At 46.0% G+C, this 216,871-nt stretch overlaps 2 protein-coding genes across 2 annotated transcripts; one reads left to right on the top strand and one right to left on the bottom strand.

Annotated features, from left to right (window-relative positions):
• The first annotated feature begins 18,879 nt into the window (after positions 1-18,879).
• kptn (kaptin (actin binding protein)) lies at positions 18,880-66,772 on the top strand. Its single transcript, XM_072274509.1, has 12 exons — positions 18,880-19,173; positions 24,173-24,255; positions 29,922-30,006; positions 31,743-31,797; positions 36,405-36,480; positions 38,599-38,672; positions 40,719-40,828; positions 41,213-41,317; positions 43,709-43,793; positions 46,356-46,491; positions 54,705-54,914; positions 65,522-66,772. Exons 1-12 carry the CDS (start codon positions 18,942-18,944, stop codon positions 65,669-65,671), a joined length of 1,401 nt encoding a protein of 466 aa, XP_072130610.1. The 5' UTR covers positions 18,880-18,941; the 3' UTR covers positions 65,672-66,772.
• A 9,660-nt stretch (positions 66,773-76,432) lies between these two features.
• On the bottom strand, positions 76,433-187,444 carry rinl (Ras and Rab interactor-like). Its single transcript, XM_072274508.1, has 11 exons — positions 187,080-187,444; positions 174,164-174,362; positions 169,133-169,241; positions 145,257-145,329; positions 141,679-141,770; positions 139,987-140,364; positions 135,969-136,673; positions 104,160-104,465; positions 93,433-93,564; positions 92,085-92,248; positions 76,433-77,430 (listed from the first exon to the last, which is right to left on the bottom strand). The coding sequence occupies exons 1-11, from the start codon at positions 187,127-187,129 to the stop codon at positions 77,128-77,130; spliced, it is 2,511 nt and encodes an 836-aa protein (XP_072130609.1). The 5' UTR covers positions 187,130-187,444; the 3' UTR covers positions 76,433-77,127.
• Between the last annotated feature and the right edge of the window lie 29,427 nt (positions 187,445-216,871).

Raw genomic sequence — 216,871 nt, 5'->3', positions numbered from 1 at the left:
AATGTCCATATCCCTCCGTCTTCCTCATATGTGCCTATCCAAATGTCTCTTAAAAGCCTCTAATGTATTTGCCTCTCTCCCCCCCCCCCCCCCAACCAGGCAGCATATTCCAGGTATCCACCACTATTTGAGTAAAAAAACTTGCCCCTCACATCCCCCTTGAACCTACCCCCTCTCACCTTCAATGTATGCTCCCTGATATTAGACGTTTCAACCCTGGGAAACAAATACTCTCCATCCACTCTATCTATGCCTCTCTTACTCTTGTAAACCCTCAGATCTTCCCTTAGCCTCCGGCACTCCAGAGAAAGCAACCCAAGTTTGTCCAGCCTGTTATCAGCAAATCACACTTCCAAACAGTCAATGCATCCTCTTCCTTCCCAGTAACAAACTTCCATTGGTATAGTTGTGACATGTGGTGAGAGAATGGACATGGTGTGAGTCAGACCTGTCATAATAACGTTTTCCTTTATAATTGACAAAAGTTCAGAATTTCTAAGCATCTGTGCATCACAGAATGCTTCTCTCAAACACCATAATTACACTGGACAACCAATATTTTGCTTCCTGAATACTTTAAGGTGTATCTTACAGATTTTGGGCTGCTCCCTTCCTGCAAATCTTGGCACTGTCAGTGACAAGCATGGTGGTCACCAGGACTCTGTGGTCATGGAGAAACGGTATCAGGGCACTGAAATCCATCAATGCTGGTTGATTATTGTTCGACACTTAAGCAAGAAGCCTCTGACATTGTGTACAAATGAAAATCATTAACAAAACATTTATAGCTTAATTGAACTAATGCAAAGCATCAGCACGGTTAAGCAATTAAATGCATTGTATTAAATAAAAGTTAATTTCTTGTTTCTCCAATTTCCAACGTGATACAAGTAGTCTGAAATTATATTTTTGTTCAGGTTCAAATGATCTATCATAACCACAAAAGAATTCTGAGGAAGCACTTTCAAAAACTTCAGTTGTTTAGTGTAAATGCATTTGTTTTCTTCCCACGAACAAATTTCCATTAGTGTAAGGTTTTAGAGATTAGACAAAAGCTGTGAGTCAGACCTGTCATGATGCGTTTCTTTTTCTTTTGTGCATAAGAGAGTTTAGAATTTCTAAGCGTCTTTGCATAGTATAATGCTTCTCTCAACCACCATAATTATCAAACAATTTGCAGGCATCTGTGAAGTCACGAAAAATTTGGTCAATAATTCTTGAAAGGCAGAAATATAATGGCACAAACGCAAGAGATTCTGCAGATGCTAGAAATCTGGAGTAACAGAAAATGCTGGAGGAACTCAGCAGTTCAGGCAGCATCTATCAAGAGGAATAAACAGTTGATATTTCAGGCTGTGAGACTCTATCATGATGAGGGTCTGGATAAGACCGTAAGATAGAGCAGAATTAGGCTATTTGGTCCATTAAGTCTGCTCCCCCATTTCATCATGACTGATCGAATTTTCCTCTCAACCTCAGTCTCCTGCCTTCTCCCCGTATCCCTTCATTCCCCAACCAATAATGAATCTATCAACGTCTACCTTAAATATCCATGAAGATTTGGCCTCCACAACTGCCTGTGGCAAAGAACTCCATAGATTCACCACCCTCCTCCTCATCTCCATTGTAAAAGGATCCCTCTCTATTCTGAGGCTCCGTCCTCTGGTCTTAGACTCTCCTACTATAGGAAACATCCTCTCCACATCCACTCTATCGAGGCCTTTCACCGTTCAATAGGTTTCAATGAGGTCACTCATTCTTCTGAATTCTAGCCAGCAGACGCTCTTCATATGGCAAGCGATTCAATCCTGGAATCATTTTTGTGAACCTCCTTTGAACCCTCTCCAGTTTCCACACTTCCTTTCTAAGATAAGGGGCCCAAGCCCACTCACAATACTCTTAAGTGAGGCCTGACCTGTGCTTTATAAAGTTTAAACTTTGCAATATTCTATTCCTCTTGAAATCAATGCTAACATTGCATTTGCCTTCAGCACCACAGACTCAACCTGCAAATTAACCTTCAGGGAATCCTGCACAAGGACTCCCAAGTCCCTTTGCACCTCAGATTTTTGTATTTCTCTCCATTTAGAAACTAGTCAACCCTTTTATTTCTTCTACCAAAATGCATGACCACACACTTCCCGACACTACATTCCATCTAGCATTTTTGCCCAGTCTCCCAATGTGTCTAAGCCCTTCCGTAGCCTCTCTACTTCCTCAAAATGACCTGCCCTTCCACCTGTCTTCATATCGTCTGCAAACTTTGCAACAAAGCCATCAATTCCATCTTCCAAATCATTGACATATAACATAAAAATGATCTGTCCCAACGCAGACCCCAATTGAATTGACTTTATTACTTACATCCTTCATATACAAATCCCATTTCCAGAAAAGTTGGGATATTTTCCAAAATGCAATAAAAACAAAATTCTGTGATATGTTAATTCAGGTGAACCTTTATTTAACTGACAACAGTACAAAGAAAAGATTTTCAATAGTTTTAGTGACCAACTTAATTGTATTTTGTAAACATACACAAATTTAGAATTTGATGGCTGCAACACACTCAAAAGGTGGGACAGAGGCATGTTTACCATTGTGTTACATCACCTGTCCTTTTAATAACCCTTTTTAATTGTTTTGGAACTGAGGATACTAATTGTAGTAGATTTACAATTGGAAATTTTGTCCATTTTCGCGTGATATAAGACTTCAGCTGCTCAACAGTCCGTGGTCTCTGTTGTCTGATTCTCCTCTTCATGATGCGCCATACATTTTCAATAGGAGATAGATCTGGTCTGGCAGCAGGCCAGTCAAGCACACGCACTTTGTGTCTACAAAGCCAGCTGTTGTAGCCCGTGCAGAATGTCCTGCTGAAATAAGCATGGATGTCCCGGGAAGAGACGTCGCCTTGATGGCAACATATGTCTGTCTAAAATCCTAATATACGCCTCAGAGTCAATGGTACCTTCACATACATGCAACTCACCCAAGCCGTAGGCACTGATGCACCCCCATACCATCACAGATGCTGGCTTTTGCACCTTTCGCTGATAACAATCTGGATGGTCGGTTTCATCTTTGGCATGGAGAACTCGACGCCCGTTTTTTCCGAAAACCAGCTGAAATGTGGACTCATCTGACCACAGCACACGGTTCCACAGTCTTTTGGTCCATCTGAGATGAGCTCGGGCCCAGAGAACTCGCTGGCATTTCTGCATAGAGTTGATGTATGGCTTCCTCCTTGCATAATACAGTTTCAAGTTGCATTTCTGGATGCAGCGACGGACTGTGTTGAGCGACAATGGTTTTCCGAAGTACTCCCGAGCCCAGGTGGCTATAATTGTCACAATAACACGACGATTTCTTAGGCAGTGCCGCCTGAGGGCTCGAAGATCACGCACATTCAACGGTGGTTTCCGACCTTGCCCTTTATGCACTGAGATGTCTCTGAATTCTCCGAATCTTTTCACAATATTATGTACTGTAGATGTTGAAAGACCTAAATTCTCTGCAATCTTGCGTTGAGAATTGTTCCTTTTGAACCGACTAACAATTCTCTCACGAATTTTGGCACAAAGGCATGAGCCATGACCCATCCTTGCTTGCAAAGACTGAGCCTTTGATGGACGCTACTTTTATACCCAGTCATGATACCTCACCTGCTACCAATTAGCCTGTTTAATGTGGAGTCTTCCAAACCAGTGTTACTTGAATATTCTGTGCACTTTTCAATCTTATTTTAACTCTGTCCCAACTTTTGTTGAGGGTGTTGCAGCCATCAAATTCTAAATTTGTGTATATTTACAAAATACAATTAAGTTGGTCAGTAAAACTATTGAAAATCTTTTCTTTGTACTTTTGTCAGTTAAATAAAGTTTCACGTGAATTAACATATCACAGATTTTAGTTTTTATTGCATTTTGGAAAATATCCCAACTTTTCTGGAACTGGGGTTTGTACATGAGGAGTAAAAATCTTTACGTTACATCTCTGCCTAAATGTGCAATTTATAGTAATTTGTAATAAATAGTATGACAAACAGGACAGTCAATATAACATAGAAATACAGTTGTGTCAGCATGAATTAATCAGTCTGATGGCCTGGTGGAAGAAGCTGTCCTGGAGCCTGTTGGTCCTGGCTTTTATGCTGCGATACCATTTCCCCGATGGTAGCAGCTGGAACAGTTTGTGATTGAAGTGATTTGTGTCCCCAATGATCCTTTGGGCCCTTTTTACACACCTGTCTTTGTAAATGACCTGAATAGTGGGAAGTTCACATCTACAGAGGCGCTGGGATGTCTGAACTACTCTCTGCAGAGTCCTGTGATTCCCATACCAGGCAGTGATGCAGCCAGTCAGGATGATCTCAATTGTGTCCCTGTAGAAAGTTCTTAGGAATCGGGGGCCCACACCAAACAACTTCAACCGCCTGAGGAGAAAGAGGTGCTGTCATGCCTTTTTCACCACACAACTGGTATATACAGGCCACGTGAGGTCCCCGGTGATGTGGATGTCAAGGAACTTAAAGCTGTTCACCCTCTCAACCCTAGATCCATTGATGTCTATAGGGGTTAGCTTGTCTCCATTGCTCCTGTAATCCACAACCAGCTCCTTTGTTTTTGCGACTTTGAGGGAGAGGCTATTTTCTTGACACCACTGTGTCAGGGTGATGACTTCTCCTCTGTAGGCTGCCTCTTTATTATTTGAGATTTAGGCCAATCAGTGTACTGTCGTCAGCAAATTTAATTAGCAGATTGGAGCTGTGGGTGGCGACACAGTCATGGGAATACAGAGAGTAAAGGAGGTGGCTTAGTACACAGCCCTGAGGGGCAGAGGTGAGGAAGTCCACTCTTACCACCTGCCAGCGATCTGACAGGAGGTCCAGGATCCAGCTACACAAGACAGGGTGAAGGTGGAATGCCTCTGAGCTACTTGTCGTGCATGGAGGGAATTATGGTGTTGAATGCTGAACTGTAGTCCAAGAACAGTATTCTCACATAAACATCCTCCTTCTCCAGATGTGTAAGGACAGTGTGTAGAGCTGTGGCTATTGCATCATCCGTCGATCGGTTGTGTTGTTAGACAAATTGTAGGGGGTCCAGTGTGGATGGTAGCATGCTGCAGATGTGGGCCTTGACCAGCCTCTCAAAATATTTGCTTATTATTGAGGTGAGTGCAACAGGATGCCAGTCGTTCAGGCATGTTACCTTGATCTTTTTAGGTACTGGAACAATGGTGGATGTTTTGAAGCAGGAGGGCACTCTACACTGGGAGAGGGAGAGATTAAAAATGTCTGCAAACACACCAGCCAGTTGTGCCACACCATCCTGAGTACCCCCACCCCCCCGGGATGCCGTCCGGTCCTGCAGCCTTGTGACTGTCCACTTGTTGGAAGTGCCTGCATACTTCGGCCTCAGAGATGACCGAGCTGCAGGTCACATCAGCTGTAGGTCTCCTCAGAGGCTCAGTGTTGGCAAAATCAAATCAAGCGTAAAAAAGATTTAGCCTGTTTGGGAGAGAGGCAGCAATGTTGGAAACACCACTGTGTTTAGCTTTGAAGTCTGCGATGATATGCATACCTTGCCATAAGCTGGGTGTTGGTAGAGAGCTGTGTCTGGATCTTGTCCCTGTATCGTTGTTTCGCCTCCTTGATGACTTTGTGCAGATTGTAGCTGCACTCCTTGAGCTCCTGCTGAGTACTGGCAATGTAACCCCCGTGTCACGCAGTCAGTGCTGCTTGCTCGGAACTCCGCTAGTCACTGCAGCCAGTCAGAAAAGGCTCCCTTTATTCCCACTCTTTACCTCCTGCCAATCAACCTCTGCTTTATCCATGCTAGAATCTTTCCTGTCATACCATGAGCTTCCAGCTTGTTAAGCATCTTCATGTGTGGCACCTCGTCAAATGCCTTATGAAAATCCAAGTACACAATATCCACCGATTCTTCTTTGTCTATCCTGCTTGTTATTTCTTCAAAGAATTCCAACAGATCTGTCAGGCAAGATTTTCCCTTGAAGAAATCATGCTGGCTACGGCCTATTTTATCATGTGCCTCCAAGTATCCTGAGAGCTCATCCTTAATAATAGATTCCAACATTTTCCCAACCACTCAGGTCAGAGTAACTGGCCTATAAATTCCTTTTTTCTGCCTCTCCCCCTACTTGAAGAATGCAGTAACATTTGCAATTTTCCAGTCTTCCAGAACCATTTCAGAACCTAGTGATTCTTGAAAGATCATCTCTTCAGACACCTCTTTCAGAACCCTGGAGTGTACACCATCTGGTCCAGGTGACTTATCTACCAGGTGACCTTTCAGTTTCCCAAGAACCTTCTCTCATAACTGTGGTAACTTTACACACTTCATGACCCCTGACACCTGGAACTTCAACCATATTGCTCGTGTATTCCACAGTGAAGACTGATGCAAAATACTTATTCAGTTCATCTACTTCATTGTCCCCCATTACTATCTCTCCAGCATTGTTTTCCAGCGGTCCGATACCCACTCTTGCCTCACTTTTCTATGTTATGTATCTGAAGAAACTTTTAGTATCTTCTTTAATAGTATTGGCCAGCTTACTTCTTATTCCATCTTTATGTTCTTAGTTAAGTTTTTAGTTGCCTTCTGTTGGTTTTCAAAAGCTTCCCAATCCTCTAACTTTCCAATAATTTTGCCCGATTATATGCCTGCTGTTTGGCTTTTGTGTTGGCTTTGACTTGTTGGCCATGGTTGTGTCATCATTCCTTTAGAATACTGTTTCCTCTTTGGGATGTATATATCCTATGACTTCTGAATTGCATCCAGGAATTCCGGCCATTGCTGCTCTGCCATCATCCCTGCCAGTGTTCTTTTCCAATCAATTCTGGCCAGCCCCTCTCTCATGCCTTCGTAATTCTCTTTACTCACTGTAATAATGATTGATAAGGGCCCAAAACGTTGACTGTTTATTCCTCTCCATAGACCAGGGGTTCCCAACCTGGGGTCCATGGACCTTTTGCTTAATGGTAGTGATCCATGCCATAAAACTTTTATTTACTTATTGAGATGCAGTGCAGAATAGGCCATTCTGGCCCATTGAGCCTTGCTGCCCAGCAACCCCTCGATTTGATCTGAGCCTAATCATGGTACAATTTACAATGACCTACCGATCAGGAGGTCTTTGGACTGTGGGAGGAGACCCGAGAGGTCAAGGAAGAGAACATACAGACTCTTTACGGACAGCAGCAGCAATTGAACCTGGGTTGCCGGTACTGTAAAGCATTGTGCTAACCACCATGAAAAGTTTGGGAACCTCTGCCATAGAAGGTGCCCGACCTGCTGAGTTCCTCCAGCATTTTATGTGTGTTATAATGGCGCAAGTTGGCATTAAGAGCATCAGCTCCCAGCACAGTAATCCAATTAACCCAGTTCTTTCTGTACAGAGCTGCAAGTTATTCTCACTTACCTAATCTTTTCCTTCTCTAAGGATCATCACCTTGTCATGGTGGAGAGGTTTGTGAGATCCTGAGATTCCGAGACAGATGCGGCCTGGAGTTTAGCTCCTGGTAGGGACACCCACGGTGGTAAGGGCAAGGGGCAGGTCCCAAACAAAGGTCGATCTAATTGAGATCTCAACAGTGGAGCTGGCGGAAGATGACGACACATCGCAACAGCAGTGAAGGATCCCCAGTCGTCTGAGTTGGCAGAAAATGATTACCCATCACCACTGCTGCAGTCTTCATCATGATCACTTCATTATAGTCCCCAGTTGTCTTGCACTCCGTGCTACTGGACCCTGACCCCGATCTGTCAAAACTGCGTGGCAACTGCCTGGGCATCAGGCTCCCCACGTTAGACAAAGTCATGCACAGGCATTCTTCATTAAGGGAATGACCCCTTAGGAGAGCTGTGAAGGTGAAGAAAGTCACCAGAGGGACACTGAAGCTGCTGATAGAGGAGCAAGCAGACATTCTTGGAAGAAGAGGCCTCCTCACCCAATATTACGTCACATTTTATGTTAAAGAACAAAGGTAATGACGGGGACAATTTCTACAGTTACAATCCAGTCATAACGCTTCCTTTGAGTTGCACATAATTTCAAACATCTAGATCTTCACACCAACATAGCCTAAATCAGTGTTAAATACCTCTGTCTCTCTAGCTGCAGTCATGCACTTGTTACATACACCTGTTAGGGTGCATTCTCCAGTTACCTTATAAGGTAACCGTAGCCTTCAGATGTCATCAGGTGATTCCCAACCTTCACCGAGTGTTTCGAACCTTAACCACGACGCTCTCCAGTTGGTGGGCCGGCAGTGGTGGCCAAATCACTGCCCATCTGCTCCTGGCTTCAGCTCCCCTCCTCTCGCCCACTCCAAATCCAACAAGAGGCTCGTTCTGCCTCTTCCCCCATCCTACGAACTGCTTGTTTTTTGCTCCTTTCGTCCAGGCCCAGATCTGACAACAACAGCCATGCTGATTTGGCTGGAAAACCTCTGCAGCCAATCTCCACAGGGAACAACCATGCCTGCCATCCCTTGTCGTTACACTCCTGCACTAAGGGCTGGTACTTCAAGGCCTTTATCTCGTGGGCCTCTTCCCATCGCTCCTCCCACGGCACAGTCAGCTCAACCAGAATTATTTTCTTGTCTTCAGTTGACCACAGTATAATGTCCGGGCGTAGGGTTGTGTGCACCACATCTGGGAACATCGACCCTCATTTCCCAGGACCTGGCTGTTAGCAGCAGATTGGGCTTTGGTTGTTTGGTTACGAAAGGCCTAGCTCCCTCTTTGATGAAGGTGATGGCCTTCCTCAAGTCTGTGCCAGCCGTCCTCTTCTTGCATCTCTCCCGCTCTAGTGTGTCAGCAAGAGCCAGAAGCACCTTATCATGGCGCCACCTATACCGTCCTTGAGTTAGAGCTGCTTTACACTCAGACAGTATATGAGCCTGTGTCCCCTCTTGACCACAGAGCTTATAGTTCGGGTCCTCTCTCATCCCCCATGTGTACAGATGTAATGGTGAAGGAAGGGTGTCATACACGGATCGCAAGAGGAAGGAAATACAGAGGGGCTCCAGTCTCCATAACTCTGCCCATGAGATCTTGCACTTAGGGAGATCCCATTTTGTCCAGGCACCCTGGGACCCTTGTTCCACTGCCTTTGACATCCGCTTCTCTTCCTCACGGATCCATACTTCTGCCTGTATCATGTCTCGCCTGTTCCTTATGCTTGCGTTTTCCCACTGCTGGAAGTGAACTGAGCCGAGGCCTTGCCACCCGACGCAGGGGTTGCCAATGATATCTCGCAGCTTCAGAGAACACACTGCCTCCTCCACAGATGCATTGGCTGCCCACTTGCACCCAGATCTGGTTGTAATGCCTGCTTGCTTTACCAAGATGTCATTGGAATCTCTCAAGCTTAATAAGGCCCTGCATTTTGCCACCTTGAATTCCTCCACAACAGATGACAGGGGAAGCTGCAGTTGCCCAGAACGAATGTAGAGTCCCACTGAAGGGAAGCTTGGGGGAACTCCCAACCATCTCCGCAGGTGCTTGTTGGTTTTCCTCTTGATGCCCTCTACGGCAGTCATGGGGAACTCATGAAGTGTGATGAGCCAGAGAAGCCTGGGCAGAATGCCGTATTGGTACAGCCAGGTCTTGAATGTACCGGGAAGTCCGGACTTGTCGATCTTCTTCAGCCATTTGTCTGTCTGCTTCACAGCATTGGTGACATTGGCCCCATCTGTCAGTGACACATTAAACTACTTCCCCAAACGTTTTATCGGGTTATCTTCGATGGAAGGGATGACCTCACCCGGAACTTGGAGGCTAAGCTTGCTAGTAACTTTGCCCTTTCTGATCACCATGCACCTGGACTACTTGGCCTTGAAAGACATCCTTGCCCAAGTGGCTACATTACCCAGGGTTTCCAATACCCATCTTGCTTGGACATGTGACACAGTTGTTATAGTGATGTCATCCATGAATCCTCGTAGAGCCGGCTGAACAATGCCCAACTCCAGCGTCGGGCCGCGGGTTACATCTTCTGCTGCTGATAATAGGAGGTTCATTCCCATAATAAATAGGACGGGGGAGGTGGTGCACCCTGTTGGAATCCCCATCTGGAGGTCCTGCCAACTAGTTGTGAAATGGGCTGATGTAAATCTGAGTTTGAATCCTCCTAGGTAGCTGGTGATCAAGTCTCGAATAGCCACAGGGCTGTAGTAGTTGTTGAGTCCTTCTGGGATGAGGTCATGTGGAATAGACCCGTAGACATTCGCGAGGTCTAACCATACAACTGTTAGGTCGCCTTTTTTCTGCTTGGCCTCACGGATCAAATGGCTAATCATTGAGGTGTGTTCCAGACACCCTGAAAGGCCTGGACTACCGCCTTTCTGGATGGATGTGTTGATATAGCGGTTCTGCGTCATGTAAGAAATCAGCCTTCTTGTGAGCACAGAAAAGAAAATCTTATGTTCCACATCCGGGAGAGAAATTGTCCTAATCTGGGCAATTGTGGAAGAATCTTCTTCTTTTGGAATAAAGCATCCCTCTGCCAATTTCCAACTTGATGGAATAGTACCTTTGGCCCAGCTCTTTCTCATGATCTTCCACAGCCTCCGCAGTTTTAGGCTTTATCAGGTATGCCGTTTGGGCCTGGGGCAGCTGATGCTTTAGCTTTCCGGATGATGTCCTGGATTTCCTGCCATGTAGGCTCCTTCACATTCAGCTCAATTGATGGATTTTCTGGTCTACGCACAGCCCTATTAGTTCCTACTCCCTGGCCGCTCCGTGGGTCGCTGTGTGCCTCCCACAGGAACTCCTCTACCTCTGGCTTTGAGCTGGACAGTATACCAGAGTTTTGTTGGCCGAGAGGAGTCCTGGTGAAGCTGAATGGATCTCTCACAAACTGCGTTCGCCTTTTCTCTTTCTTCCTTCTTTGCTGTCGCAGATGTTCCGCCCTCCGGAGTTTGCACAGCTTTTCCCGCAGCATACTGGTTAAGTCCTTGATACCTTCTTTTTCGGCCATTGAGCTGGTTTTAAACACGCTATCATTTTGCCCTTGTTGCCCACTCAGCCAGTTTAGCCATGTCTTAAAGTTTAAAATACATTTATATCAAAGTGTATATACTTTACACAACCTTGAGATTTATCTCCTTACAAAGAAGCCCATTAGAGCAAAAGAAGGCCATCAAACACCCAGTGTGCAGGGAAGAGAAACAAATACAAATCGTGCAAACAATAAAGCAAGCAAACAGCATTCAGAACTGAAGTTCACGGAGGCAGGCATCACTGCAGCCAATTCAGAAGGCCCCAGTCAAGCAGTGTCAAGCAAACCCCTGCAGAGCAGTGAGCTGAACCAGCCTGTCTCTCACCTCTGACCCTGACTTTTTCAATCTGGCCCAGTGCTTAAATCATACAAACCCCAGGCCATTCCTCGCCCACAGGCTCGGGCTATGCTACCTCGATAAGGCCAGTACCTGAACTTTCCAATATGGCTCATCTGGTAAATCGATCAAATCTCAGATCACTCTTCATTTTGCCTCGCCTCAGCTCTGCCTCATCAATTACCCGACCTTTCCAATTCGTCTAGTTTCTTAACTTGATCAAACCTCGGATCTTTCCATGCCTCAGCTCTGCTGTATTGAGTTGGCACCAATTCCTCTTCAGGCCGCATATGCTGTTGTCCTGCTCAGTGAGACTCTAGTCAAACTGCAAAAATGCCAGATCATATAGGCGATTACACTCAACTCCAACAGGGAACAGGCCACTGTTTGTAGGGATCGTTTACTAGAAAAAGTGTGAAGAGAGAAAATCTGCAGATGCTCGAAATCCAGAGTAACACACACAACATGCTGGAGGAACTCAGCGGGTCAGACAGTGTCGATGGTCAGAGTAACACACACAAAATGCTGGAGGAACTCAGCAGGTCAGACAGTGTCGATGGTCAGAGTAACACACACAAAATGCTGGAGGATCTCAGCGGGTCAGACAGTGTCGATGGTCAGAGTAACACATACAAAATGCTGGAGGATCTCAGTGGGTCAGACAGTGTCGATGGTCAGAGTAACACACACAAAATGCTGGAGGAACTCAGCGGGTCAGACAGTGTCGATGGTCAGAGTAACACATACAAAATGCTGGAGGAACTCAGCAGGTCAGACAGTGTCGATGGTCAGAGTAACACACAAAATGCTGGAGAACTCAGCGGGTCAGACAGTGTCGATGGTCAGAGTAACACACACAAAATGCTGGAGGAACTCAGCAGGTCAGACAGTGTCGATGGTCAGAGTAACACACACAAAATGCTGGAGGAACTCAGCGGGTCAGACAGTGTCGATGGTCAGAGTAACACACACAAAATGCTGGAGGAACTCAGCAGGTCAGACAGTGTCGATGGTCAGAGTAACACACACAAAATGCTGGAGGAACTCAGCGGGTCAGACAGTGTCGATGGTCAGAGTAACACACACAAAATGCTGGAGGAACTCAGCAGGTCAGACAGTGTCGATGGTCAGAGTAACACACACAAAATGCTGGAGGAACTCAGCAGGTCAGACAGTGTCGATGGTCAGAGTAACACACACAAAATGCTGGAGGAACTCAGCGGGTCAGACAGTGTCGATGGTCAGAGTAACACACACAAAATGCTGGAGGAACTCAGCGGGTCAGACAGTGTCGATGGTCAGAGTAACACACACAAAATGCTGGAGGAACTCAGCGGGTCAGACAGTGTCGATGGTCAGAGTAACACACACAAAATGCTGGAGGAACTCAGCGGGTCAGACAGTGTCGATGGTCAGAGTAACACACACAAAATGCTGGAGGAACTCAGCGGGTCAGACAGTGTCGATGGTCAGAGTAACACACACAAAATGCTGGAGGAACTCAGCGGGTCAGACAGTGTCGATGGTCAGAGTAACACACACAAAATGCTGGAGGAACTCAGCGGGTCAGACAGTGTCGATGGTCAGAGTAACACACACAAAATGCTGGAGGAACTCAGCAGGTCAGACAGTGTCGATGGTCAGAGTAAACAGTCGATGTTCAGGTTGAGACCTTCAGTCCTGATGAAGCACTTGCCCTGAAACATCATCTATAATCTATTACATCAACTATTTCCATAGACACTGCCTGACCTGCTGAGTTCCTCAGCATTTTGCATGAGTTGCTATAAAGTCTGGAGTCAGAGGACAGCAGATTCCAGGATATGGAACTAATCTGAGCTTTTCTCAGCAAGGATCTGAGAAATTCCAGACCCTAACGTTATCGGGGAAGGTCAAAGTGAACATTTTTAAGGTGGATCCAGCGACAAGCACACTGGTGATTGGGGCTTGGTGACATAGATGTGGCTTGACATTAAAATTCTGTCACGCATCTAGAAAGATGTTGGAATATCAAACTTTACAACTCCTCCATGGAGGGTCAGACACCCTGAGCCAATAGGCTGGTCCTGGATTTATTTCCTGGCATGATTTACATATTACTATTTAACTATTTATGGTTTTATTACTACCTAATTATTTATGGTGCAACTGTAATGGAAACCAATTTCCCCGGGGATCAGTAAAGTATGACTATCACTATGACTATGACTAATAGTCAAGTTTTGTGACCACACAAACTTCATGGCATGAGACGAGGCACAAGCAACTTCACAATGGTTTATTTTCAAAGACAGATTGAAAGAAAGAAAGAAAGATTAGGCGTAATTTGTCACATGTATATCGAAACAACATATAGTGAAATCAGAATTAGGTTTAATATCATCAGCATATATTGCAAAATGTATTGAATTTGTGGTAGCAGTACAATGCAATACATAATAATGGAGAAAAAAGCTGAATTGCAGTGAAAATATAGTATTTTTATATTAAGTAAGTCATGCTAAAACTGAAAATAAAGAAGTGGTAAGTCAGTGTTCACGGTTTTAAAGTCCATCCAGCAATGGGAACATGGCATGACCTGGGTGGCGGGTGTTCTTAATGATGGATGCCGCCATCTTGAGGCATCGTCCTTGAAGTGACCTGGGCACTACGGAGGCTGGTATCCGTGATGGAGCTGACTGCGTTTACAACTCTCGGCAGCTTGTTTCGATCCTGTGCTGTGTCTTACTGCACCCTCCTACCAGACAGTGATGCAGCCAGTTAGAATGCTCTCCGTGGTATAAATACATTGTTTGCATCAAATAAAATCAGTGGGGATTGTGGAGGCAGCCTGCCAGTGTTACCACAGTTTCTGTGCCCACAGCTGACTAACCCTAACTGGTACATTGTAGGAAGAAACTGGAGCGCCCGGGGAGAACGTATAAATTCCTTACGGACAGCGGCAGGAACTGAACCAGGGTCACCTGAGCCGTGCTACCGTGTCGCCACCAGGTGAGCTCTCGGTGTAGGTAAATAACAGGAGAATTGGGGCAGTTGATAGGCGTGTGTGAAATAACTGGGCCAATTGGACTGATAAGAATTCTTGTGAACAAACAAGAAATGATAGGGTCTTTTAAGAAACTCCTGGATGAATACATGGAGCATAGAAAAATAGAGGGCTCTGGGTAAGCCTAGGTAGTTCTAAGGTAAGGACAGCATTGTGGGCCGAAGGGCCTGTATTGTGCTGTAGGTTTTCTGTTTCTATGTAACACTGATTCAAAGGACTCAACTGGCTTCTCCTTTGTTATAAGCAAATATGAGAAAAGTTATGTGTTTCATCTACTTTTAAAACATTTTCAATGGAATAGTTTTACTTCAGCGACTAATATTTTTCTCTCTTTTTTGCAAACCAATGCAGCCATGAGGAGACTGTACAGACTGTGGCGGGAATTGAACTCCGATCGGCACTCACTGGCGCTGTGAAGCGTTACGCTACTGTTTAGTGTCAGCATGCTGAGTGTAGATACAAACGTTCTAGTGTAATATCCGTGCTTACAACAGAGAAGTGCTCAGCAATACACACAAAACGCTTGAGGAGCTCCGCGGGTCAGGCAGTATCTATACTTCCGGCCCGTTACACTGCCGGCGTTTAGGGCAGCGATGAAGATTCTTCGTCCCTGGCGGTGTTCAGGGCTTCCTTCATCGTGTCAGTAGCTTCGTCTCACTATTCGCTGCTGTCGGTCACCCAATCCCGGGTGGAGGCTCAGGAATACTGTCACACTCAGATGTAGAAGGATTCTTCATTGCTGTTTCTGTAACAGTTTTGTTTGACCAGTCAGCGTTGTTAGCCCTGAGCTGAACCCCTAAACCTGGAGGGAGGCAGTATCGATGTTTCAGCCTGAGACCTTTCTTTGGGACTGAGAAGGAAAGGGGAAGATGCCAGAATAAAAACGTGGGGTGCGGGGGGCAGTAGGGAGGGTGATAGGTGAAGCCAGATGTGTGGGCAAGGTCACAGGCTGAAGAAGAAAGAATCTTCTAAATGTTTAATACAGATTTTATAATTGGCATTTTATAATTTTATAATTGGCATTTGCGATTATGCAACAATCAAAATCCAAACATTTAAGATTAAGAGTGCTTAATTTTTAATTTTCTAACACTTTGACTGATAAAAAGCTAGAAACAGTAGAGACAATGTATGCATTACTATGGGTAAAGAAAGCACAGCAGCACCTCTACTTCCTCAGGAGTCTGAGGAGATTTGGCACAACACCTAAAACTTTGACAATCTTCTACACGTGTGTGGTGACTGCCTGCATCATGGCCTGGTATGGAAACACCAATGCCCATGAATAGAAAATCCCACAGAAGGTAGTGGATACAGCCCAGTCCATCACAGGTGTTGAGCACATCTATACAAGACAGTGTTGCAGGAAAGCAGCATCCATCGTTAGAGACCACCACCACCCAGGACATGCTCTCTTCCTGCTGCTGCCATCGGGCAGGAGGTACAGAAGCCTCAGGTCCCACACCACCAGGTTCAGGAACAGTTATTACCCCACAACCATCAGGCTCCTGAACCAGTGTGGATAACTTCACTCACCACAATGAGCCTCAGGTCCCACACCACCAGGTTCAGAAACAGTTATTACCCCACAACCATCAGGCTCCTGAACCAGTGTGGATAACTTCACTCACCACAATGAGCCTCAGGTCCCACACCACCAGGTTCAGGAACAGTTATTACCCCACAACCATCAGGCTCCTGAACCAGTGTGGATAACTTCACTCACCACAATGAGCCTCAGGTCCCACACCACCAGGTTCAGGAACAGTTATCACCCCACAACCATCAGGCTCCTGAACCACTGTGGATAACTTCACTCACCACAATGAGCCTCAGGTCCCACACCACCAGGTTCAGGAACAGTTATTACCCCACAACCATCAGGCTCCTGAACCAGTGTGGGTAACTTCACTCACCACAATGAGCCTCAGGTCCCACACCACCAGGTTCAGGAACAGTTATCACCCCTCAACCATCAGGCTCCTGAACCAGTGTGGATAACTTCACTCAGCACAATGAGCCTCAGGTCCCACACCACCAGGTTCAGGAACAGTTATCACCCCACAACCATCAGGCTCCTGAACCAGTGTGGATAACTTCACTCACCACAATGAGTCTCAGGTCCCACACCACCAGGTTCAGGAACAGTTATCACCCCACAACCATCAGGCTCCTGAACCAGTGTGGATAACTTCACTCACCGCAATGATCCTCAGGTCCCACACCACCAGGTTCAGGAACAGTTATCACCCCTCAACCATCAGGCTCCTGAACCAGTGTGGATAACTTCACTCACCACAATGAGCCTCAGGTCCCACACCACCAGGTTCAGGAACAGTTATTACCCCACAACCATCAGCCTCCTGAACCAGTGTGGATAACTTCACTCACCACAATGAGCCTCAGGTCCCACACCACCAGGTTCAGGAACAGTTATTACCCCACAACCATCAGGCTCCTGAACCAGTGTGGATAACTTCACTCACCACAATGAGCCTCAGGTCCCACACCACCAGGTTCAGGAACAGTTATTACCCCACAACCATCAGGTTCATGAATCAGAGGGGACAACTTTTCACGCAACTTCACTTTCCCATCATTGAAATTTTCCCACAACCAATGAACTCACTTTCAAGGACTCTTCATCTCATGTTCTTGATGATTATTGCTTGTTTGTTTATTTATTTATTTGTTTGTTGTTTGTTTATATTTGCACACTTTGTTGCCTTTTGCACTCTGGTTGTCCACCCAGTTGTTGCGGTCTTTCATTGATTCTGTGATGGTTATTAGATTTATAGAGTATGCCCGCAGGAAAATGAATCTCAGGGGTGTATATGGTGACCTATGTGTACTTTGATAATAAATTTACTTTGAACTTTGAAATACAATATTCTGGAAGAACACTGACAATGGAGTGGTTAAAATGAGGTGATCCTGGTCCTACCAGCTGATGGACTGGAACACATCAGAAGTTAAAAGGCACCGGTAAATCGGTTTGTTACTGTCATGTGTACTGAGATCCTATCAGAAGGAGGCAATGGCAAACCAGTTCTGTAGAAAATATTTGGCAAAAACAATTATGGTCACAGTCATGGAAAGGCCGTGGTCATCCATTTCATATGACATGGCACATAATGATGACCGAGGTACAGTACAATGAAAATCTTGTCTTGCGTACTTTCATACAGATCAAACCATCAGAGCGGTGCATTGAGGCAGTAGAAGGTAAAACAATAAGGAAGGTGCAGGGCAGGTAAACAATAAAGTGCAGATCATAACAAGAGATTGCGAGGTCAAGAGTCCATCTTATTGTACTAGGGAGCAGCTCAGCAGGGCGGAACCTGTCCATTGGCCCTGTGGTATGTGTTCCAGCCTTTTGTATTTTCTTCCCAGTGGGAAGTGTAGGCAGGAGGCTGGTTTCTCTGATGTGCTGAACTTCACCCACAACTCTGCAGTTTCCTGTGGTCACGGGCAGAGCGATTCCAAAACCAAGCCATGATGCGTCCAGATAGGATGCTCTCTGCGGTGTGTTGAATGGGACATGCCAAATTTCTCTAGATCCCTAAGGAAGTAGGGATGTTGGTAAGCTTTCTTGAGCTTACCCACAGTGGAAGCTGCAGGGAGTTGTAAATTCAGTCAGCTCCATCATGGGCACTAGCCTCCCCAGCATCTTCAAGGAGTGATGCCTCAGAAAGGCAGATTTCATTATTACTTTTACCCCCATCACCCAGGATATGCCCTCTTTTCATTAATATCATCAGGAAGAAGGTACAGAAGCTTGAAGTCACACACTCAACAACTGAGGAATAGCTTCTTTCCCTCTGCCATTCGATTTCTGAATGGACATTCAACCCATGAACATTATCTCACTACTTTCTTTATTATTTTGGTTTTTGCACTATTTTTAATTTAACTATTTTAATATACTTGTTTATACTTACTGTAATTGATTTATTTTTTTTCTATATTATCATGTATTGCATTGTACTGCTGCCTCTAAGTTAATACATTTCATGACATATGTCAGTGATATTATACCTGATTCTGATCTCGTGAATTCCTAATAGTCTAATGTGGATTTTATCTGATGTTTTTGCATAAAGTAACTAACATTAAGTTCCAATTTGAATTTCAATAGCTCGGCTGTTGACTGTAGCATAATTTCAAAGAATTAACTATTGACATCAGTAACAAATACCTCAGTACTTTTTTTGCACTACTCATTTAAGTTTTTAATATGTATGCAATGTATTGCTGCAGCATAACAACAAATTTCACGATATTTGCCGGTGATATTCAAACCAGATTCTGATTTCTGAAATAACACTTAAGTATGTCGAGTAAATAAAACGTCGCCATCTTTGATAGGGGCGAAGAATCGTCATCTTAAGGCGACGATACCTATATCAGGTCTTTGTTAGGGGCAAACAGGCTTTGCAAACGTCATAAAGCATCCTCTCGGCAGTGGAAGACCCCTCATGTTGATAGGCCGTGGATGTGCCGGAGCTGTGAGACTCTCCTATCATGGAAGGGCCGCCTAGAAGTCTCTGTGGCTCTTGTCCCTTTGTGGAAGACAGTTTCAGCCGCCTCTCCTCGCAGAGCAATATGTACGGCCTGACCGCCTTCTCCAAGCCCAAGGGTGGTTGCGACCTGCTGACCGCCACACTTAAAGGGAAAGTCATCTGCTTCAGGTACCAGAACCTCCGACAGAAAATCAGGCCTGTGGCCAAGGAGGTGCAGTTCACCTACATCCCAGGTAATGGTCCGGTTCGCCGTGCCCTGCTCTGCTCTCCCAGGCCCGCCCAGGAAGGCCACACACTAATGAATTCCCAAACCCATCCCACAGATTCCCAGGGCAGTCCTGCCACCAGATTCCCAGTTTCAACAGTAAATTCCCAATCCCATCCCATACATTCCTGGGCAGTCCTGTCACCAGTTTCCCCGTTCCAACAGTAAATTCCCAATCCCATCCCACAGATTCCCAGGGCAGTCCTGTCACCAGTTTCCCCATTCCAACAGTAAATTCCCAATCCCATCCCACAGATTCCCAGGGCAGTCCTGTCACCAGTTTCCCCATTCCAACAGTAAATTCCCAATCCCATCCCACAGATTCCCAGGGCAGTCCTGTCACCAGGTTCCCTGTTCCAACAGTAAATTCACAATCCCACCCGCGGACTCCATGTGTGGCCCCATCTCCAGATTCCCAGCCTTCCCAACCCTAATGGTTAATGATCTTGCAAACTGTCATGGGATTCCCTTCCCTCTCAGATTTTGATATTGTGACCACGTGTGTTTCTTCCGGAACGTAGGAGAGTACAGCACAGGGACTGGCCCTTTGGCCCACAGTGTTGTGCTGAACCAGTAACCTACCCCTCCCCTTCAGATTCCCCCAGGCACAGAATGGGGTGCTGGTAGAGACCGATACACTAGGGACTGTTAGATAGGCACATGCATGAAAGAAAACTAGAGGGCTGTGTCGGAGGGAAGGGTTAGTTTGATCTTAAAGTAAGTAAAAAGGGCCTGTTCTATGTGACAGGTGGATCCAGGTGAGGGGCTGATCTTTAAAGCTGGGAAGATGTGTGCGCTACTGCTTGGGGCGGTGTGGTAGCTTAGTGGTTAGCACAACGTTTACGGTACAGGTGACCCAGGTTCAATTTCCACCGCTGCCTGTAAGGTGTTTGTGTGTTCTCCATGTGGGCTTCTCCCACAGTCCAAAGACATACCGGTCAGCAGGGTAATTGTAAATTGTCCCGAGAATAGGCTGGGGTTAAATCAGGGTTGCTGGGTAGTGTGACTCAAAGGGCCTGTTCCACTATGTGTATCAATAAATAAAATAACAGCCATGATATCAGAATCACTGATTTGTATGACATGAACTTTTAAACCCAGATTCTGTAGATCAGCCTTTCTCAATCTTTTTGCCCTGGAGGAACCCTTGAAATAATATTCAGGTCTCAGGGAACCCCTGCATAAAAATCATATCTACAGCTCACGGTATGTTAGCTTGATCTGTAAGTTGTTGATATAATAATCCAAAAATAATTGTCAATGCTCTTTTGAGTAGAGAATGAATTTTTAGCCAACCTTTCTTGAAAAAACAGGTTGTTAAGTTTAGCTTACCTTTCTTGAAATTAATCTGTTCTTTTCCTTTCATAAATTTTAAAAACTCATAAGGCAAATATAATAAATTTCAGTTAAATAAATGGCTTAAGCCAAAATGGGGTTTAATTTTTTCTAACGGTAGGTTCAGTAGATTTAATTTAAATAAATGTAAGTTGATTTTTAATTCATGCTATGAGGGTTGATGGATAAGTTCATGGCCCACGGTGGGAGGAGATGATTTATACAGCTCTTGTTACGTGCACATGCAGTTCAACTCTTTGAGTGATTATGCAGAAAGTTTAAAGTTAATAACGCATCAGGGGTGATTAATAAGTTTGTGGCCTAAGGTAGAACGAGATGAGTTATTACCTTCAAACTTCCTGCATAATCATTGCTCCACGACCGCTGGACTAAGTGTGTAAATGTAGGAGGGGACTTTGTTGAAAAATAAATGTACTAGGTTTTCTAAAATTGACACCTTCTACCTTAGGCCACGAACTTATTAATCACCCCTCGTATTTACAACCTGAAAATTTATTGACAATGTTGAATGGTAAAGCTACTAAAAACTATAAGCCAAAGCCATATGAATGAAAATATAGCCTAAGACACAATTTTATACAAGACTTTGGGGGAAAAAAAAATTTTCTTACTAAGTGGCATGATCAGTGATCAGGCTCAAATGATCACGTGAAACCTGTGCTTGTATTTTGCTGCACAAATATTTAATTCTGGGTCGAAGTTGAGATAAACGCTCCTGGATTTCACCTTCAACTAAAATGAGACGATTTCTATCCTTGCTCTTGATGCTTGTTAAACAAGAAAAAGCTTACTCACAGATGTAAGAAGTTTAAAACTGCAGCAAAATGTTCATTACTTTCCTATGAATGGCAGGATACTCTTCTTTCACAGAAATCCAGACTTATCCAGGGGCAGGTCAGAAAATCTTATCTTGAGTGCATGATAAGACCGTATCTCACGAAGTTCTTCCTCTTCTCTGAAAATCAAGTTCTCAGGCTGAGCAGAAGATTCAGAGAAAGGGTCCCTCACCCAGTCATACACTTGTGTTGAAAGGGAGGAGAAATATTGTTCAGTTTTATTCTGCAGCTCTTCCAGATGGTTTTCAATAAGACTGGAGACTTTCTGATCCTTTCTCACTCTTAACCGAAGCAGCAGTGGAAACATTTCAAGATTTCCTTTTGCATAATTTTTCCAAAAATTCAGTTTCCTTTTAAATCCAAGAATTTTGTCATTTGAAATCAAAACATTTTCTCCAGGGCCTTGTAGAGACTTGCTTAGCCGGTTGATATGATGAAAAATGTCTGCGAAATAGGGTAGTTTCTTACAAGAGAAACAAAATTCCTCATGGAGCCAGTCATTGATGGGGCACCATCAGCACAGTTCCTCCAAGACAGACCTTCTGTTTCCACATATAAGACAAAACATTAAATATATCTTGGTCTTTGCTTCGGGCAGCTCTTTGCAACAGAAAAAGTTTTCTTGAATTTCACCATCTACAAATCTTACAAATGCTGCAACATTATATTTATTGGTGAAATCTGTTGACTGATCAACCTGGATAGAAAAGCTGTTATTTTTCAGTTTATCACAGAAAACCTCTTCAGCATCGTGTGGCATGTCATCAACATGTTGACTTATCGTACTGTTTGAGAGTGGCCGCCTTCTCGGCCGAACAAAAACCATGCCAGACCCCGTTCTCGAGCACTATCTGTGCTCTTCTCACGCAGACAGAGAGGATGTGCTACAGGCTGCAGTCACTCAGTTCGCCAAAACTGTGAGGGCTTTCGGGTTAACGGTCCATTTGAAGAAAACGGTGATCCTCCATCAGAAGCCCCCTCGTGGTGTTTACATCCCACCTGGGATCGCCATTGACGACCACCCTCTCACCACAGTTGAGCAGCTCACTTACCTGAATAGCGTCATCTCCAGCGACGGTACGGAAGTAAGGGACGTTGACAATCGACTCACCAGAGCTAACAGTGCCTTCAGACGCCTCCAGAAACGTGTGGAAGAACCACCAGCTGCGTCTGTCCAGGTGTACAGGGCTGCCGTTGTCACAACATTACTTTATGGCTCCGACACCTGGGACTTGTACCGCAAGCAAATCGGCGCTGCATCATGTCTCCAACAACGGCGACCTGGAGAAGGCTCAATTTCCAAGCATTGAAACCACTTTGCTGCCCAGGTAGCTAGTCAGGCCACTTGTCTCTCATGGACAACTCCAGGTTACCGAAAGCAGCACTGTACAGAGAACTCTCTCAGGGCAAGAGAAATCTACTTAAGTAGCAGCTCTCTCAGGCAAATATCAAGGTCAACGAGTGGTAGCAGTGGCTTGTGACAGAGACCACTGGAGAACCCTGATACACAGAGCACCCAAAAACGTTGAGGAATCCAGAAGACTGACAGCTGAAGAGAAGAGGAGATGCAGGAAGGATCCTGCTACCCAAGTGATCACATCCCAGCCGTTCCCATGTCCCTCCTGCTCCAGAGTCTGCAGATCCCGAATCGGCCTCTACAGTCACCAACGATCGTGCCGTTGCTTCTGAGGACTCTTCCCTCCTGATCTTCGCAAGCGAAGAACCATCCATCATCATCATTCAATTTCTCATACTGCAACTTGTCCTATAATTTTATATGCTGGCATTATTAAGTTCTCACCAGCTGTGTGACTTTTCCTTTTCTGGGTAATAAGTTCTACTACTAAATAACTTGCTTCCTGGATCTTTTTACTGACTGTGACTTTATTAACAGAAGCTTTACTCTGTTTTGAGTCCAATAGGCATTTAAAATAATCAGCACTTTTATGTGCCATATGGCTGGGATTTGTAGTTTGGAGCCATTACTGCATTTGTAAGTCATTTGCCACAGATTAACACATTGGAATGGGACAACTTGGATCAGCAGTCCATGTAAAACCCCTCTCAAACAGTACGATAAGTCAACATGTTGATGACATGCCGCACGATGCTGAAGAGGTTTTCTGTGATAAACTGAAAAATAACGGGGGGGCGTGGGGGGTTTGCTGGCAGTCCTGTGAGGCCTTGGCTTGTCGACCATCAGCATGGTGACCGTCTGCCTGGATTTGCGCTCCGGCCTCTGGAACGCACGACTCTCGGAGCTAAAGGTGAATGAGTGCCTCACTGGATCAGGACTGAGAGTGGGTCCAGGGACAGATAAAGATGTCAGATTTGTATCACTGTGAAACATACAGTGAAAATCGTCATTTGCATTAACAACCAGCACACCTGAGGGGGGGCGCTGGGTGCAAGTATCACCACACATTCTGACGCCGATGTAACATGCCCAACGTGTTCATCAGAACAACACAAGCAACACCAACAAAACAAGCCCATTTCCCACCCCAAAGCAGGCGTCCAACCCCAAACCTCCAGGCCTGCAGTCCCTGGCCCTGGACTCTCAGACCTACAGACATAATAAGGGACGTCATAAAATCTGGAGATTCTGGGGTGAAAATGGGGTAAGTCTGTGTGCTGCAGCCTAACCAGTAACCAGGGTGGCAAATGAATTGCTGGATAAAAGGGGCTTCGCCATGCTCATCTGAGAATGTTTTTCTTCTGCTCCCCCTCCCCCTCTCCCTTCTGTTCCTCCTCCACCTCCCCCTTTCCCTACAGTTGATGCAGAGATCGTGTCCATTGATGCTTTCAACAAATCTCCACCTAAGAGGGGTCTGGTTGTGGGAATAACCTTTATTAAGGTGAGGTCACTTCGACTGGTTAAGTTGTCATTTTTTTAAACTTTTATTTATTGCGATACAGTGCGGAACAGGCCACTAGCCTCCGATTTAACCCTAGCCTAATGTCGGATCTGGTGATTATCCCATCCCCATGTTCCTTTAGATTAGATTATTAGATTATGAGGACACACAGTCCTCTTTTATTGTCATTTAGTAATGCATGCATTATGAAATGATACAATATTCCTCCAGTGTGATATCACAAAACACAGGACAGACCAAGACTGAAAAAACTAACAAAACCACATAATTATAACATATAGTTACAACAGTGCAACAATGCCATAACTTGATGAAGAACAGTCCATGAGCACAGTAAAAGAGTTCAAAGTTTCTCCAAAGTCCCACAGCTCACGCAGACAGGAGAGGGAAGAAAACTCTCCCTGCCATGCCCGACCACAGTCTGACTCTGAGTCATCCGAAAACTTTGAGCCTCCGATCAGCCCTCCGACACCGAGTACCAAGCACCATCTCTATCCGAACGATTCGACCTCAATCTCGGTTGCCAGCAACGGGCAAAGCTGGGGATTTTGAGGCCTTCCCTCCGGAAGATTCTTGATCACACAGTAACAGCAGCAGTGAACGGGCGTTTCAGAAATTTCTCCAGATGTTCCTCTGCGCTTTCACGTCTGTCTCCATCAAATCAGAATTGTCCATGGCCCCTATTTAACAGATACGATATCATTTTCACTGGAGAGCTGCGTGCGCGCAGCGTGCTGCTATCACCTCCTCCCGCTTTCTAGGAGTCCAAGAATGAGTGAAAGCTTGTTGCTTTATGATCATGTTATTTTAAAGTTTAAACAAAGGAACAGCTACCGAGCATATCAAGCTAAAGACAAGAACTAAGACAAAGACAAGATGGTGATTTTTGCAGAAACCAATACTTTTATACTAAAATAAGGCCACATTCCTGAGATACACAGAGAGCCGATTAAAAGATGCACGGTCACAGCCCGTATGTCATGTGTTCACACTTAGCCAGTGGAAAATAAAAACTATTTTGTAACTGAGGCAGCGCAGTAGCACAGTGCTTTACAGTGCGGATGGCAAGGGTTCAATTCACGCTGCTGCCTGTAAGCAGTTTGTGCGGTCTGCCTGTGACCGCATGGGTTTCCTCCGAGTGCTCCGGTTTCCTCACAGTCCAAAGACGTACTGTTTGTAGGTCAATTGGTCATTGCAAATAGTCCCATGATCAGGCTAGGCTGCACTGCTTGAAGGACCTAATCCGTGCTGTATCTCAATGATAAGTAAACTAATAAATAACTCTTGTACTGCTTTGCCACCAATAGGTGAAGACAAACACCACATATTAGAAACATAGAAAACATACAGCACAATATAAGCTCTTTGGTCCACAATGCTGTGCTGAACATGTACGTACTTTAGAAATTACCTAGGGTTACCCATAGCCCTCTATTTTTCTAAGCTCTATGTACCTATCCAGGAGTCTCTTAAAAGAGCCTATTGTATCAGACTTCACAACCCATTCCACGCGCTTGCCATTCTGCATAAAAAACTTACCCCTGACATCTCCTCTGTACCTACTTCCAAACACCTTAAAACTGTGCCCTCTCATGTTAGCCATTTCAGCCCTGGGAAAAAGCCTCTGACTATCCACACGATCAATGCCTCTCATCATCTTATACAGCTCTATCAGGTCATCTCTCATCCTCCATTGCTCCAAGGAGAAAAGGCCAAGTTCACTCAACCTATTCTCATAAGGCATGCTCCCCAATCCAGGCAACATCCTTGGAAATCTCTTCTGCACCCTTTCTATCGCCCTTTCTGTAGTGTGGTGACCAGAACTGAGCACAGTACTCCAAGTGGGGTCTGACCAGGGTTCTATATAGCTGTGACATAGAAACATAGAAACATAGAAAACAGGTGCAGGAGTAGGCCATTCGGCCCTTCGAGCCTGCACCGCCATTTATTATGATCATGGCTGATCATCCAACTCAGAACCCTTCACCAGCCTTCCCTCCATACCCCCTGATCCCCTTAGCCACAAGGGCCATATCTAACTCCCTCTTAAGTATAGCCAATGAACTGGCCTCAACTGTTTCCTGTGGCAGAGAATTCCACAGATTCACCACTCTCTGTGTGAAGAAGTTTTTCCTCATCTCAGTCCTAAAAGGCTTCCCCTTTATCCTCAAACTGTGACCCCTCGTTCTGGACTTCCCTAACATCGGGAACAATCTTCCTGCATGTAGCCTGTCCAATCCCTTTAGGATTTTATACGTTTCAATCAGATCCCCCCTCAATCTTCTAAATTCCAACGAGTACAAGCCTAGTTCATCCAGTCTTTTTTCATATGAAAGTCCTGCCATCCCAGGAATCAATCTGGTGAACCTTCTATGTACTCCCTCTATGGCAAGGATGTCTTTCCTCAGATTAGGGGACCAAAATTGCACACAATACTCCAGGTGTGGTCTCACCAAGGCCTTGTACAACTGCAGTAGTACCTCCTTGCTCCTGTACTCGAATCCTCTCGCTATAAATGCCAGCATACCATTCGCCTTTTTCACCGCCTGCTGTACCTGCATGCCCACTTTCAATGACTGGTGTATAATGACACCCAGGTCTCGTTGCACCTCCCCTTTTCCTAATCGACCACCATTCAGATAATAATCTGTTTTCCTATTTTTGCCACCAAAGCGGATAACTTCACACTTATCCACATTAAATTGCATCTACCTCTTGTCTCTTCAACTCAATCCAACGGTTGATGAAAGCCAATGCACCGTACGTTTTCGTAACCACAGAGTCAACCTGCACAGCGGCTTTGAGTGTCCTATGGACTCGGACCCCAAGATCCCTTTGATCCTCCACACTGCCAAGAGTCTTACCATTAATACTATATTCTGTCATTGTATTTGACCTACCAAAATGAACCACCTCACACTTATCTGGGTTGAACTCCATCTGCCACTTCTCAGCCCAGTTTTGCATCCTGTCGCTGTCCCACTGTAACCTCTGACATCCCTCCACACTATCCACAACACCCCCAACCTTTGTGTCATCAGCAAATTTACTAACCCATCCCTCCACTTCCTCATCCAGGTCATTTATAAAATTCATGATGAGTAGGGTTCCCAGAACAGATCCCTGAGGCACACCACTGGTTCACCAACCTATGGCATGTGAAGGCATGCTCCCCAATCCAGGCAACATCCTTGTAAATCTCCTCTGTACCCCTTCTATAGTTTCCACATCTTTCCTGTAGTGAGGTGACCAGAACTGAGCACTGTACTCCAAGTGGGGTCTGACCAGGGTCCTATATAGCTGCATCATTACGTCTCGGCTCCTAAACTCAATCCCATGGCTGATGAAGGCCAATGCACCGTATGCCTTCTTAACCACCGAGTCAACCTGCGCAGCAGCTTTGAGTGTCCTATGGACTCAGACTCCAAGATCCCTCTGACCCTCCACACTGCCAAGAGTCTTACCATTAATACTACATTCTGCCATTATATTTGACCTACCAAAATGAACTACCTCACACTTATTGGGGTTGAACTTCATATTGTGAAATCCCGGTCTCACCTGTTATCTTTAAAGTTCAAATTAAATTTATTATCAATGTATATATATGTCACCATGTGAGACCATGAGATATAGGAGCAGAATTAGGCCATTTGGCCCATCGAGTCTGTTCTGCCATGTCATCATAGCTGATCCAATCTCCTTACTTTCTCCCTGTGTCCTTTCATGCCCTGACTAATCAAGAATCTATCAACCTCTGCTTTAAATGTACCTAATGACTTGGAGAACCTTAAGATTCGTTCTCTTGTGGGCATGCATAGTGAATCCAAGAAACACAATGCAATCAATGCACCAGTCAGGAGGGATAAACAACCAGTGTGCAGAAGACAACAAGCCGTGCAAATACGAGAGAGAGGGAAAAAAATTAATAAGCAATAAATACTGAGAACATGAGATGAAGACTCCTTGAAAGTGAGTCCATAGGGAACAGTTCAGTCAATGGGCAAGTGAAGTTCAGCTTCTGTGGAGGGAATTAACCTCAATGTTTCTGGCTTCTTCCTGCTTCCTGTCCAGTCTGGATGAAGGGCCGCAGTCCAAAGCCTGTTTATTCCTCTGCATGGATGCTGCCTGACCTGCTGAGTTTTCCCAACATTTTGTGTGTGTCGGTCTGGATTTTTGTGCGCATCGGTCTGCAGAATCCCTTCTGATTTTTTCCCATCTGTCTTCAGTGACCACTTAATATCCCATGTCAAAGAAGAGCATGGGACTTCTGTTCAAGCAGTGTTCATTCCCTAAAGCAAACGGTTCCAGAGGGGAAACTGAGACGTGCTTGCATTTCAATAGCACTTTTCCCTTCTCTTTTAAGGACACCAAAACAGTCTTACAGTTAGTGGAAATGAAACTGTCCTTTCTCCTCTTGGACCATCAGGGGAATCAATCAGTCATTCCAAGTGAGGCAAGCACTGTGGAATTGGTTCATTATTGTCACATTTACTGAGGTCCAGTGAAAAGCTTGTCTTGCATGCTGTCCATTACACAGTGCGTTGAGCTAGACTAGGGTAAAACAATAACCCTGCAGAATAAAGTGAGTGCATGTAATTTACAGAGCCAGTAACCCAAGTTATATTCCCACCATCTGCAGGCAGTTCTGCTTGATGACCATGAGAGCTTCCTCCGGGTGCTCCAGTTTTCTCCTACATGTCAAAGGTGCATGGGTTTGTAAGGGTTATTGATTGTGGGCGTGCTCTGTTGGTGCCAGAGGTGTGATTCAATTCGATGAAAATGATGCATTTTGCGGTATGTTTCAATGTACATGTGACAAATCTTTCCATACACGCTCCCTGGCCTGATGAATGCTTTCAGAATTCGATGGTTTTATTTTGGGTCCTTTTTGAATTTTAGCCACTGTTACGATGTGTTCCCCCCCCCAACCCGATCAGGGTCACGTGAAGCCATGGGACGAGGAGGTGGTGGAAGGTCGTATGAGCAGCTAGTGCATATCACAAGTCCTGGTTATGCAACCACTGATGCCAGGCAGAAAATCTCTGAAAAGTTTGGGGTCACCCATCTTGTAAAGGCACTGTCCCAAAAGAAAGCAATGGCAAACCACCTCTGTAAAAAAACACACACACACACACACACACACACACACACAAAAAAACAACAATAACAACAACAACATGCCAAGAACAATCATGGTCATGAGACCATGATGCCTACGTTGTACAACCTGGCACATAATGATGATGCTCTGGTTTCCTCCTACATTCCAAAGATGTATGGGTGAGTTCTGGACATGCTACATTGGCATCAGAAGCGTGGCAATACTTCCAGGCTGCCCAGCGCAATCCTTGCTGGTTTGATATGATGGAAATTATGCTTTTCGCTGTTTGTGACAAATAGAGATAATCTGGTCTTTTAATGTTTCTACACATGCCACCTGGCCTGATGAGAGTTTTCAGCAACATTTGCCAAGAACAATCATGGTCACGGAAAGGCTATGATTACACATGTCATATGACACAGCACATAATGATGATGATGTTGCAATGTGGGAACTGTCTTCAGTTAACTGCTGGGATTCTGTCCGAGGGAAGGCCTGGCTTCCTGTCCATAAATTAACACTGCTGTCTGTTTCTCTTTAGGACTCTGGGGATAAGGCAAGTCCATTTCTCAACATCTACTGTGACTATGAGCCAGGATCGGAGTATAACCTGGACTCTATAGCACGTGAGTAAATCACATTAAAGGATTATTATGTCATCACTGTTGTCGGATCTCTGTTTATTTTCTGATCCTTAGGGTTCTTCTGGAATTGAAAAATGACGAGCAGTCTTAATTCCAACATTTCAGAGTATATATGAGCATACAAATTCTAAGCAAGTGAGATACAAAGCTGAGAAATGATGCTAAGAGGGGATAGACAAAAAGTAAAGATGGTGCTTCTGAAAAATCCATCACTTTTATAGATAAGATAAGGAAAATTTCTTGGATCGGATTGAATTAGCTAATAGGCTACATAATTAAACAAAATCATCACGTGGGTAATCTGCTAACACTTAGCCAATGAAAGACAAGAAAGGTGATAAACCGTTAGTTTAGCTGCTATACCGCTTTCTGCCAGTGAGTGTAAAAAAAACATGAGTTTGTCAAAAATGTATGAATCTTATAAAAAGTTTTATTTTTAAAAAACAGTAATTTCCAACTCTTTTGAACTCATTCAAGATTGTTGGCTTTGGAGGCAGTGCAGAGGAGGTTCACCAGGTTGATTCCAGTGATGAGGGGGTCAGACTATGAGGAGAGATTGAGTCGCCTGGGACTATAGTCGTTGGAATTCAGAAGAATGAGAGGAGACCTTATAGAAACATAAAGTTATGAAAGGGATAGATAAGATAGAGACAGGATAGTTGTTTCCACTGATAGGTGAGATTAAAACTAGGGAACATAGCATCAAGATTCGAGTGAGTAGATTTAAGACGGAGATGAGGAGGAACTGCTTTTCCCAGAGAGTAGTGAACCTGTGGAATTCTCTGCTCAATGAAGCAGTGGAGGCTACATCAGCATGTTTAAGATGAGGTTGGATAGGTTTTTGCATAGTATGGTTATGGGGAAAAGGCAGACAGGTAGGTGGAGATGAGTCCATGGCCAGATCAGCCATGATCTTATTGAATGGTGGAGCAGGCTCGACGGGCCGGATGGCCGACTCCTGCTCCTATTTCTTAAGTCCTGCTGCATTTGTTTCCAGTAAGGCTTGGGATTAACATCTTATGCGAACAGCAGTACCCCTGACTCCATTGCACTGGGACTGATGGCACTGACCTTGTGCTCCGAAGATCCAGCTCTGTGACCTCCTGACTTGGAGGCGAAGAGAGTTGTCCACTGCAGTGTGGCAGAAGGGGTCATGTAGTTGGGAAAGAGACCATAGTAACACACACAAAATGTTGGAGGATTTCAGTAGGTCAGGCAGCATCTATGGTGGGGAATATTCAGTGGATGTTTCAGGCTGAGACCCTTCATCAGGACTGGAAAGGAAGAGGGTAGAAGCCAATTTAAGAAGATGGGGGTAGTTGGGGAAGGAGTACAAGGTGAAAGGTGATAGGTGAGACCAGGTGAGAGGGAAGTTAGGTGGGATGAAGTGAGAAGCTGGAAGGTGATAGGTGGAAGAGGTAAAGGGCTGACAAAGGGGGAGTCTGATAGGAGAGGACAGTGGACCACAGGAGAAAGGGTGGGGAGGAAAAGAAGATGTGAGAATAGGGGAGAGAAAAAAAAGAGGGGATGTGGGAAAACGAAGGGGAGTGGTTATGGGAAGTTCAAGAAATTGATGTTCATTCCATCAAGCTGGGGCTGCCCAGACGGAATATGAAGTGTTGCTCCTGCAACCTAGTGGCAATGGACAGGCATGTTGGTGTGGGAATGGCTATTAGACCCATTCAGTGGGACATTGACCCATACTGTTGTGTTTGCAGAGAGCTGTCTGAACCTGGAGCTGCAGTTCACGCCGTTCCAGCTTTACCACGTGGAGTGAGTGTCCTTCGCTGACCGATTTCCGAGGCTTTCTTCCCTCCTTGCTCGCCAGCTCCCCTTGGGTGAAGAAATGTGCCCAAACAGTAACACCATCTCTGTTTCCAATGCCTTACCATCCACTAATAATCCTTCTATCCTGCTCTCTTGCCACATGGCTCATCAGTCTCAGTCCCAGCAACCCCATCCTGCATGAATTGGAAACTAATCCCACTTTCCCACTATCTCCACGTAAACCTGAATGAATTCCAAACTAATCTCACCACCTTCCTTTCTCCCTATGAATGAATCTCTTAATTCTTCCCACCACCATAGCCCCATTAAATCCTTAGCTCATCCAGTGTCCTACTCTTTTCCCGTAATCCTAAACCAAAACATAAGCATTCCAATTCTCTACTCTGTAGTCCTGTGTCTATCCCAAACTAATTCTATAAATTCCCACTCTTTCCCTTTATATACAGCATCCAAACAGACCCTTAGCACAACTGGTCCTTCCTGACCAAGATGCCCCATTCAAGCTGGTCCCATTTGGCCCATAACCTTTAAACACTTTCCAGTTCACGTACAGCTGGCCGGTGGTGTCGTTGCGTTAGCACTGGACTTCGAGGCAAGTGGTCCCAGGTTCAAATCCGGCTGGCTCCTTACACGCTTTCCATTGTACTGGTTTGGGTGTCGAACTAGCAACTCGGCCCCGTAAAAAAACACAGACAAATGCTAAGGAAATGGCAAAAAATGCCGCCTGATGCGCCACACACAAGGTGCGAAAAGGAGCAATGATCCACGTCGTCAACCCACTGTCTTTTAAAAGCTGTTTTTGCACCTACCTCAACCACTTCCTCTGGGTTTAAAAAAAAGTTGACCCTCAACTACCTGTTAATTCTCTTCCCTCTCATCGTAATGCTATGCCCTCTAGTGTTTGATTAGCCAATCCAGAATTAAAGAAGAGTGCTCATTTGCTCTTTTGAAAGAAGATAGATTAACTTTATTTGTCACGTGTACATTGAAATGCGCAGTGAACTGCATTGTTTTGTGTCGCTACTTAGTACAGTTCGAGGATGTGCTGGGGGTGTCGCCATGCTTCCAATGCCAACATAGCACGCCCACAACTCACTCACCCTGACCCCTGATCTAAGGAATAAAATTCTAGCCTGTCCAACCTTTCCCTATAATTCAGACCCTCGAGTCCTGATAAAATCATTCTAAATTTTTTCCATGGTCTTTCCAATTTTTGTTTTCTGTGAGTCAAATCCAAACCAGAGGTCCATAAGACAATAAGACCATAAGATATAAGAGCAGAATTAGGCCATTCAGCTCATCGAGTCTGCTCTGTCATTTCATCATGGTTGATCCATTTCCCCTCTCAGCTCCAATCTCCAGCCTTCTCCCCGTATCCCTTCATGCCCTGAATAGTTAAGAACCTATCAACCTCTGCCTTGAATATACGTAAAGCCACCTATGACGATGAATTCCACAGATTCACTGCTTTCCGGCTAGAGAAATTCCTCCTCAGCCCCATTGTAAAAGGATGCCGATCTACTCTGAAGCTCTGTCCTCTGGTCATAGACTCTCCCACTATAGGAAACATCCTCACCAAGTCTACATTTTCGTGAACCTCCTTTGAACTAGCTCCATTGTCAATACATCTTTTCTAAGATAGGGGGCCCAAACCTCGCCAGTGCTTTATAAAGGCTCAACAGTATATCCTTGCTTTTATATTCTAGTCGTCTTGAAATGAATGCTATCGTCACATTTGCCTTCCTCACCACAGATTCAACCTGCAAATTAATCTTTAGAGAACCCTACATGGGGACTCCCAAGTCCCTTTGCTCCTGGGTTGTTTGAATTTTTGACTAGTCTACCCTTTATTTTTTCTCTAACAAAGTACATGACCGTACACTTCCCAACACAGTATTCCATATGCCATTTCTCTGCCCATTCTCCTAGTCTGTTTAAGTCCTTCTGAAGCCTCTCTACTTTCTCAGAACTACCCATCCCTTCACCTATTTTCATATCATCTGCAAACTTTGCAGCAGTGCTATCAATTCTGTCATCTAAGTCATTGACATATAATGTACAAAGGATCAGTCCCAACACAGACCCTGTGGAACACCACTAGTCACCGGCAGCCAGTCAGAAAAGGCTCCCTTTATTCTCACTCTTTGCTGACTGCCAATCAGACACTGCTTTATCCATGCTAGTATCTTCCCTGTAATACCACAGGCTCTTAACTTATTAAGCAGCCTCATGTGTGGCACCTTGTCAAAGGCCTTCTGAAAACCCAAGTACACAACAACAACCAAATCTTCTTTATCTATCCTGCTTGTTATTTCTTTTAAAAATTCTAACAGATTTGTCAGGCAAGATTTTCCCTTGAGGAAGATATGCTAATTATGGTGCCTCCAATTACCCTGAAACCACATCCTTAACACCAACATCTTCCCAACCACTGGGGTCAGAGTAACTGGCCTATAAATTCCTTTCATCTGCCTCTCTCCTTTCTTGAAGAGTGGAGTTACATTTGCAATTTTCCAGTCTTCAGGCCCCATTCCAGAATCTTAGTGATTTTTGAAAGATCATTACTAATGCCAGCACAATCTCTTTAGCCACCTCTTTCAGAACCCTGGGGTGCGCACCATCTGCTCCAGGTGACTTCAGACTTTTCAGATTCCCTAGAACCTTCTCCCTACTAATGGCAACTTCACACTCTTCTGACCCCTGGCACTCTCGAACTTCTACCATACTGCTAGTGCCTTCCACAGTGAAGACTGAAAATACTTATTCAATTTGTCCACCATTTCCTCGTCCCCCATTATTTTCCAGTGATCTGATATCCACTCTAGGGTCTGTTTTACATCTTATGTATCTGAAGAAACTTTTGGTATCCTCTTTTATATTAGTTAGCTTACTTTCGTATTCCACCTCTTCCTTTGTAATCAACACACACAAAATGCCGGAGGTACTCAGCAGGCCAGGCAGCATCTATGGAGATGAGTATAGTCGACATTTTGGGCCCTGATGAAGGGTCTTGGCCCGAAATGTCTATTACACTCATTTCCATAGATGCCGCCTGACCTGCTGAGTTCTGCCAGCATTTTGTGTGTGTTTCTCTGGATTTCCAGCATCTGCAGATTTTCTTCCTTCTTAATAACATTTTTAGTTGCATTCTGTTTGTTTTTAAAAGCTTCCCAATCCTCTTAACTTCCTTTTTGCTCTATTATGTGCCTTCTCTTTGGCTTTTATATTGGCTTTGACTTCCCTTGTTGGCTATGATTGTCTTCTTCTTTGGGATGTATATATTCTGTGACTTCTGGATATGTTCTAGAAATTCCAGCCATTGTTCTCTTCTGTCATCCCTGCCATTGTTCTTTTCTAATCAATTCTGACCAACTCCTCTCATGCCTCTGTAATTCCCTTTACTCCACCAAAATGCTGATACATCTGACTTTAGCTTCTCCTTTTCAAATTTCACTCCATACAGCCCTATATCAACCCACTATCTCTCTCTGACTGAATACTTCTTTAAGTAACATGGAAAAAAATAACATGAAAGATCTCTCGGTCTTATGGCGGTGTGGGTGAAGTTTAAAGTTAAAGAGCCCCTGAGGTGATCTGGCAAACCACTCAGCTCTGTCAAACCACCACAGAATGTAGCAACTCAGAACCTCCTGGAGGGTCTCAGCAGGTCAAACAGCATCTGTCAGGCGGTGGGGAAGGGAAGTCAATGTTTCTGATCTATTCTTTTCTCCCTCCCTCTTAATGGTGCTCAAACTTCTGAGTTCTTCCAGTAGATTGTGTGTGGCTCCAGGTTTCAGCATCTGCAGTCTCTCTTGTGTCTCATCTCCACCAGAAAATGTAGACTGCAGGGGTTCACAGTGGCAACATGTCACTACCTTCTCCAGGGACCTGGTAATAAATCCCAGTCTTGTCAGCAGTGCCCATATCCTGGGAATAAGGTGGGAAAGATCGGGAATTGTACATCAGGCTTCCGGATTATAAATCATCATATTCCCACTGCCTCACCTCAGTTCCTCTTCAAACATAAAATCTTCCACGTTCAAAGCAGTAGGTTCAAGTTTAATCATCACCCTACCACACAGGCATACAGCCGCAGCAATTTCATCCCCACCCTGCTTGTCAAATGAGAGGAATGCAATGTGATTTTAAGATTGATTGATCAGCGATGAGAGTTTGAAAGCTGCGCAGGAGAGTTTTCAACACGTCAAGGCCGTTGAACCTGAGCAGTTCCACTCTGTCTACCTCGGAAGTCCAGGTCCAGTGTACAAGTATTCGTCACAACTTGGGTCTCCCTTGGTTGCAGTGGGGGTGGGGCGGGTGGAGTGAGGCCTGCCTGCTGCCCTCGCCTGGTTCAGCCCGCCCGTCGAAGCGGTGTACCGGGGTGTGGCCACTGCTGCAGGCAAACAGCTATTTGGAGCCACAGCTGAGAGACGAGTGTCTGGTGGGGCCCAAAGGTGAGTGAGCTGCCCCAGAATGGACACGACAAGCCCCTCCCTGGAAACCCCAAGCAATTTTAAGATTGTAATATTGCTAAAACGCATTGCAGCACCTCCATGTGTACTGGTCTCATCTTCTGGTTTTTCATGATTAAGGGTTAAAGAGAGGAGACAGCTAGAGACAGTATTCCTGCTTAGTGGCCATGATCACCAGATTCACCTGTATAAAGAGGTAAGCAGCTTCTTCCTGGCTTCACATCGGAATTTAATAGAAGTTCATCAAATTAAGTGAGGCACAGACATGATCTTTTTCCCAGGGAAGAAATGACCAATACTAGTGGGCATGCACTTAAGGTGAGTTGGGGGGTGTGGGTGAGTGCGTGACCTTAAAGGAGATATGTGGGGCAGGGATTTTTGTACACAGAGGGTGCTGTGTCCCTGGAACAGGCTGCCAGGGAGTGCGGTGTCTGCAAGCCTGAATCCACTGGAGGCCTGTCCTGAGGTTAACGGCTTGATGAAGGAAGAGTCTCAGCCTGAAGCATCGACTCTTTATTCCTCTCCTTAGATGCTGACTGACCTGCTGAGTTCCTCCAGCATTTTGTGTCTGATATTTTGCTGTTGTTTTTTGTTCTGCTGAGCCTTGTGGAAATACTGTGTTGGTGCTGGAATGTGTGGTGACAGGGTGTGTCGGTTGTTAACACAAACAACGCATTTCACTGTATGTTTCGATGTACACGTGGCAAATAAACTTGAATCTTGGTGGAAGGAGGTACAATAGTTACTCAAATTGCTGGAGGAACTCTGGGTCAAGCAGCAACCATGAAGAGGAATAAACAGTCAACGACTTGGCTGAGACCCTTCCTCAGGATACAATAGTAACACATACAAAACACTGCAGGAACTCAGCAGATCGAGCAGCATCTATGGAGGGGAATAAACAGTCAACATTTCAGGCTGAAACCTTCACCAGGTTACAATAGTGGTGCTGAAGAGTAAGAGGCTGTTAGATAAATCTTAACACGTGAATATGCAGGGTATGGAGCAATATGGACCACGTGCTGGCAGAAGGGGTTTAATTCAACTTGGCATTGTGTTCTGATAGATTTTACAAGATTATGAGAGGCATGGATAGTGTGGACAGAGAGTATCTGTTTCCCAGGGTTGAAATGTCTAATACCAGAGGACATGCATTGACGGTGAGAGTGGATTCAACTTCATACATTAAAACAAAATGGGAGAAGGAAGGGGGTATAATAATATCTGAGGAAGAATGGACAGTAATATGGAGGTATCAATGGAAGTGTATCAGTTCACAGAAATGGAGGGAGTTTGGGTGGAAAAACTTGATAAGATATTTTATTACACCCTCTCAGAAATCCCATTATGATAGTAACCTCTCTGTTTGCTGGAGAAATTGTGGAAGTCAAAATGAAACCATTATCATATTTTCTGGGAATGCCCCATTATCAAAGACTATTGGAGTGGGATACTCAGTGCCCTACAAGACATTTTTAAATGTGAAATACCCTTTGGAAGTAAGACCATATATTTTGGGTATGTACCTCAAGAATGGTTGAAAAGAGATAAATATTTAATGAATATACTGCTGGTGGCTGGTAAAAAGACTGTTACCACAGATAACATGGTTATCACAGGAGAGCCCAACTTTAAATATATGGATGGAAATTACAATGGACATTTACAAAATGGAGAAGATAACAGCATCTGTTAATCATAAGTTGGAACAATTTGATTCAAACTGGGAAAAATGGTTTAACTACAAACACCTCATAGGCGTGATTTTATTCTCACAAATCAATGAATATGTTGTAAAAAAGATCACTCCCTACTCGTACACAGTTTTCTCCTTTTGCTTGTTCTTTCTTTCCTCTACTAGAAAAGTGTATAAATATTATGTGGAGATTTGTGGCAAATATGACTATAGGATATATATGTGCAGTATCTGAAATACATCTTATGGAAATGTTTGTTTGATGGTGAACTTCAATAAAGAATAAAATTGCAAAAAAAAGAGAAGGTAAGAGTGGTGGATGCCTGGAATGCGCTGCCTGGCCGGGTATGGTGCTAGAGGCAAATACATGAGGGGCTTTTAAGAAATGTTTGGATAGGCACATGAATGTGAGGAAGATAGAGGGATATGGACACAGTGTAGGGAGAAATAATTGGTGTTTGGGAGTTTTTGATTTGCTTTTTGGCTGGGTCAGCATGACATTGTGGGCCGAAGGGCCTGTTCCTGTGCTGGACCGTTCCGTGTTGTGTAAGAGTGACAGCACAGGTCAGAGTGTCCGTCAATAATTTAACTGAGTGTTTCTCTCTCTTCCTTCCACAGAACGAGACACTGCACCAGTTTGAAGAGCAGCCAGTAGAATTCTTCTTCCCAGAGCTGACCAATGTGCCCAGCCAGTAAGAATTCACCACATCACATCAAGCCTGTTCTACGGGTGTCCTCACACAAGGTCCTAGGCTGCTAGCTCAGCGCATTGCCAAGGGAAATCCTACATAACTAGAGGTGCTCTCTGTCCACTCTGGAGGGTGTGGAAGTCCCCAGAACCGATATTTCAAGGAAGAGGCCTCGATAGATTAGACATGGAGAGGATGTCTCCTATGGTGGGAGTGTCTAGGACCTGAAGGCACAGACTCAGAATAGACAGACATCCATTTAGAATAGAGATGAGGAGGAATTTCTTTAGCCAGAAGGTGTTGAATCTGTGGGATTGCCTTAGGTGGTTGTGGGGGCCAAGTCATTAGGTGTACTTAAAGTGGAGGTTGATAGGGTCTTGATTAGTCTTGGCATCAAAGGTTATGAGGAGAAGGCAGAAGAATAGGGTTGAAAGGGTTAATAAATCAGACATGATGGAATGGCAGGGCAGACATGATGGGCTGAATGGTCTATATCTGCTCTTGAGTTTTAATGGTCTTAGGATCTAAGAGCTAGAGATTTTCAAAGTTCAAATTGAATCAAATTTGTCACCATATACAATCCTGGGATTCATTTTCTTGTGGGAATACTCAATAAATCTATAGAATTATAACCATAACAGAATCAATGAAAAACTGCCCAACTTGGGCGTTCAGCCAGCTTGCAGAAGAGAGCAAACTGTGCAAATACAAAAAGAAAGAAATAATAAATAAATAAATAAATAATAAATATCGAGAACAAGAGAAGAGTCCTTGAGAGTAAGTTGTGGGAACATTTCCGTGATGGGGGTGAGTGAAGTTATCTCTTCTTGTTCAAGAGCCTGTGGTTGAGGGGTAGTAACTGTTCCTGAACCTTGTGATGTGAGTCCTGAGTCCTGATGGAAGCAGCAAGAAGGGAGCATGTCCTGGGTGTTGGCCGGGGGGGTGTCCCTGATGATGGGTGCTGCTTTCCTGCGACAGCTTTTCATGTAAGTGTGCTCAATAGTGCTGATGGTTTTTCCCATGATGGACTGGGCCATATCCATGACTTATTTTAGGGTTTTCTATTCAAGTGCATTGGTGTTTCCATACCTGGCTGTGATGCAGCCAGTCAATATACTCTCCACTGCACATCTGTAGAAGTTTGTCAGAGTTTTAGATGTTGTGCCAAATCTCCACAGACTCCTCGGGAAGTCATAGTCATAGTCATACTTTATTGATCCCGAGGGAAATTGGTTTTCGTTATAGTTGCACCATAAATAATTAAATAGTAATATGTAAATTATGCCAGGAAATAAGTCCAGGACCAGCCTATTGGCTGAGGGTGTCTGACCCTCCAAGGGAAGAGTTGTAAAGTTTGATGGCCACAGGCAGGAATGACTTCCTATGACGCTCTGTGTTGCATCTCGGTGGAATGAGTCTCCGGCTGAATGTACTCCTGTGCCCACCCAGTACATTATGTAGTGGATGGGAGACACTGTCCAAGATGGCATGCAACTTAGACAGCATCCTCTTTTCAGACACCACCATGAGAGAGTCCAGTTCCATCCCCACAACATCACTGGCCTTACGAATGAGTTTGTTGATTCTGTTGGTGTCTGCTACCCTCAGCCTGCTGCCCCAGCACACAACAGCAAACATGATAGCACTGGCCACCACAGACTCGTAGAACATCCTCAGCATCGTCCGGCAGATGTTAAAGGACCTCAATCTCCTCAGGAAATAGAGGCGGCTCTGACTCTTCTTGTAGGCAGCCTCAGTGTTCTTTGACCAGTCCAGTTTATTGTCAATTCGTATCCCCAGGTATTTGTAATCCTCGGGAAGTAAAAGCGCTGCCGTGCTTTCTTCACAATTGCACTTGTGTGCTGGGCCCAGGACAGGTCCTCTGAAATTATAACATCGTTTCCTGACACTCTCTAGCTCTGATTCTCTGATGACGACTGGCTGATGGATCTCTGGTTTCCTTCTCCTGAAGTCTAACCAGCGGTAGTGTGTAATTAATGTACGTTCACTGGTGTCTTGGTTACTAAACTCTGCATCTGATTGTTGCAGCGTCCTCTGGCTCGATGTTGTCAATATTCCGGACTCCACCAGGCGTTTGACTGCTTTTGGCTGTCAGAATGGATTTGTGAGGGTTTCTCATGTCGATCAGGAATCTAAAGGTTAGAGCTGTCCCACTCCATGTTTCAGAATTGACTGATCTCTGTAAATCTCATCAGTGCTGGGGGAGCCCTTGTCACACCATCTGTAGTTCTGGACTTCCTTTCCTGAATACCTTCAGTTCTTGACTGTTCACTCTTTAAGCTAGCCTGCCTTTGCTAAAACCATTGGACATCTTGTTTTGCCATGGTGAAGATGCTAAGAAGTGCAGAGGCTGAAACTTGCTGGCTCCTCTTATCTGAACTAATTCAAAAAACTACCTATTCATCCCCATATTTCAGCCAAATCTCTGAACCCGCTGTCTGTCTGCCACCTCCTGACCTCCTGCTCTCCGCACCCCAGTCCGGTGTCAGTAACTCACCACTGTTCTCTCTGGTTTTGAGCAGCTGTCCTGCAGAGTTGGGATGTGGGTCAGGATGGCCCGATCTCCACAGTGCTTCTCTTCACGTTACCCAATGACCGTCCTGGCAGCACAGACAGCTCAAGTGTTGGTGAGTGGACGATGACTTCCCCCTCCCCTCTCTCCCCACCCTCTCCCCCCTCCAACTCCCTCCCCAACCTCTCCCCCTCCCTCCCCACCCTTTCCCTCTCTCCCCCCACCCTCTCCCCTCTCTCCCCTTCCCACTCCCCTCTCTCCTCTCTCCCCTTCCCACTCCTCACTCTTCCCACCCTCTCCCCTCTCTCCCTCCACCCTCTTCCCTCTCCCTCCCCACCCTCTTCCCTCTCCTTTCCCGCCCTCTCCCCTCTCTCGCCCTCTCCCCTCTCCACCACCCCCACCCTCTCCCCTCTCTCCCCCACCCCTCTCCCCCCTCCAACTCCCTCTCTCTCCCCCTCCAACTCCCTCTCTCTCCCTCCACCCTCTCCCCTCTCTCCCCACCCTCTCCCCCTCCAACTCCCTCCCCACCCTTTCCCCTCTCTCCCCCCACCCTCTCCCCTCTCTCCACCCCACCCTCTCCCCTCTATCCCCCCCACCCTCTCCCCTCTCTCCCCTTCCCATTCCCCACTCTTCCCCACCCTCTCCCCTCTCTCCCCCACCCCTCTCCCCCCTCCAACTCCCTCTCTCTCCCCCCTCCCTCTCTCTCCCTCCACCCTCTCCCCTCTCCACCCCACCCTCCCCCTCCAACTCCCTCCCCACCCTTCCCCTCTCTCCCCCCACCCTCTCCCCTCTCTCCACCCCACCCTCTCCCCTCTATCCACCCCCACCCTCTCCCCCCTCTCCCCCCCCACTCCCCACTCTCCCCACCCCTCCCTCTCCCCCACCCACTCCCCCCAACCCCCTCCCCACCCTCACCCCCACCTCTCCCCACCCTCTCCCCCCCCCCCACCCTCTCCCCTCTCCCTCCCCACCCCACTCCCCCCCACACCCCCCCACCCTCTTCCCACCCCACTCCTCCCCCTCCCCCACCACCCTCCCCTCTCCCTCCCCCCCCCTCTCCCCTCCTCCCTCCCACCCCCCACCCTCTCCCCTCTCTCCCCACCCCTCTCCCCCCTCCAACTCCCTCTCTCTCCCTCCACCCTCTCCCCTCTCCCTCCACCCTCTTCCCTCTCCCTCCCCACCCTCTCCCCTCTCTCCACCCCCACCCTCTCCCCTCTCTCCACCCCACCCTCTCCCCTCTCTCCCCACCCTCTCCCCCCTCCAACTCCCTCCCCACCCTTTCCCCTCTCTCCCCCCACCCTCTCCCCTCTCTCTACCCCACCCTCTCCCCTCTCTCCCCCCCACCCTCTCCCCTCTCTCCCCTTCCCACTCCCCACTCTCCCCCACCCTCTCCCCTCTCTCCCCACCCCTCTCCCCCCCAACTCCCTCCCCACCCTCTCCCCTCTCTCCCTCCACCCTCTCCCCTCTCTCCCTCCACCCTCTTCCCTCTCTCTCCCTCCACCCTCTTCCCTCTCCCTCCCCACCCTCTCCCCTCTCTCCACCCCACCCTCTCCCCTCTCTCCACCCCACCCTCTCCCCTCTCTCCCCACCACCCTCTTCCCTCTCCTTCCCCGCCCTCTTCCCTCTCCTTCCCCGCCCTCTCCCCTCTCTCCCCCACCCTCTCCCCTCTCTCCCTCCACCCTCTCCCCTCTCTCCACCCCTACCCTCTCCCCTCTCTCCACCCCCACCCTCTCCCCTCTCTCCCCCACCCTCTCCCCTCTCTCCCCACCACCCTCTTCCCTCTCCTTCCCCGCCCTCTCCCCTCTCTCCCCCCACCCTCTCCCCTCTCTCCACCCCCACCCTCTCCCTTCTCTCCCCACCACCCTCTCCCCTCTCTCCCCCCACCCTCTCCCCTCTCTCCACCCCCACCCTCTCCCTTCTCTCCCCACCACCCTCTTCCCTCTCTCTCCACCACCCTCTTCCCTCTCCTTCCCCGCCCTCTCCCCTCTCTCCCCCCACCCTCTCCCCTCTCTCCCCCCACCCTCTTCCCTCTCCCTCCCCACCCTCTCCCTTCTCTCCACCCCCACCCTCTCCCCTCTCTCCCCCCACCCTCTCCCCTCTCTCCCCACCACCCTCTTCCCTCTCCTTCCCCGCTCTCTCCCCTCTCTCCCCCCCACCCTCTCCCCTCTCTCCACCCCCACCCTCTCCCCTCTCTCCCCTCCCTCATCCCCTCCACTCTCTCCCCCTCCCTCATCCCCTCCCTCATCCCCTCCACTCTCCCCCCACTCTCCCCCCCACTCTCTCCCCCTCCCCTCTCCCACTCTCCCCACCACCCTCGCCCCATCCTCTCCCCTCTTTGCTCCCCATCCTCTCTGTCCCCCATCCGCTCTCTGTTACCCAACCCTTTCTGCCAGCCCCCTCGCCCCCCACCTCTCACCCCCCCCCATGTCCCTCTGCACCCCTCAGACATACGACTTCTTGAACAGCATCCTACAAAAGGATCTTACTTCTTTCTCTCCTCATCCAGGTAGCTATTCTGGTGAAGGCCATGACTGTCTGGGTAGTTACGACTTGCTGGTGACCTCCACAATTGAACTCTCCGTGGTGTACAGGTTAGTTGTCGAGGAAGTCGGGATTTTTGTTACAACGTAAATCTGTCATGGTCAGTTTATGGGAAATTCTCCCTGAGTATTCCCCAAGCGGTAAGAAAGCCCGGGATTTCACCGCAGCTTGAGGTTTGCCCTTTTGCGTTGTTCGTGTCCCCCTTCAACCTTTGCTCCTTCAGGGTCTCTGGGAATCCTGGCCAACCAGGGCAATTGTCCACCTCCTTCAAAGAAAGAGGTTTCCCATTCCAGTATATCCATCCATGGCCTCCTCCACTGTCACAATGAGGTCACACTCAGGATGGAGGAACAACACCTTATATTCTGTCTGGGTAGCCTCCAACCTGATGGCGTGAACAGCGATTGATTAAACCTCCGGTAATGCCCCACCCCACCATACCCCATCCCCTTTTCCCTCTCTCACCTTACCTCCTTGCCTGCCCATCGCCTCCCTCTGATACTCCTCCCTCCTGTTCTTGCTTCCATGGCCTTCTCCATGTATCCCTTTCACCAATTTACTTCCCAGCTCTTTCCTTCACCCCTCCCCCTCTCGGTTCCTTGTGTTTTTTCCTCCTCTCCTCACACCTTTTAAGCCTACTCCTCAGATTTTTTTTCTCCAGACCTGCTGAAAGGTCTTGGCCCAAAGCATCGAGTGTACTCTTTTCCATAGATGCTGCCTGACCTACTGAGTTCCTCCAGCATTTTGTGTGTGTTGCTCGGATTTCCAGCATCTGCAGATCTTCTCTTGTTTGCAAACTTCCTTTGATGTTTCATTGTGTTGGAGGGGCCTCTACCTGCACATTGTTGTTGGTGCGTGGATATTGGGTAAGCCACCTGTCCGTTCAGAATCAGGTTTCATCTCACCGGCATGAGTTGTGAAATCTGTTGTTATGCAGCAGCGGTACAGTGTAATACTTAATAATAAAAACTGTGCATTACAGGAAGGAACGTGTAAAGTAAATTTACACCTCACCGCGTACAACCCTGAGATTCTTTTTCCTGCAGCATACTATACAATAGTAACTTTAATAGGATCAATGAAAGATCAAGTACAGCATAGAAGGCAACAAACTGTGCAAATGCAAATATAAATCAATAAATTTTAAAAAGTTAAATATGTAGTGGAAATAGAGAGGAAAGAAAAAGTTCATGGGTTCAATGTCCATTCAGTAATGGGATGGCAGAGGGGAAGAAGCTGTTCCTGAATCATTGAGTGTGTGTCTTCAGGCTTCTGTACCTCCTACCTGATGGTAACAATGAGAAAAGGACCTGCCCAGGGTGCTGGATGTCCTTAATGATGGATGCAGCCTTTTTGAGGCATTCCTCCTTGAAGATGTGCTGGATGCAGCGGAGGCTGGTGCCCGTGATGGAGCTGACTGAGTTTACAGCTCTCTGCAGCTTGTTTCAATCCAGTGCAGTTGTTTTCCCTCCTCATCTCCCCTCCTCCCATACCAGACGGTGATGCAGCCAGTTGGAATGCACTCCACAGTACATCTGTAGAAATTTGTGAGTGTCTTTGGTGACATACCAAACCTCAAGCTCCATGCCCAACTGGCTGAATGTGATATTCTAATTCCTGGTGGTGTAGCCCTTCAGCCCATTAAAGCAATACTGGTCTTCAGTGTAGTCCCATTTTCCCCCACGAATATTTACACATAACCTCTTCTCCCCACATTCTCGTCGCATGGGTTTTACCCCCCACGTACGCATTAATTTACAGTGACCAATTACCCGACTAATGTACATGTCTCTCCACACTCTGGCTAAAGAAATACCGCATCATCTCTGTTCTAAAGGGATGTTCCTCTATTCTGAGGCTGTGCTCTCTGGTCCTAGACTCCCCCACTACAGGGAGCATCCACTCTATCTAGGCCTTTCGATATTAGATAGGTTTCAATGAGATTTCCCCCTCATTCTTCTAAACTCAGCAAGTACGGACACTGAATAATCAAACTCTCCTCAGAGGTTAGTCCTTTCATTCCTGGGATCATTTTCATAAACCTCTTCTGGATTTACACCATTAGTTATGGGACTCGAAACTGCTCAGAGTACTCCAAATGTGGGCTGGCCAACAAGCTGGAAGGTGATAGGTGGAAAAGGTAAAGGGATGAAGAAGAAGGAATCTGATAGGAGGGATGAGTGGACCATGGGAGAAAAAGAAGACAGGGAAGGGGTAAGAGCTAGAATGGGGAAGGGAGAAAGAGGAGGGGAGAGGGGAGAAACTACCAGAGGTTGGAGAAATTGATGTTCATGACATCAGGTTGGAGCTACCCGGATGGAATATGAGCTGTTGCTCCTCCAACTACGAAGTGGCCTCGTGAAGGAGGCCACGGACTGACATGTCAGAATGCGAATGGGGAAGTTGAATTGAAATGGGCGGCCACTGCGACTGCCTGTCTATTGCGGATGGAGCGAAGGGGCTTGATGAAGTGCTTCCCCCAGTCTGTGTTAGGTCTCACCAATGTCGAGGCTGCACCATGAGCACCAGATATCATAGATGGGGGGGCTTGTTGGTGCTACAGTAACAGACTTGATCCTCAGCGTTTGATTCGTTGCCTTTTCTGACGGCAGGGATGTGCTGAAGAATGGCCTCGGTGACCAGGCCATCCTTCCAGAGAGTGACCAGTATGACAGTGTCCTTTGTGCTATTGTGGCTGATGTGGACTTCGATGGAGTGAAGGAAATTCTTCTGGGGACCTATGGGCAGGTAATGAGCTCAGCTTTAGCTTTTATATGTCACGTGCGCATTAAAACATACAGTGAAACGTACTGAGGATGTGCTGGGGGCAGCCCAGGTCACACTATACTGGCTTGCACAACGATTTACATGCAGTACCAGAGGTCGATGGGAGTAGGCAGTTTAAACAGTTCAGCATGGGCTAGATGGGCCGAAGGTCCTGTCTCTGCTGTACTTTTCCATGACTACGACTCTTATTAGGCTAGAATTAAATCGGGATTGCAGAGCGATGTGATTGAAGGACTGAAAGGGCCTGTTCTGCACTGTATCGCAATAAATAACAATCAAAATAAACAAGTGTTGTCGCACCTCCAGCACCAGAATAGCATGCCAACACTCACTAACTCTAACCCTTGGAATGTGGGAGGAAACCAGAACACCCAGAGGAAACCCACATGGTCACAGGGGAATCTAAAACTCCTTCAGACCACGCGGGAATTGAACCCTGATCAGTGATCTTTGGCACGGTAAAGTGATGCTCCAACCACTAAGCTTCTGTGCTGCATCCCCCCCACCGCAACCCCCAACCCCTTCTACATGGTATCTCGAAGTCTCCCGAATTTGTGTGTCCCATCACAAGTGACCTTGCCTTCGAGTGCCTGATTCTAATCCACTGGGATTCCCTCCCTGCCTATCCTGTTCTTTGGCCATACACGTAGAAACATAGAAAAGCTACAGCACAATACAGGCCCTTCCGCCCATTAATACTGTGCCAAACATGTTCTTACTTTAGAAATTACCTAGGATTACCCATAGCCTTCTATTTTTCTAAGTTCCTTGTACTTATCTAAAAGACCCTATCGTATCTGCCTCCACCACCATTGCCAGCAGCCCATTCCATGCACTCACCACACTCTGCATTTAAAAGAAACTTGCCCTGACGTCTCCTCTGTATCTTCTTCCAAGCACCTTAAAACTGTGTTCTCTCGTGATAGCCATTTCAGCCCTGGGAAAAAGCCTCTGACTATCCACATGATCAATGTCTCTCATCATCTTATATACCTCTATCAGGTCACCTCTCATCCTCCGTCACTCCAAGGAGAAAAGGCCAAGTTCACTCAACCTATAGCATGCGAAGGCATGCTCTCCAATCCAGGAAACATCCTTGTAAATCTCTTCTGCACCCTTTCTATAGTCCTTTCTGTTGTGTGGTGACCAGAACTGAGCACAGTACTCCAAGTGGGGTCTGACCAGGGTCCTATATAGCTGTGACATTGCCTCTCTGCACTTAAACTCAATCCCATGGTTGATGAAGGCCAATGCACCGTATACCTTCTTAACCACAGAGTCAACCTGCACAGCAGCTTTGAGTGTCCTATGGATTCGGACCCCAAGATCCCTCTGATCCTCCACACTATCAAGAGTCTTACCATTAATACTATATTCTGCCATCATATTTGACCTACCAATATGAACCACTTCACACTTATCTGGGTTGAACTCCATCTGCCACTTCTCAGCCCAGTTTTGCATCCTGTCGATGTCCCACTGTAACCTCCTCACTGACAGCTCTCCACACTATCCACAACACCTCCAACCTTTGTGTCATCAGCAAATTTACTAACCCATCCCTCCACTTCCTCAACCAGGTCATTTATAAAAATCACGAAGAAAAGGGGTCTCAGAACAGATCCCTGAGGCACACCACTGGTCACCGACCTCCATGCAGAATATGACCCGTCTACAGCCACTCTTTGCCTTCTGTGGGCAAGCCAGTTCTGGATCCACAAAGCAAAGTCCCCTTGGATCCCATGTCTCCCAGTTCTGGATCCACAAAGCAAAGTCCCCTTGGATCCCATGTCTCCTTATTTTCTCAATAAGTCTTTCATGGGGTACCTTATCAAATGCCTTGCTGAAATCCATATACACTACATCTACTGCTCTACCTTCATCAATATATGTGTACCATAAAATCTAGGGAATATCTTTTCCCTCAACGGAACATGAAACTGTCATCGTGAGGGCCGGTGTGATAGCCTAGTGGTTAGCATGACACTATTACAACAGGTCCAGTTATTGGCTGTGACCATGTGGGTTTCCTCCGGGTGCTCCGGTTTCCTAACGTGTGGGCATGCTGTGGAAGCATGGTGACACTTGTGGGTTGTCTCCTGCAAATCCTCGATCTGTGTTGGTTAAATGAGGCATTTCACGGTACGTTTCAATGTTGAAGCCCTCTGTTGGGGTTGACCATGAATGCTGCATTCTAGATGTCCATGTGATACACAAGCTAGGGCAGTACCATATACTGAGCAAGCTGTTGCCCATGTAGCAGGCCCCCCTCTCTTTGCATTTGATGAACCCAGAGGAAAGGCAGAGACAGATACAGTTTAGTACTAGTGGCATTGCAGGAGTTACCAATCAATGTTAAACTCAACGTTGGACTGCCCTAGGACCTCCAGCTCCGGATTTTGCAGATGCATGAACGGTGTGGTAGCGTAGTGGTTAGTACAGGCGACGTGGGTTCAATTCCTGTCGCTGCCTATAAGAAGTTTGTACGTCCTCCCCGTGACCACGTGGGTTTCCTCCGGGTGCTCCGGTTTCCTCCCATAGTCCAAAGACGTACCAGTTGGTAGGTCAATTGGTCATTGTAAATTGTCCCATGATTAGGCTGGGATTAAATTGGGGGTTGCTGGGTGGCGTGGCTCGAAAAGCTGGAAGGCCTACTCCACGCTTTATCTCGATAAATAAATAATTTTTTCCTTGGGGGTTTATTCCTGAAGTCTTTCTCATGAGTGGGTATAGCCATAAGGCAGCAGAGGTTTGAGATTAGAGTTTTGATGCACACGTGACAAATAAAGCAAATCCCTTTTATTCTTTCTCAAAGACGTACGGTTATTAGTCACAGTATAATCTGGCTGTGTGGGCTCATCGGGCTGGAAGGGCCTGTTACTGTGCTGTATCTCTAAATAAAATGTATTAAAATAAATTAGCAGGGCAGAGGAGCTTTCCTGGTACCCTGCGGAGAGTTATCCTTCAGTCAACATTTAGACCATAAGATGTAGGAGCAGAATTAGGCCATTTGGCCCATTGAGTCTGCTTTGCCATTTCATCATGGCTGATCCATTTTCCTCTCAGCTCCCATCTCCTGCCTTCTCTCATATCCCTTCATGCCCTGACTGATAAGAATCTATCAACCTTGGCCTTAAATATGCCCAATGACTTGGCCTCCACAGCCACCTGTGGCAACAAATTCCACAGATTCACCACTCTCTTGCTAAAGAAACTCCTTCTGATGTCCCTCTATTCTGAAGCTGTGTCCTCTGGTCTTAGACTCCCCCACTAAAGAAAACAGCCTCTCCATATCCACTGTTCACCGTTCAATAGGTTACCCTTTATTCTTCTGAATTCTAGTGACAATACAGAGCCATAATTCCTTTGATTACATCATCCTGTTGATGCTTCGTTGGTGTTTGTGGGATCTTGCTGTGTGCAAATGGACTGCCGAGTTCCCCATGTTACAACAGTGGTCGCACGAGGAGATGATCAAGAATTAAAGCTGTTTCTGGGGCATAGTTTGTTCTGAAGGGGAGGGATATTGTGCTATAGAAAAAAACCGTGCTCAGTGGCCACTTTATTAGGTACAGGAGGTACCTAATCAAATGGCTACAAAGTGTATTTCTGCATGTTTGCGGTCTTCTCTTGCTGTAGCCCATCTGTTCTGCACACCACTGCTGTAACAGGTGGTTATTTGAGTTACTGTCACCTTCCTGTCAGCTTGAACCAGTCTGGCCATTCTCCTCTGATGTTCAAAGTTAAAAAAGTTCAAAATAAATATATTATCAGATTGCATATATGTACCGTATACAACCCTGAGATTCATTTTCTTGTGGACATAAAATAAAGGCATCCGCTAATTTTGCGGGACCATAGATCTGCGCCTGGAAAGCCTTCACTCTGCAGGGTGCAGGCCTGGGCAAGACCAGCAGTTGCCCATGCTGCAAGTCTCCCCTCTCCACGACACCGATGTTGTCCAAGGGAAGGGCATTAGCTTGGCACCAGTGTCGTCGCAGAGCACTGTGTGATTCAGTGCCTTGCTCAAGGACACAATACGTTGCCTCAGCTGGGGTTCGAACTCACGACCTTCAGGTCGCTAGTCCAATGCCTTAACCACTTGGCCATGTGCTCACTGTGGACATACCCAACGAAACTATAGAATAATAGACTCAGTGAAAGACTGCTCCGGGTGCTGGGCAACCAGCGTGCAAAAGACAACAAGCTGTGCAAATGTAAAAAGAAAGAAATGATAATAAATAAACAATAGTTATTGAGAACATGAGATGAAGAGTCCTTGAAAGTGAGATCATTGGCTGTGGGAACATTTCAATGACTGGGCGAGTGAAATTAACCCTTTTGATTCAAGAGCTTGATGGTTCCTGAACCTGGTGGTGTAGGTCCTGAGGCTCCCGTACCACCTTCCTGCTGCTGGTAGCAGTGAGAAGAGGGCAGGTCCTGGGTGGTGGGGGTCCCTGATGATGGATGCTGCTTTCCGGCGACAACGTTCTGTGTAGAGGTACACAATGGCTTGGAGGGCTTTACCCATGATGGACTGGGCTGTATCCAGAACTTTTTGTAGCTTTTCCATTCAAGGGCATTGGTGTTTCCATACCAGGTGGTGATGCAGCCAGTCAATATACTTTTCACTACGCACCTATAGAAGTTTGTCAAAGTTTTAGATGTCATGTCAAATCTTTACAAACTTCTAAGAAACTATAGGCACTGCCATGCTTTCTTTGTAATTGCATTTGCAAGCTGGGTCCAGGGCAGGTCTTCAAAAATGATAACACTGAGGAATTTAAAGTTGCTGACCCTCTCCACCTCCGATCCCCTGATGTTAATGTGTCTCATGAAGGAGGAGTTTTTGCCCACAGAACTGCCGTTCACTGGATTTTTTTTTGTTTGTTTTTGCATCATTCTCTAAACTCTAGAGACTGTTGTGTATGAAAATTTCAGGAGATCAGTTTCTTTAAAGTTCAAAGTAAATTTATTATCAAAGTACACAAGTATATATGTCACCATATACATCCCTGTGATGAATTTTCTTGTGGACTTTATAAATGTATAGAATAATAACCATAACCGAATCAATGGAAGACCACTTAACTAGGACGTTGAACCAGAGTACGCAAGACAACAGACTGTGCAAATACAGAAATAAGGATATGAATTGTAAATAAATAAGTAATAAATGCCAAGAACATGAGATGAAGGGTCTTTGAAAGTGAGTTCATTGGTCATGGGAACATTTTAATGATGGGGCAGGTGAAGATATTCCCTTTGGTTCAAGAGCCTGATAGTTGATTGTTGATACTCAAACTACCCTGTCTGGCACCAACAATCATTCCATAGTCAGTCACTTAGATCACAGTTCTCCCCCATTCTGATGTTTGGACTGAACAACAACTAAACCTCTTGACCATATCTGCATGCTTTTATGCATCGAGTTGCTGCCACATGATTGGCTGATCAGATATTTGCATTAACAAGCAGATGTACAAGAGTACCTAATAAAGTAGCAGTTAAATCTATATTGCTGTCTTATTCGTTTATTTATTTCCTTTCATTTGTATTTCAGTGTCAAATTCCGTTCAATAACACTCTTGCAGAGTAAAATTGGGAAACAGACTTCACAGTCACAGAGTCATAGAAAAATATAGAATAGAAACAGGCCCTTTGGCCCATCTAGTCCATGACCAAACCATTTAAATTGCCTACTCCCATCAACCTGCACTGGGACCACAGCCCTCTATACCTCTACCATCCAATCTTTTCCTAAGCATCGAAATCAAATTCGCATGCACCACTTGTGCTGGCAGCTCTCAGGATCCCTCTGAGTGAAGAAGTTACCCATCATGTTACTCTTAAACTGTTCACCTTTCACCCTTAACCCATGACCTGTAGTTGTAGTCCCATCCAACCTCAGTGGAAGAAGTCTGCTTGTATTTACCTGATCTATATCCCTCATAATTTTGTATACCTCCTTCAAGTCTCCTCTCAATCTTCTACATTCTAAGTAATAAGTTCCTAACCTATTCAATTTTCCTTATAACTCAGGTCCTCCAGACCCAGTAACATCCTTGTGAATTTTTTTCTGTAATCTCTCAACCTTATTTACATCCTTCCAGTAGGTAGGTGGCCAAAACAGCACAGAATACTCCAAATTAGGCCTCAACAGTGTCTTATACAACCTCAACATAACATCCCATCATCAGTACTCAATACTTTGCTTCACTCCATTCTGAGAGGGAAGCACAGCGTTGACACCAGAATATCAAAATTACAAGTCCCAGTTCCAGCTCCCAGGGCTCTGCAACTCACGCACTCAGTATTATTTTCTATATTTGCACAGTTTGCCTTTTGCATGTTGGTTGGTTGTCAGTCTTTGCTAATGTATCATCATCATCATTGCGTGCCGTGTCGTGTGACGTGGGCGATCATGAGCTCATGACCATGAGTTTTTTCCACAGAGGTGGTTTGCCATTGCCTTCTTCTGGGCAGTGCCTTTACAAGATGGGTGACTCCTGTCATTATCAATACTCTTCAGGGGTTGTCTGCCTGGTGTCAGTGGTCACATAACCAGGACTTGTGATCTGATGATGATGAGGAGTTGACGTCATCATCATCATGTGATATGCATCAGCTGTTCATACGACCATCCACCAGCTGCTCCCATGGCTGCATGTGACCCTGATCGCGGTGGGGGTGGGGGGGGGGGGGTTGGTGACTGAGCAGGTGCTACACCTTGCCCACAGGTGACCTGCAGGCTACCGGAGGGAAAGAGAGCCTTACACCTCTTTTGGTAGATACATATCTCCAACCTGACACTCCATGTATTTTTCCACAAATTCTATTATTTCTATATTTTCCTGTAAATGCCTGCAAGAAAATGACTCTGAAGGTAGTTCATGATGACATATATGTACTTTGATAATAAACTTTAAATTTACTTTGATTTTGACATCAGACTCCTGAACCAGTGTGGATAACTTCACTCACCACAATGAGCCTCAGGTCCCACACCACCAGGTTCAGGAACAGTTATTACCCCACAACCATCAGGCTCCTGAACCAGTGTGGATAACTTCACTCACCACAATGAGCCTCAGGTCCCATACCACCAGGTTCAGGAACAGTTATTACCCCACAACCATCAGGCTCCTGAACCAGTGTGGATAACTTCACTCACCACAACACTGAACTGATTCCACAACCTATGGACTCACTTTCAAGGACTCTACAGCTCATGTTCTCAGTATTTTTTTTATTTGCACCTTTGTCTTCTTTTGAACATTGGTAATTAATCAGACTTTGTTTATGTGTAGTTTTTCATAAAAGCTTTGTTTTCCTATGAAATCCAAATTCAACGTAAGCCTGAAGGATTTATTCTTCAGAGTCCTGGTGTAAAGGTAGGAGCAAACCTTGTTAGAAGTTCAAAGTAAATGTTATTCTCAGAGTACATAAATGTCACCACATGCAACACCGAGAGTCATTTTCCTGCGGGCATACTCAGCAAATCTATAGAATAGTAACTATAACAGGATCAATGAAAGATCAACTAGAAGACAAAACTGTGCAAATGCAAATATTGTTCAGATTGGGAAAGGGATACTTTCCACTGAATGTCTCTGCTTAGTAAACTTTGGAGACCCATCGAATGTTGAAAGGCCTTCATAGAGTGGATGTGGAGAGGATGTTTCTTATGGTGGGAGAGTCTAAGACCAGAGGACACAGCCTCAGAATAGAGGGATCTCCATTTAGAACGGAGATGAGGGGGAACTTCTTTAGCGAAAGAGTAGTGAATCTTTGGAATTCTTTGCTACAGGTGGCTGTGGAGGCCAAGTCATGGAGTATATTTAAGGCAGGGGTTGACAGATTCTTGATTAGTCAGGGCATGAAGGGATATGGGGAGAAGGTAGGAGATTGAGGCTGAGGGAAAATGGATTAGCTATGATGAAATGGCAGAGCAGACTCGATACGCCAAATAGCCTAATTCTGCTTCGATATCTTATGGTCCTGTGGGAAGTTTGACTTACAGCCAAAAGTCGTGTAATGGGATTGCATTCAGTCTCTGATGGGAGGGGAATGGAGAGGTAACGATTGGCGACAAGAGATTGTGAGATAACCATTTCAGAGCCTTGGCTACGGACGACTTCCCTGAACTGGCTTCTCTCTCTCTCTCTCTGTAGGAGCTGCTGTGCTACAAGTCATGTGTTGGGGGTATCCCCGACCCTGAGGCGGTGGAGTCAGGCCTGGTTTCCCAACTCCGAGGAGAGTTCCGGCTGCTCTGGAGAAGAAGCTTCCTGAACCCCTTGCTGTCCATGGTCTACGTTGACCTCACCTGTGATGGGGTCTGTGAACTTGCAGTCGAGTCTCTTAAGGGGTTACACATCTTGCAGGTAATCCATGAAGGCTCTTCTGCCTTATGTGGTTGTTTAGATAGTGACCAGTTATGTTTATCGGTATAGTCCACCTTGTTATTTCAGAATCAGTTTTAATATCACCAGCAACACACACAAAATGCTAGAGGAACTCAGCAAGCCAGGCAGCATCTATGGAAAAATGTACTGTCCTTAATGATGGATGCCGCCTTTTTGAGGCCTCACTCCTTGAAGATGTCCTGGGTGCTGGGGAGGCTAGTGCCCATGATGGAGCTGACTGAGTTTACAACTCTCTGCAGCTTATTTCATTCCTGTGCAGTAGGCCCCTCCACCCCACAACCCACCCTCGTACCAGACGGTGATGCTCTCCACAGTACATCTGTAGAAATGTGCTAGTGTTTTTGGTGACAATACTAAATCTTCTCAGACTCCTAATGAAATATAGCTGCTGTCTTGCCTCCTTTGTAACTGCATCGATATGTGGCGGCAGGATAGATCTTCAGAGATGTTGACACCCAGGAACTTGAAATCTTTACACGTCTGATCCATCGATGAGGACTGGTGTGTGTTCTCTTGTCTTCCCCTTTCTGAATTGGTTCGTTAGTGTTGAGTGCAAGATTGTTGCTGCGACACCTCTCCACTGGCTGATCTACCTCACTCCTGAACGCCCTCTCGTCACCACCTGAGATCTTGCCAACAATAGTTGTATCATCAGCAAATGTACAGGACGCCCAGGAACAGGCCCTTTGGCCCACTAGCTAGTTAAACTAGTAGATGCAATGCACGAGCACTAGCCTCCGTAATGTCCAGGACATCTTCAAGGAGCGATGCCTCACAAAGGCAGCGTCCATCAGTAAGGACCTCCACCACATAGTAACAATGAAAACAAGGCATGTTCTATCAGGGAGGAGGTACAGGAGCCTGAAGACACACACTCAATGATTCAGGAACAGCTTCCTCCCCTCTGCCATCTGATTTCTGACTGGGTGTTGAACCCATGAACACTACCTCAGTACATTAAGTTTTGAATTTTTGGACTATTTATTTAACTTAACTTTTTAAATATATATACTTACTGTAATTTACAGCCTTTATTATTAGGTATTGCAATGTACTGCTGCCACATAACAAATTTCATGACATATGCCGGTGATATTAAACCTGATCTGAACTAAACTGGTCCCTTCTGCCTACACAATGTTATCATATCTCCACATACCCTGCGTATTCATTTGCCTGTCTAAGAGACTCTTAAACACCTCTATAGTTTCTGATTCCACTACCAACCCTAGCAATGTATTCCAGGCTCCTGCTACTCTGTGTAGAAACAAAACTTTCTCCACACATCTGTCTTGAACTTTGAAACCCCTCTCCCCCACATTTAGTTCATGCTGCCCCATTTAAACTGCCTAGTCCCATTGACCTGCCCATGGACCTTAGCCATCCGTGTACCTACCCCTTGGACCCCAGCCATCTTTAAAGGCATGGTATTGGTCATCTTGACCCTTGGGAGAAAGATCCTCGCTGTATACCCTATCTATACCTTTTATAATTTTATGAACTTCTGTCACGTTCTCTCACTCCAGAGAATACACCCCACTTTATCATGCTCTCTAATCCAGGCAGTCTCCTGGTGAACCTCTTCTGCACTCTCTCCAAAGCCTCCACATCCTTCCTGTGATGGGGTGAGCAGAACTGAATGTAACACTCCAGAGTTTTACAAAGCTGTGATATAACTTCCTCACTCTGGCTCTCTGGTACTGAGTGCCTCAACTAATAAAGGCAAGCATGTTGTACGCCGCCTTTTCCACCACGGCAGCCTGTGCAGCCACTTTGAAACCATAGACTCATCTTACCCGAGTGTGGCAGTAGGAGCTAGAGGAGCTCCTGGTTTTCTCCCTCAGTAAATTTGAGATTGCACACCCTGCCCAACTTATACCTTGTCCTATTCACCCTGTGCACGCTGACCCACACTGGCCCAGCCTATCCCGTCTGTCCTTAGAACTCAAGCCCTCCAGTGCCTGAATCTTTTAGTCATGTACTGTAGAAAAGTACGGCTCAGAAACTGGCCCTTCTGCCCTTCCAGTCCATGCTGAAAGCATTTCTTCCTTTCTTTATTAATCTTTTTATTGATTTAAAAAAAGCATAAATACAATCAAGAGGAGATTAATTTAAAATCTACAAGTAACAATATAAACCAAGATTAAGATAGACATTGTCAAAATCATAGATATTGTTAAAACTAGTATAAAATATATAATTTAAAAAAAATGAAAATAACAATTCTCCTCTTACCAGTTTATGAAGAGAAAGGAAAAAACATTGGGTTTTAAATGAAAAGAAAAAAAAACCCCACTACACTATATATTTAAAAAAACCAAAAAAAAAGGGACTGGGCAGTCCATTTTGAGGATACGAACAAAAAAGAAAGAAAGACTTTCTGATCAAATTGAAAACTTCGAAAAAAAGGACTGGAAGAGTAATAAATCAAATTAAATGAAAATATTTGATAAAAGGTTGCCATATTTGCTCAAATTTAAAGGATGTATCAAATGTCCGACTTCCTATTTTCTCTAAACTTAAACAGGACATAATGGAGGAGAGCCAATAAAAGACCGTAGGTGGATTAGAATCCTTCCACTTCAGTAAAATGGTTCTCCTAGACAGTAAGGTCGATAAGGCTATCATACGTTGAGCGGAAACAGGAATATTTCCTGCTTCCGATGGGATCATCCCAAAAACTGCCGTAAGTAAATTAGGTTGTAGATCCAGATCCAAAACTTTTGATAGTATTTTAAAAACATCTCTCCAAAAGTTATCTAGATTTATACAAGACCAATACATATGAGTTAAAGTGGCCAGCTCAGTATCACATCTGTCACAAATAGGATTATTATTGGGGAAAATACGCGCTAGTTTATCCTTTGACATATGGGCCCGGTGCACTACCTTGAGCTGTATCAAGGAATGACGGGCAAACGTAGATGAGTTGTTAACCAAATGAAAAATTTTACTCCATTCATTATCTGAAAATGACTCTTGAAGTTCCGATTCCCAGGCGCGTTTAATTTTATCACTGGATATCATTTGTGAACTCAATAACCGTTTATAGATTATAGCTATCAACCCTTTTTGAAATGGTTTAAACTGAAAGAGAACATCTGTCATATTAGGTGGTTAAGCAGAAGGGTAATTTGGTAACAAACCACGTAAAAAATTCCTAATTTGTAAATATCTAGAAAAAGTGTACATTAGATAAATCATATTTCTCCACTGAGAAAAAGACATTAAACAGCCCTCTAAAAACAAATCTGAAAAAGTTATTATTCCCTTGGTTTTCCAAATTAAAAAGGCCTTATCCAAAGTTGATGGTTTAAAAAAATAATTGAGATGGATATTACTAGAAAGAATAAAATTATTTAACTCAAAAAATCTACGAAACTGAAACCAAATTCTTAATGTATGTTTAATAATGGGATTAAATTCTTGTCTGCTAATCTTAGAAAACAAAAAGGGAAGAGGAACTCCCAGTAAAGAGGCCAAAGAGAATCCTTTCACCGAGTTTACTTCTAGATCCAGCCATGAAGGATATTCGTGTATATCTGAATAGTGAATCCAAAAAGTAATACATTGAATATTAATTGCCCAATAATACATTCTAAAGTTAGGCAAAGCCATACCACCATCCTTTTTAAATTTCTGCAATAAGGGTTTACTCAATCTAGGATTTTTATTGTTCCAAATATAAGATAAAATTATAGAACCTATTCTGTCGAAGAACTTTTTAGGAACAAAAGAAGGAACTGCCTGAAATATATATAAAAATTTCTGAAAACTGTCATTTTAATATCATTAATTCGACCTGTTAATGATAATGTCATAGGCGACCATTTAGAAAGCATTTGTTTGGTGTAGCCAATTAATGGGAAAAAATTATATGTATAGAGATCCTTCATATCTTTAGTAATTTTAATACTAAGATAGGTAAAGTAATTTTTAGCAATACTAAAAGGTACTTAATGATTTGATGATTTGGATCCGAGTAATTATTAATAAGAAATAACTCACTTTTGTGTAAATTTAATTTATACCCAGAAAAACTACTGAATTCAGAAAATATAGATAACATAGAAGGAATAGATTTCCTAGGATCTGAAATATAAACTGCATATAATGAAACCTTGTGTACTTTGTCCCCTCTCTTAATACCCTGAACGGTGTTAGAATCTCTAAGAGCAATAGCAAGGGGTTCTAAGGCCAAGTTAAATAATAAAGGGCTGAGAGGTAATGTTACCCTGTCGAGTAATGTTATGTTATCTAAAATAGGGAGGTTTTTGATTACTATTATAACAGCAGCCACAGGGGCATGATAGATCAATTTGATCCAGGAAATAAATCCCGGGCCAAGATTAAATCTTTCCAGAACCTCGAATAAGTAAGACCACTCCACTTTCTCTGCATCAAGAGAAACAGCACATTCAGATTCTTTAGATGGAGAAGAGTGAGTAATATTTAATAGTCTTTGAATATTAAAATGTGAATATCTGTTTTTAATAAATCCAGTTTGGTCATTGGAAGAAACAGTAAGTAAAATATTCTCAAGTCCATTAGCCAAGATCTTAGAGAGAATTTTAAAATCCACATTCAATGGAGAAATTGGTCTATAAGAGGCGCATTCAGATAAATCTTTATCTTTTTTAGGAATTAAGGAGATTGAAGCTTCATAGGAAGTTTTTGGGAGAGTCCCAGAGGATATAGAGTCAGTGAAAATTTGACATAAATGAGGTATAAGTATATCAGTAAAAGTCTTATAAAATTCCACTGTATATCCATCTGGTCCTGGAGCCCTAGCTGATTGGAGAGAGGATATAGCCCTTGCTATTTCCTCTCGTTTAATAGTTGCATCTAATGTATTCATATCTTGAATAGAGATTTTAGGTATATTCACTTTTTGCAAAAAAACTATCCATAAAAGTAATATTATCTGACAATTCAGACATAAAGATTAGAGTAGAAATCCATAAATATCTTATTAATTTCATAAGGATCTGCCGTTGCAGTTCTATCAGGTCTTCGTATTTTCAGGATCTGTCTTCTAGCCATATTTGCTTTTAACTGACCAGCTAATAATTTGCCTGATTTGTCTCCATGTATATAAAATTGGCTTTTGGAATTAAAAAGTTGCTGTTCAATGGGAAAGCTCAAAAGCAAATCATGTTGTGCTTGGATTTCCACCCTTTCCTTAAAGAGATCTTCACTAGGTGTTACTGAATAGAGTTTATCTATTTCTTTAATCCTATTAGTGATCAGTAAAAGTTTCGCCTTAGTTTTCCTTCTTGAACCTACCAAATATGAAATTATCCGTCCCCTAAGAAAAGATTTCATCGCATCCCGAGTAACCAAATTTGACATTCCCTCAGTTGTATTCAATTCAAAAAATAGAGAAATTTGTTCTTTAATAAAATTTACAAAAGTTGAATCTTGCAACAATGAAATATTAAATCTCCACTGAGGTATGTGAATATTATCAGAGAGTTCCAAAGTTAGTTTCATAGGTGCGTGATCTGACAGTGCAATCACATCATACGCACACTCAACAACAGAGGGCACCAATCACATATCCAAGAAAAAATAATCAATTCTTGAATATTTATGGTATACATGTGGAAAAAAAAAGAAAAATCTTTTTCTTTAGGAAATTTAAATCTCCAAATGTCGACCAGACCGTATTCTAATAAAAAAGAATTAATACAAGTCACAGCTTTATTAGGAAGTGACGGATTGGTGGACGATCTGTCAATCAACGGGTTAAGACAGCAGTTAAAGTCACCGCCCATAATCAACTTGTATTCATTTAAATTCGGCAATACAGAAAATAGCTTCTTAAAAAATTCAGGGCTGTCTATATTAGGTGCATATACACATACCAAAGCTGCCTTTTGACCACATAACAAACCAGTAACAATTAAGTATCTTCCAATTAAATCAGTAACAGCATTAAAATGAACAAAAGGGATTTTAGAATTAATAAAAATAGATACCCCTCTTATTTTATTTACTGATAAAGAATGAAATAAGGGCCCCTTCCAAAATTAAAAAAAGCGATTTTCATCCTGTCTACAGATGTGTGTCTCCTGCGCAAAAATAATATTTGCATGAAGTGTTTTTAATTTCTTAAAAATCTTTCTGTGCTTAATAGGTTGGTTCATACCATTTAAATTCCAAGATATTATATCGATTTTATTAAGATCCATATTTAAAATTTAATTTAAAAATTTTATAAAGTAATCTAACATGCAGGTGCAACCTAAATTGGAAGAAAGGGCAAAGCTTGACTTGATCAGAAAGAAAAGCAAAATGATTGACAAAGAAAAACCTCTCAGGACTGCCCAGTTGAAAAAAAACTAACCTAATAGACCCACCCACCTCCCCCAAAAGCCCAGAAATCATCCAATAGGCAAACAACATGCCTATCTATTGACCCTTAACCCGTCTTCAGATGGCAGCTCCATTTACAAAGTAAAAAGTTACCACCACCAAAAAAACATAACAAAGAATACATAAAGAAGTAAACAAATTCCAAATATTTTCATATTATGTCTAACAGTAGTTAAGACCGAATTAACGATGGCCATCTTAAATCCATTTAATATACACAGCCATGTATTCAAAAAAAAAAGATAAATCCCATCAACTAATATATACTACAACTAATATTAAAGACTTACAAATCAAAGAAAAAATAAATAAATATATATGTGTTAAATTCAGAACTACATTAACTGTTAAAGCAAACAACAACAGATCTAAGTAAGTTAACCAAGTCTGTATCAGAACATTGATAAAAACAAAGAGCGGACTTTCATTAACGGCGTTACAAACCACTCCCAGCTAAGGATCAACTTTTCAAATTGCTTACGAAGTGGACTTAAACTCTTTTATAAATTTCCAACCATCTTCTGGAGAGTCAATCTGTTTTGGATGAGCATTGGGTGGAGTAATCATCAGACGTGCCGGGTAATGCAGTGATGGGTGACAGCTCATTTTAAAAAATTCCGCCATCACTTCCGGATATTTAATTCTTTCGCCATAAATCTCTGGGGCAAAATCTTCGGGGCAAAATCTTCCACTGTACGAATCTTAACTTCATTATAGATTAGCTTATCCCTTTTCCTTGCATTCCGAAGAATAGCTTCTTTGGTTGTAAAATAATGCAAACAGAGAATTACAGGACATGGTTTAATTTCGGCTGATGGTTTAAAATGCCGAATTCGGTAGGCTCTGTCCAATATCGGACAGACTGCGAGAATGTCACTAAAAAGTGAATATAATATGTTTGAAAAAAACTTTAGTGGCTCACCGGTTTCCGTATTTTCAGGCGAATCCAGTATACGTAGATTCATCCTGCGATTTCTGCTTTCCAAATCAATCGTTTTCTTCTTAATTCTTGATAATTCTGAAGTATTCTCATTAATTTTCTTTTCCATAAAAGACATCTTCAAATCCTGTTCCTTAATAGATTGATCCATTAATTCAAATTCCCTTTCAATTCTGTGAGTACTCTGCTTAAACATCTGATAATCGATCTTCCAAATTCTTCAAAGACTCCTGAATGGCGATGATGGTTTTTTCAAACAATTCATTAGCTTTCGTCAATGTGTCCATTTTGGTATCCAGCGTACCGATCGTCATATTAATAGCTTCTATTAAAGAGCGCATTCTTTCTGAAGTAGAAACTTCCTCTGATTTCTCTGTTTGTTGCGGATCAGGAAGAGTTTTGCCACTCCGTAATTCGGTTCCAGCCATCATAATTAAATCGTAAAATCCTTCAGCAAATATAACAAATCTTCAAACTTGCAATGGATCTAGCAGTGGAAAGTAAGTTGTGAAAGACGGAGCTGAGACAAAAAAATGTCTTACTCCATTCGCTGCCAAATGGAGACTCGAAAGCATTTAAACTGCCTACTTCCATCAACCTGCACCAAGACCATAGCCCTCCCATCCATCTACTTCTCCAAACTTCTCCCTAGTCCCATCAACCCCTACCGGGACCATAGTCCTCCATGCCCCTTCCACCCATGTACTTATCCAAACTTCTCCCTAGTTCCATCGATCCCCACCAGGACCATAGATCACCATCTCTCTCTTATCCATGTACTTATCCAAACTTCTCCCTAGTCCCATCAACCCTCACCTGGACCATAGCCTTCCATGCGCCTCCTATCCTGTACCTATCCAACCTTCTCTTAAACATTGAAATTGAGTTCGCATGCATCCCCTGCGCTGGCAGCTTGTTCCACACTCTCACCACCCTCTGAGTGAAGATGTTTCTCCATACGTTCCCCTTAAACTTTTCACCTTTCACCCTTAACCCATGATCTCTGGTTGTAGTCCCACCCATCCCACCCAACCTCAGTGGGAAAAAGCCTGCTTGTGTTTACCCTCTCTATACCCCTCATAATTTTGTATACCTCTTTCAAATCTCCTCTCAATCTTCTACGTTTTAAGGAATAAAGTTCTAACCTATTCAATCTTTCCTTATAACTCAGGTCCACCAGACCCGGTAACATCCTTATAAATTTTCTCTGTACTCTTTTAAACTTGTTTATGTCTTTCCTGTAGGTAGGTGACCAAAACTGCACACAATGCTCATGTTAGGTCTCACGAGGTCTTGTACAACTTCAACATAACATCCCATCTCCTGTACTCTCATTACTTTGATTTATGAGGCCAATGTGCCAAAAGCTTCTTTATGAGCCTATCTACTTGTGCTTATACAGGAGAGTAGGTTTAAGACACAAGTCACTACTGAGATAATTAAATTAGAGGGCTAAAGAGCATGCTGTTCCCCAGAGTTGCAGTGAGATGCACTGAAAGAAGCAGACTCTTCAACCGTTCAAGGCCATTTTGACCATCAGCTTCGGATTTATTCTAAGTGTATGTTCATAGAACATAGAACAGTACAGTACAACAATGTTGTGCCAAACCAGCTAAAAAGTAAATCAAAAAACACCCAAACACTAATCCCTCCTACCTACACCATGTCCATATCCCTCCATCTTCCTCACATCCATGTGCTTATCCAAATGTCTCTTCAAAGCCTCTAATGTATTTGCCTCTACCACCAGACCAGGCAGCACATTCCAGACAGTCACCACTCTCTGAGTAAAAAAACCTACCCCTCACATCCCCCTTGAACTTACCCCTTCTCGTCTTCAAATCATGCCCTCTGGAATTAGATATTCCTACCCTGTGAAACAAGTACTCTCTGTCCACTTGATCCGCCTCTCATAATCTTATAAACCTCTATCAGATCTCCCTCAGCCTCTGATGCGCCAGAGAAAACAACCCAAGTTTATCCAGCTTCTCGTGATAGCACATGCCCTCTAAACCAGGCAGCATCCTGGTAAACCTCTTCTGTACCCTCTTCGAAACCTCTGCTGCAATATATAATAATAGAGATAACAAACTGTGAATTACAGTAACATACTGTGTGTGTGTGTGTGTGTGTGAAATCAGTAGTGCAGGAAAGGAAATAAAAGTAGTGAGGTAGTGTTCATGGGCTCAATGTACACTCAGATGTCAGGTGGCAGAGGGAAAGAAGCTGTTCCTGAATCGTAGAGTGTGTGCCTTCAGGCTCCTGTACCTCATTCCTGAAGGTGACAATGAGAAGAGGGCACGTCCTGGGTGGTGAGATCCTTAATGATGCATGCCACCTTTTTGAATCATAGCTCCTTGGATGCTACAGAGGCTAGTGCCCATGATGGAGCTGGCTAATTTTACAACTCTCTGCAGCTTGTATCGATTCTGTGCAGTAGCCCACCCCACTCACCCCTAAATACCAGATGGTGGTGTAGCTAGTTAGAGTGCTCTCGACGGTACAGCTTATTGAACTATTTTCTCCCAGTCTCTTAAAATGAGAACTTAAGACAGTACAGTACAGGCCGTTTGGCCCAAGTTGTTGTGCAGACCCTTCCACCTACTCTGAGATCAGTTCTGCTGGTAACATCAGGTGATTATCCTGCATTTACACTTCCTCTTGACCTCCCTTGCTGTCTTGATCGTCTCATTTTGACATTTTGACAAATTCTTCCCTACCTTCTTCATTGTTTGTTTGTTTATTTAGTTGAGATACGGTGCAAATAGGCCTTTCTGGCCCTTCAAGCTGTGCTGACCAGCAATTCCCCCGATTTAACCCTAGCCTAATCATGGGATAATTTACAATGAACAATTAACCTACAACTAGCATGTCTTTGGACTGTGGAAGGTAGCTGGAGCACCCAAAGGAACCCCCCCCCAGTCACAGGAAGAACGTACAAATTCCTTACAGACAGTGGCAGGAATTGAACCTGTTGTGTAAAGCGTTGTGCTGACCACTTGCTACTGTGCTGCCCATTGTTGTTAAAAGGCAGAGAATTATTTGTTAGTGACGTGCTTTAATCAAGCATGGCTCAGCAGAGCAGCCAGCAGCTATGGAGGGTCTTGGCCTGAAACTTCGACTGCTCACTTCCCTCCGTAGATTCTGCCTGATCTGCTGAGTTTCTGCAGAACTTTGTGCTTCTCGCTCTCTCCAGCATCTGCAGAATCTCTCATGTAAGCCTGCTTCTTCCTTCATTGTTGCACAGCACAGTTTAACCAAGACAGCAGGCCTGGTGTTGGAGAGGCTTCGTTCCAGAGTGCCGGTGCTGGAAACCCAGGCAGCGGAAGAGGACGTGGTGCCTGAGGACAACGGGCAGCTGGCAGAGGCTCCGGGCAATGTCCTGGAGGAGGATTGAGGGGCAGGGAGCTGAACACAGCAGATGAAGTCAAACCCACCAAGCTTCCTAGGTAATTGATTTACCAACTCTATCCCCACCCCCAAGACCTTCCCCTTCTCAAGCTGGTCCATTTCTGCCCTACACAGCAGCGCTGTGCTTGGTTACTCTCTCTGGAAAGATCTCACACAAGTTTGAGGGACACGTCTACCAATCAGCGTGGAAGGACGTCTTTGTGTTGGGGGTGGTGTTACCCGAGGAAACAAGAGGGAGAGAATGAACGCACTAAGATCTCCCTTCTCTCCCACTCCGTCCATCATATACCAGGGCAGAGTTGCTGAAATCTCTGCTGTGTACGGTGGAATCAAAGGCTTGTGGCCAAGGTCACTCAAGCTGAAAAGAAATGGTTACTGACCCTCCTCTTTTTAAGCTTTAATTTTAAACGGGAGATTAAATGACAAGAATCTGAAGCTGCGTCCCACGTGGTGGTTAAACGTCTGCTAACCTAGTCCCATTCGTCCCGATGTCTTTACGAACGTGGTTGAATGGGAAGGCCATTGATGCAGACTGCTCATTACAGGAGGAACGCTGGTGGTGATGTCACACTGACCGTGCTTGGCGTTCCCTTTCATTGACTGGTGCACGGTTACTGCTTTCACTGGTGGCTCAAGTCAGGAGCATCTCTGCCTTGGAGTCAGGAGGTCGTGGGTTGGAGATCCACTCCAGAGACAGGAATGGAGAACTGAGCTCCCTCACGTGGATACGGTGAAAGATGCCCACTGTGAGCCAGGGGGAGCTCCTCCATTGTTTAACCCTAAGTAGGATATCACCGTGTGTGGGAGCTTGCTGTGCACTATTGCACTTCAACACTTCGAAAGACAATTTCAGGGATCAGCTCAGAGCAGGAATTGTGTAAATCCTGTTCTTGGTGTTGACCACTGAAACGTTTTAGAAATAGCATTTATTATGGTGTTAAGTTATTGCATAATTTGTATATTAATTAAATAACACCGCACAGCAAATTTTTTTGGAAGTGGTATGTCCTTTTTTTTAAATTTATGGTAGAATGTTTGAAGCTGAACTCAAATATAATTTGACTATTTGTATCACATAGGGATTTGGAGAAACAATAAATTAACTTTTATTGAATATAATGTGTTTAATTGCATAACAGTGTTGGCACTTTGCAATAGTTCAACTCAGCTAACAATGTTTTGTTGATGATTTTCATTTGTACTCAGTGTCTGAGGCTTCTCACTTAAGTGTCCGACAATAATCAGCCAGCATTGATGGATTCCAGTTGCCCTGATACCGTTTCTCCATGACTGTAATGTACTGGTGAAACCTCTCACTGTGCTCGTCACTGTCAGCGCCAAGATTTGCAGGGAAGGAGTCTAAATGGGAATGCAGAAAATGAATCTTTAGTGACATGTTGCACTTCGTGGTTTTGTGTGCTTGAAGCATGTTGTCAACTAGCTGCATGTAGTTTGATGTCTGCAGTTGCCAAGAGAATTTTCAACAACATCCTTGAATGCCTTCCATGTGATTTTCTCCAGTCCCACTAGAAGTTCTTCAAATTGCCTGTCATTGATGACCTGTTTGATTTGTGGACCAACAAAAATTCCTTCCTTAATCTTGGCATCAGTTATTCTGATCTGAATTATGAATTGAAACAAATGTAGGCGATTTAAAAAAAATGCTACATGATAGGGAAATTTCATGGTGATTATCATGATCATCAGTCCAAACTCCATAAGATACACCAAAAAAAATTCCAGAAGCAAAATCTTTGTTGTCCAGTGTTATTAGTTCTCACTGTTGAAAATTTGCCTCCTCCACACAAGTAATTCAAGTTCAGAACATGCAACATATTTTATTTCCTCTGCTGGGATTTGAAGTGTGATGATTTTACTCTGTCTTACAGCTTGCTGAGTAGCTGATGGAACAGTCCCATCAGTCCCACTCACCTCCCCACATTTCCCCGTAGTCTATACTCACTGTTATCCCCACTAACTGCCCTGCCGCTTGCCTCTGCAGACCTCACACACAACTAGCGCTAGAGATCCTGATCAAACCTAGAGTCAGTGGAGGGATTGCTTAGTCCGTGGGACTGTTCGGGGGCAGGGAGCAGACATACTTTGTGTTACAGGGGTCTCCCACAACCGCAGACTGTGGAGAGCTATGCCCTAATGCAGTACTATGTTTTTACCTCAGTGAAAAGAGTTAAATATCTCTGCCCTATGTGCCTGGGACATTTTGTGGTTTTATACTGCTCGCTGATGGAATATGTGCTCAGTGGTCACTCTATTAGGTACCTCCTGTAGCCCAGGGGTCCCCAATCTTTGTTACACTGCGGACTGGTTTAATATTGACAATATTCTTGCAGACCGGCGGATTGGGTGAGAGAGCGTTCAAGTAGGGTTAAACTCACCTCAGCATGTCTTTTACATTTAGGGTTGCCAATTTTCTCACTCCCAAATAAGGGACAAAAGTAGCAGTCAAATCCTGGGACACTTCTGTTTACCCCAGGATAGACTACCATTACCATGAAGCCTTGCGTGGGCACCTGTGTGCGCATGCGCGTACGTGCCGATTTTTTTTTTCCCCACAAATCAGTTTTGACTTAATCTTCCTGACTACGCTGTACATACATTATTTCTACTTTATATAGGCTGTGTATTTATCATATCATTCCTGCTTTTACTATATGTTAGTGTTATTTTCGGTTCTATGTGTTATTTGGTAGGTTATTTTTTGGGTCTGGGAATGCTGAAAAAATTTTCCCATATAAATTAATGGTAATTGCTCCTTCGCTTTACGCCATTTCGGCACGAACGGTTTCATAGGGACGCTGTACCTTAGCGGGGGAAATACGGGACAATGGCGGTCCCGTATGGGACAAACCAATTTAGCCCAATATACGGGATGTCCCGGCAAATACGGGACAGTTGGCAACCCTGTGTTCAAGTTCCACAGTGCGTGACAGGGAATGAGGAAAGGTGCAGCTGACTCATATCGTTTTCTCACGGCCCGGTAGCACATGCTTTGCGGCCCGGTGCCGGTCCGCGGCCCGGTGGTTGGGGACCACTGCTGTAGCTTTTCCACTTCAAGGTACTGAACGTACTACGACAACTGTTCTCTTTTCCGTAGATGCTGCTTGGCCTGCTGAGTTCCTCCAGTATTTTGTGTGTGTTGCTCAGATTTTCTGTTGTTACTGAATGTAGATAGTGTTTTTGCGGGCAGTTCTACCTGAGCTGCACATTGTCTCTATACCAGCAGATGGCAGGATTGTTCACTGGTTTGCACTCTGGCTAATAATGGGCTGCAGTAAAAATGCCGTGCTGAAGCAAAGCATCAATTTAAAAAAATTATTCAAGCTGTGGCTGAGCCAGCATTGAATTGCCTGTCCCTGTTCGCCCTTGAGAAGGTCTTCTTGACCCGCTGCCACCCTGGAGCTGTGGGCATACCCACAGTGCTGTTTGACAGGGAGTTCAAACAATAAGTCCATGACACATAGGAGCAGAAATAGGCCATTTGGCCCATCGAGTCTGCTCCGCCATTTCATCATGGCTGATCCACTTTCCTTCTCAACCCTAATCTTCTGCCTTCTCCCGGTATCCCTTCATGCCCTGACTAATTACCAACCTCTGCCTTAAATACTTGGCCTCCATAGCAGGCTGTGGCAATGAATTCCACAGATTCATCACTTCCTGGCTAAAGAAATTCCTCATTTTTGTTATAAAAGGACTCCCCTCTATTCTGAGGCTGTGTCCTTTGGTAGTAGACTCGCCCAGCATAGGAAACCATAGTCTGTGGTGGCCAGTGCTATCATGTTTGCTGTTGTGTGCTGGGGCAGCAGGCTGAGGGTAGCAGACACCAACAGAATCAACAAAATCATTCATAAGGCCAGTGATGTTGTGGGGATGGAACTGGACTCTCTGACGGTGGTTTCTGAAAAGAGGATGCTGTCTAAGTTGCATGCCATCTTGGTCAATGTCTCCCATCCACTACATAATGTACTGGGTGGGCACAGGAGTACATTCAGCCAGAGACTCATTCCACCGAGATGCAGCACTGAGCGTCATAGGAAGTCATTCCTGCCTGTGGCCATCAAACTTTACAACTCCTCCCTTGGAGGGTCAGACACCCTGAGCCAATAGACTAGTCCTGGATTTATTTCATAATTTATTGGCATAATTTACATATTACTATTTAACTATTTATGGTTTTATTACTATTTAATTATTTATGGTGCAACTGTAACGAAAACCAATTTCCCCCGGGATCAATAAAGTATGACTATGACTATGAAACATCTTCTCCACATACAATAACAATAGAGTTATTGGGGCCTTTCAACATTCAATAGGTCTCAACGAGATTTCCCCCCCATTCTTCTGAATTCCAGTGAATACAGACCCAGAGCCATCAAACACTCCTAATATGACAAACTGTTCAATGGCGGAATCATTTTCGTGAGCCTCCTTTGAAACATCAACGATGTCAGCACATCCTTTCTAAGACGAGGGGACCAAACCTTCTGACAGGTGCTGTTCCCCATACTCTAGTTGGTAGAGATGGTGAGTTTTGGAGAGTCTTGGCCGTTGCTGCAATGTGTCCTGTAGACAATGCAAGGCACTGCCAGGATGCGTCGATGCTGGCGTGAGTGGACAGTTGTGGATGGGGTGCCGGTCATCCTGTGTCCTGTATGGTGTTGAGATTCCCTCCCCCTTCACCCTTCTGTTCACCACCCCGGCCTCTTACCTCTTCTCACTTCCCCCTAGAACCCCCCCTCCTTCTGCTTCTCCTCCCGTCCATAGAAACCATAGAAACTACAGCACAGAAACAGGCCTTTTGGCCCTTCTTGGCTGTGCTGAACCATTTTCTGCCTAGTCCCACTGACCTGCACACGGACCATATATCCCTCCATACACCTCCCATCCATGTATCTGTCCAATTTATTCTTAAATGTTAAAAAAGAACCCGCATTTACCACCTCGTCTGGCAGCTCATTCCATACTCCCACCACTCTCTGTGTGAAGAAGCCCCCCCTAATGTTCCCTTTAGACTTTTCCCCCCTCACCCTTAACCCATGTCCTCTGGTTTTTTTCTCCCCTTGCCTCAGTGGAAAAAGCCTGCTTGCATTCACTCTATCTATACCCATCATAATTTTATATACCTCTATCAAATCTCCCCTCATTCTTCTACGCTCCAGGGAATAAAGTCCTAACCTATTCAACCTTTCTCTGTAACTGAGTTTCTCAAGTCCCGGTAACATCCTTGTAAACCTTCTCTGCACTCTTTCAACCTTATTTATATCCTTCCTGTAATTTGGTGACCAAAACTGAACACAATACTCCAGATTCAGCCTCATCAATGCCTTATACAACCTCATCATAACATTCCAGCTCTTATACTCAATACTACGATTAATAAAGGCCAATGTACCAAAAGCTCTCTTTACGACCCTATCTACCTGTGAAGCCACTTTTAGGGAATTCTGTATCTGTATTCCCAGATCCCTCTGTTCCACTGCACTCCTCAGTGCCTTACCATTAACCCTATATGTTCTACGTTGGTTTGTCCTTCCAACGTGCAATACCTCACACTTGTCTGTATCAAACTCCATCTGCCATTTTTCAGCCCATTTTTCCAGCTGGTCCAAGTCCTTCTGCAGGCTCTGAAAACCTTCCTCACTGTCTACTACACCTCCAATCTTTGTATCATCAGCAAACTTGCTGATCCAATTTACCACATTATCATCCAGATCATTGATATAGATGACAAATAACAATGGACCCAGCACTGATCCCTGTGGCACACCACTAGTCACAGGCCTCCACTCAGAGAAGCAATTCTCTACTACCACTCTGGCTTCTTCCATTGAGCCAATGTCTAATCCAATTTACCACCTCTCCATGTATACCGCTATCAGATTCCTTCCTCTCCAGCTCACAACCTTTCCCACCCACCTGGCTTCACCTATCACCTTCCAGCTATCCTCCTTCCCCTCCGACCACTGTTTTATTCTGGTGTCTTCCCCATTCCTTCTCAGTCCTGAAGAAGGGTTTCAGCCTGAAATGTCGACTGTTTTTTCATTTGCACAGATGTTGTCTGACCTGCTGAGTTCTTCCTGAATTTTGTGTGTGTTACTCTGTCAGACACTGTCTGACCTGCTGAGTTCCTCCGGCATTTTGTGTGTGTTACTCTGACCATCGACACTGTCTGACCTGCTGAGTTCCTCCAGCATTTTGTGTGTGTTACTCTGACCATCGATACTGTCTGACCTGCTGAGTTCCTCCAGCATTTTGTGTGTGTTACTCTGACCATCGACACTGTCTGACCCGCTGAGTTCCTCCAGCATTTTGTGTGTGTTACTCTGACCATCGACACTGTCTGACCTGCTGAGTTCCTCCAGCATTTTGTGTGTTACTCTGACCATCGACACTGTCTGACCTGCTGAGTTCCTCCAGCATTTTGTCTGTGTTAATAAGTCAGAGGATATAGCACATTATAGCGCAGTACAGGCCCTCCATCCCACAATGTTGTGCTGACCTTTTAACCTGCTTCAAAATCGAGGTCCCCTCCCTCCCACACAACTGTCCATTTTTTCTTTCATCCACGTGCCTATTTAAGAGTCTCTTAAATGTCCCTAATGTATCTGCCTCCACCACCACCCCTGGCAGCGTGTTCCTTGCACCCACCACTAACCTACCTCAGACATCCCCACTGTACTTTCTTCCAATCACCTTAAAATGATGCCCCTCAGTATTAGATATTTCCACCCTGGGAGAAAGCTGCTGGCCCTCCATACAAGTCTCATCACCTTTACCGTTCATTCCTAGCTCACTCAATCTTTCCTCACAAGCCCCTCCCAACCTTTCCTCATAAGAGATTCTCTAAAGGACGGACGGGGAATGCTGAATTCAGTGATGGTAATGCCACTGACTCCTTCGAGAGGACCACAACCTTTTCATTGTTTGGAGGTTTGCGTGCCTCAGTGACCCGGAGAGCTGTACTGGCTGGAGTCAGGGCTTTATGCTTTGGCTCTTGCTCAGGTCACCCATGCCAAGCAGGACAAGGACCAACAACGCCAAATTAGCACACACAAGTCCTGACAAGCCGGATTAAGAGGTTGAGAAGAGAAGGAGTACAAGCTGACGTGTGCACCAGACAGGCTTGCACGATTACTGGGATTTACTGGACTTGACGTTAACACTTCCAGCAGCCGTGATGAGACTCAGACTTCCCCAAAGGGCAGAGGCCCTAAGAGTGGTCCACCTGTCCTTCAGGTTCTGAGGGTCAGCACAGAGCTAACAACCCTGACTGGTGAAGCAAACCTGTTACAGTGATTAAGAATTCTTCGACATCTGGGTGTGACGGTATTCCTGAGTCTTCACCCGGGATTTACGTGACTGACAGTGGTAAAAACTGCGAGGAAGCTAGTGGCACAATGAAGGAGGTCCTGAACACCACCAGAGATGAAGGACCTTCATTAACAAGAGAAAATCTGCAGATGCTGGAAATCCAAGCAACACACAAGACGCTGGAGGAACTCAGCAGGCCAGGCAGTCACGCTGAAGGGTGTCGGCCCGAAACATCGACTGTACTTTTTTCCATTGATGCCACCTGGCCTGCTGAGCTTCTCTAACATCTTGTGTGTGTTGGAGGATGTCATCAATGCCCCAAACACCAGGCAAGAGAGAATTCCACTGAGTGAGGGCTGGACTTTCCCCTGTTGAGTATCACAGTTGCCTGGCACTGGTGTAATATGAAACCTTTTGGATGAGTCATCAGAGGCTGGGGAAGTCTGAGCCTCATTATGGCTGCTGGAAGTGTTAAATTCAAGTCCAGTAAATTCCAGTAATTGTACAAGCCTGTCTGGTCCCCGAGTCAGCTTGTACTCCTTCTCTTTCCCCGCCCTCTTATTCTGGTCTGTCACGACCTGTGTGTGTTACTCTGGAGCTATTGACCATTAGAACAAGACTGGAGACCGCTTCACCGAGCACCTATCTTCCACCTGCCAGAAGAAGCAGGATCTCCCAGCGGCCACCCATGTTAATTCCACTTCCCATTCCCATTCCGACATGTATTCTGCCAGACTCTGCAGAAAAAAAATCTTCCTTGTTTTGAGTACGAGTAGATGGTATGATTAACCATTAGACATAGGATCAGAATTAGGCCATTTGGCCCATCAAGTCTCCCGCCATTCCTTCATGGCTGATTTATTATCCAAGTTGAGTGAACTCGGCCTTTTCTCTTGGAGCGATGGAGGATGGGAGGTGACCTGATAGGGGTGTATAAGGTGATGAGAGGCATTGATCGTGTGGATAGTCAGAGGTTTTTTCCTAGGATTGAAATGGCTATCAGGAGAAAGCACAGTTTTAAGATGCTTGGAAGCAGGTACAGAGGAGATGTCGGGGTAAGTTTTTTATGCAGAGAGTAGTGAGTGTGTGGAATGGGCTGCCGGTGACAGTGATGGAGGTGGATATGATAGGGTCTTTTAAGAGACTCCTGGATAGGTACATGGCGCTTAGAAAAATAGAGGGCTGTGGGTAACCCTAGTAATTTCTGAAGTGAGTACATGTTTAGCACAGCATTGTGGGCTGAAAGGCCTGTATTGTGCTGTAGGTTTTCTATGTTTCTATGTCAGTCCATGGTTTTCGCTTCTGTCGCAATGAGGCCACACTCGGGCTGGAGGGGCAACACCTTATATTCCATCTGGGTAGCCTCCAACCTCATGGCATGAACATCGATTTCTCCAACTTCTGGTAATTGCCCCCTCCTTCACTATTCCCCTTTCCTGTTTCCCTCTCTCTCCTTATCTCCTTCCCTGCCCATCACCTCCCTCTGGTGCTCCTCCTCCTTCCCTTTCTTCCAGAATCTTATGTCCTCTCCTATCAGATTTCCTCTTCTCTAGCCCTGTATCTCTTTCACCAATCAACTTCCCAGCTCTTTAATTCACTCCTCTCCCTCTCCCGGTTTTATCTATTCTTTTTAGCGTGTCGCACCAGACAGTCAGCCATTCTTGGCCTGCGCGTGGTGCCAGGACTGGTCTCCTTTCGGATTAACCGGGTCACGATGTGAACGTTCCTGACTCGACCCTTGTTTTTTACGAGGCCGAGTGGCTAGCTCGATGCTCAATCCGACACGGATGGAGAGTGTGCTCGGGAGGTGGATTCGAACTCGGGAGCCTTCGCTCTGGAGTCCGGCTCTGATGCCATTGTGCCACCAGCTGGTGGTTTTATCTATCACCTGTCACCTTGCACTCCTTTCTCCTCTCCCCCCACCTTCTTACTCTGACTTCCCCCCTAACTTCTCACTCCTGAAGAAGGGTCTCAGCACGAAATGTCAACTGTACTCTTTTCCACAGATGCTGCCTGACCTGCTGAGTTCCTCCGGCATTTTATGTGTGATGCTTTGTAATTCCAGCATCTGCTGATTTTCTAGTGTTTGTGAGTAGGGCAAGGAGGGTTGATAATGTACACAGTGATTGGTCCCTGAACCTGCCCCCACCCCCCCCATCCAAAACAGAGTACAAGGTTTGACATTTTGGGAAAAGATACAAAGAAGGTGAGAAGAAACATGTTTTGCTCTGTGGTTGTGATCCACCCGTTGTGATGGTGGAAGCTGCCTCTTGGAGTTTCTGTGGGAAGGGGGGTCACTGTTTGAGGGAGAATAATATGCAAGGGCAGGGATGAATTCTGGCAGGAGCTGCCTGAGACTCCATGGGGTCCTGTCATTGGCTAGTCTGAGGGTCAGCACAGAAGGGAGTTCGGGGTCCTGTCATCGGCTAGTCCAGGGGTCGATCCCAAAGGCCGCTTGCGGACACGTCATCGGCTAGTCTGGGGTTTGACACCAAAGGGAGTTCGGGGTCCTGTCATTGGCCAGTCCAAGGGTTGACACCAAAGGGAGTTTGGGGTCCCGTCATCAGCCAGTTGGGGGTTTGATACCGAAGGGAGTTCGGGGGCCCGTCATTGTCTGGTCCGGGGGTTGACGCTGAAGGGAGTTCGGGATCCTGTTATCGGCTAGTCTGGGGGTCAACTCTGAAGGGAGTCTGGGGTCCCATCATTGGCTGGTCTGGGGGTCAATACCGAAAGAAGTTTTGAATCCTGTTATCAACTATTCCAGGGGTTGATACTAAATGTCAAAGGTCAATCAGAAGTGTGATGCCATAGCCCAGTGTCAAAGCCTGGAGGCCCAGAGGTCTGTCCAGGAGCTGGAGGACTGTCCTTGTGGGTGGTTGGGAAGGAGGAATGGGGCTTGTTTTGTTGGTTGTTGTGTTCTGTGTTCTGCTGATCATTTGGGGCTAAGTTGGTGCTGGAATGTGGGGTGCCCCCAGCACGTCCTGGGGTCACGTTGGCTCCTAACATAAACGATGCATTTCCCTGCGTGTTTTGTTGCACGTGATAAATCTGGATCCGAATCGCCTCATTCCGTGTCACAACGATCAACAGGTAATTTTAAATGCACTTTACTTCCACACACTACAATGGTGATTTTTTTGCCGCCTTGGGATTTCTCAGGATAGGTAACCAAGACAACCATTTGTAAGGTGGGAAACATGGCTACTAATTCGTCTCACACAGAGCGGTGTGATACTTGTGGTGGGGCCTGGGTCTGGGCTCTCTCAGCCATCAGATGGCACCGCTGACCGGGATGACGCACAGCATGAAGCCACTCAGTTCTGGGAGACTGCGATTGTGCTTTGCACCCTCCCTCCCTCCCAGTGCAGTCAGGGTAGAAATTAGGGAGTAAAAAGAAAATGAGAAATTATCCAGAATGTATAATATTTATTCAAAAATCTTTACAAGGTGCTGTAACCAATAGTAAGAACAAAATATAATTTATTTGTAGGGTTGGGGTAACTGGAAATTGCTGTATATCACACTTCAATATTTGTCCCACCTCTTTCTGCTCTAACAATGCCCCGTCTCTTCCTGGATCCATTTGTTGTGTCTCTTCCTGTCTGCTCATAACTTACTGAGACTAGATATTTGACTGTGTCAGACATCACTGGTTGTGATTTTCCCCTGTTGTCTGCACTGCTGTAATCTCCAGATGACAAGAGGGAATGCGGAAACTGAGTCCGACGAGAGGTGGGCTACCGTGTAAGCCTGCCAACGCGGGAGCTGTGGGGGATGGCCACAATAGAGTCTCTGCTTAAGGCTGTCGGGGTGAATGACCATTTGAAGGCTGGATCCCCAGTGCAGGGGCTCCGGGTGAGTTAAACTGCTGGGAGGACGAACTGAGTATTGAGATAGGTTCTGATAGTAGACATCCAACTCTAACAGAAACATAGTCGTTCGACGCAGGCAGGTAGATGCATCCATGTGGATGGGAGATAGTCCCGGCAATCCATCGGTGTTTGGCCGTGGCATTTCACAACGGGGAGCCACATCAAGACCCTTGGATTTTGGCCTGGAACTTCCCGGCAGTCCTGCTTTGGTGGTGTGGGTTGAGGGGTTGGGGGCTTCTCACAACAGGGTCAGCTGCTCCTCGTGCTGGGAGCATGGGGTCCCGTCAGCGGGTGCGTACACGAAAATGAAGGCCGTCCCTTCCTTCTGATGCATCTCCTGCTTGACCTGCTGGGGGCAGGCGCCTTCCTCCAGTCGCTTGTAGGAGCTGCCCCTCACCAAGAAGAGGCCGTAGACCTCTGGCTCCGACACCCCGAACTTCTCGGCGCACGCCTTGCACACCTCTGTCACGGTCATGTGAGCGGGGGCCAAGATGGTCACCTGGTTCCCACCGGGCTCTTGTAGCGAGATAGACAGCAAATCCTTTGTGGGAAGAAGAGACAAGGCGAAGTTAGTGGCAGAAACTTTTAATTTCTGACAAACATCCTCATCTACACCAAAGCTCAGAATCGTCTCAGTATTCCTGGGGGCATCACGGGCACAACCCTCCCCACCAGCGAGGACATCTTCAAGAGGCGGTGGCTTAAGAAGGCAGCATTCATCATTAAACACCCTCACCATCCACATCTTACAGGCAAAGCCATGGAGCGTTACAAGACAAAAACAGGCCCTGCAGTCCATCTAGTCTGTTCCAAATGGTTTTTCTGCCTAGTCCCATGGACTATGGCCCTCCATGCCCCTTCCATCCATGTACTTATCCAAAACGTGGCAATCAAACCCATATCCACCACTTCAGTGGGCAAATGGTTCTACACTCACATCACCTTCTGAGTGAAGAAATTCCCCCTCAGGTTCCCCTTAGGCATTTCACCTTTCACCCTTAACCCATGACCTCTAGTTCCAGTCTCACCCAACCTCAGTGGAAAAAGCCTGCTTGCATTTACCCTATCTATACACCTCATAATTTTGTATACCTCTACCACATCTCCCCTCATTCTCCTACGCTCCAAGGAATGAAGTCCCAACTTCTTTAACTTTCCCCTATAAACTGAGGACCTCGAGTCCCAGCAACATCCTTGCTGAGTTTCTCTGTGCCCTTCAATCTTATTAACATCTTTCCTGTAGGTAGGTGACCAAAAATTAGGCCTCCCCAACATCTTATACAGCTTCAACATAACATCCCAGCTCCTGTACACAATTCTTTGAATTATGAAGGCCAATGTGCCAAAAGCTCTCTTTATAACCCTATCTAACTGAGACTATTACGAATATCTGAGAGAACGTACAGGAACTTGAAGACTCATACTCAACATTTTAGGAACAGCTTCTTCCCTCCGCTGTCAGATTTCTGAATGGTCCATGAGCTCCACCTCATGTTACATCTTTAGTACAGCTTATTTATTTCTGTAACTTGTAATCTTTATATCTTGTTGCATCAAAACAACAAATTTCAAAACGTATCATCATTATGTGCAGTGTTGTATGGCATTTTATGGCAAATTTTTCTACAGAAGTGGTTTGCCATTGCCTTCTGCACAGTCTCCTTACAAGACGAGAGACCCCAGCCATTATCAATACTCTTCGGAGATTGTCTGCCTGGTGTCGGTGGTCACATAACCAGAACTTGTGATCTGCACCGGCTGCTCATACGACCATCCACCACCTGCTCCCATCGCTTGACGTGATCAGGGTTGGGGAGGCTGAGCAGGTGCTACACCTTGTCCAAGGCCAGGGAGGGAAGGAGTGCCTTGCACCTCCTTTGGTCGAGACCTGTCTCCACCCTGGCGCCCAAATGAATAATAAACCGGATTCCAATATGGACAGTCCCAACACCTTATTAAGGTGCAGTCCATGCGGTGAAATGCAGGGTCTGCAGAGAGAAGTCCTCTCCGCTACTGACAGCATCTACAGGCCCCTATCCCCCATCCCCATCTTTTCACCGCCACCATCAGGCAGGAAGTACAGAAGCCACCAGGTTTAGGAACAACTCATTTCTTACAGCAACACACAAAACACGAAATGCTGGTGGAACACAGCAGGCCAGACAGCATTTTGTGTGTGTTGCTTGAATTTCCAACATCTGCAGACTTCCTCGTGTTTGCGTCATTTCTTACAACCATTAGTTTCTTGAACTGACTGCACAGTCCTAACTCCACCTCTGCAACAGGACACTACCGACCACCTCTTGCTCTGCAGATTATATTGTTTGTACCAATGTCTTGCTTTGCACACTCTTTGCTGTACTATTCCTGTGCTGTACTGGTCTACCATCTATGTTCTCTGTTCCGTACTTGTACATAAGACATAGTTGGAGATTTGGCCCATTGAATCTGCTCCTCCATTTCGTCATGACTCTCTCTCTCAACCCCATTCTTTTGCCTTTCCTTGTAGCTTTTCACGGTCTGACTAATCAAGAACCTATCAACCTCTGCCTTAAATACATCTGATGACCTGGATGAATAAACAGTGTCCCGTGACAATGAATTCCACAGATTCACCACCCTCTGGCTAAAGAAATTCCTCCTCATCTCCATACAGATAACCATAACCTTAACAATATGATTTGATGGAGAGGGGATGCATATTTACTTAAACAGGGCTTTCAATCCAGAAGGTTGGGCAACACTGGGCAAGAGTTTTGATTGGCTGTAAGATTAGACATGTCTATTACGTACTATAAATACAAGAGATTCTGCAGATGCTGAAATCCAGAGCAATGCACACAAAATGCTGGAAGAGCTCAGCAAATGAGTTGCATCAACAGAGGGGAATAATAGCTGATGTTTCAAGCCAAGACCTTGCATCAGGACTGGAAAGGAAGGGGGCAGAAGCCAGAAAATGGTGAGTGTGGGGAAGAGTACAAAGTGGCAGGTGACAGATGAGGGGGAATGAAGTAAGAAGCTGGGTGGTGATTGGTGGAAAAGGTAAAGGGCTGAAGAAGAAGGAATCTGATAGGAGAGGAGAGTAGACTATGGGAGGAAGGGAAGGAGGAGGGGAACCAGAGGGAGATGATGGAAAGGTGAGAAGGGAAGGTTAATAGGGGAGCTGGAATGGGTAAAGAGAGATAATTAACCTGGTAATTTCCCCCCTCCTCCTTCCCATAAGAGATTCTGCAGATGATTGAATTCCAAAGCAACACACAAAATGCTAGTGGAACTCAAGGCAACATCTATGGAGGGGATTAAAGAGTTGACGTTTCAGGCTGAGACCCTGGATGGAGCAGTAGCGGCCAGAAATGTCGACTCTTTATTCCCCTCCGTAGAGTCTGCCTGACCTGCTGAGTTCCGCCAGCGTACTGTGTGTGTTACTCACGATTTCCGGCACCTGAGAGGGAAAGGATGATAAGGTTAGGACTCCATTCCCTAGAGCCGAGAACATGAGGGGAAATTTGACAGAGGTATACCAAATTATGAGGGGTAAATGCAAGCAGGCTTTTTCCACTCAGGTTGGGTGAGACTAGAACTAGAGGTCATAGGTTAAGTGTGAATGGTGAAAAATTTCATGGAAACCTGAGGGTCAATCTCTTCCCTCAGAGTGCAGGACAAGCAGCCAGTGGAAGTTGAGAATGTGGGATGACTGCAATGTTTAAGAGCAGTCTGTGTAGGTAAATGGATGGGAGGGATATTTAGGACTCTACTCCAGGTATAGGTTGATGGTGTGAGGCAGAAGAACAGACTAGATGGGCTGAAGGGCCTGTTTTTGAGCTGTAGCTCTCTGACTATAAGGAAAGGCTGCACAGACTGAGGCTTTATTCTCCCGGAGTATAGGAAGATGAGGGGGTGACCTTATGAGGAGCAGATATCTGTGGATGGTCACAGTCTTATCCCCAGGGTAAGGGAGTCTAAAGACTAGAGGGCATGGATGAGACGGGAAGTACTTAAAGGGGACCTGAAAGTAGAACATAGAAGAGTACAGCAAAGCATCAAGCCATTCGGCCCACAATGTATTACCAAACTAACTGAAATATAAATCTACAAAAAATCCAAACACTAATCCCTCCTACCTGGACGATGTCCATATCGCTCCATCTTCCTCATATTCATGTGCTTATCTGAACATCTCTTAAAAACCTCTGATCTATTTGCCTCTACCACCAGACCAGGCAGCACATTCCAGGCATCCACCACTCTCTGAGTAAAAAACTTACCTCTCACATCCCCCTTGAACCTACCTGCTCTCAGCTGCGATGCATGCCCTCTGGTGTTAGGCAATTCTATTCTGGGGAAAAAAGATGCTCCCTGTCTACTCTATGTATGCCTCTCATAATCTCATGATGAGTCTACGCCATTCTAGAGAAAACACCCCAGGTTTACCACCCTCTCGTGATAGCACATGCCCTCTAAACCAGACAGCATCCTGGTAAACCTCTTCTGTGAGGCAATGTTTTCCACACTTACGTAGAGGACACATGATATAAACTTGCCAGATGGTGTGATAAAGAAAGGTACTGTTACAGTATTTAAAAGATTTTAGATAGGAAAGACTTGGAGGGACACAGGCAACTGAGACTAACTCAGATAGGCATCTTGTTTCTCATGGCTGAGTTAGGCTGAAGGCCCAGTTTCTGTTCTCTATGACTCTGTGACTCTACCCGTTATCTTAAAACATCAAGAAGTCAACCCCCTTCCTTCCCATTTCTAGAGAAAGAGAACACTCGATCTGATACTGACTTGTTGATTATAACCCCTCCCCACCCAGTTCTGCTCATTTCTATTTTCGTGCCTTCTCCACTGCCACGCCATCTTCCTAGTGAGAAGATGTTTTCACTCTATCCTTTGGGCTGCTAAGAATGTATATGTGTGTGTATGTACACACACACACGAGGGGTGATTGATAGGTTCGTGGCCTAAGGTCGAAGGAGATGAGTTATACAGTTCTCATTACATGCACATGCAGTTCAACTCTTTAAGTGATTATGCAGAAGGTTTGAGATTAATAACTCATCTCGTTCTACCTTAGGCCACGAACTTAATCAGCCCTTATGAGTTAACTTCAAACTTTCTGCATAATCACTCAAAGAGTTAGAAACATAGAAACATAGAAAATAGGTGCAGGAGTAGGCCATTTGGCCCTTTGAGCCTGCACCGCCATTTATTATGATCATGGCTGATCATCCAACTCAGAACCCCGCCCCAGCCTTCCCTCCATACCCCCTGACCCCCGTAGCCACAAGGGCCATATCTAACTCCCTCTTAAATATAGCCAATGAACTGGCCTCAACTGCTTCCTGTGGCAGAGAATTCCACAGATTCACCACTCTCTGTGTGAAGAAGTTTTTCCTAATCTCGGTCCTAAAAGGCTTCCCCTCTATCCTCAAACTGTGGCCCCTCGTTCTGGACTTCCCCAACATCGGGAACAATCTTCCTGCATCTAGCCTGTCCAATCCCTTTAGGATCTTATACGTTTCAATCAGATCCCCCCTCAATCTTCTAAATTCCAACGAGTACAAGCCCAGTTCATCCAGTCTTTCTTCATATGAAAGTCCTGCCATCCCAGGAATCAATCTGGTGAACCTTCTTTGTACTCCCTCTATGGCAAGGATGTCTTTCCTCAGATTAGGGGACCAAAACTGCACACAATACTCCAGGTGTGGTCTCACCAAGGCCTTGTACAACTGCAGTAGTACCTCCCTGCTCCTGTACTCAAATCCTCTCGCTATAAATGCCAGCATACCATTCGCCTTTTTCACCGCCTGCTGTACCTGCATGCCCACTTTCAATGACTGGTGTATAATGACACCCAGGTCTCGTTGCACCTCCCCTTTTCCTAATCGGCCACCATTCAGATAATAATCTGTTTTCCTATTTTTGCCACCAAAGTGGATAACTTCACATTTATCCACATTAAATTGCATCTGCCATGAATTTGCCCACTCACCCAACCTATCCAAGTCACCCTGCATCCTCTTAGCATCCTCCTCACAGCTAACACTGCCCCCCAGCTTCGTGTCATCCGCAAACTTGGAGATGCTGCATTTAATTCCCTCATCCAAGTCATTAATATATATTGTAAACAACTGGGGTCCCAGCACTGAGCCCTGCGGTACCCCACTAGTCACCGCCTGCCATTCTGAAAAGGTCCCGTTTATTCCCACTCTTTGCTTCCTGTCTGCTAACCAACTCTCCACCCACACCAATACCTTACCCCCAATACCGTGTGCTTTAAGTTTGCACACTAATCTCCTGTGTGGGACCTTGTCAAAAGCCTTCTGAAAATCCAAATATACCACATCCACAGGTTCTCCCCTATCCACTCTACTAGTTACATCCTCAAAAAATTCTATGAGATTCGTCAGACATGATTTTCCTTTCACAAATCCATGCTGACTTTGTCCGATCATTTCACCGCTTTCCAAATGTGCTGTTATCACATCCTGATAATTGACTCCAGCAGTTTCCCCACCACCGACGTTAGGCTAACCGGTCTATAATTCCCCGGTTTCTCTCTCCCTCCTTTTTTTAAAAAGTGGAGTTACATTAGCCACCCTCCAATCCTCAGGAACTAGTCCAGAATCTAACGAGTTTTGAAAAATTATCACTAATGCATCCACTATTTCTTGGGCTACTTCCTTAAGCACTCTGGGATGCAGACCATCTGGCCCTGGGGATTTATCTGCCTTCAATCCCTTCAATTTACCTAACACCACTTCCCAACTAACATGTATTTCGCTCAGTTCCTCCATCTCACTGGACCCTCTGTCCCCTACTATTTCTGGAAGATTATTTATGTCCTCCTTAGTGAAGACAGAACCAAAGTAATTATTCAATTGGTCTGCCATGTCCTTGCTCCCCATAATCAATTTACATGTTTCTGTCTGCAGGGGACCTACATTTGTCTTTACCAGTCTTTTCCTTTTTACATATTTATAAAAGCTTTTACAGTCAGTTTTTATGTTCCCTGCCAGTTTTCTCTCATAATCTTTTTTCTCCTTCCTAATTAAGCCCTTTGTCCTCCTCTGCTGAACTCTGAATTTCTCCCAGTCCTCAGGTGATCCACTTTCTCTGGCTAATTTGTATGCTTCTTCTTTGGAATTGATACTATCCCTAATTTCTCTTGTCAGCCACGGGTGCACTACCTTCCTTGATTTATTCTTTTGCCAAACTGCATGTGCATGTAACGAGAACCGTATAACTCATCTCCTTCTACCTTAGGCCACGAGCTTATTAATCACCCCTGATGAGTTATTAACTGAGGAGTTATTAATCTCAAACTTTTTGTATTTGTCAACATGGAGCGGAGAGCATGTTAGTAAATCTGGCGGGAGCAAAGGATGTTAGGAATGGTGAGGGTGGAGCGCCGTGGGAGGGGTGTGGGACAGCTGGCAGAGGAGGAGATCCGGAGGCGGAGGGGTGGTGTGGGTACAGACACACCCAGACCCGAGACCACCAGGCAATATAATTTATTCCAAACTATTGGTTTATTGATCATTACAGAATGTCTCTCTGGTGCTTCCTGCTCCCTCCCCTCTCCCTTCCCCTTTTTCCAAACATGACTCCCCTCTCCCTGCCCCCTTCCCACTCTCAGTCCACAATAGCGGCCCAGATCAGAATCTGCTTCATTAACACTCACTTATATCATAGAATTTGTTACTTTTTGCGGCAGCAGTACAGTCCAATACATAAAATTACTACAGTACCGTGCAAAGGTCTCAGGCAGCCTAGCTCTATGTATGAGCCTAAGACTTTTGCACAGAACCGTACGTCAGTAAGGGATTTCCAACTCTCAGGGTCAAAGCAGCAGAGGTCACAATGGCTAGCCCTCTTGTGCCTCTACTAATGTTATTGAACTTGATGGGGTGATCACAGACAGATTGTGGGATCCTACATCCAGTGAAAGGGGAATCACTCATGTAAGACCGAGATGAGAAAGAATGTTTCTTTCTCAGCGGGTTGGTGAATATTATCCCAGAAAGCTGAGTCACAGAACAGCTTTGTGACCCAGAGGATTAGAGGATTATGGAGAACAGGCTTCTGTGAAGCCGAGGCCAAGATCAGATCAATCATCATCTCAGTGAGTGAAAGAGTAGCCTTGAGGTTCGTGTGAGTAACTCCTCCTCCTAGAGAGTAGGAAATGGCCATTCGGCCCTTCAAGCCTGCTCTGTTCTTCAATATGACTATAAGGCCATAACATTTGGAGCAGAATTAGGATATTTGGTCCATCGAGTCTTCTCCCAATTTCATCATGGCTGATTCATTTTCCCTCTCAGCCCCAATCTCCTGTATGCCCTGACTAATCAGGAATTATTAACCCCACCTTAAATACTTGGTCTCCACGGAAGACTGTGGCAACGAATTCCACAGATTCACTACTCTAGCTAAAGAAATTCCAACTCATCTCCATTCTAAGTGGACGCCCCTCTATCCTGGAGGCTGTGCTCCCTGGTCCTAGATACCCCCACCATAGGAAACATCTTCTCCACATCCACTATCGAGATCATTCAACATTCCATAGGTTTCAATGCAGTCACCCCTCATTCTTCTGAATTCCAGTGAATACAGGCCCGAAGCCATCAAACACTCCTCATGTTTCAAAGGGTTCAAAATACATTTATTATCAGAGTATGTATAAATGATAGAACCTTGAGATTCATCTCCTTACAGTCAGCCACGAACCAAGGAACCCAAAAGAACCCATTTTAAAAAAGACCAACATCCAATGTGTGGAGAAAGAGGAAAAAAACACAGATCAAGCAAACAATAATATAAAGCAAAAGCATTCCAAACCAAATACAATCCAGAGACCCGAATCCCAGAGCATCCGGATTAGGCCCATAACCTCAGTCTCAACTCATCATATCACTGTATGGCTCGCAAGCACAAAGCACCTTGCAGCTGGATCAGTCTCACAGCGCTCTGGAGAGAGGAGTGAACATTGCAGGAGAGATAGCAGAAGCCTTTCAATCCTGGAATCATTTTTGTAAACCTCCTTTAATCCCTCTCCAGTTTCAGCACATCCTTTCTAAGATAAGAGGCCCAAAACTACTCACAATACACCAAATGAGGCCTCACTAGTGCCTTATAAAGTTTCAGCATTACATCCTTGCTTTTATATTCTAGTCCTCTCGAAATGAACGCTAACATTTCATTTGCCGTCCTCATCACAGATTCAACCTGCAGATTAACCTTTAGGGAATCCTGCACAAGGACTCCCAAGTTGCTTTGCACCTCAGATTTTGAATTTTCTCTCCACTTAGAAATGGATCAAATCAATTTGTCTTCTGTAGCCAGTAAAACTAAATTTAACTCCTTAATATATTTAATGGTGTAGTCTCCGCTTCCTTCACTGAGAGAGAGAGTTCCACAAGATCAGCACACTCTCTGGGTGAAGACATTTCTCAAATCTCAATCCTCCACGGTAGAGTTCCCAGATTATATATCTCCCCACCATCAGGAGCATCTTCCCTGGGTCTGTTATGTCCAATCCCATCTCCAATGTCTCCTCCAACTCTTTTAAACACCAGCAAACAAATTTCATTGTCCCAGTCTCTCCCTCCACACAACACACATCAAAGTTGCTGGTGAACGCAGCAGGCCAGGCAGCATCTCTAGGAAGGGGTACAGTCGACGTTTCAGGCCGAGACCCTTCGTCAGGACTAACTGAAGGAAGAGTGAGTAAGAGATTTGAAAGTTGGAGGGGGAGATCCAAACTGATAGTCTTCTCCGATCATTTAAGATCTCCCCCTCCCCTTCCCACTTTCAAATCTCTTACTAGCTCTTCTTTCAGTTAGTCCTAACGAAGGGTCTCGGCCTGAAACGTCGACTGCACCTCTTCCTAGAGATGCTGCCTGGCCTGCTGCGTTCACCAGCAACTTTTATGTGTGTTGCTTGAATTTCCAGCATCTGCAGAATTCCTGTTGTTTGCGTTTTTAAAATCTCCCTCCACACACTAGTCCTTCCATCTCAGAGTGAACCTTTGCTACACCCTCTCACCAGCCAGAACATCTTTCCTCAGTGACAGTTAACAGAGTTCAGGAGACATCTGGGGGGGGTGTCCAGATATAGCGAAGGTCTTGAGGGAAATGGGCAAGTGAGACCAGCTCAGATCGACGTCTTGGTCGGCATGGGTGAGTTGGGTGGTTTCTTTGCTGTTCAACTCCATAATTAAGTTGGAACCAGAGTATTAAGTAAGTCATTCCTCACCTAGCTTGGAGGTTTACCGAGATAATGGAGGAGATGGGGGCAAGGTGTGAAGGATTTTAAGGAGGAGCATTTTAACACTTGGACACAGAGGCAGAATAAGCTCAAGGACAGCTTCTACTCTTCTATTATGAGGCTATGAACTGGTTCCCTATTACGATAAACACAATGCATGCTAAATGCTGGAGAAACTGAGCAAGTGAAACGTCCCCTCCTTAGTTTCTCCAACATGTTGCCCTAGTATGATAAGATGGACTATTGACCTCACAGTCGAACTCATTATTGCACCTTATTGTGTTTTCCAAGAGGACCACAACTTTGTCGTGCTTTTGGAGGCTTGCGTGCTTCAATGACCCGGAGAGCTATGCTGGCTGGAGTCAGGGCTTTATGATATGGTTCTTGGTAGGGTTACCCATGCCAAACAGGTCAAGGGGTAGAGGACAAACTGAGAGTGGTCCACTTGTCCACTAGGTTCGGGGTTTATCTCAGAGCTATCAACCCTGACTGGTAAAACAAAACTGTTACAGAAACAGCAATGAAGAATCCTTCTACACCTGAGTGTGACGGTATTCCTGAGTCTCCACCCGGGACTTGCGTGACTGACAGTAGTGAAAACTGAGGGGAGGCTACTGACACGATGAAGGAAGCCCTGAACACTACCAGAGATGGAGGACCTTCATTGCTGCCCTAAACGCCAGCGGTGTAACAGGTGGTACTTCATTGTGTACCTGTACTGCACTTTCTCTGTACCTGTTACACTTCATTCAGCATTCTGTTATTAGGAACATAGAAAATCTCAGCACAATACAGGCCCTTCGGCCCACAATGCTGTGCCGAACATGTACTTACTTCAGAAATTACCTAGGGTTACCCATAGCCCTCTATTTTTCTAAGCTCAATGTACCAATCCAGCAGTCTCTTAAAAGACCCTATTGTATCTACCTCCACCACCGTCGGCAGCCCATTCCACGCACTCACCACTCTCTGCATAAAAAAACTTACCCCTGACATCTCCTCTGTACCTACTTCCAAGCACCTTAAAACTGTGCCCTCTCACGTTAGCCATTTCAGCCCTGGGAAAAAGCCTCTGACTAGCCACATGAGGTGATCAGAACTGAGCACAGTACTCCAAGTGGGGTCTGACCAGGGTCCTATACAGCTGCAACACTATCTCTTGGCTCTTGAACTCAATCCCATGGTTGATGAAGGCCAATGCACCATATGCCTTCTTAACCATGGAGTCAACTTGCAAGCAGCTTTGAGAGTCTGAAGGACATAGACCCCAAGATCCCTCTAATCCTCCACACTGCCAAGAGTCTTACCATTAATACTATATTCTGCTATCATATTTGACCGACCAAAATGAACCACCTGACACTTAACTGGGTTGAACTCAATCTGCCACTTCTCAGCCCAGTTTTGCATCCTATCAATGTCTCGTTGTAACCTCTGCCAGCCCTCCACACTATCCACAACACCCCCAACCTTTGTGTCATCAGCAAATTTACTAACCCATCCCACCGCTTCCTCATCCAGATCATTTATAAAAATCACGAAGAGTAGGGACCCCAGAACAGATCCCTGAGGCACACCACTGGTCACCGACCTCCATGCAGAATATGACCCATCTACAACCACCCTTTGCCTTCTGTGGGCAAGCCAGTTCTGGATCCACAAAGCAATGTCCCCTTGGATCCCATGCCTCCTTACTTTCTCAATAACCCTTGCGTGGGGTACCTTATCAAATGCCTTGCTGAAATCCATATACATTACATCTACTGCTCTACCTTCATCAATGTGTTTAGTCACATCCTCAAAAAATTCAATCAGGCTCGTAAGGCACGACCTGCCTTTGACAAAGCCATGCTGACTATTCCTAATCATATTATGCCTCTCCAAATGTTCATAAATCCTGCCTCTCAGGATCTTTTTCATCAATTTACCAGCCATTGAAGTTAGACTCACTGGTCTATAATTTTCTGGGTACTTCTGCTCCCTTTCTTGAATAAGGGAACAATATCTGCAAATCTCCAATCCTCCAGAACCTCTCCTCCCTCACCTCCCACAGTAGCCTGGGGTACATCTTGTCCGGTCCTGGAGACTTATCCAATTTGTTGCTTTCAGAAAGCTCCAGCACATCCTCTTTCTTAATGTCTATGTGCTCAAGCTTTTCAATCTGTTGTAAGTCATTCCTACAATCACCAAGATCCTTTTCCGTAGTGAATACTGAAGCAAGGTATTCATTAAGTACCTCTTCTATCTCCTCCGGTTCCATACACACTTTTCCATTGTCACACTTGATCAGTCCTATTCTCTCATGTCTTATCCTCTTGCTCTTCACATACTTGTAGAATGCCTTGGGGTTTTCCTTAATCTTGCTCGCTAAGGCCTTCTCATGGCCCCTTCTGGCTCTTCTAATTTCATTCCTAAGCTCCTTCCTGCTAGCCTTATAATTTTCTAGATCTCTATCATTACAAAGGTTTTTGAACCTTTGATAAGCTTTTCTTTTCTTCTTGACTAGATTTTCAACAGTCTTTGTACACCATGGTTCCTGTACCCTACCATCCTTTCCCTGTCTCATTGGAACGTACCTATGCAGAACTCCACACAAATATCTCCTGAACATTTGCCACATTTCTTCTGTACATTTCCCTGAGAACATCTGTTCCCAATTTATACTTACAAGTTCTTGCTTGATAGCTTCATATTTCCCCTTGCTCCAATTAAACACTTTCCTAACTTGTCTGTTCCTATCCCTCTCCAATGCTGTGGTAAAGGAGATGGAATTGTGATCACTATCTCCAAAATGTTCTCCCACTGAGAGACCTGACACCTGACCAGGTTCATTTCCCAATACCAGATCAAGTACAGCCTCTCCTCTTGTAGGCTTATCTACATATTGTGTCCAGGAACCTTCCTGAATACACCTAACAAACTCCATCCCATCTAAACCCCTTGCTCTAGGGAGGTGCCAATCAATATTGGGGAAATTGAAATCTTGTAATATTGTTTAATCTTGTACTACCTCAATGCAGTGTGTAAAGATTTGATATGTATGAACAGCATGCAGGACAAGCTTGTCACTGTATCTCCGTACATGTGATGGGAATAATCCAGTAAACCAGTCCAAATGCAAAGTGAACAGTGGGCAGCTGTGTTACCAACAGCTCCAAGACAATCTGAGAGAGGGTCAAGAGGAAGTTCACAAGAATGATCCCAGGAATGAAAGGGTGAATATATGAGTTTCGTTTGATGGCTCTGGTCCTGTATTCACTGGAGATGAGAAGAATAAGGTGGGGTGGGGGGAGATCTCATTGAAGCCTAACAAGTAGGTTCAAGGACGGTTTCTACCCCTCAACCATCAGACTCTTGAATAGAAGGGGACAACTGCACTCACTTGCCCCATCAGTGATTTGTTCCCACAACCAATTATCTTACTTTAAGGACTCTATCTCATTATAGACAACAGACAATAGACAATATGTGCAGGAGTAGACCATTCGGCCCTTTGAGCCAGCACCGCCATTCACTGTGATCATGGTTGATCATCCACTATCAGTATCCAGTTCCTGCCTTATCCCCATAACCTTTGATTCCACTATCTTTGAGAGCTCTAGCCATCTCTTTCTTGAAACCATCCAGAGACTTGGCCTCCACTGCCCTCTGGGGCAGAGCATTCCACATATCCACCACTCTCTGGGTGAAAAAGTTTTTCCTCAACTCCATTCTAAATGGCCTACCCCTTATTCTTAAACTGTGGCCTCTGGTTCTGGACTCACCCATCAGCGGGAACATGCTTCCTGCCTCCAGTGTGTCCAATCCCTTAATAATCTGATATGTTTCAATTAGATCCCCTCTCATCCTTCTAAATTCCAGTGTATACAAGCTCAGTCGCTCCAATCTTCCAACATATGACATTCCCACCATCCCGGGAATTGACCTTGTGAACCTGCGCTGCACTCCCTCAATAGCAAGAATGTCCTTCCTCAAATTTGGAGACCAAAACTGCGCACAATACTCCAGGTGTGGTCTCACCAGGGCCCTGTACAGCTGCAGAAGGACCTCTTTGCTTCTATACTCAATTCCCCTTGTTATGAAGGCCAGCATGCCATTAGCTTTCTTCACTGCCTGCTGTACCTGCATGCTTGCTTTCAGTGACTGATTATCTCCTGTTGCTATTTATTTACATTTGCATTTTCACAGTTTGTTTTCTTCTGCACTCTGGTTGATCTTTCATTGATCCTGTTACAGTTACTATTCTATAGATTTGCTGAGTATGCCCACAGGAAAATGAATCTTAGGGTGGTATATGGTGACATATATGAACTTTGAACTTTGAACACTGAAAGGCCTAGACAGAGTTGGCATGAAGAGCTGTTTCCTACAGGAGACAATTCTAGGACCAGAGGGCACAGCCTCAGAATAGAAGTACGTCTCTTTAGAAAAGTGATGAGGAAGAATTTCCTTAGCTCGAGGGTAGTTAGTATCCACAACATCTTCAAGGAGCAATGCCTTAGGAAGGCAGCGTCCATCATTAAACATGCCCACCACCCAGGACATGCTCTCTTCTCACCGTTACCATTGGGAAAGAGATACAGAAACCACAGCTTGTTCTCCTCTGTCATCTGATTTCTGAACAGGCATTGAACCCATTAACTCTACCTCACTATTTTTTTATTTCCATGTTTTTTTGCACTACTGATTTTAACTTAACTACTTAATAGGCATGTACATACATCCTTATTACGTACATACATACCTTTGCAAGGGGGCCAAGGGTTATGGGGAGAAGGCAGGATGGAGTTGAGGGGGTGAATAAATCAGCCATGATGGAATGGCAGAGCAGACCTGATGGGCTGAATGGCCTAATTCTGCTCCTATGTCTTATGAATTGAATTCTGCATGGAGTTATTGATGGCAGCTGTCCCATCCAAGACAAACCTGTGCCGAGCGCCGTTTGGACTGGTTGTGATGCAACGTCCTCCGTCTCCGCCATTGGTAGAGAGACGACTTGGCCTCATCGCTTATCTGACGGGTCAGCGACCGGGACTGAAAGTTGCTGATGTGGAACAGAGCGCCGAACATGGTTGTTAAATAATATCCCCCTGTGCAAGGAGAAACAGTGAGATTGTGAGGACAGGAGGCACTTCCCTGGCCAGCCGGCCAGCCACCAACATTTAAACCTGGCTCACAGATCTATATCTGGTGTCTCCAGAGTCTGCTCACTAGAAAACAAGCTGCCCACGGCTGACCCTTCGCAAGGTGAGGAACTGCTGTGTGTTTGTTCTTGCAGAACGTCATCCCATACACCATCAATCTCCAGGCTGCACCACCCAGGGACTTGTGCTTATATTGTTCTGTGACTGTGTGTACGTGCTGTCTGTGCAGTCGCACTGGAGGACGATGTTTCGCTCAGCCACATACACGGTTAAGTTGAACTTGAACAGGCTAACAACCCTGACTGGCCAAACAAAACTGTTACGGATACAGCAATGAAGAATCCTACATCTGAGTGTGACGGTACTCCTGGGTCTCCACTCGGGAGTTGCATGGCTGACAGCAGTGAATACAGAGCGGAAGCTACCGTCATGTTGAAGGAATTCCTGAACACCTCCAAGACCAAGACCAAAATTAGCCAAAGGTCGAGAGAGATGGAGGACCTTCATTGCTGCCCTCAACAGCACTGGGTGTAATGGCAGTAAATAAGTTGTGCTCTTTCTGCGTGAGACAGTGCATGCTCCAGGCTCCAGCTGAGCTCCAGTGAAGCAGGAATGTTGGGTGTATACTATGACTCTGGGGTGGTAGGCATAGAGGCACTGCTGCCTGTGACTTGGAAATTCCTCCCAGCTCCCAGAGCCCTGGGAATTTTGTGAGACTCCTCATCAAAGCCGCAGAGTTCCTAGGAGTACACCGTCATAAAGCAATCATAAACTTTACCCGGTCTTAGGTTTAGACAGAGTCTTCAGCATCAACAGGCCATTTGGCCCAACTGGTCCATGCGAGCATTTATTCTGCACACAAACCAGATCCTAAACCACTTCCAGCTCCGGATCCAAGCCTAATGTTTAATCCAGGCCAACAACCTCACTGAAGTCATCTCCAATTCCATGTGCACCTCCAGTCCAACTGCAACCTTCAACAAAAACATGAACGTTTTACCACGCTGCACAAAGACACGGGCCAGCCTCCTATCCCACACTGTGGTAGTGGCTGCACTCCCAGAGGAAGTGGGCTGGCTGGTTAACCGATGAGCTAGACACCCCACCCCCCCACCACCCCCCACCCTTACCTTCACCCTGAAGTTGGTTTTGATCCAGCAGCTCCATCATGTACTCCACGTCCAGCCAGAGGTTGGTCAGGTTGCTGGTGGCCAGGACGTACGTCAGCACGGGAAGGAAGTCGTCAGCACCATAGGGCTTCCCTGCAATGGCGGGATTAACTGTGAGAAGGACTCAGCCCCTCGAGAACGCTACGCCCATCAGAGAGATGGAGGTGACCATTTCCACCTCTCCCCCATTCACTGTAGCCCTCATTCCTCAATGCTCCCCAAACAAGGCTCAGACTTCACAGCGGCAGAGAATTCTAAATGTTCCCTGCTCTCTGAGAGGGGAGATTCCTCCTCATCTCCGTCTAACCCCAGCTTCCTCCTCTTGGATCTAGGCTGTGGAAAGTGCCCCTTGCTGTCCTCCCATGCTGACTTCAGAACCCTCTAAGTCTCAGAGATGTTCACCTTTCTTCTGCTCCCTATCCTCATTCCAGACTTGGAACATAGAACACTACAGCACAAAATGATGTTACGCCAACCTGTATAGACCCTCTTCGTTCCCTCCTACACAGCCATTACCCTCCCATTTTTTATCACCTACGTGCCTAAGAGTTTCTTAAATGTCCCTAATGTATCTGCCCCTGCCACCAACCCCAGCAGTGCAGGCACCCACCACTCTCTGTGTAAAGTATCTGCCTCTGACATCCCCTCTGTACTTCCCTTCAATCACCTTAAACTGATGCCCTCTGGTATTTGCCATTGCCACTCAGAGAAAATGGTGCTGACTGTCCGGTCTATCTGGTTCTCATAATCTTATGCACCTCCCATCCTCCTGCACTCCAAAGAGAAAGACCCTAGCTCACTTGACCTTTCCTCATAAGACATGTTCTCCAATCCAGACAATATCGTGGTCTATCTTCTCTGCACCTTCCCTAAAGCTTCCACATCCTTCCTATAATGAGCTGACCAGAATGGAACAGAGCTTTATGAAGTTGCAACTTTACCTCAGGGCTCTTGAACTCAGTCCCCTGACTAATGAAGGCTGATACACCATAGACCTTCTTAGCCAGCCTATCAGCTTGCCCGGGAACTTAAAGGGATCTATGGACTTAGATCCCAAGAGCTCTCTGTACCTCGTCACTATTTAAGAATCCTGGCATTAATCCTGTTCTTTCTCTTTAAGTTGAATCTTCCAAAGTGAATCACTTCACACTTTTCTGGACTGAATTCGATCTGCCACTTCTTCACCCAGCTTTTCATCCTGTCAATGTCCTGTTGTATCCTACGACAATCTTCTACACTATCCACGACTCCATCAACCACAACTCCACCAACCACACTACCCACATCTCCACCAACCTTCCTGCCATCTGCAAACTTACTAACCCACCCACCCACTTCCTGCTCCAAATCATTTATAAAGATCACCCAGAAAAATGTATTAAAATCACCATTTATAAAATCAGGGGTCCAGAACAGATACCTGCGGAACACCATTAGTCATGAATTTGAGGCAGAATACGCTCCACCCGCGACCACCCTCTGCCTTCCTTGTGCAATCCAATTCTGAATCTTTGCGGCCAAGTTTCCCTGGATTCCATGTCTCCTGACTTTTTGAATAAGCTTGCTTTTTGGATCCCTACTAAAATCCATGTACACCACATCCACTGCTCTACCTTCATCAACCTATTTTGTCATCTCCTCAGAAAACTCATTTGGGTTTATGAGACATGCCCTGACCTTCTCAAAGCCATGCTGACTATTACTTATAAGACTATGCTTCTCCAAAGGCTGGTAATCCTGTCCCTAACAATGTCCTAGTTTGCCCATCGCTGATGTAAGATTATCCATATTCCATTTCTCCCACAATGGAACAACATTTGCCATCCTCCAAACCTCTGGTACTACTGCTGTAGCCAATCAAGTCATTTGCAATTCTTTGAAACTCCAGATAGATAGGTGGTAGATAGATAGATGGAGGGGCCGGTAGTGCTGAGGAAACAGAGAGTCTGCAGAGAGACTTGGATAGATTGGAAGAATGGGCAAAGAAGTGGCAAATGAAATACAATGTTGGAAAATGTATGGTTATGCACTTTGGCAGAAGAAATAAACGGGCAGACTATTATTTAAATGGGGAGAGAATTCAAAGTTCTAAGATGCAACAGGACATGGGAGTCCTCGTGCAGGATACCCTTAAGGTTAACCTCCAGGTTGAGTCGGTGGTGAAGAAGGCGAATGCAATGTTGGCTTTCATTTCTAGAGGAATAGAGTATAGGAGCAGGGATGTGATGTTGAGGCTCTATAAGGCGCTGGTGAGACCTCACTTGGAGTACTGTGGGCAGTTTTGGTCTCCTTATTTAAGAAAGGATGTGCTAACATTAGAGAGGGTACAGAGAAGATTCACTAGAATGATTCCGGGAATGAGAGGGTTAACATATGAGGAACGTTTGTCCGCTCTTGGACTGTATTCCTTGGAGTTTAGAAGAATGAGGGGAGACCTCATAGAAACATTTCGAATGTTGAAAGGCATGGACAGAGTGGATGTGGTAAAGTTGTTTCCCATGGTGGGGGAGTCTAGTACGAGAGGGCATGACTTAAGGATTGAAGGGCGCCCTTTCAGAACAGAGATGCGAAGAAATTTTTTTAGCCAGAGGGTGGTGAATCTATAGAATTTGTTGCCACGGGCGGCAGTGGAGGCCAAGTCATTGGGTGTATTTAAGGCAGAGATTGATAGGTATCTGAGTAGCCAGGGCATCAAAGGTTATGGTGAGAAGGCGGGGGAGTGGGACTAAATGGGAGAATGGATTAGCTCATGATAAAATGGCGGAGCAGACTCATGGGCCAAACGGCCGACTTTTGCTCCTTTGTCTTATGGTCTTATGGTCTTATGTTACAGGCCGCTTTGGTGCAAGCTTTCCTCATTAAAGTACAGATTCCAGCTGCTGGTCTCAAAGCTTCTCTAAACTGTTGCCAACAGATGAGATCTTGCTGAGTTCCGCAGCATTTCACGTGTGTGTTGCTTGGATTTCCAGCATCTGCAGAATCTCTTGTGTTTAAGATCCTGCAGATGCTGGAAATCCAGAGCAACACACACGTGAAGTGCGGAAACTCAGCCGGTCAGGCAGCGTCGATGGAAAAGAGAAACAGTCAATGCTTCATCAGGACTGGAAAAAAAGATGAGAAATCAGAGTAAGAAGGAGGGGGAAGGGAGGAAGAAGTACAAGGTGGCAGGAGATAGGTGAAACCGGGGGAGAGGTGAAGTGAAGAGCTGGGAGATTGGTGAAAGAGATACAGGGCTGGAGAAGGGCGAATCTGATAGGAGAGGGTAGAAGACGATGGAAGAAAGGGAAGGGGAAGGAGCATCAGAGGAAGGCAATAGAACATTTACTTATTTATTATTATGATTATTTTATCTTTTTTCTATATTATGTATCGCATTGAACTGCTGCTGCTAAGTTAACAAATTTCACGACATATACATGTAGATTGGGTGAACCAAATTGGTAAAGGTGCTGAGGAAGAAGATTTCTTGGAATGTATGCGGGATGGTTTTTTGAACCAACATGTCAAGGAACCAACTAGAGAGCAGGCTATTCTGGACTGGGTTTTGAGCAATGAGGAAGGGTTAATTAGCAATCTTGTCGTGAGAGGCCCCTTGGGTAAGAGTGACCATAATATGGTGGAATTCTTCATTAAGATGGAGAGTGACATAGTTAATTCAGAAACAAAGGTTCTGAACTGAAAGAGGGGTAACTTTGAAGGTATGAGACGTGAATTAGCTAAGATAGACTGGCAAATGACACTTAAAGGATTGACGGTGGATATGCAATGGCAAGCATTTAAAGGTTGCATGGATGAACTACAACAATTGTTCATCCCAGTTTGGCAAAAGAATAAATCAAGGAAGGTAGTGCACCCGTGGCTGACAAGAGAAATTAGGGATAGTATCAATTCCAAAGAAGAAGCATACAAATTAGCCAGAGAAAGTGGATCACCTGAGGACTGGGAGAAATTCAGAGTTCAGCAGAGGAGGACAAAGGGCTTAATTAGGAAGGGGAAAAAAGATTATGAGAGAAAACTGGCAGGAAACATAAAAACGGACTGTAAAAGCTTTTATAGATATGTGAAAAGGAAAAGACTGGTAAAGACAAATGTAGGTCCCCTGCAGACAGAAACAGGTGAATTGATTATGGGGAGCAAGGACATGGCAGACCAATTGAATAATTACTTTGGTTCTGTCTTCACTAAGGAGGACATAAATAATCTTCCAGAAATAGTAGGGGACAAAGGGTCCAGTGAGATGGAGGAACTGAGCGAAATATATGTTAGTTGGGAAGTGGTGTTAGGTAAATTGAAGGGATTGAAGGCAGATAAATCCCCAGGGCCAGATGGTCTGCATCCCAGAGTGCTTAAGGAAGTAGCCCAAGAAATAGTGGATGCATTAGTGATAATTTTTCAAAACTCGTTAGATTCTGGACTAGTTCCTGAGGATTGGAGGGTGGCTAATGTAACTCCACTTTTTAAAAAAGGAGGGAGAGAGAAACCGGGGAATTATAGACCGGTTAGCCTAACGTCGGTGGTGGGGAAACTGCTAGAGTCAGTTATCAAGGATGTGATAACAGCACATTTGGAAAGCGGTGAAATGATCGGACAAAGTCAGCATGGATTTGTGAAAGGAAAATCATGTCTGACGAATCTCATAGAATTTTTTGAGGATGTAACTAGTAGAGTGGATAGGGGAGGACCTGTGGATGTGGTATATTTGGATTTTCAGAAGGCTTTTGACAAGGTCCCACACAGGAGATTAGTGTGCAAACTTAAAGCACACGGTATTGCGGGTAAGGTATTGGTGTGGGTGGAGAGTTGGTCAGCAGACAGGAAGCAAAGAGTGGGAATAAACGGGACCTTTTCAGAATGGCAGGTGGTGACTAGTGGGGTACCGCAAGGCTCAGTGCTGGGACTCCAGTTGTTTACAATATATATTAATGACTTGGATGAGGGAATTAAATGCAGCATCTCCAAGTTTGCGGATGACACGAAGCTGGGTGGCAGTGTTAGCTGTGAGGAGGATGCTAAGAGGATGCAGGGTGACTTGGATAGGTTGGGTGGGTGGGCAAATTCATGGCAGATGCAATTTAATGTGGATAAATGTGAAGTTATCCACTTTGGTGGCAAAAATAGGAAAACAGATTATTATCTGAATGGTGGCCGATTAGAAAAAGGGGAGGTGCAACGAGACCTGGGTGTCATTATACACCAGTCATTGAAAGTGGGCATGCAGGTACAGCAGGCGGTGAAAAAGGCGAATGGTATGCTGGCATTTATAGCGAGAGGATTCGAGTACAGGAGCAGGGAGGTACTACTGCAGTTGTACAAGGCCTTGGTGAGACCACACCTGGAGTATTGCGTGCAGTTTTGGTCCCCTAATCTGAGGAAGGACATCCTTGCCATAGAGGGAGTACAAAGAAGGTTCACCAGATTGATTCCTGGGATGGCAGGACTTTCATATGAAGAAAGACTGGATGAACTGGGCTTGTACTCGTTGGAATTTAGAAGATTGAGGGGGGATCTGATTGAAACGTATAATATCCTAAAGGGATTGGACAGGCTAGATGCAGGAAGATTGTTCCCGATGTTGGGGAAGTCCAGAACGAGGGGCCACAGTTTGAGGATAGAGAGGAAGCCTTTTAGGACCGAGATTAGGAAAAACTTCTTCACACAGAGAGTGGTGAATCTGTGGAATTCTCTGCCACAGGAAACAGTTGAGGCCAGTTCATTGGCTATATTTAAGAGGGAGTTAGATATGGCCCTTGTGGCTATGGGGGTCAGGGGGTATGGAGGGAAGGCTGGGGCGGGGTTCTGAGTTGGATGATCAACCATGATCATAATAAATGGCGGTGCAGGCTCGAAGGGCCGAATGGCCTACTCCTGCACCTATTTTCTATGTATGTTTCTATGCCGGTGATAATAAACCTGATTCTGATTCTGAACATAGGAATCTACAGCACATTACAGGCCCTTCGGCCCACAATGCTGTGCTAACCATGTAACCTACTCTAGGAAATGCCTAAAGTTTCCCTACCCCAAAGATCTCTATTTTTCTAAGGTCCATTTACCTATCTAAGAGTCTCTTAAAAGACCTTATTGTATCCACTTCCACCACCGTCACCAGAGATAAGGTGAGAGAGGGAAACAGAAATGGGGAAATGGTGAAGGAGAGAAGGGGGGCAATTACTGGAAGTTCATCGGGTTGGAATCTACCCAGATGGAATATAAGGTGTTGCTTCTCCAACCTGAGTGTGGCCTCATCACGGCAGTAGAGGAGGCCGTGGACTGACATGTCAGAATGGGAGTGGGAAGTAGAGCTGAAATGGGTGGCTCCCAGGAGATCCGGCTTTTTCTGGTGAATGGAGATTTCGGAGGATGTTAAGCAATACACAGGGATCTGAGTTATAAAGGTGAGGTTGGATAGGTTGAGACTTCTTTTCTCCTGTAGGTGAGGGGTGACCTAATATAGGTTTATAAAATCCAGAATAGATACAGGGACTGGCCACTCTCTGCCTCCCAGGGAAGGCCAATCAAAAACTAGAGGGCAGAGGGGAAAGCTAGAGGTGAGTGGGGAAAGAATTCTAGGGGCCCTGAGGGACAACTTTCTGCACAAAGCGGGCGGTGGGTTTGTGGAATGAGCTGCCGGGAGAAGTGGTAGAGACAGATGTATTGGCTTTCATAGATCAAAGTATTGTGCAAAAGATGGGATGTTATGTTGAAGTTGTATAAGACGTTGGTGAGATCTAATTAGGCGTATTGTGTGCAGGTTTGATCACCTTCATACAGGACAGCTGTAAACAAGGTTGAAAGAGTACAGAGAAAATTTACAATGATGTTACTGGGTGTGGAAGGCCTGAGTTGTAAGGAAAGAATGAATAGGTTAGGATTTTATTCTTTGCAACACAGAAGATTGAGGGGAGATTTGATATAAGTATACAAAATTATGAGGCGTATAGATAGAGTAAGTGCAGGCAGGCTTTTTCCAATGAGCTTGCGTGGGACTACAACCAGAGGTCGTGGGCTAAGGGTGAAAGGTGAAATTTTAAGGGGAACATGAGGGGAAACTTCTTCACTCAGAGGGTGGTGAGAGTGTGGAATCAGCTGCCAGCACGTGGTGCATGTGAGCTCGATTTCAACATTAAAGGGAAGGTTTGATAGGTACAGGGGTGGTAGGGGTATGGAGGGCTATGGTGCCAGTGCAGGTCGATGGGAGTAGGCAGTTTAAATGGTTCATCACGGTCTAGATGGACCGAAGGGCCTGTTTCTGTACTGTACTTTTCTATGACTCTAGATATTGTTATAAGTATGTAGGTAAGAGAGGTATGCCCAAATAGGACTACTTGAATAGGCATCTTGCTCAGCATGGGGAAGTTGGGCTGAAAGGCCTGATTCCATGCTGTGTAACCCTGTCACTCTGATTTTCCTTCCACAAGACACAGGAGCAGAACTAGACAGCCCATCGAGCATGCTCTGCTGATTTATTATCCCTCTCACTCCTTTCTCCTGTCTTCTCCCTGTAAACTTTGACACCTTTACTATCAACCTCTGCTTTAAATACACCCAACGATTTGGCCTCCGTCTGTGGCAATGAATTCCACAGATTCACCATGCTCTGACTAAAGAAATTCTTGCTCAACTCTGTTCTAAATAGACATGCTTCTGAGTCAGGATCCTTTCGTCCTAGACTTGTGTACTAATGGAAAAATCCTCTAACTCACCATCATTACCACTGCGTGCTGTGTGGTATGACCTGGCTGATCATGGTCTGTCCATGACCACGACTGTTCTTGGCAAGTTTTTCTACTGAAGTGGTTTGTTATTGCCACCTTCTGGGCCCTCTGTCTAGGCTGTTCAATACTCCATCGGTTTCAATGAGCTCCCACCCTCATTCTTTTAAACTCCAGTGCCTACAGGCCCAGAGCCATCAAATACTCCTCATACATTAACCCTTTCATTCCTGGAATCATTCTTGTTAAGTCACCCACCCTATATTCTTATTGAACCATTCTCGGAGGCAGAATCCAGTGGTCAACCACTGTTTTATCCACTATTTGTTGCAAGTGCTAAGCACAAGAGATTCTGCAGCTGCTGGAAATCCAGAGTAATACACACAAAATGCTGGGAGGAACTCAGCAGGTCAGGCAGCATCTCAGGACTAATTCATTAATTTCTCTCCTGGTTACCCTCTCGTTCCTCCTCTTCTCACCTGCTCATCACTGCCCTCTGGTTTCCCTCCACCTACCCTTTCTCCTGTGGTCCACCGTCCTCTCTGATCAAATTCCTCCTCCTTCAGCCCTTGACCTCTTCATCCCCCCTCACCTGGTCTCACATATCACTTGCCAGCTTGTACTGCCTCCCTCCCCCCATGTCCCCCCCACCCCCACCTCACCTCCTTAGTCTGGCTTCATTCCTCTTCCTTTCCAATCTGGAGTTCAGAAGAATGAGGGGAGCATCTCATTGAAACCTATTGAAGGTTGAAAGGCCTAGGAGGCTGTTTCCTATAGTGAGGGAGTCTAGGACCAGAGGGCACAGATAGAGTGGATGTGGAGAGGATGTTTCCTATAGTGGGGGCATCTAGGACCAGAGGACACAGATAGAGTGGATGTGAAGAGGATGTTTCCGATAGTGGGGGAGTCTCGGACCAGAGGACATCGCCTCAGAATAAAATGATGTCCCTTTGGAACAGAGATGAAGAGGAATTTCTTTAGCCAGATGGTGGTAAATCAGTGGAAATCATTGTCACAGATAGACCTGGAGGCCAAGTCATTAAAATCAAAGTGGATAGTAAAAGTTTTTTCAAGTATGTTAAAAATAAAAGAGAAATGAGAGTGGATATAGGACTGTTAGAAAATGAGGCAGGATAAATAGTAATGGAGGACAAGGAGATGGCTGATGAACTAAATGAGTATTTTGCATCAGTCTTCACTGTGGAAGACAGTAGCAGTGTGCCTGATGTTGTAGTGTGTGAAGGAAGAGAAGTGGGTGCAGTTACTGTTACAAGAGAGAAGTTGCTCAAAAAGCTGAAAGACCTAAAGGTACATAAGTCACCCAGACCAGATGAACTGCACTCTGGGGTTCTGAAAGAGGTAGCGGTAGAGATTATGGAGGCATTAGTAATGATCTTTCAAAAACCATTGGACTCTGGCATGGTGCCAGAGGACTGGAAAATCGCAAATGTCACTCCACTCTTTCAGAAAGGAGGAAGGCAGCAGAAAGGAAGTTATAGATCATTTAACCTGACCTCAGTGGTTGGGAAGATGTTAGAGTCAATTGTTAAGGATGAGGCTATGGAATACTTGGTGACACGGGACAAGATAGTACTGAGTCAGCATGGTTTCCTTCAGGGAAATCCTGCCTAATGAACCTGTTAAAGTTCTTGGAGGAGATTACAAGTAGGATAGATAAAGAGGATGTAGTCGATGTATATTTGGATTTTTAGAAGGCCTTCCTCAAGGTGCCACACATGAGGCTGCTTACGAGTTAAGAGCCCATAGTATTACAGGAAGGTTACTAACATGGTTAGAGCATTGGCTGATTGGTAGGGGTCAGCGAGTGGGAATAAAAGGATCCGCTTCTGATTGGCTGCCAGTGACTAGTGGTGTTCCACAGGGGTCGGAGTTGGGACCACTTCTTCTTATGATGCAATGATTTCGATGATGGAATAAATGGCTTTGTTGTCAAGTTTGCAGATGATACAAGGTTTGGTGGAGGGGCAGGTAGTGTTGAGGAAACAGGTAGGATACAGAAGGACTTAGATAGATTAGGAAAATAGATTAGGAAAATGGGCAAGAAAATGGCAAATGAAATACAATGTTGGAAAATGTATGGTCATACACTTCAGTAGTGGAAATAAATGTACGGACTATTTTCTAAACGGGGAGAAAATACAGGAATCTGAGATGCAGAGGGGCTTGGGAGTCCCTGTGCAGATCATCCTGAAGGTTAACTTGCAGGCTGAGTCGGTGGTGAGGAAGGCAAATGCCATGTTAGCATTCATTTCAAGAGGTCTAGAATACAAGAACAAGGATGTGATGCTGAGGCTTTATAAGGCATTGGTGAGGTCTCACCTTGAGTATTGTGAACAGTTTTGGGCCCCTCATCTTAGAAAAGATGTGCTGTCATTGGAGAGGGTCCAGAGGAGGTTACAAGGACGATTCCAGGAATGAAAGGGTTATCATATGAGGAACATTTGATGGCTCTGGGTCTGTACTCGCTGGAATTCAGAAGGATGAGGGGGAATCTCATTGAAACCTTTCGAATGTTGAAAGGCCCAGACAGAGTAGATGTGGAAAGGATGTTTCCCATGGTGGGAGAGTCTGGGACAAGAGGGCACAGCATCAGGATAGAGGGGCGCCCTTTCAAAACAGAGATGTGGAGAAATTTCCTTAGCCAAAGGGTGATGAATTTGTGGAATTTGTTACCACATGCAGCTGTGGAGGCCAAGTCGCTGGGTGTAGTTAAGGCAGAGATTGATAGGTTCTTGATTGGACACGGCATCAAAGGTTTATTGAAGGCCGGGAACTGGGGCTGAGGACGAGATTGAAAAAAAAGGATCAGCCATGATTGAATGGTGGAGCAGACTTGATGGGCCAGATGGACTCATTCTGCTTCTATGTCTTATGGTCTGTTGCTTATCGTTTCAGTGGGAATAAAGTGATAAATTCGATGTTGCTGGTGCACCATCTTCTCGATCTGCCTCTTACCTGATGAGCCAGACATTGCTTCGTAGATAAGCTTGCAGGCCTTCAGGAGCTGTGCCACTTTTTTGAAGGGCGAGTAGGCCAGGTGCATGGCAGCAAACTTCTGCTGGATCTTTTCCAGTGCCACGGCGTCGGGAACACTGGCTGTCACCTCCAGCTGCGCCAGGGTCTGACTCTGCAGAATCAGCTGGTTGGTGGTCAGCTTCTTCAGAGACCCGTCCTTGGTGTGGAAGTCAAGCAGGCACGCGTAGATGTTGTCACGCAGTGGTTTCAGCACACACTTCTGCAAAGCCTTCTGGATGGCAACCTCTGGAAGAGAGAGGAACAGTGTGGAGTCAGAAGGGAACTGTTGCTGAGGAAGTGAGAGGCAGCGCAGACAAAGGAGAGTCAGTGGACGTTATTGACTTGGATTTTCAGAACCCTTTGACAAAGTGCCCCACATGAGGCTGCGAGACAAGGTCCGAGCCTGTAGTATTACAGGAAAGATACTAGCATGGATAGAGTGGGAATAAAGGGAGCCTTTACCGGTTGGCTGCTGGTGACTAGTGGTGTTCCACAGCGATCGGAGTTGGGACTGCTTCTTTTTAAGTAATATGTCAATGGTTTGGATGACAGAATTTATGGACGAGCTTGCAGACAATGTGAAGATATGTGGAGAGGAAGGTAGTGTTGAGGAAGCAGGGAGTTTGCAGAAGGACCTGGACAGATTGGGGAAATGGGCAAAGTATCAGATGGAATACGGTGCAGGAAAGTGTATGGTCATGCCCTTTGCTAGAGGAATAAAGGCATGAACTATTTTCTATTTTCAAATCGGGGTCTCTTTTCACTGGAATTCAGAAGAATGAGGGGTGACCTCATTGAAACCTAATGAATAATCAAAGACCTTGATAGAGTGGATGTAGAGAGGATGTTTCCTATAGTGAGGGAGTCCTGGATCAGAGGACACAGATAGAGTGGATGTGGAGAGGATGTTTCCTGCAGTGGGAGAGTCTGAGACCAGAGGACACAGATAGAGTGGATGTGGAGAGGATGTTTCCTATAGTGGGGGAGTCTAGGACCAGAGGACACAGATAGAGTGGATGTGGAGAGGATGTTTCCTGAAGTGGGGGAGTCTAGGACCAGAGGGCACAGATAGAGTGGATGTGGAAAGGATGTTTCCTGAAGTGGGGGAGTCTAGGACCAGAGGGCACAGATAGAGTGGACGTGGAGAGGATGCTTCCTATAGTGGGGGAGTCTAGGACCAGAGGACACAGATAGAGTGGATGTGGAGAGGATGTCTCCTGTAGTGGGTGAGTCTAGGATCAGAGGGCACAGATAGAGTGGATGTGGAGAGGATGTTTCCTCTGGTGGGGGAGTCTAGGACCAGAGGGGACAGTCACAGAATACAGGAACTTCCTTTTAGGACAGAGGTGAGGATAAATTTCTTTAGTCAGAGAGTGGTGAATCTGTAGAGGCCAAGCCATTGAGTATATTTAAAGCGAAGGTTGATAGAATATTGATTAATGAGGACATCAAAGGTAATGGGGAGAAAACAGGAGAACGGGGTTGAGAGGGGTAATAAATCAGCCATGATCAATGGTGGAGCAGACTAGTTGGGCTGAATGGCCCAATTTGGCTCTGATGTCTTACGGTCCTTGGATATTTGTTAGTAATAATGATACTTGAGTTTAGAGCTACCTGCTGTTAACCTGAAGCTTACAAATAAAATTGAAGGTTTATGTTGACTGGTTGCAGAGGTTGGAGGTCTCTGAGGTGATATGATGAACATCTTGGGGACACTTCCAAACAAATTTAGGAAAATCTGAAATGATTCAATTGCTTAAGATTGCCCGAGTTCTGTGAGGCCTCATCAGTGCTTGGTTCAAGATATAGAAGCAGAATTAGGCCATTTGGCCCATTGAGTCTGCTGTACCATTTCATCACGCCTGATCAATTTTCCCTCTCAGCCTCAATCTCCTGCCTTCTCCCCGTACCCCTTTGTGCTCTGGCTAAACAGGAATCTGTCAACCTCTGTCTTAAATACAGTATACATAAAGATTTGGCCACTACAGCCCCCCGTGATGATAAATTTCACAAATTCACCACTTTCTGGCTAAAGAAATTCTTTCTCATCTCCATTCTAAAAGGTCTCCTCTGGTTGTAAACTCTCCCGCAACAGGAAGCATCCTCTCCACATCCACTCTATCAAGACCTTTCAACATTCAATAGGTTTCAATGAGGTCACCTCTCACTCTTCTGAATTCTAGTGAAAACAGGGCCAGAGCCATCAAACACTCTTCATATGACAAGCTATTTCATCCCGGAATCATTTTTGTTAACCTACTGCGAACCCTCTCAGAGGGTTCAATTAATTTGAAAAACAAAATGGCTTTAGGGTAGGGGGTTCCCAACCTTTTTTGTGCCATGGACCCCTACCATTAAGTGAGGAGTCCCTAGACCCCAGCTTGGGAACCCTACTTTAGGGTGAGATTATCAGTACGGCTCAGGATTGGAAAAAGCTGCAGAGAGTTGTAAGCTCAGCATATCCATCGTGGGCACTGACCTCCCCACCATCGAGGACATCTTTGAAAGGCAACATCTGTCGTTATGGAGTCTCACCACCCAGGACATGCTCTCTTCCAGGATATTACCTTACTGTATTTAATTTACACACTTTATTTTGTTTATCTATGTGTAATTCATCTTGGATTTAATTCTTACTTTCTTAAGTTGTTGTGTGTTGTATGTGTGTTCTGTGTACACTGTGCTCCACACTCTGGTCTGGAGAAACGTCGTCTCGTTTGGCGGTATACAACGGAGACAGTTTAACTCTATATAGAGTTAAATGACAGTAAACTTGACATGACTCATTGCTGCCATCAGGAGGGAGATACAGGAACCTGATGATTCACACGTAATGTTCTAGGACAGCCCCTTCCCCTCTGACTCTGGATTTCTGAGCGGACGATGAACCCACAAACACTACCTCACTCTGTTTGCTCTCCTATTGCACTTCTTATATATGTCAGCAATAATCAACCCATTTATGTTTCTTATTTTGGGTGGTGGGGTGGAGATATGTCTCTACCAAAGGAGGTGTGAGATGCTCCTTCCCTCCGCGAGTCTGCAGGCCCCCCTTGGGCAAGGTGTAGCACCTGCTTAGCCCCCCCCCACCCCCCAAGATCAGGGTGATCAGGGTCAGGTGAAGCCTTGGATGGTCGTATGAGCAGCCGGTGCAGATCACAAGTCCTGGCTGTGTGACCACTGACACCAGGCGGACAATCTCTGAAGAGGTCATAGACACGAGAAATCTGCAGAAGGAACACATAGGCCTATGACATGGCACATAATGATGATGTCATGTGACACAGCGCATGATGATGATGTGTCTTGTAAGAAATATTTTACGTAATGCTGTGCAAAACAGTACATTGTAGTAGTTTCTGATTACTACCTGGAGTATTGCTTATCTGGAGGCCTGGGTTGGCTATCCAAACGTCTCTTAAAAGCCCCTAATGTATTCGCCTCTACCACCACATTCCAGGCATCCACCACTCTCTGAGTAAAAAACTTACCCCTCACATCCCCCTTGAACCTACCCCCACCTCCCTCACTTTCAATGCATGCCCTCTGGTATTAGACATTTCTACCCTGGGAAACAGATACTCTCTGTTCACTCGATCTATGCTTCTCATAATCTTATAAACCTCTATCAGATCTCCCCTCAGCCTCCGACACTCCAGAGAAAACAACCCAAGTTTATCCAGCCGCTCATGATAGCACACGCTCTCTAAACCAGGCAGCATCCTGGTAAACCTCTCCTGCACCCTCTCCAAAGCTGCAACATCCTTCCTATAGTGGGCAACCAGAACAGTGTACAATACTCCAGATGTGGCCAAACCAGAGTTTTATAAAGTGTCGCTGTTTCTGTAACAATTTTGTTTTACCAGTCAGGGTTGTTAGCTCTGAGCTGAACCCTCCACCTCCCCCCCACCCCCCCACTGAATCTGGAGGGCTGGTGGACCACTCTTTGTCTGGCCTCTACCCTTTGACCTGTTTGCCATGGGTGACCCTACCAAGAGCCAAACTCCAGCCAACGTAGCTCTCCGGGTCATTGAGGCATGTAAGCCTCCAAACCCTACGACAAGGCTGAGGTCTTCTTCAGGGGTGAATGGTGTTAGTTTAGACATTAATAATTCAAAGTCAACCACCTTGCCCTACTTTTGGCAAAATAACAAACTCGGGTATTTTTACCTCATTTGAGTTAATTGGAATTATTTTGAAACCATTTAGTTTTTTTTTAACAATATTTTACTACGTCACAACTAAGCCTTATTTATCCTCGAGTAAGTTCCAACCTACTGGGTCTCTACTCGCGTCATCCTCACCTCACTGATATTTCAGTGGGTTTTCACTGGAACCCTGCTGACAGTAACTGAAATTCACGAAAAAATGCAGGTCCTGCAAACCTAAAATGAAAACAAAAAATGCAGGTAAACCCTTCATGACCAAGAGGCGGAGGTCAAAGGCCTTCCATCAGAATTGGAACTTAGAACATTACATCTCAGTAAGGCCCTTCAGCCCACAATGCTGTGCCGACCTTTTAAACTACTCCAAGATCAATCTTATCCTTCGCTCCTGAGTAGCCCTCCAGTTTCCTATCATTCACCTGCCTATCAAAGAGTCTCTTAAGTGCCCCTAATGTATCTGCCTCTGTCACCACCAGTGTCTTCCATGAACTCACCACACTGTTAAAAAAAATCCTCCCTCTGACACCTCCTCTATACTTCCCTCCAATCACCTTAAAATGATACCTCCTTGTATTATTTGACCACTCTTTGCCTCCTGCCAATCAGCCATCTTTCCTGTAATGGCATGGGTACCAGAGGGCTGGCTGGAGATGCAGAAAAAGGCAGCTTTGGCTGTGGCTGAGGAGGAAGGACAGAAACTGGAGGACCAACTAACCCGACTGGAAGCTGCAGCGGGTGTTAGGGAGACATCCCTGCCTCTGCTCCATCAGCAGGAGATGTACCAGGGCTAAGGAGGCGAAACGGTGAGCGGTGGTCCCTGGCTGGTGACCCTGCAGCTGAGCTAAGGGCACTGGTAGAAGTGTGGCGTGCAGCAATGTGAAACTGCAAGCATCATCTTCTGGTAAATCTCATTCGGGCAAGATCCTTCCGTAAGGAAACCACGCTGACTACAGCCTATTTTATCATGTGCCTCCAAAACCACATCCTTAACCATCAAGTCCAACATCTTCCCAACCACTGAGGTCAGACCAACTGGCCTATCGTTTCCTTTCTTCTGCCTCTCTCCCTTCGTGATGAATGGAGTGACATTTACAATTTTCCAGTCCTCCGGAACCACGCCAGAATCAATTGATTCTTGAAAGTATTAGCCACCTCAGCCCTGGGGAAAGAAGTCTTTGGCTATCCAGTCGATGTATGCCTCTAATTACCTTCTACACCTTTCAAGTCACCTCCTCTCCTCCTTCACTCCAAAGAGAACAGCTCTAGCCCACTCAACTGTTCCTCATAAGTCATGCTCTCTAATCCAGTGAGCGTCAGTGACAGGAGAAAACCAGTTAGCATTAAGCTGCAGAGGGGGTAGGTGTTGATCAAAAATAAGGAACCATCTCCGGTTGGGTGAAACCAGACTTGCACAAACTAATGGACTGCTTGGTCAGTGCTTTAGTGAGGGAGGTCAGAGAGACAGAATTGCAAACTTGCAACATTCTGCACGGCCCCATCAAGAGAAAGGTTTTATAGGTTCATAATACTGGTGCTAGTTGGGTGTAAGGTGGAGATACGTCTCTATCAAAGGGGGTATAAGCTGTTCCTTCTCGATGCTAGACTGCAGGTCATCCTTAGGCAAGATGTAGTGCCTGCTTAGCCCACACCCACACCCCCACCACCCAGATCAGGGTCACCTGAAGCCATGGGAGCAGGTGGTGGATGGTCGTACGAGCAGCCAGTGCAGATCACAAGTCCTGGTTATATGACCACTGATGCCAGGAAGACAATCTCTGAGGAGTATTGATAATGGCTGGGGTCACCACCCAGAAGAAGGCAATGGCAAACCACTTCTGTAGAAAAATTTGCCAAGAGCAATCGTGGTCAAAAGACCATGATCGCCCACATCATATGACATGGAACTTAAGGGGAAATCTTGCCTGACAAATCTATTGGAATCCTTTGAGGAAGTAACAGGCAGGATAGACAAAGAAGAGATGTTGGTTACTTGGGCTTTCAGAAGGCCTTTGAAAAGGTGTTTGTTGCACATGAAGCTCTTAACAAGAGCCCATCGTATTTCACGAGAGGTACCATAATGAACAGAAGATTGGCTGATTGGCTGGAGGCAAAGAGTGGGAATAAAGGGAGCCTTTTCTGGTTGGCTGCCGGTGACTAGTGGTGTGCAGCAGTGGTCATTGTTGGGACTGCTACTTTTCACTTTGTTTGTCAATAATTTGGATGAGTTTATGGCCAAGCTTGCAGATGATACGAAGATAGGTGGAAGTCAGGTCGTATGGAGGAAGCAAGGAGTCTCCGAAAGGACTTACTGGGGGAATGGACAAAGAAGTAATGTAGAGAAATGCATAGTCATGCACTTTGGCAGAAGTAATAAAAACATGGACTAGTTTGTAAATGGGGAGAAAATTCAAAAATCAAAAGTGCAAAGGGACTTTGAACCCTTGTGCAGGATTCCCTAAAGGTTAACTTGCAGGTGAGTCAGTGGTAAGGAAGGCACATGCAATGCTAGCATTCAGTTCAAGACAACTAGAATACAAAAGCAAGGATATAATGCTGAGTCTGTGTAAGGCAGTGGTGAGGCCTCACTTGGAGTATTGTGAGCAGTGTTAGGCCTCTTATCTAAGAAAGGATGTGCTGGCATTGGAGAGGGTTCAGGGGAATGATCCTGGGAAAAGGGTTAATACGTGAGGAGCTTTTGATGGTTCTGCGTCTGTACTTGCTGGAGTTTAGGTCAAGGGGGGTGGTCATTGAAACCTATTGATTATTGAAAGCTCTGCTTAGAGTGGGTGTGGACAGGATGTTTCCTGTTGCAGGCTAATGTAGGACCGGGGGGCACCACCTCTGAATTGAGGGATGTCCATTTAGAACAGAGGTGAGGAGGAATTTCTTTAGCCGTAAGGTGGGGAATCTGTGGAGGCCAAGTCATTGGGTCTATTTAAAGCAAAGTTTGACAGGAGCTTGCTCAGTCAGGGTGTCAAAGGTTACGGGGAGAAGGAAGGAAAATGGGATTGAGAGGGATAATAAATCAGCCATGATGAAATAGCAGAGCAGAATTGATGGGCCAAATGGCCTAATTCTGCTCCTTTGTCTTATGGTCTAATGTAATCTGGAGCAAAGCACAGGCAGAGTGCTGGAGGAACTCAGCAGCTGTGGAGGGAAATGGAGAGTTGGAATTTCAGGCCGAGACTGAGACCGAGAGCCTTCATTCGGACTGGAAAGGAGGAGTCTAGAAACCAGAAGAAGGAGGTGGAGGGGGGCAGGGCGGGTCAGAGGAGGATAAGCACGTGCTGGCAGGTGATAGGCGAGATCTGATGGAGCGGGAGAGGCAGGAGGCTGGGAGTGCGGGGACAGTGAAAGGGAATGATGTGAGAAGCTGGAGGTGATAGGTGGAAGAAGCAAAGGGCTGAAGATGGAGGAGGAATCTCTTAGGAGAGGCCGGTAGACCTTGGGAGTAAAAGAAGGAGGTGGATGGGCAGGTGAGAAGAAGAGAGTGGATGAGAGGGGAACCAATGGAAAAAAAGAGAAGGAAGAATCCAAATCAGGTCTATTATCACCAGCATGGCGTGAAATTTGTTGTTTTGCAGCAGCAGTACAATGCAATACATAAAACAAACTATAAATTATAATTAGAACTATATACAAAAAATAGATTAAAAAAGTAGTGAAAAAGAGAGGCAAAAATATTGAGGAAGTCTTCAAGGGAGAGAGACTACTGGAGATTGGAGAAATCGATGTTCATGCCATCAGGTTGGAAGCTACCTAGATGGAATATGAGATGTGGTTCCTCCAGCCTGTGTTTGGCTTCATCGTTGCAGCAGAAGAGGTCCCGTCAGAATGGGAATGGGAATGGGACATCACGTTCAAGTGGGCGGCCGCCAGGAGATGCTTCCTTTTGCGGTGGACAGAGCACGGAGATGACGGTGATGGGTAGGTCGAGAAGGCAAGGGATGGGGAAAGAGCCATTCAGCCTCTTGAGCATGCTATTCCATTCAGTATGATCACCAATTAATCTCTTCCTCTACACTACTTTCCTGCCCAAGCCCCACATCCCCTGATATCTGAAAATCAATTGATTGCTGTCTTCGGTGTACTCAGCAACGGTGCCTACACAACCCATCTGAAAACTGGGTCAAGTTTACCATCATTCGCACAGGTCCATGTCTGCACAGGTGCCATGAAAAACTTCCCGGCAACAGCATCAGAGGCACCGTATTCAGGAAAAAAAAACATAGATTATACAAGCATGAGACACGATTGTACAAGAAGGAACATAATTAGAATCCAAGCAGAAACAAAGTTAAATGTAGTGCACAGTGGTCACAGTGTTACTGTACTGATCCCTGCCCTCCAGGTGGAGAGATTTCTTCTCATCCTTGTCACAGAAACATAGAAAACATACAGCACAATACAGGCCCTTCGGCCCGAACCTTAGAACTACCTAGACTTTACCCATAGCCCTCTATTTTTCTAAGCTCCATGTAGTCTCTTAAAAGATTCTATCATTTCCGCCTCCACCACCACCGTTGGCAGCCCATTCCACACACTCACCACTCTGTGTAAAAAAACTTACCCCTGACATCTCCTCTGTACCTACTCCCCAGCACCTTAAACCTGTGCCCTCTTGTGTTAGCCATTTCAGCTCTGGGAAAAAGCCTCTGACTATCCACATGATCAATGCCCTCATCATCTTATACACCTCTATCAGGTCACCTCTCATCCTCTGTCGCTCCAAGGAGAAAAGGCCGAGTTTTCATAAGGCATGCTCCCCAATCCAGGCAACATCCTTGTAAATCTCCTCTGCTCTAGTGAGGTGACCAGAACTGAGCACAGTATTCCAAGTGGGGTCTGACCACGGTCTTATATAGCTGCAACATTACCCCTCAGCTCCTAAATTCAATTCCACGATTGATGAAGACCAACACACCGTATGCCTTCTTAACCACAGTCAACTTGTGCAGCTGCTTTGAGCGTCCTATGGACTCGGACCCCAAGATCCCTCTGATCCTCCACACTGCCAAGAGTCTTACCATTAATACTATATTCTGCCATCATATTTGACCTACCAAAATGAACCACTTCACAGTTATCCGGGTTGAACTCCATCTGCCACTTCTCAGCCCAGTTTTGCATCCTATCAATGTCCCGCTGTAACCTCTGACAGCCCTCCACACTATCCACAACACCCCCAACCTTTGTGTCAACAGCAAACTTACTAACCCATCCCTCCACTTCCTCATCCAGGTCATTCATAAAAATCATGAAGAGTAGGGGTCCCAGAACAGATCCCTGAGGCACACCACTGGTCACCGGCCTCCATGCAGAATATGATCCATTTACAACCACTCTTTGTCTTCTGTGGGCAAGCCAGTTCTGGATCCACAAAGCAATGTCCCCTTGGATCCCCATGCTTCCTTACTTTCTCAATAAGCCTTGCATGAGGTACCTTATCAAATGCCTTGCTGAAATCCATATACATTACATCTACTGCTCTACCTTCATCAATGTGTTTAGTCACACCCTCAAAAAATTCAAGCAGGCTCGTAAGGCACAACCTGCCCTTGACAAAGCCATGCTGACTATTCCTAATCATATTATACCACTCCAAATGTTCATAAGTCCTGCCTCTCAGGATCTTCTCCATCAAGTTACCAACCACTGAAGTAAAACTCACTGGTCTATAATTTTCTGGGCTATCTCTACTTCCCTTCTTGAATAAGGGAACAACATCCGCAACCCTCCAATCCTCCAGAACCTCTCCCATCCCCATTGATGATGCAAAGATCATCGCCAGAGGCTCAGTAATCTCCTCCCTCACTTCCTACAGTAGTCTGGGGTACATCTCATCCCGTCCGGGTGACTTATCCAACTTGAAAAGCTATTCTCTTATTTTGTGAATCAGTGACCCACAGCTGCCTGTGGCAAAGAATTCCACAGACTCACAACTGTCTGGCTAAAGAAATTCCTCCTCATCTCTGTTCTAAATGGACGTACTTCTATCCTGAGGCTGTGAGTCTTAGACTCCCCCTCCATAGGAAACATCTTCCTCATATCCACTATTGAGCTCTTTCCATATTCACCAGGTTTCAATGAGATCCCCACTCATTCTTCTAAACTCCAGTGAGTACAGGCCCAGATATATCAAACTCACCTCAGACATTAACCTTTTGTCCCTGAGATTATTCTCATAACCCTCCTCTGGACCCTCTCCAATGCCAGCATATCATTTCTTAGATAAGGGGCCCAAAACTGATCATAATACTCTAAGTGTGGTTTGGCCAAAGGAATTGAAGAGTCACTTTGATGACTCTGGTAACCCCTGTACAGGATTTTGTTCACACTGTATCTGTAGAAACTGGGTTCTCATTATTTCCGTAAGGTTGTTATAGTTGGGGATAAGCTCCCACTACCTATTAAAAAAACATAGAGACATAGAAAAACCTACAACACAATACAGGCCCTTCGATCCACAATGCTGTGCTGAACATGTACTTACTTTAGAAATATGTACTTACTTAGAAATTACCCAGGGTTACCCATAGCCCTTTATTTTTCTAAGCTCCATGTACCTATCCAAGAGTCTTAAAAGACCCTATTGTATCTGCCTCCACCACCACTTCCGGCAGCCCACTCCACACACTCACCACTCCCTGTGTAAAAAACTTACCCCGACATCTCCTCTGTACCTACTCCCAAGCACCTTAAAACTGTGCCCTGTCATGTTAGACATTTCAGCCCTGGGAAAAAGCCTCTGACTATTCACATGATCAATGCCTCTCAACATCTTATACAACTCTATCAGGTCACCTCTCATCCTCCGTTGCTCCAAGGAGAAAAGGCCAAGTTCACTCAAACTATTCTCATAAGGCATGCTCCCCAATCCAGGCAACATCATTGTAAATCTCCTCTGAACACTTCCTATAGTCTCCACATCTTTCCTGTAGTGAGGTGACCAGTACTCCAAGTGGGGTCTGACCAGGGTCCTATATAGCTGCAATATTACCTCTCGGCTCTTAAACTCAATCCCACGATTGATGAAGGACAATGCGCTGTATGCCTTCTTAACCACAGAGTCAACCTGCATGGCAGCTTTGAGCGTTCTGTGGACTCTGACCCGAAGATCCCTCTGATCCTTCACAATGCCAAGAGTCTTACCATTAATACCATATCCTACCATCATATTTGACCTACCAAAATGAACCACCTCAAACTTATCTGTGTTGAAGTCCATCTGCCACTTCTCAGCCCAGTTTTGCATCCTATCGATGCCTCGCTGTAACCTCTAACAGCCCTCCACACTATCCACAACACCCCCAAACCTTTGGGTCATCAGCAAATTTACTAACCCATCCCTCCATTTGCTCATCCAGGTCATTTATAAAAATCACGAAGAGAAAGAATCCCAGAACAGATCCCTGAGGCAAATCACTGGTGACCGACCCCCATGCAGAATATAGCCCGTCTACACTACAACCACCCTTTGCCTTCTGCGTGCAAGCCTATGCTAGATCCACAAAGCAAGGACCCCTTGGATCCCATGCCTCCTAACTTTCCCAATAAGCCTTTCATGGGGTACCATATCAAATGCCTTGCTGAAATCTATATTGTGGTGATACCATGTGCAATGATGTGCCAGTACATGATTGGACAGCACTGAGCATGCGCAGAGTTTGCCAGAATATTCCAGTGCATGGCGTGATTAAGACATGTTTGTTTATTACTGTAAATAAAAGTTCTCAAATTCTTCCAGAATAGGATTCTTTACTGTTAACCCATGGTACGTTTAAATACAAACGTTTGTAGAAGAAATACAACATGGTGTCAGGAGTGGTTTTTGGAAGAATAATAAGGGAGAATCAAGAATCGAAGATAATCAAAAAAAAAAGAAGAAAAAAGTTTGAACTGTAAACGGTAAAATGGAAGGTTTACAACCCCCACCAAAATTGCAGCTGACTGGCAATGTAGCAGAGAATTGGAGGATCTTCAAGGAACAGTTTGAAATATATTTATCAGCGATCAGAGCTGATAGAAAAGCAGACAAAACTAAAGCTGTGATCCTGCTCCATGTAATCGGGACTGCCGCGGTAGAAATATACAATAAATTTGTCTTTGAAGATGGAGATAATTTCAATTTAAAGTCGATAATGGACAGATTTGAAGTATTTTGTATACCTAAGCGTAATTTAACGTATGAATGATATAAATTCTTCACATGTGCGCAAAGGGCTGCTGAAACGATTGATCAGTATGTTACGGAGTTAAGAAAATGTAGTAGAACGTGCGAGTTTGGATTGCTCACAGACTCTCTTATTAAAGATAGACTAGTTTGTGGCATTCGAGATAATGCTCTAAGAGAAGGGCTGTGGAGAGAGCAAGATTTAAGTTTCGAAAAAGCTTTCACGCTCTGCAAAGCTTCTGAGACCATAATATTGCAGGCTGAAGTGCTTTTTGTCGAAAACTACAATGCAAGCGCCGTAAAAAAGCGCGAATATATCAAGAAATATAATAATATGTCGACAAAACCGACAGTGAGCAAGACGGCATTTGAAAGAAAAAAGTCATGTGATCGCTGTGCACGGGAACATCGCCCAAAATCAGCGTTTCACATATGGCAAAATTTGCTACAACTGCGGTAAGATTAATCATTTTTCACACTGTTGTAGAAGTAGAAAGAAGGAAGATAAAATGAAACAAGTAAATGCAGTGATTGAAGATGAACGTGAGGAATTTTATATAGATGCGCTTTGTGCTGACATGGAGAATATAAAAGCAGTAGCTGCAGTGTCTGAGACGACCAAACAGGAGGCAACTGATGATGTGAAAAAGCAATGGCAGGAGGAGGTTGCTTCAATGCAAGCAATAATGAGAGAGACACTGACAGAATGTGAGATCCGGTCTCATCACCATCTAGAGCAAGAACACTCACAGTGGGCATGGTATAAGGAAGAAGTGAAAGCACAAGTAATAGAATTGAGAAGTTTTATTGAAATAATGAAGTCTCAGCGTAAAAGAGAGACTACACCGTTAATGAATGAATTAAATGAAGAAAAGAAGATTCGTATTTCATTACAAATGGGAGTGGAAGGAATTAGGAAAGATGCAGTCCAAACAGAAGCAGGGAAGCAGATTGCTGAGGAGGATAGCGTGAACTGCTTACCTGAAACTCCAGATTCTAACCAGGAGGCATGTGAGAGTATACCAAAAAGTTTAGTTGAGATACATAAAGAAAAGCTTAAAGCAGAAAAGAAGAAAAAGAAGAAGCACCAGAAGGGTCATGGCCCAGATAGCGAAAAGCCAACTTCAGAGTTTCAGTTAGCTGATATAGATTTGTTTATTGGTTAATGTTGTTATTTGTTTTTCTTTTTAAGGAAAAGAAGATGTGATTCTTCAGAGATTCAGTTAACTGATGAAGACGAAACAAAACATGTAAATAATAACAAGGAAACACAAGATCTGTGTGTACCACTTAGAAGGTCTACTCGTGTTCATAAACCCACAGAGAGATTGATGAGACTTGTTGAATTATGCCTTTGCTTTGATTAATGTTGTTAATTTTTTTTTAAGTAAAGGAAGATGTGGTGATACCATGTGCAATGATGTGCCAATACATGATTGGACAGCACTGAGCTGCATGGGGTTTGCCAGTAAGTACCAGCACGTGGCGTAATTAAGACGTGTTTGTTTATTACTGTAAATAAAAGTTCTTTAATTCTTCCAGAATATGATTTTTTACTGTTAAAATAGAAGAAATATAACACATACCTACTACATCTACTGCTCTTCCTTCATCAATGTGTCTAGTCACATTCTCAAAAATTTCAATTAGGCTCGTAAGACATGACCTGCCTTTCACAAAGCCATGCTGACTATTCCTAATCATATTATGCCTCTCCAAATGTTCATAAATCCTGCCTCTCAGGATCTTCTCCATCAACTTACCAACCACTGAAGTAAGACTCACAGGTCTATAATTTCCTGGGCTATCTCTACTCCCTTTCTTGAAAAAGGGAACAACATCTGCAATCCTCCAGTCCTCTGGAACCTCTCCTGTCCCCATTGATGATGCAAAGATCATTGCCAGAGGCTCAGCAATCTCCTCCCTCGCTTCCCACAGTGGCCTGGGGTTTATCTCCTCAAGTCCCGGAGACTTATCCAACTTGATGCTTTCCAAAAGCTCCAGGACATCCTCTTCCTTAATATCTACATGCTCAAGCTTTTCAGTCCACTGTAAGTCATCCCTACAATGGCCAAGATCCTTTTCTGTAGTGAATACTGAAGTAAAGTATTCATTAAGTATCTCTGCTATGTCCTCCAGTTCCATACACACTTTTCCACTGTCACACTTGATTGGTCCTATTCTCTCACATATTATCCTCTTGCTCTTCACATAACTGTAGAATGTCTTGGGGTTTTCCTTAATCCTGCTCGCCAAGGCCTTCTCATGGCCCCTTCTGGCTCTTCTAATTTCATTCTTAAGTTCCTCCCTGCTAGCCTTAAAATTTTCTAGATCCCTATCATTGCCTAGTTTTTTGAACTTTTTGTAAGCTTTTCTTTTCTCCTTGACTAGACTTTCAACAGTCTTTGTACACTACAGTTCCTGTACCCTACCATCCTTTCCCTGTCTCATTAGAGTGTACCTGTGCAGAATGCCATGCAAATATCCCCTGAACATTTGCCACATTTCTTCTGTACATTTCCCTGAGAACATCTGATCCCAATTTATATTTCCAAGTTCCTGCTTGATAGCTTCATATTTCCCCTTACTCCAATTAAATGTTTTCCTAACTTATCTGTTCCTATCCCTCTCCAAAGCTCTGGTAAAGGAAATAGAATTGGTATCACTATCTCCAAAATGCTCTACCACTGACAGACCTGACACCTGACCAGGTTCATTTCCCAATACCAGATCATGTACAGCCTCTCCTCTTGTAGGCTTATCTACATATGTGTCAGGAAACCTTCCTGAACACACCTAACAAACTCCAGCCCATCTAAACCCCTTGCTCTAGGGAGATGCCAATTGATATTTGGGAAATTGAAATCTCCCACCACAACAACTCTGTTATTATTACACCTTTCCAGAATCTGTCTCCCTATCTGCTCCTCTATGTCCCTACTACTATTGGGTCGTCTATAAAAAACACCCAGTGGAGTTATTGACCCCTTCCTGTTTCTAACTTCCACCCACAGAGACTCTGTAGACAATCCCTCCATGACTTCCTCCTTTTCTGCAGCCGTGACACTGTCTCTGATCAACAGTGCCACACCCCCACCTCTTTTGCCTCCCTCCCTGTCCCTTCTGAAACTTCTGAAGCCTGGCACTCTAAGTAACCATTCCTGCCCCTGAGCCATCCAGGTCTCTGTAATGGCCACAACATCATAGCTCCAAGTGCTGATCCACGCTTTTAAGTTAATCCGCTTTGTTCATGATCTCTCTTGGATTAAAATAGACACATCTCAAACCATTGGTCTGAGCGTATCTCTTCTTTATTACATGTCTGTCCTCCCTCTCACACTGCCTACAAGCTTTCTCTATTTGTGAGCCAACCTCCCTTTCCTCAGTCTCTTCAGTTCGGTTCCCACCCCCCCCCCCCCCCCCCAGCAATCCTAGTTTAAACTCTCCCCAATAGCCTTAGCAAACCTCCCCGCCAGGATATTGGTCCCCCTGGGATTCAAGTGCAACCCATCCTTATTGAACAGGTCATGCCTGCCCCAAAAGAGGTCCCAATGATCCATAAATTTGAACCCTTGCCCCCTGCTCCAATCCCTCAGCCACGCATTTATCCTCCACCTCACTCTGTTCCCATACTCACTGTCACGTGGCACAGGCAGTAATCCTGAGATTACTACCTTTGTGGTTCTGCTTCTCAGCTTCTTTCCTCACTCCCTGTAGTCTGTTTTCAGGACCTCCTCCCTTTTCCTGCCTATATCGTTGGTACAAATATGTACCACGACCTCTGGCTGTTCACCTTCCCACGTCAGGATATCGTGGATGTGATCAGAAACATCCCAGACCCTGGCACCTTGGAGGCAAACTACCATCTGTTTTTCTTTCCTGTGTCTACAGAATCGTCTGTCTGACCCCCGAACTATAGGGTCCCCTATCACTGCTGCCAACCTCTTCCTTTCCCTACCCTTCTGAGCCACAGGGCCAGACTCTGTGCCAGAGGCGCGACCACTGTTGCTTCCCTCAGGTAGGCCATCTCCCCCAACAGTACTCAAACAGGAGCACTTATTGTGAAGGGGTACGGGTACAGCCACAGGGGTACTCTCTAGTGTCTGACTCTTGCCCTTCCCTCTCCTGACTGTTACCCAGTTATCTGTCTCCCCAGGCCCCGGTGTGACTACCTGCCTATAGCTCCTCTCTGTCACCTCCTCACTTTTCCTGACCAGACGAAGGTCATCGAGCTGCATCTCCAGTTCCCTAATATGGTCCCTGAGGAGCTGCAGCTCGATGTACCTGGTGCAGATGTGGCCATTTGGAAGGCTGGGAGTCTCCCAGACATCCCACATCCGACACCCAGTACAGAACACCGGCCTCACAGACATACTTCCTGTTCCTATCCTTCACAAGTATCTTACCTCGCCTCGATCCATTATCGCCAAAGCCCTCCTACTCTATAAAGCTGCCTTCTTTTTAAATTCTTCCTGCCGGTCTAATCTGCTGACGTCCACACGCCTGTGCAGTCGCGCCTCGATCAAACTCGGTACTAATGCTCCCATTGCCATGCATCTCAAATAGCCTCTGACAACCAAGTCCAGCTCCTGGCCTTCACGTGTGGCTTAGCTACTAAGCCTGGTGGAACCATTTCTACTGACAGGAGAAGGAGCAAAGGCGGGTTACTGGCGCCTTAAAGATGGGCAGATGGGGCTCACCAGCCGTGGTTGGCAGCTCACCTAGGAGAAGGAAAACTCTGATCTCAAACCTCTGCTGCCTTGTGACTAAACCCAACTCATGGGGAAGGCTTCAGCATTAAACCCCAAGGGAAAAATCTGGACCTGGAGTCCGTAAGACAGTCCTACATTGAGTTTAATGCTGACTACCAACTCCAGTAATGCTGCTGGTGTCAAACTGTATCAGTCTCTGCCATTCCTCTGGCTTCGTCAGATGTGTGGAGGTGGAGAGGGGGAGTTTGCTACATGGGCAACAGCTTGCTCTCCATATCGTACTGCCCTGGCTTGCGTATCTAGACAGCTGGGATGTAACATCCATGATCGACCCTGGCCAACGGAGGCCTCAGGTTGGTTGGCAGTTGGCAACTCTGCCATTGATTAGCTAATACATTCATCTCCTGTCACCAGCCAATGGGAATACCCGTCAACTCTGCCCAACTCAGCTTGACAATCCTTGCCAATCAGACTAGTAACCCCATCCTCCATATTTTCAGAGAAATAAGAGAGAATTACAATGTTTGAAATATAGGAAGGATGTTGAGGCTTTGGAGAGGGTGCAGAAGAGGTTTACCAGGATGCTGTCTGGTTTCGAGGGCATGTGCTATCACGAGAGGCTGGACAAACTTGGGTTGTTTCTCTGGAATGTCGGAGGCTGAGGGGAGATCTGATAGAGGTTTACAAGATTATAAGAGGAAGAGGGTATCTGTTTCCCAGGGCTGAAATGTCTAATGCATGTATTGAGGGAGGTGGGGGTAGGTTCAAAGGGGATGTGAGGGGTAAGTTTTTTACTCAGAGAGTGGTGGATGCGTTGCCTGGTCTGATGGTAGAGGCAAATACATTAGAGGTTTTTAAGAGACATTTGGATAGGCGCATGGATGTGAGGAAGATGGAGGGATATAGACATGATGTAGGTAGGAGGGATTAGTGCTTGGGTGTTTTTGATTTACATTTTAGCAGGGTTAGAACCATAGAAACTACAGCACAGAAACAGGCCCTTTGGCCCCTCTTGGCTGTGCCGAACCATTTTCTGCCTAGTCCCACTGACCTGCACACAGACCATATCCCTCCATACACCTCCCATCCATGTATCTGTCCAATTTATTTTTAAATGTTAAAAAAGAACCCGCATTTACCACCTCGTCTGGCAGCTCATTCCATACTCCCACCACTCTCTGTGTGAAGAAGCCCCCCCAATGTTCCCTTTAAACTTTTCCCCCCTCACCCTTAACCCATGTCCTCTGGTTTTTTTCTCCCCTTGCCTCAGTGGAAAAAGCCTGCTTGCATTCACTCTATCTATACCCATCATAATTTTATATACCTCTATCTTTAGCACAATATACCTTTAGCACAACATTGTGGGCCGAATGGCCTGTTCCTGTGCTGTACTCTTCCAAGTTCTATGTTACATATTTTATACCTCCAGGCAGATGTGTCATGCACATCACGGTAGAGACTGTAAATCCAATGAAGGATCAGGGGAGGTTCGGAGAACTCTCATGCACAGGAAGCTGATAACTATTTCTATCTGCGCTCTGACATGTCTTCAGGAAAACCACAGCGTCCAGCTTCTCTGCAGCTGGTTCCTGCGGCCACTGAGGCTCACTGAATTAACGACGGGCCTGAGTGCTCATATAGATCTGAGACACCACTCTGGCCTTCGTTTGTCACATGACTTCCCCTAAAAGTGGTTAGAGAAAGGAAGGCGAGAACCCTGCAAAATTTGTTCGTTTTTAAAATCGTTCTTATTATTCTCAGCAATAAGATTCAAGATTGTTTGATGTCATTTCCAGTATACATGTATAAAGAAGAACAAGATAATTGTTACTCTAGATCCAATGAAGCACAAAAAAACACGATAAGTTAAAGAACACAATATTAATTAAAAACATAATAAATATACATACATATATTATACACATAGAGATTGACTGAATGCCCATAAAGTGACACAGGGCACAGGAAAGTCTGAAAATTAGGAGACTCTGACAGGAAATGATTAGAATATAAAAGCAAGGATGTAATGTTGGGAACTGAGTGTGGACATGGTGGAGGATTACAAATACCTGGGGATACGAATTGACAATAAACTGGACTGGTCAAAGAACACTGAAGCTGTCTACAAGAAGGGTCAGAGCCGTCTCTATTTCCTGAGGAGACTGAGGTCCTTTAACATCTGCCGGACGATGCTGAGGATGTTCTACGAGTCTGTGGTGGCCAGTGCGATCATGTTTGCTGTTGTGTGCTGGGGCAGCAGGCTGAGGGTGGCAGACACCAACAGAATCAACAAACTCATTCGTAAGGTCAGTGACGTTGTGGGGATGGAACTGGGCTCTCTCACGGTGGTGTCTGAAAAGAGGATGCTGCCCAAGTTGCATGCCATCTTGGACAATGTCTCCCATCCACTACGTAATGTACTGGGTGGGCACAGGAGTACATTCAGCCAGAGACTCATTCCACCGAGATGCAACACAGAGCGTCATAGGAAGTCATTCCTGCCTGTGGCCATCAAACTTTACAACTCCTCCCTTGGAGGATCAGACACCCTGAGCCAATAGGCTGGTCCTGGACATTTCATAATTTACTGGCATAATTTACATATTACTATTTAACTATTTATGATTCTATTACTATTTATTACTTATGGTGCAACTGTAACGAAAACCAATTTCCCCCGGGATCAATAAAGTATGAATATGACTATGAATTTATAAAGCACCGGTGAGGCCTCGTTTGGAATATTGTGAACAGTTTTGGGCCCCATATCTTAGAAAGGATGTGCTGACATTGGAGAGGATTTAAAGGAGTTTCACGAAAATGATTCCAGGATTGAATGGCTTGTCCTATGAAGAGTGTTTGATGGCTGTGGGCCTGTACTCACTGGAACTCGGGAGAATGAGGGGTGGCCTAATTGAAACCTTTTGAGTGTTGGAAGGCCTCGATAGAGTGGACGTGGAGAAGATGTTTCCTATGGTGGGAGAATCTAGGACCAGAGGGCACAGCTTCAGAATAGAGGGACGTCTTTTTAGAACGGAGATGAGGAGGAATTTCATTAGCCAGAGAGTTGTGAATCTGTGGAACTTGTTGCTACAGGTGGCTGTGGAGGTAGAGCCGATGGGTATATTTATATTTTGATAGATTCTTGATTGGTCAGGGGATGAAGGGATACGAGAGGAGGAGGAGATTGGGGTAAGAGGAAAAATAGATCAGCCATGATGAAATGGCGGAGAAGATTTGGTGGGCCACATGGTCTTATAGTGGTGGTGGGGCTCGGTTTGTGGGTGGAGGTGTTGATTAGCCTTACAGCTTGGGGAAGTCACTGTTTTTGAGTCTGGTGGTTCTGGCGTGGATGCTATGTAGCATCCTCTCTGATGGGAGTGGGACAAACAGTCCACGAGCTGAGTGGGAGGAATCCTTCATGATGTTACTGGCCTTTTCCAGCACCTTTCTGTGTATATATGTCCTTGATGGCAGGTCGGCTGGTTCTGTAATGCAGTGGGCCACTTTGACTACCTGACGTAGAGCCTTCCTGTCCGCTGCAGTGCAGTTTTCAGCTTGTTAGGATGCTCTTTGCTGCACATATGTAGAATGTTGCAAGTATTGATATCATGCATCTAGCTTTCTTTCTATCTCAGATGTGGTCACTTGTGCCAGGCATCGTTTGGGCTCAATGTTTCTCATTCTCCTGCTCTGACTTGCCATTAAAGTACCGATAAAGTCATACAGCCTTAGGGCACTGCAGCACACAAACAGGCTTTTTGGTCCATCTAGTCCATGGAGAACTGCGTACTCCCATCGGCCTGCACCTGGACTATCACCCTCCGTACCCCTCCCATCCACCTACCTATCCAAACTTCTCTAATGTGTGAAAGTAATGAAGGAGAGAGGAGAAGATGGCAGCGCGACGCAGCGCGCGCGGCACTTCCGAATGAATATCGATATGTGTAACTAGGGGGCCGTGCACAATCCGGATTTGATGGAGACAGCCGTGAAGCACAGAGGAACATCTGGAGTAACTTCTGAAATGCCTGCTTCGCTGCCGCTGCTACTGTGTGATCGAGAATCTCCAGAGACGAAGGCCCCAAATCCTCGGCTTTGTGTATCACCTGTTGCCAGGGCTGAGGTCGAAATGCTCGGCAGAGATGGTGCTCGATGCTCAGTGTCGAATAGGTGGTCGGAGGCTCGGAGTTTTCGGACGGACTCGGAGTCGGACTGTGGTCGGATGCTTCCGGGATGCTGCATCGGCAAGTTTGCGGCACTGGAGGTTTACCGTCTGTGTGAGATGATGGGACTTTCGAGAGACTTTGAGACTTTTACTGTGCCCATGGTCTGTTCTTATCAAATTACGGTATTGCTTTTCACTGTTGTAACTATATGTTATAATTATGTGGTTTTTGTTAGTTTTTAAGTCGGTTTGTCATGTGTTTTCGTGATATCATTCTGGAAAAACATTATTATCATTTCTTAATGCATGCATTACTAAATGACAATAAAAGGGGACTGTGTGTCCTCATAATCATAATCAACAGCCCATCCACCACTTGTGCTGGACACTCATTCCACACTCTCCATAAAACCATAAGATATCAGTGCAGGATTAGGCCACTTGACCCATCGAGTCTGCCCGTGGCTGATTCAATTTTCCTCTCAGCCCCAATCTCCTGCCTTCTCCCTGCATCCCTTCATGCCCTGACTAATCAAAAATCGATTAACCTCTGCCTTAAACATACCCAATAATTTGGCCTCCACAGCCACCTGTGGCAACGAATTCCGCAGATTCACTGCTCTCTGGCTAAAGAAATTCCTCCTCATCTCCGTTCTAAAAGAATGCCCCTCTATTCTGAGGCTGTGTCCTCTGGTCTTAGACTTAACCAGAATACCATTCTGCTGAAGAGGGCTGAGCATTTTAACAACCTGCTTAATCAGGACTCTGACGCAGACCCCACCATCCTGGACGAACTGCCTGAATTTCCTCCTGTCCACGAGCTCAGTCTACCACCAACCTTCCAGGAGGTTCTATCAGCTGTCCATTCCCTTAAGAACAGCAAGTCCTCTGGCACTGACAATATCCCTGCTGAGCTACTGACGAACGGAGGATACATGTGTATGCGCACCCTCTACCAGTACATCACCAAGGCCTGGACTGATGAGAACATCCCACAGCAATGGAGAAATGCAAACATCGTTGTCATTTACAAGAACAAGGGTGACAAGGCCATCTGCGGCAATAGTAGGGGCATATCACTCCTTTCTGTTGCTGGAAAGGCCCTGGCTAAGGTGATGCTTCAGAGACTCATCAGCAGCATCACCGAGTCAATGCTGCCTGAATCGCAGTGTGGATTTAGGAAGAACAGGAGCATGATCAACATGGTCTTCACAGCCCGGCAGCTTCAGGAAAAGTGCCGGGAGCAACATCAGGACCCGTTTATGGCCTTTGTTGACCTCTCCAAAGCATTCGACACTGTGCAAAGAGAGCTCTTATGGGATGTCCTCCTCAGGTTTGTCTGTCCCAATAAATTTGTTAACATCCTCTGCCAGTTCCACGATGGGATGACTGCTCGGGTGACCATAGGAGGACAAGAGTCCGAGCCCTTCCTTGTACGCACAGGGGTGAGGCAGGGGTGTGTACTAGCACCAGTGTTCTTTAACATCTTCCTCTTGTGTGTTACCAAGCTTCTCCACAGCGAGATTGAAGACAGCAGCAGTGTGGCAGTGGACGTCAGATTAGATGGCTACCTCTTTGACATCAGGAGGCTCCACGCAACCACCAAACTCCGTAGAGAGCGGGTCCTGGAGCTGCAGTATGCAGACGACTGCGCTCTTGTGGCCCATACTCCGGAGGATCTTCAGACTGTCCTTGCTGTGGCGGTGAGAGCGTACAGCAGGATGGGGCTGACTGTCAATACCACCGAGACAGAAGTGGTTTGCCAATGGAGGACCAGTGTCCCACCCACTCTACCTGCCTTCACTGTTGGAGATGAAAAGCTGTCAGTAGTGCCATCTTTCAAATATCTGGGAGCATTCTCTCTGAGGATAGCGGCATTGACAACGACATCCGGAGCCGCATTAAACAGGCATCAGCTGCCTTTGGGAGACTTCGGCGTAGAGTCTTTCAGAACAGGAGCCTTCGTCCCTCCACAAAGGTCTCCGTATACCAAGCGATCTGTGTCACCGCCCTCCTTTATAGCTGTGAAGCTTGGGTAACCTACAGCCGTCACATCAAGTCCTTGGAGTGCTTCCACATAAGCTGCCTCCAGCATATCCTGGGAATTACCTGGCGTGAGCGGGTGCCTCACACTGAAATACTTGTAAAGACCAACTGCAGAAGTATTGAGGCCATGGTCACCCAGCGTCAGCTGCAGTGGCTGGGCCACGTGATAAGGATGCCCCCATGTCAGCTACCCCGCAGAGTGTTGTACAGCCAGCTACATCATGGTCGACACTCAGCTGGAGGGCCGAAGAAGCGCTATAAGGATCAGATGAAGAATGCTTTAAGGAAGTGCAGGATCAGACCCGAGGACCTGGAGGATGTTGCTGCTGACCGTAACACGTGGCAACAGCTGTGTAGGGACGGGGTTCGTATTCTGGAGATGGAAAGAACAACCAGAAGACAGCAGAAGAGAGCCAGGAGAAATGCAGCCATGGTTGCCCCCACTACCATGTATACATGTCCCACCTGCAATAGAGCTTGTGGGTCCAGGATAGGACTGTACAGTCATCAGAGATCTCACTGTTAAAGGAGTGGACATTGTCATCGGATTTCGATGGACAACCGAAGACTTAAACACCATAGGAAATATCCCCTCTGACCACCCTCAGTGAAGGAGATCCCACTCTTTATACATTTCACCTTTCATCTTTGACCCATGACCTCTAACTCAAGTCTCACTCAACCTCTGCGGATGTCTTTGTAACCACACCCAATAACCCACTTAGTCTCACCCAACATTTCCCAGTGTTTTTCACAGTTGCACAAACCAGCCAATGCTCTGAGCAGGAAATTTTTACACAGCCTGAAAACTGTGTATGAGAAAAAACTGAACTTGAGCTCTAAATCCCCTCATTCAACCTTTCAGTGCCTCCTGAAAACCTCTCTCTAAGACCAACCCGAAGTATTAGTACCAAACTATTATTCCGCCTAGTCCCATGAACTCCACTTAGACCACAGGTCCCCATACCCCTCCCACTCTGCCTAGTGTTATTGACCCCCCCATTTGGACTATTGGACCCCTCCCACTCTGCCTAGTGTTATTGACCCCCCCATTTGGACCATTGGACCCCATACCCCTCCCACTCTGCCTAGTGTTATTGACCCTCCCATTTGGACCATTGGACCCCATACCCCTCCCACTCTGCCTAGTGTTATTGACCCTCCCCCCCCAAAGTACCATGGCTCCTCAATTGTGAAGAAAATATCTTCCCTACCTTGAGAATGTAGAACTTGGTCCCACAGGGACTGTTTGAGGGGAGCATATTTAAGAGGAAAGAGGTTTAAGCAGAACTAAGGAAGGCATTGAGGGTTAGACAGATCAAGTTCTCACTTTCTTTAATATTCCCACGTGTCCTTTGGACGTGGGGAAGGCAATTCAAACGTTCCGTGGCTCAATTTAACATCAGAGACTGTATATAATATACAACCTGAAAGACTTGCTCTTCACAAACATCCACAAAACAGGAGAAAATCCCAAAGAAGGAATGACAGACAAAATGTTGGAACCCCAAAGCCTCCCTCACACAAGCAATAGCAAAAGCATCAACCCTGCCCCCTCTTCTTCCAGCAGAAAGCACCATGCCACAGCAATGCCCCCAAAGAGGTATTATGATCTAGATTCCACAAATACCACTGTCCATCCCAACCACTGGACATGCCACAGGCTGTCTCCCCTTCACTGCCAAGGGAGAGAGAGATGTCACTCCTTCCACAGCCAGGGGGTGATGAACAGATCGCTGTTTTGATGCAACAGTCTGGAGGGTCACTTTTATTTAGTTTGGCCTGACTTGAGAATCAGCAGCAAACTCTGACTCACTGTCAAGGGAGAGAGAGAAAGAGAGATTGCTCGACCTCACCAGCTATCTCAACGTTCCGGTCTCCTGTGACGCCTCAGTTCGTGAGGGATTGAGTCAACACCACAGGGCTGCGCCAGGCTGCCCATTTTCCATTTCCCACACCGAGTTTTGGATTAATACTTTACACTTCATACTTTATTGTTGCCAAACAATTGATACTAAAACAAACAATCATCACAGCGATATTTGATTCTACGCTTCGTGCTCCCTAGTTTACAAATCGATAGTAAATATTAAAAATTTAAATTATAAATCATAAATAGAAAATAGAAAAATGGGAAGTAAGGTAGTGCAAAAAAACCTGAGAGGCAGGTCCGGATATTTGGAGGGTACGGCCCAGATCCGGGTCAGGATCCGTTCAGCAGTCTAACCACAGTTCGAAAGAAGCTGTTCCCAAATCTGGCCGTACGAGTCTTCAAGCTCCTGAGCCTTCTCCCGGAGGGAAGAGGGACAAAAAGTGTGTTGGCTGGGTGGCTCGTGTCCTTGATTATCCTGGCAGCACTGCTCCGACAGCGTGCAGTGTAAAGTGAGTCCAAGGACGGAAGATTGGTTTGTGTGATGTGCTGGGCTGTGTTCACGATCTTCTGCAGCTTCTACCGGTCTCGGACAGGACAACTTCCATACCAGGTTGTGATGCACCCTAGAAGAATGCTTTCTACGGTGCATCTATAAAAATTAGTGAGGGTTTTCGGGGACAGGCCAAATTTCTTTAGTTTTCTCAGGAAGTAAAGGCGCTGATGGGCCTTCTTGGCAGTGAACTCTGCTTGGTTGGACCAGTCAGGTCATTTGTGATATTGACCCCGAGGAACTTAAAGCTTTTGACCCGTTCCACTTGCGCACCACCGATGTAAATTGGGTCCCATTGCACCAAATATTTTTTGTGTCACCTGTTACCTCTCACATGATCAATTCCTCCAAGTGTTTGCATCTCCAACAGCTTGTCCTGGTCCATCCGCGGAGACACCATGGCCAAGAAAGCTCTCCAGCACCTCTGCTTCCTCAAAAAGCTCAGGAAATTGGGTGTGTCCCCTTTGGCCCTTGCCAGGTTTGATGGATGCGTCCTAGAAAGTGGCCACCTAGATGCCTCAGAGCCTGGTACAGCAACTGCCCTGCCCGATGCTGCAGGAAATTGCAGAGGGTGTGGGCACAGTTCAGCCCATCATGGAAATGAGTCTCTCTCTACACTTCCACGCCACCTGGGAAAGTGGCCAGCATGAGAACACAAGGGAGAGGAGTGGGAATCAGCTACTCAGCCCTCAATCCTACCCCGCTATTCAGTGTGATCTACGCTGATCTCAACTCCAACTCCGTGGCACTTCCGATAACTCTCAATTCCTTGGACTTTCAGATATTTGTCCTGCTCCACCTCCAGTACATCATATGATCTGGACTTCACCACCCTTGGGATGAGGGTGAGTGGCAGAAATTCCAGAGGCTCACTACACTCTGAGGGAAGAGGTTTCTAAGACCCTTCCCACCTCAGACATTATCTCTTCTTTCTCATTCCAACAGGCAGAAGATACAAGGGGAAGGATGGGCTGGGGGGGGGGTGGGAGGGAACGTCGACTCAGACCATGAGAGGCCTGCGTCGGGCATTTTCATGCCTTACAAGGCGCAGATTGGAAGTCTGTGTGGGGCACCACTCCTCACACAGACACTAGAGCAATGTGTGATTAAGTGTCTTGCTCAAGGACACAAACACGCTGCCACAGCTGAGGCTCAATCCAGCAACCTTCAGATCACTAGACGAACGCCTTAACCACTTGGTCACGTGCCCACCAAGATACCAAAACTTGAAAAAACACACCATCAGGCTCAGCTCATTCGTAAGGCCAGTGATGTTGTGGGGATGGAACTGGACTCTCTGACGGTGGTGTCTGAAAAGAGGATGCTGTCTAAGTTGCATGCCATCATGGACAATGTCTCCCATCCACTACATAATGTACTGGTTGGGCACAGGAGTACATTCAGCCAGAGACTCATTTCACCGAGATGCAACACAGAGCGTCATAGGAAGTCATTCCTGCCTGTGGCCATCAAACTTTACAACTCCTCCCTTGGAGGGTCAGATACCCTGAGCCAATAGGCTGGTCCTGGACTTATTTCCTGGCATAATTTACATATTACTATTTAATTATTTATGGTTTTATTACTATTTATTATTTATGGTGCAACTGTAACGAAAACCAATTTCCCCCGGGATCAATAAAGTATGACTATGACTAAGACTGAGGACAGCTTCTACCCTGTTGTAATAAGACTCTTGAATGGATCCCTTGTATAGTTTTCTTTTTTTTTGTAATTTATTTTTTTTATTGAAGTTCATCATCAAACAAGATGTATTTCAGGTATTGTACATATATGTCACAAATCTCCACACTTAAAGTTGTACAGGGCATTTGAGAGGCTACACTTGGAATACTGAACAAGGTCTTTTCGTCCCCTTACCTAAAAAAGGGTGGGGATACGTCCCTACCAAAGAAGGTGTAAGAAGGTGTAAGCTGCTCCTTCCCTCTGCTGTCACCCTTGGGCAAGGTGTAGCACCTGTTCAGACAACATCTACCCCCCTCCCCCCGCTATCAGGGTCATGTGAAGCCATGGGAGTAGGTGGGAGATGGTTGCATGTCACAACTCTTGGTTATGCGACTACTGTCGCCAGACCATCCCTGAAGAGTATTGATCATGGGTGGGGTCACCCGTCTTGCAAAGACACGGCCCAGAAGGAGGCAATGGCAAATCACTTCCGTAGAAACACTCATGGTCATGTGACACGGCACAGAATGAAGATGACCTCAGGAAGGATATACTGACATTGGGGTCAGAGATTCAGCTGGCTATTTCCTGGAAGGAGCGGGATGTCCTACCAAGTGAGGCTGGACCAATTGGATCCATAATGCTTGGTGTTTAGAGAAATGTGGGTAACTTTATTCAAACAGTCAGCAACTAAGAAGGATTGTCAGGGAAGACATTGGAATATATCCCCTAGTGCACGAACCACAAAATAAGTGGACAAGGCTAAAAGATAAGATGCTAGAGGAACTCAGCAGGTCGGGCAGCATCTATAGGGAGGAATAAACAGTCAACATCTATCAGGACAGCATAATTTGGCCATCTATAAAGATCTCAGTCATCCAGGTCATTGTAAATCAGGGCTTCCTGTGTTGTCTAGAAGATGTTTGGCCACTCATCCAAGAAGCTTCTTCAGTTTTGATCCAGTGTGGGTAGTTTCGCAGCTTATAAACTCTGTGAGTTGTTTAAAGAAATGGCAATCACCTGAGGGTTGCTAAGAGTCATGGAAGTAATGAGAGAGTCATTAGTCTTATCTCTATATGAATGGAGGTGTGAACTGTTGTGGAGAAGCCGGGGTAGAGATGTTAGTATCAAGTAGCTGATAGGTGATGTCATACCCCAACCCCTCTGATCAGGAGTGGGTTTTCCAGTTTGACAAAGATGGCTTCTTTAACCCCTCTTTCAAACTACCTGTGCTTCCTATCCAAAATGTGCACATTGTTATCATCAAAGGAGTGTTCTTTGTCCTTCAGGTGTCGCCATACAGCCGAATCTTGAGCTGAGGTGTTGGCCCTCCTATGCTGGGCCATCCGAGTGTTTTGATTTGCCGATATACAGATCTGAGCGGTTCTCACTGTATTGGATAACAGATACAATATTGTTCTGTTTACAGTTGGGTGTAGGATCACCCAACTTGGATCAGGTATGTACTCTACTTGGCCTTTGTCTCAATACGACCTATTTCAAATACAAAGATGTCCTCTACAGGCAGAAACGTAGTTGCACCATTTCTCCTACTGTGGCCAATTTATACATAGAAGAAGTAGAAAGGACAGCCTTCCGTGGAACATCACCCAGTCAACGGTTCAGGTATGCGGATGACACCTGGGTCAAGGTCAAAACCCATGAAGTGCAAGCCTTCACAGAACACATCAACTCGCTGGATAATAACATCAAACCTACATGAGAAGACATCGAGAACAATAGACTGGCCTTTTTAGACTGTGCAGTACTTATCAAAGAAAATGGACATCTAGATATTGACGTTTATAGGAAACCAACCCACACAGATCAGTGCCTATAGTTTGACTCTCATCACCCATTAGAACATAAGTTGGGGGTTATCAGAACACTACATCACCGTACTGAGCATGTGCCCACCAACATTACAGCTGAAGGCAAGGACTGCAAGTATTTGAGAGAAGACTTGAAAGCTTGTGGCTACTCTGACTGGGCCTTCATCAAGACAGCAACAAAAACCAGCAGGGTCATCAGCCCAGCAGACAGAGGTAAGGAGTAAAGCAGATGGGAAAAGATAGTCATCCCATATGTAGCTGGAGTTTCAGAGAAAATCAGAAGGATTTTCAACAAACATCAAATCCCTGTGTTTTTCAAACTTAGAACACACTCAGACAGAAACCCACCCACCCCAGGACCCTACACCCAAACATAAACAGAGCAATATTATATCTGCTATCCAATACAGTGAGAACTGCTCAGATCTGTATATCAGCGAGACAAAACAACCACTTCACAAACAGATGGCCCAAATTAGGAGGGGCCAACACCTCAGGTCAAGACTTGGTTGTATGGCTACATCTAAAGGACAAGGGACACTCCTTTGATGATAACAATGTGCACATTTTGGACAGGGAGCACAGGTAGTTTGAAAGAGGGGTTAAAGAAGCCATCTTTGTCAAACTGGAAAACCCACTCCTGATTGGAGGGGGTGGAGTGCGACTTCACCTATCAGCTACTTGATTCTAACATCTCTACCCCGGCGTCTCCACAACAGTTCACACCTCCATTCATAAGACTAGTGACCCTCTCATTACCTCTGTGACTCTTAACAGCCCAAATGTGATTGCTATACCTTCAAACAACTCGCAGAGTTTATAAACCGGAAAACTACCCACCAAGGATCAGAATGGAAGAAGGCTCTTGCATGAGTGGCGAAATGTCTTCTGAACAACACAGCAAGTCCAGTGGCCTTGATTTACTACTGCTTGAGATAATTTGGTTGGGTTTCGGGTTGAGATCTGCTGAAATATCATCTCCATAGATGCTGCCTGAGCTGCTGAGTATTTCCAGTGTTTTGTGTGTATTGCTACAAGATGAGGGGCTAGTCATTTGGAACTGATGGGTGTAGAGACCTCTTCTCTCCAGAACTCTCTGCCCCCAAGGGTAGTGGAGGCCACATCGTATGGTGCAGAGGGACAAATATCTGAAAGTTCAAGGAACTGAGAGTGAGAGGGCAGTGGCACGGAAGAGGAATTGAGGACAACAGGGATCAACTGTGATCACATCAAATGGCAAGTTCAGGCTTGAGGGGCCGAGTGGCAGATTCCTGCTCCAATTTCCTTGTGTTCTTGTGAGCTGAGACACTCACACAGGGAGGCTTTGGGGAGAGGACAGAGGGGGATCCCGAAGTTCAGAAAGGTGATGGTGTTGCTGCCAGTACTGAACACATCTAGTCCACCCCATTATTCCTTCCATACATTACGTATACAGTAATTCATTGAAGTTTTATATCGCAAAATGAAAAAAATTCCGCTCTATAAGCCAGCAATAAAAAACCTGACCCTGACGGCAGAAGAACTCGAACGCAAGGCTAAACACTCAGATACGCACGTTCGTAATTACAAACAGGTCTGTGGCTAAGTCTCCTCCCCCCCCCCCCCCCCCACCTGTACACACTCTAGACGGAGGGTTGTACTGACTGGGCGGGGAAAAGATAGGGGAGGGTGTAGGATTTGGAGGAAGGGTATAGGGGTCCAGAAGGGGTTGTAGAGATAGGGGAGGGTGTATTGGTCAGGGGGTGTCAGGAGGGAATGGAAAAGGTGTGGGGAAGTGTAAAGGGAACGGAGAGATGTGGTAGCCGGCGGTGGGGAAGGGAAGGTGGTTACGGATATAAGGAGGAGTTACAGAGTGGGCTGTGGATATTCTGAGAGCAGAAGGGACAGGAGGAAGGGGTGTTGGGGCTGAAGGAGATTAGAGACAGGGAGGGATGTAGGGAACTGAGGGGTTCACAGAGAAGGGAAGTGTCACTCGTGACTGGGAAAGTTGTAGTGGCTGGTAATTACAGAGATAGGGAGGGAAGGAGGGGCTGGGGGTGTGGATATCACAGAGACTGGGAGTGTTACAGGGGCCTGAGGAGATTACAGAGATAGCGACGGAAGTAGGGTCAGAGGGTGGTCACGGAGCTAGGGAGTGATGGAGGGGTTGGAGGGGGTGCTCAAAGATCAGGAGGGATGTAGGGGCTGAAGGGGGGGTTACAGAGATTGGGAGGGTTGGAGGGTCGGAGGAGATTACAGAGATAGGGAGGGATGTTGGGTCTGGAGGGAGTGTCAGAAGATAGGCGCGTTATAGGGGTCTGGGGAGAGTCCACAGATTGTGAGGAGTGTAGAGTGTCTCACAGAGAGGGACATGAGATAGTGAAGTGTCACAGAGAGGGGCTCATGGAGACAGGGGGGGGGGTCAAAGAGACAGTGTGTGACACAGACCAGGAGGGTTTATACAGAGTCCAGGAGGGTGGGGGTCATTGAAAGTGATGGACCCAGGTCTGACAAAGAACCTGTCAAGATGGCTAATGGCAGGAGCCGAGCCGCAGTGGCCTTACCTGTGTCACACTCCTCGTGGTCGCTCTGGTCCAGCAGGTGTGTCAGCTCGGAGCTTTGCGTCAGGTAGTTACGGAGGCTGGTGATCATCTGCTGGATCCCCTGCAGCATCTCGGTGCTGCTGGTGTGCTTGCCCCTGCCCTCGATGGTGTAGGAGACGAAGCCTTGCAGCAGGCTGCCAAAGTAGCAGTCCTTGTTGTGAGACAGCTCCTCGATTTTGTTCCTGATCCTGCGGTCAGCCGACACGAGGCCGGTGAAGGCGTGGCTGACGGCCGACAGCCGGTTCCTCACCTTGTCGGTCAGGCCGTGTGGGTGGCGTTTGTACCTTTGCCTGTGCGGTGTGTGCGGGCTGGCCGCCGTCACCTCCTCCTCCATGCTGCTGACCGACAGCGAGTCCAGCTCCGAGATGGGCGGCAGCACTGGGCTGTCGCAGGCCAGCAGCGAGCTCTCCGAGTGCGACTTGCGGAGGGACGAGGGGCACTTGAGACTGCTGCTCTCCAACCAGGAGGCGCGGTAGTAGGGCGGCAGGGTGCTGCTCCCCCCGCCCCCGCCCCGGGGGCTCGCCACCTCTTCCGTCACTTCGCCCTCAGGGTTGTCGCCCCAGCTCCAGGCCGCCCGCCGGCTGAAGGTTTTCCTCCGCGAGGCTGTCGACGGCGTCTCTGGACTTGCCTCTATGCTCACCTCCGCGATCACCTCTGCGCTCTGAGCTGTCGAGAGATCAGTGGAGACAGAGTGGTTAGAGCGTGACTGAGGAGTCCGAGGGAGAAGCTGCCCGCTGGGGCAGGACGGGTATCCGTGGGGAATGAGGAGGAGTATCCGTGAGGAATGAGGAGGAGTATCCGTGAGGAACGGGGAGGGGTGTCTGTGAGGAACGGGGAGGGGTATCTGTGAGGAATGAGGAGGAGTATCCGTGAGGAACGGGGAGGGGTGTCTGTGAGGAACGGAGAGGGGTATCCGTGAGGAATGAGGAAGAGTATCCATGAGGAATGAGGAGGAGTATCCGTGAGGAACGGGGAAGGGTGTCTGTGAGGAACGGGGAGGGGTATCCATGGGGAACGGGCTCTCACTGACCGAGGCACTGGGGAGAATGAAGATACTCTCTCCTAACACGGTGAGAGGGTTCCCGGGGGTGGGGCGGGGAAGCAGCTGTGTAATTTTTGTTAAAGCCATGGGAGCACCTTCACCAGAAGTGCGCTGGAACATGAGTCATACCCTCTGTAAGGGGCTGTGGGGAGACGGTCATCACAAATGCCTGGTCACCTGGATTCCAGACAGGCCCCAACAGACCATTGGGAAGATGACCCACACCCCAACCTTCGTGCCCAGCTGTACCTTTGCCTGCGGCCATGAGCAACCCCTGGAAGCTCTGGAAGCTCCCAGGATAAAGGCTCATAGATCGAGCATGGCAGCACAGAAACAGACATTTCAGCTGATCTAGGCCTCACTTACTGCCCATTACACCGCTGGAATTGAGGGCAGCAGTGAAGGTCCTCCATCTCTGGTGGTGATCAGGGCTTCCTTCATCTTGTCAGTAGCTTCCTCTCGGTTTTCAATACTGTCAGTCACGCACGTCCCGGTGGAGACTCAGGAATACCGTCACACTCAGATGTAGAAGGATTCTTCATTGCTGTTTCCGTAACAGTTTTGTTTGACCAGTCAGGGTTGTTAGCCCTGAGCTGAACCCCCGAACCTGGAGGACTGGTGGACCACTCAATCCAGCCTTTACCCTTTGACCTGTTTGTCATGGGTGACCCAAAAGCCAAAGCATAAAGCCTTGACTCCTGCCAACATACAGTGGCTCTGCGGGTCATTGAGGCACACGAGCCTCTAAACTCTACAACATGGCTGTGGTCCTGTTGGAGGATGTAGACCTTGTCAAACTGTTAACTTGCCTAGTTCCATTGAGCCCCACCTAGACCATAGCCCTCCGTACCCCTCCCATCCATGTACTGTTCCAAACTTCTCTTCAACGGCGCAATTAAATTAGACGGGGAGAAGGCAGGAGACTGCGATGGAAATGGATCAGCCATGATGAAAAGGCAGAGCAGACTCGATGGGCTGAATGGCCTAATTCTGCTCCAAAGTCTTAAGGTCACATTATCTCTGAAACAAGATTAGCTTTAGATTTACACTTATATCAAAATTTTGAATAATACAGTGAAATGTGCCATTTGTGCCAACAATCAGCAGGGTCTGACGGTGAGCTGGGTGCAGTCCGCAAGTGTCACTACGCTTCAGAGCGCGGACACTACCCCAAAACCAACATCTCCGCAATGTGCGAGGAAAGCCGGGCTCCTGCAGCAAACCCACGCGGTCACAAGGGCAACAAGAGGAAGGACGGTGAGGCCTTGGAGAGGTTTACCAGGATTCGAGGGTGTGTGCTATCACAAGAGGCTGCACAGACTTGGGTTGTTTGCTCTGGATTGGCGGAGGCTGACGAGAGATCTGATAGTGTTTTGTAAGACAATGAGAGGCAAACAGAGCGAGGCCTGTCATGGGGGGTAGAGGGAGTGTTGGGGGGAACTGTCTCAGATACTGAAGTGTAGGTTTGGGAACTATATTACTGATGGATCCTGGATCAATGGACTCTTTGTGAGTTGGGGAGGGGTCAATGCTTTTGCCGGTGTAAGCTGGGGGGGGGGGTCGATGCTTTTGCTGGTGTGAGTTGGGGAGGGGGGGCTCGATGCTTTTACTGGTGTGAGTTGGGGGGTCAATGTTTTTGCTGGTGGGAGTTGGGGATGGAGGTGGATGCTTTCGCTGGTGTGAGTTGGGGGTTTGATGCTTTTGCTGGTGTGAGTGGGGGGGGGTCGATGCTGCTGCTGGTGCGAAGTGTGGTGGGCTTCAGGCCTCCGATGTTTCTCGTTCTGTGGGCTTCCTTTGTTTCGTGGATGTCTGTGAGGTGGATGAATTTCAGGTTGTACACTGTATATACTGTCTACTCTGATATTCAATGTACTTTGAAACCTTTGAAACCTTGAAAATGCTGGACAACAGGTCAGGCAACATCTATTGAATGGCATAAACAGTCAACATTTGGGCCAACACTCTTGATGGAGGAGTCCTGATGAATGGTCTCAGGCTGAAACGATAGATGCCGCCTGACCTGCTGAGTTCCTCCAGCACTCTGTGTGTGTTACTCAAGGACAACAAGATGGGCTCCTGATCTCGCAGTCTACCACACTGTGACCTTGCACCTTATTCAAAGTTCAAAGTTCAAAGTCAATTTTGTTCTCAAATTACATACAGCATATGTCACCATATACAACCCTGAGATTCATTTTCCTGTGGGCATACTCAACAAATCTATAGAATAGTAACTATAACAGAATCAATGAAAGACTGCCCAACTAGGCTGTTTAACCAGAGTACAGAAAACAAACTAGGAAAACACAGAAAGAAGAAATAATAATAAAAATTAAATAAACAATAAATATCGAGTACATGAGATTGAGAACAGTCCTTGAAAGTGAAGCCATTGGTTTTGGGAACATTTCAATGATAGGTTGAGTGAAGTTATCCACAGTGGTTCAGGAGCCTGATGGTTGAGGGGTAATAACTGTTCCTGAACCTGGTGGTGTGGGACCTGAGGCTCATTGTGGTGAGTGAAGTTATCCACACTGGTTCAGGAGCCTGATGGTTGTGGGGTAATAACTGTTCCTGAACCTGGAGGTGTGGGACCTGAGGCTCATTGTGGTGAGTGAAGTTATCCACACTGGTTCAGGAGCCTGATGGTTGTGGGGTAATAACTGTTCCTGAACCTGGTGGTGTGGGACCTGAGGTTTCTGCACCTTCTCTCTGATGGCAACAGATGAGTGGGTGGGTGGGAGAAGGTGGTACGAAGTAAGAAGCTGGGGGTGGTAGGCAGAAGAGGTAAAGTGTTGAAGAAAAAGTAATCTGAGAGGGGAGGAGATTGCACTATGGGAGAAAGGGATGGAGGAGAGCACAGAGTTTGTTGGGCCAAAGGCTGAATTGCCTCTAGTTGCACAACACCTCTAAAGAAGAACGGAAGGAGCAGGTCACCTTTAAATATCTCCTCCTCTTCCACACTCTTCCCCGAATCCGATTTCTCGCTGTCATTGCGGCTGAGGGTATCCCGGTGTGACTGAGGGGCCAGAGATCCTGCCGAGCGTTTTCTGCACCTGGTGGCCAAGCGAGAGTGCTGGAAGGTACAGGAGGGCCCAGCCTGTTGCAGCCAGCTGTCGCCGTGCTCCTTGAGGAAGAGGGGGTTGATGAAGAAGAGTGCCCCGTTCTCTCCGGTCACCTGGATGGAACACATTGGGAGGTGCTGATGCTTCAGGAGCTCTGCGGTGGATGTGGCTGGGTTTACCTCCATGGTGTCACCGGCGGCTTCCTGGGAGCTTCCATCTTGCTTTTGGTTCAGTGGCAAATCCCAGAACACTGCATGGAAAGAAGGGAGAGATTGACACTAGGTGGAGATATTAGCTGGGGCATTGAGTCCAAGAGTTGGGAAATCATTCTGAAGCTGTATAAAACTGTGGTCAGGCTGCACTCAGAGCTTTCCTACCGCACACTGATGCACAGTGGAGACTATCTGGGCTGGTTGCATCATGGCCTGGTACGGGATCCCCAATATCCAGGAACAGAAAGTGCTGGATACAACCTAGTGCTTCACAAGCAAAGCCCTCCCACTGTTGAGCACATCTACAAGGAGCACTGCCAGGAGAAAGCAGCACCCATCATCAAGGACCTCACCATCCAGGCCATGCTCTCTTCTCACTGCTGCCATTGAGAAGGAGGTAAAGGAACCTCAGGTTCAGGAACAGTTAGTACCATCAGGGTCCTGAACCAGCATGGATAAATTCACTCACCTCAACTCTGAACCAGTCCCACAAATATCAAGGGCTCTACAACTCATGTTCTGAGTATTATTTATCATCTTAATTTGGATAATTTGACTACTTTGTACATTGGTTGCTTGTCAATCTTTTTCATGTAGAGTTTTTCATTAATTCTATTGTATTTCTTTATGTTCCTACAAATACCCACAAGACAATGAATCTCAGGGTTGTATATGGTGTCATATATGTACTTTGACGATAAATTTACATTGACTTTTTGACTTTGTGAAGTGTCCTTGAAGTGAGTCAATAGGTTGTGGAATTAGTTCAGAGTTATGATAAGTGAAGTTATCCACACTGGTTCAGGAGCCTGATGGTTGAGGGGTAATAACTGTTCCTGAACCTGGTGGTGTGGGACCTGAGGCTCATTGTGGTGAGTGAAGTTATCCACACTGGTTCAGGAGCCTGATGGTTGTGAGGTAATAACTGTTCCTGAACCTGGTGGTGTGGGACCTGAGGCTCATTGTGGTGAGTGAAGTTATCCACACTGGTTCAGGAGCCTGATGGTTGTGAGGTAATAACTGTTCCTGAACCTGGTGGTGTGGGACCTGAGGCTCCTAAGGACAGGTTTGCCACACCCTGTCCACATTTATAGCTTGGCTTGAGGTACAGGAGGGAAGCTGCTTCCTGTGGAACAGCCGCGAAGCACCGTTACCATCGGCGGGGAGTGTTGACAGGTTCAGGGTGGGCAGGGAGGGAGGACCAGGGGGTTGACGCTTAACTCAGAGTGGGAGGTAGCAGAGCTGAAGTGAGAGCGGTGAGGAGGAAGCACAGGGAGGAAACGAGCCCCAGAATAAAGGAAGCCATATAAACTAATCACGAAAGCAAAGCCAGTGTGGTCAGATGAACTCACTCATGCCAAGCGCTGAGATCTCATCCAATTCCTCCTTGTAGGTGGCGCACAAGATGGCAAGTGGCAGTTGCAAGCGAGAGGGTAGAACATCCCTGTGCAAATAGAACAGGTATTCGTGTTAGAAAGGGACCACAGGCACTCAATGCAATGACATTACAGGAGTTCCTTATTTCACATTGCAGTTTCCTGTTTTTGCAATTACAAAATATGTAAATCTTGGCAGCTTTTTTTTAAAGTTACATAGCATAAGAGAGTCTGTGCTGTTTTATGACGACCTACCTGGGCTTTGTGAATGAGTAACTGTGTGATTGCCATCCTCAAACACTAGGACTGCCACACCAATAGGCAACACGACAGAGGCAGGTGCTGCTCTGACCAGGGTGACATGAGAGACGCCATTTATCATGCCATGTTTCAGTACATCACGGGTAAAGCCCTCCCAACCATTGAGCACATCTACATGGAATGCTGTCGTAGGAAAGCAGCAGCCATCACCAGAGATCCCCAACCCCAGGACGTGCCCTTTTCTCAGGTAGAAGATACTCGCACCGCCAGGTTCGAGAACAGTCGCTACCCCTGCACCTCCAGGCTCTTGAACAAAAGGGGTTAACCACACCTGTCTTTTGAGATGATCTCACTTTAAGGGCTCTTTATCTTGTTATTTCATGCTGTCGTTATTTATTGACATTTGTTTATATTTGCATTTGCACAGTTGTCTTCTGTGTTCTTGCTCTTTCATTGATCCTGTTTACAGTTACTATTCTATAGATTTGCTGAGTATGCCCGCAGGAAAATGAATCTCAGAGATGTATGTGGTGACAGATATGGACTCTGATAATAAATTTCACTGTGAACATGTGATGACTATCAACCAAATTATTAATTTCACAATAACTGCACCAAAAATGGTCCTCTAAGACAATTTCTGGAATGGAACAGTGTTATGGGCCCTAGAAGACGGGCTGGCATTGGAGAGGGTACAGAGGACAATGATTCTGGGAGTGAAAGGGTTTATTTATGAGAAACATTTGATGGCTCTGGGCCTGTACTCACTGGAGTTCAGGAAAACAGGGGTGACCTATCATCAGGGAGCTCCACCACCCAGGACAGGCTCTCTTCTAGCTGCCATCAGGTAGAAGGTACAAGAGCCTCAGGACCTCCACCACCAGGTTCAGAAACAGTTACTACCCCTCAACCATCAGGCACTTGAATCAGAGGGAATAACTTCGCTCAGCTTCCCTTGCCCCCATCATCGAAATGTTCCCACATCCAGTGGACTCATTTTCAAAGACTCTCCGTCTTATGCTCTTGATACGTGTTGCTTAGTTATTTACTATTATTCTTTCTTTGCACTTGCGCCAAGAAAGCACATTTGCACATTGTTGCCTTTTGCACTCTGGTTGAAGGTCCCAGTTGGGGTGGATTTTACGTAAAATATACTATAAGTTATAATAAGAGCAAATTTAGAAACAATAATAGGTAGTGCAAAAGGAGAGCAGAAATAGCAAGGCAGTGTTCAAAGCTTCACAGTTCTTTCAGAAACCTGATGGTCGATGGGAAGGAGTCGTACCCTAATCGTGGTGTTTGTGGCGACAGGCTCCTGTACTTTGTCCCTGATGGTAACATTGAGCAGAGGACACGTTGGGGCTGATAGGGGTCTTTAATGATGGATGTAGTCTTTTTGAAGATGTCCTGGATGCTGGGGAGGCTGGTGCCCATAATGGAGCTGGCTGAGTTTACAACTTTCTGCAGCTTTTTCTGATCCTGTGCAGAGGTCCCTCCGTACCAGCTGGTCAGAATGCTCTCCATGGTACATTTGTAGAAATTTATCTTTGGTGACATACCAAACCTCCTACTCTGATTTATCACCAACAATAATGACGAAATAGATGTTCTTCTCTTTTTAAATAATGCCGAATGGATCATACAGGTTGTTCCATGAAGGGTTAGTTTGCTTGTCAGTCGAAAGCCGCTTCCATCGTGTCAGTCATCGACTGGCCCGTTTGAAGGATGCAGCAGCTCATTCCCATTGGTCGCCTTGTGTGTCGCGGCTCCAGTGTCCGGTGTCTGGTTTCCGGCACCTCAGTGTATGAGAATAACAGGTGGGGGAGGCTCGGTCCCTCTGCTTTTGTCTCCAGGCCACACTTCACGGTGACCGGTGCTGAAGGACCACTGGGAAGGTAGGATCCAGACCTAGGGGAGCCCACTGTTCTCCACACAACCGAGTTTAAAATCACCGGCATATGTCCTGAAATTTGTTCACTTTGTGGCAGCAGCACAATGCATTCGTAAGGCCAGTGATGTTGTGGGGATGGAACTGGACTCTCTGACGGTGGTGTCTGAAAAGAGGATGCTGTCTAAGTCGCATGCCATCTTGGTCAATGTCTCTCATCCACTACATAATGTACTGGTTGGGCACAGGAGTACATTCAGCCAGAGACTCATTCCACCGAGATGCAACACAGAGCGTCATAGGAAGTCATTCCTACCTGTGGCCATCAAACTTTACAACTCCTCCCTTGGAGGGTCAGACACCCTGAGCCGATAGGCTGGTCCTGGACTTATTTCCTGGCATAATTTACATATTACTATTTAACTATTTATGGTTTTATTACTATTTATTATTTATGGTGCAACTGTAATGAAAACCAATTTCCCCCGCGATCAATAAAGTATGACTATGACTATGACTATGATAATAGAGGAAAAAAACCGAATTATGGTAAGTATAGGTGGTGCAAAAACAGAAATGATAAAAAGTATTGAGGTGGTGTTCATGGGTTCAATGTCCATTCAGAAATTGGATGACAGAGGGGAAGAAGCTGTTTATGAATCGTTGAGTGTGTGTCTTCTGGCTCCTGTACCTCCTCCCTGATGGTAGCAGTGAGAAGAGGGCATGACCTGGGCGATGGGGGCCTTAATGATGGATGCCGCCTTTTTGAGGCATCGCTTCTTGAAGATGTCCTGGATGCTGCGGAGGCTGGTGCCCATGATGGAGCTGACTGAATTTACAGCTCACTGCTGTTTATTTTGATCCTCTGGCCCACCCCACCATACCAGACGGCGTGCAGCCAGTCAGAATGCTCTCCATGGTACATCAGTAGAAATTTGAGTGGTTCAGGTGACAAACCAAATCTCCTCAAACTCCTAATGAAATATAGCCGCTGTCTTGTCTTCTTTGTATGAATATGTTGGGACCAGGTTAGACCCCCAAAGATGTTGGCAGCCGGGAACTCGAAATTGCTCACTTTTTCCACTTCCGATTGCTCTGTGAGGGCTGGTATGTGTTACCATTTCTGAAGTCCACAATCAGCTCTTTGGTCTTACTGACAGGAGAGCTGCAGCATCACTCAACAACTGATCCTTTACACACTCTTAGCTAAGTATCTGTTTGTTGAATATTTAGTTTTGTAGTCTGTGTAACCGGGAACTTAGATATTTGGTCGATTATTTTACAGTTTCTAAATGAATGCTTAATATACTTACTTGTGGTGAATGTTTTCTGCCTCATTCACCAGAGCCGTGAACCTGCTTCCGCATCACACAGGTTAATCAGCAGCAGTGCACCTGTAACTTACCTGCTAACACAGTAGTAACCGATCAGCTGGAAGATGCTGGTAAACCCCAGGTAGGAATGTTCCAGGTAATAAACTGCATGAGAAAATAAATAATATTAATCTAGAATCGTGATCCCATACTGGCCTGAAGAGAGTTTACAGCATAAATAGGTAAAAGGTCAATGCTTACCCTCTGGAATTAGATATTCCTACCCTGTGAAACAGGTACTCTCTGTCCACTCGATCTGCCTCTCATAATTGTATAAACCTCTATCAGATCTCCCTCAGCCTCCGACACACCAGAGAAAACAACCCAAGTCTATCCAGCCTCTCGTGATAGCACATGCCCTCTAAACCAGGCAGCATCCTGGTAAACCTGTTCTGCACCCTCTCCAAAGCCTCAACATCCTCCCTATAGTGGGGCAACCAGAATTATATTTGTACACGTAAAGGTGATAAATAATCGTCAGTCTAATTGAAATGTGAATCTCTCCTTTTATGAAATTCAGGAATAACTACCTCGGAGTGAGCAGGGGCAGAGCTCAAGTAGTATCAGATTCACTAGGATATGTCGTGAAATTTATTAATTTTGCAGGAGCAGTACAATGCAATACATGACAAATGTAGAAAAAACTGTAATACACTAAGTATATATATGTATTTTAAATAAGTAGTGCAAAAATAGAAATAAAAAAGTAGTGAGGTGGTGTTCATGGGTTCAATGTCCATTCAGAAATCGGGTGGCAGAGGGGAAGAAGCTGTTCCTGAATCGTTGAGTGTGTGTCTTCAGGCTCCTGTACCTCCTCCCTGATGGTAGCAATGAGAAGAGGGTATGTTCTGGGTGATGGGGGTCCTTTATGGTGAATGCTGCCTTTTTGAGGCATCACTCCTTGAAGATGTCCTGGATACTACGGAGGCTAGTGTCCATGATGGAGCTGCCTAAGTTTATAGCTGTCTGTAGCTTCCTTCGATCCTGTGCGATAGCCCCCACCAACCTGCACCCAGGACCATAGCCTCCATACTCCTACCATCCAAACTTCTCTTAAACGTTGAAATCGAGCTCGCATTCACCACTTGTCCTGGCAGCTCATTCCACACTCTCACCACCCTCTGAGTGAATGTTTTCCTTCATGTTCCCCTTAAACTTCTCACCTTTTCACCCTTAACCCATGACCTCTGGTTGTAGTCCCACCCAACCTCAGTGGAAAAAGCCTGCTTGCATTTATCCTATCTATGCCCCTCATAATTTTGTATAGCTCTATCTAAACCTCTCTCAATCTTCTACCTTCCAAGCGATAAAGTGCTAACCTATCCAATCTCTTCATACAACTCAGGCCTTCTAGTCCCAGCAACATCTTTTCTACTTTATTGACACCTTTCCGGCAGTAGGTGACTACAACTGCACACAATACTCCAAATTAGGCCTCACCAACATCTCCATACAACTTCAACATGAAGAGTACTATTACCACAAATAAATAAACAAATAATAAAAAAATATTCCAGTGATGATTGAGTTATGACAAGACTTTCCCCTCTCACTGGAAGCCTGAAACCGTGCAGACGACAGACTGCAAAACTCAAGACTGGAAAGTTCGTACATGGAATATGTGGGTACAGTGCCAGTGACCCGGGTTCAATTCTTGTCACTGCCCGTAAGGAGCTCGTATGTTCTCCCCGTAACCGCGTGCGCTTCCTCTCACAGTCCAAAGACGTATGCGTTTCTCACATCTGGAGTGTTGCACACTGTTCTGGTCAGCCCACTATAGGAAGGATGGTGAGGTTTTGGAGAGGGTGCAGAAGTGGTTTACCAGGATGCTTATCCGTGTAAGCGGAACAAGTGCTACACATGCCCTTACACTTCCTCCCTCACCACCATTCAGGGCCCCAGACAGTCCTTTCAGGTGAGGCAACACTTCACCTGTGAGTCGGCTGGGGTGATATACTGCGTCCGGTGCTCCCGATGCGGCTTTCTATATATTGGCGAGACCTGACGCAGACTGGGAGACCGCTTTGCTGAACACCTACGCTCTGTCCACCAGGGAAAGCAGGATCTCCCAGTGGCCACACATTTTAATTCCACGTCCCATTCCCATTGTGACATGTCTATCCACGGCCTCCTCTACTGTCAAGATGAAGCCACACTCAGGTTGGAGGAACAACACTTTATATTCCATCTGGGTAGCCTCCAACCTGATGGCATGAACATTGACTTCTCAAACTTCCATTAATGTCCCACCTCCCCCTCATACCCCATCCGTTATTTATTTATATACACACATTCTTTTTCTCTCTCTCCTTTTTCTCCCTCTGTCCCTCTGACTATACCCCTTGCCCATCCTCTGGGATTTTCCCCCCTCCCCCTTTTCCTTCTCCCTGGGCCTCCTGTCCCATGATCCTCTCATATTCCTTTTGCCAATCACCTGTCCAGCTCTTGGCTCCATCCCTCCCCCTCCTGTCTTCTCCCATCATTTCAGATCTCCCCCTCCCCCTCCAACTTTCAAATCCCTTACTCACTCTTCCTTCAGTTAGTCCTGACGAAGGGTCTCGGCCTGAAACGTCGACTGCACCTCTTCCTAGAGATGCTGCCTGGCCTGCTGCGTTCACCAGCAACTTTGATGTGTGCTACCAGGATGCTGTCTGGTTTAGAGGGCATGTGCTATCATGAGAGGCTGGATAAACTTGGGTTGTTTTCTCTGGAGTGTCGGAGGCTGACGGGAGATCTGATAGAGGTTTATACAATTATGAGAGGCAGAGATCGAGTGGACAGAGAGTATCTGTTTCCCAAGGCAGAAATGTCTAATACCAGAGGGCATACATTGAGGGTGAGAGGGGGTAGGTTCAAAGGGGATGTGAGGGGTAAGTGTTTTACTCAGAGAGCGGTAGATGCCTGGAATGTGCTGCCTGGTCTGGTGGTAGAGGCAAATACATTATTAATGACTTGGATGAGGGACAATATATATTAATGACTTGGATGAGGGAATTAGATGCAGCATCTCCAAGTTTGCGGATGACACGAAGCTGAGCGGTAGTGTTAGCTGTGAGGAGGATGCTAAGAGGGTGCAGGGTGACTTGGATAGGTTAGGTGAGTGGGCAAATTCATGGCAGATGCAAGTTAATGTGGATAAATGTGAAGTTATCCACTTTGGTGGCAAAAATAGGAAAACAGATTATTATCTGAATGGTGGCCGATTAGGAAAAGGGGAGGTGCAACGAGACCTGGGTGTCATTATACACCAGTCATTGAAAGTGGGCATGCAGGTACAGCAGGCGGTGAAAAAGGCAAATGGTATGCTGGCATTTATAGCGAGAGGATTCGAGTACAGGAGCAGGGAGGTACTACTGCAGTTGTACAAGGCCTTGGTGAGACCACACCTGGAGTATTGTGTGCAGTTTTGGTCCCCTAATCTGAGGAAAGACATCCTTGCCATAGAGGGAGTACAAAGAAGGTTCACCAGATTGATTCCTGGGATGGCAGGACTTTCATATGAAGAAAGATTGGATGAACTGGGCTTGTACTCGTTGGAATTTAGAAGATTGAGGGGGGGATCTGATTGAAACGTATAAAATCCTAAAGGGATTGGACAGGCTAGATGCAGGAAGATTGTTCCCGATGTTGGGGAAGTCCAGAACAAGGGGTCACAGTTTGAGGATAAAGGGGAAGCCTTTTAGGACCGAGATTGGGAAAAACTTCTTCACACAGAGAGTGGTGAATCTGTGGAATTCTCTGCCACAGGAAACAGTTGAGGCCAGTTCATTGGCTATATTTAAGAGGGAGTTAGATATGGCCCTTGTGGCTACGGGGGTCAGGGGGTATGGAGGGAAGGCTGGGGCGGGGTTCTGAGTTGGATGATCAGCCATGATCATAATAAATGGCGGTGCAGGCTCGAAGGGCCAAATGGCCTACTCCTGCACCTATTTTCTATGTTTCTATGTTTCTATTAGAAGCTTTTCAGAGACGTTTAGATCGATATGTGAAGACAGAGGGATATGGACATTGTGTGGAGAGGAGAGTTTAGTGATTGGGTGTTTTTGATTTGCTATTTAACTGGTCCAGCACAACATTGTGGGCCAAATGGCCTGTTCCTCTGATGTATTCTTGTGCTGTACTATGCTCTATGTATCCAAACTTCCCTTAAACATTGAAATCGAACTTGCATTCACCACTTGTCCTGGCAGCTCATTCCACACTCTCACCACCCTCTAAGTGAAGTTTCTCCTCATGTTTCCCTTAAACTTTCACCCTTAACCCATGACCTCTGGTTGTAGTCCCACCCAAAGCCTGCTTGCATTTACCCTATCTATACCCCTCATAATTTTGAATACCTCCATCAAATCTTCTACATTGCAAGGAATAAAGTCCTAACCTATTCAATCTTTCCTTATGACTCCGGTCCTCCAAACTCGGAATCATCCGTGTACTCTCTCAACCTTATTTACATCTTTCCAGTAGGCAGGTCACCAAAACTGCACACAATACTCCAAACTGGGCCTCACCAACATCTTATACAACTTCAATGTAACATCCCATCCCCTGTGTTCAGTACTTTGATTTATGAAGGCCGATGTGCCAAAAGCTTTTTTTTAATGGCCTTATCAACCTGTGACACCACTAGGAACGAATTATGTACCTGTATTCCCAGATCCCTTTGTTCTACTGCACTCCCTCAGTGCCCGACCGTTCACTGTGTAAGACCAACCTTGGTTGGTCCTCCTGAAGAGCAACATCTCTCACTTGCCTGTTCTACTGTGAATGCTCACAAGGAAATGTATTTCAGGATACTATATGCTGACCTATACATATTCTGATAATAGATTTACTTTGAACAGTGTTCAAAAAGCAGCCAATTACAGCCAAATGTCGATCAGGTTGAAGTACAACCAGGAACCAGAGACAGGAATCGCTTCAGCCCAGAGACACCCGGGCCGTTTACAGCTGACCTTATTGCTGACGATAACATCTGCAGATTATCTAAACCTGAAAGTTAAAAATGTGAGAAGCACTCAGCAGGCCAGGCAGCATGTTGAAAAGAGAGATAAGGTTAATGTTTCAGGTCAAGCACCCTTCAGCAGAACATTAACACAAAATGCTGCAGATGCAACACACACAAAATGCTGCAGATGCAACACACACAAAATGCTGCAGATGCAACACACACAAAATGCTGGAGATGCAACACACACAAAATGCTGGAGGAACTCAGCAGGTCAGACAGTGTCGATGGTCAGAGTAACACACACAAAATGCTGGAGAACTCAGCAGGTCAGACAGTGTCTGAGGTCAGAGTAACACACACAAAATGCTGGAGGAACTCAGCGGGTCAGACAGTGTCGATGGTCAGAGTAACACATACAAAATGCTGGAGAACTCAGCAGGTCAGACATTGTCGATGGTCAGAGTAACACACACAAAATGCTGGGGGAACTCAGCGGGTCAGACAGTGTCGATGGTCAGAGTAACACACACAAAATGCTGGAGAACTCAGCAGGTCAGACAGTGTCGATGGTCAGAGTAACACACACAAAATGCTGGAGAACTCAGCAGGTCAGACAGTGTCTGAGGTCAGAGTAACACACACAAAATGCTGGAGGAACTCAGCGGGTCAGACAGTGTCGATGGTCAGAGTAACACACAAAATGCTGGAGAACTCAGCAGGTCAGACATTGTCGATGGTCAGAGTAACACACACAAAATGCTGGAGGAACTCAGCGGGTCAGACAGTGTCGATGGTCAGAGTAACACACACAAAATGCTAGAGGAACTCAGCAGGTCAGACAGTGTCGATGGTCAGAGTAACACACACAAAATGCTAGAGGAACTCAGCGGGTCAGACAGTGTCGATGGTCAGAGTAACACACACAAAATGCTGGAGGAACTCAGCAGGTCAGACAGTGTCGATGGTCAGAGTAACACACACAAAATACTGGAGGAACTCAGTGGGTCAGACAGTGTCGATGGTCAGAGTAACACACACAAAATGCTGGAGGAACTCAGCGGGTCAGACAGTGTCGATGGTCAGAGTAACACACAAAATGCTGGAGGATCTCAGCGGGTCAGACAGTGTCGATGGTCAGAGTAACACACACAAAATGCTAGAGGAACTCAGCAGGTCAGACAGTGTCGATGGTTAGAGTAACACACACAAAATGCTAGAGGAACTCAGCAGGTCAGACAGTGTCGATGGTCAGAGTAACACACACAAAATGCTAGAGGAACTCAGCGGGTCAGACAGTGTCGATGGTCAGAGTAACACACACAAAGTGCTGGAGGAACTCAGCGGGTCAGACAGTGTCGATGGTCAGAGTAACACACACAAAATGCTGGAGGAACTCAGCAGGTCAGACAGTGTCGATGGTCAGAGTAACACACACAAAATGCTGGAGAACTCAGCGGGTCAGACAGTGTCGATGGTCAGAGTAACACACAAAATGCTGGAGGATCTCAGCGGGTCAGACAGTGTCGATGGTCAGAGTAACACACACAAACTGCTGGAAGAACTCAGCGGGTCAGACAGTGTCGATGGTTAGAGTAACACACACAAAATGCTAGAGGAACTCAGCAGGTCAGACAGTGTCGATGGTCAGAGTAACACACACAAAATGCTAGAGGAACTCAGCGGGTCAGACAGTGTCGATGGTCAGAGTAACACACACAAAATGCTGGAGGAACTCAGCGGGTCAGACAGTGTCGATGGTCAGAGTAACACACACAAAATGCTGGAGGAACTCAGCAGGTCAGACAGTGTCGATGGTCAGAGTAACACACACAAAATGCTGGAGGAACTCAGCAGGTCAGACAGTGTCGATGGTCAGAGTAACACACACAAAATGCTGGAGGAACTCAGCAGGTCAGACAGTGTCTGAGGTCAGAGTAACACACACAAAATGCTGGAGGAACTCAGCGGGTCAGACAGTGTCGATGGTCAGAGTAACACATACAAAATGCTGGAGAACTCAGCAGGTCAGACATTGTCGATGGTCAGAGTAACACACACAAAATGCTGGGGGAACTCAGCGGGTCAGACAGTGTCGATGGTCAGAGTAACACACACAAAATGCTGGAGAACTCAGCAGGTCAGACAGTGTCGATGGTCAGAGTAACACACACAAAATGCTGGAGAACTCAGCAGGTCAGACAGTGTCTGAGGTCAGAGTAACACACACAAAATGCTGGAGGAACTCAGCGGGTCAGACAGTGTCGATGGTCAGAGTAACACATACAAAATGCTGGAGAACTCAGCAGGTCAGACATTGTCGATGGTCAGAGTAACACACACAAAATGCTGGGGGAGCTCAGCGGGTCAGACAGTGTCGATGGTCAGAGTAACACACACAAAATGCTGGAGAACTCAGCAGGTCAGACAGTGTCGATGGTCAGAGTAACACACACAAAATGCTGGAGAACTCAGCAGGTCAGACAGTGTCTGAGGTCAGAGTAACACACACAAAATGCTGGAGGAACTCAGCGGGTCAGACAGTGTCGATGGTCAGAGTAACACACAAAATGCTGGAGAACTCAGCAGGTCAGACATTGTCGATGGTCAGAGTAACACACACAAAATGCTGGAGGAACTCAGCGGGTCAGACAGTGTCGATGGTCAGAGTAACACACACAAAATGCTAGAGGAACTCAGCAGGTCAGACAGTGTCGATGGTCAGAGTAACACACACAAAATGCTAGAGGAACTCAGCGGGTCAGACAGTGTCGATGGTCAGAGTAACACACACAAAATGCTGGAGGAACTCAGCAGGTCAGACAGTGTCGATGGTCAGAGTAACACACACAAAATACTGGAGGAACTCAGTGGGTCAGACAGTGTCGATGGTCAGAGTAACACACACAAAATGCTGGAGGAACTCAGCGGGTCAGACAGTGTCGATGGTCAGAGTAACACACAAAATGCTGGAGGATCTCAGCGGGTCAGACAGTGTCGATGGTCAGAGTAACACACACAAAATGCTAGAGGAACTCAGCAGGTCAGACAGTGTCGATGGTTAGAGTAACACACACAAAATGCTAGAGGAACTCAGCAGGTCAGACAGTGTCTGAGGTCAGAGTAACACACACAAAATGCTGGAGGAACTCAGCGGGTCAGACAGTGTCGATGGTCAGAGTAACACACAAAATGCTGGAGAACTCAGCAGGTCAGACATTGTCGATGGTCAGAGTAACACACACAAAATGCTGGAGGAACTCAGCGGGTCAGACAGTGTCGATGGTCAGAGTAACACACACAAAATGCTGGAGAACTCAGCAGGTCAGACAGTGTCGATGGTCAGAGTAACACACACAAAATGCTAGAGGAACTCAGCAGGTCAGACAGTGTCGATGGTCAGAGTAACACACACAAAATGCTAGAGGATCTCAGCGGGTCAGACAGTGTCGATGGTCAGAGTAACACACACAAAATGCTAGAGGAACTCAGCAGGTCAGACAGTGTCGATGGTTAGAGTAACACACACAAAATGCTAGAGGAACTCAGCAGGTCAGACAGTGTCGATGGTCAGAGTAACACACACAAAATGCTAGAGGAACTCAGCGGGTCAGACAGTGTCGATGGTCAGAGTAACACACACAAAGTGCTGGAGGAACTCAGCGGGTCAGACAGTGTCGATGGTCAGAGTAACACACACAAAATGCTGGAGGAACTCAGCAGGTCAGACAGTGTCGATGGTCAGAGTAACACACACAAAATGCTGGAGAACTCAGCAGGTCAGACAGTGTCTGAGGTCAGAGTAACACACACAAAATGCTGGAGGAACTCAGCGGGTCAGACAGTGTCGATGGTCAGAGTAACACACAAAATGCTGGAGAACTCAGCAGGTCAGACATTGTCGATGGTCAGAGTAACACACACAAAATGCTGGAGGAACTCAGCGGGTCAGACAGTGTCGATGGTCAGAGTAACACACACAAAATGCTGGAGAACTCAGCAGGTCAGACAGTGTCGATGGTCAGAGTAACACACACAAAATGCTAGAGGAACTCAGCAGGTCAGACAGTGTCGATGGTCAGAGTAACACACACAAAATGCTAGAGGAACTCAGCAGGTCAGACAGTGTCGATGGTCAGAGTAACACACACAAAATGCTGGAGGAACTCAGCGGGTCAGACAGTGTCGATGGTCAGAGTAACACACACAAAATGCTGGAGAACTCAGCAGGTCAGACAGTGTCTGAGGTCAGAGTAACACACACAAAATGCTGGAGGAACTCAGCGGGTCAGACAGTGTCGATGGTCAGAGTAACACATACAAAATGCTGGAGAACTCAGCAGGTCAGACATTGTCGATGGTCAGAGTAACACACACAAAATGCTGGGGGAACTCAGCGGGTCAGACAGTGTCGATGGTCAGAGTAACACACACAAAATGCTGGAGAACTCAGCAGGTCAGACAGTGTCGATGGTCAGAGTAACACACACAAAATGCTGGAGAACTCAGCAGGTCAGACAGTGTCTGAGGTCAGAGTAACACACACAAAATGCTGGAGGAACTCAGCGGGTCAGACAGTGTCGATGGTCAGAGTAACACATACAAAATGCTGGAGAACTCAGCAGGTCAGACATTGTCGATGGTCAGAGTAACACACACAAAATGCTGGGGGAACTCAGCGGGTCAGACAGTGTCGATGGTCAGAGTAACACACACAAAATGCTGGAGAACTCAGCAGGTCAGACAGTGTCGATGGTCAGAGTAACACACACAAAATGCTGGAGAACTCAGCAGGTCAGACAGTGTCTGAGGTCAGAGTAACACACACAAAATGCTGGAGGAACTCAGCGGGTCAGACAGTGTCGATGGTCAGAGTAACACACAAAATGCTGGAGAACTCAGCAGGTCAGACATTGTCGATGGTCAGAGTAACACACACAAAATGCTGGAGGAACTCAGCGGGTCAGACAGTGTCGATGGTCAGAGTAACACACACAAAATGCTAGAGGAACTCAGCAGGTCAGACAGTGTCGATGGTCAGAGTAACACACACAAAATGCTAGAGGAACTCAGCGGGTCAGACAGTGTCGATGGTCAGAGTAACACACACAAAATGCTGGAGGAACTCAGCAGGTCAGACAGTGTCGATGGTCAGAGTAACACACACAAAATACTGGAGGAACTCAGTGGGTCAGACAGTGTCGATGGTCAGAGTAACACACACAAAATGCTGGAGGAACTCAGCGGGTCAGACAGTGTCGATGGTCAGAGTAACACACAAAATGCTGGAGGATCTCAGCGGGTCAGACAGTGTCGATGGTCAGAGTAACACACACAAAATGCTAGAGGAACTCAGCAGGTCAGACAGTGTCGATGGTTAGAGTAACACACACAAAATGCTAGAGGAACTCAGCAGGTCAGACAGTGTCTGAGGTCAGAGTAACACACACAAAATGCTGGAGGAACTCAGCGGGTCAGACAGTGTCGATGGTCAGAGTAACACACAAAATGCTGGAGAACTCAGCAGGTCAGACATTGTCGATGGTCAGAGTAACACACACAAAATGCTGGAGGAACTCAGCGGGTCAGACAGTGTCGATGGTCAGAGTAACACACACAAAATGCTGGAGAACTCAGCAGGTCAGACAGTGTCGATGGTCAGAGTAACACACACAAAATGCTAGAGGAACTCAGCAGGTCAGACAGTGTCGATGGTCAGAGTAACACACACAAAATGCTAGAGGAACTCAGCAGGTCAGACAGTGTCGATGGTCAGAGTAACACACACAAAATGCTGGAGGAACTCAGCGGGTCAGACAGTGTCGATGGTCAGAGTAACACACACAAAATGCTGGAGAACTCAGCAGGTCAGACAGTGTCTGAGGTCAGAGTAACACACACAAAATGCTGGAGGAACTCAGCGGGTCAGACAGTGTCGATGGTCAGAGTAACACATACAAAATGCTGGAGAACTCAGCAGGTCAGACATTGTCGATGGTCAGAGTAACACACACAAAATGCTGGGGGAACTCAGCGGGTCAGACAGTGTCGATGGTCAGAGTAACACACACAAAATGCTGGAGAACTCAGCAGGTCAGACAGTGTCGATGGTCAGAGTAACACACACAAAATGCTGGAGAACTCAGCAGGTCAGACAGTGTCTGAGGTCAGAGTAACACACACAAAATGCTGGAGGAACTCAGCGGGTCAGACAGTGTCGATGGTCAGAGTAACACATACAAAATGCTGGAGAACTCAGCAGGTCAGACATTGTCGATGGTCAGAGTAACACACACAAAATGCTGGGGGAACTCAGCGGGTCAGACAGTGTCGATGGTCAGAGTAACACACACAAAATGCTGGAGAACTCAGCAGGTCAGACAGTGTCGATGGTCAGAGTAACACACACAAAATGCTGGAGAACTCAGCAGGTCAGACAGTGTCTGAGGTCAGAGTAACACACACAAAATGCTGGAGGAACTCAGCGGGTCAGACAGTGTCGATGGTCAGAGTAACACACAAAATGCTGGAGAACTCAGCAGGTCAGACATTGTCGATGGTCAGAGTAACACACACAAAATGCTGGAGGAACTCAGCGGGTCAGACAGTGTCGATGGTCAGAGTAACACACACAAAATGCTAGAGGAACTCAGCAGGTCAGACAGTGTCGATGGTCAGAGTAACACACACAAAATGCTAGAGGAACTCAGCGGGTCAGACAGTGTCGATGGTCAGAGTAACACACACAAAATGCTGGAGGAACTCAGCAGGTCAGACAGTGTCGATGGTCAGAGTAACACACACAAAATACTGGAGGAACTCAGTGGGTCAGACAGTGTCGATGGTCAGAGTAACACACACAAAATGCTGGAGGAACTCAGCGGGTCAGACAGTGTCGATGGTCAGAGTAACACACAAAATGCTGGAGGATCTCAGCGGGTCAGACAGTGTCGATGGTCAGAGTAACACACACAAAATGCTAGAGGAACTCAGCAGGTCAGACAGTGTCGATGGTTAGAGTAACACACACAAAATGCTAGAGGAACTCAGCAGGTCAGACAGTGTCGATGGTCAGAGTAACACACACAAAGTGCTGGAGGAACTCAGCGGGTCAGACAGTGTCGATGGTCAGAGTAACACACACAAAATGCTGGAGGAACTCAGCAGGTCAGACAGTGTCGATGGTCAGAGTAACACACACAAAATGCTGGAGAACTCAGCAGGTCAGACAGTGTCTGAGGTCAGAGTAACACACACAAAATGCTGGAGGAACTCAGCGGGTCAGACAGTGTCGATGGTCAGAGTAACACACAAAATGCTGGAGAACTCAGCAGGTCAGACATTGTCGATGGTCAGAGTAACACACACAAAATGCTGGAGGAACTCAGCGGGTCAGACAGTGTCGATGGTCAGAGTAACACACACAAAATGCTGGAGAACTCAGCAGGTCAGACAGTGTCGATGGTCAGAGTAACACACACAAAATGCTAGAGGAACTCAGCAGGTCAGACAGTGTCGATGGTCAGAGTAACACACACAAAATGCTAGAGGAACTCAGCAGGTCAGACAGTGTCGATGGTCAGAGTAACACACACAAAATGCTGGAGGAACTCAGCGGGTCAGACAGTGTCGATGGTCAGAGTAACACACACAAAATGCTGGAGAACTCAGCAGGTCAGACAGTGTCTGAGGTCAGAGTAACACACACAAAATGCTGGAGGAACTCAGCGGGTCAGACAGTGTCGATGGTCAGAGTAACACATACAAAATGCTGGAGAACTCAGCAGGTCAGACATTGTCGATGGTCAGAGTAACACACACAAAATGCTGGGGGAACTCAGCGGGTCAGACAGTGTCGATGGTCAGAGTAACACACACAAAATGCTGGAGAACTCAGCAGGTCAGACAGTGTCGATGGTCAGAGTAACACACACAAAATGCTGGAGAACTCAGCAGGTCAGACAGTGTCTGAGGTCAGAGTAACACACACAAAATGCTGGAGGAACTCAGCGGGTCAGACAGTGTCGATGGTCAGAGTAACACACAAAATGCTGGAGAACTCAGCAGGTCAGACATTGTCGATGGTCAGAGTAACACACACAAAATGCTAGAGGAACTCAGCGGGTCAGACAGTGTCGATGGTCAGAGTAACACACACAAAATGCTGGAGGAACTCAGCGGGTCAGACAGTGTCGATGGTCAGAGTAACACACACAAAATGCTGGAGGAACTCAGCAGGTCAGACAGTGTCGATGGTCAGAGTAACACACAGAAAATGCTGGAGGAACTCAGCAGGTCAGACAGTGTCGATGGTCAGAGTAACACACACAAAATGCTGGAGGAACTCAGCGGGTCAGACTGTCGATGGTCAGAGTAACACACACAAAATGCTGGAGGAACTCAGCGGGTCAGACAGTGTCGATGGTCAGAGTAACATACACAAAATGCTAGAGGAACTCAGCGGGTCAGACAGTGTCGATGGTCAGAGTAACACACACAAAATGCTAGAGGAACTCAGCGGGTCAGACAGTGTCGATGGTCAGAGTAACACACACAAAATGCTGGAGGAACTCAGCGGGTCAGACAGTGTCGATGGTCAGAGTAACACACACAAAATGCTGGAGGAACTCAGCAGGTCAGACAGTGTCGATGGTCAGAGTAACACACAAAATGCTGGAGGAACTCAGCGGGTCAGACAGTGTCGATGGTCAGAGTAACACACAAAATGCTGGAGGATCTCAGCGGGTCAGACAGTGTCGATGGTCAGAGTAACACACACAAAATGCTAGAGGAACTCAGCAGGTCAGACAGTGTCGATGGTTAGAGTAACACACACAAAATGCTAGAGGAACTCAGCAGGTCAGACAGTGTCGATGGTCAGAGTAACACACACAAAATGCTAGAGGAACTCAGCGGGTCAGACAGTGTCGATGGTCAGAGTAACACACACAAAATGCTGGAGGAACTCAGCGGGTCAGACAGTGTCGATGGTCAGAGTAACACACACAAAATGCTGGAGGAACTCAGCAGGTCAGACAGTGTCGATGGTCAGAGTAACACACACAAAATGCTGGAGAACTCAGCAGGTCAGACAGTGTCTGAGGTCAGAGTAACACACACAAAATGCTGGAGGAACTCAGCAGGTCAGACAGTGTCGATGGTCAGAGTAACACACACAAAATGCTGGAGAACTCAGCAGGTCAGACAGTGTCTGAGGTCAGAGTAACACACACAAAATGCTGGAGGAACTCAGCGGGTCAGACAGTGTCGATGGTCAGAGCAACACACAAAATGCTGGAGAACTCAGCAGGTCAGACATTGTCGATGGTCAGAGTAACACACACAAAATGCTGGAGGAACTCAGCGGGTCAGACAGTGTCGATGGTCAGAGTAACACACACAAAATGCTGGAGAACTCAGCAGGTCAGACAGTGTCGATGGTCAGAGTAACACACACAAAATGCTAGAGGAACTCAGCAGGTCAGACAGTGTCGATGGTCAGAGTAACACACACAAAATGCTAGAGGAACTCAGCAGGTCAGACAGTGTCGATGGTCAGAGTAACACACACAAAATGCTGGAGGAACTCAGCGGGTCAGACAGTGTCGATGGTCAGAGTAACACACACAAAATGCTAGAGGAACTCAGCAGGTCAGACAGTGTCGATGGTCAGAGTAACACACACAAAATGCTGGAGGAACTCAGCGGGTCAGACAGTGTCGATGGTCAGAGTAACACACACAAAATGCTGGAGGAACTCAGCAGGTCAGACAGTGTCGATGGTCAGAGTAACACACACAAAATGCTGGAGGAACTCAGCGGGTCAGACAGTGTCGATGGTCAGAGTAACACACAAAATGCTGGAGGATCTCAGCGGGTCAGACAGTGTCGATGGTCAGAGTAACACACACAAACTGCTGGAAGAACTCAGCGGGTCAGACAGTGTCGATGGTTAGAGTAACACACACAAAATGCTAGAGGAACTCAGCAGGTCAGACAGTGTCGATGGTCAGAGTAACACACACAAAATGCTAGAGGAACTCAGCGGGTCAGACAGTGTCGATGGTCAGAGTAACACACACAAAATGCTGGAGGAACTCAGCGGGTCAGACAGTGTCGATGGTCAGAGTAACACACACAAAATGCTGGAGGAACTCAGCAGGTCAGACAGTGTCGATGGTCAGAGTAACACACACAAAATGCTGGAGGAACTCAGCAGGTCAGACAGTGTCGATGGTCAGAGTAACACACACAAAATGCTGGAGAACTCAGCAGGTCAGACAGTGTCTGAGGTCAGAGTAACACACACAAAATGCTGGAGGAACTCAGCGGGTCAGACAGTGTCGATGGTCAGAGTAACACACACAAAATGCTGGAGGAACTCAGCAGGTCAGACAGTGTCGATGGTCAGAGTAACACACACAAAATGCTGGAGGAACTCAGCGGGTCAGACAGTGTCGATGGTCAGAGTAACACACACAAAATGCTAGAGGAACTCAGCAGGTCAGACAGTGTCTGAGGTCAGAACAACACACACAAAATGCTGGAGGAACTCAGCAGGTCAGACAGCATGTGTGGAGAGGAATAAAGAGTCAATATATCAAACCAGGAGCCTTCCTGGTGGCCAAAAATTTCTATTTCCATTCCCACTCCCATTTTGACATGCTGGTCCATAGCCTCCTCTTGTGCCCAGATGAGGCCACCCTCGGGGTGAAAGATCAACACCTTATATTCCATCTGGGTGGCCATCAACCTGATGGCATAAATATCGATTTCTCCTTCTGGTGAAAAACAATTACCTCCCCTCCTCTTCTTCCATTCCCCATTGGCTTCTTACTTCTCACCTGCCTATTATCTCCCCCTGGGTCCCCTCCTCCTTCCCTTTCTCTCATGGTCCTCCTCTCCTGTCAGATTCCTTCCTCTTCAGCCATTTACCTTTCGCACACAGCTGGCTTCACCCATCACCGTCCAGCTATCCTCGTTTTCACCCCCCCAACTCCCCTACCTTTTTATTCTGGCATCTTCCCCCTTCCTTTCCCAGCTGAAGAAGGGGTTCCGGTCCAAAAGTTGACTGTTTATTCTTTCTCAGATTTGGCATCCGACTTCCTGCAGTGTTTTGTGTTTGTTACTCAGCTGAGCATTTCTTTTGGGGGCGAGGGGGTGGGGTTGCGGTGACCCAGTCCCACAAGGGAGGGAGCCTTACAACAAGATGTTCTCAACATCTTCCACATTTTGGATTTCATGAGTCACTCAGAATCAGATTATTTCCCTTTCCCTGCGTTACACAGGTAAACTTCCTCTTCCAGTCCCCGAACCACGTTCTTTTCTCTCTTATGTAACACCCACACTTAATGTAATATGTGAAAATAAATAACGCCTCCTTTCTTATGGTGAACAGAGATACCTATCGTTGTATTATTCTTAAAACTTTTTTTCCACTTATTTTTCCTTTTGTAAATTTATTTTGACAGTTTCAGAAATAAAATGATTCAATTCATTCCAACTATGTTTTTAAAGCTTTCAGAGAACCACTGACAGTAGAATTCACTCATTCCAGGGGTTCCAGATTGAAGTGTGTGGTGTCTGAGAAGATCAAGCATTTCCTGACTAGTATGGCTGTGGGTACATTGGCCTTCCTAAATCAAAGTATTGAGTACAGGAGACGGGATGTTATGTTGAAGTTGTACACAACTTGGTGAGGTCTAATTTGGAGTATTGGGTGCAGTTTTGGTCACCTACCTACCATAATGATGTAAATAAAGTTGAAAGAATACAGAGAATATTTACAAGGATATAGCTGGGTCTGAAAGGCCTGAATTATAAGGAAAGTTTGAAAAAGTTAGAACTTGCAACATAGAAGGTTGAGAGGAGATTTGAAAGTGGTACAAAATTATAAAGGGTATAGATAGGGTAAATTCAAGCAGGCCTTTTCCACTGAGGTTGGGTGGGTCTACAATTAGAGATCATGGGTTAAGGGTGAAAGGTGAGGTTTAAAGGGGACATGAGGGGAAACTTCTTCACTCAGAGGGTGGTGAGAGTGTGGAACGAGCTGCCAGCCCAATTGGGAAATGTGGGGTCGATTTCAATGTTTAACAGCAGTTAGGACAGGTACATGGATGGTAGGGGTATGGAGGGCTATGGTCCTGGTGCAGGTTGATGGGAGTAGGCGGTTTAAATGGTTTCGGCATGGACTAGATGGGCCAAATGTTCTGCTTCCGTGCTGCACTCCTCTATGACTGGCGTAGGCAAAGGCACATGTGTGTGCCTTGGTCTGTGAAAAGGTCATGGGGATGGGACTGTGAGGGAAGGAAGGGGGAAGAAGGGAGGGGGAGAGAGAGAGGGAGTGATCCAGGCTCAGATTTGTTTCTGCTCAGTGCCCACTCTATTAGGTACACCTGTACACCTGCTCGTGAATGCAAATATCTAATCAGCCAATCATGTAGCAGCAACTCAATGCACAAAAGCATGCAGACACGGCCAAGAGGTTCAGCTGTTCTTCAGATCAAACGTCAGAATGGGGAAGGAATATGATCTCAGTGACTTTGACTGTGGAATGATTGTTGGTGCCAGACGGGGTGGTTAGAGTATCTCAGAAATTCAGAATCAGGTTTAATTTCACCGACATCTGTTGTGAAATTCGTTGTTTTGTGGCAGCAGTACATTGCAATACATAATATAAAGAACTATACGTGTACATATACATGTAAATTAAATAAGTAATGCACAAAGAGAGGGAAAAATTACTGAGGTACTGTTCATGCGTTTATTGTCCATTCAGAAATCTGAAGGTGGAGGGGAAGAAGCTGTTATAAAACATTGAGTGTCTGCCTTCAGACTCCTGTACCTCCTCCCTGATGGTAGTGAAGAGAAGAGGGCATGTCCTGTGTAATTGGCACTGTTTCCTCTAAGCTGCATGGGTGCATGGGCACACAGTAACTGAAATGCTTCTGTGCACAAGAACTTCATTGCTGCGCAGCTGTAAATTTCTTGTACATAATGTTAATATAATTTTGAAATCTGTGTAAATATAATTGCGAAATACCCTGTAATTAACTAAGTGTTAATGAATATACTCCATAAATTTTCTAAATAATAAACATACCACAATCTTTACTTTGCAACATCTTAGAGCTTCAACATATTTACATTGTCAGTGTTTCAAGTTACAACACTATTAAAAATTGTAACACTAACCACAGAAGGGAAGTCAGCAATTGTTAGCATGTTATCAACTATTGTTGTTGGCTCATTGTTAACAGACGGCTGGCCTACTCAACACCAACAGTTGGCACCATTGGAACATTTGAAGCTTCTAGTGCTGACTGCGAACATAGATAAGTTTTATGAATTCAATCATGTAAATCCAGAAACAGACTAGAAGTGGAACACTTGGATGATCTAATGAGGATTAACTTGTACCTTTCATCTGGATGTGAAATTAATCAGGACAGTGTTTATAGACAATGTATTTGTAATAAAGGCAGATGAGAAAAAGTTTATGGTACGTGGAAGATTTTCTTTGTACCGTATATCAATGTATCCGTCAATTAATAAATAAAACCAAACTATGTGATTTTTAAATTTTCATTCTAAATATTCATAATATGCATATTACAAAATAAAAGCATCTAAAATGCTGCACAGTTTTCAAGCTGTGTAAAAATTTCCTGCTCAGAGCTATGGTTGGTTTGCTCAGCAGAAGGAATGTTAGTGATGGGGTTCTTAATGATGGATGCAGTGCTGATCTCCTGGAGTTTTCAAACACACACACTCACACAGAGTCTCAGGAGTTTACAGAGAATGGTGTGAGAAACAAAACAAAAACAGTGTGCAGCAGTTCTGCAGGAGAAAACATCTTGTAAATGGCACATACCATGTCAAACCTTGAAATGGACGGATGGACAGGCTGTAGCAGCAGAAGACCATGGACATAAGCTTTTATAGATATGTGAAAAGAAAAAGATTGGTAAAGACAAATGTAGGTCCCCTACAGAGGGAAACAGGTGAATTGATTATGGGGAGCAAGGACGTGGCAGACCAAATGAATAATTACTTTGGTTCTGTCTTCACTAAGGAGGACATAAATAATCTTACGGAAATAGTAGGGGACAGAGGGTCCAGTGATATGGAGGAACTGAGGGAAATACATGTTAGTAGGGAAGTGGTGTTAGGTAAATTGAAGGGATTAAAGGCAGATAAATCCCCAGGGCCAGATGGTCTGCATCCCAGAGTGCTTAAGGGAGTAGCCCAAGAAATAGTGGATGCATTAGTGATAATTTTTCAAAACTCTTTAGATTCTGGACTAGTTCCTGAGGATTGGAGGGTGGCTAATGTAACCCCACTTTTTAAAAAAGGAGGAAGAGAGAAACCGGGGAATTATAGACCGGTTAGCCTAACATCGGTGGTGGGGAAACTGCTAGAGTCAGTTTTCAAAGATGTGATAACAGCACATTTGGAAAGTGGTGAAATCATCGGACAAAGTCAGCATGGATTTGTGAAAGGAAAATCATGTCTGACGAATCTCATAGAATTTTTTGAGGATGTAACTAGTAGAGTGGATAGGGGAGAACAAGTGGATGTGGTATATTTGGATTTTCAAAAGGCTTTTGACAAGGTCGCACACAGGAGATTAGTGTGCAAACTTAAAGCACACGGTATTGGGGGTAAGGTATTGATGTGGATAGAGAATTGGTTAGCAGACAGGAAGCAAAGAATGGGAATAAACGGGACCTTTTCAGAATGGCAGGCAGTGACTAGTGGGGTACCGCAAGGCTCAGTGCTGGGACCCCAGTTGTTTACAATATATATTAATGACTTGGATGAGGGAATTAAATGCAGCATCTCCAAGTTTGCAGATGACACGAAGCTGGGCGGCAGTGTTAGCTGTGAGGAGGATGCTAAAAGGATGCAGGGTGACTTGGATAGGTTAGGTGAGTGGGCAAATTCATGGCAGATGCAATTTAATGTGGATAAATGTGAAGTTATCCACTTTGGTGGCAAAAATAGGAAAACAGATTATTATCTGAATGGTGGCCGATTAGGAAAAGGGGAGGTGCAACGAGACCTGGGTGTCATTATACACCAGTCATTGAAAGTGGGCATGCAGGTACAGCAGGCGGTGAAAAAGGCGAATGGTATGCTGGCATTTATAGCGAGAGGATTCGAGTACAGGAGCAGGGAGGTACTACTGCAGTTGTACAAGGCCTTGGTGAGACCACACCTGGAGTATTGTGTGCAGTTTTGGTCCCCTAATCTGAGGAAAGACATCCTTGCCATAGAGGGAGTACAAAGAAGGTTCAACAGATTGATTCCTGGGATGGCAGGACTTTCATATGATGAAAGACTGGATGAACTAGGCTTATACTCGTTGGAAATTAGAAGATTGAGTGGGAATCTGATTGAAACGTATAAAATCCTAAAGGGATTGGACAGGCTAGATTCAGGAAGATTGTTCCCGATGTTGGGGAAGTCCAGAACGAGGGGTCATAGTTTGAAGATAAAGGGGAAGCCTTTTAGGACCGAGATTAGGAAAAACTTCTTCACACAGAGAGTGGTGAATCTGTGGAATTCTCTGCCACAGGAAACAGTTGAGGCCAGTTCATTGGCTATATTTAAGAGGGAGTTAGATATGGCCCTTGTGGCTAAAGGGATCAGGGGGTATGGAGGGAAGGCTGGTACAGGGTTCCGAGTTGGATGATCAGCCATGATCATACTGAATGGCGGTGCAGGCTCGAAGGGCTGAATGGCCTACTCCTGCACCTATTTTCTATGTTTCTATGTTTATTAGGCACAGGTTCACTCGTTACGTGCTGTGTCGTATGATGTAGCTGATTACGGTCATTCCATGACCACAATTGTTCTTGGCAAGTTTTTCTACAGAAGTGGTTTGCCATTGTCTTCTGGGCAGTGTCTTTACAAGAGGGGTGACCCCCCAACCCATTATCAATACTCTTCAGAGAGTGTCTGCCTGGTGTCAGTGGTTGCATAACTAGGAATTGTGATATGCCCCGGCTGCTCGTACGACCATCCATCACCTGCTCCCATGGTTTCACATGACCCTGATCGGTGAGTGGGGTGCGGCTAAACAGGTGGTACACCTTGCCCAAGGGTGTCCTGCAGAATAGCCGGGGGAAGGAGTGTCTTACACCTCCTTTGGTAGAGACGTATCTCCACCCCACCACCCACCAGGCAGTACCAATAAATTGGCCACTGAGTATATTTATCATAAGCAGTGAAATGCGTATCTATGTTAACAACCAACACACCCAAAGGTGTGCCGGAGGGCAGCCCACAAGTGTTGCCACGCATTTTGGCACCAACATAGAATGCCTGCAGGGTTCAGCAGGACAACAAAAGCAACAGACAGGGAGTGTGTGTGGGGGCGGGATGGAGAGGAGAAGGGGGAGGAAGAGATGAATGGGAAGGAATAGGGAAAGTTTTATTTATTTCCTCATTTATTTATTTTTCTGAGGATGTAGGAAGGGTCATTTGGCACATTGAGACTATGCTAGCCTTCAGAGCAATTCTACCACCTCATTATTTCTTTCCTAAATTTCCATATAATTTAGGAGAAGGCCAGGGCAGTACGATATGGTGAGCAAACTCTCCCTCTCCACATATCCAAAGGAATGGCAGAGACTGGTTCAGATTGCATCAGTAACATTGCAAGAGTTGCCAGTCAGCATTGAACTCAACGTAGGACTTTCTTAGCGACTCAGCTCTGGATTTTTCCTTCGGGGTTTACTCCCGAAGCCTTCCCCGTGAGTGGGTATAACAGCAAGGCAGCGGAGGCTGGAGATCTAAGTTTTCCTTCCCCTAGATGAGCTGCGTACTGTGGCTGACGAGCCTCTGTCACCCGAAACAACTGGTTGTAAGACACCAGTAGTCGCCTTCGCCCCTTCTCTCAGTAGAAATGGCTCCATCAGGCTCAGTAGCTAAGCCAGACATCAAGGCCAGGAACTGGACTTGGTTGTCAGAGGCTACTTGAGGCGCACGCCACTGGGAGCTTACCTATTCCCTCCCCCGGCTACAAAAACCTTAAGGCACTATCGACACTAACTTGAGAGCAATCCCATTGATCAAACCCTTCCATTTATTTCTGAAGTAACCTGTCATCAGCTGTCCGCAGCCTCCTCCACTCACCATCACTCAGGGACAAGCCATAGAGGGCAATAAACTTGCTAACCCCAATGTCATAGAACACAGAACAGGAACAGGCCATTCAGCCCACTATGTTGTGCAAACCAAAACACACACTGATCCCTAGATAAAACACCCAAACACCAATCCCTCCTCCCTACACCATGTCCATATCCCTCCATCTTCCTCACATCCATGTGTCTATCCAAACGTCTCTTAAAAGCCCCTAATGTATTTGCCTCTACCACCAGACCAGGCAGCGCATTCCGGGCATCCACTACTCTGAGTAAAAAACTTACCCCTCACATCACCCTTCCACCTATCCCCCCCTTACCTTCAATGCATGCCCTCTGGTATTAGACATTTCAACCCTAGGAAACAGATATAAAAGCATGCAGGCGTGGTCAAGGGTTTCAAATCAAACATCAGAATGGGGAAGAAATATGATCTAAATAGCTTTGACCGTGGAACGTTGTTGGTGCCAGATGGGGTGGTTTGAGTATCTCAGAAACTGCTGATCTCCTGTGATCTTCACCCACAACAGTCCAGAGGTTACAGAGAATGGTGCGGAAAATACAACTAATATTCAGTGAGCTGCAGTTCACCTTGTTAATGGGAGAGGTCAGAGGAGAATGGCCAGACTGGTTCCAGCTGACAAGGAGGAACTGTAACCCAAATAACCATGTGTTACAATAATGAAGTGCAGAAGAACATCTTTGAATTCACAACACCTCGAAGTGATGGATCTTAATTAGTGTCCAAGGTTACGGGGGGAATGCAGGAGGTGGGGTTGAGAGGGAAAATAAATCAGCCAGGATTGAACAATGGTGATGGCTCAATAGGCCCAATACTGCAATTCTGCTCCTATATCTTGTGGTCAGCATTCCCTCTGATTTATTTATGTTTGCACAGACCAACCATTCATCTATTGAGGGAGTGCAGCCCAGGTTCACAAGGTTAATTCCCGGGATGGTGGGACTGTCATATGTCGAAAGACTGGAGCGACTGAGCTTGTATACACTGGAATTTAGAAGGCTGAGAGGGGATCTTATTGAAACATATAAGATTATTAAGGGATTGGACACGCTGGAGGCAGGAAGCATGTTTCCGCTGATGGGTGAGTCCAGAACCAGAGGTCACAGTTTAAGAATAAGGAGTAAGCCATTTAGAACGGAGTTGAGGAAAAACTTTTTCACCCAGAGAGTGGTGGATATATGGAATGCTCTGCCCCAGAAGGCTGCAGAGGCCAAGTCTCTGGATGCTTTCAAAAAAGAGATGGATAGAGCTCTTAAAGATAGCGGAATCAAAGGTTATGGGAATAAGGCAGGAACTGGATACTGATTGTGGATGATCAGCCATGATCACAGTGAATAGCGGTGCTGGCTCGAAGGGCCGAATGGCCTACTCCTGCACCTAGTGTCTATAAGTAGGGAATTGTTACACAGCCAGAAAAGTGCAGGGCACTTTACATTTCTTTTATTTAAAATATGCATATTATGAATATTTATAATGAAAATTAAAAAATCACATACTTTTGATTGTATTTATTAATTAAAGGGTATAATCAAGTTCAGTATGTAAAGAGAATCACAAGTCAACAAAAGAAAATTCCAGCGTTTGCGGCAACAGAGGCTATGTGCATAGGAGTATTTCAGTTACTGCGTGGCCGCGCAGAGGGAGGAATGCCAGTCGGAGAGAAGGTGTAGCGCTGTGTGTTTGTGAGGGTGACCCACTCCTGCCTCTGAGTTTAACAGCCTCCCATGCACACTATTTCTGTAGTTCCTTCGGGAAAGCTGATGGAAGTAGTTGTGGAGAGAGGTTTACCTGAGCAATTCTCCTTGATGATAAAATCCTCTGTTTCACAGGCCCCCCGTTCCGTACGGACTGTCAGGATCTTATTTCTTCCGCAATTATTACTCCAAACCAAAAATGCCTGGAATTACAGAGAATCTGAATCAGAATCAGGTTTAATATCGCCGACATATCTTGTGAAATTTGTTAACTTGATGGAATGAAATACATGACAAATAAATATAGAGAAAAAAACTGAGGAAAATAAAGTAGTGAGGAGGTATTCCTGGGTTCAATGCCATTTAGAAATCAAATGGCAGAGGGGAAAGGACCAGCTTCTGTGCCTCGAACTCCGATTCTTGTATTAAAATTATTTATAATGGGGGATTCATTTTCAGTTTCCCAAAATTTAATAAATTGTTATTATATTGGAGACCTGCTACAATGGCACATAGCACAGCGCTTTACAGTACCGGTGATCCAGGTTCAATTCCCACTGCTGCCTGTAAGGAGTTTGTATGCTCTCCCCGTGATCGCGTGAGTTTACTCCAGGTGCCCCAATTTCCTCTCACAGTCTACAGACGCACTAATAGGTAGGTTAATTGGCCATTGCAAATTGTCCCACGATTAGGCAAGAATTAGGAGATTGCTAGACGGCGCAGCTCGAAGGGCCAGAAGGGCTGGGAGGGCTTTTTCTGCCTGTATCTCAATAAATAAATAAATAAACAGACAGGGATACATCTATCCCAAAGCGGAGATACAAAGGATACCCTGTGGGATGGCTTCTCCTGGCTTCACTTACCCCTCAATATATGTATTTTGGTTGCACTGAGTTGTTCTCCAATCTTGGTAATTTACTTGCAAATATTTTGTCACCATATGAGGAGACATTGTCAGCATGCTGGCGTGTCCCCCAAGCGCTTGGCCTTCATACACTTCTCAGTCAATTGATTCTATGTTTTTTCTGAAACTGGGTTGTGATGTGGGGAGGAAATCTCATTGCTGATTGGTTGTGTGGTGAACTTTGTATGTTGTGGTGTTCCCTACGTCACTTCTGAATTTCTGAAATGACGACCAATCTGCTCATTGATAAGTATATAAAGGCCAAGGAGAGATTATCTAAAATATTCCCTAACGTTGATAGTTATTGTGATAGACGTAAAACTGAGACAGCTACACTGACACGCATGTTTTGGTCTTGTTCTATACTGGAACAGTTCTGGAAGTCAGTTTTTTTGACAATTTCTAAAGCACTTAAAATTCATTTACAACCTAACAAATTAACTGTGCTTTTTGGAATAATTCCTCAAAATATCCGTGGTATCTCTGTGTCTGACCAACGTGTTATTGCATTTGTTACATTGATAGCTAGGAGGGCCATTTTGTTGAAGTGGAAGGATACATCAGCTCCCACTTTGTCACAATGGTTCTCTCAAGTGATGCTATGTCTTAGTTTGGAGAAAATTAGAAGTCAAACCTTTGAACCTATGTTTGATTTTGAGAAAAGATGGGGTTCATTTGCTCGTTATTATCATTTGAGTTAATTGATAGATTTCCTTCACGATCTAACTGTAAATTTCTGGTACATTTTTTTCTTGCTGGCGGTTTGATGTTTATCTTTAGAATCTTTTTGTATGACGCATGGCTCCGGGGTTGAATACCTAATGGGGTTTTTTCCCCAATTTTTCTTGCTTAGTAGGGTTTTTGTTATCACCACAATTTTTTCAATCTTTAAAATAATGTTTTTTTCTTGAGGCATTGTAAGTGTTGCCTACTTCGATGTACTCATGGTAATTTTGGATAATAATAATAAAAAGATTTGAAAAGAAAGAAAAGAAAGAAAGATAAGTATATAAAGGCCAAATATTTAGAGGACACACCACAATCAACAGCGCACTGATGATGTCTCCTCGTATGGTGACAAAACGCTTGCGAGTAAATTGCCAAGATTGGAGAACATGTCAACCCAATCATCAATCACCTTAACTACAATTTTTCCAAATAATATTTATTTTATTTTCTATTCAGAGATGCAGCCACCCAATTACAGCCATATGGCCATTTAACCTGCTAACCAGTACATCTTTGGAGTGTGGGAGGAAACCAGAGCACCCGGAGGAAACCCACGCGGTCACGGGGAGAACATACAAACTCCTCACAGGCAGGGAACCAGGGTCACTGGTGTAATAGCGTAACGCTGACTGCTACACTACCATACTGCCCCTGCACCATATTGCTAAAATATGTCAAGTACACTCTCTTCTCCCCTCCCTCCCACCGGACAGAAGATACAGAAGCCTAGAAGCTTGTAGGACAGCTGAAGGACAGCTGTATGATGACTGAATGGAACTCCTGTACAATAAGATGGACTCCTGACCTGACAATTTAACGCATAGTAAACTTACACCTTATTGTCTGACTGTACTTTCTCTAACTGAGACACCTTAATCTGCATTCTTTATTGCTTTCTAGTTCCTTAAGGTCATTGTAGTTGGGGATGGTAATGGGGACAGACTCCCACTACCTGTTAAATGCTCCTAATGGTGTGCAACTCGGATAGCCTCTGACAACCAAGGCCAGCTCCCGGCCTTCACGTGTGGCTTAGCTACTAAGTCTGGCGGAACCGTCTCTACCGACAGGAGAAGGGGCAAAGGTGGGTTACTGGCTCCTTAAAACCAGTCACTTTGGGCAGATGGAGCTCATCATCGAGGAGAAGGAAAACTCTGCTGCCTTGTGGTTATACCCACTCATGGGGAGGGCTTCGGGAGTGAACCCTGGGTGAAAAGTCTGGAGCTGGAGTCCCTAAGGCAGTCCTGTGCTGAGTTCAGCATTGACTGGCAACTCCTGCCATGCTGCTGCTGGTGCCAAGCTGTTCCTTTGCATTCATCAGCTGCGTGGAGAGGGTGCGCCTCCTACACGGGCAACAGCTCGCTCTCCATATCGTACTGCGCTGGCTTGTGTACCTAGACAGCTGGGACACAATGTCCATGGCCAACCCAGACCAATGGAGGCCTACTATTGCTTTCTATGATCTCTCCCTGATATCTACTGACCTTCTCACTGAGACACTCCTTAAACCTTCCACACAGCATAGAAATATATCCCAGAATGTAATCAATGGGGTCATTTGGAGAACCAGCAGAGATCTGATGGACCAAAGGGTCTTGGCGATAAGAAAATGTGGAAAAGAATCAGGTGCCAAAGGTTTGAGATAATTGGTAGTAGGATGAGAGGGGAGAGGGGGCTGTCAGTCGTAACCCAGAGGGTGGTGACAGACTGGGACTCTCGGCCTGAAGGAGAGTTGGAGGTAGGAAACCTCTCCATACTTAGAGTACTGGACGTGGATTGGGGAGCTATGATCTATAGGACTATGGGCCCTGGTTTGGAAGGTGGGATTAGGCTAGGTGACTTTTACTTTCTTCCAGTGAGAACACGAATAAGACCATAAAACAAAGGAACAGAATTAGGCCAGTCGGCCCATCGAGTCTGCTCCACCATTCCACCCCTCTCAGCCCTATTCTGTGGCCTTCTTCCCATCGGGAGAAGATGGCGGCGCGACAACAGCAGCGCGCGGCCTCTCCGGTGATGAATATCTGTTATCTGTCAAGTAGGGGACCGTGCACAATCCTGATTTGATGGAGACAGACATGAGTGCATTGAGGAACATCTGGAAAACTTCTGAAATGTCTGCTTTGCTACCGATGCTACTGTGTGGTAACCGGAATCTCTGGAGCTGAAGGCCTCGAAATCCTCGGCTTTGCGTGTTTCAGCAGCTGGGGAGAGGTTGAAGGCGCTCGGGAGAGGATGGCGCTCAGGAGGCTGTATCAGAGAGGCTGGTCGGAAGCTCGGAGTTTTCGGACGGACGGACTCAGTGTCGGCTGTGGTCGGCTGCTTCCAAGGTATCGGCAAGTTGACGGTGCCTGGAGGTTTATGGCAGGGAGTTTCTCCCTTTTGCCGCCTGCTATCGGGGACTCGGGAGTCGATCGACTCGGGACTTTGAGACTTTTTTTACTGTGCCTATGGACTGTTCTTCATCAAATTATGGTATTGCTTTGCACTGCTGTAACTATATGTTATAATGATGTGGTTCTGTCAGTGTTAGTCTTTGGTCTGTCTTGTTTTCTGTGATATCACTCCAGAGAAACATTGTATCATTTCTTAATGACAATAAAAGAGGACTGAGTGTTCTCATAATCTAATAACCTTTGAAGCCCTTCCTAACAAAGAACCCATCCTATATATTAATATTATGAATTTATATTTATTGTGTTCATTTTGATTAATGTGTTTTTTATGGTGCATTAGATCCAGCCTAACAATCATTTCATTCCTCTTTACACTTGAGTATTGAGGAATGACGATAAACAATCTTGAATCCAGAATCTATCGACCTCCACTTACCAATCAAGAACCTATCAACCTCTGCCTTAAATGCACGCGGTGATTTGGCCTTCACAGCCCTCTCTAGCAACAAATGCCACAGATTCACCATCCTCTGACTAAAGAAATTCTTCCCCATCTCTGTTCTAAAGGGACATGCTTGTATTCTGAGGCTGTGCCCTCTGGTCCTAGTCTCTCCCGCTACTGGAAATATCACCCACCATCTAGGCCACATATGCAGGAAAGGTTTCCGTCATTACAAGGGTTCCCACCCACCTTGCTCATGGACTGTTTGTCCCACTCCATCAGGGAGGAGGCTACATAGCATCAATGCCGGTAGCTCAAAAACAGTGACTTTCCCCAAGCAGTAAGGCTGATCGATACCTCCACAACTACTTCATCATGTACAGCCTAGTGTCACCTTATGGATACGCAATCCATCTATGTATAGGAGCTTTCTAATGTATTTATATTTATTGTGTACTTGATTATTATTTAGTTCCTTATCTTTGTGTTTTTGTGCTGAATCGGATCCAGAGTGACAATAATTTTGTTCTTACACCTGTGTACAGGAAATGACATTAAACGATCTTGAATCTATTGGAAACATTCTGTTTATGTTCACAGTCAACATCCACGAGCCGGGGATTTTGTGAATGAGTCGAGATGCTCTCTCTGACTTACCCCTGGGGGCTGCCTTCTGAGAATTTCCCTGACCTGCTCCGGCTCGACTCCAAGCTGCAGCCAGACTTGGTGGGACAACGAAAGCTTGTCAAAGAGGCTGAGCTTGCCTCGGGACAGCAACTTGCTCTGATCTTCTTCCTCCTCCTCCCAGGAACTCTGATATCCTCCATTGCACAGTTGCTTCTGGGGGCTGTGGGGACTGAAATAACATTAGATTATGGTATGTTGGTCTGTGGCCTCTTCTACTGCCATGATGAGGACAGTCTCGCATTGGAGGAGCACTGCCTTATGTTTTGCCTGGGTAGCATCCAACCTGGTCACATGAACGTCGATTTCTCTAACTTCTGATCATTTTCCCCCTCTTCTTCTTCTCTTTCTTCATTTCCCATTCTGGCACCCCCTTACTCTTTCTCTTCTCCTCATTTACCCTTCGCATCCCGCTAGTGCCCCTTCTCCTTCCCTTTCTCTCATGGTCCACTCTCTTCTCCTATCAGATTCCTTCTTCTTCAGCTCTTTACCTTTTCCACCAATCACCTCCCAGCTTCTCACTTCATCACCCCTCCCCCACCCACCCGCCTTCCCCCTGAACTGATTTCATCTATCACCTTCTAACTAGTACTCCCCCCCACCTTCTTAATCTGGCGTCTGCCCCCTTCTTTTCCAGTCCTGATGATGGATCTCAGCCTGAAACATCGACTGTTTGTTCCTCTCCACTGAAGCTGCCTAACTTGCTGAGTTTCTACCACAGTTCATGAGTGTTACTCTGATGTCCAGTACCTGCTGAATCTCTCATATTGGTGATCCGATTACAACAAGTTACCAGGGTGCAGGCCAGGCTTCCCATCCTCTAGGTGAAAGAACTGAAGGCATGGTGGTCTGGTTTGCAGACGATACCAAGATAGGCGGAGGGACTGGAGTGTCACGGAGACAGGGAGTCTGCAGAATGTCTTGGACATATTAGGAGCATGGGAAAACATGGCAGATGGAATATGGTGCTGGGTGATGCCATATTTGTAGAAAGAATAATGGTGTAGACTATTTTCTAAGCAGGGAGGGAATTCAGAAATCAGAGGTACAATGGGAGTTGCAGGACATTTCGGTAGTGAGGAAGGCAAATGCAATATTAGCATTCGTTTTGAGAGGACTAGAAAAAGCAAGGACATACTGGTGAAGCTTTACAAGGTGGCGGTGAGACCATATTGGGAATTTTGTGAGCATTTTGGGACCCATATTTCAGTGATGGAGGTGTGTCTGTACCAAAGGAGGTGCAAGGCGCTCCTTCCCTCTGCTAGCCTGCAGGTCACCCTTGGGCAGGGTGTAGCACCTGCTTAGCCCCCCGATCAGGGTCACGTGAAGCTAAGGGAGCAGGCGGTGGATGGTCGCACGAGCAGCTGATGCGTGACACAAGTCCTGGTTATACTGATTCCAGGCAGACAATCTCCGAAGAGTCTCTGGTGCTCACCCTCAACAGTTTCTCCTCCACTCCTCCCACTTCCTTCAAACCCAAGGTGTAGCCATGGTCGCTTGCACTGGTCCCAGTAATGCCTGCCTTTTCGTCGGCTACTTGGCCAGACCGTGTTCCAAGCCACTCTGCAACTCCACACTGACGATTGCATTGGTGCTGCTTCACGCACCCGTGCTGAGCTCATCACCTTCATCAACTTTGCCTCCAACTTCCACCCTGCCCCCAGATACACTTGGACCATTTCTGACACCTCTCTCCCTTTCCTCAATCTCTCTGACATGCTGTTACGGCACTGTATTGCTGAAATGCATCGAGCATTCTCTCTTCTCACCCTCCCACCAGGCAGAAGATTCAGAAGCCTCAAAGCATGTACCACCCAGCTGAAGGACAGTTTCTTTCTCGCTGTTATAAGGCTACTGAATGGACCTCCTGTACGAAAAGATGGACTCTTGACCTCACAATTTACCTCATTATAACCTTGCACCTTATTGTCTGACTGCACTTTCTCTGTAACTGCAACACCTTATTCTGCATTCTTTATTGCTTTCTAGTTCCTTGAGGTTGTTACGTATGATGTGGGTGATCATGGTCTTTTCATGACCATGATTGCTCTCGGCAAATTTTTCTACAGAAGTGGTTTGCCATTGCCTTCTTCTGGGCAGTGTCTTTACAAGACGGGTGACCCTAGCCACTGTCAATACTCTTCAGAGGTGGTCTGCCTGGTGTCAGTGGTCACATAACCAGGACTTGTGATCTGCACCAGCTGCTCATACCATCCTATGGCTTCAGGTGACCCTGATCGGGGGTTGGGGGGGGTGATTGCAGCTGAGCAGGTGTCACACCTTGCTCAAGGGCGACCTGCAGGCTAGCGGAGGGAAGAAGCACATCATACCTCCTTAGGTAGAGACACATCTCCACCCCTCCAAGTACAAAATATTTGCTTCATTTCTAACATCACTTGTGTTGCCAGAGTAGCATCACGGTTAGCATGACCAATTACAGCTCAGTATGTCAGAGTTGAGAGTTCAATCCCACTGTAAGCAACTTTGTACATCCTTCCTGTGACCATGTGGGTTTCCTCTGGGTGCTCTGGTTTCCTCCCACAGTCCAAAGGCGTACCAATTGGTAGGTTAGTGGGCCATTATAAGTTGACCTGTGATTAGACTAGGGTTAAACTGATGGGTTACTAGGTGACAGGGCGCAGTAGGCCAGAAGAGTCTGTAAATCAGAAGCTACCAACCTTTTTTATGCCATGGACCAATACCATTAAGCAAGGGGACCATGGACCCAAGGTTGGGTATACTGCCCCCAGCTCTAGATAAATAGATAATTTACAGCAAAACCTCATTGAATGTGAGGTGCATTTGGATGTTTTGCAGCAGATATAGAAGGTGCTACAGAAATTCAGGATCCCCCATGCATTCCCCCTTCAATGGAGTCCAATGGGCTGGACTAATGGCCTCCTCGGCATGGTTCAGGAGGTGTGTCACGGCTGAAATGAACGTTGAACAGGATGGATGGGCTGAACAGTCTATTTCAAGCAACACACACAAATTGAAGATGAACTCAGCGGGCCAGGCAGCGTCTAAAACAGTATAATTGATGTTTCGGGTCAAGACCCTTCATCAGGACTATTTCAGTCTTTATGCCGGGCTCCCATCGGACATGAGGTACAGAGGGCTGAAGTTCCACACCACTGGGTTCAGGAGCAGTTCCCTCCCTTCAATCATTCGGTTCTTGAACTGACCTGTGCAACTCTGGTTAGGCCACATGTGGAGTATTGCAAACAGCTGTGGTCACCCCACTATAGAAAGGATGTTCAGGCTTTGGAGAGGGTGCAGGAGAGGTGAAGCACCTTCAATAGTTCCAAAAGACTGAAGTAGGGTAAATACTGAAAGGCTTTTATTTGCAGTAAGATGTGACCTCCATGCTGAGTGTCTGCCCCTGGTCTGAGGGGGAGGAGCAGGGCGAAATCGCCTTTATTCAGGGGGCTGTGGGAGGAGCCACAGGGGCAGTCAGCAGAGGGGCATGTCCAGACAGGTAACCCAGTTACACATATATATATGGTTTATCACAAGTGGTTTACCAGGATGCTACCTGGTTTAGAGGGCATGTGCAATCATGAGAGGCTGGACAAACTTGGGTTGGTATGTTGCCTCTCGGGTACCAGGGCCCAGGATACCTCAGACCGAGTGTTAAGTGGAGGGGTGAACAGGCCGAAGTTGTGCTCCATGTAGGTACCAATGACATGGGTAGGATGGGTGATGAGGTTCTACACAGGGAGTTAGGTGCTGAGTTAAAGGGCAGGACCTCCAGGATTGTAATCTCAAGATTGTTACCTGTGCCACGTGCTAGTGAGGCCAGAAGCAGGAAGATTGTACAGTTTAATATGTGGCTAAGCAGTTGGCGTAGCAGGGAGGGCAGAAGATTTTTAGGTCACTGGGCTCTCTTCCAGGGAAGGTGGGACCTGTACAGACAGGACAGTTTGCACCTGAGCTGGAGGGGGACTAATACCCTAGCAGGAAGGTTTGTTAATGCTGCACGGTGGGGTTTAAACTAGAGTTGCAGGGGGATGGGAACAGTTAGTGGAGAGGTTGTGGAGGCAGATGTTGGTAAGACCTCAAACAAAGTTAGGAATGAAAAGGTTGAGCATGGTGTGACTAGTGTCCTGAGTTGCGTATATCTCACTGCAAGACGTATCATCGGAAAGATGGATGGTGGTGTTAAGGATGAGGTCGCTGGTTTACAAACGGAGGCAATGCGTAGTGAGGAGGGGCTGTTGACAGGGCAAAATTGCAGTCACCTGGATGAATTGCAACATAAAAGGTGGACAAAATCGAGCAGGGCGAATGCAGGACTGATTGTGTTGTATCTGAATGTGCACGGTATACGGAATAAGGTTGATGAGCTTGCGGCACAGTTGCAGATTGGCAGGTATGATGTTGTTGGCATCACTGAATCATGGCTGAAAGATTATAACTGGGAGCCTAATATGTAAAGATACACATTGTATTAAAAACAGGCAGGAAGGCAGAGGGGGTGGCATTGCTTTGTTGGTAAAAAATGAAATCAAATCAATAGAAAGAGGTGACATAGGGTTGGAAGGTGTTGGATCATTGTGGATAGAGCTAAGGAACAGTGAGGGTGAAAAGACCCTGATGAGAGGTGTATACAACCCCCCCCCCCCAGACAGCAGTAAGGATGTGGCCTACAAATTACAATGGAAAATAGAACATGCATGACAAAAGGGCAATGTTACAGTAGTTATGGGGGATTTCAATATACAGGTAGACTGGGAAAATCAGGTTGGCGCTGGATTCCAGGAGGGGAAGTTTCTGGAGTGTCTACTAGGTGGCTTTTTAGGGCAGCTCATGGTCGAGCCCATGAGGGAATCAGCTAATCTGGATTGAGTGTTATGCAATGAACCAGAATTGATTAGAGAGTTTAAGGTACAAGAACCCTTAGGGGAAAGTGATCATAATATGATCAAATTTACGGTGAAATTTGATAAGGGGAAGCTAAAGTCATATGTATCAGTATTAAATTGGAGTAAATGGGATTACAGAGGCATGAGAGTGGAGCTGGCCAGAAATAATTTGTGAAAAACGCTGGCAGGGATGACAGCTGAACAGCAAAGGCTGGAATTTCTGGAAGCAAGTTGGAAGGGACAGGATATATACATCCCAAAGAGGAAGAAGTATTCTAAAGGAAAGATGACACAATGGTGGCTAACAAGAGAAATCAAAGCCAACATAAAAGCCAAAGTTAGGGCATATAATAAAGAAAGTATTAATGGGACGTTAGAGGATTGGGAAGCTTTTCAAAAGCAACAGAAGGCAACTGAAAAAGTCATTAAGAAGGTAAAGATGGAATATGAAAGTAAGCTAGCCAATAATATTAAAGAGGATACCAAAAGATTCTACAGACACATGAAATGTAAAAGAGAGGCACGAGTGGATATTGACGGCTGGAAAATGATGCTGGAGAGGTAGTAATGGGGGACAAGGAAATGGTGGATGAACTGAATAAGTATTTTGCATCAGTCTTCACTGTGGAAGACACTAGCAGTATGGTGGAAATTCCAGATGTCAGTGGTTGTGAAGTTACCATAATTAGAGAGAAGCATCTTGGGAAACTGAAAGGTCTGAAAGTAGATCAGTCACCTGGACCAGATGGGGTACTCCCCAGAGTTCAGAAAGAGGTGGCTGAAGAAATCGTGGAGGCATTAGTAATGCTCTTTCAAGAATCACTAGATTGTGAAAGACTGGAAATTTGCAAATACTGCTCAACTCTTCAAGAAGGCAGAGAGTCAGAAGAAAGGAAACTATAGGCCAGTCAGTCTGATCTCAGTGGTTGGGAAGATGTTGGAGTCGATTATTAAGGATTTGATCTCAGGGTACTTGGAAGCACACGATAAAATCGGCCATAGTCAGCATGGTTTCCTCAAGGGAAAATCTTGCCTGACAAATTTGTTCGAACTCTTTGAAGAAATAACAAGCAGGATAGACAATGGAGAATATCTGTTGTGTATTTGGATTTTCAGAAGGCCTTTGACCAGGTGCTACACATGAGGCTGCTTAACGAACGAGGAGCCCATGGTATTACAGTGAAGATTCTAGCATGGATAAAGCAGTGGCTGATTGGCAGAAGGCAAAGAGTGGAAATAAAGGGAGCCTTTTTTGGTCGGCTGCCAGTGATGAGTGGTATTTCGATTCTTTCTACGTTATGCATCAATGATGGAATTCATGGCTTTGTTGCAAGGTTTGCAGATGATTACTTTGAGTGCTAGGCTTTAGATGTTTCAGAAAGGACAGGGAGGGAGGCAAAAGAGGTGGGGGTGTGGCACTGCTGATCAGAAATAGTGTCACGGCTGCAGAAAAGGAGGAAGTCATGGAGGGGTTGTCTACGGAGTCTCTGTGGGTGGAAGTTAGAAACAAGAAGGGGTCAATAACTCTACTGGGTGTTTTTTATAGACCATTCAATAGTACCAGGGATATCGAGAAGCAGATAGGGAGACAGATTTTGGAAAGGTTTAATAATAAGAGGGTTGTTGTGGTGGGAGATATTAATTTCCCAAATATTGATTAGTATCTCCCTAGAGTGAGGGGTTTAGATGGGGTGCAGTTTGTTAGGTGAATTCAGGAATGTAGATAAGCCTACAAGAGGAGAGGCTGTACTTGATCTGGTATTGGGAAGTGAACCTGGTCAGGTGTCAGATCTCTCAGTGGGAGAGCATCTTGGAGATAGTGATCACAATTCTATCTCCTTTACCATAGCATTGGAGAGGGATAAGAACAAACAAGTTAGGAAAGCATTTAGTTGGAGTAAGGGGAAATATGAGGCTATCAGGCAGGAACTTGGAAGCATAAGTTGGGAACAGATGTTCTCAGGGAAATGTACGGCAGAAATGTGGCAAATGTTAAGGGGATATTTGCGAGGCGACCTGCATTGGTACGTTCCAATGAGACAAGGAAAGCAAGGAACCATGGTGTACAATTGCTGTTGAAAATCTAGTCAAAAATCTAGTCTTGGTCTAAAACGTCAGCTATTTATTCCCCTGCATAGATGTTGCCTGACTTGCTGAGTTCCTCTTGCATTTAGTGTGTACTGCTGAAGATGTCCAGTGTCTGCGATATCTTTTGTGTTTAAGTTGTAATACTTGTTCTAATTGTGTTCTTTCTTGTAAAAGTTAATTTTAATTTTCTTGTGAGGCTATGTGCCAGTGATACTGCTGCAAGTAAGTTTTTATTGTACCTGCACACACATGAACTTGTGCATTTGAAAATAAACTTGACTTGGCTTCATTTATCAAAAAGCAACCAAAGCAAACTCTGGATTAAGAGATTTGAAATCTAAATTTTGCAAACAAATAGTGTTATATACGTTCTTGGTCTGAGCAATTTGCTTATCGCTTGTGGGTTCAGTGAGCTGCATGGCTGTGGGGAAGGAGGCGTGAAGCAGTAACAAAAGGCAGAAATGATGAATTCTGAGCAGTTAAATACGCTTGGTTACATGCAGCCTACAGTTATTTCCTGTTATCATAAATTTAGATAAACTTGCAAGAAGATATTCTAAACATTCCCATTAACCTTAAACTGCTATTTTCACAATGAAATACAGCTGCTGAATAACAAGAAAGTCTTGCATTTGTACAACAGCCCAGGACATTACAGAGAGACTTGCATCTGTACAAGAGGCCAGGACATCACTTTATTTCAGTGTGTGTGCTACAGGAAAGCATGGGAAGCAATTTACATAGTAAGCTCCCACCAACACAAGGTGATGGCCATGACCTTCTTGGTCAAGAGGTATGTATTAGCCTAGAGCAGGGTTTCCTAACCTAGGGTCCGCGGACCCCTTGCTTAATGATTTTGGTCCTCGGCATAAAGCAGGTTGGGAACCCCTGCTGTAGGGTTTGCTGAGAATTTCATTCCTCTTTCCTCGATGTTATGCGATCATTCAGTCTTTACACTGGTTGGCCAAACATTTTAATTCCCATTCCTATTTCCAGTCTGACGTGTCTCTGCGGGTGAAAGCTATGAACAGGAAGGGGTCAATAACTTTACTGCAACACACATAAAAGCTGCTGGTGAACGCAGCAGGCCAGGCAGCATATCTAGGAAGAGGTACAGTCGACGTTTCGGGCCGAAACCCTTCATGAGTCCTGACCTGCTGCATTCACCGGCAACTTTTATGTGTGTTGCTTGAAATTCCAGCAGCTGCAGATTTCCTTGCGTTAGCAATAACTCTACTGGGTGTTTTTTATAGACCACCCAATAATAACAGGAACATCGAGGAGCAGATAGGGAGACAGATTCTGGAAAGGAGTAATAATAACAGGGTTGTTGTGGTGGGAGATTTTAATTTCCCAGATATTGATTGGCATCTCCCTAGAGTGAGGGGTTTAGATGGGGTGGAGTTTGTTAGGTGTGTTCAGGAAGGTTCCTTGACACAATATGTAGATAAGCCTATAAGAGGAGGGGCTGTACTTGATCTGGTATTGGGAAATGAACCTGGTCAGGTGTCAGATCTCTCAGTGGGAGAGCATTTTGGAGATAGTGATCACAATTCTATCTTCTTTACCATAGCATTGCAGAGGGATAGGAACAGACAAGTTAGGGAAACATTTAATTGGAGTAAGGGGAAATATGAGGCTATCAGGCAGGAACTTGGAAGCATAAATTGGAAACAGATGTTCTCAGGGAAATGTACAGAAGAAATGTGGCAAATGTTCAGGGGATATTTGCGTGGGGTTCTGAGTAGGTACGTTCCAATGAGACATGGAAAGGATGGTAGGGTACAGGAACCATGGTGTACAAAGGCTGTTGTAAACCTAGTCAAGGAGGAAAGAAGAGCTTACGAGAGGTTCAAAAAACTAGGTAATGAAAGAGATCTAGAAGGTTATAAGGCTAGCAGGAAGGAGCTTAAGAATGAAATTAGGAGAGCCAAAAGGGACCATGAGAAGGCCTTGGCGGACAGGATTAAGGGAAACCCCGAGGCATTCTACAAGTATGTGAAGAGCAAGAGGGTAAGACGTGAGAGAATAGGGCCAATCAAGTGTGACAGTGGAAAAGTGTGTATGGAACCAGAGGAGATAGCAGAGGTACCTAATGAATACTTTGCTTCAGTATTCACTATGGAAAAGGATCTTGGTGATTGTAGGGATGACTTGCAGTGGACTGAAAAGTTTGAGCACGTAGATATTAAGAAAGAGAATGTGCTGGTGCTTTTGGAAAGCATCAAGTTCGATAAATCACCGGGACCGGACTAGATGTACCTCAGGCTACTGTGGGAAGCGAGAAGCAGATTGCTGAGCCCCTGGCAATGATCTTTGCATCATCAATGAGGATGGGAGAGGTTCTGGAGGATTTGAGGGTTATGGATGTTGTTCCCTTATTCAAGAAAGGGAGTAGGAATAGCCCAGGAAATTATAGACCAGTGAGTCTTACTTCAGTGGTTGGTAAGTTGATGGAGAAGATCCTGAGAGGCAGGATTTATGAACATTTGGAGAGGCATAATATGATTAGGAATAGTCAGCATGACTTTGTCAAAGGCAGGTCGTGCCTTACGAGCCTGATTGAATTTTTTGAGGATGTGACTAAACACATTGATGAAGGTAGAGCCATAGATGTAGTGTATATGGATTTCAGCAAGGCATTTGATAAGGTACCCCATGCAAAGCTTATTGAGAAAGTAAGGAGGCATGGGATCCAAGGGGACAGTGCTTTGTGGATCCAGAACTGGCTTGCCCACAGAAGGTAAAGAGTGGTTGTAGACGGGTCATATTCCGCATGGAGGCCGGTGACCAGTGGTGTGCCTCAGGGATCTGTTCTGGGACCCCTTCTCCGTGAATCTTATAAATGACCTGGAAGTGAAGGAATGGGTTAATAAGTTTTCTGATGACACAAAGCTTGGGAGTGTTGTAGATAGTGTAAAGGGTTGTCAGAGGTTACAGCAGGACATTGATAGGATGCAAAACTGGGCTGTGAAGTGGCAGATGGATTTCAACTCAGATAAGTGTGAAGTGGTTCATTTTGGTAGGTCAAATATGATTGCGAAGTATGGTATTAATGGTAAGACTCTTGGCAGTGTGGAGGATCAGAGGGATCTTGGGGTCCGAGTCCATAGGACACTCAAAGCTGCTACGCAGGTTGACTCCAGTTAAGAAGGCATACGATGCATTGGCCTTCACCAATTGTGGGATTGAGTTTAACAGCCGAGAGTAATGTTGCAGATATATAGAACCCTGGTCAGACCCCACTTGGAGTACTGTGCTCGGTTCTGGTCACCTCACTACAGGAAGGATGTGGAAACCATAGAAAGGTTACAGAGAAGATTTACAAGGACGTTGCCTGGATTGGGGAGTGTGCCTTATGAGATATAGGTTGAGTGAACTTGGCCTTTTCTCCTTGGAGCGACAGAGGATGAGAGGTGACCTGATAGAGGTGTATCAGATGATGAGAGACATTGATCATGTGGATAGTCAGAGGCTTTTTCCCAGGGCTGAAATGGCTAACATGAGAGGGCATAGTTTTAAGGTGCTTGGAAGTAGGTACAGAGGAGATGTCAGGGGTAAGTTTTTTACACAGAGAGTGGTGAGTGTGTGGAATGGGCTGCCAGTGACTGTGGTGGAGGCAGAAATGATAGGGTCTTTTAAAAGACTCCTGGATAGGTACATAAAGCTTAGAAAAATAGAGGACTATGGGTAAGCCGAAGTAGCGCTAAGATAAGGACATGTTCAGCACAGCTTTGTGGGCCGAAGGGCCTGTATTGTGCTGTAGGTTTTCTATGTTCTATGTTTCTATGTGTTGGTCCATGATCTTCTCTTGTGCCATAATGAGGCCACCACCGGGGAGGAGGAACACCTTAAAGTCCGTTTGGGTAGCCCCCAACCTGATAGCATGAATATTTCTACCTTCTGGTAAAAATATTTCCCTCTTCTTCCATTCCTCACTCTAGCCTCTTACCTCTTCTCACCTGTCTATCACCTCCTCCTGGGTTCCCTCCTCCGTCCCTTTCTCCTATGGTCCACTCTCCTGTCAGATTCCTTCTTCTCCAGCTCTTTACCCTTCCCACTCATCTGGTTTCTCCCACTACCTTCCAGCGATCCTCCTTCCCCTCCTCTCCAGCTTTTTATTTTAGCACTTTCCCCTTCCTTTCAAGTGCTGAAGAAAGATCTCGGCTGAAGTTGTTGACTGTTTATTCCTTTCCATAGGTGCTGCCTGACCTGCTGAGTTCCACCCGCACATTGTGTGTGTTGCTTTGGATTTCGAGCTTCTGCAGAATGTCTCTCCTGGTTGTTAAAGACTGCACCCCTGGCAGTGTTGAGGTTCCCTCAGTACGAGTCTGGAGTTTTGTCCTGGGTCTCTGAAATGGGGCTAGAACTTATTGTGACAATTTCACTTTCTTCACGCCCACCCCTTCCCTCAACTGTCCAATCCCCCAAACTTTCCCTATCTCCTGATCTCCACTGACTCCCTGTCAGAAGTCACCAAGCTTCCAGCTGACTCTTTGGGACCTCAATGAGCCACCAACGTCCAGCACTCGATCACCCAACCCAACTCCCTTGGTTCCCAGAGTCTGGTGGCGTGGTTTCCCTGCTCTGTGTGAAAGTGAATACGCAGCAGTGAATGTGGCGGCACCTGACACCTTGGGCCTTGCTGCTACTGAGGTTTCAGAGCAAACACGTTGTCACATGGTCAAAACTTAGATGCCTGAAATTAAAATCTAAGCAAGATTGGGTCAGCGTGGACTGCATAGGCCAAAGAGTCTGTTTCTCTCCAGAGCAGGAGATATGTGACTTTAGACCACCAATATGGTTGACTCTTAAAGGGCCTCTCCTCTTTCCCCAGTGTTACACAATCTATTAGACCCATGCACCAGGGCGGATGAGTATGACCGTTGTTCTCATCAACAGAGGTCCTCAATTTAATGTCCTATCAGAAAAGCAACAATTCTGAAAGCTTTTGGCACATTGGCCTTCATAAATCAATGTATTGAGTACAGGAGATGGGATGTTATGTTGAAGTTGTATAAGACATTGGTGAGACCTAATTTGGAGTATTGTGTGCAGTTTTGGCCACCTACCTATAGGAAAGATGTAAGTAAGGTTGAAAGAGTGCAGAGAAAAGTTACAAGGATGTTGCCAGGTCTGGAGGACCTGAGTTACAAGGAAAGATCGAATCGATTAGGACTGTATTCTTTAGGAAGTAGACGATTGAGAGAAGATTTGATAGAGATATTCAAAATTATGAGTGGCATAGATAGGGTAAATGCAAGCAGGCTTTTTCCACTGAGGTTGGGTGGGACTACAACCAGAGGTCATGGGTTAAGGGTGAAAGGTGAAAAGTTTAAGAGGAACATGAGGGGGAGCTTCTTCACTGAGAGGGTCGTCAGAGTGTGGAACAAGCTGCCAGCACATGTGGCGCATGCAAGCTCGATTTCAACATTGAAGAGAAGTTTGGATAGGTACATGGATGGTAGGGGTATGGAGGGCAGATAGATGGGAATAGGCAGTTTAAATGGTTTCGGTATGGACTAGATGGACAGAAAGGCCTGTTTCTTTGCTCTGTGACTATGGCATGGCAGGGCAGGGCGGGGCAGGGCTTCCTCAACACAGCACCGAGGTGGGGCCAGAACATTCTCAATCTCAAACACCACCCCACCCCTCTTCACACTTCCCACCCCTATCTCGCCCTCGCCTCATGGAAGCCCCTGGCAAACGTGAGAGGGTAGGGACCATCTTTCCACTGGTAACCCAGCCACCCCTAAATTCCAGAGAAATTCCTTTCCCTGGTGTATGGGGAAGTGTGGACCGCGGATTCATGCCCAGGCTAAGGTCAGACATTGGCAGAGAAGGGGTATGAAATACTCTGCTGGGCAAAATGGCCCTTTCTTGTGCCATAAATTTTACATAGTTCCAAGGACTGAGTGAGAAGTTTTGAGAGTTACCTCATCTGTTCCTTGGAGTTTTTGGGTTTCGGGCTCGATGTCCTCAGCATTTTCCTGGTCAGTTTAGTCTTCTATTCACGTGGTTGCCTTCCTTTCCAACCCATGTTGTGTCCAAGTTCCTCCTGTGTCTCTGCACACAAGCCCAACCACCACCAGTCTGGGGACCCTCGAAGCAAGGCGAGGCAGGCAACCAGCCACAGGCAAACTTGTCCCACCGTACACAGTTGATAATCCAAGGGTTAGCAAGAAGGAAGAGACGATGGAAGATCGGAGAACCAGCAAGTCCTGAGACAGACGGCTGTTGCAAAGCTAACGATTTCTGGGTCGCTTGATTTCTGCTCCTAATCCACTGGAGCCCGGGTCTAGTTGTGAGATTAAGCGTGTTGATGGGTTATAACAGTTCAGAAGTAAACCACAGCCCTTTTGTGGTTACCTCAGTTCGTGTTTTACAGAAGCCCTTTCCCTCAGCCAATACGAGCAGAGACAGCCCAGCTCAGTGACCCAATTTAAAATTGGTTTCAGTCTAACTTTCAGACAAGTTGCCTGAGACATAGAGACTCGTCCTCGAGAGGGTGAGGGGGAGAGAGAACCCCTTATCTCACTCGTTTCACAATTATAGATGGGTGCCTTTTTTTCTGACAGTCCATTTCCCTCCAATCCCTCCCTCCCTCACTCTCCCCCCACCTCCTCTCCTCTTTCTCACTCCCTTGCCATCCAATATCCCTCTCTCTCTCTCTCTCCCACTCCCCTCTAACCCCCCTCCCCTCCCTTCAATCCTTCTCTCCATCTATAATCCCTTTCTCTCACTTCTCTCTCCAATCCCTCTTTCCCTTTGCTGTTCCACCTCCAATCTCCCTCTTTCTCACTCACTCTAATTCCCCCTCCCACTCTCTCCACACATCTCTCTCCTTCTCCCAATACCTTTGTCTCATCGTCCCTGTTTCACTCCAATCTCCCCCTCTTTCTCTCTCCCTTCTCCTTCAATTTCCCTCTCTGCCTCTCCTTCAAAATTCCCCCTCCCTATCTGTCTTTTTCTCCTCCCTCAAATCTCCCTCTTTCCTTCTCCCTCAAATCTCTTGCTTTCTTCCTCTCCCTCCATTCCGTTTCTCTCTCCCTCTCCCTCCATTCCCTTCCCTTTTCCCTCTCCCATTCTCCCCTCTCTCTCCCCTCTCCCTTCCTCTCCTTCCCTCTCTCTCTCACCCCTCCCTCCCTTTCTCTTCCCTCTCCCTTCTCCCTCTCTCCTCTCCTGTCCTCCTTCCTCCCCACCCTCCCTCATTGTCTCTGTTCGGGTGTTTCGTCAGAATGGAACTACAGAGTAGGCAGTCAGTTCGCAGGTCATCCTCCGAAACAGAAAGTATGAAGCCAGTCAGGGCTGGGGGAAACTATAACACACTTACTCACAGATGGCTCGCAATGGGAAAAATTTGTAATAGAACTTCTTAGTCAAGCACAGTGACCCAAACAGCAAAGGAGTTGGAAAGTGCAAGATGGTGAGTCCTGTGACAAACACACTCAGTGCACTGGACTGATTTCACAGGCAGATTTCAGGGAGGTTTAGGCTGACTGTAACTTCGAACTATGGTTTCTCCTAAAGTTAGTGGATTTAGCCCAGTCCATCACGGGTAAAGCTCCCCATCATTGACCACATCTACATGAAATGTTGTTGCAGGAAAGCAGCATCCATCATCAGAGACCCCCACCACCCAGGTCATGCTCTCTTCTCGCTGTGGCTTCAGGAAAAAGCTACAGGAGCCTCAGGACTCACATCACCAAGTCCAGGAACAGTTACGACCCCTCAATCATCAAGCTCTTGAACCAAAGGGGATAACTTCACTTGCCCCATCATTGAAACGTTCCCACAGCCAATGGACTCACTTTCAAGGACTCTTCATCTCATGTTCTTGATGTTTATTGTTTATTTATTTATTATTATTATCTCTCTCTTTTTGTATTTGTGCAGTTCGTTGTCTTTTGCACACTGGTTGAGCACCCTGGCTGGTGCGGTCTTTCATTGATTCGATTATGCATATTATTATTTTATAGACTTATTGAGTATACCCACAAGAAAATGAAGCTCAGGGTTGTATATGGTGACATATATGTACTTTGATAATAAATGTACTTTAATACTTTGAGAATTATATGGCATGTTTGGGATTTTAGAGACAGAGATTAGCTTTATTTGTTACATGTACATGAAAAGGTTGGTGGCGGGGTGGAGCTACGTCTCTACCAAAGGAGGTGTGAGGTGCTCTTTCTCTCCACTGGCCTGCAGGTCACCCTTGGGTGAGGTGTAGCACCTGCTTAGCCCCTCTCCCCGATCAGGGGCAGGTGAAGCCATGGGGCAAGGTATGAGCAGCTGGTGCATACCACAAGTTCTGGTTACGTAACCGCTGACGCCGGGCGGACAATCTCTGAAGAGTTTTGATCATGGCTGGGGTCACCTGTCTTGTAAAGACACTACCCAGAAGAAGGCAATGGCAAACCACTTCCGTAGAAAAATTTGCCAAGAACAATCATGGAAAGACCATAATCACCCACGTCATATGACACGGCACATAATGATAATGTCGTACGATGCAGTGCATAATGAATAAACAAGCGACCAACGCAGTCCAAGGATGTGTTGGGAGCAGGCCACACGTGTCACTATGCTTCTGGTGGCAACCTTGTATGTGTTCTACTTACTAATCCCAATCCGTACCTGTTTGGAACCTGGAGCATCCAGCAGGAAACCACACGGTCACAGGGAGAACATACCAACAAAGCAGCAGGGGGAATGAAACCCCGGTCAAGGGTGGTGTCCAGTGTTTTGTTAACCGCTACACTACCCTGTCACCCACACCTCATTTGATGTTCTCCCATTGACGAGTCACAAGCTCCCTCTCCACAATGATCTTGTAAATGCTCTGCTGTATCTCATCGCCATAGTAACACTCCAGAAGAGCTTGAAATGATTTAGGGACAGGGATGGTTTAGAGGTCAGGCCAGAGTCCAAGCCATGGAGGGAATTAAGGGTGATTAAAGGCAGGTAGGTGGAGATGAGTCCATGGTCAGATCAGTCATGATCATATTGAATGGTGGAGCAGGCTCGACGGGCCAGATGGTCGACTCCTGAAACAATTTTTTATGTTCTCATGTTTGGAAGCCAGTGACGCAGACATAGGACGTATGTAGTCAGATGTTGGGCTAGCAGACCAGCGCAGACAAGAATCAGCAAGTTGTCGGCAGGTCCTGGGGTTGTTGTTCTGTGCGGACAGGAGGACAGAGGGCTGATGATCCCCTAGTTGCGCAAGTCAGCGAGACTGGACCGCAAGGTTTGGTGTCCGGGTCTGGTGTCCTGTCGTTGGCTGGTCCAGGGCCCGAGGGTTTGGTGACTGGCGAGTCCTGAGGTCGATACCGAAGGTCGGTCAGAAGATTGACTGGAAGTCCGGAGTCGAGGCTGTGAATATCTGTGAGTCCACTGGGGAAGTAAAAAGCCCAATGTTTGCGAGTCAGAGGCGACTGCGATCTGGAGTCTGAAGACAGCCTGTCCTGTCCTGGGTTTGGAGGACTGTGCATGTAGGTGGGAGAGAGGAACGAGGCTTGTTTCACCGGCCACCAACTTAGTTCTACTTCCCAATTCCATTCGAACATATCAGTCCATGGCCTCCACTACTGTCGTAATGAGGCCACACTCAGGCTGGAGGGGTAACACCGTATATTCCATCTGGGTAGCCTCCAACCTGATGGCATGAACACCGATTTCTCAAACATTGGGTAATTGTTCCCCCCCCTTCGCCATTCCCATTCCCAATTCCCTCTCTCACCTTTCAAGGACACTGCTGAACAGACGTGGAGAGGATCTTTCTAACAGCGGAAGAGTCGAGGACCAGAGGGCACAGCCTCAGAATAAAGTATGTGATGAAGAGGAATTTCATTAGCCAGAGGCTGGTGGATTGGTGGAATTCATTGTCACAGATGGCTATGGAGGCCAAGCCATCAGATATATTTAAAGCAGAAGCTGATTAGTCAGGTGTCAAAGGTTATGGGAAAAAGTCAGGAGAATGGGATGGAGGGGGGAAGTAAATCAGTCATGATGGAATTGCAGAGCAGACTTGATGGGCTGAACGGCCTAATTCTGCTCCTCTGTCTTATGGTCTAATGAACCTGGGTCTCTGATGCTGGGAGGCAAGGCCACTGCACTGCCTTTCTTACCAGCCCTGTCAACTCAGGGGTAATTAAGGAGCGACGGTCTTTGTTGGCAATGCCTGTAATGTCCACATTCTAACAACAAACAAATCTTTAAAAAAGACCTTATTGCCCTGCAAAGCTGTTTCTCCTGTCTGAAGTGTTTTTCTTGGATTGACTTTCATCAGGAACGTTCCACTAATAGCTGTCAAGTTCTTCCCCCCTCTCCCAGCAGACCCCCTTAATATTAATACAGTGTTAATGATCTGTGATCAAATGCATCAGAATTGTCCTCCACCAACCAGAATTGCCCTCGTTCGATGAGCGTGTTAATTGGGTACGTGTTAATTAAGAAGCTTATATGTAGTTCGGGATTCAGGAGAGGTGGAGACAGGAGCAACCTCTTATCCTGGTCTTTCCAGCCTTGCTCCTTTGTGAGTATTTTGGTTTCGCTGCTGGGAGACATTTCCCGTCGAGATGCCCAGAGGATTTCTGGTCAGAAGGAAGGAGAGGGTCATGCCACGCAATGCGAGAGGGAGACAGGTCATGGGTTACCCTGACAATGGTCCCGACCCATGGACCTGGACTGGGGTTCATGGGAAGGGACTGAGGGAAGGATCCAGCACAGTGAGGTTCTGGAACCAAAGTACTTTCTCCAGTGGGTTGTCAGCGTCAGATGATGAGGTTCACACCGTGACCAGATCACTGGCCAGGGAGACTGTCACATCTTCAACCCTTCAGTCAAGAAAAACATCAAGTCTTCCTGAGGCACCAGGACAGAGCAGTGTGGACTCATTGGTGGGAGAACTACGTGGCCTTGCAGGTCAGGTCAACGCGACAAACCCCGTGGAGCAGAGTGCCAGACACAGGGCAGGACACACCAATGACATGAAGAGCCTGAGCTGTGATGTTCTAGGGGCATACGTTTGCCGGTTGTGTGGTGATGAATACGCAGACTGCTTTGCTCTGGCTCGACACAAATGCTCTGGGATAGTCCGGGTAGAATACCGGTGCTTGGAGTGTAGCAAGGTCTTTGGATGCCTGGCCAACCTGGCCTCTCACCGCCGGTGGCACAAGCCTTCCCAGAATACCACCAGCCGCGGCAGGAAGAGGGCAGCACGGCGCCCAACTCTCAGGGGTTCATATGGTTGCCAAGGAAGCAAGGAGAGATCAGCTAATCCACTGAATCCGAACATACCTTCACCTCAGGTGGAGGGTGCGTTGCAGATCCACCGAGACCATGGCACCAAGTCAGTAAGGATGGAGACGTCTGCATGTGTGACTCCGCTGTATTGGACAGACAATAACCTTCAACCTGGCCTCTTTCAGGGTCCCATATATCCGCTGGATGGTCAGTGTGTGCTAGGCCATTCTTCCAGACCCAAGGCCTCACTGTGTCCATCCCAGGCTGCCGAGGTCTTTAAGGATGGCATCCATAGTGTCGAGGTCTCCCAGCGCATGGTGGAGGCCATTCCTTGCAGGTGCCCCCTGGGAAGTGTCTTTACTACACCTGAAGTAAGAAGGCAGATGAGTGAACTAAAGATCGTGGAGAACAATCAGGAGGTATCGCAGCTACAGGGCAGAAGAGGCTACTAACCATACCAGCTACTCACTCAGGACCATCACCCCTCATCTCCATTCGTCTGACCACGATGTGGATGTATGCCTTTACTTTGCTGTCACTGAGTGTACGTCCGTGGTCTTCTGCTGCTGTAGTCTATCCACTTCAAGGTTTGATGTGTTGTGTGGTCAGAGGTGCTCTTGTGCACACCACTGTAGTAACGTGTGGTTGTTTAAGTAACTGTCGCCTTCCTGTCAGCTTGAACCAGTCTGGCTGTTCACTTCTGATCTCTCTCATTAACAAGGCGTTTTCACCCTCACTAGATATTTTGTGTTTTTTGCACCATTCTCTGTAAACCCTAGAGGCTGCTGTGCATGAGAATCCCAGGAGATCAACTGTTTCTGAGATACTCAAACCACCCTGTCTGGTACCAACAATCGTTCCACGGCCGAAGTCACGTAGATCACATTTCTTCTCTGTTATGATATTTGGTTGAACAGCCACTGAACTCCCAAGTCCCTTTGCACCTCTGACTTTTGAATTTTCTCCCCATTTAGAAAATGGTCCAAGTTTTTAGTCCTTCTACTGAGGTGCATGACCATGCACTTCCCCACACGATATTCCATCTGCCACTTCTTTGCCCATTATTCTGATCCATGTAAGTCCTTCTGCAGATACCCTGCTTCCTCAACGCTACCTGCCCGTCTGCCTATCTTTGTGTTGTCCACAAACTTGGTTTCAAAGCTGTCAATCCCATCATCCAAATCATTGACATATAAAGTAAAACGAAGGGGTCCCAATATTAATCCCTGAGGAACACCACTAGTCACTGGCAGCCAAGCAGAATAGGCCTCCTTTATTCCCAATTACTTCCTCCTGCCAGTCAGCCAATCCGCTATCCATACTTGTACCTTTTCTGTAATACCATGCACTCTCATCTTCTTCAGCAGCCTCGTTTGCAGCACCTTGACAAAGGCCTTCTGAAAACCCCAATAAACGACAAAACACTGACTCTGCTTTGTCTGTCCTGCTTGTTATTTCACTGATGTATGCTGTGAAGTTTGTTGTTTTGTGGCACTGAGGTATGAAAAAAAATGCAAAACGTGCATTAAAAAGTAATGATGCAAAATACAGATGTGCAACAAAACCATATCGTTGTATACTTGAGGAGGAGGAGTTGTAGTCTCATAGCCACAAGGAGGAAGGATCTCCTGTGGCGTTCAGTGGTGAACCTCGGAGGAATCAGTTTGTTACTAAAGGTGCTCTTCCGTTTGTCCAGTACATCATGGAGGGGGTGAGAGGGATTGTCCATAATGCTCCGTACCTTCTGCAGCATCCTCCTCTCCGACACAACCACCAGGGAATCCAGTTCCACCCCCAGAACAGAACCAGCCTTCCCGATGAGCTTATCCATGTTCTTGGCGTCAGCTGCTCTCACCCTGCTGCCCTAGCGGACTGGAATGCTGGCCACCACTGAGTCGTAGAACATCTGCAGCAGAGTACGGCAGATGCTGAATGACCAGAGCCTCCTCAGGAAGCACAGTCACCTCTGTCCCTTCTTGTAAGGAGCCACAGTGTATTGTCCAGGTGACTTTCCAGATACTGTAGTCCCAGATGACTTCTAATTCCGTTCCCTTGATGGAGATGGGAATACAGGGTGTTTTCACCTTCCTGAAGTCCACCACCAACTCCTTCATCTTAGTGATATTGAGCTGCAGGTGATTCATCCCACGCCCCTCAATAAAGTTGTCCACCACTCTTCTGTTCTCAGCCTCTTGACCTCACCAGCCCTTTGCCTTTCCCATCCACCTGGCTTCACCTATCACCTTCTCGCTATCCTCCTTCCCTTCCCCTGCATTTTTATTCTGGAGTCTTCCCCCTTCCTTTCCAGTCCTGATGGAGGGTCTTGGCCCGAAACGTTGACTGCTTATTCATTTCCATGGACGCTGCCTGACCTGCTGAGTTCCTCCAGCATTTTTGGTGTGTGTGGCTCTACAACTCATTTTCTCAGTAATATGTATTTACTTATTTATTTAGTTATATAATTATTATTTTTTTGTATTTGCACAGTTTGCCTTTTGCACATTGGTCGTTTGTCAGTGTTTGTTTGTGTGTCGTATTTCTTCAATGGAGTGGATGTAGAGAGGATGTTTCCTATAGTGGGGGAGTTTTGAACCTGATGATATAAACTCAGAATAAAGGGACGTTCCTTCAGAACAGAGATGAGGAGGAATTTCTTTAGCCAGAGAGTGGTGAATCTGTGGAATTCATTGTCACAAAGGCTGTGGAGACCAAGTTATTGGGTATATTTAAGGCAGAGGTTGATTGATTCTTGATTGGTCAGGGATGAATACCGGGAGAAGACAGGAGAATGGATCGGTCATGATGAAATGGTGAAGCAGGTTCATTGGAACAATTCTCCTCCTACATCCTACGGTCTAATTGTCTATATTGTGTTTCTTTGTTCTACTGTGAATGCCTGCAAGAAAACAAATCTCAATGCTGACTATTTAATAATAAACTTACTTTGGATTTAAGAGCAAAAAAGAGCAAAGTAGTACTTTCTGAAGTAAGACTATTCCATTGAAAATGTTTTAAAAATAGATACATAACTTAAATGTTTTCTCACTTTTAAAATTTTCTCTTATTTTCTTATAAGAAAGGAGAGGGCATTTGGCCCATTGATTCAGAACTGGTTCACAGAAATCCCTATGGGTCCCATTAGTTAGTTACTGCTTGTTACACCGCTGCCGTTTCAGGCAGTAATGAAGGTCCTCCATCTCTGTCTGTTCTTGGCCGTCTTCTCTACTTTTCCCCAGATGTGGATTCGGATCCTCATTCCTGCTTCTACGGTATGGTGCCAAGTTGTCTTTGGCCTTTCAGAGGTCCAATGAAGAGCTGTCTCAGAGATGGAGTTGGCCTCTGTCCTCATCATGAACCCAAACCATCTCCACCGTTTCCTCACCATGATGGTGACCATGTCCTCTTGATGACACTGAAGGAGTAGCGGGTGGTTGGAGATCTTTCTTGGTCAGAAAATACGGAGGATCTTCTGGAGGCTCATGGCGCGGAATGACGACAACTTGGCAAGGTCACTACATATCATGCACCAGCATTCTGACCTGTACAAGAGTGCGGACAGAACACAGATTTGGGAGGGGTGTGGGTCCAGCTCAGGGCTAACAACTCTGACTGTCAAAAGGATTTTTAATGAAACGGCAATGAAGAATCATTTATCATTAGTCCCATTGCCGCACTTATTTTCCCCACCTCTCTCAGGCACGCATGCCTATCAACTGCCCCAGTTCTCCTGTCATTTACCTTCACCGAGAGTTCATTGACAGTGGGCATTGCGGGCAGCACAGTAGCGTAGTGCGTTATAGTCCCGGGAACGCGGGTTCAATTCCTGCCTCTGCCTGTAAGGAGTTTGCATGCTCTTCCCGTAACCGCATGGGTTTCCTCCGGGGGCTCCAGTTTCCTCCGAACAGTCCAAAGACGTACCAGTTGGTGGGTTAATTGCTCATTGTAAATTAGGCTAGGATCAAATCGTGGTTTTGCTGGGCGGTGTGCCTCCAGTGGCCGGAAGGGCGGATCAATAAATAAATGTCTTTGAGATGTATGAGCAAACTGGAGCACCCAGGAGAAGCCACGCAGCAACAGCAAGATCCTGCAGACTCCACTCAGACAACACCAGAAGCCAGGGTTGAACCCTGGTCAGCAGGACCACTAAGTGCTGCACTGCGACACCACCCACAGAATGAATAAGCCTGCTGACTTCTGCAATGGTTCCACCCTGCAGGTTTCTCCGTCTTGTCCGCAACTCAGAGTTTCTGTTTGCTATGAAATTCATCCCACAGTCCAGTGGGATTGATGTAGAATTAGGGGGAAAGGTGTTGGCTGGTGGTTGGTGGAGATTTGGTGGGTTGAAGTGTCTGTATCTCCCAGTGACTATCAGACCGTGCATTGCCTCTCCCTGTAAAGCTGACCGCAACTCCGAACAGCTCACTCATGGAGCTACCCCGTGAAGTGCGAAGATATACATTTCCACAGTGCAGAATCCAATCTCACGCCATGTCAATGCACCTTACAACCAATGATGTCATCGGTAGCCACGGTAGCATAGCGATAAGCGCATCACTTTACAGGAACACTTGTAAGATCAGGTTTCAGAATCAGAATCAGGTTTAATATCCCCAGCATACATCTGTGAAACTTCTTGTCTTTGTGGCAATGCACAATGTACAATGCAATACATAATTACAGAAAAAACAGAATTACAGCAAGCATGTGTATATTTATTGTGTAGTGAACTGAGGAAGCACAGTAGCATAGCGGTTAGCACAATGCTTTGCGGATCCAGTGACCGGGGTTCAATTCTCTGCGCTGTCTGTAAGGAGTTTATAGATTCTTTTTGTGATGGTGTTGGTTTCCTCCGGGTGCTCCGGTTTCTTCCCACAGTCCCGAGACGTACCAGTTGATAGGTGAATTGATCAGTGTAAATCGTCCCATGATTAGGCTAGGAGTAACTTGGGAGATCGCTGGGTGGTATGGCTCAAAGGGACAGAAATGCCTATTCTGTGCTACGTTTCAGTAAACAAATAAAATTAAAATAGTAATTAAGAAGTAGTGAGGTAGTGTTGATGGGTTCAATGTCCATTCAGAAATCGGATGGCAGAGGGGAAGAATCTGTTCCTGAATCATTGAGTGTGTGTCTTCAGGCTTCTGTACCTCCTCCCTGATGGTAACAATGAGACGGGGGCATGTCCTGGGTGGTGGGGGTCCGTAATGATGGACACCACCTTTCTGAGGCATTGTTCCTCAAAGATGTCCTGGAGGTGACTAAGTTTACAATTCTGTGCAGCTTATTTCAGTTTGTACAGTAGTTGCCCCACTGCCATAGCAGACAGCGATGCAGCCAGTTAGAAGTTTCCCCGCAGTAAATCTGTGGAAGTTTCTGAGTGGTTTTGCAGCCGCGCACTATGGTGCAGAACAAGATGGCCAATGACCACTTGGAGCCTAAATTGAATTTTGCACCGAAGATGAGAGTTGATATGACCAGCTGCCTAAATGTTTGCATCAAGTTCAGTTTTGTAGTTCATGCAAGGGTTAAACTTCCACAGGAAGTTTCATATGGTGGGGGGGGGGAGAGTCCCCTTAAGGTGCACACTCTGTGAGAAAGTGCTGTTAATGTAAGAAGCCTCTTACGATCTGGACAGACACAGCAGTTATCACAAGTCAGGCTGTTTAACACACTCAGATCAATTATCAGCTTTCCTCTCCTCTGCCAAGAGTGTGCACATTGCAATTTTCAGTCCTGCCAGGCTACAGGAAACAATCTCACTGAGGCTCACATACAGCTTAACAGGAAGCGACTGAGAGGAAATGTTGAAGACATTTGCAGCAACACATACTTTCGTGGTAATTAAAAAGTTCAGCAGTGCCAAACTATTCTTTATTCTAGTTCTCTTGAGCTAGGGAGCTGCTGGAGATCTTTTCGAAACAATGGTGTGCAGATACGTGACCACTGAAAGATTGAAGTGTGATCAGAAATCAGGAAGTAAAACTTCCCCAGTTGTTCCTCAATTGCAGCCTCTTGCACATTTCGAAGTACATTTATCATCAAGTGTCTTATATGTCCCCATATACATCCCTGAGATTCATTTCCTTCCAGGCATTTACGGTAGATACAAAGAAATACAATAGAATCATGAAAACTTACACACAATGGCAGACAAACAAGCAATGCGCAAATACAGTAAACTAATAATGCTGATAACGAGTTGTAAAGTGAGTCCAGTGTCTTAGCAAAGTACAGCACAGAAACAGGCCCTTTGGCTCTTCTAGTCCATCTGGAAACCACTTAAACTGCCCTCTCCCGTTGACCTGCCCTCCATATGTCTACCATCCATGTACCTATCCAAACTTTGATTAGACTTTGTTTCCCACCCTCCCCCCCACCTTCTTTATAGGGCCTCTGCCCCTTCCCCCTACAGTCCTGACGAAGGGTTCTGGCCCGAAGCGTTGACTGATCTTTTCCACGGATGCTGCCCGACCTGCTGAGTTCCTCCAGCGTGTTGTGAGTGTTGCTTTGACCCCAGCACCTGCGGAGTATTCTGTGTTTTGATTAAACGTTGAACTCGAGCTTGCACGCTCCACTTGTGCTCATTTCACACTCTCACCACCCTCTGAGCGAAGAAATTTCCCCTCATGTTCCTCTTAAACTTTTCACCTTTCACCCTTAAGCCACGATCTCTAGTTGTCGTCCCACCCAACCTCAGTGGAAAAGGACTGCTTGCATTTACCCTATGTATACCCCTCATAATTTTGTATACCTCCATCAAATCTCTCACTATTCTATGTTCTAAAGTATACAGTCCTAACCTACTCAATCTTCCCTAATAACTCAGGTCCTCCAGATTCAGCACATCCTTGTGAATTTTCTCAACCTTATTTACATCTTTCCGGTAAATAGGTGCCAAAACTGCACACAATACTCTAAATTAGGTCTCACCATGCATCATACAACTTCAACGTGACATCCCATCCCCTGTTCTCAGTGCTTTGATTTATGAAGGCCAATGTGCCAAAAGCTTTCTTTACAACCCTCTCTACCTGTGACACCACTTTCAATGATTATGAACCTGTATTCGCAGATCCCTTTGTTCTACCACACTCCTCAGTGCCCTACCGTTCAGTGTGTAAGGCCCTACTGAAGTCAACACATTGCACGTGTCTGCAGTGAATTCCATCTGCCATTTTTCAACCCATTTTTCCAACTGGTCCAGATAGCTCTGCAAGCTAAGAAAGTCTTCCTCACTGTCCACTACAGCCCCAATCTTGTGGCATTCCCAGATCTGCTGATCCAGTTATCCACATTGTTATCCAGATGGTTGATATAGATGACAAACAACAACGGACCCAGCACGGTCCCTGCGGCACTCCACTAGTCACAGGCCTCCAGTCGAGAGGCAACCCTCCATCACCACCCTCTGGCTTCTTCGGCAAAGCCAATGACGACCTCATCCTGAATGCTGAACAACTGAAACTTCTTGTGTCTCAGTCTCTCTGAACCTCTCTCACTCTCTAAACACTCAGTGGATCAGTTGTGTCTCAGTCTCTCTGAACCTCTCTCACTCTGTAAGACACTGTCTCATTCATCTGCACTCTCAGATGGTTTGGGTTCAAGTCCACCTACCTGCGCTGTCTGTACTGATGTTGTCTTTCTGGACCGAGTATGATATGCAGTATTTTGCAGACAAGATACTCTCACAAGTGAATGCAAGAACCTAAGAATTAGGAGCAGGAGTCAGCCATCTGGCCCGTCTGTCGAGCCTGCTCCTCCATTCAATAAGATCCTGACTGATCTGGCCATGGACAGCTCCATCCACTTATCTTCTGCCCAGAACTCTTAATTCCCTTGATATCCAAAAATCTAAGTAACTGTGTTAAATATATTTAATGTGGTAGCCTCTACTGCTTCCCTGGACAGAAACACTACTCTCTGGGAAAAGCAGTTTCTCCTCATGTCTGTCCTGAATATATTCCCCTTGAATCCTGAGACAGTGGCCCCGAGTTCTGGTCTCACTTGCCAGCAGAAACAACTTCCTTGCTCTATCTTAGATTAGATTATGAGTTCACTCAGTCCTCGTTTATTGTCATTTAGAAATGCATGCATTAAAAAATGAGACAATGTTCCTCCAGAGTGATATCACAGAAACACAGGACAGACCAAGACTAAAACTGACAAAACCACATAATTATAACATATAGTTACTACAGTGCAAAGCAATACCGTAATTTGATAAAGAGCAGACCATGGGCACAGTAAAAAAAAAAGTCTTAAGTCCCGATTGCCCCATCATCTCACGCAGACGGTAGAAGGGAGAAACTCTCCCTGCCATGAGCTCCAAGCACTGCAAGCTTGCCGATGCATTGGAAGCACCCGACCGCAGCCGACTCTGAGTCTGTCCGAAAACTTCGAGCCTCTGACCAGCCCTCTGACACCGAGCACCATCTCTGCCGAGCGCTTTGACCCCGCCCCGGCTGCCAAACAACGAGCAAAGCCGAGGACTCGGGGCCTTCCCTCCGGAGATTCTGGATTGCACAGTAGCAGCGGCAGCGAAGCAGGCATTTCAGAAGTTTCACCAGATGTTCCTCTGTGCTTCTCACGTCTGCCTCCATCAAATCAGGATTGTGCATGGCACACTACTTGACAAGTAACAGATATCATTCACCGGAGTGGCTGCTGCGAGCTGCGTCGCGCCGCTATCTTCTCCTCTTGCTTATCCATCTCTCTCATAATTGTAGATTTTATCTATAAGATCCCCTCTCATTCTTATGATTTCCAGGAAGTTGAGCCCATGATTGCCTCAACCTCTCCTCATAGGCCAACCTGTCACACCATTCCCCCGCCCCATCTCCGGAATCAACCTGTTGCAGCCCCTCTGCATCACCTCCAAAACCAGTACTTCCTTTCTCAAGCGAGGAGGCCAGATATGCACGTGTCCTCCGGGTGTGGCCTCACCTGTACCCTGCACAGTTGCAGCATAAATTCAATCCCTCTAACAAAGCAGGCCAACTTTCTATTTGCCTTCCTGAGGAACTGTTGCACCTACAAACCAACCTTTTGCAGTTCATGCATATTCACTGGTCAGGGCCACCAGGTTCGGAAAGTTATTAGACTACAACCATCAGGCTCCTGAACCAGTGTGGGTAACTTCACTCACCACAATGAGCCTCAGGTCCCACACCACCAGGTTCAGGAACAGTTATTACCCCACAAGCATCAGGCTCCTGAACCAGTGTGGATAACTTCACTCACCACAACTCTGAACTGATTCCACAAACTATGGACTCATTTTGAAGGACTCTACAACTCAGTATTATTCATTTATTCATTCATTCATTTATTTATTTGCATAATTTGCCTTCTTTTGCACATTGGTTGCTTGTCAGTCTTTGTTTATGTATAGTTTTTCATAAGTTCTATTTTATTTCTTTATTTCCCTGTAAATGCTTGCAAATAAAGGTCAGGGTACCAGATGGAGACTTTCACAGTGCCTATAAAAAGTATTCACCCCCCTTGGAAGTTCTCATGCTTTAGTGTTTTACATTAAATCACAGTGAATTTAATTTGGCTTTTTTGACACTGAACAACACAAGAATGTACAGTACTTGTGTCAAAGTAAAAATAGATCTCTACAAACTGATCTAAATTAATTACAAATATAAAACACGAAATAATTGCCAGAGTATTCTGGTTACATAAGAAATAGGAGCAGGAGTAGGCCATCCGGCCCATCGAACCTGCCCCGCCATCCAATAAGATCATGGCTGATCTGTCTGTAAACTCAGCTCCATCTAACTGCCTCTTACCCATAACCCTTAATTCCCCTACTATGTAAAAATCTATCTAACTGTATCTTAAATACATTTAGTGAAGAAGCCTCAACTGCTTCCCTGGGTATTGAATTCCACAGATTCACCACTCTCTGGGAAAAACAGTTTCTCCTCATCTCCGTCCTAAATCTTCTCCCTGAATCTTGAGGCAATGTCCTCTAGTTCTAGTCTCACCTACCAATGGAAACAACTTTCCTACTTCTATCTTAACCGTTCTTTAATATGAGACACCAAATCATCACTGGTGCAGCCAATTGGTTTTAGAAGTCACGTAATTAGTTTAACGGAGATCACTGTGTGCAGTCAAGGTGTTTCAATTGCAGTAAAAATACACCTGTATCTGGAAGGTCCAACTGTTGGTCAGCCAGTATCCTGGCAAAAACTACACAATGAAGACAAAAGAGCACTCCAAGCAACTCCGGAAAAAGGTTATTGAAAAGCACAAGTCAGGAGATGGATACAAGAAAATTTCCAGGTCACTGAATATCCCCTGGAGTACAGTTAAGTCAATCATCAAGCAATGGAAAGAATATGGCTCAGCTGTAAATCTGCCTAGAGCAGGCCGTCCTCAAAAACTGAGTGACCGTGCAAGAAGGGGACTAGTGAGGGAGGCCACCAAGAGACCGATGACAACTCTGGAGGAATTACAAGCTTCAGTGATTGAGATAGGAGAGACTGCTTTATGGGAGAGTGGCAAAGAGAAAGCCACTGTTGAAAAAAATCTTGCATGAAATCTTGGCTAAAGTTTGCCAGAAGGCACATGGGAGATTCTGAAGTCAGCTGGAAGAAGGTTCTATGGTCTGATGAAACCAAAATTGAGATTTTTGGTCATCAGAATAAACACTATGTTTGGCGTAACCAAACACCTCACATAATCAGAAACACACTATCCCCACCGTGAAGCATGGTGGTGTCTGCATCATGCTGTGGGGATGCTTCACTGCAGCAGGCCCTGGAAGGCTTGTGAAGGTAGAGGGTAAAATGAATGCAGCAAAACACAGGGAAATCCTGAAGAAAACCTGATACAATCTGCAAAAAAACTACAACTTGGGAGAAGATTTGTTTTCCAGCAAGACAATGACCCCAAGCATAAAGGCAACGCTACACAGGAATGGCTTAAAAACAACAGTTAATGTCCCGGAGTGGCCAAGTCAGAGTCCAGACCTCAATTCAATTGAGAATTTGTGGCTGGACTTGAAAAGGGCTGTTCACTCATGATGCCCCATACAATCTGAGCTTGGGCAGTTTTGTAAAGAAGAAAGGGGAAAAATTGCAGCCTCCAGATGTGTAAAGCTGATAGAGACCTATCCACACAGACTCAAGGCTGTAATTGCTGCCAAAGGTGTGCCTACTAAATATTGACTTGACAGGGGTGAATAATTTTGCAGTCAATTATTGTGTGTTTAATAATCGTAACTAACTTAGATCAATTTGTAAAGATCTGTTTTCACTTTGACATGAAAGAATCTCTTTCTGTTGATTAGTGTCAAAAAAAAGCCAAATTAAATCGACTGTGATTCAATGTTGTAAAACAATAAAACATGAAAACTTCTGGGTGGGTTGGTGAATACTTTTTATGGGCACTGTGCGTACTTTGGTGTTAAGTTTATCCAAGGGAACCACGATAGCTGAGCCCTTTGCTGCTGTTCCTTTCCGCACTTTGTGGTGCATCGGGTAGCAACCTTGAGATTTCTTTGGCATTTTTGTCGGTTTTTTACGAGGTTCGACGCTCAACCCAGCATGCAAGGAGCCGGCCCGATCTAAACCTCCGGCTACTCGCCTCGAAGTCCGGTGTGGATGCCGCTACACCACTACCAGCTTAGCATAGCGTTTGCAAGTTGCTATCGTAGCTCAGAATTTGGTGTTCAATTCTGCTGTCACCTATAAGGAGTATATGCATCCTCTCCGTGGAATATGTGGCTTTTCTCTGGGTCCTCCAGTTCCCTCCCACAGCCTAAAGGTGTACTGGGTCAGTCAATCAGACAGAGTAAGTTGCCCTGAGATGAGATTAGGGTGAAATCAGGGTTGTCGGGGATTGCTGTGGGGTGTAGTTCAAAGGACTGGAAAGGCCTATTCCACACTGTACCTCAAAACAAAACATCAATTTACTTTGAACTTTGACCACACTGTGGAAGGATACGGACCTAGGGCTTGCCCCTGGGCCTGGCCAAGATGGCCATTCACAGGTCCAGGGCTCTGTCAGGGCCAACTGCCTGCTCCTCGTCTGGGGATATTTTTGTGCCCAGGTATCGTTGGAGAGGGAGCATAGGTCACGATGGGTACCGTGGGGTATTTCAGAGACTGGCGCCCCTCCCCCCAGGGAACCGACTGTTCTGTAGATAGTAATAATCATATCTGAATTTCAATTTGTTTGTATTTTGTGTATTTTTGAGTAAATGACTTACAGCCAATGACATACTTTTGAATTTATCTTCCATTAGGGGCAGAAGATAATTATATTGCTTTAACATAAGACCATAAAACCATAAAATGTAAGAGCAGAATTACACCTGGAGTATTGTGTGCAGTTTTGGTCCCCTAATCTGAGGAAAGACATCCTTGCCATAGAGCGAGTACAAAGGAGGTTCACCAGATTGATTCCTGGGATGGCAAGACTTTCATATGATGAAAGACTGGATCAACTAGGCTTATACTCTCTGGAATTTAGAAGATTGAGGGGGTTTCTGATTGAAACGTATAAAATCCTAAAGGGATTGGACAGGCTAGATGCAGGAAGATTGTTCCCGATGTTGGGGAAGTCCAGAATGAGGGGTCACAGTTTGAGGATAAAGGGGAAGCCTTTTAGGACCGAGATGAGGAAAAACTTCTTCACACAGAGAGTGGTGAATATGTGGAATTCTCTGCCACAGGAAACAGTTGAGGCCAGTTCACTGGCTATATTTAAGAGGGAGTTAGATATGGCCCTTGTGGCTACAGGGATCAGGGGGTATGGAGGGAAGGCTGGTGCAGGGTTCCGAGTTGGATGATCAGCCATGATCATACTGAATGGCGGTGCAGGCTCGAAGGGCCGAATGGCCTACTCCTGCACCTATTTTCTGTTTCTATGTTTCTATTTGGCCCATCGAATTTGCTCTGCCATTTTATTATGGCCAATCAATTTTCCCTTCAGCCTCTATCTCCTGCCTCCTCCCTCTGACCCTTCATGCCCGAGGCAATCAAGAATCTATCAACCTCTGCCTTAGAAAGATAGAAACATAGACCCATAGAAAATCTACAGCACAATACAGGCCCTTTGGCTCACAATGCCTTGCCAAACATGTACTTACTTTAGAAATTACCTAGGATTACCCATGGCCCTCTATTTGTCTAAGCTCCATGTACCTATCCAAGAGTCTCTTAAAAGACCCTATCGTATCAGACTCCACCACCATTGCTGGCAGCCCATTTCACGCACTCAACACTCTCTGCATAAAAGCCTTACCCCTGACATCTCCTCTGTGCCTACTTCTAAGCACCTTAAAACTGTGCCCTCTCGTGTTAAGCCATTTCAGCCCTGGGAAAAAGCCTCTGACTATCCACACAATCAATGCCTCTCATCATCTTATACACCTCTATCAGGTCACCTCTCATTCTCTGTCGCTCAAAGGAGAAAAGATCAAGTTCACTCAACCTATTCTCGTAAGGCATGCTCCCCAATTCAGGCAGCACCCTTGTAAGTCTCCTCTGCACCCTTTCTATGGTTTCCACATCCTTCCTGTAGTGAGGCAACCAGAACTGAGCACAGTACATTTCCACTGTCACACTGGATTGGTCCTATTCTGTATCATCTCATCCCCTTGCTCTTCACATACTTGCAGAATGCCTTGGGGTTTTCCTTAATCCTGCTCACCAAGGCCTTCTCATGGCTCCTTCTGGCTCTTCTAATTTCATTCTTAAGCTCCTTCCTGCTAGCCTTATAATTTTCTAGATCTCTAGTTTTTTGAACCTTTTGTAAGCTTTTCTTTTCTTCTTGACTAGATTTTCAACAGCCTTGTACACCATGGTTCCTGTACCCTATCATCCTTTCCCTGTCTCATTGGAACGTACCTACGCAGAACACCACACAAATATCCCATGAACATTTGCCACACTTCTGCCGTACATTTCTCTGAGAACATCTGTTCCCAATTTATGCTTCCAAGTTCTTGCCTGATAGCTTCATATTTCCCCTTACTCCAATTAAACACTTTCCTAACTTGTCTGTTCCTATCCCTTTCCAATGCTATGGTAAAGGAGATAGAATTGTGATCATTATCTCCAAAATGCTCTCCCACTGAGAGATCTGACACCTGGCCAGGTTCATTTCCCAATACCAGGTCAAGTACAGCCTCTCCTCTTGTAGGCTTATCTACATATTGTGTTAGGAAGTCTTTATGAACACACCTAACAAACTCCATCCCATCTAAATCCCCTGCTCTAAGGAGATGCCAATCAACATTTGGGAAATTAAAATCTCCCACCACGACAACCCTGTTATTATTTCACCTTTCCAGAACCTATCTCTCTATCTGCTCCTCGATGTCCCTGTTACTGTTGGGTGGTCTATAAAAAGCACCCAGTAGAGTTATTGACCCCTTCCTGTTTCTAACTTCCACCTACAGAGACTCAGTAGACAATCCTTCCATGTCTTCCTCCTTTTCTGCAGCCGTGACACTATCTCTGATCAGCAGTGCCATGCCCCCACCTCTTTAGTCTCTCTCCCTGTCCCTTCTGAAACATCAAAAGCCTGGCACTCTAAGTAACCATTCCTGTCCCTGAGCCATCCAAGTCTCTGTAATGTTCACCACATCATAGCTCCAAGTACTGATCCACGCTCTAAGGTCACTCGCTTTGTTCATAATACTCCTTGCATTAAAATAGACCCATCTCAAACCATCGGCCTGAGCACGTCCTTTCTCTATCACCTGCCTATCCTCCCTCTCGCACTGTCTCCAAGCTTTCTCCATTTGTGAGCCAACCGCCTCTTCCTCCATCTCTTCAGTTCAGTTCCCACCCCTCAGCAATCCTAGCTTAAACTCTCCCCAACAGTCTTAGCAAACCTCCCTGCCAGGATATTGGTCCCTCTCGGATTCAGGTACAACCCGTCCTTTTTGTACAGGTCACTCCTGCCCCAGGAGAGGTCCCAATGATCCAGAAATCTGAATCCCTGCCCCCTGCTCCACTCCCACAGCTACGCATTTATCCTCCACCTCACTCTATTCCTATACTCACTGCCTCAAATATTCATAAGACTTGGCTTCCACAGCTGTCGGTGGCAATGAATTCCACAGATTCACCACCCTCTGGCTAAAGAAATTCCTCCTCATCTCTGTTCTAAAAGGTCATCCCTCTATTCTAAGGCTGTGTCTTCTGGTCCTAGGCTCTTCCACCATAAGAAACATCCTCTCCACATCCACTCTATTGAGGCCTTTCACCATTTGATAGATTTCAATGAGGTCACCTCTCATTTTTCTGAATTCTAGTGAGTACAGGCCCTGAGCCATCAGACACTCATCACATGACAAGCAGTAGAATCCTGGAATCATTTTCGTGAACCTCCTTTGAAACCTCTCGAGTTTCAGCACATCTTTTCTAAGAGAAGAGGCCTAAGACTGCTTACAATACTTCAAGTGAGGTCTCACCAGTGCTTTATAAATTTTCAACATTACATCCTTGCTTTTATATTCTAGTCCTCTTGAAATGAATGCTAACATTGCATTTGGTTTCCTCATCACAGACTGAACCTGCAAATTAACCTTTAGTGAATCCCGCACAAGGACTCCCAAGTCCCTTTGTGCCTCAGTTTTTTGTATTTCCTCTCCATTTAGGAAATAGTCAATCCTTTCATTTCTTCTACCAAAGTGAATGATGATACACTTCCCAATACTGTATTTTATCTGCCATTTCTTTGCCCATTCTCCTAATCTTTATAAGTACTTCTGTAACCTCTCTACTTCCTTAAAACTACATGTCTCTCCAGCTATCTTCAATTCCATCATCCAAATCATTGACATCTATCACAAAAAGAATCGGTCCCAACACAGACCCCTGTGGAACACCACTAGTCACCAGCAGCCAGCCAGAAAAGGCCCCTTTTACACCCACTCTTTGCCTCCTGCCAATCAGCCACTGCTCTATCCATGCTGGAATCTTTCCTGTAATTCCATGGACTTGTAGTTGGTTCAGCAGCCTAACATGTGGCACCTTGTCAAAGGCCTTCTGAAAATCCAAGTGCAAAACATCCTCCAGTTCTCTTTTGTCTATTCTGCTTGTTACTTCTTGAAAGATTTGCAACAGATTTGTCAGGCAAGACTTTCCCCTGAGGAAACCATGCTGACTCCAGCCTATTTTATCATGTGACTCCAAGTACCCTGAGACCCCATCCTTAATAATCGACTCCAACACCTTCCCAACTACTTGAGGTCAGACTGACTGGCCTATAGTCTCCTTTCTGCTCTCTCTCTTTTTGAAGAGTGGAGTGACATTTGCAATTTTCCAGTCTTCCTGAACCATTCCAGAATCTAGTGATTCTTGAAAGATCATTACTAAAGCCTCCACGATCTCTTCAGCCACCTCTTTCAGAACTCTGGTCTAGGTGACTTATCTATCTTCAAACCTTTCAGTTTCCCAAGAAGCTTCTCTCTAATTATGGTAACTTCACACACTTCATACCCCCTGACACCTGGAACTTCCACCTTACTACCAGTGTCTTCCACAGTGAAGACTGATGCAGGTATTTGTTCAGTTCATTTGCTGTTACCTTGACTCCATTACTACCTCTCCAGCATCGTTTCCCAGCAATATGATATCTACTCTCACCCCTCTTTCACACTTTATGTATCTGAAGAAACTTTTGGCATCCTCTTTAATATTATTGGCTAGCATACTTTTGTATTCCATCTTTTCCTTCTTATTGACTTTTTAGTTGCCTTCTGCTGGTTTTTTTAAAGCTTCTAAATCCTCTAACTTCCCACTAATTTTTTTCTCAATTATATGCCCTCTCTTTGCTTTTATATTGATTTTGACTTGTCTTGTTAGCCATGGTTGTGCCTTCTTTCCTTTAAAATGCTTCTTTCTCTTTGGGATCTATATATCCTGAGCCTTCAGAATTGCTTCCATTGCTCTTCTGCCGTCACCCCTGCCAGTGTTCATTCCGAATCAATTCTGCCCAACTCCGCTCTCATGCCTCTGTAATTCCCTTTACTACACTGTAGTATTGATACGCCTGACCTTAGCTTCTCCTACTCAGATTTCAGGGCGAATTCAAACATGTTATGATCACTTTCCCACAAGGGTTCTTTTACCTTAAGCTCTTTAATCAATTCTGGTTCATTGCATAACACCCACTCCAGAATTGCTGAGCTCCCAGTGGGCTCAACCTAATCTGCCTGCATATTGAAGTCCCCCATGACTATTGTAACATTGGCATGCATCTCCTATCTCCTATTGTAATTTGTAGACCACTTCCTGACTACTGTTTGGGTGTCTGTATATAACTCCCATCAGGGTCTTTTTACCTTTGCAGTTCCTGAGCTCTAGCCACAATTATTCAACACCTCCGGACCCTATGTCACCTCTTTCTAATGATTCGATTTAATTTTTTACCCACAGAGTAACGATGTTCCCTCTGTCTTCCCGCCTGTCCTTTCGATACGATGTGTATTCTTGGACATTAAGCTCCGAGCTATAATCTTTCAGCCATGATTCAGTGATGTCTACAACATCATACCTGCCAATCTGCAACTGTGCTGCAAGCTCATCGACCTTATTCCGTATACTGTGCACATTCAGATACAACACCGTCAGTCCTGTATTCACCCTGCTCGATTTTGCCGCACCATGCATTGAAATATATGCAGCTCAGAACACTAGTCGCACCATGCTCGACCTTTTGATTCCTAATTTTGTCTAAGGTCTTACCAACATCTGCCTCCACAAACTCTCCATTAACTGTTCTGGCACTCTGGTTCCCATCCCCCTGCAACTCTAGTTTAAACCCCACCATGCAGCATTAACAAACTATCCCGCTGGGATATTAGTTCCCCTCCAGTTCAGGTGCAAACTGTCCCTTCTGTACAGATCCCACCTTCCCTGGAAGAGAGCCCAATGATCCAAATATTTATGCCAAATCTACATCACCTCCTTAGCCACGTATTAAACAGTATAATCTTCCTAGTTCTGGCCTCACTAGCACGTGGCACAGGTAGCAATCCTGAGGTCACAACCCTGGAGATCCTGCCCTTTAACTTAGCACCTAACTCCCTGAACTGTCTCTGCAAAACCCGTCACTCATCCTACCCACGTCATTGGTATCTACATGGACCATGACTTCTGGCTGTTCACCCTCCCACTTAAAAATGATGAGGTCTCGATCCAAGATATCCCGGATCCTGGCACCAGGGAGGCAACATCCCATCTGGGAATCTTGTTCTCTCCAACAGAACCTCCTGTTCATTCCCCTAACTAACGACTCCCCCATCACCACAGTGCGCCTCTTCTCCCCCCCATCCCTTCTGATTTCACAAAGGCAGACTCAGTGCCAGAGACCCGACCACTGTGACTTTCCTCTGTTAGGTGACCCCCCCGCCGCCATCCAAAGTGATATTCCTGTTGCTGGGGGGGGGGGGGGGGGGAGGGGGGGTGGCCACAGCACTGGCTCCTTAACCCCTTTCTCCTTCCTGACTGTCACCCAGTCTCGTGTCCTGCACATTGGGTGTAACTACCTCTCAATATGTCCTGTCTGTCACCCCTTCAGCCTCCCGAATGGTCCAGAGTTCATTAGTTCCATCTCCAACTCCTTAACGTGGTTTGTTAGAAGCTGCAGCTGGATGTACTTCTCGCAGTTGTGGGCGCCAGGGACACCGGAGGTCTCTCTGCCTTCCCACATCCCACAAGAGGAGCATTTCACTATCCTGTCTGGCATCTCCACTGTCCGAGCTGAGCAGATATAAAGAAGAGAAGGAAAAAAACTTGAGCTTTTCCTTCCTTTTCTTTCTCTGACTGAAGCCTCTATTGACTGAAGTCTCGAAGAGCTAAAGCCTCAAGATCACCACTCAGTTGGCTGTTGGTGAAAGCTCTATTTCACTGCTCCTGCCTCCTCGGGCAATAACGTTAATGGTATACACTGAGCTGGAACAATGAGTAAGTGAAAAAGAAATCGTTCCAGCACTCACCCACTCCCCATGGGTATGACACGTAACATCCAACACACCCGTAACTTGGCTTTCAATGCCTCGAGGGTCCTCCAAAGTCAAAGGTGATAATGGGGTTACTTTGCAAGTTGTCACAGCTCTCCATCAGTCCCCAACCACAAAGCTGTAAGAACAGAGACCTGTGCAGCGGTTAAGTGTTCAAAAGTAAAAGCCTGTTGCTAGGTGATGAGGAATGTGTACCAAATTAAGAAAGGGGATTAACAAATTGCAATGAAGATACTGCTTTCAACACTACGTGGAAGGAAGCCACATAGAATAGGAAACTATAAATAGGTTTGATTCAAAGTTCAAAGTACATTTATTATCAAAGTATGTATACATTATACAACCTAGGGATTTGTCTCTTACATGAGCCATGGAACAAAGAAACCCAACGGAACCCATTAAAAAAAAATCCAACAAACACCCAATGTGCAGAGAGAGAGAGAGAAAGAAAGAGAAAAAAAAATTGCATAAACAATAAAAGCAAGCAAATAGCATTCAGAACACGTGAGAGTCCATAGATACGCAGCCTGGAGCAGGCCACAGGCTCAGTCTCAGTTCTTCACACAGTGGAGCCATGCAGACATGGAGCCCAGAGTAGGCCCACAGCCTCACCTTCAGTGCAGCAGAGAGAGGAACCACACAGGTATGAAGCCTGGAGCAGGTCACAGCCATAGCCTCAGTTCACCACACAGTGGAGCCATGCAGACATGGAGCCCAGAGTAGGCCCACAGCCTCACCTTCAGTGCAGCAGAGAGAGGAACCACACAGGTATGAAGCCTGGAGCAGGTCACAGCCATAGCCTCAGTTCACCACACAGTGGAGCCATGCAGACATGAAGCCCAGAGTAGGCCCACAGCTTCAGTGCAGCAGAGAGTGAAGCAAACGTTGTGGAGCAGCGAGAAGAACCGGCCCAACCCTTGACTCCGGTCTCGACACCGGGCCTTTTCAAACTATCTGGCCTGGCATTTAAACCATCCAAATAACGGGTCCTTCCTCAATCTCAGACCTGGGTCTTGTCGCATCAATGCGCTCTGGGCCTGGACCTCACCACCAAGTTTCGGCCCATTCCTGAAGTTTCCAAATAGGCCCAGAGCTTCTCACTCTGGGGTGAGAAAATTAGGAGTGAATGCAGGGGGAAATGGTAGATAAGAGCCAGCATTGTGTGATGGGATAATGACCTTATTCCATGCTGGGTATATGACTGTCTTGAGAGTGACTATAATTGAGATCCCAACACTCTCCCAGCTACAGACAAACCCAGGAGAAAATGCTGTTTAAACTCAACCGGTCGGGCAGTTTCTGCGCAAGGAGAAGCAGTCAACATTTTGGGTCTGTAATCCTTCGTCAAAGCTGGCGCAAGGTGGTAGGCCCAAAATGTTGACTACTTCTCTTTCCACAGATGCTACCTGGCCTGCCAAGTTTCCCCAGCATTCTCTGGCCTTGTTTCATATTTACAGCATCTGCAGGTTTTTAGACGTTCTCTGTAGTGGTTGACTGCTGATTTCCGTGGCATTCGACGGACTCATCCTCAAGCTGTGGTGTTTACAGCCGCCAGGGGAGTGGCGTCAGAGTCGGTGTGCTCCACCAGGGGTGGCGTGGCGCAGCACCACCCCCAGTGTTTGCGCGTGACAGAAGACAAGCTCCATTGTGGTTGACTGCGGTATTGAATGGACTCAGGATCTGGACAATATATTTACAGCCACTGGGGGGAGGCATCGGAGCTGCAGTATTCCACCGGGCCGTGTGGTGCAACGTCCAGGTGGGATGCAGTGCTGCCCCCTAGTGTTCGCTCAGCAGAAGACAAGCTCTAATGTGGTTGCCTGCAGATTCCTGCAGCGTTGGATGTCCCGAGTTTGGATTCTTTTATTGCATGGCAATATCTTACTGAAACCTTTATGTGCTAGCTGTCCTGTACGTGCTATGTGTGCTTTGTGCTGTGTGCGACAACTGGTGCTGTGGTTTGCACCTTGGCCCTGAAGTAACGCTGTCCCATTTGGCTGTATTTATGAGTATACCAGTATGGTTAAATGACAATTAAACTTGAATTGAATAAACCTATGCCATGCACTCCCACACCCTCCTGTGTACTCCTGCTCTCAAACTCACCCTCCCACTCCACAAACACACACTCTCATTCCAACGTGCCTTCCCCTTTCTTAAAAACCTTCCCCTTCTAATGTAGTTCTGTGATAACACATACCACCGTAAAATGTTCAGTTACCAGGCCCCGTTCACAGAGTCACAGAATGCTACAACACAGAAACAGGCCCTTCAGCCCATCTAGAAACATAGAAAACCTACAGCATAATACAGGCCATTTGGCCCACAAAGTTGTACTGAACATGTCCTTACTTTAGAAATTACCTAGGGTTATCCATAGCCCTCTATTTTTCTAAGCTCCATGTACCTATGCAGGAGTCTCTTAAAAGACCCTATTGTATCCGCTTCCACCACTGTCGTCAGCAGACCATTCCACGCACTCACCACTCTCTGCATTAAAAGCTTACCCCTGACATCTCCTCTGTACCTGCTTCCAAGCACCTTAAAACTGTACCCTCTCGTGTTAGCCATTTCGGCCCTGGGAAAAAGCCTCTGACTATCCACACGGTCAATGCCTCTCATCATCTTGTACACCTCTATCAGGTCACCTCTCATCCTCCGCCACTCCAAGGAGAAAAGGCCGAGTTCATTCAATCTATTCTCATAAGGCATGCTCCCCAATCCAGGCAACATCCTTGTAAATCTCCTCTGCACCCTTTCTATGGTTTCCACATCCATCTATTCTGGGGTGAACTATTAAACTGTCCACTCTCATCGCCCTGCAGCTCTCCACTCCTCTGCCATCCATGTACCCATCCAAACTTTGTTTAAATGTTGAAATCAAACCCACTTGTGCTGGCAGCTCATTCCACACTCTCACCACCCTCTGAGTGAAAAAGTTTCCCTTCATGTTCCCCTTAAACAATTCACCTTTCACCTTTAACCCATGACCGATAGTTCTAGTCTCACCCAGCCTCAGTGGAAAAAGCTCCTTGCACTTCCCTATCTATACTCCTCATAACTGTGTATACCTCTGTCAAATCTCCCCTCCTTCTTCTACGCTCCAGGGAGAAAAGTCCGACCCTGTTCAATCTTTCCTATAGCTCAGGTCCTCAAGTTCTGGCAACATCTTTGTAAAGTTTCTCTGTACTCTTTCAATCTTATTTACATCTTTCCTGCAGGTGACCAGAACCGCAAACAATACTCCAACACGAGGAATTCTGCAGATGCTGGAAATTCAAGCGACACACATCAAAGATGCTGGTGAATGTAGCAGGCCAGGCAGCATCTCTAGGAAGAGGTACAGTCGATATTTCAGGCCAAGACCCTTCGTCAGGGTCTCGGCCCGAAACGTCAACTGTACCTCTTCCTAGAGATGCTGCCTGTGGCATGCTGTGTTCACCAGCAACTTTGATGTGTGTTGCAACGATACTCCAAATTAGGCTTCAGCAGCACCATTATTTATTTATTTGGAGAACTAGTGTGGAACTGGCCTTTCTGGCCTAACAATGTCTCCAACACTGGGATCATCTCCATACCACCAAGTCCCAGAGAGATGATTGTACAGTCTTTTTACAATATATTCAGCTGTGGTAAGATAAACTGCCTCTAGTAGTCTTATAGAGTCTTAGGGTCCTGGAAAAAGGGCTTTGACCAGTGGCCTATCTGGACCTCGGAAAGTTTGAGAGGAGGGGACTTCAGTCAGTCCACTGCCCAAGGATAAAAGGCAGCAGTGGGCCAGTACAGTGAAAAAGAGCTTTGACCAGCGGCCAGTCGGTGTTTGGGATTGATTAGCAAGAGCAAATTAAGGGAAGGTGGAGACAAACGCAGCAGCCATCGTCTGAGTGGACAGGGTCAGAGTGGTCATCTTGAGGCTTTAGATCTTCGAGGCTTCAGCAAAGAGAGGCTTCTGTGCTTCGCTCGGAGAAAGCAAAGGCAAGAAAAGCTCGAGTTTTTACATTTTCTTTATATCTGCTCCGCTTGGACAGTGGAGATGCCAGGCAGGATAGTGGAATGCTCTTCTTGTGGGATGTGGGAAGGCGGGGAGATCTCCAGCATCCCCGACGACTACAACTGTGAGAAGAGCATCCAGCTGTAGCTTCGAACAATCCACATCAAGGCGTTCGAGTTGGAGCTGGAAATGGATGGACTCCGGATTATTTGGGAGGGTGAAGGGATGATAGACAGGACACATAGAGAGGTAGTTACACCCAAGGTGCAGGACACAGGAAACTGGGTGACAGTCAGGAAGGGGAAAGGGGTTAGGGAGCCAGTGCAGAGTATCTCTGTGGCCATCCCCCTCAACAACAGGTGTATCACTTTGGATACTGTCGGAGGGCGGGGGGGGGGGGTGGTGTTTTACCTGACAGAGGAAAGCAGCAGTGGGCGAGTCTCTGTCACTGAGTCTGCCTCTGTGACTCTGACAGGTTGGGGGGGGGGAAGAAGGGGAAAGCAGTGGCGCTAGGGGATTCATTGCTTTGGGGAACAGACAGGAGGTTCTGAGAGCGAGAACAAGATTCCCTGATGGTATGTTGTCTCTTTGGTGCCAGGGTCCGGGGTATCTCCCATCAACTCCTCAGCACTCTTAACTGGGTGAACAGCCAGAGGTCATGGTCCATGTAGGTACCAATGACATGGGTAGGATGAGTGACGAGGTTCTGCAGAGGGAGTTAGGTGCTAAGTTAAAGGACAGGACCTCCAGGATTGCTACCTGTGCCATGTGCTAGCGAGGCCAGAATTAGGAAGATTATTCAGTTTAATATGTGGTTAAGGAGTTGGTGTAGGAGGGAGGGAATAAGAATTTTGGAACATTCATCTCTCTTCCAGGGAAGGTTTGCACTTGACCTAGAAGGACTAATATCGCAGCAGGAAGGTTTGTTAATGCTGCATGGTGGGGTTTAAACTAGAATTGCAGGGGGATGGGAACCAGAGTGCCAGAACAGTTAGTGGAGGGGTTGTGGAGGCAGATGTTGGTAAGACCTCAGATGAAGTTAAGAATCAAAAATGCTGAGCATGGTGTGACTAGTGTCCTGAGCTGTGTATATTTCACTGCATGAAATATCATACAAAAGGCAGATAATAGTGCTGAAGATGGGTAGTCAGAAATATATACTTTAAAATACAAAATGTAAGCATTGTGGTCAAAAAAAAAATAAAATGTGCATTAAAAAGTAATAGTGCAAAATACAGAAAACCATATCTTTGTATACTTGAGGAGGAGGAGTTGTAGTCTCATAGCCACAGGGAGGAAGGATCTCCCGTGATGTTCAGTGGTGAACCTCAGAGGAATTAGCCTGTTACTAAAGGTGCTCCTCTGTTTGTCCGGTCTGTCATGGAGGGGGTGAGAGGAATTGTCCATAATGCTCCGTACCTTCTGCAGCATCCTCCTCTCAAACACAACCACCAGGGGATCCAGTTCCACCCCCAGAACAGAACCAGCCTTCCCG

Source organism: Mobula birostris, chromosome 12, assembly GCF_030028105.1.
Source record: "Mobula birostris isolate sMobBir1 chromosome 12, sMobBir1.hap1, whole genome shotgun sequence".
In the NCBI taxonomy this organism is placed as follows: Eukaryota; Metazoa; Chordata; class Chondrichthyes; order Myliobatiformes; family Myliobatidae; genus Mobula; species Mobula birostris.
This window is presented reverse-complemented; position numbering and strand designations above follow the sequence as displayed.

What these genes read in the sequence shown, in the direction of transcription:
- kptn (XM_072274509.1), top strand. Translation starts at nt 18,942, where the DNA reads ATGGAAGGGCCGCCTAGAAGTCTCTGTGGCTCTTGTCCCTTTGTGGAA. An exon ending in CACAGACAGCTCAAGTGTTG is followed by an intron (nt 41,318 to 43,708) that starts GTGAGTGGACGA and finishes CTCCTCATCCAG; the next exon opens with GTAGCTATTCTGGTGAAGGC. An exon ending in GAACTCTCCGTGGTGTACAG is followed by an intron (nt 43,794 to 46,355) that starts GTTAGTTGTCGA and finishes TTCTGACGGCAG; the next exon opens with GGATGTGCTGAAGAATGGCC.
- rinl (XM_072274508.1), bottom strand. Translation starts at nt 187,129, where the DNA reads ATGCTGAGGACATCGAGCCCGAAACCCAAAAACTCCAAGGAACAGATG. An exon ending in GGTTACTACTGTGTTAGCAG is followed by an intron (nt 141,771 to 145,256) that starts GTAAGTTACAGG and finishes CTATTTGCACAG; the next exon opens with GGATGTTCTACCCTCTCGCT. An exon ending in CCACGAGGAGTGTGACACAG is followed by an intron (nt 104,466 to 135,968) that starts GTAAGGCCACTG and finishes TCTCTCTTCCAG; the next exon opens with AGGTTGCCATCCAGAAGGCT.